This window comes from Rhinichthys klamathensis, unplaced genomic scaffold, assembly GCF_029890125.1.
Source record: "Rhinichthys klamathensis goyatoka isolate OS25496 unplaced genomic scaffold, OSU_Roscu_1.1 h1tg000099l_1, whole genome shotgun sequence".
Lineage (NCBI taxonomy): Eukaryota > Metazoa > Chordata > Actinopteri > Cypriniformes > Leuciscidae > Rhinichthys > Rhinichthys klamathensis.
The window spans coordinates 2,046,135-2,334,492 of NW_026606638.1; the positions used below are offsets into that span (position 1 = coordinate 2,046,135).

Genomic DNA, 288,358 nt, shown 5'->3' on the forward strand with positions numbered 1-288,358 from the left:
ACACACCCTAATCGATAAACACGTAAAACAGACCAAAAATGGAAAAATATTTGCATGCTTTGTCGATTTCAAAAAAGCATTTGATTCTATTTGGCACAACGGATTATATTATAAACTTTTACAAAGTGGTGTAGGGGGTAAAGTCTATGACATTATAAAATCAATGTATTCGAACAACAAATGTGCAATACGAATTGGCAACAAACATACAGAATTCTTCACCCAGAAAAGAGGAGTGCGGCAGGGCTGTAGCCTGAGTCCAACGCTGTTCAACATCTACATTAATGAACTAGCGGTGCAGTTGGAGCAGTCTACAGGCCCTGGACTCACTCTACAGGACAGGAGCATCAAGCTCTTGCTGTACGCAGACGACCTGGTGCTGCTGTCACCCACTGCACAGGGACTACAGCAGCACCTGGACCTGCTGCACAACTACTGCCAGAACTGGGCCCTGGCAGTCAACCTCACAAAGACCAACATTATGGTCTTTCAGAAGAAGCCCAGATGTCAGGAACACAGACACCAGTTCAGTCTAGGCAGCACCGGCCTAGAGCACACGATGCAGTACACTTACCTCGGCCTGGTCATCACTGCATCGGGGAGTTTCAGTATGGCAGTGAATGCTCTTAAAGATAAAGCTCGAAGAGCTCTATATGCAATTAAGAAGAAATTCCAAAACACTGAATTACCGATTCCAATCTGGTGTAAAATCTTTGATAGTGTAATCCAGCCCATTGCGCTGTATGGAAGTGAGGTTTGGGGTCCACTCAGTGATCAGAGCTACACTAGATGGGACAGACATCCAACAGAAGCCCTACACACAGAATTCTGCAAAATGATACTAAAACTACAAAGAAAAACACCCAATAATGCATGTAGGGCAGAATTAGGCCGATTCCCATTGATTATTAATATGCAAAAAAGATCCCTCAAATTCTGGATGCATCTAAAATCAAGTCCCACAGAATCGCTACATCACTGCAAACCCAAGAACTGAACCCCGAAAAGAGTCTCCTCAGTCAGCTGGTCCTGAGACTCACTAACCCGACTAACCCTACTAACTCTAACCAGTCTCAGACCAGCTCTGCTCCTCACACACACATCAGAATAAACCAAATTATCAAACAGTCTAAAAATACATATTTGGAACATTGGGATCAGGAAACCAAAACACAAAGTAAATTACAATTCTATCGAAATCTGAAATCAAATTATGAAATGGAAGAATATCTCCAGAGTGTGAGAGACACAAAGCAGAGACGGATCCTGAGCAAGTACAGGCTGAGTGAACACAGTCTAGCCATCGAGACCGGCAGACACAGAAAGAGCTGGTTACCCCGAGAGCAAAGGGTGTGTGTTCAGTGTAGGACAGGAGAGGTCGAGACAGAGACACACTTCCTCCTTCACTGTCACAGATACAGCTCAGTCAGAGACCTCTACTTTAACAAACTTAATAACGTAATACAGGGCTTTACAGCCATGACTGAAGTAGAACAGATAAAGATCCTACTAGGAGAGGGACAGACCGCAACACTGGCTGCCAGATACGTGTGTGTGTGCCACAGCCTGAGAGACAGCAGGTGAATGTGTGTGTGTGTGTGTGTGTGTGTGTGTGTGTGTGTGTGTGTGTGTGTGTGTGTGTGACCTCAGGGTGTTTCCCTACTGCCCACCACAGTGACTTCAGTAATGTGTGTGTGTTTATGTATGTTAAAACACTGTGGTATCAAAATGTTCACAGATATTCTATTCTGTTACACTGTTCACTTGTACAATTAATTTAATTTGTACATTTAAATTTAATTTATGTTATAAGAGAGATTTATGTTATAATATTCAAGTATTTTGATGTCTTTATAATTTTCCTATGTATTCCAAGCTTTGGCAATATTGTAATATATACAGTCATGCCAATAAAGCAATTTGAATTGAATTGAATTGAATTGAGAGAGAGAGAGAGAGAGAGAGAGAGAGAGAGAGAGAGAGAGAGAGAGAGAGAGAGAGAGAGAGTGTGTGAGAGAGTGTGTGTGTATGAGTGATGTGTTCACTCGTTAGGCGGCGCAACTCCACACACTTCACTTTTCCTCTGTCTGTGTGTGTGTACTGTAGCACAGTAAGCGCAGGAAGGGGGCAGGGTTGGTTGGCGCTTTTCCTTTGCCTGTTTGACCATCACAATTTGCTGAATCACACAAACTCTTCCGCGTCGTCAAAACTTTGAAGACACATCGCAGTGGATTCCAGTCCGTGGATACATAACTCGACATTTCCCCACCGTCAGACAGAAAAGGTGTCCCCTTTCGTGCAACTCTTCATGGCGAAAAGACCTTTCTTTCTCACTTCTTCCTTCTGTCACCTACGGGACCACCACTCGCGAGACACAAGCCTTTAAAAGTTTGCCTTTTCATGTGAATGTACAGGACTCGTATGAGAAATGAAGCTCAGTAGACAGTTCACAGTTTTTGGCAGTGCTATATTCTGTGTGGTGGTATTTTCCTTGTACCTGATGTTGGATCACTTAGATTATAGCAAAAACCCAAATGGAGAGAAAACGCAAAACGTAAGTAGCCTAGTCCATGTGCACAATGCTTGTCAATAAATTGTGTTATGTACTGTCAGTATGTGTGTTTTCCGTGTTCAAGCTGCTGGTCCGTGAACTTATAATTTTGACTCGATTGTGATGCGGTGGATAAAAGACACTTAGTATGAATTGATCGATTGCTTCTTTCCAAGTGACATTACACTATTAAAGTAATACACCGGCACAAAGATGGCTGTGTAAGTCAAGCCTGCATTTCCTGTTTCTCAACTATTTTTATCGTGTTATATTTTAATTAAACCATTTAGATCACGGTACTGTCTTAAACGATTGAGAAAGCGAAGATTCTGTTTCGCTTTGGACAGTGAACTGAGCTCAAAGTTCATTTCCTCGCAGTCCTCAGAGTCAGACCTCACGTTCACAGACCTAAACGAGCAAAATTGCAACGAGCTGCCTATCTAGACACCACACATTGCTTCCTGCTCATCTCTGTTTTTGCATTCAAATAGGTTCAGACTTCCGTAATTGGTCCTACCTACATCTATAAACTATTTGGATTGTAACATATTTTTTAAATAATTAAAAATAACATGAAATCAAAAGTTCTTATTTTTAATGGAATGTTGCAGTATTTATTATAAATGATTTATCCGTATAATTATTTGTGTTAAATTCATGTGCCCTTGTAATCTTTAATTAAAATAACTTCCCCTCCCTCTTGCTACTACATCTCTTCTCTGATGACGTGTTTACTGGCGCGAGGGCGGGTCAACCTGTCACTCAACGTGAGATCACAGTGATAGCAAATCACAATGATCCAAATAATTCCCGCATGGACAAAATTAAGTCTAGATTTTTTTCTTATTCGAGAATCTGCTTCAATCGGATATACGTCACTTATAGTGAAGAAAAGACTCGCAACTTTCGCTTCTTTCTGATTTTATGTGCATCTTCAGAGACAAATTGTCAAATAAACAACCATATGGCAAATTTTATGCTCCTTAAGTAAACAAAACATTTGTTCTAATTAGGGCTGCAACGATTAGTCGACGTTGTCGACAACGTCGACAATAAAAATTTGTCGACAAATATCTTTGTTGTCGAGTAGTCGTTTGATCTCACGTGACCTAATGTAAGGGCCTGCAATCCCGCGATTTGAACGCTACGGCGCTGTAGCGCTAGAGTGTAGTGCAGCCCTTACAAACAATAGTATCACAATGCTATTGCGGTAGAAGAGAAAACAGCGCGAATTATGACAGTGCAAACGAATCCGAACTAGCAAGGTTTAGGTTTGGGAAAGTTTCACAAAACTTCAAATCAAGAATGCTGTCGTGTGCAATGTTGGGGTGCAAGAGGAAACATCCCGGCAAAAGAGGAGCCGGTGAGAAGTGAGTGTTCTCCAGCTGGAGCTAACTAACCACCAGCGGCAAATCTCTCTTTATTAGAGAATGCAATACTACTAATAATAGTAATAATATTATCAATAGTAATATAATTACAGTAATGTGATGACTTATTTTGTATAGAATAAAGCTTGATCGAGCTTAGGAGTCAGGGCTGTTTTTATTATTGTAACACTATTAGTATATTAGGTATTATTATAGTCTTATCACTTGCCTGTATTTTGTTCAATAATCATGAAGACTTACAAAACGAGATGTTATATCCTTCCTATGATATAGGAAGAATATCACGGCAGTCACTTTATCATACTATAAATTAAAAGGGAATGAGAACGTCTCTGTCAGCTCAACTGTCATGTAAAAAAAGATTGTAATTTTATAATTATAATAATTGTTTGCAGATTAATATTTTACCATTCTTTGTGTCCTGAAGTAAATGTCCCTTTTTCTGTTTCAGTTCTAAGAAAAGCAGTGGGCCTATTAAACAATGCTTAGAGAGCATTTGTGTGTGATTTGAGTTGGACCGAAATCTGAAAACTTAAAGAGAATGACCTGTTTAGTTGGCTCAAAGTTCATTAAAACAACTATTTCAAAAGCTGAAGTGATTTTATTTTTTATATTATAGTTAGAATATGTATAACTCAATGTTTTAACTAATTGGAAAAGCTGAATAATCGTTCCAAACTTACTGATTAGTCTGCGAAATAATCGACGATTAGTCGATTAATCGTTCTAATAATCGTTAGATTAATCGATTATCAAAATAATCGTTTGTTGCAGCCCTAGTTCTAATATGAGTCCAACATGACTGAAAGAAAGTCTGAAAAATAGGAAAATTATTTATTTCGGCAGAGTGATAACCATTTTTATGCGTTTTGGCCGTTCGTTTACACAACAACAGTGAAACTTGACATGCAAAAAGGGAGTCAATTCTTAAATTCTTAATTTTGCCTATCCCTGGTAATTGAAATAACTTCCCCTCCCTCTTGCTAGTTGCTACTACACATCTTCTTTGAGACAATTGGTAGTTACCTTGATTTTTGTTTGATTTTTTTAATGTAGGCTATGTTTAGTGCTTTTCAGAAACAACATTGCTATATCGGAAAACATTTCTGTTGTGTGCAGAGGGTTAAAAAAAACAGCCTGATCACTGACGTACAATGGTTGGCACGACAAATATTCAAACACCTAGTTTGAATGACTTTTGAGAGCCACAGCTGAAAGTGAGAGAATTCAAATCTAGGCTTTGTTTTATAGACAGGGCTCAGATTAAGCCAGGATTAAGGCTTTAGTTCAGTTAGGGCATTTAAGTAGCTTTTATAAACGAGCCTTATAAAAAAAAAATCATTACTGGTGTGCATCTTGAGACAAAACAATGGCACTGGCATATTAAGAAGTTGCTTTCAGTTAAAACAGCTCAAACATGCATTTTAGTCTGGGACTAGTCTAATGCCTATTAGACTGTGAAACCGGGGGATAGTGTTGTAAATTTTAATCTCTCCCTTTTTCACAAACACGGTGCTTGTGCCTGATCTGGGAAAGTTGCAGGCCAGATGCTGCGTCAAATTACTTTGGATGTTATTTTTTTTTTTCAAAACCCGTAAGGCCCGTAAACAAAGTCTGCGACACACTTTATCCACTTAAGTTTAGGTTATGTGGTAATATATTCAGTTATGTCATTGTCTGAATTTTGTGCTGTAGGGCTTGTGATCCTGTCCAAAGCAGTGTTAAAAGTGTTACTTACCGTTTTTCTCTGTTTTACAGGGCCAGCTTGGTATTCTGCAGGATAAAATAGACCACTTAGAAAGACTGCTTGCAGAGAACAACGAGATCATTGCCAACATCAGGGACTCCGTAATTAATCTGAGAGAAACTGTGAAAGTTGGGAAAATTTTTCCTGAAGGGAACATGAGTCAGGGAGACTTGGAATTGCTGCCTCCTGCTCCTGCACTGATCCCCATCCACTCAGAGGACTGCCAGTTTGCAGCACGGACGTACTCCAAGGCAGCGGATGGAGTACAGGTATACTTTCCCTCTGAAAGGGAGTCTTAAAGGGATAGTTCACCTAAAAATAAAAAAATTCTGTCATCAGTTTTTCTCCCTCATGTTGTTACAAACCCGTAAGACTTTCGTTCATCTTCGGAAACCAAATGAAGATCTTTTTGATGAAATCTGAGAGCTGCCTGTCCCTTCATTTACAGTCTACACAACTTTGGCGCTTCAATAAGTTCATAAAAAGATTGTAAAACTAATCCATATGAATTGAGTGGTTTAGTCCAAATATTCTGAAGAGGCTCGATCGGTTTATATGATGAACAGATTGAATTTAGGCTTTTATTCACATATAAACATTGATCAGCGAACATAAACAGAAGCTCAACCGAACCTGCTTGACACGCACACACAAACCTCTTGCGTAAGCTCAAACTTGCTGTGCAACACATGAGAATGAACCTCATTGGTTCTCGCACGTCAAGCGAACACAGCTGTAACATAAATGTTTCTTCAGCAGTAAATCAGCATATTAAAATAATTTCTGAAGGATCATGTGACACTGTCACAGGAATAAATTACATTTTAAAATATATTTTTAGAAAACAATAATAATAATTATTATTTTTTTAATAAAAATGTCAGTTTTTACTGTATTTGTGACAAAATACAAAAACATGAAAAAAATCTAAACAATGTAACTAACTAGTATACATATTCATAAATTTATAAAGGTTTAATTAAAAAAAAAGTTACAACATATTGCAATAATTTATTAGGTTTTTAAACAAAAATAGCTGGAAATAAACTAGCTTTTTATAACGGTCTGTAAATAACATTTGCATGGATCATCTGTAATAAAACTACATTTTGATATTAATTCTTCCTCTAAACTAAAACCTCAATGTCATCATCTTTTTGTAAGACATACTGTACTAGGGCTGCTCAATTATGGCAAAAATCGTAATCGCAATAATTTTGGTCAATGATGAAATCACGATTATTGGTGGGTGATATGATCAAAGTCTTATTTCATGATATGATTAATTTTCGATATCAATACAATTTCTAAATGGATCGATAGGCTATCTATTTTTTAGATGGCAACTTCTTGATTCTGTAATCCTATATTTTTCATAAATAAATTGTTAAAATATGAAATAAAAAGGACGTAAACACTAACCAAACTGTATGCTTTTTTGGACATCATTTACTTCCTTCGTTTAACAGTAATGTCAGATCATTTGTTTAGGAACTGAAACGGTTTTCTTTCTCAACTGTTTACATTCATTTAAGACTTGTTTTGATTACGAGTATACTTACCAAAACGGCATATTGACGTGTGTAGGCTATTTGAGCACACACGGGACACGGTTGTGTATAAGCACACACACACAGTATACAATATATTGCTTATGTGCGTTCTGCTCTGTCTGGGAGCGCGGGCACATAAAGCCGCCTGGGAAACAGTATCTCTTTCGCAGCATAATGAGCTTTTAATAACACTGTTTAATATCAGGCACGTCCCATAGTTTAGCAGCAGTAGACTGCATTTTACAACACTCACTTATTCAGCTGATTTGGATGTTTGGCTCAGGGAGGAACAAAAGCGCACCACTAAATTTGGCAGCGGCACAATAGTCGTATTTCCACGATTATCTTGTTTTCATACTCTTTGGAAGCCAAAATAGAAATAGAAATGTATCGCACAGCACAATACTGTTATGTACACACTAAAACCACACTTAGTATAGCATACTGGTTAACTACTTTGACTGAAAGTTTAAGGGTGTTCACAAGTTGTCACATGTGTTTTATATGTTGTGATACTACCTTGAAAAGTTTTTTTTATGCACAAAATAGGCCTACTTAATGAAGATTTTTTCATAAACGATGGTTCGGTAAACATGAATATATCAATGTCAGAGAGACTTGTTTTCCAGAGACCCCACTGGCTGTTCTTTTGAAGGTTGAAAAATATCTCCATGCCTGAATTGTTACTCTACCAGACAAATCTTTGCATACTTTTGCATCTAAGTTTGTTTACGGCTTGCCTTGTTTCTTAATTCCATTGGGGTTTTTTTTTACACAGGGACGTGATGTAATATAAGCATTTACAGGTGCAACAGAAAATATTGTTTTTCCTCCTGTCTCTAAGGAAAAAAATCTCTGCTGAATTACCTGTTTTTTGAATGACCAAACACCAGGGTTGTGTGGTGCTTGCCAATTATTTAACTTAATTCCTGTCCAAATCTTTAAGTTTACGTGCAGGAATAGAAAATCTTTTTTGGTTTTGTTTCAGAGAATAGTGAGCTGAAATAAACTATGGCCACCATTACACTTTTTAAGCAAATTTTAAAGAATGAAATTGTGTAAAAATCAAATAAAATTGCATCCTTTCCCCCCTTTTAATTAATTGACATTTGAATGAGTTTTATCACAGTGAAGCGGAATTCATTTTTATCAGCCTTCAAATAACTACGCAAAATATGAAACACTTTCGTAACTAATAAATATTGATGTCCAGTATTATGAACTCAGTCAACAATTGAGTGCGTGTCTGTTTCAGTCCAGTAAAATGATGTTCTCTCCTGCTTTATTTCAGATGCTGGATGTTTATGATTTGCTCAGCTTTGATAACCCTGATGGTGGAGTATGGAAGCAAGGCTTTGATATCTCTTATCAGGCTGACGAATGGGACAGTGAGCCACTGCAAGTCTTTGTTGTGCCCCATTCACATAATGACCCTGGTGAGTCAAAGTTTGTTGACCATTGTCATGTGTTTGTAGTCAATGAGAATCACCATTTATCAAGCAAACAGACATGTGTTTATCTCAGGTGCTTTGGCCTGATGGTTGTATGTGATGAATATTACAAATATTTGTGATAAACGGCTGAAATTCGATTGGCTGCAGACACGAGTGTGGGTTAAATTCAGGGATGTGCACGAGATTTGGAACTGAATAGTCGAGTATTTGCTGTGCACAAACTAGTCAACTAGTAAAAACACTTTAACACTTTTGCCTGCCGTATAGGCAATAAAATGCACTTTTTGCTGAATTTTCACCCAATTCTCACCACTATTAAATATATTGAGTGATACTTAGAGTTGGCCAATAAACTGATAACGATACCTATCGGAAAAAATAATTCCTCAATATATAGACATTTTTAATATTTAGCCTATATCTAAGTGCGTGTCGCATGTTCTATCTGTCTTTGTGTGAATGAGCAGTGTGGTTTTGTCTACATACTCAAGCACGCGTGATGCTCATGGAGTTTTCAGCATCTGCCGTCTCACTATAAGAGGTCATGAACACTAAAACTTCATTTCTAGAGCTGCTCTGACAGTCACTTTACGAGCATTTCACCATTTCATTTGGAAAAAAAAAACTTGTCAAATACAAAACAAACTCAAAGGTCATAGCAATAACCCGCCAAAATAAAAGTTTGGTTTACCTCAAAGAAATTATGACAGAAATATTATTTTATTGCATAGTAAAACATACTTCTCAAAGTATTATTATTATTATTTGTGATTGTTATTATTACTTTAAGGAATATCATACAACCAAAATATTTTATATATTTAAATATTTTAATAATGTTTTAATTTATATAATCTACATTAAGTTCTGTTGTGCAGCACCTTATGTGACACAAAAATGCAAAAATGAATTATTTCATTTGATTACATTATTAAATGCAATGTGATTAAATAGTTTTATAAACTAATTTCATTAGGCAGAAATTTGATGATGAATTTGTAAATCATAAAACATAAAACACAGAATTTGCGGTAAAATTAAACAAATTCATGGCTTCCTAAATTAAAAGGTAGCTTGTTCTGTGGAGTTTATTGGTAAACAAACAAGTTATTTTTACATTTATTAGGTCTAATTAACATACGGAATGCATTTCCTTTCTTAATTAATGAAATTAACATTGTGATAAATATTTATAATGAATGACATGGAGAATATTGTGAAACTATTTTTGGCCGTATCGCCCAGCCATAGTGGTACTGAGGATTTGAGATTGATGTGTGCTTTCATATACAGTAACGTTTTGATTATTATTTGTGTATTCAGTTCCTGTTAGAGTCATGCAAATAAAGCGGAACAGTATTTCAGATTCAAGCAGAAATATGAAGCTTGAATTTATGTTAAAGCACTAAGAGTTAGTGTAAATAATTTATAGCGGACCTTTATTTTGACAGCGCTGAGAACGCCAGCCAGAGCCACACAGTGCTCGCATTCTCCGTGTTCATTAGTTTACGATCTGTCTAACAGTCCTGTCTAATACGTTATTATAGAACTTTCATACATAGGAAGTAGACAGTAATGAATTGTAATGAGTTATTAGCGTATGCCGTGTGGTTGATGTCCAGTGTTGTTAGCTGAGCAGAAATGCATAATCATGTTTTGATTGGTCCCCTCAAAGTTGCGTTGGATTTTCTCCTCAGCGTAAAGGTTAAGAGGCCCATCTATCACTGGTTTCCATGTTCGTAGAGTTAGTTTCTGGAGTAAATATAGGCTATAATCTGTGTGCTTACACAGCTTTTTTCTAACTGGCGGGTGCTGATGTTTCGCGTGCATTCGGCCAATCAGCGAACACTAACGTCACGGATAGTTCCTATAGTGTTGGTTCAGACCCTACTCTGAAGTATGAGCTAAATTAGTTCCTCCAAAAGGAGTTCCTAGAAAATAAAATCTGTACTAGTTCCTACGGTTCCGAACACGCCAAAATCCTCCGCCAATAGTTCTAGGAACTATGAAAAGGTTCCTCTGGTGCGAAAGCCCCTATAAACAGAGAGAAGTAGTTCCGGCTACAATCTTCTTCTGCAAGATGCATGCAGTTCTGCGCCAAGTTACAGACTGCAGCTTTAAAAGTCTTAAAAAATCTAGTCTTAAAATCTAGTCTAGTCTTAAAAAATCCTATAGTTTGCTAAATTGTCCTTTTTTTGAGGTGGGAATAGTTTTCCAGGTGGATGAACGTCTGGTTTTGTGTTACTGACAAAATTCCTGTGGGTGGAATTTGCTGTGTAAAACTGATTTACACCTGGTATTAAGCTCAGTCTCTGGTGGTCTGATCACAGGTAGCCAGACGAGACAGAATGCTGTTTACACCTGGTAGTGTCAAGCCTCAAATCTCTTGTGACCGGTCGGATCAGTGGAGGGTGGAGGGAAGGGTGGAGGGGTTTTCAGGTTTCATCATCACCTTCATACATCACACTGTGTTAGTGTTAGTGTTTCAAGTACAACGAATGATTGACAGACGAGTAGGCGGCCCCTCACTGCAGATGTGATGCGGTCACATGCACTTCTGACTATCTCGGTGTTAGGAAACATATGGACCCCGTTTGACCACCTGTGATCGGATCAGACAGACATTGATTCCTGGTGTAAACAGGGTCAGAGTCCCTTTCTGGTATCCTTGTGCTTATTGTGAGAAAGTTGCCATGACAACAAAGTTGAAATACTATATCATTATCACTATAAACACGAAAGGTTGAGTCTAATATTACACAGCTATACTTTGTATTTTGTTTATTGGCTTTGTTCCATGTTTGTCCATTGTAAGTGCCTGACTAAAACTGTGATTTTCATCTTAAAAATAGCTAGGAATTGTATTTCCCGTGGTGATGGAAGATAATGCTGTTGATTGCTGAACTTATATTGAACTCTGAATATTCCTTTAGACCAGCTAACTGAATAGATTTTCCATTCTGAGGGTTTTTTCCCAAGGTATTTATTTTCCATAGCTGTGATAGACAAGAATTGATGTACCTTCCTCTTAACGGTTGTCTTACTCGACGACGCCAAAGAGTTAACAATGAAATGGCATCCTACAAAAGCAGGAAGTTTATTATTCGACTCTCCCATGAGAATTGCCAAGTGTGCAGTTCATATTTTGCATTCAACATGAGGAATGACAAGAAAGAAATCATTGTCAGGTATACAGCAGTTCTGTCCAAAAATGAGTGTGCCGTTTGCAGAACTTGAGAATGCTTCAGCCAGGGAATATTTTCAGCCATTACTTTTTAAACAATTTCAAGGCCAGTCCTGTTTTGAAGATCTCAGATGTGTTAAAACAGTTATTCATATATAAGAGTGTAATAACATTACACTCTTCTCTGATGAACATTTTGGAATTTCAATTAATTTTGATATTTTGTAGGGCAATTTTTTTTTTTTTAAATATCTGGTTGGTTTTGATATTTTATAGAGCAATTTAACAAAAAAACATCTGGTTGGTTTAACCATCCTCAGAAAAAAAGAAAAAAAAACTCATTAAGAGGCTGTAATTCTTGAAAAGAAAAGCTTCATGATTATTTTGGCAAAATGTTTCTTTATTATTTCTTAAATAAGCAGTGAAGCAGTTTTGTGTAACATATTAGTAATATTGTAAGCAATCTATGCTGGAAGCCATTCTGTCATGTTACAGGAAACCCATAAAATAGGAAATTAAATCACAAACAGAACCCCCGTAGACCAGATCAGATGTGATATTTACATAAGATGTTCAGCTTGATGGAGACAACAGAATACTGGGTCACAAGACTCTTCTTAGCGAAACGCTGTGTTAAAAATGCATTGCTCATGGCGCAAGCTGCTACAGTAAAAAACCAGTATGTGACGCAGCAGTCAAAGAAGCACTTTATCAGAAAAGGTTTATTAAAGATCCCGCCACAAACAAACTTTTAAAATGAATAATAAAGTTGTAACTACTCAAGCGTGACTAGACTGTTGTTGGGTAACTAGCATCATGAACCTATTCCAACTATTCTAGGCAAACATTACAAGAGGTGAATAAACATGCAAACATATTGCACATTTTTTTGACCCAAAACATATAATAAATGTGTTCTCGTCTCGTTCAGCCAAAGGGCAAGTGGTACAGTCGAATTAAAATATGAGAGGAGAATGAGTCTGTGCAAGTTTGAAGTTTTGAAATACTCTGGGGTTTTAAATGCTTTATTTAACATCAAAACATAGAATACTCTGAGTGAAATACATGGATGCTTAACGGTTTGATGTCACCACTGGACAATAACCTGTTTTTTTTTTTAATACAGTCTTGTAAACACGGTTTAATTGCATTGCCAATTTGCCAAAAAGTTATTGATTTGCACGTAAAACGGGTCGTTTCAATTAAAGGGATAGTTCACTTTGAAATTAATTTTTGGTATGTTTTAGCTTACCTCAAGGGCATCCAAGATGTAGGTGTCTTTGTTTCCGCAGTAGTTTCAATTTTGATATTTTTAGGTCAAACCGTTCTTGTCTGTCAGTCATATAATGCAGGTCTATGGTCACCACCTCAAAGAGCATGCACAGAGAAGTCCAAATTAAACATGATTTAATGACTCGTAAATGTAAGTACACATTAATGGCCTAAGACACGAAACGAGCGGTTTGTGTGAGAAAACTAACAGTATTTATATCGTTTTTACCTCTTGTAAAGAACATACCGAAGCGCCGGCGCCCTCAGATCACTTGGACGTGGCTGTGTTTACAAGAGGTAAAAACGATATAAATACTGTTCGTTTTCTCACACAAACCGCTCGTTTCGTGTCTTAGGCCATCAATGTGTACTTACATTTACGAGTCATTACATCATGTTTGATTTGGACTTCTCTGTGCATGCTCTTTGAGGTGGTGACCATAGACCTGCATTATATGACTGACAGACAAAAACGGTTTGACCTAAAAATATCAAAATTGAAACTACTGCGGAAACAAAGACACCTACATCTTAGATGCCCTTGAGGTAAGCTAAAACAAAGTGAACTATCCCTTTAACTGATTTTTGGTGTGCAATGCATGTAAACATGTTCATTGTCGGTGTGTTTGGTAACCTGACCTGTACTGTTTTTGTCGACATTTCCCTCACTTTTACAACGTTGTTTCTTGTCAAAATGTTGATTTAAAAAGGGAAACAAAAAGTGTGCAAAAACAGACTTGCATTTAATTCATAATCAACTTTAAATTTATATTTATGTAATTGTACTGCATTTATTAGAATTTAGTTGGACAGCAACTAGTCAAGTGCCCTCAATATATCCATAAACCTGCTTTGTGGGAAAACTGGTAGGTCATGTTGTTTATCCTGTTTGATGTCATGTGATGGTTTCTGGTAAAGGATAAATAGCAACTGTCAGTTATGGTCTGTTGCTTTGTTAGTTATTAGGATTAGTTTTCTCAATAATGTTTGAGTTAAAAATCATTAATATTATGATGACTGTCATTTCATGTTCATGTGGGATTAAAATATCTGTAAGTGTTAGTAAAGTGGGTGTGTTTGTTTGCAGGGTGTAAGGTTGTATAAATATTTGAAGACTGTGGGAGTGTTTGTGAAATCTCCATTTGTTTGCAATTTCGTTTGGTTCCGATTCTGGTGCCGAAATTACACACTTCCCTTTTAAATATTTGCCAGTGTTCATTTAAAACTTCAAACTTGTATTGCTCGTTAATCTGAGCTTGTAAAATTGATCAATTCTGAAGACACGAGTTATATTATACATTATATATGTTGTGTCTATAGTGACACAAAGATGTAAATTGATCATTTTACATTGTTACAAAAATTCTATTTCAAAAATAAATACTGTTCTTTTGACATTTCTATGTATCAATTCAAATTGATCAAATCCTGAATATTACGCAGGACAACTGTTTCACCATTGATAATAATAATAAGAAATGTTTCTTGAGCACCAAATCAGCATATTAGAATTATTTCTGAAGGATCATGTGCCACTAAAGACTGGAGTAATGATCGCACAAAGCTGACATTTTAAAATGTATTTAAAAATTGCTATAAAAATATTTTTTATTAAGAAATATTGAAAAACTGTTAATTTAATTTGTATTAACAATTCACAACATTACTGTTTTGACTTTGTTTTTGGTAAATAAATGCAGCCTTGACGAGCAACCCCAAACTTTTGGTTTTTATACCATGAAATATTTCAATAAATGAGTAACATATTCATATACCATGGCATTTTCATGTTACCTCAAATAATACTGTAGTGGTACTTGTCCAAAAACATGCTGATACCATAATGCTTTTTTTGTTTCACACCCCAATTTAAATGTAATCTACTCATTTCTTGCACATATGACTTATTTCTTGCATTGAACACTAAAAGGAGATATTTTGCAGAATATCCAAGCTGTTATTTTCCATACAATGTAAATGAATGGTGACTTCGGCTGTTCCTGATCCCCATCCACTGTCATTTAATAGCACGTACATTCTGCTAAACATTTCATTTTCTGTTCCACAAAAGAAAAAATTGGAATGAAATGAGAGTGAATAAATGTTGACAGAATTAAATTTTTTGAGTTATAACCATTTTAAATAGCAAGTCGTTAAAAAATCTCAGCAATCACTGTTACAAATGTATGTGATGTTTTTCTCAGGCTGGTTGAAGACATTCGATGACTACTATCGAGACCAGACGCAACACATTCTCAACAACATGGTGGTGAAACTACACGAAGACATTCGGCGAAAAATGATCTGGTCTGAGATCTCATATTTTGCAAAATGGTGGGACAGCATCGACGAGCAGAAACGAGACGCCGTCAGGAGGTGAGGCTGTTCTCTGTTGTTAATATCCATCCATCCTCATGTGTTTGGTGTAATTTATGGATTCATTAATTGCAGCGTTCACACACAAGTCTGGTGTAAGCAAGATGTTGAGGAGTTTTGGAGGACTCCATTGTGCTTTTGGTCCCATTTTAATTAAGCTCAAAGTTTGTACTTTATTGCCTAGCTCTCAGGTGACGGTTTATGCGCAAAAATGAAACGACAACAAAATGAATTCCAGACATTGATACAAACATATTATGTTTTAATGATGATACCAAACATAGATTCTAGTATATATTTATGCTTTATAACCATTTTCTTCAATGTAAATTTTTAAAAAGGTATATAATGTACAGTACCTGTCAACATTTTGCTCACCGTTTATCTGCATTTATTTAATCAGAAATTAAATATTCAGTAATATTGTGATATTACTATAATGATTCAGGAATATTGTGAAATATTATTACAATTTAAAATAATTATTTTTTATTTTAATACATTTAAAAATGTAATTTATTCCTGTGATGGAAAGCTGAATTTTTCAGCATCATTACTCCAGACTTCAGTGTCACATGATCCTTCAGAAATCATTCTAATATGCTTGTTTGCTGCTCAAGAAATAGTTCTTATTATTATAATCAATGTTGAAAACAGTTTTTGGTGTTAACATTTTTGTGGAAACCATGATACCATTAAACGTTTTGTGTTAAGATTAAAAAAAGAGGGAAATTATTTATACATGTATTCATCAAGGATGCACTAAATCGATCAAAAGTGACAGTGAAGACATTTATAATGTTACAAAAGATTTCTATTTAATAAATGCAAATAAATGATGAACTTTGAATTGAATTGAACTTTCTATTACTCAAAGATTTCTGAAAAAAAGGATCACCATTTCCACAAAAATGTTAAGGAGCACAACTGTTCTCAACATTGATAATAATAATAAGAAGAATTGTTTCTTGAGCACCAAATCAGCATATTCGAATTATTTCTGATGGAGTACTAATGCTGAAAATTCAGCTTTGCCATCACAGAATTAAATAATTTAAAAATATATTCAAATAGAAAACAGTTCTTTTAATTTGAAATAATATTTTGCAATATTACTGTTTTTACTGTATTTTTTGATTATATAAATGCAGCCTTGGTGAGCATAAGAGACTTCTTTCAAAGGCATTAAAAGGTTGTAATATTTCCAAACTTTTGGTTATAAATTCATGTCAAATATACAGAACTGGCCGTGTTCATTGTTGAACTAGCCTTGGGAAAAGACACAAATGCCATGTGGAAATGTAATAAACAATTCTGCTGTGGGTTTGAATTCCAATTAGAGCATCTTTCAAAACGGCCTGAGGTGAAGACTGAAGACTGAAGTCAAATGAAAAATCCAACACCAATATTTATTCATTATTGATTTGACGCACAGAAAGAGTTTGAAGCAAGCAAGCTCTATTCTTTTTGAACATTCCCCCCCCCCCAAACCCCCCAAACCCCCCCACCCGTTTATTTCCAAGAAGGTCTTGGCTGACTCCAAATCAAGATTTTTGGCAGGCATGAGCAGGTCTTATTTCATTTTATATCAGCCGAATCAAGGTCTAGCATAATGATTCAATTTCTTTTACTGCCACATACATGGAGGTGTATCTTCAGAATAAATCAAGTTGTCTGTGCTTGAGAGTATGCTCAGGAAAATGGGAACTCCAGATAAGTCCATAAATTCCAATCTATGCTGGCATATATATATTTCATTTGCAGTATTGGGAATGAGACTTTTCAAAGATTTCATATGCTGCTAATCGAAGTGTATGTCAACATATTTTCAAATTGGTCTAACCTCACCTGAACCTCAATTTCATTCCCTGGCAACATTTAACTTGATATAGGAAGCATTTAGAAACTCATATTCCGTGGTCTAGGCTAAATTGCAGCTGTAGTCTGAAATGAACCAAATACATCCTAAATGATGGAGAAAGGGTCATAGTAGGGTCAAAGTCAACTTAAAATGACGCTCTTCATCCATTACTTGGTATGCATTGCATTTTTCAAAAAAAAAACATGCATTGCATTGTGCTCAAGACCAGGGGACATGTATGAATAAGACCAGGAACATGTACTGTATAAATAAAATGAATGGGGTAGTTTTTGAATTCACGTTGACTTTTGTGAAGTGGATTTTTCTCTTGGCCAGTGATTGATTCGAGAATAACAGACCATTTTTCAAAGTAATTTTGAAACTTTCTTTCACGTGCTGAGCTAGTGCTCTTGGTTTTGCTAGCACCGCTCTTATTACTGGCCTCCAGAGGGCCACGCTATACGATTCACAGCTGAAATATTCAGCATTACAGAGAAAAGCTGCTGACTAGCAATCAGGCCTGGAGAAGTCAACTTCTAATAAGGGATGCCATTACCCAAGGTGTCTGCTCTCTGTTCAAGAAAATAATTAGTTTTGCAGCGGGAAAGCTCAATAAATCTGAAAATATATAAAAAATGTTGGTTACTGTGTGTAATGCTGCATATGTGAAGAAAGTGCTTTGTAGTGAAAACCCTGAAGAAATGCTGTCGATGATGTTGCAGTGGTGAAACATTTTCAGCTCCTTTGTACTCTTCAAAGCTTTAAATTCATCAAAATGGATCTGGTATACTTTATGTTCCTGGTGATATAGCGCATGTTATTCTAAAGTAAAAATAAAAAAATGTCTTCATAGTCTTTCATCAAATGGTATTAACGTTCTAAATGGGATGTCTTCATCTGATTCTTCCACACTTGAATCAGTGGTTCTTAACTGGTTTTCCTTCAGGACCCAGATTTTACATTGGACATGAAGTGGCAACTCAAAAAACTGATAGTCTTCATTTTCCCCAATTACAGGAAATTGCAAAAGAAGACCTAGAACGTTCACTTTCTAAAGCAGACATCTTAAAGGCCATCAAGTCCTTTCCGTCTGGCAAAGCACCAGGTCTAGATGGCTTTGGATGTGAATGTTTTTTATTTTATTTTTTAATCTCTTTAAAACTAGCCCCTTACTTATTGAGAATGATCAATGACTCCTATAACAATGGCAGACTCCCCAATTCATTATATGAGGCCAATATTTGTGTTCTATTAAAGAAAGAAAAAAATGACACTGACCCGGCCAATTATAGACCGATATCGCTTCTTAACGTGGACTTGGAAAACATATCTCATTCTCAACAATAATAGTACACCCAGACTGAACTGGGTTTATACCAGGTCGTCCTTCTTAATATTTTTCAAAAGGATTTTTTGGTAAGGAAGCCTCAGGAGCAATCATTTCACTAGATGCCCAAAAGGCGTTTGATCAAATAGAGTGGCCATTAATGCTAAAAGCGCTTGAGCACTTTGGGGTTGGGAGTCGTTTTATCAAGGGGATAACAATTCTATATTTATGTCCTCGTTCATCCATTCTGACAATCTCTAACATATCTAACCCCTTTGAGTTGTGTCGAGGAGTTAGGCAAGGAGATCTTCCTCCTCCGCTTCTTTTTGATATTGCGTTGGAACCGCTAACAGTAGGGATCAGAAGTCACCCACATAAACATGCAAGATTGGAAATGAGGAAGCTTTGGTTAGTCTATATGCTGATGATCTTTTAATATATCTTTCTGATCCAGCCAAATCAGTTCCCCATTTACTTGATTATAATAATGCCTTTGGTTAAATCTCCGGGTATACTATTAAAGGGGTCATATGCACTTTTACAAGTTGATTGTACTGAAATGTGTGTTGGCAGTGCCTGTACACAACCATCATAAAATGATAAAAATCCATCCAGTGTTTTTGTTTTAATCTCCTTATATGTTTTCCCCTGCCTAAAATCAAGCCGTTCGACCGTGTGACGTCACACGGGCGGAAGCCCCTCCCACGATTGTTGATTGACAGGAGCGTTTCAACACAGACCCGCCCTCGCTCGTGAGCCAGCTGTCAATCATAGTCCGCGCGGACCGGCGCGGTCATTGTTGATATGCTGGAGCACTGTCTATGAGCAGAATGGCGTCTAAGCGATTGTGGTGTTCTGTTCTTGGGTGTAATAACGAACACAGCAGTCATTTTAATGTTCCTAAATCCGAACCGCTGAAGACGCAGTGGCTGAGTTTGTTTTCGAAGGGAATATTCCCCACGAGCAACTTCAATGCTCTCATGTTTGCGCGAATCATTTCACACACCAGACTGCTTTATAAACGAGGGTCAGTATAAAGCTGGTTTTGCTAAGAAGCTGCTCATGAAAAAAGGATCGGTACCAGATATTCGTGTTCCTGCTGAATCTCCAGAAGAACGGAAGTGAGTGTAACGTTTTATTAAACTTTATATTAATATATTAATCTTTGCAAATCGCTAGCTGCACGCTTCACAATGAATGCGTCTAAGGTTTACACTCAGGGTACGGCATGTTTTCTATGTATGACGTTCTCAATATAATTCATAATCCCACGTTTATACTGAACAACGCGTTATGGTTATTGTGTTATTGAGTTACAAATGGTGTATGCACAGAACAGAGAGGCGGGGTGAGCAAAGCTCATTATCATTTAAAGTCATATGCACTGAAACGGCGTGCTGAAAACAGAGCTGTTTTTGACCAGGTAAAATAAGTGTTTTCTTACAATACTAATGAGAATTTTTAATTAAAGTATATTACAAACTTTTAATTTAGACCCTAACGAATCATATTAGCTTGTACAAAAATGGCATTATATGACCCCTTTAACTGGTCCAAAAGCGAGTTCGTCACTTGCTAGACACACAAATCCCAGCCAGGTGGGAGGACAGGGCTTTATTTTATTGGCATAAGGCTATTCCAGGTGAAACTTTCTCTGTGGCTGATCCTCTATGGCTTAGGGTAGAGACATTGTCTCTAACAACATCTTGTCTCCAAGTTTGACTTTTTTCCCTCCTGTCCTTACACGCTTTGCTAACAATCACGTATAAACCCTCTCAGCTAGACCGAGGTTTTATTGAATGGAAAAGCAAAGGCCTGATGTCTATTGGGGATCTTTATATAGATGGTAAATTTGCATATTTTAATCAATTGCAATCTGCATTTAATCTCCCAGGTTCTGACTTTTTTCGGTATCTATAAGTGAGACATTATGTTCAAATGGTTATTCCACAATTTATTGACAAACCAAAGTCTAACAAATTTGAGCAATGGTTTTTTGGTAAATCCTAGCTCTAGACATTTGGTTTCACTCTGTGTAAATGCTTTCCAACTGCCTGTAAACACAAATTATACAAAAGAAGGCTGGGCTAAGAACTTTGATGAAGAAGTGTCCGATGAAACCTGGAATGAAAGATTTCAAGACTGCTCAATAAATGTGAGGCACAGGTTGATTCAGTTTAAAGTGGGACATAGACTGTATTATTCCAAAAACTAAATTGAGTATACAATTCTAATTATCAAGTCTGCGACATATGTAAAACAGAGGTTGTGTCAAACTGGTAATGTCATACTTTGTAGGGTTCTTTGTCACATATGTTTTGGTTTTGTCCCAAACTGTTTAATTTTGGAGTGCCATATTAGATTTTTTTTCCAAGAGTTTTTCAAAAGGAGTTTAAGCCAGACCATGGTCTTGTAATTCTCGGATCTTCTGAGACGTTAAACACTCTTCCAAACTCTCAGAAACGACCTCTATTGATGTGCTTGACTCTTGTGAAAAAAACAATACTTTTAAACTTGGAAATTTTTGGGTTGTTATGGTTGTATTGTTTGGTTTTCTTAGTGTACCAACCTATGAATACAGTGTAAAAAAAAAAAAAAAAAAATCAAATATTGAAATGTATTATTAATAGTACATTAACTAAAATGAGGTAGTGAATTAGTACAAAGTGGGCATGATTGGACTAAAACTAGGGAATAAAGTAGTACAACAGGGCCACGATTTAACTAAAACGAGGGAGCGAATTAGTACAAAGTGGTTTAACTTTTGACTAAAACTTATGGTCATTTTGACCCAAAATGTATTTTCTTTAAAACAAAATTTGTGCAAATTTAGTGTTCATTGGAGTGATCCAAGACCTTTGGACTTTTGTCACACTTGAACTTGAAATACACACAAAAAAATGAGGAGTTTATGGTTGTAATAAAAATAGTAACACCTCCTTCCCTCGCGGGTCAATTTGACTCCCATAAGATTGAATGGAATTTTTTTTTTTTTTTGTGTCAAAACAATATAAAAAATCTGGCAAAATCCAGAACAAACACACACACCAATGAAGGCATGAGACTATAGAACATAACCAATGCAGAACACACTCACATGTGTGCGTACACACACCTAGGACATGTGGAGGTGTGAAAGCATGGTCGAATTAATTCCTGATGCATGTGATCCTTACAGAAGTACAATGCGTTTGTGAATGCAGTTTCATGTTGGCTAAGAACATTTTTCTCTCCTTCTCTTTTTCGTTCACTCTCTTTCTCTGATACAGGCTTGTAGAGAACGGTCAGTTCGAGGTGGCTACAGGAGGCTGGGTGATGCCCGACGAAGCCAACACCCACTACTCTGCGTTGATAGATCAGTTAATTGAAGGCCACCAGTGGTTGGAAAAAAATTTGGGTATGTAAATGTATTGCTTTTTTACTTTGGTTGCTGACTCCACATCAAATCTAAGAGACGCTTCATGTTTAACCTCATAGCTGCATAACATATATTATGTGAAAAATCTAACAGTGCAGAAAAATTGTGGGAAATATCTGGTACGTTTTAGTGAATGCAACTTTGTTTTGGCGGATTGATGATAAATACTGTGTACTTTTACAGCCAGAAGTTATGTAAAGTCAGCCAAATAGATTATAACCTGTTATATCAAGAAAGAACTTTCCAGTTTTCTGGTTCGAAGGAACTGTGGGCGGTCCTAGGTTGAACTGGGTATCAATATCTTGTTTCAGATGTATTTAAATTCTGAATTAACCTCAGCTCAAGATGTGGGTTGTGAAACCCAGAATGCTAAACCTCCTAACTGCAATACTATAAGGAATTTTAGCTCCTCTACATATTTATGCTTCCCATATTGGCTCAAAGACCTCTGGGAGTTTTTTTTTTTCAATGTTCATTATTAGTGTATTAAAACATGGAGCACAGCCCTGGCTCTCATTACTATACATCCACTCTACCATCTGCTCTCCTGATATCTCAGCTGTCAGTAGACCGGTTTCTCAAATATAGATTGATTGAAGAGACGGATTCTACAATGAGTCTTTGGATTTCAAACAACACTTGTTTAGCCGATGATGCCACGGTCCCAGTATTACAATCAGGAGAACTTTGAGCTGCTGAGTTGCGGTTTGCTCATTCTCATGTGCTCATGAATATAAACACAGGTCTCTTCAGGGTACACATGCCTTTCAAGATTACCTGAATCTCCTGGGTTTTACTCTGTTCCATGAGTCCTTTCTGAGAATCGCCTCACCTTACACTCAGAGCTGTTGTAAATGCTCTATTGATTCACAGGTTTTTTTTAGACACACTAAAAATAGACCCTAACCAAGTTTTAACTTAAGTGTATTATTGTATTAGCTGTTTCTAAAAATGTGTCAAGGGATTAGTTATATAGCTAAAAAAAATTCGTTATGTACACTACCGTTCAGAAGTTTGGGTTCAGTTTGATTTTTTGTGTGTGTACCGGTATGTATGTGTGTGTGTTTGAAGTCCATTTTGGTCACTAAAGCTGCATTTATGTAATAAAAAATACAGTAGAAACAGTAATTTTTTAAAATATTATTTACATTTAAAATAGCTGTTTTCTATTTTAATATATTTTAAAATGTAATTTATTCCTGTGATGGAAAGCTGAATTTTCAGTGGTGATTATTCCAGTCTTGAGTGTCACATGATCCTTCAGAAATCAGGTTTAAGTCCTACCTTACAAACAGAACCTTTTCAGTTGGTATTGGACATTCTGTTTCGTCCACAGCTCCTCTTACTTATGGCGTTCCACAAGGCTCCATTCTGGCTCCTACTTTGTTTTCGTTGTATATGCTGCCGTTGGGATCAATCTTTAGGAAACACGGAGTGTCTTTCCACTTATACGCAGATGATACTCAAATCTATCTGCCTCTTAAGCGCAATGACACAAAGGGCCTTGAAACTCTATCTGCGTGCCTAAATGACATTAAATCCTGGATGTCTTTAAATTTTTTACATTTAAACGCAAGTAAAACAGAGAGTATTGTGTTCGGCCCCTCTTTAGGAGAAAAAAAAATACTTTTAATATTGCAGACCTGTACTGTGATATTAAACCTACGGTCAGGAGTCTGGGAGTGGTTTTGGACTCCTCCTTAAAGTTAGAGAAACACATAAACACAGTGGTTAAATCAAGTTTCTTTCACTTGAAGCTATTATCTAGAGTAAAGCATTTTCTATCATCGATAGAGCTTGAAAAAGTTATACATGCTTTCGTCCTATCCCGTCTGGATTATTGTAATTCCTTATATGTAGAACTACCCCAGATTTCAATCACAAGGCTTCAAATGGTCCAAAACGCTGCTGCCAGATTCCTGACTGGGACTCGCAAACATGAACATATCACTCCGATTTTATTGTCTCTTAAAGGGATAGATCACTTTGAAATACATTTTTGATATGTTTTAGCTTACCTCAAGAGCATCCAAGATGTAGGTGTCTTTGTTTCCGCAGTAGTTTAAATTTTGATATTTTTAGGTCAAACCGTTCTTGTCTGTCAGTCATATAATGCAGGTCTATGGTCACCACCTCAAAGAGCATGCACAGAGAAGTCCAAATTAAACATGATTTAATGACTCGTAAATGTAAGTACACATTGATGGCCTAAGACACGAAACGAGCGGTTTGTGTGAGAAAACGAACAGTATTTATATCGTTTTTACCTCTTGTAACTCACAGACCGAAGCGCCCGCACCCTCAGATCACTTGGACGTGGCTGTGGTTACAAGAGGTAAAAACGATATAAATACTGTTCGTTTTCTCACACAAACCGCTCGTTTCATGTCTTAGGCCATCAATGTGTACTTACATTTACGAGTCATTAAATCATGTTTAATTTGGACTTTTCTGTGCATGCTCTTTGAGGTGGTGACCATAGACCTGCATTATATGACTGACAGACAAAAACGGTTTGACCTAAAAATATCAAAATTGAAACTTCTGCGGAAACAAAGACACCTACATCTTGGATGCCCTTGAGGTAAGCTAAAACATATCAAAAATTTATTTCAAAGTGAACTATCCCTTCTAACTGGCTGCCGGTGCGTTACAGAGTTGACATGAAAATACTGATGTTTGTCTTTAAATCGTTAAAAGGTCTTGCACCTTCTTACTTGTCCGAACTGGTAAATGTTAATATACCTGGGAGGTGTCTAAGGTCCATGAGTAACTATAATCTATCCCAGCCACGCTTAAAGTCTAGAGGTAACCGAGCTTTCGCTGTTGTCGGTCCTAGGTTGTGGAATAGCCTCCCTATCTCCTTGATATCTTTATCCTCTTTATATGAGTTCAAACTCAAACTAAAGGTGTATCTTTTGGAGCGTGCATTCCTCTAAATTTTAATTTATCTATGTTTTCTTCTGCAGTTTGAATGATATTTTTACTCTTAAAATTTTGTTGGATTTATGCTATGTGAAGCACAGTGGTCAACTTCAGTTGTGTTTACTTGTGCTATATAAATAAAGAAAGAAAGAATTTTAATATGCTGATTTGGTGCTCAAAAAACATTTATTTATTAGTATCAATGAAATCAGTTGTCCTGCTTAATATTTTTGTGTAAACCATGATACTTTTTTATTGATTTAGGATTTTTTTATGAATAGAAAGTTCAATGGAACAGAAATTGAAATTGAAATTCATTATACATTACATCCTTAAATCTCAACAACAAAAAAACAAAAAAATAGCTGATCCCAAACATTTGAATGGTAGTGTTAATGTATATTAATATATCTGTAATTTGTTCGGATGGCTTTTAATCAGAGCAGTAAATACAATCAAGTAAAACACAGTTTAAATCTAGTTAAATAATCATGGAATGTTCTATATTCTGTTTTTCATTAAATGAGCACAAGGAAGAATATTATTGAATAATTTTCATTTATATGCATCAGTAATGCTTTTGAGTAAGTAGAAAAAAATAATGATCAGAAATAGGCAATTTATTGAATTATATACATTTGTTCAATTAACCTAAAATTGTATTCCTCCTCTTTTTGTTAGGAGTGAAACCCAAGACTGGCTGGGCTGTGGATCCATTCGGTCACTCTCCTACCCAGGCGTACCTGCTCAGACAGGCTGGTCTGTCCAACATGCTGATCCAGAGAACACACTACACAGTGAAGAAACACTTCTCCTCCCAGAAGACCCTAGAGTTCTTCTGGAGACAGAACTGGGGTGAGCAACTGATCTTAATCTAGGAAATAGAGAATGAAGTTATATCAAGTGTTTTTAGTCCATATTTAATATTCATGATGTTTTTCTGTATCACTGTAAAATAGCAAATAGGATGGGTAACACTTAAAAAGTATACAGTAATAAAGTACTTACAAATCATTTGCAAACTATTAGTTTATAGTTTATTCATAGTTAATATATTGCAGTCTCTACATTGTTAATATATTAAAAGGCTATATACGAATAGTGAGTTCTACATTCATTGTCACTATAATTAACCAAATTATTATTGTTAACCAAATTATAATTAGCTCATATGTAAAGAGTTCGATAATGTTTCATTATGGTTTGTTAACAACTTATGAACTGTAAATAGTTCTCACTTAGATTAGGTCATGGAAAATGGGAAAATGTCATTAATTAAGTGCTTTAAGCCAACCTGTATTAGACATCAATTGCATTAGTATGAAGTGTTCCTATATATATATAAACATATATTTACAAGTACATGTAAACAACATATGCCAACATAATGTATTTGTAAACATTTTAAGGAACACTGAATATGAATGTAATTCATGTCTAATAAAGGTTAGTTTAAAGCACTTCATTAATGACATTTTCCATGCGCTAATCTAAAGTGAGAACCTTTTACTCCTAATAACCAAATAACAATTGCTTTACTAGGAGTGTTTATTACAGTGACAATGAATGAAGAACTCACTATTTTTTATATAGCCTATTAATATATTAACAATGTAGAGCCTGCAATATATTAACTATGAATTATAAACTATTAGTTTGTTAATTTTTTTTAAGTACTTTATTACTGTATACTTATTATAAAGTGTTACCATATGGGGTATTTGATTGCAGGTCCGAGGGAATGACTTAAAGGTCCCCTGACATGGGGTTATTTTATTATTTTATAATGTTTCCTGGGTTGCCCTTATAATGTTAGTATGTTTTTTAGATCAAAAATAGTCATAATTTAGAAATAAAAGGCAATTTTCCTAGCCTGATTTTAGCCTCTGATTTGAACGCTCTGTTTGAAGGGGCGTGTCTGCTGTGGGATTCAGTGTAGCCAGCCACTGCTGTGATTGGCTGACATGCTTGCATATGAAATAGCTATGTATTACATGCGAAACTTTCTCGAATACTTTTACTACAGCTATTATACGTTTTTACTATTACAGCTATCGAGATTAACGAATCGTGAGAAGTTTTTAAAGTATTTAGATCTATTCCCATCACATAAAATGTGATGAGCATTGAGCAAGCAGATGACAGTCTGTTGATGGCGAGAATGAAGATCTTATCTTTGCAACGCAGTTTCTGCTCTCTCTAATGCTTTCACCAATGCAAACATGATGATGTACATACAGTAAGAGCTTCGTTGTGCAGTGTAACGTGCGTCATTGATTTCATAACGAGTTGTCCAGATAAACTCGCGCTGTGTGGAAAGATTGTTCTTTGATCGCTTTCTGTATAATTTGTTCAGAATTTAAATCAGATTATTTTCATCCTACTAAAAGAAACGATGTGAAGTTGATATTTTAGTCACTGGCTTGACTTACTGATGCATAAACAGTATTGAACGATTTTGAGAGAAAGATTAACTTACCTGTCTGAACTTGAACAATTAGGGCCTGCTCACATATCGCGTCTTTTGCGCGCTCAAGTTCGTTATTTCAAATGTAGGCGTGCGGTATGCGCGCTCATAATGGAAGCGACGCCGTCGCGGGGCGACGTGCTCGTTTTTTCCAAGCGCGTCCGCACCGCATCGAGATAAAAATATCTCAACTTTTCAAAATGCCGCAAGCCCACCATAAGCGCACAGTAGGTCACGTGACAAGAACCAACCGGAGCGCAACCGCCCTAGCGCTTTGGAAAAAGGAGAATGCGGCGCACCCAGCGTTTTCTACGCGTTTTTTGGCGCTATATGTGAATCCGGCCTACACATCAGAAATTGTTGTATGGTAGCTCGATCGATTTATTTTCAGACGTTCATCGAGTTGAGGAAACAGTCGTCGGTGAAATGTTTGGACCATACAAAACTTTGGGAAGTTGTGTCGGTGCATTTCCAGAGAAAATAAAATTAACCCATTGTTTCTTCAGAGGCTCGGATGAAGGAACTAAAAAATACTTTTGTGTTCATTTGTACATCCGAACACTGATCAACTGCCATGCTTCGCTCGTTTGCAAGCCATGATATCTCTTGAGGAAAAACTCAAATCTCAAAGCTATTTCTCTAGGAAAAACTAAAATCGCGCCGGCGCGTTTGTACTTCCTGTTCCTAGCTCGTTTTCTCATGGGCGAGCCAAATTCTCCGGGTGGGCAAAGCAGAGAAAGGGGAGGTAACCTTTCCTCGTTATGACGTCATAACGAGGAGATTCAAGATCAGCGCGTCTGAGCTGCAGAGAAGAGAAAAATAGCCAAAGCTCGGTTTACACCGATTGAAAATTCTAGACACGAGGGGACCAAATACAGGCTAGGGGAACTAATATTAATGTTAAAAAACCTCAGAAAGTGACAATTTCGTGTCAGGGGACCTTTAAGATATTAAGGACCAGATTTACTAACACTCTTTTGGCGTTAAAAAAAAACTACTGTCAGGATTTACTAAAGACACGCAGTTAACAATTTGCGATGAAAAGACTTGGACAGGGTTATTTTTGTGGCTGACCTTTTGTAGGAGTTTCCCTTTCAGATGCAAAATTTATGGGAGGAGAGAATTTAAATGAATCATGCAAGGTGATTTATTAAGGTTTGCGCTAGTCAAATTACTGGTATTTGCGCCATTATTTACCACCCAAAAAAAACTTAAACCAGAAGCTAATTTGCACTGATGTTGGTAGATTGTGTTGGTCATTATGGAAATGATCTGGCTGCGTCTGTGTTCTTTAATTTGCATTGTCGTCGTCAGTAAATCAAGCACAAAACGTTCCACTCCCATCGGCTTTTTTGGTGGAATTGCGCTCTCACGCTAATTTGCCATGTTTAGTAAATATGGCCCTTTGTCTTTTTTTCTGAAACATTAATCAAAGTTTAGTGACTTCATGCTTAAACCAAGAAAAAATATCCGCCAATGGGGGAAGAAAAATAAGCTTGTTTTTCAGATGTTTTTTCTTGTTTTAAAGAGCAACGTGCAGGTTGAATTTATAACTGAATTAATACTTGATATTGTCTGAAGAGGTCTTTTAAAAACACATATGTAGAAATTACTAATGAAATCTCATTTGATGTTAGCCTGGTTAAAACCAGACCATTCTCAGTTGTAACTGAGTTATGGTCTGGCAAAGCGTCATAGACAAATCATTCCCAGAGGGGCGTCACCAACGGACGTCGCGGATAGACCTAAAACCAATCAGAGCGATGAAGGAGATGACGTATGCAGAGCGGCGGATAAACATCTCAGAGTGTTGTTCTTTGCTCGACTTTTAACTAAAAGGAAACGTTCAAATCGCTTAAAACAGACGCGATAGCTGATTCGAACGAGTGATGTTCGACGGCGGCATCCATCTTTGTAATGTAGGCTACAAAATCTGCTTCAAAGTCCCAGCGCTGTCGTCATCGTGTAAAGCCCGCCCCAACGTTTCTGATTGGTGCCTCGATTTCGACGGATTGGAAATGAGCTTGAATGAGCTCTTTGCCAGACTAACTTTCAGAGCAAATCTAAATTTGCCGGAAGTTGTCTGGGTTTTCCCAGGCTAATTTGATGTAGAAATTTTGATGAAAATGTGCTAGGCTCTGGAATACGCCTTTCCCGCTAGCAACGCGTCATATGACGTAGGCCGAGGCAAATAAGAGCTCGCGTTCAGCTGTAGTTAGAGCAGTAGTGAGAGACAGAGAAAGTTTTAGATCGAGTTTTAGAGATGCCATAATGGTAAATTATTGTGTTTGTGCTGGTTGCACGAATTCCAGTCTGTCAGGACATCGTGTCCATCATTTTCCTTCTAGGAAAAACAAGGCTTTTCGTTCTTGGGTGCGTTTTGTGCAGGTGAAGAGAGCAGACTTCACTGCCGCGTCTGTCACCACACGCTCGGTCGTTTGTAGCGCACATTTCACTCCGGAGAATTATAGACCTGGAGATTTTTTGCATCACAGACAGATGGTTTAATTAATACGGCTTTGCAAACATTGCATTTTGCTGTCTTGCTCTGCGGTGTTTCCAGTGTGAAGTATTTACACACAGCGAACATGTTGGCAGCTCAATGCTGTCCTGCTTGCTGGCTGCAAACTGTGGAATGGATTTCCTGAGGGGGGTCTCTGTGTCTCATTGAGCCGCGCCTCCGTTCAGGAAATCCATTCCACAGTTTGCAGCCAGCTAGCACACTAGCCAGCGGGAATCACTTTTGGAGTCATTTCAGCAGGATATCGGATATCTCCGCAGGTTGGATCGGGAAAATCCGACACATGAATTACGCTGGTATCGGTCCCGGTCCCGATACTGGATCGGATCGGCCCCATCCCTACCTGTGGGCCATAGGCATGGTCGTCAACATCGGAGAACTCGGTTTCTTTATTCACATCCATTGTAACCTGAGCTTGAACTTGACCAGACTCCCTCGCCCATCGTCACTTCCGGTTAGTGCAGGGGTCGGCAACCCAAAATGTTGAAAGAGCCATATTGGACCCAAAAAAAAAAAAAAAATTATCTGTCTGGAGCCGCAAAAAATTAAAAGCTTTATATAAGCCTTATAATGAAGGCAACACATGCTGTAAGTGTTATATTAGCTTTATTAGCCCCCTAGTATCAAAATGATAAGTAGGCTACAAATTAGAGCTTAGATCGGGCCCAAAAAATCAAGCCCGGCCCGGCCCGACACATTAAACGTAATTATGAGCCCGAGCCCGATTTTAACCCGACCATTTTTTAATGCGTGGGTCGTTACAACTGACGTTCTCAACTTTCTTTCTCCCGCCCGCAAATAGACTTTTTTCTGTACCTCCAAATACTTTCAAGTTAGCCTACGTGTTGCCACCGTACATCCTCCTGATAAATTATTTGTTATTAAAGCATTAAAACACAAACCCCTGTTAATTTAACATAAAAGCAAGCAGTTTACTGCGTGCATGGTTTGGCATGACTGCATGCGCGCAAAGTGCGCTCTCTTAATAATTCCTAAAAAGCTGACAGTTCATCGCGATCTCACACATCTCACTGAACAAAAAAGTCAGTTTTGAGCGGTGAGGGGAGTCTATCTTAAATGCTTCTGATTGGCCATTGCGTTCAAGAAATCAACACATATGTCTGTGATTGGCTATATCGTTCAACGCTGCAAACATGTTATGAATAGAAATTCTGGCCTGTAAATCGTTTTTATTTTGTTTTAGTAGAGTGAGTGCATTACCGCACGCGCCCGCGCTCGCACTCGGCTATCAAATCTAGTCCCACGCCGCACTCTATTGCGTTGGGAGTGCTCAGCTATCTTTCTCTTTTTCCCCTTGGGATCCATGGCCCATGACACACCCGCCGGTTTGTTTGTTTGTTTGTCAGTCAGCCACCGGTCTGGCATCACGCCGATCTGACAGACACGTGTGTCACAGTCTATGACGTAAATTCTTCGTTGACAGAAATGTTGAAATTAAATATTTATTATACACATTTTTACAACGTTGAAAAACTTTAAGAATGTTTGTCATGTTTTTCCTCCTACAGAAATGATATTAAAACAAAAAATAGTTTTTCCATTTTCAAATTTTTGAAAAAGCTCCAGGGAGCCACTAGGGCGGCACTTAAGAGCCGCATGCAGCTCTAGAGCCGCGGGTTGCCGACCTATGGTTAGTGCTTTATAGACGCGGAAGTTATTTTATCACAATTTATCTCAAAATATCGTTAATGGCTAAATATATATTACTCCAGTTCAGAAAATCTAGTTGTTTTATCATCAACATACACTATGCTATATAGGGGTGTCCAACCTGCACGTTGCTAATTTGAATACATTTGTCAGAAAACAAGACTTAATATCTTAAGTAATTTTGCTTCTCAAGGAAATGTATCTTGATTTAAGAATGTAGATATTTGTAATGGAAAACAAGAAAACATTTTTTCATTTTTGGCCGAACTGTCCCTTTAAGCCTCAGTGTGTGTCAGAGTGGCCTCACACGTTTGATTGGAAATCTCTGTAGGAGCCTGTTCTAATCATATGAGCTGCTCTGTGGTGCCATTCACGCCTCCCATTGATTGAATCCATCTTTTATTTAGCGATTACGTTGATTAAAACCTGGGTAGGAGGGGGTGCTCGTTACATTTAGCCTCATGATTTCCAAATAGAGGTCGAAGTGAGATAAATCCAGTTTTCTGTGAAGCATCTGCAGCTGCTGGCCCTGAAGCAGTTGGTAACGGACCCAACAACGTCTGTGCCTAGTGTAAGCTCACTGGAGGTCATTCAAGCCCCTCGCCCTGAAAGATAACCACAAACTGAGATGTTGACAGGAGCCGTAATGATCTACCTCATGCTTGAAGCTATCGTATGATGTTGTGTTGTGTGGGTCTGCGATGAGTTGATATCGCTTGTCCAGTTGATGCTCTCCTGATTGTGTATTTGTATGCGTGAAAACTTTCTGCTCAACTACTGAGTCCAGGTTTCAGGTCGGTTGAGTTCATTAAACAGAAAAGCCTGGAGCTCAGAAAGCTCTTATCACACAGGAAGCCAGGTTAACTGAATGATAATAATGGAGCAGTGACCGTGCATCACACCCTGGACTCCTCCTTCTGCATTTCATCATTTATGGCTGGATAATTATTGTTTGATAACATCCTGCGTGTAGATACATGTGGATAGCGTTCAAGTTCAGTCGAACACATCATTTCAAATGTTGTATATCTCAACCTTGCTGAGATACAGTTGTGCCACTCTTCACATATCAAACCAAGTTGCATTTATTTCTTTTAAAGCAGACGTAAATGCACAAAATGATTATTAGTAACACTTCACAATAAGGTTCCAAAATACTTCTAAAGCATTTATTCATTTTAGTTCATGTTAATTTCAACATTTTACTAATACATTAGCTATTAAAACCAAAAATTGTATGTCAAGATTATTAACAGATCTGAGCAAACAAACAGTTGTATTTTTTTAATTAACTAATGCTAACAATGATCATTAAAAACTGAAGCAAATGTATTGCTCACTTATTTTAAAGTGTTACCAGATTATTAAAATATTTAAAATAGTGCTGTCAATCGATAAAAAAACCTAATTAATCGCATATTTTTCTGTAATAAATCGCAATTAACCACACCTAACATTGAAGTTTTTAATACATTTTTTTAATTGTAATAATTTCACATTTAATCTCCAAATTAATATAGAAACAACATAAAATCAGTATATTTAAAATGTTTGATCTAACAGATAGAAAATATACAGAGTTTGAATAAAGTTATCAAACACTTCACAGTCTTCACTGCATAAATTATAAATTAAATATAGATTCAACATTATTAAAGCTACAAAAGTCAAGAGCAGTGAGTGATTTTCTCTTTGTCTTTTGTTCTTTGATTAGCATTAATGACATCACAGCAGCGGGTTTATTAGGATGCTGTCACTTTAAGACCTGCCGCACATGATGTGGATCTGACTCGCCTCCGATATCCTCAAAACTCTTTACGGTCATTTAAGGCTTTATTTAACTCATTTAAGACTGTGCTTACGAGGATACTCGACAAAGCGGGCATTTTGGCATACTTTTGTGTGTTATTGTCCATTCAAGCGTGAAAGAGAACTCAGTGCGGCCAGCGCCAGTACAGATTTAAGTTCTTATTTTGCTTCTTTTTGCACTTGAATTGTTTGATAGCACATGAATGAATGATATTGTGAACATATAATGTAACGCTAGCCAAAGGATGATGGAAAAAACGGATGCTGTGTTAATTGCGTTTTAACGCATTAAACAAACCAACAGAAAAATCGCATGCGTGAACACGTCAATTTTGACAGCCCTAATTTAAAATTATGCTTTTTGAGACTTTTTGGTTATGAAGCGTCATCAAGGCATTCCAACAGGCATAAAGTCATAATAAATTAATATAAGTTCAAATGCAAAACGAAAATAAGTGCTCAAAATAACTAGGGCCCTTTAAAAAAGATTATTTGCACTGCCGCACAACCTTACAGTCCAGACAGTATAATAGTCTGTAAATGACACTAGTATGTTTTCTGTGGTTTCATAAAAATAATGTAAATTATTATGAACCTAAAAAACAAAAAAACAGTTATGAAATCAAAGGATTTAAGGGTTAAAACTTCAAAGACTTTTTGTAACTGGTTATTTTTGGTGTTATTATAATGTAAATTTGTTTGCTCTGTTATTCTGATGAAGGAGATAAAAGAAACAATTACAAAAGCTTACCTAATGATGTTTGATTTATTTAATAATTGAACACAGTACATTTGTTTATTTCCACACTGCTGAACTACCAACCTAACTTATTTCAATGTTATGAATTCAACCAAACAAGCTATATATTACATTTTCAAATAATTCTTCAAATAAATAAAACAATATATATATATATATATATATATATATATATATATATATATTAGGGCTGTCAAATGATTAATCGTGATTAATCATTTGACAGCCCTAATATATATTTAAATATGAAGTATCCTAAATTTCTTGAAAAAGTCTATGCATTTTAAAACATTTATTTTGGTTTGCATTATGAGAGCGCTTATTACTGAGACAAAATCAGGTGTAAATAATTCATGTTAAGTGTAAGCCCTACAACCTTCAACTAATCGCTCACTATGTAGGGCAAAGTTTCTCAATTCCTAGTTTAGTGCCCTTATTTAACTACATGTGGTTATTTTGCTAGGACACCTGACTTCATACATTCACTAAAAATCATTGTAAAAAAAAAAAAAAAAAAAGTGCAGCATTTGTTAGGTTTGAGATTTTGTTATCTCATGCAATGACATCCATACATTTCACTCTCAAGTATTTAAGTGTTCTCATATGTTTTGGAGCTGCTCCATTGGCACTTGTTCTTTAATGATTTGAATATAAAATAAGAGCTGAGGGAAATGAGTAAAACGTTACAAGGGCTGAATTGGAGCCAGCTTTTCTCAGAACATCAAACAAAAGAGAAGTCAGGGGAAATGTCCTCCCACATCCCTCCTATTGTTTTCTGTTGTCTGTCTGTTCAGTGTCATGCATCTGTTTGGGATACAATGTTTTTCCCAGAGCTAGTGTTAAAAAAAACCCTTGGAAAAATGGACTCCTAACTTAGATCTCTGACAGTAGCCGCTGCTGAACAAATATGATTACAGTTCATTTGGCTGCAACAGCGTGCACTCTATGCCAGGCTGAATTAGTTTCTACTCAGTGTAATTTCATATATCACCATTTAACAGACAGCCAGACTACTCTGTGCTTCACATCTGGTCCCTTGTTTAAAGGGAAATCTTGCATTATTTATTCACACAGCTTTTATGAAGGTCACTCTGGAGCACATGCTGTGCTGAATAGGTAATTGAATATTTTTATTGCAAATTAAATATGATTGGATTTTGACATTAGTGGATCAGTTCATAATTTGCTGCCCTGAAAATGGATGGACTCTTGTTGTTTGTCAAAATCGCACTCTTGAATTATGTGTAAACAAAACATTTTCAGTGTGTAATGGAAAAATTGGGACTTGATTCTGTGCTTCAGCTATTGGTTGCATCATAAGTAAGTGGGTGTTACGTACTTATTTTTTGGAAAAGACCCGAAATTGAGGGGAACATCAGCAGAAAACGGAGGTGAACCAAGTTGTTTTATTTTACATATTTATTTTATGTAACATTTAAAAACACTGCCCTGCCAAAAAAACAAAAAAAAAAACAAGTGCTGTTTGGATTTAAATTGGCAAATGCTTAATAGTCTATGATTGGATCATTATTGCAGTGATTAATATTTTTCTAGCATGTTATAGGTTTGGCTACATTTCTTCTAACCCTAATTGATGGAGTGTGTAGCTTTTCATTTCTTAAACAACCATGTAGGAAGACACATCATGGCCTTATTTCAGGATGACAATGTCAAGATTCATCAGGCTCAAATTGTGAAAGAATGGTTGGGAGCGAGCATGAAGAATCATTTTCACACATGAATTGGCACCTCTGAATCCAGACCTTAAATTCATTGAAAGTCTTTGGGATGTGCTGGATGAGACTTTACAGAGTGCTGGACTCTTGCATTGTCAATACAAGATCTTGACCAAAAATCGATGCACCTCTTGATGGAAATAACATCACAACATTTTCTTTCATTTTCTTTCAGTGTATTAGTGTTTAGTTGTTGTCAAATATACTGTTGTTCTATGAATTTTACTGGCTAAAATCTAGACATTTCAATAGGAATTAGGATTATTGATTGGGAATGTCACATAAGGGCAAGATTTTCTTATTCAGATTTCGCAAAAGGGTTCAAGTTGATCACGCAAATTTGCCATGTTGACCATGTTTGAAAGTGACTTCTGTGTGATCTGTGCTTCATATATTGCTACACTATTGATTATAGACAATGGATCTTTTTTTCTGTGAAATTTGGGTACATGTTGGCCAATGTGGCTGCTCCTTTAGGCCGTGTTTCCACCAAAGCGACTGTGGCAGCGTTTTATACCGGTCGCCGAGAGTTGAAGAATGTTCAACTTTGGGTAAAACATCACTGTCACTTTGTTTGGCTCATCACTGTCACTTTTTGCCCAACCGTCCAATCACAGTGGAGAAGGGGTGGGACAAATACAACACCGACCAACTGCCACATTCTGCTTGCACAATGTCAACAGATGACAACAATAAGCACAATAACGGAACGGAACTAAATAATTTAAGACAAAAGCCAGAGCAAATACTTTACATTGTATCGACATTTTTAGATAGAAACAATACAGAAACTATTTATCTGTGAAATGAGATACTAGTAACACTTCCTCAGATATTCCATATCATAGCAAGCAAAGCGTCTCAACTGGAAAAAACGCTCTCAAGCGCTCACAGCTAGGCGTTTTCAGTTGACTAAAAACGCTTTGGTGGACACCACAGCCTTAGACTGGTAGCTTTAAATTTCTATTTGGTGTGTTCAAGTCCTCCTGGGAAGTTCGTATTTTTGGAAAGTCGTAATTACCACGTCAGGTGTGTTCAAGTCACTTTGGTTGGTAGGAAACAGTGCGTCACACATCACAACACTATTGACAATGGATAATGGACTGTTTTTTTTATTAATGGGATTTTGGTGCAATTTTGCCAATGTGGCCATACCTTTAGACTGGTCAATTTAAAATTGCGTTTGTTTTTTATTCCAACAGATCAGGACTCAAGTTCAGACATTTTGTGTCACATGATGCCATTCTACAGCTACGATGTTCCTCATACATGTGGTCCTGACCCAAAGATCTGTTGCCAGTTTGACTTTAAAAGACTGCCTGGAGGAAGAATCAGCTGTCCGTGGAGAATCCCTCCTCAGGCCATCACAGACAACAACGTAAAGGAGAGGTACACCAGTCACAGACTTTAGGAACTACCTTATTTACTTGTGACGACCTAGAAATAACAATGCTTGTCTTGAAAGAAGTCTGATTCAATGAATAACAATTTTTGTCCCTTTTTCCATGTCATTGTTTGTGGATTAGTGTTTCCTCAAATCAGATCAGACTTAGATTTCCCTCCACTTAGTTTAGTCTCTCCATGTTTAGAGTTCAGACGCTGTTGGACCAGTACAGGAAGAAATCCAAGCTTTTTCGGACCAAGGTTCTGCTAGCACCACTTGGAGATGATTTCCGCTACACTGAAGCTGTCGAATGGGACCAACAGTTTAATAACTACCAGAAACTCTTTGACTACATGAATTCTCACCCTGAGCTCCACGTCAAGGTCTTGCTTCAGTGTTTGCTTAAGTCACTCTAAATTGGCCACAGTTTGAACTCTTTTGATATTTTCAGACATTCATTCACTCTTTTGTTTCTCTTTGCAGGCCCAGTTTGGAACCATTTCAGATTATTTCGAGGCCTTGCGTAAAAGCACTGGCATGGATCCGGAGGGCATGAACGTTGGCCAGTTGGCGTTGCCTGTGCTAAGCGGAGACTTTTTCACTTATGCGGATCGAGACGACCACTACTGGAGCGGATACTTCACCTCACGGCCGTTCTATAAACGCTTGGACAGAATACTGGAATCACATCTTCGGTATGCTTCACTGAATACAAATGCACTGCATGAATCTCTACAATCACATTACATTAACACTCGCCAAGTGACAAATGCAGGAAAAAGTTGGCTTCAGCGAGTACATAAAACTGGTGTAAAACTGAACTAAAGTCAGATTCTCACTGCCGAATCAGTCCATGAGAGAAAAGATCAGTGACAAATTAGCACAAAAAAATTTATTCATTGCACCAAAGTGAAGATATGAAGAACACAACCCAAATGCACTGCATAAATCTGCATAAATGCACTGCATAAATATTTCTGGCCAGAGTCTAAATGTCCAAAAACTGAAACCATTTCCAAATGGCTGGACTTAATTTGCCTTCGAGACCATGAGTTCAAAATTAACATTAAAAGTAAATTTTGAACCATTTAGAATGCTTACTAATATGCGCAAAAAAAATTGCAATTCATATTGTGTAAACGAATGACATTACCTGGAAATTCAGCTTATTCAAAATCGAATCACTTTCTTTCTAAATATTCACCTAGTTTTTTTTTTGTTTTTTGTTGGTTTTTATGGTTTTTGTTTTGTCAACTTTTAGAAGTACACTAGCATACAGATGAATCCCCCATAACTCTAATATGATGTCATGAGGTCTTTAATGGCATATCATAACCTTTTTCAAACTCACACAGTCCCGAACTGATCATGGTCGCTGTGCTAGTACAGTCTTTCTATAAGTAAAGGAGCTCTGTGATAACAGATGTTACCGTCTCTTTCTTCCTGGGCTGTATGCTGCTAACTATCACACAAAGCTGAAGGTCACATGTCTGTGTTGTGACGATAAGACAAGGTCACAGCAAACTTAAGCAGCCGGTTTTGAGCCAGCAGCTCAATGGCTTCAGTATTTATTTGACCGTGGCCATTGACTGTCTGTGGCACCTTATCTTGTGTGGGTGCTTTACTAACTTTACTCTTTGACACCTTTCTAACATGATATTGACCCTGGAAACATTCAAATTGATCTTATTTAGTAAAAGCCCTTTATAAAGTTAAATTATCGCTAATATGTGGTATTTGAAAGAAATAGCTCTTTGTTTATTTATTTATTTTTTACAGCAGGAAATTGTTAAAACGTCTTCACAGCTCTCATTAATTGGCCCAATTCTAAATAATGAGACATTACAGTGGTACATATTGATTTTCTACATTGATTTTTCTCTGCATTCTCCTCCACAGAGGTTTTTTTCTTCTTCTTCTTTTTACACAAATCAGTAGAGCAGTGCTGTTATTGTTAACTAAAACTATTACAAATGGCTTTTGGTAATTGAAATAAAACTGAAATGAAATTGACAGCACCAAGCGAATCCGAGCGGTGATGATTCGTTGGATTCAATAGTAGAGGTGTGAATAAATTCTAGTCAATTTCATTCTTAACAACGTACAGTTGGAAAACGGAATAAAACTCGAGCGTTTGAGCAAACGAACACGCATCTCCAACCCATATTGCTCCGTGACGTGTCAACAGTCACTTTGGTCAGGTGGTCTTTATAGCATAGGGGGCGGGACGCTTTAGATTCTAGAGAGCATTTGATTGGACAGAAGATGTGCTGAGAAGTTGAAGTCCGCACTAAAAATCTGTGATCCATTTTAGCGGAAGTGAGAGACTGTTAAGTTTTAAATGCTTATATCTCCTAAATTCAAATTTTGTCATTATTTTGGAACACACCAGCTTATGGCTAACATATTCATACTAAAAGCTAAAAAAATTCAATTTTGATTTCAGGGGGTCTTTAACTGAAATAAATAAGTTAAAGTTGAAGTACCAAAATTACTACAATTAAAGTATTAATTAACTATGAATGAATTAAAAATAAATTAAAGCTGAACATTTTTTTTTTAAATCAAAACTAAAATGTAACAACAAACACACACAAATATAAAAAAAAAGCTATATTCAAAATATTGATAAATATTATAATAGTATATAAATAATGATAAAATAACACAGCAATAGAGCTCTAAATTTAAACCCCCTAACCACAAAACGTACTATGGAATTTCCATGTTTGTTTGTTGAAAATGTACTATGGAGTTGTCAATATTTGTTGATAAACCATGTGGGTTTTTTTCTGTTTTTTTTTTCATGGCAGTATGTCCCATGTTTTTTAGGGGTAAGTCCCATAGTACCATTGTTTTAGTAGATTTTTTTGTATATTTGATTTTTAGTATTTAGATATTTGACTGTGGCTTCCCTGCATTTCATTGTTTAGTGCAAGATCGTGATAAGGATATAAATGTATCCTCATTTACTGACTGTATTATATGTCTGTATGCACCGTCCTCTCAAAGGCGGCTGTACTTGATCACACAAGTGAATAGATTGGGTACACCTTCAGCTTGCGGATGCGGAGAACTCTATTTAACACAGTATTTGCATTTTGATGGGTGTCTAAATGTAGGCAGGAGACAGTTTTCATCAGTATGCAGTTGTTAAACTATCCCCCGTTCTACACGATGGCTTCTTTCACACAGCAAATAGGACTTTGTTCAGCTCTGCTCAGTTTCACACACACAGACACACAGCAGATTGATTAGAGATATTCAGTCCAAGGTCATTTCATCTTTAATTAATTATTAAAGTGTTCGGCTGTTCTTGCGGGTGCAGAAAGCAGATGTATGTTTGATGTGAGGTATGTAGGTCGCATGTACTGCGTTTTCATCTTATAACTACTGTCTGTGAACCATATACAGAATTTTTTTGATCTGCTGAATCTACTTAGGCTCATCTCACTTCAAAGGTCTATTTGAAAAAAATACATTTAAACTATGGATTATTGTGAAATGTCACTCCAGTTTGCAAATTTACTCCGGTGAGAGGTCGTAGTTTTCGTGAAGGTGTTGGTTTTCAATAAAATGTCACTAAAACCTTCTTTAAAACTGGCACTTTTTGCACATGTATCTGAGTGAATCTCAAGAAAACATGTCCATGGCACATTTTACCCTAACATTTAAAAAAAAAAAAAATATATATATATATATAATAAGAAAAAGTATTTTGCATAAAGAAAATTAAGCCTGTTACTCTCATTTTACTGCATTTATTTTAATCATTTTCTAAATTAGTAAATTAATTATTCTCACCAATCATCCTTATTAGATTCTCATTACTGTAACGATTTTTATTTAAATCAGCATAAACTGAAGCCAGTACAACAAATACTACCATTACTATACATTTAAATGAAAATTTATTTCTTAAATTATATATATATATATATATATATATATATATATATATATATATATATATATATATATATATACATACACACACATGCATATTACATGATACTACTGAGAATTAGACTTTTTAAGTCATATTTATGCAAAAAATGTGACAATGCAAATAAAAAAAAATCCTTAAAGCAGTGGCTCTCAACCTTTTTAACACGAAGACTCCCCACTGTCCAACACAATATTTACAGTATTTCTGCATGTTTTCAAACTTCTGAAACAGAGTTTTGTATCAAATAACTGAACCATGATTAATTTGGTGATTCCAGATGTTTCAAGTATTTCAATAAAATGCTATAGTTATTGCTGTATTAGTTATTGATGGAATAGTTAGCACATAGCTGATGTGTTTTTCGATTTTAATTTGATTACCAATACTTTTAAGTCATCTTGTGCTCCCCTTGGAAATTTGCCGAGGCCACCTAGTGGGCCCTGGGCCCCTGGTTGAGAACCACTGCCTTAAAGCAAAATATAATTCCTTTTCTTTCATCCAGATGTGAAATATGACTCATTTCCAACAGGTTTTGTGAGGTTCGCCCAGCTATAGATTTCCATGTCTCGTAAAACATTTGAGAAGGTCATTCTTCAGAGAGATGACACCTGTATTGTTACCATGATGTGGAGAGATTCTGGTTGTATTGTTGTTCTCCATTGTTGGAGCGTTCCGACACTCCCAACACAACAGGAACCAAACCAGACTGTTGTCTCGCTTTTCCTGTAATGTGAACATTCGCCTGATACAGGATGTATTTTCATGCTAGATGGATTCCTGTAACAGTGTGGATTTGAGGGAACGTTTGATCCTGCGAGGGAGGGAGTTTCATATGTCACTTCATGTTTTTCCGTAGGGCAGCTGAGGTCCTCTACTCTCTGACCTTGGCCAGCATTCAGAAGTACGGCCGGCCCAGTGAATACCCTGCTGTGGATAATTATAAGTTACTGACAGAAGCCAGACGCAATCTCGGTCTCTTCCAACACCATGATGCCATCACAGGCACAGGCAAAGACTGGGTGGTTGTGGACTATGGAACCAGGTAGCACATCTTTCTCGAAACATAGAAGTGAGGATGTGAGATACATTCTCTTATCCAACCAAGTCGCTCCAGTCACTGTTCCCCTGGCTTAAGTGTCTTAAGCCACCTTTTCACTATATTTAATATTCACATATGATTATCAGATTTTGTCCCAAAGTGGCAGTCACACAGAACTTTCAAATTGGTTGTGAAGCAGCCGTTATCCTCCGCTTAAAATAACCATGATAAAATTATACTAATAATGGGTCTCATTCATGAAACACGAGCAGAACAAATTTTTGCGTAAATCATGTGTAAAGTGGTTCTGGCGTTAATTTTCGGATTCATTAAAATGTTCGTATTTTCCAAATGTTAGTTGGTACACAAGAAATCTACACCTGCTCCCAGCCACGCGTAAATAGTGCGCTTAACACCCGAACGTTTTGCTCATTAATAAGGCTGCATTTTAATTCACCTTAATCGGGTACATATTTGCACAGCATTTTGAAAAAATATTATATATAGTAATTACATACGTTTTTTCTTATTATGAGAGCCAGAGTAATAGCATCTGCGATGGTGGTCCTTCTCCAGTTTGAATACTATTTTTCCGAAGTGAACTAATTCGTTTTTTGCTCTCAAGCTTAATGTCGAACCATTTTCTTCTCACTTCTGGGAATGTTCGATTAACAGATGAAACTCCATTAACTGCATCTGTAATATGCTGCCAAGCTTCCTTTTTTTTTTAGGACCCGATATGCCACTATGTAGGCTTGAAAATAAAATGTGGCGTTTTGAATGAACTTCTGATAATAAAACTTCAATTTCTGCATCTGAGAATTTTTTTTTTCATTCGCATTCATGTCATAATATGATGCCCATATATAGTTGTCAGTTGGATTTAAAGGGCGGGATTTATGCTAATTGAGAATGAACGTGCACGCGCATCCCATTTACGACTGATTGGAATTCATTAACACACACACACACATTTCACTATCACATCTGACGTTTACGAAGTATTTGTGAATCAGGAGAAGAGTTTTCGGGAAGGTCTCTTTACCTTCACTCGCATATTTACTCGTATATTTACGAATGTTTCATGAATGAGACCCATTGAATTTATAAATATATCCACTTAGAACAAAAGACTGCCAATGTGTTTGAAAGGAAAAACAATACGTTTTCTAGGGCTAATCAACCTAAATGATTCTTTAATAATTGTTAAACAATTATTTTGGACATAATTATTCATAACTGCCCATTTTAAAGAATAACATTTAGTGGACAAATATTGATATTTAATATATACCATGGTACTGAATTATTAAACTGTCATATGTGTTTTTCAGTGGCCTATATAATATTAATAATATAGAGAGCCCAATGGCTGATTTAATGATATGTCATATAATTTATTTACAGCAAATGAGATATTTATCGAAATACACTACTGTTTAAAAGTTTGGGGTTTTTAAACAACAACATTTTTTTTATCAAAAATACAGGAAAAACAGTAATATTGTGAAATATTATTACAATTTAAAAAAAATATTTTACAATGCTATTCCTGTAATGGCAAAACTGAGTTTTTAGCAGTCTTCAGTGTCTCATGATCCTTCAGAAATAATTATAATATGCTGATTTGGTGCTCAAAAACATTTCTTATCATCAATGTTGAAAATAGTTGTGCTGCTTAACATTTTTGTGGAAACCTTGATACATTTTTTCCAGGATTCTTTGAAGAATAGAAGTTAAAAAGAACAGTATTTATGTGAAATAGTATTATATATATTATATAATATTGTTACCATTTGAGTCTTTACTGACACTTTTTATCAATTTAATGCATTCTTGCTGAATATTAATTTTCCCCCACAAAAAAACAAACAAAATAAACAACTCACTGACTCATTTGAACAGTAATTTAGAACCTTTTGGTTGACAGGCCAGATTAACCATTAAGCCACACAATTTCCAAAATATTAGTTTATATGAACTTTACCTTTCTCTTAAAAATGTCTAACAATTGAAAATATGAACGGTTAAAAAAAATCTGATTCTTATTATCTTATATTATCAGGCAAAAAAGACCAGAATAATAATTAAAAATATTAGCCATTATGGTTGCTGTTATAGCAAGCATCCATACTGAAATACATTACTGCTTGTTAAAAGTTTCATTTAGCCAGTTTCACTTTCTGGCATATATACATATATATATCCGTGCTGTAGAAACATGATGATCTTTGTTATTTTTAAGGTTGTTTCACTCTATTCTGAACCTAAAGCGAGTGATTGTGAGCTCGGCTCATTGGTTGGTGCTCAAGAATAAACAAACATACTACCATGATCCTTCAAATCCATTTCTTCAGATGGTGAGTGTTCATACTGCATATCCGCAACATGCTGGCATAACTCCTTAATTTGGAAATTGCCATCTGCCCCTCACATTTTTGCTGGTTCTGTATTATAGGATGACGTTCAGCCATCCCAAGACGCCCTACCTCGCAAAACTGTTCTTGAAGTTAGTGAAAAACAAAGGTAATGCAAAAACAAAGCAAAATCAATGTTTTTGTAGTGCTTTATAGCAGACTAACTTTGAGTTCCTGAGAATGGCTTCATGGTACATGTGTTAGTTGACAAGAGGCAGCAGAATTTGTGTGGCAGAAAATGCTACATAAAAATGACGTTCCCTTTTCTCAGGTTGCTGGTAGTTTCCAACCCCACAGAGCAGGCCAGGTCATCCATGGTTACAGTGTACGTGAACACTGCTAACGTGCGCGTGCTTAATGCTCTTGGTCATGTGGTCCGCGCTCAAGTCAGTGCAGTGTGGAATGATGCCACTCATGCTGCTGCCGACGTCTTCCAGGTGAGGTCTGCTACATCGATGTGATGCATTGTAGATGTCCATGTCGGTTAGTTTGAGGTCATCTAAATGCTCTTCAAGCCATTTCATGGTGTCTTTAAATGTGTTTCTTTGCTCCTCGGCAGTTGTCTTTCGTGGCTCACGCTGCTCCTCTGGGTCTGAGCGTGTACCAGCTGATGGAAGGAATGGAGCCAAGGACAGAAGCTGCTAAGTACATGTTTCTTCAGGATGGCGGCTCCATTTCAGTCAATAAATTGGAGCATTTCCGACAGTTCTACCAAAACGATGTAGCTCCGGTGCACATTGAAAATCCTCACCTCAAACTCTCCATCTCTACAGCTACAGGTCTTTTAGAGGTTAGACTGCTTTGTGGGTTTGTCATATGGTGATATGTTTAGGAATGACTCTGTGTAACGTTCAGAAAACATCTCTTGTTTGCAGAAAATGAGGTTGAAGGACGATGATTCAGAGCACCAGGTCAAAGTGGAGTTTGTTTGGTACGGCACCACCAGCAATAAAGACAAGAGTGGCGCCTACCTGTTCCTGCCTGACAAAGAAGCAACAGTCAGTACTAAACGTTTTTTTATTATTTCTTCGATTAATCGGTTATTCTATATCTTGCCCAACAGTATTCATTTTTTGTTGGGTTGCTTTTTTCTACATTTTATTTCTAGACGTAGTAGTTGAGGGAGACAGGAAATCAAGATAGGGGAGATTGGGTTACAATCATGATTAGGCCCAAACCCAAACCCTGGAAACCCATGAGCAGCACAGCTGAATAGTGGTTTTGTTGAATACTGAATAGTGGTGGAGAAAATACCGGCTTTCGAAAGTGATTACAAATGTGTGAAATGCATGACCCCGGGTTGGTTGCTTTCCACTACAAATGCAAAGTTGAACCAACGTTAACAGCCCTGAATGTGATTTCGCAAGCCGTTGACCCCTCCTAGAAATATAAATGTGACTATTGTGCCCTGGCTCTGGTGCAGGAGAAAATGTTACAGTAAGCATCACAGCAGAGTTAATACAGGACAATGAACTGAAGTAAACAGAGGGCTGAAATGGAAACTAACAAAGCAGGAACTAACAAACTAAAAGTGTTTGGAAAAGTAAACACAAACTTTGATGTGACATTATTATTGTATTCATTTTATTATTATATTTTATTTCCATTGTACCATTATTACATAAATATAATTTGCTACAAATGAATAGAGGTGCAGGAAATACTGAGTCACATTTTCACTCACTTTGTAAGTAAATAATTAGAATATTTTCATTTTGTGTTAATATTCCTTTAATAACAACAACTTTTATTTTTGTTGTTGTTATTAAAGGAGTAGTAACAATAGTAATAATAATAATTATTAATAATGAAAAGTTTATTTCCATTGCACCTTTCTTCAATCTTCAATCGGCCTGTATTTCGGTCTTTCGACGCAGCCCACAACAACTTCGCCAGGCTTTTCGGTCCCTGGCCAGACCCATCCAGTCTCTGCCGATGTCTTGTCTGAGCGAGTCCCGCCACCGGGTTGCGGGGCGGCCGAGCGGTCTTTTGATGTCGAGTGGCAGCCATTCTGTCACGGTCATCGCCTACCTCCAGGCCAAGTGTCCAGCCCAGCGCTTCTTGTCCTGGTTGACGGCGTCCTTGATCTTGCTCGTCTTTCTCAGTAGCTCGTTGCTGACGCCGTGAAGCGTCCTCTTGACGCCGACCATCCACCGCTCAAAGGCGTGTTGGGTCACTGCCAGCTTCTGCCTGTCGACCAGGTCTCGACCCCGTAGAGCGTGGCCGGTAGGACGGTGCTGTTGAACAGGTGGGTGTTGGCGACCACCACTGCTATGGACCCAGGTGGCCCTCCGTCGGCGTGCCAGCTCGCGGTTGTTCTTGTGCCCAGTAGTCAGCTCCGGGCCGAGGTAGACGTAGCCGTCGACCTGCTCGATCTCCTTCTGGCCGATGTGGATGTTGTTGTTGGCGGCCTGGGGTTTGCGCATCCACTTTGTCTTGGCCAGGTTCATCTTCAGGCCGACCGCTGCACAGGACTGATCGAGCTGGTCGAGTCGCAGCTGCACATCGGCCACTGGCTCGCCGATTAGGACGATGACGTCGGCTAAGCGCAGATGGCTGAGCCACTGGCCGTTAACGCTAATACCCTTGTTGTCCCAGTCGAGCTGTCGAAAGACGTGCTCCAGACACACCGTGAACAGCTTGGGCGAGATTGGGTCGCCCTGCTTGACGGCGACGGGGGATGTACAGTGGCCAGTCGAACAGGGTGATGTTGGTGGCGCATCCGCTGTTCAGCTTCTGCAAAAGGGCCACGTACTCGTCGGCGACGCCCTGTTGTTGGATGGCGAGCAGTACGCCGTTGATCTCCATGCTGTCGAAGGCCTTCTCGTAGTCTACGAAGTAGTGCTGGGTTTCGATTCAAATTTCAAGAATCGATTCGATTCCGATTCTCAAGATCTTGAATCGATTATCATTATTCGATTCGATTCGATTCGATCCGATCCGATCTTCGAGATTAAGATAAGTGTTTTTGAAAAAAGCATATTTTTTTTCCAGCTGTTGAATTACAGGACTGTAGTTATGCAACATATTGATACAATTATTATAGACATTTAACTGCAAATTAATGGAGTATTGATGGTTGTAAAGAACAATCCCCCTTCCAGAGTGTTGATACAACTGCTTTCACAAACTTGCACTGGTGTAGACGACAGAGGACGCAGAGGTATCAGCAGCAGTAACCGCAGAGGATTGCAAGTAACCGCAGCAACCGCGATATTCACGTTTTTTTATAAGGCTATACCCTTCTTGTTTTGAACTTCATGCATGTGTATTGAATGTTAAACAAGTTCATAATGATAACAAACAAGACTGTTTATCGTGGTGATGTGTAGCCTACAGAGGCTTCGCACAGACAGTGAATGAGAGAGATCGGCAGAGCGCGTGCGATTACCTGCGTCTGTCTTTGAAGTCATATGTATTTGTGAAAAAGGTTGCCGTGTCAAAGGAAAGCGAAATATTTGTCGTATCATCCTTTTAACGTTCACGTCACGGGTATTTACCATAAATGCGCGTCAGCAGCAGCGCTGGTCAGCATCCCACTGCGCGAGGAAGCCGCGGGGAAATAAAATCAGCGAGTCACGCATTGAATCAATGCCATATTGGTCTCTAATAAGTGAAGCATCAGCTTCAGCGTTACCCATGCGACGTATTGCTGCTCAGCTGAGCCTTGAAAAGTGGAACTCAAAGTTAAAAAATAATTAACACCTTGTTTCATTACATCTCTTTTAATGAATCAGCTTTTTTGAACGTGTTCGTTGAATGAACGGTTTAATGACTCACTCAAAGCCCGTTGTCGTAACAATGTGCGCGCTGAGTGAAAGCCTTTCAATGCGCATACAGGGATCTCCCAGTCGCGGCAAGTTAAAGTTCACGGGGAAAATGTAAACCTATTAAAATCGATCCTCTGAGTTACGGATCGATCTTTAGAAATTAATATGAAAATCGATTCAGAATTGGTGAATCGATTTTTTCAACACAGCACTACTACGAAGGCCAGCACCAATAGAGGTGCAGGAAATTCTGGGTCACATTTTCATTCACTATTCCTTTAATAACAACAACAACTATTATTATTGTATATATATAATAATAATAATTATTAGTAGTAATAAAAACTTTGATTTAAAACTAAATTTTATTACATTACACCTTTCTTTCTTAAACAAGTATAATTTATCTAGCCGTGGTTCCACTGCTGAATAGTGCTGCAGGAAAAACTGGGGTTTAAATCGCCCCCTCCTATAAAAACTGTTTATTTGCAGCAGGCTTGCAGTTAATTTGTGGCAAACAAATGATTGCTATGAGAGTTTGCTGAAGCGCTGAATTATTTGGTAAAGTTTCATTGAAACTTATAACATCAGTGTGTGTCATTCAGCTGATTAGAGTTATAAACGTAATGGCAGTTTGGTCACTGCTCACAGAGAACACTGGGAAACCTCATAATAGCTCACCTCAGTCTTTCATCAGGACATTTTTGTCATGCAGTGTTTTTTGTATCTCTGCTTTGAGGGGATTTTTATGAGTGTGATTTGATTCACATTGATTTTCTTTCTCTCACACACAGATTTACTCTCCCTCGCAACCGCCGGTGGTTCGAGTCACTAAAGGGCCGTTGTTTTCTGAAGTCACCACTACCTTCACACACATCAAACACACTCTCCGGCTCTACAACATCCAGGGTAAGAGAGAACTGGAAACACTCAACAACACCTGCACTTCTTACTTTCACTTATTCAAATAGCCACCACTATTATGTAAATCAAATATTTACACCAGGAATTTGCAAAACGACATAATTTCAAATTTGACTAGTCGAGTTCCTGTATAATTAAGAAGGTTTCTGGTTTTTGTTTTAAGCCGAAAGTCAGCGGTGGGAGGGCAGCAATGTAACCTCAGGAAGTTGATTGACCCCTGGGATATGATAGTGAATTTCGAAATCCTTGAAGTGCTGCTGGATGACATCCTTTTCTTTTCCAAGTAATGTTTGTTAAGAGAGCCTTTTACTTAGTTCTATAGCAGCTTGTTTTGCACAAGTCTTTTTTTTTTTTTAATTGGATGCAGTACAAAGCTTTTTCTAGCACTGTTCTTGCAATATTAATCTTTGAAGTTTGAAGGTAATCTTTCGAACGTTCCTCAAACTTTAACAAACAATTTGAACTGTGTAATTAGCAATGACAAAAGAGGCAGAGCATTACATCAACAAGGTACAAAGATTTAATCAGCATCAGACAAGGACGTTTGATACCGGACAAAAGACAGTCCAGCAAAAGTTTAATGGTGTGCTGAAAGTGGGATCATTCAGTTTTCATGCTTTTCTTATCAAGAAGCACCAGGGCGTTCGGTTTGTGACCCCCTCTGGGTGGGTGAGATAATGTACATGAGTGTTTTTGAAAGAGCGGAGCAGTCACATGAGCCATTGCCCCGTAGCCCTAGGGACCTTTCCCCCCAGTGGTGTTTGTTTTTTTCCAAAAAAAGAAAAGAAACCTCTCGTGGGTTATTCCCTTGAGTTAAAACTGAATTTAAATTGCAAAGTTTTAGAAGAGGAACCTTTTCTCACACAGAAAATAGCTGTCCCTCTTTTGAGATTTTGAAGGAATAGCTCATATAAAAATATAATTCTGTCATCATAATTCTAAAATACACAACAAACGACATTTTGAAGAATATACTGGCCGCTCTTTTCCATGCAGTTACAACAAATAGGATGAAGCTATTAAGCTTCAAAAAGGACTCAAAGATATCAAGTGTTCATACAATAGGTGTTATTCACTGGTAATCTTCCCTTCCTGTGGACTGATAACCAGCTCATTGAGAACCTGATCAGTTAGATTTGTGAATGAATCATTCGGGGGGGTGTTTCCCAAAAGCATTGTTAGCCAATTATGGTCGCAAGTTCCGTCGTTACCAGCGTAGTTCAACGAATCAGTGTTTCCCGAATCCATCGTTCTAACGAACATTCGCATACAACATCGCAAAGTTTTGTGGTTGGAACGACAGATCTCAACCTGTGGTTAGAAGTATAGTTTCTAGATTGCATGACATGTGGACTTAATAAATCCTTGTCTTGAGCAAAATAAGCCAGCTGACATTCAGTACAATCTGTATCTTTCATTTAGAATACATACAAATGTCATTTACGTCTTTTAGTTTGTCTCGAGATTTAAAGCACCATTTTTGAAGAGTGTGCATGTGCGTAAGTGCTCTATTACGTAAGAACGAGCCTTTGAATGAATCTAAAAATAAAGCAAAATAACTGAGAAAAATGAGAAATAGTCCTCAGATGCCATGTCCGTAATTTATAGTTTTGTAAATCAAATATCGGTTCACAAAACCTGGTTTTGTGAAACGGGTCAACTGATTCATTTCATAGATCCAACCCAAGAGAATGATCCATTCATGAAGTCGTATGGACTACTATTGTTGAACTTTAATGCTGTTTTTTGTAATTTTTGCACACAAAAAAATACAGTAAAAACTGTACTATTGTGAAATATTTTTGCAATTTAAAATAACTTTTATCTTAATTTATTGTTTGAGCACATGGCTTGGGATTGTGTTCACTGGCCATGTGCTCGTGTTTTTGTCATGTTTGTTTCGATGTGCCCTTATTACCTTATTATTGGTTTATTTGTCCCACCTGCTGTCCCTAATTAACCTCATCATTTCCTCTCCTATTTAGGCTACGTTCACACTGTCAGTCCAAATCCGATTATTTGTGTGTCTGATTGGAATCTGACCAAAGTTATTGACTGTCCACGTTAGCTATGTTCACACTGTCTGTCCAAATCCGATTATTTGTCTCTCCTATTGGAATCTGACCAAAGTCATTGACTGTCCACGCTGTGTATCGCAACTGTTCTGATCAGATTTGTGTGTCTCGTGGCGCTCTTTCGTTTTCCGGATTATCTGTATTGGTTTCTTGGGCAATGACATTGCTTTGGTAGGCAAAAACAACAACAATCAGAGGTTTACAATACAGTTGTTGTCTTATTTACAACATGTGTAGCCACCGTGCTGGTCTACTGTATCTTATAAGGCAGCGACAGCAATGTAGGAGGCTGGTATGCGAGGCTTATTCTGTTGCTGTCGTCTCCACCGGTCTCAAAATTCAACACATAATTTTCTGCTCGACCAGCACTTTGCAGCAACACAACCTTGTTTCTTCAGCAACTTTCAGCATGCTTCCTATATCAACATCTGACATGTTTACGTTTTAATCCCATCAAAGCAGACTGAAACAGATTTCCAGAAATGGAATTGAATCAGATTTCAAACCACATATGAATGTTGCTCAAAGCAGATTTGTAAAAATCGCATTTCATTTTCATCTTTTTTTTTTTTTTGGTGCCATTCACACTTGCTGAATATGATCGGATTCCAATCGGATATGCACAGAAATCAAGATTTGTACTGACAGTCTGAATGAGGCTTTAGTGTATCGCAACTGTTCAGATCCGTCCATTCGTTTTGTTTTTCTGCAGCGACTTTCAACATGTTTCCTATAACAGCGTCTGACGTTTACATTTGACTTGACGTGAGAAAGTCACATAAACCACGCAAACACCAATCAGAGTGATCAGACTGAAACGGATTTACCAGAAATGCGATTTTGAATGGGATTTCAAACCACATATGTGGCTCAAAACAGATTTTTTTCTTGTTGCTGTTTACACTTTCTAAATCTGTTCGGATTTCAATCGGATATGCACAAAACCGCATTTGGAATGACAGTCTGAACAAGGCTTTATTCTCCTTGTGTTTTCTGTCCTGATCTCTATGATGATGTCTAGAGATAGTTTGGATCCCTTCTTTAGTGTAAATCTAGGATTTTTCCACCAGCTGAACATCCTAAATCAGAAAATCAATAGCACACACCTCCTCAGCAAGCCACACTGTTTAAGATACATTTACTACATATCCATTCCAATCAGTATCTCTCAATATAACCAATATTGCCCAGTGAGGGCTGCACACTAAAAGTGTTGCGTTACCATCTCCCAATGAGCTAATGAGGACACACTCATGTTGAAGATATTCCGAGCTATCGTACACCATAAAAACAACCTTGTTTTCGTGGTTGTGCTGCTAGAGCATGTTCTTCTACCTTTAAGGGGTTTTAATTTTAATTAAAGGAAACTGAACATATTTGTTTCTTGCACCGTTTTATTCCCAGAGGCTTAATTAGTCTAATTCAAAATGTACATTTAACATGTAGGAGTGTTCACTTATTTTCATTGTACTTGGTGAATCTAATTGCTCATATTGTCATCCGGCTTAATCCAGGAACACCATAGAGAAAAACATGCAAACAAGTTATTAAAGTTAAAAAAGGGAAAGCAGTCATTTGCCACTGGAAAATGTACGATTTGTAGTATTTTGATAGTTTGTATGTGATTATGCACGTTTAATGCCAAACAGTAAATGTGCAGTTGTTTGGTCCATTATTAACCTAATGATACTTATTGGTCTATAAGGAAGTGGTCTTCAGTATACAAACAATGACTTTACAAATTTCCTAAAACAATCGGTGTTCCACAGATACAATAACAGTATATGTTTTTGAAACAACATGAGAATGATATTTTGGGTGAACTATTCCTTTAATAATGGGAGAAACTGTCGTTTGGAAGTGGAGGAAACAGATGTCCAATCCCTTTTCTATTGCCTGTGCTCAGTCAGTCATTTTGACCCCCTCTCTCTCTCTCTTTCTCATAGGTGTGGAGGGTCAGTCTGTTGAGATCTGTAACACTGTAGATATAAGAGGCGAAATCAACCATGAAATTGCAATGAGGATAACCTCGGATCTGAACAGCAAGGATCGATTCTTTACTGACCTCAATGGCTACCAGGTAGGACAACAGTCCATTATTTATTTTCTCTTTCCTGACACCCACATACACATTAAAGTTCACACAGTTTATATGTAAGTGTGAATTATAAAGGCGTCTAGTGCTGCAGTTGGTGGTGGGCCGGGGCTTGGCGGGGGATCTGCGGATATCTCTCTGAACCAGCCCATATTTACACTGACTTTATACTGAGCCGAACAACAGTGTAACTATATGGAATTACCTTTGTCTTTTTTATGCAATCAAGCAAAAATAACTATATTATAATTACAAAATAAAAGATTCCAAATATATCTAACGCACTCTGCAATGCTAGATGTCAGCGTCAGACTCACACCAGGACCGGGTAGTGGGCGTGGCCGAATTATTGTGCCAAACGAGAGTGACCAATTGAAACCGGTCTTTCATTATGGTGCATGCTGAAATGCAGCTTCACTTGAATTCAAAACTTTTTCAGCAAACAATGACAGCAGAACAGGGAGCAAATTTGTGCATGCGTGATACACTGCACAAAGAAAAAGATTTACTTGCACTATAAAGAGTTTTTTTATCTGTTAGTTTATTTTTTTGGAATTAAAATAGCTTTTTTAATGTGCAATCTTTTGTAATTGGTAACTCCATATTACTGTTACTAAATTCATCCCATCAAAACAAAATAGTTTTGCTGTTATTGTCAAAAGTTATTAAAAAAATAGAGCAGTCAGTCTAATAAAGTATTAATCGTTTAAATATTTAATCATTTAAATTAATAATTCATATTTATTTCAATATTTAATTTCAATATTAATAAAAAATATATATGTCTAGTTAACACCTTCAGTTCCATTATTAAAGAAAGACATTGATTTTTTTTTTTTTATCAAGGATGCATTAAATTGATAAAAAATCACAGTGATAAAGTGACAATAAAGAATGTTACAAAAGAACTTTCTATTCAAAATGTAACATGGTTCCCACTAAAATATTAAGCAGCACAACTGTTTTCAACATCGACGATTATAAGAAATGTTATTTGAGCTCCAAATCAGCATATTTGAATAATTTCTTAACGACCATGTGACACTGAAGACACAATGTTATTACTTTTTCTGTGTTTTTGATCAAATACATAAAAAATATAGCTGCAAGCAGCCATTAAGTGGCCAAGCACCACAGAGACCGAATGAGGAGCTAAAAATCAAGGCAGTGAGCATCACACCAACTGCAAAAAATGAGTAAAGACATTTGGAGACGATTTTAAGCAAAATCGTTGAAAGCCCATATAAATACAATCACTTGGAATGTGACAATTGCTTATTATTTTTGACCAATATGTGGTGCTGACAGCAAATTGATCTATTGTGGTCAGTGAGTGAGTGAAATGGTTCCCACGCTTCTTGAAAGTACTTGAATTGCAGACACATGGATTCAAGGCCTGGAAAGTCTGTGAAAATAGGTCTTTGAAAGTGCTTGAATTAAACTGGAACTACATTTTGTTAGAGTGGAATGCTACTGTTACAAAAATTGGCCTTTATGCGCTGCAAAAGCCAGAATGAAATAGTGCTACTGTATGGGAGGAAAGTGGGGGAAAAAAAAAATGAGTGCCTGGATCATAGAAACAGCCCTGCATGATAAACGTGTGAAAAACAGTTTTATCTATCGACGCTAAATCCATAATTTTTTACGACATTAGCTGAAGATGATCTGACTCGAATCTGGTGAAAATCAGACCATGGAGGAGTTTAAAAAAGTAGGTTAAAATAGCATAAGAAAGTTCGTCCGACTATGGCAAAATTGGTATCTATGTTTTTGGCATGACCCAAGGAATCTATTAAAACAATTTCATTATAATAGGTATGCTGCAGTGCTTCACCGAATCTAAAGAGACCAGTCTTGTGATTTTCGGTCTAACTGTTCAGAAGTTAATAGCAAATATAGCATTTTACAACAAAATTCAAAATGGCCAACATGGGAAAATTTGATATCGTCCGACTTGGCATGCCTCCCCTAATCTGAAGAGACAAGTCTCAGGAGTTTTGGTCAAACTGAACAGACGTTATATGCAAAAATATAAATCTTAAATTTTTCTGACCACTAGGTGGCACAGTGGCGAAACACTGCATGTACCTTTGGATCTGAATACGCTAAAGTGATGCAGAGATACAACCTTACATCCATTTTGGTGTAAACATCGGATGAGCGGTCTAGAAAAAGTAGTTTTTATCTGAAAATTCAAATGGCGGAAACATTTTCATGACGGAAAATTATGTCATAGAATGCAATCGTCTTGTGCCAAGGAATCAGTAGAAAAAAATGTGTTTCAAGCCCTTACGGGTAAATTTATTAGCATAAGCGTGAGTGCAACTTTGGACAGTTGGTGGCGCTAGAGGGATTGAGTTAGAGACTCCCAAATGGCTGTGGTTAATGTTCAGACTGTCTTCTATCTGTGTGCCAAATTAAAAAAATTTTTACCATATGGTTCGATGGGCTTCCATACATAGTCTCAAAAGCGGAAGAAGAAGACTTAACGGATATTTAAAAAAATGAGCGACCTCAAACGTTTAGGTAGTGTATGCTCATATATAAGACTAAGATGTATAAAAACTAAACAAAAAAGAAATCATAAAATATTTATCACATTTTATCCCCAAAACCACATTAATATCAACAGAAGCTGCTCTTATGGACTGGTCAACTTTTCATTAGTCTCTGAATAAAGATTACACAGCGGAAATAAAGTAACACAAGTTCAATTTAAAAACATGATCTGAATGTGTGAGTACAGACAGCAAGCTCGTCTAATTCTGTTTACTGACAAGTAAAACTAATCAGCAAAAGTCATTAGAAGTTTGTTCATTTGCTTGAAGTGGTTGTTTTGACAGTCTTGTTTGATTTTGGTTGATAGTGTCAAAATGCAATGTTGTTGTTTTTGGACGGCATAATGAAAATGTCAGTTTATTTTTCATTTCTCCTGACAAATAATTAATCAAAACAGTTTAGAGTGTGCTGTTTGGCTGACCAAAACAAACAAGTGTCAATTTAAATCACTCTTGTCAAGTTGTCTTGACATGTTGGAGTATTAGCGTGGCATTTAATTAGCTGATGATGTCTCTCCGGCATTGGCCGGGATTAAGTGCTTCTCTTCGGTCCAAACTAATTAACTGACTTCACAAAACAAATGCCTCATGAATAAAAACAGTGGAATATCCCATCCATTTTCCCTCCAAATCACATTAACACACATCGAAGCTCATCAATTGACAGTGTTTTTCCTTCAGATAAGTGTCTCCACATGCCCAAGCTCATTGTTTTCAGGTCTCTAAACAGGGGGAATTTGGAGTTTTTTCTCTCTCTGCATTTCTAAAAATGCCTTGGGCTGTTTTTACAGGTGCAGCCGAGGAAAGCCATGGCTAAGCTCCCCCTGCAGGCAAACTTCTACCCCATGACCAGCATGGTCTATCTGCAGGACTCCAGCGCCAGACTCTCTCTACTCACGGCACAGTCACTCGGAGCGGCCAGCCTCAAGAGCGGTCAGAGTTTTAACTCGCTTCCTCCCGAGCGCTTTAAGTTTTCTTTTCATCTTAAAGCCTCATGCTTTACCCCATGTCTGTTAGATGCCATTTACACTGGGGTCCAAATTACATTTTTTAAATATATTCAAATAGAAAATTTCGACTTGTAATAATATTTCACACAATATTACTGTTTTTAGTGTGTGTTTGATCAAAAGCATTAGAGATGAGCATAAGAGACTTTTTTCAAAAAAGCATTAAAAATTCCAGACTCCAAAACAGCTAAAAGTCCCCAGACTTTTGAACCGTAGTGTATATTATAATGATGTCATCCCTAAATTCACTTAACCATCTCAACATTGATTTGACATTGACAGAACTATTGATTTTAGTTTTTAGTGTGCTATTTTTATTTTATTTTAAATGTAATTGTATAGATTGTTAATATACAAAATGAGAGGGCGACTACGGAACTGCAACGAAAAAAAAAAAAAACTTTACGAGAACTTTAATCTCGAAATATATTTCGACTTTATTCTTGTAAGTTTAGAGAAAAAAAATTACGTTTTTTTTTACGTTGCGGTTCAGGGCTTCCGTAGTCGCCCTTTCATTTTGTATACTAAAAATCTATACAATTTCATCAACAAAAAAAAAGTCAACGTCTTAGGAGGTTACAAAATATACTGCGGCGGAATAGACTTTACAGGCGAAAACACTTTTCAGACTGAATGGACTAGCCAGCTTTATATCTGAGGAAATCACGGGATCCGGCCATATGATTGGATACAGAATGATGCACTTAAAATGTATCCAGAAAGGATTTACGGTAAAGTTTGGACCAGGATTGTGGTGCTCGTCTATAGGCACGCAATCTGGGTCAAGAACACTTAACAGTAACCGTACTGTCTCCCTCTTCACCGTAAATCCTTTCTGCACCTGTAGGATTTCCTTTTGTTGAAAGCCCAGATAAAAGTAAAAAGATACTAATATGTTTAGATCCATGATTAGGCAGTTCGACTTCACAAACGCATTTCTTTACTAAAAAATAAATAAATTGAATAAAAAGAACTTCTACGGAAGACTGTATTCTTGTAATTTTTACTTTATTTTGATTTCGATCTCGAAATATTACGAGATTAAAGTCGAAATATTTCGAGAATAAAATCAAAATTACTAGAAAACAGTCTCGAAATGCTACGATTTTATTTTCGAAATACTACGACTATTCTCAAAATACTACGACTATTTTCAAAATACTACGACTTTATTCTCGAAACTTTAGATTTTTTTTTTACAGGTTTTTTTTTTTTTTTTTTGCAGTTCAGGGCTTGACATTATGAAAAAATAATTTTAAGTTTCACTCAAGTAGTTATGCTGTTCATATAAAATTGCCAAATAGAAGCTTTTTCTGTAGAGTGGTTATAGACATTTTGACCTTGCTTTGTATGCGATTTTAGTCACAACACAAAGTTAGCAAATACACTTATTATATACAGTCTTTATCTTTCTCTTGACATCATCTGGTCAAAGACATATAATATTTTATTCAATGAAGTTATCTTTACAATGAGACCTGTCTCTCTGAGTTCATTATAAATGGCAACTTAATGCTGCAACAATTACAAAACCATAAGTAAATAATTTGACAGCTTACAATTCAGACACATCATGACCATAAGGTCTGTTATCCTTGGATCTTTGCTTGAATAGATTTGGCCTATTAAATAAATAAAACACTGGCGGGTGTACAAGCGTAGGTGTATTGGTGGTGAAAACACTCCACAATTGAATGTAAAGTGCCTTTGTCCATAATTCAATCTGTCAAGTGTGGTTTTGTCAGGTTGTTTTATAAAAATAGATTTATTTGTTTGGTGCTCAAACATGGCTCAATGGTCTCATTGACTTTGGCACACATGATTTATGCATGTCCATTGGAGGCTTCAGTGAATGTTCTGGTGAAGTATGTGTGACATACTAATGAAGCTCATTGGTGTGGATTCCACAGGTCAGCTGGAGGTGATAATGGACCGCAGGCTCAATCAGGATGATAATCGAGGTTTGGGTCAGGGAGTCCTGGACAATAAGATCACTGCCAACTCCTTCCGCTTATTGCTGGAGAAGAGGAGCTCTGCGGAGGAGGTAACTGAGCTAAAGAAGATAAACATGCCATGCATCTCTTAATGACAACAGTCTGACCATTGACTCTCAGTGTCTGGATTTTGGAAATTTGGGCGTTCATTGTTTTTAATTTATCGGCATCTGTTGATATTGGATATTTAATTGCACATGCTCATTTATCCTTTTTTTTTTATAAAAATTTTGATTTACTTTGCCGTCATCTAACACTCATTTAAAGATAATCTTTAAAATCACTAATAATTTAATAACACCATTAAATGTGATCTTTAGCCAATCTAAAAAAAAATGATATCCCTTTTTCAAATCATAATGCTGTAATGCCTAATGCTTAAATGTAAATGTCTACCTTTATTATGTATTTATTGTACTTAGGCCAGTAGACAGTAACTTGCTTTACTGTGCTTTCTTGCATTATTGTGACTATAACAATTACAAAACTACTGCGGTATTTTACAATCTAACTAAGCTGTAAACATGTTGGCAGTTTTTATATAACTTTGGGCCCTATCATACACCTGGTGCAATGCGGCGCCAGGCGCGACGCAAGTGTTTTTTTTGCTAGTTTCAGCCCGACGCTGTTATCATTTCCACGTCCTGCGCCACGTTGTTTAAATAGCAAATGCATTTGCACCCATTTGTGCGCCCATGGGCGTGCTGGTCTTAAAATTAGGTGTGTTCAGGCGCATTGTTGGAGTGTTGCTATTTTGAGGCAACTGAAATTGACTGTGCCATTGACCAACAAAAACCTGGTCTAAAGTCAATGGGGTAATATTTTTTGTTGTTATTTAAAGAGCGCGTTAGTAATGTGTGCCTATAGGCGGGTCCACAACTGTCGTACACTTTGTCCCGTAGATGGTCTGCTTGCTCGCTTTAACCTCGCGCACGAGCAGATCTGTTTCCTCTCTGGAGACACGCAATTCAGTTTTTCCGCTTGCAAATTCCGCCATTTAAATTCCGAATCCGCCATGGTGCGAGTGCAACTGGCTTTTAAAGGGATTGGGAGATGAGACTCTGATTGGTTTATTGGACGTTACGCCCAAAACACACACATTACTCATTAAGAGAATAGAGACAACCCTTTTAAACCATGCGCCGCGCGCACAGACCATTTTTCCCGTCGTTAAACTAGCAAAAGTCAATTGGGACACGCCCTTTTAACTTGCTTAGCTAAATTTTCTTTGAAATGCTGCTACACCATGAGAGTCATAGAAAAGACAATTTTGTTCTAATGCAGAAGTGTTTGCATACATGGACTTGCATTGTTCGAATGAAACAAATGAATTAAAGAGGCCATATTGTGCCCCTTTACAAAATCTGTCTACTAGAATAGGTTTTCATGCTTGAAATTTCAAAAAACATATTTTTCACATATTTGACATTGTTGCAGCACCCAGTCTGTCAGTAACTCTCTGTTTAGTTCCTGTCTCTATCAAGCCCCTCCTTCTAAAAAGCGCAATGTGCTTTGATTGGTCGGCTGGACCAGTGTGTTGTGATTGGTCAACCACTTTGAGCGAGTTTCGGAAATGTTACGCCCCTTACCATTATCACGAGTTTCAACACTACTAACGCAACTCATTTTTTTTGTGTATGCCTTTGGCGGGAATTTTTTAAATGAGGAAATATTGTGATGCGTACATTCCCGGAAAGAAACTTTAACATTACAAAACTGCAACATTACACTCTAAAAATGTAAAAAAGCATAATAGGTCCTTTCGAGTCTTAAATGTTCTCTGCTAATGGACCACTTTTCTTTCTTAGGCCCAGAATGAGGAGACCGTACCGAATAGTTATCCATCTATACTGAGTCAGATGTCGTACATGTACCTCAACCACCCCCTCATCTCGATGCCAGTCAGTCAGAACTCGGACGCTCCATCCTTGATTCCCTACAGCCCTCTGAGCGCCTCCTTCCCCTGCGACATGCATCTGGTCAACCTGCGCGCTATCCAGTCTAAGGTATGCCTCAATTCTGTTTGTATCTTCTATCTAGAGGATTTGAAAGAGAAAGCTAAAAGCTGTTTTGGTCGTAATTGGGGGGTATAGGACTGCTGGCTCAGTTCCTAAGAGGGCCATAAAGTGTATTGACCTTCAAATTGATATATCATAGTCCCATTTCTCAGGGCTGAATGATAATATTTTAAAACATGACAGGGTAAAGGTAAAAATGCTCAGAAGGGGGCTCATGGGAAAGATTTAATAGAGGATGAGAGGATGTGATTCATCCTGGCTTAAATGCTTAAAGGGATCTTATCATGAAAAATCCCATTTTGCTTGATCTTTTGAGATAAAAGACTTCATTGTACTGTCAAAACATACTGTAATTTTAAGAACTCAGTACTTCCTTTAAAGAGACTGTTTATTCGAAATTACATATAAGCACATGACTGCCAACATTAACATGTCAGATGCATATTTAGTAGTCATAAATGCTATGATAAATGGATATGGATAGTTATTAACTCCAGAAGAAATACTGTCACCCTACTGTACTCTTCTGAAGAATCCCAATGTTAGAAAGACTGACACTTATTTTGAACAATATCCTCGATTAACAGTTTATGTGGCACATTTCAGCTTGGATTGTGTGATGAATCTATCATATATTATAGGCTTAGCATGGATGCTATTGAAGGGTTGCAGAGCAAATCCGCAGTTTGTGAGTAAACAAATTCATTTCACATGCAGTGGAGTCTTAAAGGCACAGCGGCAAAAACCAAATTTGTGACTAAATTGAGTTTTGGTACATAAACTTGAATAACATTATAAGCAGACCCACAGGTAAAATTAATAATAAAAGGAAATGATATTACCCATTAATGGATATTTCACAAACAGCGTTGCTCTATAACAGGGATTTTCCCAAATCTAGTGAGCTGCCTCGCTGTCTACATAGGCAGCTACATTTTAAGGTGGCATATTAACTGAGAAGTGCACCTGAAGTGTACTTCAAATAAAAGTATTTTCAAATTTATATCAGGAAATGTCAATTTAACCATATTTCAAAGTCAAAAGAAGCAATTATGAAATTACATATAAAGATATACTTAAGTCCTACTTCAGTGGGAAGTAAAACACTCTAAAGTCCAGCTAATTGCGTTTAATATTAATTTAAATTATTTATAATACATTTTTATTTAATTGCAATTAACAAGCCGTTAAATGTCCGAAAACATTATATTTAGTTTGCACTGAAGTATATTCTTTTCAAGTATACAGTATCATTTCTGTAATAACTACTCTTTAAAAGTATGCTAAAGTGTAAATCCTTTGCTGCTTTAGAACTGGGCCAAAATAATATTATACAACAGCATTATTGTCATGGGTGGCTATGGTAGATAGCTCACGAAGACAATGGATCCTTGGAACAGTATTTAATCAGAAACTCACAGCGATATACAGGAGAAAGTAACAACTACATACAACCTGACCTATAAACTAACAACATCAACGCAAGACAAGGGAGAGACTGAAAGTGAGGGCTAAGCTAACAAGATAATTAACAACACACACCTGGACAGAATACTCAAATCAATATTTAACCATAGAAACAAACTGGCAGGGGACTAGGACGACAAAACTAATTAGCAAACCGAAACATAACACAATAAAAAATGAATCAAAAACAGCACATACACATGACAATTATATTGCTGCCTTGCCTTAAAGAAGATCTGAAGTCTAAAAATGCTGCCTAGATAGGCAGCTCTCTAAGGTTTGGAACAGAGCCGTTAAAATTTTGGCCTTTGTTTCTACCATACTACATTCATGGCCATTTTTCATTTTTTGTGTCACCATTAGAGTGTGCCAGAATTCATTCATCTACACAACAACGATATGCCAAAAATGGAGAAGTTTTTCCTTTAAATTCAATCCCCATTGACACGGATCCTCGAAAACGACTAAAAACGCTGTATTTCGCTGCCAGGCCATTAGATGGTGATGAAACACTGTAGACTGAACACGTAATAGGCATGTGCATGACGTCATCGTCTTCAGAGATTCGCGTTTTTGTTTTACACGGAGACCGTTTTCAAAAACTTGCACTTTGATACTTTCAGGCACCCAAAACGCTGCTGTCTTGTAAACGAACGGCCAAAACGCATAAAACGTTTTACATTTTTAGTTAAAAACGGTGTCGTGTAAACAGCCCCTAAGTCTCAGTTATCTGACCTCTATCCTTTTGTTTGTCTGATCAATGACATCATCAAAGTTTGAGTCTCTTGCTTGAATTATGATTGACAGATCATCTGAAAGCCAAAAAAACTCGCCTTAACTGCTGATTTGGGAGTCTGAATTCACTCTCAGTATGTATTTAAAATTGTATTAAATAAAATGATTAATAGGACAGTTGGCTGCACAAGTTTTTGGTGCACTATGTAGAATAAAGTCTATGCTAAATAATGCTTGAAAAGTTCCTTTGTTATGTGTCATGGCAATATCCACTCAAGGACACCCTCTATGCAAATGGAAAAGAAAAGTGTTTTTCAAGCATGGAAGACATTGATTACATTTCATTATTTATTTATTTTTGCACAACAAAAAACTCATCTCAGTTGTGAGAGGTTCATCGACTGTGCAGAGTGATTTACTGTTTCTGTTGTTAATCTTGTGCTCCAGGTTTACAGTGATGAGAGATTCTGCTGGGCAGAGATGTCTGTATAAATGTTTTCATAATGTCATGAAGGGGCAAGTACAGATTCGAGTGCAAATTTGATCATGAATAACGGCAGAAAAAGTTAATGGAATGTTCCGGGTTCAATACAAGTGCTACCATAGAAAAGAATTTCCACTCATTTCAGTTTGAAAAAGAAAAATGCACCTGCAATGGACATTTATGAGGAAAGACTCTGTGGGCCCTATTTTAACGATCTGAAACGCAAGTGTCAAAGCGCAAGTAACTTCGTGGGCGGATCCCGGCGCTGTTGCTATTTTCCCGGCGGGATAAATGCCTCTTGCGCCTGGCGCAAATCTAAAAGGGGTTGGTCTGAAGTAGCTTCATTATTCATAGGTGTGGTTTGGGCGTAACATGAAATAAACCAATCAGAGCGTCATCTCACATTCCCTTTAAGAGCAGGTGCGCTTGTTCTAAAGCGGATTCCTATTATAACGGCGGATTTGCCAGGCGCGCAACAGGAGTGGTTCACAGCCGAGGAGAGCAACGTTCTCGTCAGGGCCGTAAAACAGAGAAGTGACATTGGGGATTGAGAGACCCACCCAAATTAACTTCTGTTAAACAGGCTTATGATAATTTGGGTAAATGTGTAAGCTACATGTATGCTTTTATAATAAATTGTCTATCTATCTATCTATCTATCTATCTATCTATCTATCTATCTATCTATCTATCTATCTATCTATCTATCTATCGTAATAATGTATGATTTGCAAAAATGAAAACTGCTGCTTAGATGAGAGAATCAAAGTGTATGCGCGTTGTGCACACGCTACATTGATTATGGCCAAGCATGCGCCCTTAAAACAGCATAATGAACAACGCGCAACGCGCCACTGACTTTAGACTAGGTTTTTTCTGGTCAGTGGCGCAATTGTTTTATAGAACAGCAAAATAGCATGAGGGAAAGGTTGCGCCGGAACACGCCTCCTCTTTGCGCTGAACCGCCCCGGGGAGCGCAAGTGTATTTCTTAGTTAACCGACGTGTGTCTGTGGAGGGAAAAGCTAGCTTTGCGCGGGTGCAAAATAGGAATGATACATGCGTCAGTGTACAAAGTCATTTGCGCCGAGTGCAAGATAGAGCCCTGTATATTAAAAACACATGGTTTTGAGAGTATGGCCACAAGAAATCCTTCTAGAATGATTGGGGTGATTTTGTAGGAGAGTGAATCTGCATAGTAAATAATAAACAAATTATAAGCAAATAAAAAAACAGTGCTTTAAGTTTTTCAGGTCAGTCTAACAGCATTCAGGTACAAAAATTGAACAATAAAATGTCAAATAAACACTGTGTAACCCCTCCACCTGGGTCCTTCTCCAAGAATCACGACTATATGTGACTATCGCGGATGCACACATCGCGATATCGATGCTAAAACAATATATCGTGCAGCTCTAACACATGTAATTTGTCAATATTCTAGAAAAAAACTGTTTTATTCTACATGAAGTGGTTTGCCTCTTTATGGGAGCTGCAGTTTTGACATCACATGATCAGTTGTGTCATGAAATTGGCTGAATTACTACGGTACTAATAATAACAACAACAGTAATAATACTATTATTTAAAGGGTTAGTTCACCCAAAAATGAAAATACCGTCATTAATTACTCACCCTCACATCATTCCAAACCCGTAAGACCTTCTTCGTTCATCTTCGGAACACAAATTACGATATTTTTCATGTGTGTGGTGCTGACGCAGGAGCCAGCCAATCACTGCTCTATATAGATCAGTGCGGGCCAATAATGAGCCGGCGTTCTGACGTAGAACCCGGAAGCGCTGCAGTGTTTACAACGTGAGCAGTGTCAAGAGACTGACATGGAAGAGAAGAAATTGTTTAATAAAGTCATTATTTTAGGTTTTTTTTGTATTTTAATTGGGGCCTATTGTGCGATGATGTATAACTATTCGTCGACGTCTTGCTCTGGAGGCAGTTATATGCAAATTAATTTGCCCATGTGACGTCACAGGTGTCACGGCCGGTGAAGGAGATGCTCAAAATAAATCTTTAATCCAAGAATCAAAACAAGAAACAAGAGAAGAACTGAAACACAACCACGAACACACTGACATCAAACAATGCAATACAAGGAATTAACAGAGAGTGAGGGCTTAAGTTGAAGGGCAAACAAAAGAGCTAATGAGATAATTAATGAAACACCTGAACTGAGGACTCAAATCAGTCTGTAACCATAGAAACAGTCAGGCAGGGAATGGAGAAGAACTGAACCAATTTACAAACTAGAAAGCTGACCTAGACAAAGAGATGAACAGAACAGGAAAAACAGAGAAGCGCGACAACAGGTCACTCAATATCAAAACGAGCTTGATTCAAGAAATGCTTTGTTTATAATGAGGAGGATATTTGAAGCTATGAAACTTGCAGGATGTTTTAATGGTACAAGGACCTTGAAGGGGCTGTTTACACAACACCGTTTTACGGTAAAACGTAAAACTTTTTACTCATTTTGGCCCTTCGTTTACACGACGACGGCCTGAAAATGCAAACTTTTGAAAACGGGTTTCAAAGTGGAAGTTTTTGAAAACGGTCTCCGTGGAAACAATAAAAACGGGAATCTCCGAAGACGATGACGTCATTCACATGTGTATTACGTGTTCAGTCTATGGTGTTTGGTTTTAACAATGGTCGTTTGTACGCGGAAGACTCAAAGGAAAAAAACTTAAGCATATCGTTGTCGTGTAAACGTACCCTTATATGTCAAAAGATCAAGGCAAATTTGATTTCTCATATCATGACCTTTAAAAAAATAAAAGGTTACCATCAGTAACGCATAATTTTTTTTAAACAACTTGAAATCCAGCTTTGTACAGCTACACATTTCAGATCTAATATGTGTGCTTCATAAAGAATAAGTGAAAATTCATTTCTGCTTTTGAACCCCCACAATGCCTTGCCCCATCAATCCATTGTAAGTGCATTACTGTAAATGCAATCTTTGCTTCATTTACAAGCCGAAGGACTTTGAAATTCTAGCAAAATCGGCAGCCTGTCACATGCTGTTGATAAAGCCAAGTTATTTTGAACCGGGACGATTGCTTCAAGTTCCTTTTGTTTTCCGCTGTCTCAAGGAGAGACTCTTTCCATCAAGTTGAGATGGGAGAGACTCTCGCTGTGGTGCTGAGCTGCAGCTGATGAGCGCAAAGCACTGCTCCATTATTGGCTCAGTGAGAAGAAACAAGTGTTGTGTTTATGCGGCCTGAGGCTCCATCTCGTTTCTCTCGCAGGAGGAAGGGGGAGGTCCATCCGAGCAAGCTGCTTTGATACTGCACAGAAAAGGCTTTGACTGTGGCTTCTCCAATCGGAACACTGGCCTACTGTGTGCCACCACACGTGGCAAGGTAAAGCAGCAGATCACGCGGCTTCCCACACACAGACACATCACAAATTCAAAGAGAGTCTCATCGCTGCTTCTTAATTTTGGCCTGACTTTTGAAAGAACATGAGAATTATATTTACAAAGTTGTAGATTTGTTCCCAAAGGGATAGTTCGGTCAAAAACGAAAATCAGTTTTAAACATAATACACATATACCATAGAACACAAAAGGGAGAACTCAGTGGTTATTTTTTTTACCATCCAAATACAATGAAAGTTTTAATAAGGGCACAGAAGCACCATAAACGTGATCTAACAGTGTCAATTTTAACAATAACAAGTCAATTTTTGGGCGAGAAAGAAACCTACATTTAAGTTATTCACTGAAAATCTTTACCGTGAGTGAGTTTTAACCTGAGAACTGTTGCTATTGAAATGAGTGGTCTACTGATATATCGCCAAAGCAGATATATCGGCCGATATTTGGCTTTTTTTTTTTTACATATCGCCATTTTTCTGTTTGGCCGATGTGTCGGAAGCGGGACTTTTGTTTGGACAGCACTGAGAATGCCAGTGCCTGGGCACACAGTGCTCCTATTCTCCATCTTCATAAGTTTACTGTCTCTGTTTAACAGCTCTGTCTAATACATGATGTTTTATTAAAGCTACACTGTGTAACTTTTTTAGTTTATTCTTAGCTAAAAACACTTAGTTCTTTCAAAAATATATGAGCTCATTAATGTATATTTACTTCGTTCAAGTAATAAAGTATTCTCGTGAGTGTATAATATGCCATTGAAAATACATACGGGTAAGGGGTTCTAATGTCGGTCGCCATGTTGCCCCTCCATCTTGAAAGTACATTAGCCAAAGAGGGACATACCCGTTAATTCAAGCTTCGCCTTTCGCGTTTTAACACTCGATGGCACCATGTCGAATGTCATATAAATAACCTATATGTTACCTGACAAATTAAATTACTGCAAATTATAATAGTTTTCTAAAATAACCATCACTTGAAGGAACACTCATGGACGAGGTCGAACTGGAAGCCATGTTAATCTTGGACTACATTGGCCACCGTAGGAGTTAAAACGAAATCGGAATTGAGAGGAACAGAAACTAATATTCACTGGATGGTCATATATCTTTTCACTGCTAGATGGGGGTAAAAATCACACAGTGTAGCTTTAACAAAGTTCGGGAGAAGCACGTTCAGATAATTAACACGGGTGGAGAGCACTCAGCAATCATGATTAAAACGTGTATATATAGACTCAGCAGTCTCACCTCATTTCTCTGACAGTTTAGCAGCGTCCCTCCACCACCCCTTCTCCACTCTTCTAGTCCTAAACCACTTTACATACAGGGGGGAGTACTCTGGGGTCGGGCCGAATTCCGAGCTTTGAACTGTCAAACAAAGAAAGTAAACTGCGAAAAAGTAGTATAGCGTTTGCTTTTATATTATTACTAATAGAAGGGCAAACACTATATTACTTTCTCATTTACCGACAGCATTCAGCAAATGCGCATTTATATCCTTTAAACAAATCTTTGTAAAATCTTTTGTATTTTTTCCCCCTAATTTATTAAATATTAAATAAATTAATCAAAATATAAATGATATATATCGGCTTTATATCGGACACATACAGCGAGTGACGTCGTTGTTCGGGAAACACACCTCTGCTCGAATGCTCAAACAAACAGAGCAATGTTTTGATAGGGCCATAGAGTCACAGTGTTAAGGCCTGTTCACACCAAGAACTAGAACTATATTAATGTCCACACTCCAGTTATATCGTCTGTTGCTTTAAATGCTTGAGCGCTATTCTGATTGGCTGTCAGTGTTTATATCATTGATAGCATTTCTCTGTGCCACTGTTCTTATAGTTATGGATTGGACTCTTTTTGTTATATTTAGAATGATTTTTCGAACTATAATCTTTATCTTTTTAGTTATTGTCCTTGGTGTGAATGGGCCTTAACACTCTACATGGAAATCCACATACGAATGGCTTACGTAGTAACATATGAAGATAGGACAGGAGAAAGTGTTTTAACATAAAAAAAAAAAAGCTAAACTTCTGTGTGATGTTTATGTAAATAACGCAATGAGCTACAAGTCCCATAAGTAAATAAACGTTGTTTACTTTCCACTTAGTCTGAAAGGGTTTACAAGCTAAGCCTGTGAACTGTCAGATATGCTAACCGTCTCACTTTTTACAAGTGACAAATCAAAGTCTCAAGGCCGTGACTCAATGCATGCTTGAACGTGTTGTGTTGGAAATGCTCTAATCAACATACTGTTTGCTGTGTGTGTGTGTGTAGATTAATTTAGAGAAGCTCCTGACAGATCTGAAGGTGAAAAGCATCACTCCTGTTTCGCTGTCTCTGATGCACACATACAATAGCGAAGCCGACCCGCAGGAGATCAGCCTTAAACCCATGGAAATCAGGACTTACCGCCTCCAGCTGAGCTGAGCTGAGCCGCAGTCACACCGGCTCATGCACTCGAGAGCCTTCAGCCGAGGACTCGTTCAGTGACTGTCAATATAAACCTTATGCTTCACAGCAAAGTGCAATATGAAATCTAGAAGAATTCCCAACCAGCTCTCTCAGGTTATTTGAACAGAACGTGAAGCTTCTTGTGTGTGATTCACTGTGCCGAGAGTTGACGTTTCTTCTTTGCTGGGAACGTACATGTTGTCGTACGATTTTAAAGCGTTGCTACAGTGGGAATGGCGCAAGAAACGCTTTTCTTGCTTCTGTTATTTGATGAAGAGAAAAGCTTCTGTTTGATCAGAGGGCTTGTCCTGTTCAATTTATCCTCAATTCCCAGATTAAAGCTAATATATAGATTGGAAAATTGATTGGATTCTTACCTGAATTTAATTTTATCTTTCTTTTCTTTTCTTTTCATCCCACAATGTTTTACTCTGAATTGTGCCTTAGTCTCGCAGGGTGGTGTCTTTCTTAATGGATGTGATCAAATAAAAAAATGTATCATTCACTGATAATTACAACATAGAAAACACTATCAACAGACAGTAATTTTGCAATCTTTAAATTATTTCTTTAAACGTCCCTTGATAATTTCTGGCAATCCAAATGACTGCAAGTTGTGTGTGTTTATCACATTCATTGAAATGGACCATTTAATGTGACTTGAAATTTAGATTTGTGATTTTTGTCATTATCTGTTTTTTTTCCTAAATATATAGATAGTATATATTGGTCGCTTTTTTTCTTTCACTTTTGTCTATTTTATTCAGTCTGAAGGATTGTAAATAGCTTCAGTAGCAACATAAATTCACCAAAGGTTGGTGGGTGTCTTGTACTAAAGAATGTGTATTGGAGATTTAATTCCATTGTTCCCAGAGATGATAATTATCATAGAAGAAATCAAATGTTTTATTTAATATATTAGGCTACACTGTAAAACATGTGATCAATCAGTTATGACAACATGTTTTTACATTGCTTTAACTCATCAAAATACGTTAAGCATTTTTAGACCAGATTCTACTCATTTTAATGTAATTTAAGTTGAAATGACTTAAACATCCAAGTTGATTATACTTGTAAATTTAAGGCAGCGATTTACAGTGTATATGATTATAAACATGTATATATTTATATCAATAGAAATATAAATTCTCGCAATGGTTGTGTTGAAAGGAGTGCTTGATCATAAAATGGTGTCATGGTTATTATGGATTATAAACGTGATTGTGTTGAAGTTTATGAATGGAAAAAAAGCTAGATTTATTATACAATCAAACTATGCAAATGTAAATGTTTGTCTTATGCAACAATTATCTATTTTTTTAGACCTTAAATCACAGACTTCCTCTAGTTTACCTGGCAAGATCCCAATTTTACTCGGCAAAATTCTTGAAACTCTTTCTGGTATGTAGATTTGCCACACATTATGATATATATGAATGTTTTTCTCAAATGAATTGGCCTTCATTCTGGAAGTCCATTATCTGTCTTATACTCTGGGTGTCTTTGTTTAGTGTGAACGATGATCATTTGTTGACTTGCTACTGTGATTTTTTTTTTTCTTCTTCCAAATGTTAGAGTTGATTCAGCATGTTTTTCTTTTTCCTTTTATGAAAATTTCGACTGGCGTGTCGTTTCGGATGGTCAGTCAGAAGTGCTGTGATCACTGTATTCCAACTAGCTGCTTAATTCACACTTTTATGACCAAATTGGTCTGTGACTAGTGAATCAGGATAATGAAAGCAGGCCAATGCTTTCTGACCCTGTGAGAATATTCCTCTATTTTAAACTTGAAAAGTGTGGTGACTATCTGAAGAGTGTATCTTTTTACCAGTGTTGCCAATTACAATTTTAGCCAACGAATGTCTGTCTGTCTGTCATTTGAAAGGAATGTTACAGAAAAATAAAAATTGTTCAGTCTTTTATTTGTTTGAATTTTAAGGATGTTTGTCTCTATTTCTCAGTGATTTATAGACCTAAAGGTACAATCATATATTGGTTCATGGTAACTCGTAAGGTTTTGTGTTCTTTTTGACCTTTTCCATGCGTTTCTTCACGATCGCCTCCTCGTCCTCTTGCTTTCTTTTTTCCAGCATTGTCTTTTCAATCTCTTCCTCTCTTTCCATCATTATTTTCAATTCCTTTTGCCACTAAAAGTTTTGGAAAGTGTTAGAACAGATTATTAGACATTCTCTGCACATATTTCTTAGACTCTTTCTCCAGTTTAAAGCTCCTTCGGTCCCATTAACAAACAACTATTGTGTCTCTTGTTATCCGAATACTAATCTAAACTTGGTTAGGAAAGCTTAGCGTTTTGACTGGCTGATGGATTACTCGCTGAATCAAAGGGAATGCAATACTCACTTGATCTTCCACAACTTTAATCAGATCAATATCAGTCCTGGTTCTCAGGTCCAGATGAGAAGGTCCATGTTTGCCCTGTCTGATCAAATTTGGCACATGTTTGAAATGAAAGAGATGAAATTAAGTATTGTATGGTACCATGACACAGTGATGTATTATATGACAATATTGCGGTATTTTGATATATACCATGGTACTGAAACATTAAATGGTCATAAGAGTTTTTCAATGGCCAATGTAATTATACTATTGAGAGTGGAGTCGCCAATGGCTGGTATAATGATACATAATGCAATTTAACGAAAGCAAATGAGATCAAAGTTTGGGGTCTACAAGATTTAAATTTTTATGAAGTCTCTTATGCTCACCAAGGGTGAATTTATTTGATCAAAAAATACAGCAAAAACAGTAATATTGTGAAATATTACAACTTAAAAGATGTTTTCTGTTTTAAAAAGATTTTTTTTCCTGTGATGGTAAGTCTGAATTTTCAGCATCATTACCCAAGGCCCTCAGTGTCACATGATCCTTCAGAAATCATTCTAATATGAATGAAAAAAAAAAACATGTCTTATCATTATAAATGTTGAAAACATTTTTTTTTTCAGGATTTTTTAATGAATAAAAAGTTCAAAAGAACTTTTGTAACATTGCCTTTACTGTCACTTTTGCTCAGTTTAAAGCATCTTTGCTAAATAAAAGTATTGTCTCACAACAACAAAAATCTCACTGATCCCAAACTTTGAACGGTAATGTATATATTTTTAGAAATATTTTACAAAGTAATATATCTGTCAATTTATTGTCTAACCACTAAATTGTACCCCAAAAACTGATAAACCATGGTATGCGTCCAAAAACATGATATTACCTTGGTGCCATGTCAAAAAAAATAAAACGGTACTTTTATGTTAGTGTACCAGCTGCAATTTTAAGAAGAGAAGCCAATAACCTTGGTGTCTTGTGAGCGTCTTTAATAATAGTCTGAGGTGGTTCAGGGCATCCTTCTCCAGTCCTGGCTGTGGAAACTGCCTCTTTCTTGGGTTTGGTGGTTTTCATTCTGTGTCGGTGGTTTGCAGAATGAGCAGTGAGCTGAACTGGAGGCCAGATCTTGGAAAGAGTGTGTGCCAGCCGCCTAGTGATCCACTCGCTCTGTGCACATACACACACATAAACTGTGTGTGAACTTCTCATCCTCTCTCTGTGGTTCTCCAGAAGCCTTTTATCCCCCTGGAAAGGAGATAATAACAGGTTGAAACTGCAGGTTCTATTGATCATGTAGAGGCTTGAATTAAGATTCTCTTCTTGAGTCGTCTGATTTCATTGTGTCAGAGTTTAATTTAGTATCGCACCAGATGAATGTTTAAAGCCAACAATGTGCTTTAGCATTTTGTTTATATTCAGATTTACTTTGCTTTCAGTGTTGGGCACAAAATAACTTTAAAATGTGGACCGAATGTACAAAAAATGCTTCATGCATTATTCAGCTGGATTAGAGTGAAATGTAACACAAAACAACTGCTTTCTTTCGTTTGTTTGTATATAGCACTGTGAAGACCTCATGAAATGGCCTGACAAACACAACTGACTTTCCTGTACTGATGTATTTCCTACTAAAACAAAGTTGGGGTGGGAAAAAAAAAATCTTGCTTTTAGTTTACGGCAAGATAACATACTACTTTTAAAATTTTTACAGTGTATGCACTAGTGTTTAAATGTTTGGGGTCAGTAAGTGTTTTGTTTTTTTGGTTTGGAAAGAAGCAAGGATACATTAAATTGATCAAAACTAAAATGATAAAGACACTAGTGTCACAAGTTGGTTCCACATTGAGGTGAATAGAGGTGAATTTGCAGCAGCTTTTACTAAACTAAATGAACAAAACACTTTGGCATAAGAAGGCACTGAAAAACTAGACAGGAGTAACAAAAGCCAAACTTAACCTTGAAGACACCAGACAAAGAACTGAACTGAAAAGAGGGTTTAAATACACAGACCAAACAATGACACTAAACTAGACGCAGATTAACACAATGGGTTGCTATGAAAACAAATGAAGAGCAGGAACAAAGGAAACAGGAAAACAAGGTGAAAAACTAGAAGAGGTCCATAAAACAAAGCATGACCGTGACAGTACATTCCCCTCCCAGAAGGCGGAACCAGAGGGAAGGAGACCATAGCGGAGCCAGAGGGGTGGAGGGTCAAGGCGAAGCTGGGGTTCCAGAAGTGGAGCCAGAGCAAAGATTGACCCCAGGTGAAGCCAGAGGGATGAGGTACAGAGCATGAGGAACGACAGACCATGGTGGAGCCAAGAGGGCGTGGAGCCAAGGCGAAGCCAATGGGACGAGGGAGCTCGCGCACCTGGTCCGGCTCCAGGACGAAATTGGCCCCTGGCTCTTGCTCTGACTCTAGCTTTGTGGGAGGCTCATTCTCTGAGACTGCAGTGGGCTCTGGATGATGGTCCGATGCGGGCATGGCAAGAGGTTGAATGGGCTCTGGGTGCTGGCCAGGGGAGGACTGGAACATCTCTGGCGTGGTCCTCATACAGCTCCTCCACAATAAAATCAGAACCATCTAGCCAGAAATCATTGCTGATGTACTGAGCTAACATCGTGCTGTCCCTTCCTGGCAAGAGGAAAACATACAAATAGTCATCCAGCACGAAAACATGCTTTTAGAATGTGTCTATTCCAGGGGATTCGAGAGTATAAGTCCAAAAGAATCCTCCATACACCTCTCCAGGGGGTAACCATTCTAGCAGAGGTTAAGTAGCTAGTACTCAGGGCAAATGTGGGCTGCTGCGAGATCCATATTATTAAAGGTGCTCTAAGCGATGTCACGCTTTTTTTTAGGCCAAAACATTTTTTGTCACATACAGCAAACATCTCCTCACTAACCGCTGGCTGCCTGTCCCCTGAACACACTGTAAAGAAACGCGATCCCTGTAGACAGCCCAGGCTCCACAAACAGCAACAAAAACAAACTGGGCTAACCCGCTCCACGAAACATGACATACAGTTCCAGCCAATCACTGACAAGAAGGACTTGGGGGCGGGGTTTGGGGGATTAGTGCGCGGATGAGGAGGAGGGAGGGTCTAGCTAGCCTCCGTTTTGTTTGACAATACTTTAAACGTCAACAAGAAGTGACGTCACCCGACATCGCTTAGAGAACCTTTAAGGTCTGGTGTTCTGTCACGGGTTGGTTCCACAATGAAGCGAATAGAAGATCCTTTAGAAGCAGTCTTTATTAAACTAAATAAGCAAAACAAAACACTCTGGCATAAGAAGGCACAGAAACAATACACAGGACTAACACAAACCAACCTTTGTAATTGAACACACTAGACAAAGATCTGAACTGAAATGAGGGTTTAAATACACAGACCAAGCGATGGAGCTAAACGAGACGCAGGTAAATTCACAAATGTGCTGGTCACAATAAATTCACTATCTGTCCAGTTTGACAACTTTTTTTTTAGTTCCTAGTTGACAGGCGTAAGGGGATGATCACAGAGAACATGTTTTTGCTCTAAAAAACTCGATACGCATAATAGTTACTACAGTACTGGAGTTACTATAGTAGCCTATACAATAGTATCTGCAGATCTGTGATGCTGGAAAATGGACAAGAAGGGTCTCGAGCACAAGACGTGGCACAAGGGTCAGACGTCTGTCTAGCGCAGACTTACATAGAAAAACAATTAAAAGCATCAGAGCTTAAACAGGTCAGACAGAGCTTTATTACCTCACACCAGTAAGAGGGAGGGGAAGTTGTTTTGATTAAAGTTTGACACATGAATTAAAAAAATTATAATGTGCACGGATAAATCATTTATAATTAACCTTGCAATATCCCTGAAAGAATAAAAATTGTCCATTTTGATTTAATGGTGACTTTAATTCCAAACAAAAAACATTCAGTGCTTATGCCCCGCACAGGATGTCGCCCATGGTGCTAACGCAAAGCCTGGTTTGTATTGGCGGGTCATTAATGTAAACACACTCGGTTGTATCGAGAGAAAATAAAACTGATCTGTGCATTTTGTTTAAAAAAAAAAAAAACTCTACATGCATCATTTAGAGAAAGAACAATAAATGTAACCTTTTTTTAAACTAGCTACTGTTGTTGTAACAACAGGACAAATCAATAAGACTATCTAGTTAAAAAAAAATCTCTGAATGAGGTTTTGTTTAAAATAAATCACATTAAAGGTGCAGTGTGTGATTTTTAGCGACATCTAGTGGTTCGGTTGCGAGTTTACACTAAGGGCTCAGCCCACAGCTCACCCCTCCCTTTCGGAGAAGCTACGGTGGCTAAAATGGGACAAACATCGTCGTCTGAGACAGCAGAGAATAGCCAGCGTAAACCAAGTTTCTGTACCACAGTCCATTATAAACCACATCATCGATAAAGTTTCAGGTGAGGATCAAGGGTCTTAATACATAATATAATAATAGTAATCAGCTGATTGTCTCACGAACGTAACCAGCACATTCTCCCCACATAGCAAACCCATAATACAGCGAGGGAGAAGAACCACATGAAACTATACAACTATATATTTTTTCTAACAGGGTAGTAAAAGTTTAGCTGGCTAATATGAGCTGTTACTGTGGCTGAGCTGGTTAAAGCGTAAAGCCTTGTTTAAACTCGACGCGTCCGCATGAGCCCAAAGGTGAGTGCGGCAAAAATTACATGATTGTAACAGCGCGCACGCCTCCGCATCCCCTAGACACCACTTACTAACGTTACACACAATAGGCTTTTTTCTCTGATTTTGGAAACTCGATCGACTTAAAATGCTTCCAAAATCGAAAGGTTGGTGATTCCTGTAACTGTTTTACGGTCAATGACAAGAGTAGCCTACTAATCAGCTGTCTCACGAACGTAACCAGCACATTTATCCCCACATAGCAAAGCCATAACACAGCGAGGGAGAAGACATGAAACAATCCAACTACATATTTACACCACTGACAAGGGAAAAGTCACTACTCACGGTGTTTATGACTAGCTTCTTCTAGCTTCCTGCGGCTTCTCTTTTCAAGGTAGTGACGAAACGCGCTCTGTAACGCTGTTTGTTCGCGTTCGGCTACTGTAGAAACATGACGTCACAATATGGCGACCTTCATTGAAGGGGATTCCCGCGCCTATGTGATATAAATGCCTCATTCTAAGGTAATAAAAACATTACGGTTTATTAAGTAAGTTCTTTATACACCACTGAACACATAGTTATGGATGTCATATTGCATTTCTGTTAATAGATACTCAAAAATGTTACACATTGCACCTTTAAAGGGCTACTTTTTAGTGCTACTGCATAGAAGAAATATTAAATAAACCAGAAAACATACCAGACTTCATTCAAGTTTGAGTTGTTCAGACTTAAAAGAACAACTGTTATTTTTTGTGTTTTATTTTTACACACATACATACATATACATAAGTAATAAAATATAAGAACAGTGTAAAAACGTGTATGTACAAAATAAGGGCATTGTAGGCATTGCACGGATGGACTGAGACAGGGAGCTGTTAGTCTTCTCTGGTAAACCTGACCCAGCCAATTTTGGCTCTGATTTTGGCTGGATTCATGACAAGAACTGGGCTGGCTCTGATAGAGAGCATGGCAACTATTTTCCAATATTCCTCACATCTGTGACCCGAAACAAAAGCAAACTTCAGGTTTATTATTAAGTCATATTTTGAACAACAACTTCTTCCCATTTCACAAGGTGTCCTCAGAGGACACCTATATGATTTTCTTTTTTCTTTTTTTGCTACAACTTTTTTTTTTTTTTTTGGCTGGGTAATATATCTTCAAAATATTTGTAGTTCAGTACCTTAAACCATTCATGGAAAATAATCTTGCCCAAATCGAGTCGCTGTGTTGGCTCACGCTGCAGGCAAGAGCAGATTAATTGGCAGCACTCTGTGCTGAAAGATAGGAGAGAAAGTATTACCTTTATACCTTCTCTTTTCTAAACTGTAAGGTAAGACATGACTGGAGGTTAGAAATGTGAACAAATCCTGCATTATCTACCTTGCCATGTTTTATTAACTAATTCTCTTTTGTATGATTTAGAATTAGAATTGGCCTTCTTTGTTGTAATAAAGATCTCACCTTGTGACGAGCCAGCTATGGACAAAAGGTTCAGATTGATCAAATTCAAGTTGTGGAAGACTGTAAATTTCCAGCATACTAACGAGAACAAGAGCACCCCCAATGAATATACTGTCGCTGGCTACCCGTGGTACTGGCCACTTGATATAAATTCGGGTGGGCAGTACAGTCGTGTGCCTGTAAGAAAGAGATTTTTTATTATGGGTATTGCATTACCACACCATTTTGTCTTGGTGTTTATTAGCATGCTAGAAATCATTAGGTGCTATTTGAGTGATTCCTATTCTATGGCTTCAATACATGCCCATGAATGTAGTATAGGTTGAGCTTTGAAGGAGGTTGCCACAGCCAAAGTAAATCAGTTTGACTTCTAGGGTGTTCTTGTTGATTAAAAGGTTTTCCTTTTTTATGTCTCGGTGGAGCACTCCTTGTTGGCAGCTCATGTAAGCGGCTTGTGTTACTTGCCGCATGACAACCCGGGGTAACTTCTCATTGATTCTGCCTCTATGGCGCTCCACAAAAAAAAAGAAAAAAAAAGCTGGAGCTTGGTAGGCGTTGGCACTCCAGTCGAACACATAGCGGGCTGGAGCTTGGAGGACGTCCACTCTCCAATCAGACGCATTGAGGGATGGAGCTTGGAGGGCGTCGACTTTCCAGCTGCATACATTGCGGGCTGGAGGTTTAAGGGCGTTGACACTCCAGTCGGACACATTGCAGACTGGAGCTTGGATCGCATCTACACTCCAGTCATAGAGAGTGCGGACTGAAGCTTGGAGGGCATCAGCACTTCAGTCGGACTCAGTGAGGAATGGAGCTGGGAGGGCGTCAACACACCAGTCGGACTCATTACAGACTGGAGCTTGGATTTCGTCAACACTCCAGCCAGACTCAGTGTGGACTGCAGCTTGGAGGGCGTCAACACTCCAGTCGGACTCAATGCGGGCTGGAGCTTGGAGGGTGACTGTGGTGAGCAGGACGGCCGAGGGACGTGAGAGAACGTCGCGAGGCCGGTGGTGCGATTGCTAATGAGCAGCACCTGGGAAGCACACCGGTCTCGCATCTCTCACGGAGGAGCGGAAGCATAAAGGAGGAGCGACGGAGTGGATGATCGAGAGAGGAACAGGCCTGCTTTTGTTTGTGTTTTATTTTATTTTATTTTGGTAGCCAGCAGTCGTCCGTGAGGGGCTGCTGGCAGGTAGTTATATTTTATTTTGGGTAGCCAGCAGTTACGTGAGGGACTGCTGGCAGGTATTGTGTTTATTTCATTTAAATAAAGTTTTAATTTGATTGTCCGCCGGTTCCCGCCTCCTTCTTCCCTGAACATTGCTACAGTGACTTTTTTACTAGGTCTCCTGTGACCAAAAAGTACCATCCAAAACCTCCTTTCTTTCTCCTTTTGTCACATCTACATCAAAAGCCAGGTGGTGTTGGAGTGGGATTTTTACACTGAAAATCTTATCTAAAAAGGAATGACCAATCAACCATAATCATCATGAATAGTAATTAAATATAAAATCCTCTTAAATAGGGGTGTGTGATATGACGATATTTGATCGTGAACGATTAAAATTTCTCCACGATTCACTTTTTCGGAAATATCGTTGTATCGTGCTACAGTTTACATTCTTTCAGTTGCAGTTCTATGGCTTTCACCCTCGTCACAACATTAACAGGATCATACATTGCTCGTGAGATTTAGAAACACAGTGGATTAAAATTTAATTAAATCTAATTAATAAATTTGATCCTTTTTTATTGTAGAAAAAAGTGAAGAAGATCCTCGTGTTGAACGCATAACATATTGGCAAGAAGGTCGTCAGTACATTCTCTTTCAGTTGGAAGAAAAAGAGGGACTTAAATAATGTTTAAACTGAGCTGAAACTACCTCAACAGAAACTCATCACAAAGTTCCCAACATGATGGAGTTCCAGACTCAACATGATTGAGAGAGTGCTTGACCAGGAAAAGGCCATTTCGCAGGTCCTGAAGGCAGACCAGAAGACGAGGCATTTGGTCCCATCATGGCAAGACATTGATGTGATGGAGTCTGTGAAAAAGGCACTGAGTCCACTGAGAGACTTTACCTGATGAAAGTCAACATCTTGAGCCTGAATTATGATGACACTGAACTAACAAAAACAATGAAGACAACCATTCTCAATAACCTCACTGACAAATATCAGGATCCCACCACTGATGACCTGGACATGGCTTCGCTTTTGATCCCAGGTTCAAAACCCATTACATTGACAGCGACAAGATAGAGGGAATACAAGCCAGAGCTGTATCTGAGCTGGAGTCTTTGCTGACCGTCCAGTATCCAGCAGCATCGGTTCAGCAGCCTACATCTGCCACCACATCACAGAGCCCTGAAACACCAGCAGAACAAACACCACCCAAGAAAGCAAAGAAATCACTTGCCAGCTTTTTGAAAACCTCAGCTGCTGTAAGTGCATCTGCAGCTGCAAGATCAGCTTCCTTATCTCTAAAAGAGGCAATAGAAGGGGAATTAGAGGGATACTTGTCCACACCGAATGCAGAAAGTGAGTTGAATCCCTTGGAATGGTGGAAAGTCCATGAGGCAAACTTTCCATGAGTTAGCCAACTTGCTAGAAAGTACTTGTGCATTCCAGCAACAAGTGCTCCCTCAGAAAAAGCCTTTATCACTGGTGGCAATATCGTCATATGCAAAAGGCAACTCTCAAGCCAGATAAAGTCAATCAACTGGTTTTCCTCTCCAAAAAGGAGATATACATTGTAAGAATGGGAACGGTTGTGTTCTAAAGCTGCTAAGTTTACAAGAGTCAGGATTTAGAAATATTTTTGCCCCTTTGGTTGATTGTTTAGGTTCTGAATCACATTGCACTTAAACATTTTTTACTTAAAGGGATAGGTCGGCCAAAAATGATATTTAAACCATGCATTACTCACCCTCAAGCCGTTCGAGATGCATATGTCAATCTTGTTTCAGACGAACACATTTTCAGTTATTTTAGAAAATGTCTTAGACCCTTCAGTGGATAAAATGTGAAGCAATGGGGTCCACCTCCTTCAAGTCCCAAAATGTGCATATATCCTTCACAGAAGTAATCCATCCGGCTCCAGGGGGATAAACGAAGGCCTTATGAGGGTAATCCGTGCGGTTTTGTCGTAAAAATATACATATTTAAAACTTTATAAATGAAAATATCTGACTTCCGGCAACGATCGACGCGCGTTCACGGGTGATGTTTTGCTCTGCTCTCTGGCTGCGCGGGCGCGTTCGTTCTACGTCACGACGCTACGTCCTACCTCGTACGCCGACTTCCATCACCCGTGGACGTGCGTCGATCGTTGCAGGAAGTCAGATATTTTCATTTATAAAGTTTTAAATATGTATATATTTACGACAAAACCGCACGGATTACCCTCATAAGGCCCACGTTTATCCCCCTGGAGCCGGATGGATTACTTTTGTGAAGGATATATGCACATTTTGGGACTTGAAGGAGGTGGACCCCATTGCTTCACATTATATCCACTGAAGGGTCTAAGACATTTTCTAAAATAACTGAAAATGTGTTCGTCTGAAACAAGATTGACATATGCATCTCGAACGGCTTGAGGGTGAGTAATGCATGGTTTAAATATCATTTTTGGCCGAACTATCCCTTTAAAGGGGTGGTATAATGCCCCTTTTTACAATATGTAAAATAAGTCTCTGTTGTCCCCAGAGTGTGTATGTGAAGTTTTAGCTCAAAATACCCCACAGATATTTTTTTACAGCATGTTAAAATGAGGGTCAGTAAAAACGCGTTGTTTCGTGTGTGTCCCTTTAAATGCAAATGAGCTGCTGCTCCCAGCACAACAGCTTCAACAGCTCTTTCTCAGCAGCTCCAGACTGATCTCATGAAATGGCGTATGTATGACACGCCAATTCGTATTTCCATTTTTGGCGTGCTATCAACACGCATAATCGCTTTTCAGCGTGTTTATCAACGCCGTTGACTTAACGTTACATTACTGTATAAATATATGACCTACCCCAACCCCGTCCCTAAACCTACCCGTCACTGGGGTTAATATTTATGAGTCTTCCCCTACCATCCTAGGAAAAAAAATATTGCTCCACAGATGTAGATATGAATTTTGCTTCGTTTCGCTCGGACATTTAACGGCGTACACATACACGCGGAATCACTCGGACGTTTAACGGCGTAGACATACACGCAAAAGATGACGGTTCGTTTCGGCGTGGACATACACGCGGATAGCTCAAAATGCGTATAGATAACACGCCACTTGACTTGAAAGTGGCGTGTATGTTTACGCAAAGTCATGATGTCATGTTGGCAGCTCAGATTACCTCACGCAGACAAGCACTAAAATGTCAGAAACTGTTCTGCCTTTTATGTTTAAACTGGAGACGGACAATGATGGAGAGACTCAAGAAGAAGTGACGTAGAATGCAAAAGGACTTTTCTGAATGGTTAGTTGATGAATTTGTGTTGCTGATGTGGAGTTAACTATCTTCAAGTTTTTGATTAGCTTATTCTGTCATGATAATCTATAAAATTTCTCGTGTGGGAACTGTTGTAAATTGCCTACAGAGTGACATGCTATTGCATTTGTGTTACGCACTGTATTGCATGTGAAAAGACAACGCGACAGCTTGAGCAGACTCACAAATGTGCTTTACTACAACAACTCTTCCTCTCCTCAACATGGACTCCGTGTTCCCGGGGGCGGGGTTTATGTACATTTTAGGGTTAGTGATGTCACTAACCCGAGAGGAATGTCGTGTAGTCCCTAGATTAAAAAAGCTAGTTTACATATTGTATTTGAGTTTTCTTTATTAAGCTTTTTATGGTGTTGTGTTTTAACTTTTGAAGCAAATGTTTATTTTGGGATTTATGCTAAAGTCTCTGACTGTACTTACATTTATTTAACTAAACCAAGGTAATCTTTTTATTAAACCTTTTTAAAATAAGCGAATGGCCTTCTCAGCTGCCATAGATGCAACTCTAGCGTCATCAGAATAGGGTGTTCAACGCACCACCGTTCCTGTTTAAAAAACGTTTGCAACTTTTTGTCGGGGCTGAACGCAGCCCTGGTGTGAGTGAGTGGAGGCGGGGCTGATTATACTAAATGAGGCAAGGGTTTAGTTATATTCAAGCTATTTTAAGGCATGAAGAATTTTCTTTTCAAGGAAAAAAACCTAATATGTCATTTTGGTGATCAAAGATGAGTTTTAAAGGATAAAGTTATTGATTACAGAGGGACTTTAATTAGAAAATACTAATATTACATCAGCTATGATAGCAATCAATTATTAAGTGGTTCTTCTGTAATGTTTGGCAGGGCTCTGCAGTCCAAGCATTTCCCTCTCATGTGCAAGTGAAAAATCACTTTGGCGCAAAAGAGCAAGTGACATCTGACCAATAAATTGCGCCTAACAAATGATATATTAACAACTTTAATATGACATTAACAAACAATTTCACATTATGTACATTAATGCTTAACATATCAGTTAAAATACATTCAGATAGTAAATGTCAAAAGTTTGATCATATTTTCCATATGCATTCATATTTGAATGTTCAAAGACTACTGATCTGTTCATGTTTTTTTAATGAAAGTTATTATAGTTCTTCCTTTGTATGTTCAGGCTTATTAGTCGAGGCTGAAAAAGAGGAGCAAATAATCTTTATCTTTTTATCAACCTCTTTATTTTTTTAGATTTCTTCTCCACCCCACTTTCTTTCACCCCATGCACATCAGAAGCCAGATGGTGTTGGATTGGGAGATGTGGGTTTACACTGTATTAGTGAAATGGTGTGATGGTGTACGTTGTTGTAAATTGTACACTCGAGCAACATTTTCAGCTTTCTTGACAGGAATTTTGCAACAAACCAAGAAGTAATAAATGAGTTAGAAGAGTTGCAAGGATTTTAAACTCAGTCCTAGTGTTGTCACGTTTTAGAACCAAAGATCTGTGACGTCATACCAATACATTCCAATGATGCCTCATTGCCGTCACTCGTGGTTTTACAAAGCGTCCATTGGCCAATTTCGCTATGTGGGCGGAGCCTCCACCTAAGCACTGAACTCAAGACGTGCAGTATGTTTACGAGGATTCGGAAAATCATCTTTTTTTTGCTTTTTTTTCCATGAATAAACGCTTCGCCCTTCAACTGTCGATTACATGTAAGAATTGAGTAATATTTGTATGTGTTGATAATCTTTCGTGCAGTAGGCCTAGTCTAAATAGTAACTATACTCGAAGTAAATGTAATTTGTGAATGGATTAAAATTTGCATTTGGTGGTATTAATGTGATAATGTGGCCTTTAATACACAGAATATCAGTATATATCACGCTATAAGTAATGTCTGTGGTGTAACACATTTTATTCTTACTTATTTGAAGGGGGGGGGGGGGGGGGGGGGGGGATTGGACTTTACAAGCGCCACTGATAGTGCATACAGGTGTACATCAGCAGGTCTGTTTTGTTAATTCATTGTAGATCATATAAAAACATCCACACTGTCGTCAATAACTGCCATTTATAACATTTAGTACTGCCATTATTATACCCATATCTGTCCAGATGTACAGACACACATAGCATAACACAGTAAAGAATGATACAAAATAAGTGTTATTGTATGCATTTGAGATTTTATGAGGCAAATTAAAATAACTTCCACCCCCACTTGCAGCACTCATATGAGATAGCAGCAATAGCAAACCAAACAATCAGGGCTGGACATTAACACCCGCCAACCCGGCAAATTGCGGGTGGATTTCAGCAGTGGCGTGTAACGCAGTCAGTCCTACAAGCCACTTTGGCAGGTTGAATTTTATATATAATATATACATTTTTCAATTGTAGTCTTCTAAAAAGGCATCTGAAATAATAAACTAAGTGCAATCAAAAATATTGATTATTTGATACATCGATACTGAAATATCTAAAACGCTTCCAAAACTCATTTTCCGCAGAATAGATACACGATACTAGCTGAGCTTTCTCACTTTGTTATCTATCCGACAGCAAGTTGACACACAAACACGCCTCCCCTCACTCACTCGTTTAATTTTCTCCGGATGAATATTGTTGGTGTTCTTGAATTTCGGCGTGGGATTGTGTGTATTGCGCATAATTTTACTCATTCCCACAGATTTTGTGCTCACACTCAATTTAGTTTTTTTTTTGGTTACTTATTGCGCTTAAACAGTCAAATACACTTGGTGAGTATTCACGTAAACACAGTTATGTTTTAAGTGAATGTAAACAGTTGAAAAAGAAAACACATGTGTAACAGTATAATGCAAGGGTCTTCAACCAGGGGTCTGCAGCGGTACTGCAGGGGCTCCGCCAATTAATGTTTGATCACAAATAATTTAAAAAAATCAGAACTGGAAAAGGATTGGGAAAGGGAAAGACCCGTCCAAAGCTTCTCAGCTAGATCTATCTGCGAGCCCCATGACTGCAGAAGCAGCGCTGGTCCCGAGCCGAGGTGAGGTAGCCAGCTACCATCCTCCCTGAAGAGAGCCAGGCAGGAGTGGAGCATTTTCACTGCCCCAAGAGGGCTGACTGTGCAATTACTGACGTAATTATGACACAAAATCCTAAATGAATAACCTCATTTAGTAATATTTTAAAATAATTTATATATCAGTATTGTTGATATATCAATCGCGGACATGTTCCGCGATTTGGTGTCAGTGTCAGCATTTCACGACAATGTCAGTGACACATTCACTGGCACATGCCAATGAAGACCGGATGTGCCACAAAGCGTAGCGACATGTGCCCCTGGCTTCTTTGCGTCAGGTGTCAAGTCACTTAATGTTAAAAGTGCCTCTCTTTGATTTTCAATTATAAAGCAGAAATGCTTTTGTTTGTGAAAGATTTACCCCACACACTTATTTGATGGCAATGCTTTGTGAGCAGAACATGATGCTTATATATCCAGTTAATGTTAATATCATCAAAAACATTTATATTAAAAATGACCAGTTTGATGTTCAATGATAAAGCAGAAATGCTTGTTTGAGAAGAAAGATTTACCCCACATTCTTATTTGAGGGAAATGCTTTGGGAGCAGAACATGATGCTTTTATATCCAGTTAATGTTAATATGAGTTAATATCCTTATAGTAAAGTTATCCTAATATTATTGTCAGTTTGACGTTCAATGATAAAGTAGAAATGCTTTTGTTTGTGGTGAGTGAATGTGAGCCTAACAGGAGGTTGTTTTTTTGTTTAATTCAGTCAATGTTAATATGAATTAATAACATTCAATCTTAATTTAATCTTCAGAATTTAGTTAATGTATTAATGTTAAAGGTAGGGTATTGGATTTGCAAAACGGCAGGCAGATTTTGAAAATACACAACTCAAAAGGTCCTACCTTCTTTCCTCCAACGCTGACCCTGACTCCACCCATTCGAAGAACATGGACGCGCAATCATGCATCTGCAAAACTCAGATGCGCGAGATTGCTCTTACTCTCTCTCTCTCTGTACCGGGGCGACTTGCACTTACTGTGACTGGGTCACGAGCTTTGAGTATGAGCACGAAGGGGACACGCGCGCGAGGGGGATGGGGGAGGGGGGTATGGTACGACCGTTTGATTGACGCACTTACAGTCCAATGATTCTAGGTGGTCTTGGAAATTAGTTTTTCGAGTTTTTCGAGTCCTGCCCTTTTCACAGATGATTAAATTGCTTAATTTTCATTTCAGTGCTTCTAACTCAGTGGCTGTAAGTGGGTTAGGAATATGATTTCAAGTGATTTTGAAAAAATGGTCAAAAAAGAAAATCACATACCCCAATTTGAGTAATGTGTTTTCTGTTTATGAGACCAGTTACTGTGAAACAACTTGTTGAAATGGAGAGAATACAGTTTTTATTTGCATTTCTATTAGAATTGTGGAATTAATTATTATTAATTTAAAAGAAGGCATGAAAGGCAGAACCACCAAACTATTGTATCGGACAATATCATTCTGAATAATCGGCTATCGGTATCGGCTGAGAAATTTAGTATCGGTGCATCTCTACTTATTGCATCTAAACCAACGATATGTTTATTAGATCCAATTCCCACTAAACTACTGAAAGAGTGGTTGCAGAAGAGCCTCTTCTCAATTTTATTAACTCGTCTTTAGCTTCTGACCAAGTCTCAATACTAGTTTTACTTGATCTTAGTGCTGCGTTTGACACTATATATCATAAAACACTCTTCTACAAAATTATACTGGTATTTAGGGACAGACATTAAGGTGGTTTAGATCGTACCTATCAGACGTTACAATTTTGTCTAATTAAACAGGAAATATCTAAGATAACATCAGTAAATTATGGAGTGCAGCAAGGATCTGTGTTAGGCCCTCTGCTATTTTCAATATACTGCATATGCTGCCACTTGGTAATATTATAAGAAAACATGGAATTAGTTTCCACTGCTATGTCGATGATACTCCGTTATATATTTCATCATGACCAGATGAAATCTGTAAATTATCCAAGTTGACAGAGTGTGTTAAAGATAAAAAATACTGGATGACCTGTCATTTTCTTCTATTAAATTCGGATAAGACCAAAACCTGTACACATAATCTCTTAGAATTCAATTTGCATTTAAAAGGATGCACTGTTACTTCATCCTCTATAGTTAAAGACCTGGGAGTTAGCCTATATTAGACAGCAACTTGTCTTTTGAAAATCATATTTTTCAAGCCTTCTTCAGAAGCCTTCTTCCACCTCAGAAACATTGCTAAGCTACGTAACATGCTATCTGTTCCTGAAAAGTTAGTTCATGCATTCATGACCACTAGACTAGATTAGTGAAACGCATTAGCTGGTTGTCCTGCATCCTCAATAAACAAACTACAATTAGTCCAAAATGCAGCTGCTACAGTTCTCACTAGGTCAAGAAAATATGATCGTATATCACCAATTTTATCATCTCTACACTGCTTACCTATTAGGTTCCGTATCAATCATAAAATACTGCTACTGACTTATAAGGCCCTAAACGGTTAAGTGTGTTTAACATCTATAGCCCTATAATCCATCACGCTCTTTAAGGTCACAAAACTGTGGGCTTCGGGCAGTACCTAGGATATCTAACTCCACTAAAGGAGGGAGAAAGCTTTCGCATTTGGCTCCTAAGCTCTGGAATAGCCATCCTGATAATGTTCGGGGCTCAGACACACTCTCCCAGTTTTAATCGAGATTAAAGACACATCTCTAAATAGTAACTAGAGAGTACGTCAGCTCCAGTTTGAATCCAGCCTCTTATGAAGACTTCAGATGCCCAACATTTTTAAAAACAAATCTAGTCTGTTCTATTTTTGGCAAATGTAAAGGCCCTTTCATACCGAAAGAGAAATAACAGTTTTACTCAGTTTGGACTTTTTATTTTCTTTTGAACTGTTTCTCCCTGCCAAGTTTGTTGTCATGGTCACCCATTTGATTCATCATTCAGTTCAGGTGTGTGTGATTATTTATACTTGTTTGCCTGTGTATTTAAATTTCCTTGTTTCTGTTCATTGTTGTCGTGTCTTGCTATGTTTGGATGTGTGATACACTACTCTCTTTATATGGATTTATTAAAAACTGCCTTATTACCTTCATCTTCATGTGTTCTTGCAACACAGTCCGTGACAGAAGACCCAACCCAGAAGTGATTAACACAACGAGATATATCTCGATTTTCTATTACGTGCTTTTTACCCACCATGGACTTAAACAGGGAGAACGCTCCCTCGAGAAACATATGGATGAATTTCTCGATCTTGCCTACTAGACACCTTTCTCAGATGACTGTCTGTGCTCGTTCCTGTATGCTGGCCTGAACATCTCCACGAAAGCGCAGTTGTCCAGGAAGGGTCCTCGAGGGAGATTTGGTGGAGCGATCGAGCAGGACATCACCCCGGAGCCTGAGCTAGCCAAGTCTGACCAGGTATAAGAGCTGGCTGGCCCATCCATTGTTGTGGGTCTCTCTTGGAGTTTGAGGGTATGGAAGTGAGCCCCGACTACTCTCCTGCCACTGAGAGTGAGAGTTTCTGGCTTCAATAGACTCTTGTTTTGTTTTTGGAGAGTTGGATCCCCTGCTTCATTTAATCCCGCCCAAATTTGAATTTTCATCATCAGACCCGCTGGCCCCACCCAACCTCCATCTCTCACCTACTCTTGGCCTTAATATGTATTGTCAATCCCTTTGCTTCTCGTCAATCTCCTCTCCAGGCCTCAGCCACTCCTGCCACCCAGTCTACACTGTCTCCCATCAGCCCCTCAGTACCACCCCAGCCTCCTCTCAGTGGTGTGGGCATACATCGTGCCTGCTGTGAGTCACCTCCTCCTGGTCGTGGGGAGTCCGTGGCTCCGCCTTCGGCCTCAGAACGCTCCAGCCCACCTCGACCCGTCGCCCTGGCTCCTGGAACTGCGCTCCTTTCTCCAACAAGGAGCATCAGGCATTCAGGCTCCCTCAGACTGTAGGCTCCAACTGTGTCGGGACATCGCACCACCCTCGCCACAAACCTGCAGGCCGTCCGCTGCTCTCCGGGTCCACCCCTACGGCTCAGGCTAGCCCCACCCTCCCTCTGGCTCTGCCTCTGCCTCTGCCCTCGGTCGCCATTCAGCTCCACCTCTGCCCTCCAAACCCCTGCTTCCATCTCGGGGGATCGTTGTTGCGGCTCCGTTGCGGCCGCCAAGGTCTTGGGTGTCTCTATGCTACATAGGCTCTTTGGTTGCAAGGTGGGCTCCACCTCCTACGTCTGCGTTGCCTCCAGTCTTCCCCATGGTGCTGTCTGGATGCCTACCTCCATGGCTCCTCCCTCCAGCGCCGCCGCCATGCATCACAGTTCTGGCTGTGGCCTGGGTCATCACCTACCTGTCCCTGTTCAAGGCCATTCCCTGGATCAAAGTTCAATCCCTCTCCCGGATTCTCGTCCTCCACCTGAGCCTCCTCGATTCATCTGCCGGCGCGAGGTCCCGCCTGTCTGGGAGGGGGGCGTAATTTCACAGTTTCACTCAGTTTGGACTTTGTTAATTTTGCACCGTTTCTCCCTGCCTAGTTTGTTGTCATGGTCACTCATTTGGTTCGTCATTCAGTTCAGGTGTGTCGTGTGTGATTTAATTATCCTTGTTTGCCTGTGTATTTAAGTTCACTTGTTTCTGTTCATTGTTATTGGGTCTCGTCTATGTTTGGATGTGTGATATGCTACTCTCTTTATGTGGATTTATTAAAGACTGTATTCCTTCATCTTCGTATTCATGTGTGTTCTAGCAACACAATCTGTAACAGCCTCAGGCTGTAGGAAATGCAAATTCATGTATGTACAGTAGAGGGTGCAGCTCTCAAACCTTTCAGCTGTGCTGCCATTCTGGATTACAGAAGAATAGAACGCAGGAAAAGAAAGAAGAAAGTTTATTGTGAAGTAAACACTTTTACTTCAGCAATAAAAACAAAAACAAAAATTTAGAGAGAGAGAGAGAGAGAGAGAGAGAGAGAGAGAGAGAGAGAGAGAGAGAGAGAGAGAGAGAGAGAGAGAGAGAGAGAGAGATAATTAATCCAAACACAGTTTAATGACAAATGTAATCTAAAGTCATAGTCCATACCAGGCAGAGGGTCAAGCACATGTAATCAGTCCAAACACACATACAATTCACGGAGGGCTAACAGGAACGAGGAATCCAAAACTCAAGCAGAGATAAACATAAGGAACATAAGACCTGCTCGAGATGCGGACAGCGAATGCAAACCAAAACAAACAAGACTTCATAATGAATGCAGGGCAAAAGGCATTTAAATAGACAGGGTAATGAACTAAGAAAACAAGACACAGCTGAAACAGGTAAACTAAAAGTGGGCAGAGGGTACTAAGAAATGAAGTCGGGGAATGAAAGAGTCTATGGAAAAAGTGAGGGACGAGGCTGCCATCTGCTGGTACTTAAGGGTACAGCAGCTGACAGATGTAACGGCAGCAAAGATATGGGTTAATAAAGTGAGATTAAATACATTAAGTATACTTTTGTAATTTTTAACATATTTAATCATTGCAGCGCACATTACAAATCTGCACTTTTACTCCCGAATTCTCTCAACATGGGGACAGGAGAGGTGTCAGTCGATAAATTATTATTTGAAAAGTAACTTAGATATTTTGATGTAGATTTAAAAGTAATGCAATACTTAATTTACTTGAATAAAGTAATCTGATTACGTAACTCGCGTTACTTTTAATGCGTTACTCCCAACACTGCTCATAACTAATGTTTGCTGACTTCAGAAACATAAATATGGCGGAAATATTCTAAACAAGAAAAGCCTAGTGAAAAGACATGAGTAAGAGTGGAAGACATAAGTGTTAATAAGAGTAATTGACAGGCCAGTTTAAGGGCATTTGTTTTTTCCTTCAGTTGTGAGTAGTGTGTTAATATTTGGACTAAATATACTTTGTAGCAGAAGGAAACTGGAGTACCTCAATGATCCTCACAGCATTGATTATGCGGGGGTCTGTCTCCCGGTTCAGGTGTTTCTGAAGTGTTATCCAGGCAGTGTTCCTCAGACTCTCTGAAAGCGTGATCCTCCGACTGATCTGGGCCAAACCCTGAACCACACTGTACCGCAGCCTCCATTTGTCTTCATGCGCTACAGACACAGATATCTGCTTTACTTGTCTTTATAATAGACATTATCACTAGTAGCCCCAAAAAGTATTTGAAAAGGTGTTTTTGTTTGTTACAAATACTTTTAGTGGATGTATAAAGTCAGTTCTCCTGAAGTTAACACAGGTGTCCTGCAGTGCAAAGTAACCAAGAGGTGTAATAATTAACTTACTTTACAGGTGTAATAAAGAAACGTAATTTTATGTGACAATACTTTTTGGAAGCCACTGTATATAAACTTTATCCCATAGACTTTTATTATGTAATTACCCACTAGTACTACCTCTAGTTCTGAGTATGATTCTAGTTTAATGCAGACATTGGCTGCGTCCGAAAGCTTAGGCAGCTGACTTGTTGCCTCGCTGCCTTGTCATGCAGTGACTTTGCAGCGTTTACGCATGAAGGTACCTCAAGAAACTAAGGCGTAACGGTTTACTGATTTACGGTTCAGTGAACAAAATAGAGAGAGCTTTGGTTATAACTAAGCAAATATTTAATTACTACAATAGTAATTTCTCTCTAGAAATGCCATAAAAAGGGGAAAACGTTGGTCAGAAATGTACATTTACACACAAACTGACCACCAACCACCAGATGAAGGTATCGCAGGAGACAGGAAGTGAAGCTAACATTGGATTTGGATGTGCCTTGATGCCTTTCAACCTTGGAATGCATCCTCAAAAGGCAACATTTTAAATCTTTCGGACACAGCCTTTATGCATATTTCTGTCTTAAGAACTTACATTGTTTTAGCAAAGTTAAAAGTCCTCCAGAACATCTGCACGGAAAAGAGTTTGACTGCCCAATGAGGGCTGTTTTCTTAATTTCAGCACAGCAGCTGTTCAGGCAAATGTCAATCAAAATGGAGCAGTATATGTGCTCCAACTGCCATGGCCAGGATGCTTTTTCTGATGCCATTTCCTGCATAAACAAAATACAAACAAATAAATAAATGAAAATACTTTCACAAAATTAGTATTAATTAATCAAATGATTAAAGATTTATTCAGAACCTTTTTGAGTATGACACACAATATCTCACACAAAAAAGAGCATTTCGTGTCTGTTCTGTTCAAATTCTATCAGTTATCTTATTTGTCACCAGCATCAATGACGCTGATTTTTTAGTCCAATCTAATTATTTATTCAAAAATACATTAAAATGCAAATCCATAAATACATCTATAAGTGTATCATCAGCTTGTGGTTGTGAAACAGCCGAGATTTAAATTCCCAAAGAAATGGGATAAACATTCACAGGTGTTCGTGTTTTTATTATGTAGGCTATCCACTCAATATTACAGGTTTTTTTTATTACAGGTAACTTTTTAATGTCTTGTTCACACCTTTGTCTTGCTGTATTGTGTTAGTTCAGCAAAATCATCTTCTGAAATCTATTGCAGATATAGATATTCATACATGCGTCTAACTACGGTTGCAGACGCACAGTAATCTAGCTCTTGAGTGTTGATGTATAGCAGCCCATAGAAACAGCCGATCTATGCATATATATCTTTGTTGGACACTCTTTGTCAGTGACCCACCATCTTGATGTTCTAAACCCATATTACTCTCTAATTATCACTTTTTTTAAACTATTCCTTTAAGTTCATAAGTACTTTCTTAAGCACCTGAGTGCTTTCTTGTGTTTGGACCATGTGAAGGCTCATAAGGGTCTGAAGGCACAGCATGCTAGATTTGGCAACCTCTCCCAGAATCATCAGTCCTAACCCACAGTCGACCCTAAGAACAGTGGAGGTAAAAAAAGACTGATGTTACTCTGGGATTTTAACCTATAGTTCCACCTATAAGCTGCTTACCGGTATATAACATAAAAACCTGTGGAAAGTATATCACAAACACACTTCACGCACCAGTTGTCTTGTTGAAGTTTATCTCTCAGCAACATAAGCTGTTTGATCACTTGAGAGAGCTGAGTGCTATTGTTTTGCACACAATGATAGCTGAAAAGGCACTGACTTAGGACCTGGTTAACACCATGCTCCTGTGCTTCCACAGAGACCTGTCAATCAAATAGAGTTGTCAATACAGTGAATCATTCAGTTCAGCACTTCTTTTCTGATTTAATTGACCTAGCCTTCAAACCTGGACTGAAGTGTCCTCGGTAAGTTTGAGACCAGACAGAACCCCCCCGACACGCATCATGAAGTGAACAGAAAATAACAAGTCCGGGAACTCTTGGTAGCGTGTTTCACACTTCAACAGTCCTGTCAACAGATAAAGACAGCTGCAAACTTAATATGCATTCCACTGATTCTTGTGACATTGGACAAAACATGTCCCACAATTTCACCTGCCATTAGCAACATTTAAACTTTGGAATCACATGTCCTCACTCTATAACCCAATACATCACTTGGTCACACTTTAGGGTCCAGCTCTCACTATTGACTTACTATTAACTGTCTTTTGCCTCAAAAAACTCCTAATAACAGCTTATTAATAGTTAGTAAGGTAGTTAAGTTTAGGTATTGAGTGGGATTAAGGTATGTAGAATATGGTCATGCAGAATAAGGCATTAATTTGTGCTTTACAAGTACTAATAAACAGCTATAGTAATATGCATGCTAATAAGCAACTAGTTAATATTGAGAACTGGATCGTAAACTAAAGTGTAACCCATCATTTTAATAAAATATAAATATATCATATATAACATAATTATGGAAGCCTGTTTCTGCCACCTAAAAATAATAATAATGCGTTGTTAAATTATAATTCTGACAAAGTCAAAATTATGACATACTAAGTATGAATTAGGAGATAAAATGACACATGAAAAGTGATGATTTATTTTTCAATATCATAATTTCAACTTTTTATCTCATAATTTCATAATTTTTGTCAATTTCTGACTGACTTTAGTATGTCAGAAATGTGAGTTTTTATTTAAATGTTTTATCTCATAATGTCTTAGTATCTCATTTTAACTTTGATGTCATTATTATGATTTACCAAAGCATGATTTTTTCCCCGTATGTTGCGGAAATGGGCTTCCATACATGTTATATAATACTATGTTATGTTAAAGGATGTTAAGTGATTTCTGCGAAATGCTGTTAAAAGTGGATCAGACCGAGCACCACAACACACCTGTAGCCAATCAGCAGTAGGGGGCGTTAACACTCATGATGGGGGAAGAGAGAGGGAGTGAGCAAGAGGGAGATTTGAAGAAAGACTGCAGAAAAGGAGATGGCGTTAATATTAGAAAAGCTTTCAAGCGCTGGAGCGCCCTGAACGGGACCCTGAAAACGGATGCCAAGGTTGCGTTGTTTCTGCTTGAGTGTTATTGTTTGTGTGGAGCTGGCGACTAACACAGAACTCCTTGTCGTTTGTTCGTCATCTTCGCTTTATTTTTTTGCGAAGCATTATTTTGCTTTGCTTCAGCTATGATCAAGAGACATCTACTCTTGCATTTCGTGTTTGTGGATTTTGGGGGCGGAGCAATGAAGGAAGGGGTGTGTTTGTATGGGTAACTTCTACATTGAACTTAAAGGTGCATTGCGCAACATTTCATGTTAAAAATACCCGTTTTTCTAACCCATACATGCTTAAACAATTGCCTGATGGGCTGAATGAGCCCTTCTCTGATCACTGTGATTGCCTCTATAATCCTGTACAGTAAAATAAATAAGAGGGATTCGGGACGGAATTTGAGACTGGGCGTGACGTCATGCACGTTCACGCTCACCAGGCTATGTCTGGCAGGTTTGTGTATTCGCCGCCATTCTCCGTATCAGCGAAGACAACTCGAGCGACAAAACTTTAGTCAACTTTCGACAAAAGTAGAAGATGGATTCTAAAAGACCGGCTTGTAGTTCATTCCAAACCCCAACGCAAACTCCACGTAAGACAAAGAAAAGAAAACTTTTGTCTAGTGCCACCAAAAGGGCCAAATTGGAGTCAGACAGGCGTCGGAATAAGACGAGAGTCAACATCGGGAAGGCTTTCAACAAATGGAGAGATCTCCGGTCTGCTCTAGGGCTCAAACGGGATCCTCAGTTGGCTTTTCCAAAGTAATAACTTATATTGTTCATGAAAGTGTTTCCATAATAATACAATCATAAGTGGATACAGTAAACACATAAAACAGTTCAACATGGAGATCGATGGAAACAAAAACCGAAGTTTTCTACTACCCCCGTTTTCCCCTCACACATAAGTGTGTAATTTACTCAAATGCCTTTCCTTTCATATATTTAAAATGACTTGCAGATTTATAACTTTATTACCTCTGAAGACAAAATGACTGTAAACAAAAGATTTGTGCGGCTGATGCTCCTTTGGTTATGAACAGCTCGTGCTCGTGCAAGTGTGCGTATGCGTGTGGTCCATGAGCCTACACACCTCTGGTTGCAGTTTCGCTTGTCGCCAGAGGGGGCATAGTTTCGCAAAAACTCAGAGACTTGCGCAATGCACCTTTAACATTTTTACCAGAACAATCTAAAATAATTCCTTGGTACATTAACTTTTATTTTGCAGTCCTGTAATTTTGTCACAGCCCTCGAAAACATGTCATATAAACATTTTATTGTTTTTCAGTAATGATTAAGTTGAGAGACAATCTCAAACCTTTCAAGCTGTGAAGATAGATGCTGCTTAGCTGATGCCCATTTAAATTACCAGTCAGTTGAAAGATGAACAGCCTCAGAGAGACCAAATAACCAAGCTGTAAAAAAACAACTGTCAGCAGAACTATATATAAAAAGAGACATACCAGTATATAAATAAAGACTTATATATATGGGTAATTCTGTAACTACTATAATAAAGGACCCATGTTTAGTGATATTTATATTTTGTAGCATATACCTGCAGCATCTTTGTGTTATAAGAACTTGGAGGGTCCAACAGAGCTGTGTCAGAGCACAGGAAATACTGGATTGACTCTGCCAGGTGGAACAGCACAGGGATCTGATCTGCATGGATGGGTGCATGGTCCAATGACACGACCAGGACATCCAGTGAATCTGAAAAAAAGAAAAAGAAAAAAAAAAGAAAGAAAAATTCATGGCCATCACCTTTCATGTTTTTTTTTTCACTAACAAAATGAACCAAATTACCATGGTTATGTTATGTTTTTGGAAATGTATGTACCATAGTTATCATAGTAATCATGGTATGAGAATATTGCAATTATTCAGTCTTTAAAGTTAGGGTAGGTAATTTTCGAAGCGGCTAGCAATAGCCAGCTAGCTTTGAAAGCATGAGATCCCACCCTCCCTTCAGAGCAAAGCCACGCCTCCTCCAAAACACGTGAACGCGAGGAGCAAACAAAAATGTCACGAGCTCTGCGTTAAACAACCTCATGTCTCAAAACACATAACACTACAATAATGACAACTAAAAGAGCACTGACCTGTACCACCTGACTGCTTCATTTCAGCGTTGATAGTGTTGCCATTGAAAAGCATAAATTTGAGTCATGAACCGCTCAGAGTATAAACGTCATGGGTTTCTATCTCTTCCAAATGACAGTAGTTATGGTGTGAACGCAGCATAAGCTAGTTGTTTTGGTTCAGGAGGAACTGTAAAAGGCGGCTGCTGTTTCGGTTGCGGTGCTCGGTGACTGGTGTCTGTCTAACTCTGCTATAGCATAAAGCGCGCTGTCACTGTGATGTCTGCATGAGCACAGTGCGTAAAGGTATGGAATTGCATACGTTGACAGGCAGGTAAGACATCGTATCATTTATTGGACCAAACTTTTTATGGTCCAACACCTTCCACACACAATAACACATACATTAAGACCACTTAACTTAGTGATTGCTATCAGGATGTGAAGAGACTTTCAGCCAGCATAACAAAAACAAAAATTCTGAAACAAATCACCTACCCTGCCTCTAAAAGTGTAATTTGTCAAGGTGTCAAGTAGCATTAACATCTGACTCACTATAGAGGGTATGCGCATGACGTCACCGTCGGCCGGAGTGAATGCGGTCACGCCCACAAGTGGCAAAAAGACTGAGCGGCAGCATTTGTTTTCAGCGTGAACGCCGTGAAAATCACACAAAACACATCTAAAACGGGAAAGAGCTTTGCGATTGACTGTACAACTAGATTTGACCAGAAATCTGAGGTACTGTATATTTTTACAGACTGCAAAAAGCTACAGAACAGACTATATTCTGCATAATTGGATGTTTTTAAATAAACACTGACAAAAAACTATACAAGTTTTAGGGCTGGACGATATGATGATATACAGTATAACATTAATGTAAGTGATCACTCGGATTTAGACCTATCTATATTGTATTTATATAAAACGTTTACAGGCAAATTGTCTTCATTTATTTCCCCGGCGTCGAAATCAGGCACATATAAATGTCAGGAAACACGATTCCTGGCTGCATGTCAATATCCATGGATCACTGGATCTTTGATAAGTTGTAAGGAACACTATATCGAGTCCAACTTTTAGTTTAAACTGATAATAGTTTGTTTTACTCGCGTTAACGCAGTTTCCCCTATTAACTCCTCTTCTGCCACTCAGTCCCGTCTATGCTTAGTCCCGCTGAGGGGGGCGTGTTCCGGCGGGGAAGTGACGTTAATGCATTCCCTCTATAGGTCAGATGTTATATTCATAGGTACTATGTCATAGGTTCTCACTATGAATTCTGTAACATTGTAACATGATTTTTTTGTAAAAAAAAAAAACCCAAAAAACTGTTCGTCGTTGCATGTCATGAACACACCATTTCTAACTTTTCCATTGCACAAGCTCAGCAGAAGAAGCTGTGTCCAGGCCCCGGGGAGATCAACGTGTTTTCCTTCACCAAAAGATATGAATCCAGCACGACGCTGAGGACAAAAAGTCGAGTGTTTTCATCAATAGAGGTTTGTCACCACCGTGTGGCTGGAGAGAGTAATGCTCCAATTTCATCACAACCAAGTTAGCCAGGCGCCCTTTTCGAGGGTTCTGTGGCCAGTTGCACAAACTTAGCCACTATGTCAAGACTCTCTCTTAAGAACTAATTCGGCACATTAGCAATTGGTCAAGAGGTAATCAGTCTTCATTTTTTTAAATTCAAATTAGACATATCTACCTTTTTATGCAAGTTAACTGACTTTAAAAAGTTAGGAACAGACTTGAAGATAACAAGTAGATGACTTACTTTTAAGACTAGTCTAAGCAGTTTATGCATTGAATTGATTTAGACCAAATTAGGGCATTTAAACCGGGCAAACAATAAAGAAAACGTGTAATACCTTGCATCGAATAAGAAACACATCTGCGAGATTTTCATATTTTTCCTGCTCCTTGGAGCCTTGTGCCTGATTGTATTTTTCAAGGAATCCTTCTGTTGTTTCAAAGGGGTTTCTATAATAGGAAAATGTCATATTTAAAATGTCAGTTTAATAATAATAATAGTTTATTTTGGCGGCAGCACTGCAGCAAAACAATACATCATTTGCGATTAATTTGTTTCTATAGCCATACCTTCTGACACTGGAGGTTCTTGCAGAATCAGTTTCTTCGGCCCTTTTTCTGAAACGTTTTTTAAAATCCTTTTGTTGAGACTGAGAAACAATTCCTAAATAATGTTTGACAGGAATTTTGAGTATAGGCATACTGATGCGTTCAGGTTCAGCACAACGCAAAAAGTCCACACACACTGCATGTGGCAGCGACGTACCTCTTCATGGTTGAAGTGTTGCCTTGGCTACCTGGTCCACAACAACATTTTGCGTATTGTATTTTGAAGGAGCCATTGCGATGGAATAAAACCAAAAGCAAATCGTCATGCAAAATCTCGTGTCCTATCGCACCTTTGAAAGCCCATTTTTATCACCTAATAAAAATGCTTTGGTAAATCATATGACATAAAAGTCATAATTATTAGACAAAAAGTCAACATCATTACATACTAAGTCATATTTATGAAATATGACATTTTGACATATAGCCTAAGTAGGAATTATTTATTTCGGAATTATTAATTAAATTCATCGGAATTAATAATTAATTATAAATGTAAAACGTTGTGACACGAAAAGTCGATTTATTTTTCATAATTGACTTTTTTTGCCGTAATTTTTCTTTTTTTTTCAAGAATTACTTCATAGTATGTCATAATATCGACCTTTTATGTATGCCATAATTATGATGTATCGAAGCATCATATACAAACGTCGTTCTATATGATTACATAGCGCCGCTGGTGTAGTGGTATCATGCAAGATTCCCATTCTTGCGACCCGGGTTCGATTCCCGGGCGGCGCATCATCTTTTTTCTCGGTAAATGTAAATATTTCACTGACTTTTTCTTGTCTATTACTATCATACCATTATAAACACTGCGCATACTGTAAATACATTTGTATTTAATGTACAGTGCGGTGGTCAGACGCATTTTCAAAGCTTGCTTTTTGTGCGCTTTGTAGTTCCTACGCGCATGCGCTTATGCATTTCCGGTCCGGTTCCTCCGCCATCTTATGTCGCCTTTCCATTGTTCATAACTGGAGTCAGCCGAGGCGGCATTTCACATTTACTCTCATTATAACAGGTTTGGCGGAGAACAGAGAGGGTAACAACACTGGAAAGAGCGAGACACAGGCGGAACTCGAGATCATCTCAAATATACACAAGAGGATTTTCTCAGGGCTCAGGAGGTCTCTCAGGGTTCGTTGTCTTAATTCGATCGGGAAAATATGATGGACGACGAGCAGCCCAAGACCCTGTACGTATATCGGCATTGTACGCCAACACGTTAGACAGAAAACTTCATATCAGATCAAGTCATTCATACCATAGCCGTTTAAAAAACACTTTCCGTTTTGTCATTTCGCTCAAGTCATTTCTAGCTCATTACAGTCTTGTGTGTGATGCTAAGGGAAATACAACTACAAAGCAGACGTGTAACATTTGTGTCCCAAACAAAAGCTCTGATTACTGGAAAAAGAGATTCACTCTAGCGTATATTTAGCGCTCAAGACTGTTAAGCATAGGGCAGTCGTGCGATTTCAAAGAATTTCGTACACCATGTGCTAGTTATTGAGTTAATTTAGATAATTGCAGCAGGCCTGTTGAGGCCACAGCAGGGCCGCTCTCACACACTGCTGTCTGTGTTTGAGTGTGTGAAGTTGCCTTGTACTTACTGAAAGCTCATTGTCGTTAGGGAATTGCTAGACAAAGAACCCGTCTAGTGTATTTACTGACGTAGTTGTAAAGCTTTACTTCTGTAAATGCTGCATGCTTATTCAATTGACACGTCCGCCATTGTGTACATACGGGATAAAAATGTACAAATTGTGCATATTTTGGTCATATCTGGCCTTTCATCCCTCGTATCCGACAGCGCAAGAGCTTTTGTTGCTGGTCGCGCGCTGCCTGTGCGCTCGTGCGTGCTTCTGTTTTGTCATCTCTTTGTTTCAAACCTGTATACATGATAAGCAACTCATTGCTGGATGAGGTTTTTTAAGGTTAAGTAACGGCCCGTGGGTCCTCATGCCTACCTAATTCCTTTGTAATGTAGATTAGTTGGATCATTGCAACTCAAGTGCTTGAAGATGGCAAAGATTGCACTCATGGACCCCCCTGTAATAACTGTCAAATTCTAAATTTAATTTGTATCTTCTATTCAACCCGTCACTCATTGTCATGTCCATATCCCTCTTTTTTGCAGGTATGTTGGAAACCTGTCACGGGATGTGACCGAGGCCCTTATTATGCAGCTCTTTGGTCAAATTGGCCCCTGTAAGAGCTGTAAAATGATTGTGGATGTGAGTATATAATTTGCTTATACAGCAAATTGTGTGCTAATGCCATCTTTCAGCATTTAGATAAATGCATCTTTTTTAATATATATATTTAGCATTGATATTTTTTATTTCTTGCACCAGTAACTTGTTTTTCTTGTTTTTCATAAGCATCTCGATACTAGTAGAGGTGTGAATCCTCACTTGCCTCATGATTCGGTTATGATTCCAAGGGTAATGATTTAATTATAAAACTATTCTCTATGCATCGCTATGCATCTTTTCCTTCAATTTATTAATAATAATTACTATATTAATAACTACTATATAGGTTTTTTTTGTTATTTCATCTTTGTTATTAAAAATTAGAACAAAGATAGATACAATATAAGAAAAAAAATGGAATGAACACTGAACAGCACTTTCAATTTTTCATTTTATATCTATTTAACACGTTAAGTAGTAAGTAATAAATATAGAAATTGAATTATCAGATTTTTAAATCACTAGTTTTTAGTGTTAATTACAAATAAATTGATTATTATTAAAGCTACAAAAGTTATTCAGTCAAGATCAGAGAGTGATTCCATCTTTTATTTTGTTGAATGATTAACATTAATGACAGACAGCAGCAGGTTTATTAAATTAAGACCTGATGCATGGATCTTAGACTGCTTGCATTCACTTAAGACATAACAGACTGTTTATGTGAATACTCGCCAAGACAGATATTTTGAAATAATTATTTGTAGCTCACCATTCAAGTGCAATACTCCTCTAAAGATACGTTCACATCAGCATCTCAAAATGCTTTATAAAAAACATTATATTACACAACTCCTATATATATATATATATATAATTTATATAGCCTATATAGTGCTGTTAGTCAATAAAAAATATATATATTTATACATACACACACCCATTACAAGGTTTCTTGCAGCAGTTACTTAACCAGTAGAAAAGACAAGGGGCTTTTATCTGATAATTTTTTTTTTTTTTTAAGACAAAATGTGCCATTAAAATTGTGAAGGCTTTCATTAAATAAGTTAATGTAGTCTAATCGCACTAATTTCCCTTCAGACGGCAGGTAACGATCCATACTGCTTTGTGGAGTTCTTCGAGCATAGGCACGCAGCGGCCTCACTCGCAGCCATGAATGGGCGTAAAATAATGGGTAAGGTAAGCTATCGTATCTACAGGGTGAGTTGGGCTGGGACGGGAGGGTGGAACAGTTCAGATCTTCTGCAAACTTTAAGTAGAATGCCTGTATGCTGGATGTGCAATGTGCACTGAGAGGGAGATTTTGACATTTTTCATGTTGACCAGAGGTTTTTCATGTTTCAGGCCATATAAATCTCATTATCGTTTACTCAGATTTGCCAAAATAATGATTAGTGAAAATGCTACATGATTCATGAAAAGATTAAATTCTGTGGCCTGACCTTGTTGACCCATGCTTTTGTATGTTCATTGTTAGATGAATCGCTTCCTTGAAATGTGAATTTTATGCTTAAGCACAGGCAGGAAATCCAGTCAAATTGACTTACTGCACCAACCATTACCACTTTTTTTTTTATTGTACGCAAGACACATTCTGATAGTCATGTCACCTGTAAAGCTTTTTAATTTTATGCTTCAAGATGTTTTGTCATATACACTACCATTCAAAAGTTTGGGGTTGCTAAGAATTTGACGTTTTTGACTGAAAACATCTTATGCTTACCAATTCTGCTTTTGCTAAAAAAAATCCTAAAAACTAATTTTTAATGTTTGCTGTATTTTTTCTGTTTGCCTAGTTTTTATTTTATATATGTATTTTGTATTTTTGTAATTCAGTTTTTGCCACGAAGAAAGCCACAGAAGTTGACATGACATTAAATAAAACTATACTGATCAAATTTAAAAATGTAATTTATTGCTGTTATGGCAAAGCTTAATTTTGAGCATTGTTACTCTTTTCAGTGTCACATGATCCTTCAGAAATCATTCCAATATGCCGATTTTATATTTTTATGGTATTTTTCAGTATTCTTTGAATAGACATTTCCAAAGAAAAATATTTATTGGTGTCACTTTTGATCCATTTAATGCGTCCTTGCTGAATAAAGTATTAATTTCTTCCAAAAAAAGTTATTGACCCCAAACTTTCGACCAGTAGTGTATATTCAATATTATTCTTTCAAATATCTAGAATTTGAATCCACAAGTCTATTTCCAATAGATCATACATTAGAGGCAGATTAAGCGTCTTATGCCTATTCAGTACAAAATATTTTATCCTCAACAGGTAATGAAGGACCATTTGAGGAGTAATACAAGTTGGTAATTTCACTTGTTTTGTAAGTCCCTTGTTATTTGGACCTTTTTACTACCAAGATTGTTTTGCCTGTTCAAATAAGTTCTCACTAGGACAGCTAAGTGTGAATTGAGTATCGTCAGGTCTCCCTCCTCTCTGCTGTACATTCAAACATCCATTTTGTTAAGGAGAGTGTTTATTGTCAGATAAGTAGAGAGCAGCGACTTGAACATGTCTTTATCATTTCTAACATTTCTTTCAATCTTTTCCTCCCTATACCCTTCTCCTAGGAGGTAAAGGTGAACTGGGCTACATCACCAAGCAGCCAGAAAAAAGACACAAGCAGTGAGTTGCTTTTCATGTTCCTCAATGCCTAATGAAGACATGATATCATCTGATTAATAGACTGTCACTAATTTATACCCACTGAATGTCTGAATTATTAGGAGTTAATTCTTCAATCCAAGTAACTCTTGTCTGGTGCTTTTTAGATCACTTCCACGTCTTTGTTGGAGACCTCAGTCCAGAAATCACCACTGATGATATCAGAGCTGCCTTTGCACCCTTTGGGAGGATATCGTAAGTGACATGATGCATTTTAAATAAAGAAAATCCCTTTTTTTTTAGTTGAATTTAACTATTTTGAGTCTGTTTAAACGACCTTACACAATACTTGCTTTAGTGTACAATTATGTAAATGCCTTTGACTGTTTTGCCTTTTTATCTAGAAATGTGTGTGTGTGTATATATATATATATATATAAATGCAAAGAAGGTCAACTTCTACATTGTTGCCCATTACCCCACTTTCGGTTTGGTTTTATAACTGTTTTTTTTTTTATTAAATATGCAGATATCCGATTATTTGCTTCGTTAAATAGTGTAGGATTTAAACTCATGGAAATGGTTTTGTTTTCTCTTTTTGTCTTAATACTTAAAATAGTTTTATTTAGTAACAAGCGTTTTTTCGATAGCCAGCAGTGCTTTGTTTTACACATCATAACTTTTAATGACTTTACCCTCGGTGATGTTTAAAAATCATTCAATCTCAAGTATGTCATTGTAATTTTTGGGGGAAATTAAACGGTCTCTTTCTCAACACTTTACAACTTTTGCTCTTTTTTTTTTTTTTTCAGAGATGCACGTGTAGTGAAAGACATGGCGACGGGGAAGTCAAAAGGCTATGGTTTTGTTTCATTCTTCAACAAATGGGTGAGTCACAATCCCAACATCAGGAAATGCAGGTTTTTGACTAAGCAGAACCAGGGTGTGTAACATCTGCAATCCCGGAAGCTTTTGCAATGCTGATGTTTTTGCACTGGTTGTTTACAGGACGCAGAGAATGCCATTCAGCAGATGGGAGGTCAGTGGTTGGGTGGCAGGCAGATCAGGACTAACTGGGCTACAAGAAAACCCCCAGCGCCTAAAGCCACCTATGAAAGTGAGTATTCATATGCATTTGCCAGACATCTCCACTATTATTCATCAGGAGAAAACTAGCTGCCATCATGAAACCCCTACCTGACTCATGCTAAAATGTTCGTTCTGCCAAAAAGGAAAATTCTGTCATTTACTATAACCTTTCTTGTTCCAAACCTGTATGAACGTCGAGAGTGCTTTTTTTTTGTTTTTTTCTCATTATGGTGGATTGGGGCGTTGAGCTCCAAGAATGAGACGAGGTGCATTAAAGTGGTCCGCAGGACTTTATTGCGTTATATTAATGTTTTTACACAAAGTTTTTGTTTAATCCAACTCATCCACAGTCAAAGCTCATTCAGTTGTATTATGGCATGTCAAAACATGTCACTCTGTGTTTACCGTTAATGATGGGACTTGCAAGAACGTGTTTGTCATTACGTCGATCCTGGTGCATTGGCTCGATACAAGGGTATAATAGATGGACCTTATCTTTGTTTTTAAGGGTGTATGAACTTGAAAAGTGCAGAGACCTGTAAAGGTTAATCCTCATTTCTTTAATCAAATTCACAGCAAACACCAAGCACTTGTCGTTCGATGAGGTAGTGAACCAGTCCAGTCCCAGCAACTGCACAGTTTATTGTGGTGGAGTCACTACAGGCCTTACAGGTGAGGGTTTGTTGGACTTGTCTGTGTAACCCTTTTGAATGCAAGCTAATTCTAATGGAAAGTCATTTTTGCAATGTGCTCCTCTTCTCTTTTTGCTGTAGAACAACTCATGAGACAGACCTTTTCCCCCTTTGGCCAAATAATGGAAATTAGAGTGTTCCCAGACAAAGGCTACTCGTTCGTGAGGTATGTTTGTTATTCAAGTGAAACGTGGTGGTTACACGTCCTAACGGCAGAGGATGATCTAACAATCTTCATCTCTGTAGGTTCAACTCTCATGAAAGTGCAGCTCATGCGATAGTGTCTGTTAATGGCACATCCCTAGAAGGTCATCTAGTGAAATGTTACTGGGGTAAAGAGACTACGGACATGGTGACCCCCATGCAGCAGGTTCAGGTACCCCAGGTGAGCAGTAGTATGTTCTCATCCACTGATTTATTCAAGAAAATGTAGAAATGTTATGGCAAAAAATTAAAAGTGGTAGTGGAATTCATGCTTGTGAAGTATCGTTGCCAACATAATGAGAATGAACATAAGTAAATGATAGGCATGTGATTTATGTTCTTTATTTTTCTGATCTTAAAGCAGAACAAAGTTGGTTTCGCCGCACAGCCATACGGCCAGTGGGGACAGTGGTACGGCAACGCACAACAAATTAGTCAGTATGTCCCTAACGGCTGGCAGGTACCTACTTACGGCGTGTACGGACAGGCTTGGAACCAACAGGGCTTCAAGTAAGTCTACAGATCTTCATACCTCCATTTGCAATGAAGAAGATTGCATTTTAGCAATTTCTTGATTCTGTAATCCTATTATAGTATTTTTCACAAACAAATTGTAAAGCGTGAAAAAAAGAGATTGACTTGCTTTTTAAGTATAAGATATAAACTAAGTACATTATAAGCAGTGTGCTTGGTTACATGGTAATTGTCTTTGCTCTGGACATCATATTTTCACAAATATAGACCAGGTAATGCTAATTTTACATACAGTACACAGTGAATATGACCGTGACCATCTGGAAATAGCGCAGCATAGTTTGAAATCAAGGATTTTAATTTTGTCGTGTCCATTGATGACTGGACAAATAGAATGAGAAAGTATTATTGCTGTTGCCTTTCAAGTACTAATAATACCATTTCATATACCTTTTGTTTACTTGCTTCTAACATTTGTCAAATGATTTTAACTGTTAAACAAGATGATAAAATAATTAAATCAAGGAACAGGAGCTTTTGCTTAAGTGCTGGCGCTGTCAAAGTAAGTCTGTCAATATAGAACTCCCGCTTCTGACACTTGGCGGCCCAATACTGATTAAAAAAAAAAGACGTATTGGTCGACCACTAAATGTGTATATATATTTTTTTCATAGTTCAGCTCAAATATTATGTTTTAATTACTAGAAATTGCTCTGTGTGCTGTATCTACAATTGCTGTTTACTGCATGGTGTTTAGGGCAGGGCCTGAATTTCGTTTTGGAAAATGGGGGGGAAATCCCCCCCTTAGATGATTCTCATGGGGGGGATTTTTTTTGTTTGAGGGGGAGAGAGGGGGGGGGGGGCATTTTTTCCAAACAAAATTATTACATTTATCTTGCCTAAATGTTTGCGCTCATTGCAATTTTACAATGGGGTAATATTGTTGTTAAGAATTTACACATCACAAGGAAGCTTGATTTAAATTGTTTAATTAAATTGAAAAAAGTAGCACAAATAAATACAATAGAATAAAGATACAAATAAAGACAATTAAAGAGAAACGTTTTTGAATAGGTCTAACACTAGTATTCATATACAGAAACTGAATAAAGTAATCAAATGGAAAATAACACTGGGTAGTATTTTAGTCCTGAATAAATTAAATACATAGGCTATTTATCCTGATTCCTTTAACTTTAAAGCTATCTTTTGTTGTTTTGACAACAAAATTAATGACACACATATGGCTGCCGTCACTTTAAGAGCTAGTGCACGGATCCTGTGTTCATTATACTGGCATGCGTTTTATGCTTAGGCCTATGTTTTATGCACTACTGGCCCGATTGTGCAAGTGAATATTCCGTCATGTCCCGACCTTACAGTCTATGGTCCCGACTCCAAAACGCGAGTGTGTGTGTATTATCGCCGCAGCGCTTGATGCCTGCCTTGCACAACACAGAGAGAAGCATAGGGGAGAGAAGAGATAGAAGACGCGCGGCACCGCTGAACACTCACGCTGTTTGTGAAATTGCGTCTGGAAGATGGTTGTTAAAAGAATGATTTGATTTTATTATCTGTGTGGACTACGATTGCGGGAATTTCCCGCATTATAAATGGGAGACCTGCGGGAATGATTAGAATTATGCGCAATACCCGCAATCCCGCGCCGAAATTCGAGCCCTGGTTTAGGGGCATGTGAATCTGAAATCAGTGTGCAAAAAGTTGTCAATATTAAATTAAGGGGTTTACTCCACCAAATAAATTAGTGTAAAATGTGTGAAGAGACTGAAGTTTCCACTCAAGTTGCTACCACTCAACCCCCCCCCCCCCCCCCCAACTCCTTACAGTATGTAGATTTAAGGTTTATAACAGCTGCTTTTGATTGCTTAAAAGGTTAGTTCGCCCCAAAATCATCATCTTTCAACCAATCGCAATAGGAGTTAAATAAAAAAATATCCTCTTCCAAGCTTTATAATGGGAGTGAATGGTACCTCCGATTTTGAGGCCGCTGTTACCGGAAGCAAGTGATTTATAGTTTATAAAGTTATAAATATGGATATTTTTCTTACAAAAATACATCACTTCGCTTCAGAAGGCCTTTATTAAAATGTAAATTTAGGGCACCATTTTTTTTTTTTTTTTTGAGCTGTTCACAATCATGTTCGTTACAGAAGTCTTAAGATTACGATTCACTCCAATTATAGTCAAAAAGGTTGAACCAATTGTAGTCTAAAGCAGGGCTTTTTAACTCCCAAATATGATCAATATGAGGGGCCAACAGCCTAAAATGAAAGTGTTTTCTGGTATAAAAACCCAATATATACAATATATATAATTGCTTTCTTCTCTTCCACCAACTATCAGCTACTTTGTCTTGTAGTCACTTACAGGCTGGCGCTGGGTGGACTGGTGTGAGTGCCGTGAGTAACGGAGGCGTGGTGGAGCCTGCGCAGGGAGTCAATGGAACCGTGCTAGCCAACCAGTCCAGCATGGGCACTGCAGGATACCACACACACTGATGGGGCGATGAACATCTCTAGCACTCTACTGCGGCCGCAGCAGGGATCTATAAACCACCCCCACCCCATTCTCAAACACCTGACAAGATGGCTGGCCTGGGGAGGGGGTGTGCCATTCCCCCCCCCCCCAGATCCTCCCCACCCTCCACTTGTAATTTTCCTTGAGTTTGAGACTTTGAGGCAGATCTTGCTCATCATTGCGGGGTCTCGAGTTGCCCTACACTGGGATTAAACCACACACCCTGATACACAAGCATATTCAGACACATTAACACACACCCACATAAATCCACAAGTCTTCGGCCTGGTGTCCGACTGACTTATTCGGAGAGGACTATGCCATTTTTAACTCAAAAGTACTATAAATGAATAAAATCAACAATAACTTCAATTTTTCCATTTTGCTTTTTTTTGGGGGGTTTGTTTAGAGCGATTTCAGCTGCTGATTTTGTAATATATGAAGCTTTGCCTTTTTTTTCTTTCTTTTTTTTTGGACTTGCCATTTTAAAAGCAAAATTGTTTTGAGAGGAGCGACGACACCAACGAATCGTGTGAAATGTCAACCTTTTTTTGTTTTTGTTTATAAAATGAATAAAATGGATGTCAACTGTTGTATTTTTTTAATTAGACATTCAATTTCTCAAACTAAACCAATTGCAGGGATGACTGCCACATTTTTTTCCTTGAAGGCAGATGAATATTGCACAATATTAATACGTTTTCACAAGAATTTGATGTTACGCAAATTTTAGGTATTTTAAATTGTTTTGCATTCCACTTTTTTTGAGGGCTTACAAGTACAGTATATCATTCTGTATGTAAATAACCAAACTGTGTTTAACTGTTGGGACGCTATATAAAGATAATTCAGATGTTGATTATGGATGCTTGCTTGCTTGCTTTTTTTCTGTAGGTAGGAGGGAGGGAGGATAGGTGGGTGGGGAATGGGCTTGGGCTTCATTGCAACTATTCGGCATTAGCGGCACTGTTAAATGCTGGTCCATATGGTTTAAGGATTCTTCCAGAGAACTTTTGGTGAAGACGTTGCTGACTCGCGCTGCAACGGACGTTTTGTTAGAATTGCGATTAATTCTGTATATAAAATCGAAACATTGAATTTTTTTTTTTAAATGAAATATTTAGTATCAAGACGAGAAACCTGAATGGATCAGAATTTTGCACTGTTGCCCATTGGAGTTTTAATACACGAGACCAATTGTGTTGCCTTATTTGAGTTGATTTCATTTGAAGAAACGGATGATCATTAAACATAGGCAGTGCCTACGAATAAATCGAGACCTTGTGTTTTGAGAATTTTTTTAAAAATAATGTTCATCTTACAATTATGTATTCTTGCTTTGTCCCATTAAAATGCAGATGCAAACAAACATTTCTGCCTGCCCTGTTGTCTTTGAGCTGGATTGTCTTTCAATACCATGTGCAGACTTATACCCCTATATAAGTCAACAATACTATACAATACAATTACTAGTTATGGCAAATTTATTGGTTGTGGTGGAAATTAGTTTTAATTTACTTAAATAATGATATAAATCATTACCACACAAGAAATAAAATGTGTCACTATTTTTTGTGTTTAGGTTATAGTTTTAAAAATGTAGTAATGTAAAATATGTTGCTAACACTTACAATAAGGTTCATTAGTTAACTACATTAGTTAGCATGAACCAATAATGAACTGCACTTATACAGCATTTTTTAAAAATCTTTGTTAATGTTATTTTCAACATTAACTAATACTTTATTAAAATCTTGTTAAACAATGAACACCTGTATCTTGTATTAAGTAACGTTAACAAAGATTAATAAATACAGCAACAAATGTATTGCTCATTGTTAGGTCATGTTAGTTAATACATTAACTAATGAATCTTATTGTAAAGTGTTTAATATTTTATATATAATATTTTAAAAAGTAAGAAAAACAATATCATATGAGCGCTAGTATAATTCTTTTACAAAACTACTATTATCTTAAAATGCAGAAAAAAATAAACAACGAGTCAGCGAAACGAAGAAATAATTGTATTTCCAAAATGTTAATGAGTTAAGAGTTGCTACTGGCTTCAGTTCCCAGTATGCATTTGATTGGTCACCCTATGGCCAATCGGAAAGCTCGTTACAGCCGCAGCAGAGCGTCTGTATGTAAGGAGGAATGGCGACGGTTGTTGAGTCTCTGAAGTGAAATCCTCCGTGGGATCTGACCACTGAGCGCCTGGAAAGCGCCCCTGTAGAGGTTGGCCCTTCTCCCATCATCATTTACTTCATTGCATTCATTCACTGTCACACAGCTAAGGTTAAACTCGATGTCATTTCAATGCTTTGTTAATCTATACTGTACTACTGTATAATTGCAGGAACATGTCATTGACATTTTCATGCGGTTTGTGCAAAGAATTCGTGGAAGAATTTGAAGAAACATTTTAATGAATGTTTAATGTTTTTTTTTTTTAATTTATTATTTAAATTTACTTCATGAAGTGTGTACTAAAACTACTCAAATAATTGTTTAACTAAGATCTATGATTATGGTCGATCATTTATTCAGTTTTAATCATTTAAAGCATCCTCATTCATCATATAGGCTTAAAGAGGTATATTGTCTTAGATTAGCCAAATACAGTACCACCGTGGCAATAGTATGTATATTTTTTATGTGCCATGCCAAGATTACCAACGGTTTTTTTTAACATGTAGCCTACAATGGTATTCTTTGAAGTAGCATGCACATACCATGGTATTTTAATGTTAGCCATCCAGTGTCATGACCACTTGATACTATCACTGTACCAGGAGCATTTTTATCAGTATTGTTGCACAGCACCCCCCCCCCCCCCCCCCAAAAAAACATACTGTTATGTAAATTGTTATGTGAATTGTCTTTACTTACAGTATAGAGTCATTCACAAGTTGCATGTGGATGAGGTGCTGCATCATTGCTGACAAATTATAGAAGACAAATTTTGTTTCCAGCAATAGATTGGAGGTAAACATTCACCTCATTCAGCGCTATTTTTGTTAACTGTCTTATAAAGTATCCTGTTACTTTTTAGAGGTGAGAATCCACTTCAAACGATTTAGTGTTGTGTGTGAATTGTCCGAATGAATCAACTGAATCACGAACAATGTCACAACCTTTTTGCAAACATTTACATTGAAAATGGTAATCTCCATCATCAGACAAGGATTTATCAGTAATATTTTACTGGGACAGCGATTATTTCACTGGGCTTTGTGCTCCTGTAAAAAGGGTCTAATGATTCCACTGCACTGTATCGTAGTAGCACTACAGTTCTTAAACAGTATTTTGATTAGGGCTGCCCCCTAGTTCATGAAAAATAAAATTGTTCTCTGTATCACTCTCGGTTTCAGTGTGTGTGATAACAATGGATGGTCCTCTGGTAAATTCTGGAATACCGCTGGCGACACAAACGGTGGTTTCTCCTGTCACTCAAACCTCCGGTAACTTAAGCGGGAAACTTCGGGACAAGCGGAAGACTCCTGCATTCTTATCCAATTTGGGCAAGGCTACCTTAAGAGGCATCCGCAAGTGCCCTCAGTGTGGTGTTTACAACGGGACTCGCGGTCTCAGCTGCAAGAACAAGGCCTGTGGAACAATATTCAGGGATGGGGACCATGACACGGGACGTTTGAAGAAAGGGGTGTCTGAAGTGGTTCGAGTTGTGACGGACAGCGAAGGTGGTAGAGCTGGAGGGCCGCAGGTATTCTCTGTGCGTCAGCGGGGACGTGGCTTCGAACAGCGAGGCTTTGTTGAGTTAGTCCTCACGGATACAGCCATTACTACCGCAGATGGAACCTTGCTGACCCGTGTCAACCTCGGCCGCTGTTTCATGCCCTCTTGCCAGGAAAATGAAAGCGAGTCAACAGTTGAAGGTTCCCATCAGCAAGTGTCGCAAACATCCAAAAGTCCCTGTACCCATGTGAAGCAAGCAATGGAGTGTCAGACCCAAGCAACACCTCTGCCACTCAAGAGCTCTGTGCTGGAGGCCCTGGTGGCCACTTCCCAGGCCAAGGAAGAGTTGTGGAGGTTGGCTACAGAGACACCGGGACCCTTAGTGCAGAGGGTCTCCAAAGGTACCCTAATAGTGAAGTGCCAGCCAGGTGAAGCCCACCCTCTGGGACTGCTGCATTTGACTGTAGGCTTATCTAGTGTTAAAGAGAAGACTGAGGGTGCTGCTCCCTTTCGCTGTGCATGCTACACACCCAATGCCAAGGGGGATTTAGGGGGAAGAAGTGGGAGTCACCCTAATGTCAAAGAACGAGAAAAGTCCCATGAGCACAGTTTACCTGAACATTGCCTGCACTTCTATGCCTGCGTTTGTGCCTTCACGAGTGATGAGAAGCTTGCCACTGAGTTTTCAGCTTTCCTCAACTACAACATGAATGGTAAGTCAACCATTTAGCTCAGGGGTCTCCTGCAATCCTTTCTGCAAGAGTTTAGCTTCAACCTGCTCCTACACGCTTGCCTGAAAGTTTCTGGTAATTCTTAGGGGACGTTTACACAACAACAATGTTCTAAAAACTGAAGTTTTTCTTTTGCGTTTTTTGTGTACAGATGACAACGTTGTCAAAACGATCCCTGTTCACACGTACTATATGCATGCCAGGCCAGTAGTTGGCGAGGTGACTTTGTAGATAAAAACTATATGCCTATACGCTGATTTCACGCTGCCGCCATTTTGAAATCGAAAGCGAGGCTCCGGTGGGAAGAACCCCGGAAGTACAGATAGACAACAATGCCTTGGACTACCAACCTGAAGCTGCTGCCGCGATTTACACTATTGGATGTTAACCCGTTTAATCCCACCGGTCACAATTGTGACCGCAGCTTTTTTCTTATTTCTGGAAGCTCTAAAAATGTTTTTATTGACTTTGGGCAAGAAATTCAACTTTTAAATGACAAAATAGATTGTCTTGATTAAAATCAATTAATGTCATGTGACTAGTGTGAAAGGTCACATGACCAGATCAGTTCACTTCCTGCTTGCACATCTAGAAGAAGATGTCTTCCTCAGACTACTACAAAAAGTAGTATATAAAACATCTTAATTTACATATAGAACTATCATATTTTGTACATATATTCTTTAAAGCAGTGGTCTCAAACTCGCGGCCCGCGGGCCATTTGCGGCCCGCGGGGTGATATTTTGTGGCCCCCTACTTGACAATAAAGTTTAATATTAGTGCGGCCCGTTGTTGCGTGTGCCGCGTTTTAAAAAAAATATTTTTTTTTATCCCTTACGGGCTACCATAGATAGTCTCGTGACAGCTTACGGTGGGTTTGTTGTCAATAGTTGTCATAGACAACCGCGAAGTACAAACATACTGCGCCTGGAAAAAATGAGCGCGTCGCTTCAATTATGAGTGCGCTTGCCGCGCGCCTACATTTGAAATAACGAACTTAAGCGCGCAATATATGTGAGCGCGATATGTGAACGGTCCCTTGTCGAGCTACCACCAATCAGACCACGAGCTACTGGCAACTCGCGAGCGACGTGTTGGATAGAGACCCTGCTCTAAAACAATGTGAGAATAATCATTTTGAGCTTGTAATATGTGTCCAACAGGTTGATAAGAAGGTTTGCTTTGATTTGTGCAGTCAGTAATTTGAGACACTATACATGTGTAAAAAGAATTCAATAAGACGGGCAGACATGACTGCAAGTATTTGTATTTCAAAAGCAATAATTGTTTTTCTAAGTATAATAAAAGGAAATGTGCCTTCCAAAAAAAACATTCAATATCATTAATGTGTTGTATAAAGAAAATAAAAAGGACATAAGCAAAACGAGGTATTGGATGTCTTGGAATGAATTGTGTCAATAGGTCTAATTGAAGAATTTGAATGAATTCTGACTATGTTGTTTCCCAGTATAAAACCTAACATTTCACTAACTTAACCAACATAAAATCAAAAAAGGCATAATGTTTGAGTGTTAGGGAGGTCTATAGCTAATACATTTGTGAATATTTTTGATAAAAAAGGACATAAAAGCAGATCATTCATTCAGCGCTGTGTTGTGGTTGCGCTGTGTCACGTGACAAGGAATGACGCGTCACCATGGAAACATTAAAGTGACAAGTTCTAAATAACGGTCGCCTTAAAAAACTCACGCTGGGGGGTCAGTTAAAATATTTTAAATTTACGTGTGAAAGGGTTAAAAGTGGAAGCTTGTGCGTAGCTTTGTTGCATTATATTGAAACTTTGTTGATGTTGTTATTGTCATGCATGTTCTGGTTATTAGCGCATGATTAAACATGAGTCTTTATAGGGCGATAAAACAAAGCTTTGTTGCATTTTTTTTTTAAGTGGGGATTGGGGGTGCGCCAACCCGGTTGGGACATAGAAGGGGGTGCGCAGGAAAAAAAGTTTGGGAACCGCTGGTCTAAGGAGTAAAATGCATGTACTCAAGTTGCAAGAAAAAATTTGGGATTAAACGGGTTAATATCCAATATAGGGTATGTATATAGTTCGTTCCTGCTTCTTTTTTTTACGTTCTGAATTATATATAAAAAAATGTTTTATTTATAAATTAATTTCACTGTATATAGTCTAAAGTATGAAAGAAATGTATGTACATTTTTAGAATAACTAATTTCTACATTAACACAACAATACGCCATCGCATTCGCGACTCTCCTATGATTAAAAGCGACACTTCCGGTTTTCTTCCCACCGGAGTGATTTCAAAATGGCGGCTGCGTGAAATCAGCGTATAGACTGAACACATAATGTGCATGCACGTGACGCATGAGTTAATAATGGTATCAATTTCAAAAACTTGCACTTTAAATCCCGTTTTCAAAAGTTAGCATTTTCTGGACCACGAAACGGAGTAGTCTTGTAAATGAACGGCCAAAACACAAAAAGTTTTCTGTTTTTTTTTGAAAGCAGGGTCGTGTAAACGGCCCCTAAGACCTTGGGTGCATCTCAGCTTCCTAGTACTCAGGCCACTGATCAGGGAGTCGGCCATTTCAAGAGCTGTTTCAATTGCAATATCCTTATAATGCTCTGGGACTTTCACTCCCCCAAAAAATCCCACAATGCACTTACTGGAAAATACATCACATTTTCTGAAGCACAAGCTTGCATCTAATTGCACAAGCCATCTCAATTTGGGGTCTGATCTCCCTAAAGGATGCTCGATCCCCCCTGAAGGACATCAAAATAAGATTTCGGGTGGGTCCTAGAAAGGAGCCTTGTAATGCTTATAATATGAAGCTTTACCTGAAATGAGGCATAACATTGACATTACCTGAGCAGTTGAGTTAAAGTCCCCCTGTAGTCAATCATTTTATCCCTTAAAACTTATCTTTGATCACCAAAATTACATATTTAAACGTTTTTTCCTCAAAAAAACAAACAAAAAAACTTCAGGTCTTAAAGGGATAGTTCACTTTGAAATTATTTTTTGTATGTTTTAGCTTACCTCAAGGGCATCCAAGATGTAGGTGTCTTTGTTTCCGCAGAAGTTTCAATTTTGATATTTTTAGGTCAAACCGTTCTTGTCTGTCAATCATATAATGCAGGTCTATGGTCACCACCTCAAAGAGCATGCACAGAGAAGTCCAAATTAAACATGATTTAATGACTCGTAAATGTAAGTACACATTGATGGCCTAAGACACGAAACGAGCGGTTTGTGTGAGAAAACGAACAGTATTTATATCGTTTTTACCTCTTGTAACCACAGCCACGTCCAAGTGATCTGAGGGCAAGGGCGCTTCGGTCTGCACAAGCACAGGAAAGCCCCGGAAGTGATCTCTCGCGCGTGTACGTCACTCATTGTTTACACAAAGATTTCGGAAGTGTTACCTTTCACTGTGAAGATCTAAACATATTTAGATATACAGGAAATCGCAATGGAAGACGATTTTACGAAGACGAATCTCTGTGTAAACAATGAGTGACGTACACGATCAAGAGATTACTTTCCGGCGCTTGCGCAGACCGAAGCGCCCTTGCCCTCAGATCACTTGGACGTGGCTGTGGTTACAAGAGGTAAAAACGATATAAATACTGTTCGTTTTCTCACACAAACCGCTCGTTTCGTGTCTTAGGTCATCAATGTGTACTTACATTTACGAGTCATTAAATCATGTTTAATTTGGACTTCTCTGTGCATGCTCTTTGAGGAAGTTACCATAGACCTGCATTATATGACTGACAGACAAGAACGGTTTGACCTAAAAATATAAAAATGTTTAACTACTGCGGAAACAAAGACACCTACATCTTGGATGCCCTTGAGGTAAGCTAAAACATACCAAAAAATAATTTCAAAGTGAACTATCCCTTTAAAATAGCTTGAATGTAACAATTCCCCGCCTCCACTCACTCACACCAGCTCAGAGATCCACTCGTTGACGTGAAGTGATTGGTTACAAGGTAGTTTGTGACATCAGAAACACCAGCGATTTCAAACCGTGTTTTTGAGACTGTCTTTGGTTTACTGCAGTATTAAGGTGAAAATACTCAGCAATGGTGTTGACTTATGAATTTGCTCATGTTTTGTCTTAAAGCATATTAAAAACACCACATAGACATATAAACAACATTAAAACCTTGATTTTCACCACAGGGGGACTTTAAATATGCTAGAATACCCCGCTCTTACTTAATGATTTTTAACTGAATATACGAAACAAACTGTTTGCTGAAATATTCCCATTAACAACAACAACAAAATAAGAACGCTCGGTTTATGCGTCAATCAGATGCGCATGAAAATTGCATTCGTTTCTATAGGCACATATTATTTCAGAATCCTCATTGGTCCAATTCATTTTTATTAAATAAAATAAAGTTATGTTATCATTAAGAACTAACATGATCTAACTATTGACAAGAGCATATTCATAAAACACTAATGGTGGACAAATATGTAAGAAGTTTTTCATTACTTCATGATACCTGAATTAGAACACCATTTGCACATGTAACATGCATTACAATATAGGCCTACATATTTTGTTGTAAAGCGTTATACAACACCTCTGACCCCCTGAAATTCCCTGATGTCACCTGAAACGGAGCCATCAGTGTCCCAGTGTGTATTGAGCCAGGATATAACCTAATTCGAGTACACAATATACTGATTCATGACCTAGGAAGCTGATTGACACGCACCCTTTGATTCAGGTGTGTTTGAGTAGGATTTGAGCTCAACTCTGCTGGATGGATGGTGGCCCTCCAGGAGCAGGATTGAATACCCCTGATTTAGGTTGTCTGCATCTCCATCCACATAAGCTCTATTCTGAAAAACATAGTGCAGTGGTTCTTAATTCTGGTCCTGGCGACCCACCCACCACATGTCTAATCATTAGATCATCAATAGTGATGTGACGTTCGGCTTCGAAGCTTGTATATATATATATATATATATATATATATATATATATAAAAACGAAACGTCTCACAGTGAAGCGCTGTACTGGGAACCCCTTGTACAGGTTTTGAGAGTCATTCACTTTGATAAGAATAAATCATAATACGAATATTTACATGTGTAGTTTTGTGCATGTTCAATTTATATTAATCCCCAGTTCACAAGCTCATTTATTCATACAGTTCCATGACATGTGAAAGACATTTATTTATATAGACTACATACTTTTATTGACTTATTGCCATATACATATGGTTTTTGTAGCACAAACTGATTTTTTTTATATGAAACAATCAAAAAATGGCTTCTGGGACGTAAAGGCAGCTTTTCTACCTTTTGACCACAAGATGTCGTTAATGTGCTCCGTGTTCCAAAGCTTTGAGTAATGAACCATTCGAGGGCCAGAGTTGCCCACCGCTGCTCTGTGGCAGTGTTAGCCAACACTTCTCTGGTCTAGCACACCTAAACCAGCTAATCGATGATTACTTGGAAAAACATTCAAGTGTGTTGTAGCAGGCTTGAAACTGAAGTCTGCAGGAAGGTAGTCTTCCAGGGTTGGCTATCCCTGCTGGTTGCATCCTAACCCAGGTTCCAAAAGTGACAGATTTGGAAAAGCTCCATATAGGAAGTCAAGTCCCCTTTATTTCTATAGCGCTTTTTACAATACAGATTGTTTCAAAGCAGCTTTACAGTGATAACAGGAAATGAATGCAACAAAGTTTGTTTCGGCTTTACTGCAGATCTAGAAGAAAAAAAGTGTCATAGTCCATCTTAAGTAAGTTCAGTGATGGAAGCAACTTGTACAGCTCCAAAATAGTGCTCCTTATGTGTGAAGTGCACAGGAGACTTGACTGAATTGTTTCCGATAGATTTGGATGTTACCACAATGCTCTGCTATCTAATAATGTATACACAAATATATAGTAGACGAATAACTGGTCAGAATTTACATTTTAAAAGACTTGAACTTTTTATTGAAACTACTTGGTACTGAATTAAGCATATTAATATATTGAAAATTTCCTCTTGATACATTTTTTAGATTATTTTTTTGCACAGAGTTTATCACAGTCAATTCTGGAATTGCCTTCTCCATTAAGGATACATGCAATGCTTCTTTACGTGTTGGCAAGAATTAGCTATCTTAGAAGAGAGTTTCTATTCCTATTCCTGCAAGCATTTGTGTGTAGTTAGGTTTGGTACAGGTTTGATATGGTGCCTGGAGTGTTTTTCTATGCATCAGAGATGACTGTCATCTGTTATTATTGTGTATGTCCAGGACTGCAGGACAGTTCAGATGCCACAGCATTAGGTATATCTCAGCAACACATTGAGCCCTCCATCTCTCATCGTTCCAAGAGACTCAAATTTATGGAGTCGTCTATGGGTAAGTTTCTCTGACCAGCCATCCTCCACAGATTGTCTTGGGCCCACTGTTGCCAACTAATTTCAGTGGAAAGTAGCTAAAGTCTGCTTGAAAATGGCTAAATTAATCAATTTGATTTATATATAGCACACTTAAAACAACCAAAGTTGACCAAGGTGCTTCACAGGTTAAATGCAACAACAGGACACTACTCACACAATAAAAGTACAACAATAAAAGAATAATAAAACATGTATAATACACATAAATGTATTTGGATGATTAGCATGTTAAAGGATTAGTTCACTTCAGAATTAAATTTCTTGATAATTTACTCACCCTCACGTCATCCAAGATATTCATGTCTTTCTTTTTTCAGTCGAAAAGAAATGAAGGTTTTTGAGGAAAATTTCAGGATTTTCTCCATATAGTGGACTTCAATGGGTTGAAGGTCTAAATTGCAGTTTCAATTTAGCTTCAAAGCGCTCTACACGATCCCAGCCGAGGAATAAGGGTCTTAGGCGGAAGTACCGACCTAGTGTTTACAAAGCGAACGGGCAAAGATTAAATCAAACGACCTTTTTTTTAACCCTACATTTGTTACCTTTCCAACGTGATTACGTAATGTGTGAAGTCGTGGACATGCAATACGAGCATTTGTGGTTAAAAAGTTTAGTAATATTATATATCGTATACATCGTTTCACTAGATAAGACCCTTATTCCTCGACTGGGATCGTGTAGAGCCCTTTGAATCCACATTGAAACTGCAACATCAACCTGTTGGTTCCCGTTGAAGTCCAATATATGGAAAAAAATCCTGAAATGTTTTCCTCAAAAACCTTAATTTCTTTTCGACTGAAGAAAGAAAGATATGAACATCTTGGATGTTCTATTTTTCTGTTTCTGACAAGAATTGAGTATGAAATCCTTAGTTTGATCTGATAAAATCACCACAGACATAAGTTAAAGACAATGGCTGTGCTATGATTTTGGTTATATTTACGTATAAAATTATTGCTCCTAGAGAAGGTTAGAAATTACAAAATGTTTCTTTCTTATTTTTTCTCACGCACAGTGGATAATCACCATCTGAGTAACAAACCACAAGAAGGATATTCTGTTTTCAGTCAGTGATGATTAAGCCAAATATTTTCTATGGAAAATAGCTATGGTTTGTCCAAAAAGTCGCTTGTTATGTTGCTAGGTGCTTTTCCAACTGGAATGGAAAAATGTGACATACTTGCAGCAACTACTTACATTTACATAGAATTCACCAGAATGTTTGATAAACAGACACATAAGGAAGCAGGGAATTTTGTGAATGATGGAAATTATAATTTTGAGGAAATCTTAGCTTTCTGTTGATGCAAATTCTGTGTGGGGCTCAAAATGAATTCTTCCTCTTCTTCTCCACCCACTGAAATCTGTTGTTGATGTCTACATGCTGCTGTTATGTTCTGTGGTTACTGACCACCTCCTCTCGAATCTGCATTCCTCTTTTATTCTTTGGCTTTCTGGACCTGTCCCTGTTTCACACAGCTTCCTCTGTTTCTCCTCTGGCTGTCAAAGACACTTCTGCTCCCACCCTAAACCAGCGCAAGCCCACTCACAGAAAACACTCCAGTTCTACTGGAATTAAGAACCCAGGTGCTCCAAATATTTCAAAGATTTTGCTTTTCTTTGTTTCTGTTTCCTTTCTAGCACTCTGGCTGTCATTGTTCTTTAGCATTGTTACAGATGTTTAGATATTTATAATCACATTACCCCTTTAAGTTTGAAAATATAAATGATGTACACATGTTTTTTTATTATCATAAGTTGTAGTTTTTGATGTGTGTAATGTCGTCGGGTGAATTAAACAGGAAGCAGCCAGCCGGTGGATGAGACGCATGTGTCATTGGGTTTCCAGCAGTGGTTAGCCAGTGTTACAGAGAGGATCCATCAGACGATGCACTTCCAGTTTGATGGTAAGAAAACATTAGGGTGACCCTCACAAAGCCTGTTAAAAACCTGTTATGTCTGTTAGGTCATATTTCACTTCAAGATAAAAAAAAAAAGAAGATAATTTGCTTTTCCTCATTTTGTAGAGTAAACAAAACAAAAAAAGTTTTGTCGAAAAGGTGCATTTCCATCTTGCTCCAACCAAAGTGATTTGAACACCCGTGACGTCGTAATTATGGACATTCCAGGAGACCTTGAATGCAGCATATATTAGGACAATTAAGATTTCTCCTATATTTGCAGTTTTTCAATATTTGACAACATTTTTATGACAATTAAGCACAATAATGAGAATCATCCTACAGTGATTTTTTTTAATGAAAAGGGCAGAACAACAAATACTACTATGATTTATTAAATAAGTCATACAAGAATACACTTTAAAAAAAAACTGAAATTAGTGTAAAAATAAAATATTAAAAATAAAATAAAAAGTACAATAAATGGTACAAATCTAAATGGTAATAAAATATTCAAATTATATACATATATTTATATATATATAATGTTTTTTTTTTCTTATGTCAATATGTTGTATACTTATGTTTTATATATATATAAATATATATATAAATATACAGCCCTAATATATATATATATATATATATATATATATACACTCACCGGCCACTTTATTAGGTACACCTGTCCAACTGCTCGTTAACACTTAATTTCTAAGCAGCCAATCACATGGCGGCAACTCAGTGCATTTAGGCATGTAGACATGGTCAAGACAATCTCCTGCAGTTCAAACCGAGCATCAGTATGGGGAAGAAAGTTGATTTGAGTGACTTTGAACGTGGCATGATTGTTGGTGCCAGAAGGGCTGGTCTGAGTATTTCAGAAACTGCTAATCTACTGGGATTTTCACGCACAACCATCTCTAGGGTTTACAGAGAATGGTCCGAAAAAGAAAAAACATCCAGTGAGCGGCAGTTCTGTGGGCGGAAATGCCTTGTTGATGCCAGAGGTCAGAGGAGAATGGCCAGACTGGTTCGAGCTGATAGAAGGGCAACAGTGACTGAAATAACCACTCGTTACAACCGAGGTATGCAGCAAAGCATTTGTGAAGCCACAACACGCACAACCTTGAGGCGGATGGGCTACAACAGCAGAAGACTCCACCGGGTACCACTCATCTCCACTACAAATAGGAAAAAGAGGCTACAATTTGCAAGAGCTCACCAAAATTGAACAGTTGAAGACTGGAAAAATGTTGCCTGGTCTGATGAGTCTCGATTTCTGTTGAGACATTCAGATGTTAGAGACAGAATTTGGCGTAAACAGAATGAGAACATGGAACCATCATGCCTTGTTACCACTGTGCAGGCTGGTGGTGGTGGTGTAATGGTGTGGGGGATGTTTTCCTGGCACACTTTAGGCCCCTTAGTGCCAATTGGGCATCGTTTAAATGCCACGGCCTACCTGAGCATTGTTTCTGACCATGTCCATCCCTATATGGCCACCATGTACCCATCCTCTGATGGCTACTTCCACCATGTCACAAAGCTCTAATCATTTCAAATTGGTTTCTTGAACATGACAATGAGTTCACTGTACTAAAATGGCCTCCACAGTCACCAGATCTCAACCCAATAGAGCATCTTTGGGATGTGGTGGAACGGGAGATTCGCATCATGGATGTGCAGCCGACAAATCTGTCAACTGTGTGATGCCATCATGTCAATATAGACCAAACTCCCTGAGGAATGCTTCCAGCACCTTGTTGAATCTATGCCACGAAGAATTGAGGCAGTTCTGAAGGCAAAAGGGGGTCCAACCCGTTACTAGCATGGGGTACCTAATAAAGTGGCCGGTGAGTGTATATTAGGGCTGTCAAATGATTAATCGTGATTAATCACATCCAAAATAAAAGTTTTTTTACATAATATATGTGGGTGCACTGTGTATAATTATTATATATATATATATATATATATATATATATATATATATATATATATATATATATATATATATATATATATATATATATATATATATATAAATACACACACATGCTTGTATATATTTAAGAAATATTTTCATGTATATACTGTATATAGATTTATATATAATTTATATTATATATAAATATAAATATTTTATATATAAATAATATTTTTTTCTTAAATATACCTGCATGTGTGTGTATTTATATATATACAAAATAATTATACACAGTGCACCCACATATATTATGTAAAAAAAAAACTTTTATTTTGGATGTGATTAATCGTGATTAATCATTTGACAGCCCTAATATATATATATATATATAAACACTCACCGGCCGCATCATTAGGTGCACCTGTTCAATTGCTCCTTTTCACAAATATCTAATCATCCAATCACATGGCAGCAAATCAATGCATTTAGGCATGTAGACATGGTCAAGACGATCTGCTGAGGTTCAAACTGAGCATCAGAATGGGGAAGAAAGGTGATTTTAAGTGACTTAAGAGATGGGCTGGTCTGAGTATTTCAGAAACTGCTGATCTACTGGGATTTTCACATACAACTATCTCTAGGGTTTACAGAGAATGGTCCAAAAAGGAGAAAATATCCAATGAGTGGCAGTTCTATGCCACAAAGAATTAAGGCAGTTCTGAAGGCAAAATGGGGTCCAACCCTGTACTAGCAGGGTGTACCTTATAAGGGGTATGGGCAGTGAGTGTATTATTCTGTTAATCTTTGGATAAATTATGACCAGGCATGTTCTTGAAAGGCCTGAGTGTTTCCCAGTTTTCAAGTATTTCTACCTTTTGTATCAGATTTTCAGATTAGAATGTTGAGTTAACACTGAAGTTGAAGTTTGATGTGAACAGGCAAGCCAGATCCGTTGGTGTTCCACATCCCTCAGTCTTTCTTCAATGCCCTACAGCAGCGTTTATCATTGGGCTCAAAAAAGAGAAGACTCCCCAACTACACCACCAGTGAGTATAATATGTGTAGCCATTGATCATGTGCTAACAATCTAATTCTAATTATAAATCTTGTTATACCTTGTTTTAATATTTTGTCATTTCTGTGTTTTTAGCATTTGTGCGTGATGACGCTTTGCCTCTGGGCTCTTTCTCTAAATACACCTGGCACATTACCAACCTGATGCAGGTGAAACGAATCTTTGATACACCAGAGGTGTGTAACCGTTTTCAGATCCTCACTAATGGCCATAGCATCTGTGGGCAGTCTCTAAATGAGGGCACTCTGTTTGAACAGTTACCTCTGGAACTCACTCAGAGTTTTGTGAAGAACAGTGACGGCTCCTATTCACTGTATCGCTGCCGGGAGACCCATCCTGATTCTGGATCAGACACCAGCCACCATTCACGCACCAATAAGCCTCTGGCCATCAGACCACTGGAGCTACGCACCTTCCTCAGAGTGGGTAAGTGGATGTTCAATTAGGGGCTGTTTACATGACACTGTTTTCAACAAAAAACCGAAAACCTTTTCTGGATTTTGATAGTGCAGTTTTGGGGGCCTGAAAACAAACTTTAGAAAATTTCAAAGTGCTTGTTTTTGAAAACTAAACCATATCGTCTCCGTGTAAACTACAAAATTGGGGCCGGCCGTCGCCCTCTTGGCAGCGCGTCACGCATCATTCCCTGATAACCGAAAATGGTCAAAGAGGCGGGATTAGCTGAGGTGACGTGACAGACAGCAGACAAACGGCTGGTAGTGACAGCAGTGGCAATCCACCTGTCACTCAAGTGGCCACACCCTTAATTATGCAGAACTTTAAAGCTTAATATAATTTAAACGGATGATATAAAAAAAAATCATGCCCCTCACAGTTGTCATGAAGGGCAAAATTAACTATATATAGACCAAAACCACTTTTTGTACTGGCCTGTAAACATATTTTTTTCGGCTGTAAAGTTGGGATTGACTCTCTTTTGGAGCCCGTCTCTAGCGGCCAGTCGATGAATTGCAGTTTAAGTCATTTCCGTGTTTCAAGAGAGATCGGAAGGTTGCCGCTTGGTTTAACGTGTTCAGTCTATAGGCATGTGGTGTTTCTTTACAAAGTGACGTCGTTACAAAGTTACTGGCCTGGCAGCATAATACAGCTTTTTTTAGTCCTTTTCATAGATCCATGTGAACGGGGGACGTTTGGACAATTTGTATAGAATCGGATTTATGGGTTCTGAGATTTTCAAATCTCATTCCCCTTTCAATTACCATCCCCAATGGACCCCAAAGTGATTCCACTGGTTGAAAGAACTTTCTAGAGCGTTCTTTTTGATTCCTGATCAAACATTCTACAATATTGCTTGTTGTTGACATGAAAGTGCATCATATGCCTTATTAATTATATATCACATGACATGACCAAAGCAACAAATGGTCAAACCATGTTAATTTTACAATTTAAATTTTTTTTTCCAGAACTCCTAGATTAGCAATGTTTTTGATCTGCGTGTTAGATATCATAATACCCAATTTTCTCTTAAAATTTGAGATTGATATTCAGTTTTCAAAGAGGAAATGTTTTCGGTGCCACAACAGAAAGATTCTACATTATATTCAATACAGTATCCAGATATATTATAAACACGCTTTCTGGAATACTTGATTCTGTGGAAGCCCATTTCAGCCACATAAGAAAAAAATCATGCTTTGGTGAATCATAATTATGACATGTTGAAACTATGACAAGTCAAAATAATAAGATAATTATAATTAATAATAACTACAATGTCAGACTCATAATTATGATTTTGTATCTCATAATTTAATCTTTCTGTCATAATTGTCTCAATTTTGATTATGACTTAGTATTTCACAATTTTGACTAGCTCATAATTATTACTTAATTTCTAAGAATTTAGAGATTTGTTTTCTCAAAAATAAGACTTATGATTTTGACTTTTTATGTCATGATGACTTTTTTATGATGGGTTAGCATAACACTGGCAAGAAATAAGACATGACCATTTAATCCGAGTAAGGCACTTGGAGGTGTTACTACCAGGGGATAATTCGGCCCGGCTCCAGCTTTAAGATATGAGGTGGGCCAAGTGAAATTCCTGGTGGGCCCGAAGTTTTAACATTATTTAATCTTTTCCCCCGTAACAGAGGCAGGTCTTCAATGGGGCTCTATATATACAGGGCTCAACGCTAAGGAGTTGTCTACTGTTGTTGTATTGCTGTGTTGTTTTTTATGACTATCACTCAACTGTACAGTATCCGAAAGTAGGGTGTTTTGAAAGTGCCGACTCTGAACATCACACCAATTTTAAAATTGGCCGTTATTTGGCGTGGGGCCAGGGTGGGCCAAGCTCCTGACAGGAGCCGGGCCTGGGGGTAGCTAACACTCCAAGTATTCTGGTTTACTGTATAACTAAAACGCTGTGGTATCATCTCTCAGGGACCTGTGCTGCTGAGCAGACGGAGCCAGTGCCCTTTGTGATCGAATGGATTCCAGACATCCTTCCGCACTCACAGGTGGGAGAACTGAGGATCAAGTTTGAGTATGGCCATCAGCTGGGTAGTAAACCAGAGCACTGCAAGAGCTCTGCTGGGACAGAGAGGATTGAACAAACAGTAGCAGATGCCATCCCACAACAGTGAAGAACCACTGTAGAAGACTCGAGACCCTCGGTCATGAAATTCTCAACTTATAAGGTGCTTCTCAGAAAAATGTTCATTGTCAGAAACTGTTAAAGGTTGCATTACAGCACCGGGCATACAGATGTAAATTAATTATATAAGTGTACAACTAAAATAATCTTGTCAACATATGTTTTGTGCCGTACAATATTAACTCATGTTCAAGATTTCCACATTTCTTAAAGCTGCAGTCCGTAGCTTTTTTTGGGTTAAAAATTATCCAAAATACATATTTGAAAAAATAACCAGCCAGTGTTCAAAACTATCTGCTTGCCTTAGCTCGATTCAAAGCTGTAAGCTTATAATAATAAGCTTATAATAATGTTTTTAATTCCAGTGGTACTGGTGGATTTCCGCGGGAGATTCGAGCATGTCTTTGCGTCATTACGTCACATCTGTACACATAAAGAAGGAGTCTCGGCTAGTAGGCTATATTGAGTGTGAGGATGTTGGAGGTGGAGATTTGTAGCCTTTTCTCACTGCACTTGATATAATTAAACGTATCAATTTGATGGCGGATCCAGAAAGGTTCAAACGACAATCACCAGTGACAATTAGAGATTCACCCGCTGTAAAATGCAAAAGACTTCGTTCGGACTTCGGAGTGGCTACAGAAAAAAAGAGACTGTAACCGGACCATTGCGAAAACAAGGATACATATCTGAAGGACATTACATGTAGTCACGCAATGCTGACGTTGTTAACATAAACAATTTGAAAACAAAGTATAATTTGCACGGGTTTGCGTGATATGATAAACGATTTTTAGATTTAATCAGCGCGATTTACTGCAATGTCAGAACCAGAACAAAAGTGGATGTTACTTGTTCAGATGACATTTTCCGGTGAAAATTATTAGGTTGGTCATACTTGCAAAAAGAATAATCTGTGATTCTGAATGACAGTATCCACACCGGCGCGGTGATTGACAGCTGCACACTCTCCTCAAACATTGTGTTCATCCGTGCTGTGCCGTGTCGGAGTACAACTCACGTACTCAAGTTGATAATTCCGCGAATGACTGCAATTGCAGATTTCGAACAGAGATGGCGACAAAGTGGAAAAACTGCGGACTGCAGCTTTAATAATGGATTTTTAGCACAACCTTTTTACAATCACACTCTTCATACTGTAGAAATCGTGTGGTTTAGATGGACTGTACTAATGACAAGTGAAAAGTTCCTGTTTTCAGAAATCATGTAGATTTGATACCTTTTAGTATTTATATGAAAATAATAGAGAAACAGAATTATTGAGACCATGCTGTATTCAGACTGATGCACAAAATCAATGTAAATATATTAAAAGCCTTCTACTGTTAAAGGTTTTTCTGGTAATACATTATAATGCATTAACAAAAAAAATGTAGACACTTGATAATGTTAATGCATTAAGTCTTAATTGTCTAGACACTTAATATAGATACACCTCACAAAAGACTTATATCAGATAGCACAGAATGACTATTATAACCATTTGCCAAAGATGGAAAAATAAAATATTTAAAGACTATTACAGTACTGGTACATTCACAGTGAATTCCAACATCTGACCTATCTGAATTTATGCCTGGGAATCTGTTTACTCCCTAAATTAATTAGTTTTATTTATTTACAGTTGTAATCAAAAGTATTCAACCCCCATTGCAAATCAGGTTCATTGGCAAAATGTACAGACTTTCAGCTGTTTGCAATGAAGAAATCAAACAAAAGTAATTAAAATAGCTCAACACGTTTCAAGTGGTTTCCCCAAATTCAACTAAAAAAATGCAATTTTAATGACTTCTGCAGTCTCAAAATTATTCAACCCCTTCATGGCAAGAATCTTTAGTACTTAGTAGAACACCCTTTTGCTGTTATGAACTGCTGCAAACAAGATGTATAACCATCTTCTGGCAGCGTTTCTGAGGAATCTTTAGCCACTTTCTCATGTCATGCGCAATGGCCACCAGTTCAGTAATATTCTTGGGTTTGTGTGCTGCAACCGCCGCCTTTTTTTAAAATTTATTTAACCAGATGATCTCATTGAGATTTAAAAGCTCTTTTTCAAGAGAGACCTGGCCAAAATGGCAGCATATTAACAGTGCACCGTTACAAATACGAACACCAAGCACACGCACAACAAGGAACATTTAAACAAATCTTAATGCATTATGGTAGACAGTATCCAACAAAGACAAACATCGTTCAGGCGCATTTCTATAGAGCAAATCACCGTAATCGAGTGCAGTGAGAAAGGTTGCAGCAACCAATCTCCTCCTGGTTTTCCAAGAAAACAGGCTTTGATACAAAAGAGGCTTTGATACAAAACAGGCTTTGATTTTATTTTAGAAACAGTTTATCAATGTGCAACTTAAAAGAGAGCTGATCATCGATTAATATACCCAAATATTTTTACAATTTGACTTGTTCGATCTGCTCACAATGTATAGTAAATATACTTGGAAGACTGTCCAAAGACTTCTTAGATTTTGAAAAAAGCATAATCTTAGTTTTCTCAACATTCAAAACTAGTTTAAGCTGATACAGTTGTACCTGAACAAGGTTAAAGCAGCACTCAGTAAGAATTCCGTTTTTGTCAAACAACGACCCCTAGAGTCGCTGTGGAGCACTTGTACTGTCGTGAATAGCACTCACGCAGAGATGGCTCGCACTCAGGGCCGGATCCCCTCCCCCTGTACACCGGCGGTACCTGTTCAGTAGGATGGACGCTGTAACGAGTGGAAATATGGTATGGCCCCTTTAAGAGCTGCGCGCGCCCAACACCCGGCGCCGGGTTATTTCTGTTTGATGCTCATTTTATCAGAATTTTATCAGATCTGTTTTTTTGCCGTAAAGCAATTCGTTACCTCGCGAGACCTGATATCACACGATACTTCCTAACACTCAGGCTGGCGGCTCGCCGGCCCAAAGTTGCAAGGGTGGTTTTGCGGCTCACAGGCACCAGGGGGGTGCGAAACAACCACCATTCAACACGAAATCAGTAATATAAACTTTACAATGACTCCAAAGCTGTTCGGTTAAGGTAAAAAAGTTACTTAGTTCACCTTTAAAAGAAGATTGTAAATAAGAAAAAGCAGTAGAAAAAACAAAACAAAAAACAAAAAAGTAGCAGCCTTACAATAAATAACGGTATCGTCAGCATAAAAATGGAAATGAGCCTGTGAAATGTTATTAATATAGATAGTAAATAAAATTGGACCCAAGACTGATACTTGCGGTACACCACAAGATGTGTTTATTTTGACAATTTCAAATCAGCAACTCTGAGTTCTATCTGCCAAATAGTTGGTAAACCAATCAACAGTATGGTCAGCAAAACCAATACGTAGCTTTTCCAGTAAAATGCAATGGTCCACTCAGACCCGGCGCCAGACACAAATTCACGGACGGGCATACATTTTTTTCAGGGGGGCACAAATGAGATAAACCTAATTTCCTAATTGCTTAATATTAAAGGATATGATCGTTAATGAATTGAATATGTATGATACAAATGATAATGATCGATAGTAGCCTAGATAATGTACTGACGCTAACAATCTGTGCTGTTTAGGCTCGCGCAGCCTCTCGATTAAACAAATAGGCCTAACTGCAGCTCACACAAACAAACTCAGTTAGCAGAACACTGCGGTTAAATTTTTTTTAATGTGCAAGTTAGTTTTTATAACGTTATTTATAACATGAAGCAACACCACGACCAAGTGCTGAATATCATCACGATTGAAAATGTAACACTGATTTCGACAGTTCAATAAGTAATTCATATTAGCCTAAGTCACTTACATTTTAGATGCAATATTGACTTTGTTCTATTTTAGCAGTGAAAATAATTCCAATCCAAACAAAGATCCCAGCAGAAACAGAACGCATCTCAGTCAACCGTGTTTTCATTACTAAATGATTCAGTGTTTTAAACGAATCGGTTGAGTCAAAGATTCAATGACCCATTCATGAACGACTACTTTTTTCTTGATGAATCAGCTGTTTGAACGAATCGTTTGAACAAATGACTCAATGACTCGCTTAATTACACCGCTTATCACTTACCGCCATCTACTGGCGGTTTAGTTTCATGTTTAAAAGTGTCATTCTTTTCAACTTTTCTTATTTGTATATTTTTTAAAAAGATGTAAAACAATCTCATAACATTATTTAGTGTATATTATTTAGTGTAAATGATTTAATTTGATTGGTAACAGTCCTGTAGTGTCTTATTCTAATTTAATTTATTGATCAAATAAAGAATTTAAAATGAAAGAGGAATCATTAAGATATATACATATATTTAATAAAATTAGGGGAAATGTCCTTTATAAAAGTAAAAATATCACAAATATGCAGATTTAAATATGTCAAAGCTGATTGAACTCTGATGTGAATAGGCCTACTGATTTATAATAAATTATATTCAACACAATTGTCACAATGTCAAGCCCTGACACGTTTTATTTATTTATGAATTCATTGTTCATTAGTCAATTATCTTTTATCTTTCTATTCTATTCTATTCTATTCTATTCTATTCTATTCTATTCTATTCTATTCTATTCTATTCTAACATTTAGATTTGATGGCCGAGTGCGGGCACTGGCGGTTGCTGGAGAATCAAACGATTCGTGGGACTCCCTATCTAAATAAAACATCCAAAAACAAATAAATTGTTATTCATCTATTGCACAAAAGCAATAAGAACAACTAAACAAAATAACGATTTACAGTCGCAATTAGGTAGAGTTTCTATTTATAACGTGTTTTTGCAGCGTTGTGCAATGTAGCCAATCACAGACATATGTGTTGATTTCTAAATTGCAATGGCCAATCAGATGCGTTTCAGATAAAATCCACTCACCGCTCAAAACTTTGGAGTTTTTGTTCAGTGATGAATTCTGCATGCTGGCAAATCCTTTGATTATACCAAACAAAGTGTTGACATTATGAAAGATTCATTGTGCAGTCAGCTTCATTAATAATAAAAGAGCTTTGTGAGATCGCGATGATCGAGATGTGGGACGTGACGTAGAGTTGATGAAGGTAGACAGGCTCGTCCAGGGCGGGCACTAGTGACTCACAGGGCGGGCCAGGCCCCCCAATGCCCCCCCATGGTGCCGGGTCTGGGTCCACTGTATCAAATGCTTTAGCTAAATCTATAAAAAGAGCTACACAGGTGTTCTTGCAGTCCATTGCCTCAATAATGTCATTAAAGACCTTGATTGCAGCAGTAGTAGTAGTGTGCTGCCTTCGAAACCCAGACTGTACGTCAGACAAAATATGATTGGAAACCAAATAGTCCTTTAACTGATCACCAACCAATGTTTCTAAAACCTTAGCTAAAATTGGTAATTTGGAAATCGGTCTATAATTATCCAAACACGAGGAATCTCCTCCCTTTAAAAGAGGGAGCATTTAGGCTGATTTCCAAATCATTGGTATCGCATTGTTGACTAGAGTTTGATTAAAATAATTGCAATTGGTTTAGCAATAAAGTCAGCAGCTATTCGCCAAAAATACGGCTCTAAACTATCAGGGCCAGGAGATTTACTAGGGTCCAAGGCAATAAGAGCTGTTTGCACATCTGCGACAGAAAGGCATTAGGCAAAAGGCCTCTTTGGAACTGAAGAATTTAAGCAGTTTGTCACGGTTGAATTGCTTGCAAGGAGCTGACGTTCAAACAAAGAACCAGCTTCCACAAAGTGCTTATTAAAGCACTCTAAAATTGCAGACTTTTCTGATATGACAGCTTTGTCCTTAATAATACATGGAGGTAATTCATTATGACAATTTGAGGTGCCTACCAATTTCAGGGCTTTCCAGAATTTCCGGGGATAGTTTAGGTTTTCTGTTGTAGCTGCTAAATAAAAATCTGATTTTGCCTTTTTAATAAAACATGTGCAGTGATTACGCAGCTGTCTAAAACTGAGCCTGAATCTGTCCCAGATTGCCTGGCTTTAGCCCAGGCTTGGTTTCTCTGCCGAAGAAGATTAGCCAGCTCCGCGGTAAACCACGCATTATCACGTCCCTTTACTCTTAATCTCTGTAAGGAAGCATGCTTGTCCACAATACTAATAAAACCATCATAAAAATATTTCCAAGCTAGCTCCACATTGTCAATAAGTGCAATTCTGTCCCAGTCAAAGCAAGACAAATCATGCAAAAATTCTTGCTCTCAGAAGTGCCTCAAATTTCGTTTAAAGATTATTCTAGGTTTAGTCTTAGGTAGTTTTGTATTTCTTACTGCTGCCATGACAGTGATCACTCAAATCGTTAGCAAACACACCTACATCTGAATATTTATGAGGTGTGTTTGTCAAAAACAGTCAATAAGAGTAGATTTGTTCGAATTTCTGGTATTGGATCTAGTGGGACTATTTATTATCTGTGTAAGATTTAAACCATTACAGTGATTTTTAAAATCATCAGACACAGAGGATAACCAGTCCCAGTTTAAATCTTTAAAAAGTGTCACTGTCGTCAAGTTCATTTAAAACTTCCATTAAATTTGATAAGGCATCAGCAACCGCAGAAGGGGGTCTGTAACAGCCAATAACAGTAATATGCTGACCATCGGCTATTTCAAGATTTAATGCTAAGATCTCAAATTGTTTAACAATAGATTGAGAAAATAAGATCCTGGTGTTAAATTTAGTCTTAACATAAATTGCGACACCACCCCCCTTCTTTAGACGATCACAACGGAAAACTCTATAGCCATTAATCACAATGTCCTTATCTAAGGTAGATTTTTTTTAAGCCAGGTTTCAGAAATTACTAAAACATCTGCATTTGTTTGAATAGCCCATATCCTGACCAAGTCCATTTTAGGCTACAAACTACAAACATTTAAGTGAATAAAACCAAAACCCGTCCTGGATTTAAAATCTTCAGGAGTACTAAGACTATTAATGTTAGGGCCAGGATTAGGATTCCCGAGATCAACAATAAAACAAGAACAAGGCACTGCCTTTTTCGAGGCATATATCGAGAGTCATTATAGGCATTAACAAAAATGTGATTTAGGACAATAAAGCAGTTCTTATAATCCAAAAGAACAGAGTCAGTAGGAATAAGTGGTGCAATTTCACAGTAAGACCAATGTCTGAGGAGGTTCCTCCAGATGAGATGTAGAAATGTCCATACCTTTTGAGAGGTATTTGTATTCTACAAATCCCACCAGAGATTTTCAATGGGGTTCAAGTCAGGTGACTGATGGCCACTGTAGAATCTTCCAGGATGACTTCTGCAACCAGCCTTGGGTGGAATGTGAGGTATGCTTGGGATCATTGTCCTGTTGGAAGGTCCGATGACGCCCAAGCTTCAGATTCCTCACTGACGGCATGACATTTTCTCCTAATATTTCCTGATACTTCAATGAATCCATATTGCCTTTCACACGCTGCAGATTTCCATTGCCAGAGGAGACAAAGCAGCCCCAGAGCATCACCGAACACCACCATGCTGAACTGTAGACAGAGTGTTCTTTTCAGTGTAAGCTTCATTCTTCTTCCTCTGGACATACCGCTGATCCATAGGGCCGAAAAGTTCCAGTTTTGTTTCATTGCTCCACAAAAAAGAATCCCAGGACATCTGTGGCTTATTTATATGATTTTGAGCACTTTTCTTGTGCTTTCGGGTCAGTAGTGGTGTACGTCTTGGAGTTCTGGCATGGAAACCGCATGCGTTTAGTATGTGCCTTACTGTGAAAGCTGAAACCTCAGCGCCTGTTGCCACTAAGTCTTGCTGCAGGTCTTTTGCAGTCACTCAAGGGTTTTTCTGAACCTGCCTTCTCAGAAATCTGGTTGCAGCGGTTGATGGCTTCCTTTTTATTCCCCGTCCTGGTAGTGTAACCACTGTTCCTTTAAAGACCATATTGCAGGTAAAAAAAAAAATCTAAATGAATATATAACCTTGTATGAAAATACCATATGAAAAGTTAATGCAGGATTTAAAATGTTTTAAAACGACATAAGGGCACTAATTTAGTAGATAAAGTGAGCGTTTCTTGGACTGCTCGTAAAAACGGCTTTTTATTTTCAAAATCGCGTCATTTTACGTCACGCTAGGGAGCCTCAGCCTCGGCTCAGTGCAGAGTAGGCTGGTATTCAGTGAGAGCGGCCGTGAGTCAGTGTGTTTTCGGTAGTTTTTGTATTTTAATTTATCATCGTCATGGTAAATTATTGTTTGTGGAGGTTGCAAAAACTCCGGCCTGTCAGGACATCGAGTCCACATGTTTCCATAACAAGAAAAGGGACGGTGTTGTTGTATATCTTTCGTGCCTGGTGCAGTTTGTGCAGGTGAAGAGACGGGATTTCTCTTCCGCATCGGCTTCGAGAACCGCGGTCGTGTGTAGCGTTCACTTCAGATTGGAGGATTATCATCCCGGCGATATGATGGAGTTCAAAATGGGATGCCGAAGCAAAAATATTGATCGTCTAATACTGTACCAATGGCATGAAATAGTGTGATATAGGTAGTCATGCCCTAAATAGAGGCAACTTGTAATTGAAAAACAAAATTACTCAGGTTGTTTAAATATTCAAATCTTTAATTTTCTATTTATGTTATAACCCAGGTGAAAAATATGTATTAAAAATGTACTTGGGTATGTTTTTAGTACAATATAAATGTACTCAAGTATAGTTTTTATACATTTAATAGTATAAATCTACCCTAAAAATACGAATGTCTGCTGGCCTGATATACGATGGTAATAATCTGTACAATATTGTGAGCACAGTGTATATCGTTAGCGAACGTGTATATCTATAAGCACGTCTCTCACCAAGACACCTGTCCTGTTCTCCACTGGTTCTCCTCGCACCACAACTCATGGTGTCTCTGACCGTTCTGTCTGACATTAGTCCTGGCCTGTCCTGCTCTCTTGGCAGCATAGCAGGCTCATAATTGTATGGCTGTGGTCCGTCATACGAGTAAGTATTTCCTCAGCGTCCGAAATGTCATTGCGATCCATTGTTTTCCTGTTGTTTGAATCAACCGCTCTCCCGCCCGTTATGTCACGCCCGCCACGCCCATTTTCAGATGCGGAAGTAAAATTTTCTCACAAAAACGACTCCAGAAGCTTCTGTAGCGTATTTATAAGTATATTTTAAAGAAAATCTAGTTCCTACATTATTTTTCTATACATTGACACGTTGGGTCCTCTAACCTGCAATATGCCCTTTAACTTTGAACTTGCGAGCTATGCTTCCAACGCTGTCTCTAGGAACATTTAGTGTCTTCGCTATATTTTTGTATCCTGTTCCTTGTTTGTGAAGGGCGATGATATCTTCTCAACTTTTTGGACCATTCTTTTGACTTAGCCTTATTGCTAACATGCAGTCAAACGTCGTGACGCTCAACAAACCGGGCCAGTTCAGATATTTCATGTGTTCTAGCTCAAGCACACCTGGTGCAACGAATGAAGCCCTTGATTAGTTGCATCAGGTGTGCTTGAGACAACATCTGTTTTGCAGATTTGTGCTGTTAGGGATTCTATTCAGGGGGGGTTGAATAATTTTGAGACTGCAGAAGTCATTAAAAGTTGAATTTGGGGAAGCTACTTGAAACATTTGTGTTGAGCTATTTCAATTACTTTTATTTGATTTGTTCATTGCAAACAGCTTAAATTTCGTACATTTTGCCAATAAACCGGATTTGCAAACTGTACATTTTGCAGATGTTTTTGTCTTTACTCAGAACTGAGGTAACCTGATGATTGTAATCCAGGCTGGTTTGGCATAGTGGCTGAAACTCAGGGCTGGTAACAAGGTTTCTGGCTGCATGCATTGCAAAAATGTGCAGTATACAACAGAGAATACTGAACCTATTATGGAATAGTACCGAATATTTCATTGCAATGCACAACTGACTATACCTTTTTTCAGTATGATAAATAAATTATTGGTAATATCCGCTACATTTTCTTTTTTGAATGATTATTTGATCGGACAGCCAAAAGGCTAGAAATTCTACACAAACCTGTTTAAAAAAATGCAAAATAACTATATTTCTGAGACAATAACTGGAGTCCTCTAACATTGCATGTTTAATTCAGTGAGTGGTGTCTAGTTATCATCTTGGAAATAAAAATGTTCATTGGCATTTTCAATTGAATGTATCTAAATTATGCAGCATTAGTAATATAAGTAGTATACATTTCTGAATATTGTTACCATCATAATAAGATGTAAAATCTAATTATTCATCTCAAATCAGTTTAATGTTAATTCAGTTTAGGTCAATAATAGCACAAAGTTCATCAAATTTTTAAACGAGCTTAATCAAAGACTTGAGATAGAAAGGGACTTTGGCTAAATTCAGCTATACACCGTCTACTAAACAGTATGCAGTAAAGCTATTCCATTTTGAGAACATACAATTTCCTCCTATGGCAAGCCGTTTAACATTTAATCCTTAAAACGTACTGGTATCTATTTTCATGTTTCTAGTGCTTTGTTTTTAGCAACTATTCCATTAGTTACTAGTACTTGTATCTTTAAAAAGGTATAAGGTATATCTTTAAATAAGTATTTATTCATTAGATCAGGGGTCACCAACACGGTGCCCGCGGGCACCAGGTCGCCCCCAGGGACCACATGAGTCGCCCGCAGGCCTGGTCTAAAAATAGCACAACTCAGTAGTGAGCTGCGTCTGAAATGTAATTGTATTCTGTTGATATTCTTTTTCAATCACACCTGTTGCATTTATATAGCATATATTTATATATTTATATTTAAAAATGACAATATCTTCTGTTCATTATACATGAGTTTAGATAAGTTTAGGTGAACTCTGACTTACTCTAGTTCAGGGGTCCAAACGTCGCTCGCGAGCTACCAGTAACGTTAGCTCGTGGCCTGATTGGAGGTTGCTCGTCAAGGAGCCGTTCACATATCGAGTCTTTTGCGTCCTCAAGTTCGTTATTTCAAATGTAGGTGCGAGGCAAGCGCGCTCATAATTAAAGCGACGCGCTATTTTTTTCCAGGTGCAGCGAGATGAAAAAAATGCAACTATTCAGTATGCCGCAAACGTACCGCAGGTCAACCAATCAGCTTCACCCTTTCCATAACAACATTGAAAGCTCAGTCAACATGAAGGATGGGGGTGCACCCAAACACTACGGGTGTTTTTCTCTTCTCCGTAAATAAATCTTGTAGCAGAGCTACAGCAAGTGTTTTTCGGTGGTGGAAATCTATTAGCTACTAAAACTTCTTTGTCATTGTGGAGAGCGCAGTGCATGGTTGCATAGCAACGACAGACGCCACGGGAAAATCAGATCGAATTTTACTCTTAATAATAAAAGATAAGCTAATGTGCATTGTAAAAGTCAGTAATTTATCTTTTTTGGCTCATTCTTTTTATAAAAATGATTTAAAGGCTGAAATATGTGAGGTTTATATTTTTATAAAACATTTTTTGTCAAAACTTTATTTGAACTTGTACATACTTGTACAGTAGGCTAGATAACATGTTGCAAGACACTCCTTTAAAATCTAGCCATAATTTTTAATGTTATTATTTTAATGTTTATGTAAACAAAAAGTGCATATTGATGCGGATTTATTTGTTATTTGCTGGTTTTCGACATACAACTTAGTGAATTGATTTCATTGTGTAGTATTAGTACTTTTTGAACAGGATTCTGTGATTACCGTGATCATTTTGGTCACTAATGAAATTAAATTATCATGCCATTTCATATCTAGTCATGATGAACTATAAAATCAACTATAATTATGTGTTTTTACAATATAATATGCAAAGTACAATTTTCTATAAAAAAAATAATCTCTGATTCTGTTCTTTTCTCTGACATTTAAGGGTGACATAGGCATACAAAAACCCTTTTAGGTATAAAATAGTTTAGATAGTTGTTAATATGCAAGTTATGAGACATTATTTCAGAGATTTAAGTATTGTATTACATGAGTAGCTCTCGGCCACTTTCATTTTTAAAAAGTAGCTCTCAAATGAAAAAAGGTTGGAGACCCCTGCATTAGATACTAGTTCTTAGTTATTAGATACCAGTACCTAAATGGATATTAGTACACGTTTATTAGATTCTAGTACTTGTTCATTAGAAACTAGCACTTATTCATTAGACACTATACTTATTTTAACAGTGACTAACAACTATTGTATTGTTACTAGTAACACATTTAAATATTTTTCCATTGACTTCTATGGGGATCTGTCATTCAGATATCAACCATTCAGTTCTGACTAGTATGTATTCCATTTGTGACTATGTATTTATTATATATAGTTATTTCATTGTACCTATACAAGCGTAAGGGACGCTCAGAGGTTAAGCACTGGTTAAGCACTAGTAGAAATGGTGGTCGGAGTTTCAGGTTAGAGAAACTGGAGTGAGAAAGAGTGTCCCAGCTGAAGGGGTTTATTTTGGATTATTTCTGCATGTTTGAGGTATTAAACACATTTTCCCTTATGGTTGTGTTGTACAATGAACCGAGAAAACAAAATGCAATATAAAATCTACAATAAAAAAACATATAAAGCCAAATAAAATTGCAACTTGGTAAGATATTTAAACAGGTTGTGAACCCTGTTTTTTTTAGGCAGTTGAATATAACTTTTAAAGGGCATATTGCAGGTTAGAGGACCCAACGAGTCAATGTATAGAAAAATAATGTAGGAACTAGATTTTCTTTAAAATATACTTATAAATACGCTACAGAAGCTTCTGGAGTCGTTTTTGTGAGAATTTTACTTCCGCGTCTAAAAATGGGCGTGGCGGGCGTGACATAACGGGCGGGAGAGCGGTCGATTCAAACAACAGGAAAACAATGGATCGCAATGACATTTCGGACGCTGAGGAAATACTTACTCGTATGACGGACCACAGCCATACAACTATGCTGCCAAGAGAGCAGGGACAGGCCAGGACTAATGTCAGACAGAACGGTCAGAGACAAATTGAGTTGTGGTGTGAGAACCAGTGGAGAACAGGACAGGTGTCTTGGTGAGAGACGTGCTTATAGATATACGTTCGCTAACGATATACACTGTGCTCACAATATTGTACAGATTATTACCATCGTATATCAGGCCAGCAGACATTAGTATGTTTAGTGTAGATTTATACTGTTAAATGTATAAACTATACTTGATTATATTTCTATTGTACTAAAAACATACTCAAGTACATTTTTAAATTATTTTTCACCTGGGTTATAACATAAACAGAAAATTAAAGATTTGAATATTTAAACAACCTAGTAATTTTGTTTTTCAATTACAAGTTGCCTCTATTTAGGGCATGGCTACCTATATGTCACACTATTTGATGCCATTGGTACAGTATACGACGATCAATATTCTTGCTTCAGCATCCCATGTTAAACTCGGGATGCTGAAGGATGATAATCCTCCGATCTGAAGTGAACGCTACACACGACCGTGTTTTTCGAAGCCGATGGGGAAGAGGAATCCCGTCTCTTCACCGCACTAGGCACGAAAGATAGCACCGTCCCTTTTCTTGTTATGGAAACCTGTGGACTTAATGTCCTGACCAGCCGGAGTTTTTGCAACCTCCACAAACACAATAATGACGAAGATAAATTAAAATACAAAAACTACTGAAAACACACTGACTCACGACCGCTCTCACTAAATGCCAGCTTACTCGGCACTAAGCTGAGGCTCCCTGACGTGACGTAAAATGACGCGATGTTGAAAAAAAAGCCGTTTTTACGAGCAGTCCAAGAAACGCTCACTTTATCTACTAAATTAGTGCCTTTATGTTGTTTTAAAACATTTAAAATCCTGCATTAACTTTTCATATGGTATTTTCATACAAGGTAATATATTAATTTAGATTTTTTTTTTTTACCTGCAATATGCTCTTTAAAAATATTCAGCACAAATGTTACTTGCTGGTCGACTACGGAAGCTGTCACAGTTGCTAGGTGACAAGAACAGTCCTCCTTAGGCTAGACATCCCATTTAAAAACACTCAGTTTAACCTTCGCTTTTGAAGTCGTGGCCTTGGAAGAATGCAGCCTTTGAATTAGGACACAGCCATTGACTGCCCCCGATACTTGTTCAGGCATGTCTTGACTTGTCTAAAGTGTCAATGAAGTTAAGATACCTCCAGGTGGCGTTTTTGGGCTTCCTTACAGTATTAGTTCTTGTTGAGCCTATTAAATAGATGCTAGTATTTATTCATTAGATACTAGTTCTTATTTGTTATATACTAATACTAATTCATTTGATACTCGAACATTAAATGTATGCTAGTACTTATTAGATACAAGTAGCTAAAAAAATAAGTAAGGTTTAAATTCTAAAACGGATTGCCATTCATTTGATACACGTAACTATTAAATGCATGCTAGTACTTATTTATTAGATACTAGTAGGTCAAGCTAAAAAATAAAATTAAAAAAAGTATTAGTAACACGAAAACAGATGCCAGTACGTTAAAGGGGTCATATAATGGTACATGCACTTTTACAAGTTGATTGTACTGAAATGTGTGTTGGCAGTGCCTGTACACAAACATCATATAATGATAAAAATCCATCCAGTGGTTTTGTTTTAATCTCCTTATATGTTTTCCCCTGCCTCAAATCAAGCCGTTCGTTTTTGTGACGTCAATAAAATGGACGCCCCTCCCACGATTGTTGATTGATGGGAGCGTTTCAACACAGACCCGCCCTCGCACATGAGGTAGCTGTCAATCATAGTCTGCGCGGCGCGGACCGGACCGGCGCGGTCATTGTTTATATGCCGGAGCACTGTCTATGAGCAGAATGGCGTCTAAGCGATTGTGGTGTTCTGTTCTTGGGTGTAATAACGAACACAGTCATTTTTAATGTTCCTGAATCCGAACCGCTGAAGACGCAGTGGCTGAGTTTTGTTTTCGAAGGGAATATTCCACACGAGCAACGTCAATGCTTTCATGTTTGCGCGAATCATTTCACACACCAGACTGCTTCATAAACGAGGGTCAGTATAAAGCTGGATTTGCTAAGAAGCTTTGCTAAAAAGGATCGGTACCAGATATTCGTGTTCCTGCTGAACCTCCAGAAGAACGGAAGTGAGTGAAACGTTTTATTAAACTTTATATTAATATATTAATCTTTGCAAATCGCTAGCTGCACGCTTCACAATGAATGCGTCTAAGGTTTACACTCAGTCAGGGTACATTACGGCATGTTTTCTATGTATGACGTTCTCAATATAATTCATAATTCCACGTTTATACTGAACAACGCGTTATGGTTATTTTGTTATTGTGTTACAAACGGTGTTTGCACAGAACAGAGGGGTGGAGTGAGCGCAGCTCATGATCATTTAAAGGCATATGCACTGAAACGGCGTGCTGAAAACAGAGCTGTTTTTGACCAGGTAAAATAAGTGTTTTCTTACAATACTAATGAGAATTTTTAATTAAAGTATATTACAAACTTTTAATTTAGACCCTAAAGAATCATATTAGCTTGTACAAAAATGGCATTATATGACCCCTTTAAGGTTTAAATCTTAAAACGGCTTGCCATGTTTCCCTGCATCGTACACAATCCTCCTGTCCAACAGATGGCGCTAATGACACTTCAGCCTGCGTTACTATGTGTCTGTGAAGGAAGGAAGACTGGCAGCTTAGAAAATAAACAAAAGACGAGCTCAGATTAATAAATGTTTTTGAGGTTAACCATAATCTTTTAACCACGTTTGTGCAGTCTTTAGGTTGAACTATCAGCAAGGGCTGACCGACTGGCCATGAATTTAGACCTATCGCTGCGAGTGAGCGTCTTCTCCGAACAAGGAGGAAGGAAATACATGGAGGATTTAACTGAGGTGATCGTGGAGCTGGAACCCAGCGACGATGAGCTGCGAGAGGCCGGACACACTGATCCAAAGCTGGACCAAGAGCCCGTCTCTGAAAGCGACCCGCCGGAATGCACAAACAAGCCTTTACCCGTCATGGTAACGTGGAGAAACACCCTGTCGACCGATGAGATCGACGGGACAGAGGAGCCCGGGACTCAACCGGCGGCAGCGGACAGCAGGAGATCGGTCGCGTTCTTCGCCGTGTTTGACGGCCACGGAGGGCGAGAAGCCGCGTTGTTCGCTCGAGATCACCTCTGGGATTTTCTCAAGAAGCAGCGGGGCTTTTGGTCTAAGGATTACCGGAAAGTTTGTGCCGCAATTCGTAAGGGCTTCGTCGCATGTCATCATGCAATGTGGAAAAAGCTTCGTAAGTACATTCATGACTATTTCCCAAGACATTAATTTCCTGACGATAGTACTTTTTTTTTTTTATTGATTTTTTTTAAATGTCTAACGTTAACTACGTTGTGAGTAGCTTCGATTATAAGGTTATGGTGATCAGTGTAATTTGAGACCTCCAGGCAATTTGTAACGCCTGAAATCACATACGTGTTAAAATTATTCTTAGACAGATGAATATAAATACTGGGGCTGCTATTCAGCTGTCGCAATAATACACTTTTTGAAATTGGGCGCCACGATATATACTTACTGCAGAAAACACGAAAAAAAAAATCAAATCGAACGGATGGGTCGTAGTGCGCATGCGCGGAAATTGACAGGTTAATAAGCAGGTCTATCTAAAAACTGTTGCAGACCTTTACACACTTTTAGAGCGATGAAGCAAATGCATTATACTACGGAAGCCGTAAAATATTATTATGTTGGCATAATAAATATAAACTTTCTCATAATTATTATTTAGTATCTCATTATAGCGAGAATATTACTCATAATAATGACTTCCTATTATTATATATTGAAAAACTGTCCCATAACTGTCTACTTAGTATTTCATAATAATGAGAAATGCTCTCAATAAAGTTAATGTTATAATATTTATTTAGAATAAAAATAAAATTAATGAATTAATATTAACATCTTATGAGAAGAGAACCTTTCTCGTTAAAATGGCTTAATATCGTGTAATACCTCGTAATAAGAAATATTCTAATAACGACTTAACATCTGATAATGATATTTTTTCATAATAATGAGGTTTCTTGTAAAAATGGGTTTTTCGTAATGAGTTTCTTATAATAATGACTTTGAATCTCATAATAATAAGAAGCTTTCTCGTAATAATGACTTAGTTTCACATTATTATGATATCCATTACACGAGAGTAGATGTTAAACCTCATGAAATACTTTCTCAAAACAATGACTTAGGCTAGTATCTCATTATAATGAGAAACTCTCATAATAATGATGACTTTAAAATGTAGAAATATCTACCTTGCAAAAAAAAAAAAAAAGGAAAAAGTCTCGCACGGCACACGACTCGAACTTTAATTACTTAGGCTAATAGTTTTAATACGCAACCCTCTGGTCAACAGAACTTCCTCAGCCAATAATGACTTAACATATCATAGTAATAATGACTCGGTGTTGAATAAAAAAAAAACACAACACTTGTTTATAAATGTATCCTAATGTGCGCATGTGCAAAGCCACAGACTAGGTCCGCGTGATGGCAGGCTAGCGACATCTGTTGGTCAAAGCCGTGTAAATGCAAGAACACAGCAAACATGGCACGTTTTGCGAAACTGTTGTTTTCATTCTTGTATAATCTAAATCTATAATATAATTACACAACAATGAAGATAAAAGATTTATGAGATGTTAATTCATTATTATTTGAAAGTATCTCATTATGACTTACAGAACTGGATTTTATTCAGCTGTGGAGAAATGGCCTTGTAATCAATGTCTTGATGCAGTTGTGTTTAACCCTGTGTCTGTTCTTCAGCGGAATGGCCAAAAACGTTAACTGGCCTCCCCAGTACTTCAGGCACTACAGCCAGTGTGGTGGTCATCAGAGGGGACCGCATGTTTGTGGCCCATGTCGGGGACTCGTCTGTCGTGCTGGGTGTGAGGGAAGATCCCTCTGATAAAGTCATCAAAGCTGTGGAGGTCACACAAGACCACAAGCCTGAGCTCCCAAAAGAGAAGCAGAGAATTGAGGGACTGGGAGGAAGGTGAGAGCTTGATTTTTAATATTTATTTTTTAGTCATCATAAGAATTAATCTCTTGGATTCATGCAGTCATTTCCTCTTATTGCGTGTGAGTGTAGTGTGGTGAAGAAATCTGGTGTGAACCGTGTGGTGTGGAAGAGGCCTAGGCTAACTCACAACGGCCCGGTCAGAAGGAGCACCCCGATCGATCAGATCCCCTTCCTCGCTGTTGCCAGAGCTCTGGGTAAATGCTTAATATTTAATATATCAGAGTGAGATTGTAATTAAGTAATATGTGGTTTGTACTGACTTCAAAAGCCACTGCTTTAAATGGTGTTTAGAAGGATTGTGCAAACCTGTAAAAATCCATTACAGTCAAATTCAGTGCCTATTCACGATTCATCATCAGGGATACAGTAGTTCACCCAAAAATGAATATTCGGTCATCAGTTCTGGCAGGATCACCCTCACGTTGTTCAACCACATAAGACTTTCGTCCATCTACAAAATGAAGCTTTGACACTTCATATGATTCGAGTGGTTTAAATGCAAGTCTTCTGAAGAGACACGATCTCTTTAAATGATGAACTGATTTAATTTAGGCTTTTATTCACATACCCTGGCCTAAAAACATAATTTATATAGAAACATTTTTCACAATTGCCAGTAAATTAACAATTATAATTGGAGTTATAAGACTGAAATAGTATTTTCTTGTAAATCATAGCCTACTTCACTAATCTGTTTTATTTACAACTTTAAAAAATGTTTTTTACAGTGTATAAACTTTGGATGTGCTCAGGATGTTTATGCATTGTTCAATGGGCTCGTAAAATAGATCGTAAACTAATGAACACGGAGAATGCGAGCAGTTTGTTTGCTCTGGCTCTGGCTGGTCAAAATTTGACGCCGCCGCGCCGTCAAAATTCCTACTGTTCCTACTGGCGACCATGCAACCATGAAAATGTTCCTAGTGGACCCATTAGTTCTCGGGGAACCACCCTGGTGGCTAGTTCCTTGAACTGAGTTCCTAGAACTACCCGGTGCAAAAGCTTCTATACTGTAGGCACATGAGGGTGAGTAAATGATGATAGAATTTTTGTTTTTGAGTGAGTTAGGCTAGCTTAAAGAACTTAAAGCTAAGATGGAATTGAAAGACTTGTTTTTCGGGCTGATGGTCCTAATATCAAAATATAGAGATTTTTCCTGAAGCTTTTCTAGAATTTCCAGGATATATTTATTGACAAATGCGACTGTATGCAAGTAATGTTGTAAACGTTTCCGTGCAGGTGATCTATGGAGTTATGACTTCTACAGTGGAGAGTTTGTGGTGTCTCCCGAGCCTGACACCAATGTGGTGACCCTTGACCCAAGACGGCATCGTTACATCATCGTTGGCAGTGACGGCCTTTGGAATATGGTGCCGCCGCAGGAGGCGGTGACTGTGTGCCAGAGCCATGATGAAGCTGTGGTACGAAAAAAAAAGTTTCTAACCATATGTTGTAATATTCTAACTTCTCTATTTGTGTTCATTTCTAAAGGCCCGTTCACACCAAGGATGGTAACTATAAAAATATAGTTCGAAATCTAAAAGAATAGCAGAGTCCACACTATAACGATAACGGCACAGAGAAACAATATAGTTGGAATGACTTTCAGAACGATGTTTCTCAGCTGATGAAAGATAAAAATATTGACAGCCAATCAGAATCTGTCCTGCTTTAAAGAGCTTGAGCTAATGTAGTTATTTTTCCAGTTATCATTCTTGGTGTGAACTGGCCTTAAGAGTGTGTTTTACGCCCTACAGGCACCCTTCGGGATGTCGGTTGCACGTCGGTTGGGCTGCCATGCGTTGATGCGATGGCGCCAACGGATGCTCCGTGCAGACAATACCAGCGTTATAGTTATCGCCCTTCCTGAGCCTGGCAAACCCCACCTTCCTATGCATAGAGACGAGGTCATTCTCAGCCTAGCAGAGGGCCCGCACTGTGACCCAGCTATAGGGTCCCGCTCCAACACACCACTCATTAAGGTAAAAGATGCTTAAAACCACACTTTGAGAAGCAATGGCAGTCTGAGGGTGTTTTCAGGAAACAAAATCCTAAAATTCAGTTTGCATTTGGTGCCACCAGTAGCGCAGAAATGACACCCTGCCATAGACGGTATGCTATGATGTCACAGTAGGTGGGAGTCACAAAAGTTACACCCACTGAGTGGCAAAAAGACTGAGTGTTTGTGTTCAGCGTGAATGCCGCGAATAACACACAAATCTAAAATGGAGAAGATCTGTGCGATTGACTGTACAAATAGTTAAAAAAAAAAACGGAGCTATTTTTTTACTGACTGCTGAAAGCTACAGAAAAGAGAAACAACTGGAAACAACCAGAATCCAGCCAGTGAAACGTAGATTTGCATTTACAATTTTGTCTCTAATATATTGAGTTTGGGGGTAAAATCATACCCTATGTCATATATTATATTGACAACTCATATTTACCATCTTATATTGTAACTGTAAAGTATTTGTCAGTGTTTATTTAGCCTTGTGTTCTACAGAGGGGGATGGTTAGATAATGTTAGACAAACCAATTGTTTCCTTACAAAGCAGATGTCTATATATATATATATATATATTAGGGGTGTCCCCGACTAAGGATTTTCATAGTCGAATCAGATTCGTCAAGTCCTGCCTATAGTCGACTAATAGTCGAATCATGTGTGTGGTGTTGGGGAGGGGGCGGGGCTTTAACATTTTAAAGCCGCGATGTACAGAACATCACATAAAGATATAGAAGAAAATGTATAAAAACATTTTGGATCAATAAAACTAAGAAATAACATAAATAACTGCAGAAAGGCCACACTGCAGATAGGATTTGCATTTCACATGCAAATCAAATTAAATCGGCTGAATTGCCTGTACGAGCTAAGTAGGCCTACAGCGCAACATCGATGCACTGAAAAATAATCAACAATTAAGAACACAATATAGGCCTACATTTATAATAAATAAAAATACAAAACGAAATAAGTCAGAATCAAGTCACAAGAAGCAGAACAAATGTGTGCAAAATGCCTAAAGTGCAGGGGAACAAATATTCAAAACACAAGTCACAAATAGTTAAATTAGATCACCCTGAGTGATCAATTAATAAAATAAAAATAAAGAAATTATTAAAATAACGAAAGTATGGCCAGGATTGTCAACTTTGTCTTTTTAACTGCAGAAACAACAATAAACGCTAAACTGGAGCGGCAGTCTTTTTAGCTCAACATGTTCACAGTATCCAAAAATCAAATTAGAACCGGCTGAAATGTTTTGAAATCACTTGTACCCTACCCATACCTGATCGAGAAAACAAAATCCAGTCTTTCACTCGGCCTGTGTCCGTTTGAGTCTTTTCAAATTGTGTGCGCGGATAAAATACATTCTAAAACGCTTAACGTGAAAAACGCTTAACGGCTTTGTCCTAAAACTGTTATATTAAAAGATCAAATTCTATTCTGTACACACCTTATTAATAAAGCATAGCCTACTATATAGCCTACAGAAAAGCAGATGAGCCCAGAATATGAACGCAACGCGTTTTATTACGTTAAGCATTTTCCTCCCATAGAAACGCGTTAAAGAAAAAGCTTTACGTGACTTTCTATAGGAGAAACGCGTTGCGTTCATATTCTGGGTTCATCTGCTTATCTGCACATGGAATTGTTTCTTAAGGTGTGTAGCCTACTGTGTACATACATTAAGCACGCTAAAGTGCCATTTAAGCGTTTTAAAAGCTTTTTTCACGTTAAGCGTTTTGGAACGTCCCGAGGAAAACCAACCTGTTAAGGTTGGCCGGCAGAAGTGCGATCATGGTTTTCCTGATGCTTAATCCAGCCTTGGAGAATATCCTTTCTGATGGTGTGCATCTTTAGATTTTCTTATCCCAGACATTTTTAAAGATTTAAATCCCTGCCGACACGACGCTCCTCTGTCGGTCACGGATCGAAAGTGAAACTTAAATCTGTCACGGCCCGGGGTGTTTGGATTTATTCACGCTGCACGCACGTTAAAAAATATTTATTAAAAGCTTCTTTCTTTGCACATTTTTATTGACAGCATTATCATAATAGGCTGTATATTAACGTATTGACAGAAAACCAGTAGTTCTATGTGAAATCAGACATTGAGCACACTCATATAGCCAAAATGGCATAATCCTCGTTTAATAACACATCTGCGAAGATTCGACCATGAGATTGGTAGTCGAATCAGGCTCCTCCTATCGAAGCATCGAATCTTCGACTATTCGGGGTCACCCCTAATATATATATATATATATATATTTAGAGAGAGAATGATAGATAGATAGATCTTAAATTGATCTTAAAGGAACACTCCGACTTTTTTGGACTTTAGCCTATTCACCTTATCCCCCAGAGTTAGATAAGTCCATACATACCTTTTTCATCTCCGTGCGTGCTATAAGTCTGTTTGACGCACCCACCGCTAGCCTAGCTTAGCACAAAGACTGGATGTAAATGGTTGCAGCTAGCATACTAATCCAAATAAGTGACAAAATAACGCAAACATTTTCCTATTTACATGTTGTGATTTGTATAGTCACAGAGTGTACAAAAAACAAAGTCACATGAGACACAGACATATTTTAACCGTATAAATACTGGGAACTATATTCTCTGAAGGCGAAGCACTGCTACTTGGGCGGAGTGATAACCGCAGCACCTGAGACGCGCTCTCTGCTCCTCACCACGGCTCGTCTCAGGTGCTGCGGTTATCACTCCGCCCAAGTTTACATCCAGTCTTTGTGCTAAGCTAGGCTAGCGGTGGTAACGCTTTAGATTCTGGAGCATTTGATTAGACAGAAGATGTGATGAGAAGCTGAAGCTGAGGCACTCAAAGCGCTTTACATAGAAGGGGGGGTCTCCTTAACCACCACCAATGTGCAGCATCCACCTGGATGATGCGACGGCAGCCATATTGCACCAGAACGCCTTACTGGTGGAGAGGAGACATAGTGATGAAGCCAATTGGTATATATATATATGGGGATGATTAGGAGGCCATGATGGACAGAGGCCACTGGGCAAATTTGGCCAGGATGCCGGGGTTACACCCCTACTCTTTCGAAAGACATCCTGGGATTTTTTGTGACCACAGAGTCAGGGCCTCGGTTTAACGTCTCATCCGAAGGACGGTGCTCTTTGACAGTACAGTGTCCCCATTACTATACTGGGGCGTTAGGACCCACACAGACCACAGGGTGAGCGCCCCCTGCTGGCCTCACTAACACCTCTTCCAGCAGCAACCTGGTTTTCTCAGAAGGTCTCCCATCCAGGTACTAACCAGGCTCAGCCCTGCTTAGCTTCAGTGGGCAACCAGTCTTGGGCTACAGGGTGATATGGCTGCTGGCAAGCTAACATATTGATTTATTTACATATTTATTTATTTAAGGCTAACATATTCATACTAAGAGCTAAAAAACTTAAATTTTGATTTCAGGGGGCCATTAAATAGATCGTTTACACCGCAGAACTCTGTATCGTCTGCCTGACGGTTATAGCTGACGGTTTTTCAGATAACTTTAAAATGTTTCTACATAATATGTATTGAAACAACCAGAATATCCAAGCGTGAAGTGTGACCAATTGTCAAGTCAAATTTATTTGCATAGCTCTTCACGATACACATAGTTTCCAAGCAGTTTTACAGAAAATCATAATGTTATGTCTATAATGCTGTAGTGCTTTAACAAGTTTTAGGGCTGGGCGATATGACAATATATATTGTCCTTACCTGCTCCTGGAGGGCCAGTCCTTTAGAGTTTTGCTCCAACTTGCCTCAACAAACCTGTCTGGAAGTTTCTAGTATGCCTTGTGAGACCTTGTTTAGCTGTTTCAGGTGCGTTTAATTGGGGTTGGAGCTAAACTCTGCAGGACAGTGGCCCTTTAGGAGCTGGACTGGACACCCCTGATATATAACAATGATATGATGATGTGATCATGCGGATTTAGATCTACCTATATTGTTTTTAGAATGTTGTCTAGCAGATAAAGCGTTCTCAGGCTTTGCAGACATGTGACCCTGGACCACAAAACCAGTCTTAAGTTGCAAGGGTATATTTGTGGCAATAGCCAACAAAACACTGCATGGGTAAAAAAAATCGATTTTTCGTTTATGCCAAAAATCATTAGGATATTAAGTAAAGATCATGATCCAGGAAGATATTTAGTAAATTTCCTACCTTAAATATATATAAAAAATAAGTGGATGCAGCACAATCGCCAACAGAAATGGAAACCTTTAAAGGCGATTTTCTCAATATTTAGATTTTTTTGCACCCTCAGATTCCCGTTTTCAAATAGTTGTATCTCGGCCAAATATTGTCCTATCCTAACAAACCATACATCAATGGAAAGCTTATTTATCCAGCTTTCATGTGATTTATAAATCTCAATTTTAAAAAATGGACACATAAGACTGCTTTTGTGGTCCAGGGTCACATATGTCAGAAAACCTGATTCCTGACCACATGTCAATGTCATGTGAACCACAGGTTCTCTGGCGAGTTGTAAGGATCACTGTCGAGTCCAACTGCCTTTAATTTAAAGATAATAATTAGTTTTACTCCCGTTTTCGCAGTTACCAAAAGTTCAGTAGCCATTACCAATACCAGTAAAATGTCTATTTGTATTCAGTGCTTTGTACTAATTTCGATACTATAGCAAAAACTATTTGAATACACTCACTTTGACTATTTTACAAATAGTAAAATAAAATAGTTATTTAAAATGAATAAATTAAATTAACAATTTATGCTAACATCAACTATAAGTAAATAATAGATTGCATGCATCTTTCAAAAATGTTTTAATATTGATTAAATGAAGTAATCATTGCTTTAAAAAAAAACTTCAGTAAAATGTCAGTAATAAAATGAGGATAAAAACCCCAAGTAATAGAGCAAAGAGTGTTTTAAGCTTATTAAAGCTACTAAACATATTCAGCCAGGACTTATTAGCAAAGATCTATTTTGTTAGATTTTTTTTGTCCCATCAATTTCTATGGTTATCACTATATCAATAATTTATAGAGATCATTTTATTTCTACATTTAAATTTAAACCCATTTTGCAATGTTTATGTGGCCATCTCAGCAGCACGAAACGTTTATTAAAATGATATACATTTCTGTCTAAATTATTCAAATTATGCAGAAAGCAAAAAAAGAGTGGCCCCTTTATAATCATTGAAGCCGTCAATCACTTAATTTCAGCTCAAGCTCCCAGTTCTGCACTTGCGAATTCGAATTCATGTTATAATCAAAGAGGCTGCCCACGCCTCACAATTAATCTCTTACTTACATTGTCTCTACACTTTGTTGGATATAATAATAGGATTCGCAAGCATGCATAATTCAGTTCCTGAGCTGTACTCTTTGCACTGGAATTGAGTGGATTCTGAACTTAAATGCCTCTGATTAGCCATTGCATCTTAGCAGACATTTCTGTGACCCTGTTTACACCTGGTGTTAAGATACTTTTTGGTTGATCGGATAGGCGTAGACGAGGGAGACGCATACCCGATTACACCTGGTGTTTGAATCCATCTCTTTTGTCCACTTTTAACCACGTCTGTGGGCGGGTAAATGTATGTTTTTTTCAGATCTTTCGATCTAATGGACAAAATAAGCTTGTGCAATTTACATATGAACGCGCCCAGAGACGACAGAAAAACATACGGAGAGCATCAGCTTTCGTTTCTGCTCTGATAGCTGCAAGACCACACTGAACGGTACATTTTTCGTCTTCAAACCAAACTTGATTCTCCAGTCGACAAAGTTTAAATCCTGTCTTGCTAGTGCGCTTCCCATTATGTTTACACATTAGGTCAGTAGGCGGTATTTTGCTGCTTTTTGAACTAGGGGTGTAACGGTACATGTATTCGTATTGAACCGTTTCGGTTCGAGGCTTCCGGTTCGGTACGCATACAAACCGAACGATTCCTTGGACCATTTTTCCTACCGACAAAATTCGCGCTGGCGCGACCACCACAACGTTGCGCAACATCAAATGGCAAGCGTAAAGAAAGCGGAACGAAACTGCGCTACTCATGTGCTTCACGGATCGTTTATCAGTTCGTAGTTCGGACCAGCATCTGTGCAGCGCGAGCCAATCTCGATCAAGCGACACTGTCACTACACAGCGCTAAGATCCAGTAAAGAAAACATTTGAATTCGCCACTGAAGTAATAACATCGCTGCGAGATCTAGTGAGAAGCATTCACATTTCTCCGTTATTAACCGTAGATCTCTATTAGATCAAACAGCGCTGACGTGGACACCAGGAGAAATATTGTGCCGTGAATGAACTAAGTTATTAATAGCCTACTTTACGTCCACAGACCAGCAACATTCACCATAACTGTAACCAGTTTGGCTGGAATAGTGAAATGCTTTCAAGTACTTCACACATCTTTTTCCAGCACTTCAAAACTCAAATATTATATAAATAAATATATGAAGAGTTCAGATGCAAAAGCCTCTAAGTGCCATTTTAAATTTTCTTCTAGAATGATCATTTTTATGAAGCTTGTATATTTCAGTAATTTCACTCAAATGACAATTAATAGGTAATCTTCATTGCCATTTAAGTGAAATTACTGAACTTAAATATACAAGCTTGATAAAAATAAAGAAAATTTCAAATGGCTTTTGTATCTGAACTTTTCATATATTTAAATGTTATTTTTAATGTGATGACCAAAACATTATTTGTTCATCCTTCAAAGATGACACCCATTTATAAACCTGAAAGTTTCAAGATGTAGGAAAACTCAACTTATTTAATTAATATTTTTTCTTTTAACAAATAGGAAATTTCTCTGGCATTTCTTACTTTTTGCTGTATCGAAAACGTACCGAACCGTGACTTTAAAACCGAGGTACGTACCGAACCGTGATTTTTGTGTACCGTTACACCCCTATTTCGAACACATTCAATCACATGAGCGTTTACACTACGAAAGCAATCCGGTCGAATGGGTTTTTGACTTCCTCTGGAAGTGGTTGAAAGTGGACAAGCTCAACATTTTAGACCCCGTACAAGACACTAACAACTTAATACCAGGTGTAAACAGGGCCTGTGATTGGCTATAATGCTCAATGCTGCCAAAAATAGACATTTTTGATGCTTTTTAGAGTGCAACAGTGGGCACTAGTCAATACTAGGGCTGTTTTCGACTAAGGATTTTCATAGTCGAATCTGATTCGTTAGATTTTGCCGTAGTCGACTGATAGTCGAACCTTTTTTTTTTTTTTTTTTTTTTTTTTTTTTAGATAGCAGCTAGACGTTCGGTTGAATAACTGTTCGTCTGTTATAGGACAACTCGCTCTACGTTTATTTAAAATGAACAGCAAGACAACTAGAGGTGAATGTGCTTTCCATTAAATGAATCCTTAACAACAACAAAAAAAACGTTGCAATGAACGTGCTTTGTTTTAAATAAATCACACACAGTAAACAAAACCTTAACAAAAAAACTTTGCAATGAACTTTGCAATTTAGACGCGCAAACTGCGAGCCGGTGCGGTGAGACGTAGCCTACATGCTCGGGCAGATTCGGCTTGAAGTCGTTCATCCTCGGATGCGGCGTCGCGCGCGCTGTTACAAAAAAAGCTGTGCACACAGCTAAAGGCCAATTTATACTTCTGCGTCGAGTGTACGCCGTAGTGTACGGCGTGGGCTACGCACGTAGGCGACGCCGTCATGAGCATTTATACTTCTGCGTTTAGGTCTGCGTTGCTCTGCAGTACAGCGCCGAAACGCTAGTTGGCGGCGGAGGGTTTTAATGTTCCACTGTGTTAAGATTCCTCGCGGCAAGAAGAAGAAGATTCCTCGCGGCTGTTTTGAGTTTAGGTTACTACAAGCAATGGCGACTGAAAGAGAGCAGATCATGTTGGAGTTGGAGCTTATCGAGGTGGAAAAGGTAAATTTTTAGTTTTTTTTAACAGTTTCGCTGTACTTAGAATTTAAAAATGGCGGGCGGTGCAGAAGAACACGCCGGAAATGCATAGGAGGAAACGCGATGCTACCAAGCCGACCAATCACAGATCTTGCGGTCCGCGTCGTCGCGACGTGTAGTTACATTTTTGAGGAGGTGCGCGTCAGGTTACGGCGAAGGGTACGGCGTATGGTACGCGTCTGTGCGTATGCTACGCCGTACCTACTGCGCGCACCCGACGCAGAAGTATAAATTGGCCTTAAGCGAAATGGGGTCTTGCCGGTCTTGCGCACCCAACGCGTCATTTTTTGCCGTGCGCACCTTCGCGCTCGTGCGGACGCGTCGAGTATAAACCATAGGTATAAACAAGGCTTTAGCCTACTCCGTGTCAGCGCGCGCTCTGATCGGTAAAGGTGCACAGACCTCTCCCGAATCATCTCCAGCAGTATAGCCTCTGAAGCACCACTAACTCCGCCTCCGTTTCCCTCGTAAGATGACATTAGTATTTAAACATTCTCTATGATAAAAAATGTTTGTAAAAAATATTTGAATAGCACGGTTTTGGCGGTTATAGAGTTCTAATGACTGTGTTCAACTATAACCGTCGGTCTCACAGTTATATAATAACCGTCACACCCCTATTGGTTACGTAACATAACACTTCCCTACTATTCGACTATGAGGTTCACAGTCGAATCAGACCTCTCCGAATCGAATCGTCGAATCCTCGACTATTAGAAGTCAGCCCTAGTCAATACTATCTGTATCTTGAGTCTGGTATTGTCACAATCGAACAATTCCAGTATCGACTTGGTACCAAAGTACCAGTGCTTTTCGCAACAGTTGTCTGCAACTTCAAGCAGAGAAAAACAGGAGTTCATGATACCCTTGAACTTCAAGAGATTTCTGTACACTGTCCAGACTCACAGCTAATCATAAGTTTTCAGATAAGACTTTTTACAGAGTTCCTGCTCATGTTAGAGTCTCTTTTGGTGGGCATGGAGCCAAAGCGTGGCTAACTCGCTGCTCATCAGTCCTGCCTGCTTTTCCCAATCGAGGCCTCCATTGTCAGAGCAGTTCCGATGGAAGCCATGTCTCCGTGTTTGTTTGGCCCCAGTGTGTTTGAAGCACAGCTCCTCCAGCTGCTCTTGGCTGTTTTGCTTTGGCTCAGAGAGCTGGAGAGTGGACAGATGTTTGTGTTTTTAATCCTTTTAAGTGGAGTGGATTTGAGGTTTAGGGAGGCCGCTTTGATCGTTTTTCCTGTTTGCTCTTCTGGTGCTGTTATGATTTTGATAGAGGGGAAATGAAAAATACAGAACAGGGCAAGAGAATGCAAAAGAGCAGCCGTGATGCGTTTCCCCTGTTGTAAAGTAGTGATGAAGACCAGACTTTAGACTCACATTATTTGTATTTTGTCTTTAAGAGTTGTTGCCATTTGTTTGCAGTTTGAATCTTTTCCATTTCTGGTACATTCCTCTGGAATTTCTTTTAGAAACTTTTTTTTTTTTACTTTTTATTTACAGATATTAAAATGCTGGCCAATACTGATAAACTGATCATTATTGTCATGGTATAACTGATATTACAATTCTGTACTGTTTTGTCTAAATAAATTGAACACCAAATGGTTTCAAATGCTGCACGATTTCTGTGCATCAAAACATGATGTACGGTACAATATGTAAAATTAATATTAATTAAGACTTCATCTTTAATACAATGATAAATATTACATTTAACAATGTTTAAAGTATTAACGTTAACCAAAAACGTTGCAAAAAAAAAGGGCAAATGAGCATGCATGAGCTCATTAGGATAAAGTTGGATATTAGAGATTTTATTTATTGGATATTTAACTATTGCATTTTAGATTATGGGGGCACTTCTGGTTTGGGGAAAAAGACTGAAAAAAAAAAAATCATTTCAAATCATAAGGTTGTGCTACAAATAATCCTTATCCATCAGTTTGACTTAATGACCTGTAAAATTTCCTTCATGTTCTATTTTTAGGGGTTAGGAGAATAAAGTTAACACGCCATTTTAATGTGATATGGTATAACAAGAATATCTATAGCAAGAGCTCTTTTTAGTCGCTGCACTTTTCCTCCTGATTCTTTTCTTTTTTCGCCTTTTTGTTTTTCCCTGTAACAGTATGAAAAAATACAAAATACACTCCACATTTGTGGTCTGTTCTCCCGATTTAATCTGATATATCCCATAAATAATTTACTGGAATGCACTAAGAAGCTCTAGTTTTTCTCCCCAAATCCTCACGTCTCTTTCCAGGTTTGTTTTCACACAGATGCTTTAAAATGTACTTGTCTACCCTTTTCACTACTAATCATATTAGCAGTGTTTACTGGAAATGTTTCTAAAGAAGGTAAATACAATATTTTGATTAAGGCAATGTATGTTACATACAGTTGTAATCGAAATTATTCAACCCCCATTGCAAATCAGGTTTATTTGCAAAATGTACAGTAATTGAAATAGCTCAACACAACAAATGTTTCAAGTGGTTTCCCCAAATTCAACTGAAAATGCAACTTTTAATGACTTCTGCAGTCTCAAAATTATTCGACCCCTTCATGGCAAGCATCTTTAGTACTTAGTAGAACACCATTTTGCTGTTATGACCTGCTGCAAACAAGATGTATAACCAGACACCAGCAGCCGTTTTCAATGTTGGTAATAATAATAAATGTTTCTTGAGCACCAAATCAGCATATTAGTGATTTCTGAAGGATCATGTGACACTGGAGTAATAGTTCATAATATTATAACATAATATTTTCACAATATTACTCTTAATTTGATTTATTCTCTAATTGAAGACTTTATTGTTTTTATGCCAGATAAATGCTGCTCTGTTTTAAAAAATAAGTTTAAAAAATCTGTTATATTATAATATAAATAATCCTCATAAATAGATGAATTGTAGTTTGTTAATGTATGGATTTCTTTTTCTGCTGAACACAAAAGAAGATCATTTGAAGAATGTCGGTAACCAAACAGTTGATGGGCCCCATTGACCTATATAATTTGGGAAAAAATATATATCTATGGAGGTCAATGTGGTCCATGAACTGCTGGGTTACCAACATTCTTCAAAATATCTTTTTTTGTGTGTGTGTGTTCAGCAGAAGAAAGAAATTCATACAGGTTTGGAACAACTTGAGGGTGAGTAAATGATAGAATTTGAATTTTTGGGTGAACTATCCCTTTAACTTGTTGTGGAGCTGTCAACTTTCACAAAAGGACTTTACCTACTTTTACTACTAGCTTGGCAAAAGTAGCCTTAAAAGTAGCTTCCCAAAATGTGTAATTTGTAAATAATAAAATGCTAATTCTAGGTTTAGAAATGGGTAAAACACAAAATGACTAAATCTTTGACCCTCTACAGACCCCGGATCCAGACCTGTCCTCAGCCAGCAGCGAGTCTTTGCCGGCGCTGGAGAGAAGGAACGGTCTGTCAGGAGTGAGTCTCAGCGCAGAACCCCCGTTTGAGGAAAACCTCCCTTGCATTGAGCTCATGGACAAAGCTTCCTTGACTGTGTGCCCCTTTGAGGGCAACTGGACCCCAGAGATGCCCCTGTCCTCACCGGATGTGTCAAGTCCGGTGGGGAAGAGGCCCAGGCGCAGCCCTCTCACCCCGAGCAGCTCCCGCCGGAGGACTGGGGAACGCTCCGTACCCAAACGCAACACCGGCAAGAGTCCCAAACGGACGCCCAGCGTCACAATACTGCAGCACCGTAAAGCAACCCTCTGCGTCTGCTAAACTCCTCCGTCAGACTGCACACACTTACACGGATGAGCGAAGATGGATGTTCAACCTACATCCTGGTCTCTGATATTCTGCATAGGCACAGGAATAAATAACTGCTATTGTTTTGACTGTGCCACAGTTTTTATTTGTAATGTATGTTTTTTTGTCTTTTTATTATTGTTTTTTTCCCTCCTTTTAATGATGTGAGGGTAAAAAATAAATCTCCCTTTTAGTGTTTGGATTTATAGTCATTTTATATGAAAAAAAAAAATTAGAATTCAGATCAGTCTCTAAGGAAAATTCTTTTAAAGGATGTTTTTAATCTTTTACCCTTTAAAATTAAACAGCAAATCCATCTTTTACATTTCATGAATTGCTTGTACAGATTTTCTGAAAATGACCAAATAATTGTAGACATACAATATATAATATTTTTATATTTGCTATATTTTTTTTCAAAATAACCAATTTTCTTGCCCCACAATCCCTGTGCACATTTGTCCATGCCGATATACTTTGTGCATTAAATGTTCACACCAGTATTCGATGTATTTGTTAGCATTACCCTGTCTTTCTAATTTTGAGTTACTGCATGAGTTGAAATTAAGATGTATTTCTGATCATTGGATTACAGAGCAATTGTTTTATTATTATTATTATTATTTTGATAAAACCTTTGTAAAGGGTGTGGATTGCATGTTCTGTTATATCCTTAGAAACTGGCTTTTTCTTGGGGCGTGTTTAATTTTTTGACTGTTGTATAATGGAATCTACATTTTCGTATGTATTTCGATATTGTAAGTTATTTAATATCAATAATGTCTGTTAATGAAAAGCAGATAACATCTTCCAACACCAGTTCCAGAGCTAATGTGATGTGTGGTTGTGAAGCTGATGTTGAGACCGAGGTGTTTGCCAAGAGTGTACAGCACATTTTTAGCGAGATGTTTTTTTGAAATGTTTGAGACTTTGTCTTTCGAAAGAGATTTTCCAGTAAACTGTCAGTGGATAAGAAGAAACATTTTCATAGTGTTGTTTATGAACTTCCACTATTTGCTAAAGTGACAGTTTTGGTTTGAGTACTTCATGTGGTGTTGCCTGAAGGACAGTTACAGTTTGATGGGTTTAAAGGAGCTGTATGTAAGATTGTGGCCAAAACTGGTACTGCAATCACTTTCAAATTACTGTAGAGCAGTGTATCCCCTCCCCCTCCCCCCTGACTCGAGGTTGCCAGATAGGCTGCTGGATCCAGCAGGAAAGTAGGCTGCTACAAGGAGCTTTCAACTAGAGCAGAGCTGGCAACCCGGATGCCGAAACACTACTGACTTCGTGATTGGTAGATAGGTGGAGGGTGGGGCTTCAGGCCAAAACACAAGATGACAACATCAACATCAGTTGAGGGCTGCAACTTCACTTTTTAAATGACAATATCGTGGCCGTACTATTGTTGTCAGTGATTTAAGTATTTGAAATGAACATGATTTATTAATGTCTAGAGACACATAAGGGCCATTTTATGATTAATTGAAATACATTTCTTACATACAGCTCCTTTAAATGCATAGGGAATTTATTAAAAACGAACACAAAAATCCAGTTATATTGTGGTTGCATATTTCAAAAACATCTGCAAGGGGCCTACATTATTTAAAAAAAACGGTAATACTTCACAATAAGGTCTCATTTGTTAACATTAATTAATGCAATTTGCTAACATGATCTAACAACGAGAGATATATATATATAATGCATTTATTAGTCTTTGTTAACATTAGAAAAATCCAATTGATCGTTGTTTGTTCATGTTAGTTCATAGTGCATTAGCAAATCAAATGTAACAAATACAGCTTTGGATTTTAAAAATGTGGAAGTAAATGTTGAAATTACCATATATTAAGATTAATAAATGCTGTAACATGACGTATTGTTCATGTTACCTAATATAGTTAGCAAAAGAAACCTTATACCAAAGGTGTTACCCCCCCAAAAAAGAGTCATATATATATATATATATATATATATATATATATATATGAGAGAAATAATATTGTTTTAATGAGATTCTTCATTTAAAAATTTGACAGATTTTGATTGTGAATTTTTTATTTATTTTTTATTCCCTGTTGAAAACGGTGAACATTTCGCATTTGTAAAAGCCTGTTATGGCCTGAGCAATAGCGGATGTTGGGTTTAATTGAGGTTATTCTCTTTTATTGTGCTTTTCTGAAATCCGTGGTCGTTATATCATAGATATCATATTGAACTGCTGCATCTCTCTCTGAAATGGTTTTGAATATTAGTGTATTGGATGCCGCCTTGTTCAGGGTTTGATCCCCCCCTGGAATTGCAATAAAGACACTCAGTTTGTGTTTAAGTATCGCTATTTTCCGTGTTAGATTTCTTGAGAAGCATCTAGTCACATGATTCCATGGACTTAACCAAGTCACAATACTAGTCAAATAGGTAGGTAGAGAAACGTTTAAAAGCAAACCCAATATGAGACCGTTGCAAATATTGTTTATTGACAATTTTTAAGTTTAGGCCTACTTATAAATGTATCTTTTAAGTATTTTTGTGTGTGTGCAAAAAAAAACTGGTGTGGCCGTGCTTTAATGTCACTGTGTTTTTCAACCGCTGGGTGGCGGTCAATACTAGCAGACTAGGCCGAAAGTCAAGTAATGTGAGCGTCCGTTCACCGCTGAATAGTTTTACTTGACATTTTCTAGAAGGCTAATCTCAGAGCATGAGTGATAGTGACACACACCTGACAGCAGCTAAACCCACACCCTCCATAATGGTGCTAAACTGACAAGGGAACACTTCTGATCTGCTGCTCCTCTTGAGTGAAGAGTGTGCGTGAGTGTGGATGTTTAACTATTCGTGGGGAAGAACATTGTTGAAAAATGTGCTACTTGACCGTTAACTACCTTTTGGAACGTCCTCAAATGTAAAACATAAATAGGCATTTATAGCATAACAAAATAATGTTTTTCCAAAAATATACAGCCTTGTGAAAAGAGTAGGTTTAGAATAAATGAGTCTTTAAATATAACTATAATTTTATAATATAAGGTAGGCTATATGCGTAGTGCGTACCCTATGTCCTTAAAGGGTCAAATTCTGAACACTTTTTATTTTCATCCATCTACCTATTCTCCAAACACAAAAGTGAATTAGCATTTTTCCTTTATCCGGAGGCTTATACATTTCACTTTTGGTGTGAAATGGAATTTACATTTTCCAAAAATAACTTGTTTTGTTATTAAAAAACAAACAAGCTAGCCAGCCCGGGTGAGAAAGAGTGTCGCAAAAGTAACGTAATGCATTACTTTCCATGACAAATTGCACAATTTAAAGGGAGTAACGCAATATTGTAATGCATAAGCCTAATTTTAAAAATTAAAAACACTGTAATTATTGAAGATTATAGTATTTCAAAAATTTTGATATTTAACGAAACCTGATAACACATTCCTTTGTAAGGACAACCTGGGGAATGGGAATTTTTTTTCCAAAAAATAAAATTGTTATTGATTGATTGTAATTATTAACTGTAATTAATTGGCAAAGTTTTCAGGAATAAAATAATATGTATTTATTAGTTTGTTTGTTTTATATCATTAACTTTAAAAAGTGTTGATATATAAAATAACATTTATTTATTTAAAAACATGGGCATCGTTTTAAGAGAATGAATAAAGTAAAAACAAAAATATATAGCCTAGCCTATTTTAAGTTTTCTTTTAGGGGTTTTGGTTAGGAATAGTCTATATTCTAATTCTCTTTATAAAATTGAATTGTTTAATATTTAGACTGTGGCCTATTGGTTGGTTGTGTTTGGTTTGATGTATAATCGCAGAAATTAAGTACTCTCCCACTGCGAGAGGAGCATCTGTGGACAATGATGCTGATGGTGCTGTGACAAGAAATGGAGTTCACATTACCAGTCTGTCATGATATTATGAGGAATTACATTGAGATAAAGTGTATGAATTGTGTGTGTGTGTCAGTGCTCTTAATATTTCACTATTCTAATGGTTATCAGATTTATATCAGCTGACCTGATGGACAATGGTGCAAAGTGAAGGGATTAACCCAGAAAGACAACCCCGCTTTGAAAAGTCCTTGTATCTGAACTCTGAAGCCAACATTACATTACAGTGCCTTGGGCCAAGAGATTGGTGTCACACCTGCCACTGCTACAATCTCTCTATGTATTAGTGCACTATACTGCTGCTATAAGCCTTCTTATTGTGCTTGCTAAGAGCTGTTATTATCATTAGAGAGTTTAGGACTCGGAGTGACAGGCTTAAAATGCCAGTTGAGAGAGCTCAACTGGTCATACCAGTGTCACGAAAATGTCTAATGGGTCAATGGCATGACACACATCTTTTCAGGATTTATTATTTTTATTCAAAAACACATTCAAAATGCAATTCATGCATGCAATTACTTAAAGAAACCTATGATGATATTTTTTTGCATCTCTAAAGTAAAATTTATTTATATATTTTTGGCAACATAAAGTAAAAAATATTAAGAAATTCAAAGTTTAAGTAAGCAGAACTGCCTTATTTTTATGTTATAATCATACATTTGAATTGCTCTTAACTTGAAATATTCTAGTAAGCTAATTCATTCATTTTACTTAAAATTATCATGCAATCTCAACTTTTAGTTGTGGAAAATTTGTCTAGCTTAAGCTAATCCATAACTTGCTAACTACTAACAAAATGCTTAAAGAATGCATAGAAACTCTTCAAAATTAGCATAGCAAAGCATAAAACACTACTAAATCTCCCACTTAACATAATAAACCAGTTGTATAACACTTCATTTTAACATTTGCTCTCCCTTTCGAGTGTCATGGCAAAGCATGGTGGGAAATAGAAATCCCAGCCCAGTTTCAGTTAAATTAAAGTTTGTCTAAATTAAAAGAAACAAGTTCACCAAACTCAAAACAATGAAACAATTCAGATTACTTAAAATGTGTGAGTTTTGTCAACACAAAAGCAAAATAAAGTTCTAAATACTCATAAAAGTTAATTTGATTGAATTTGTTTAATTTAAGTTTACCCAATTAATTAGTTTGAGCATTATGGTTTACAGTATATCACAATGAATAACAAAACTTTCTGAATTCTCTTAGTGGTTTGGCTCATCCTCTTGCAGCATTATCACAATATGAATATGCTCATCTTAATGATTACCATCACTATATAGCTTGAAAGAAAAGATTTTGAGAGCTGGGGATTTCTGGATTAAACACTTGCCTGTTGTACAGGATGCCGTTAATATTCATGATCAGTTTCCAAAACCTCAAATCTTTTTATTACTCCGCTCCATAAATGTAATGAAAAACCAGCCATCTATAAGACAATCCACCTGTATTGTAGTAATGAAGCCATAAATAATACTCTCACAATTCAGTGTACGCGTGGTTTGTAAATAAATGGGGTTGCAGCTGGGCCATATGGTGGAATATATTAGTCAAGTATTGAACTTGGATAAAATGACAATTATCGACTTGGCTGAAGCTTCCATCATGCCGCTGTGCCCTTGTGTATCAACACTGAATCAATACTCTACACATTCAATAAATGCCAATAGCCCAACCCTATGCCTTATACCTCCTTAGACAGGAAACACCAGGAGAGAGACCTCCGTCTGCATTAACTGCACACATAATGGGAAAAATACCATAAAATGCGAAGATAATGGCCTGTCGTCATGCTGAACGTGCTATTATTTTAAGCATTAGTGTTAGACCAGATGTTTCCATTCTGAAATGTTTGAGCTGTAAATCTGAACCTGATTCATCGGGTTGGGTTAGTTTGCCATCGGAAAATATGATCACTTTACCCAGCAAGCTCTGCCCAACAACTTGAGTCAGAATAAATGTGTCTAAGGCCCTGTTTACACCTGATATTAAGATGCGTTTTGGTTGATTGGATCACAAGTGGAAGAGGGAGACACATACCCGTTTACACCTGGTATTTTAATCGGTCTCTTTTGTCCACTTTCAACCCAGACTGATCTCATGAAATGGCGTATGTATGACACGCCAATTCGTATTTCCATTTTTGGCGTGCTATCAACACGCATAATCGCTTTTCAGCGTGTTTATCAACGCCGTTGACTTAACGTTACATTACTGTATATATATAAATATATGACCTACCCCAACCCCGTCCCTAAACCTACCCGTCACTGCCTGGGGTTAATACTATTTATGAGTCTTCCCCTACCATCCTAGGAAAAAAAATATTGCTCCACAGATGTAAATATGAATTTTGCTTCGTTTCGCTCGGACATTTAACGGCGTATACATACACGCGGAATCACTCGGACGTTTAACGGCGTAGACATACACGCAAAAGATGACGGTTCGTTTCGCCATGGACATACACGCGGATAGCTCAAAATGCGTATAGATAACACGCCACTTGACTTGAAAGTGGCGTGTATGTTTACGCAAAGTCATGATGTAATGTTGCTCAACCACTTCTTTTCTGTTTTTTAGATCTTTCGATCTAATGGACAAAATATGAATATGTTAAACTTGAACTATTCAGACAGTGTTAAAGGTAGGGTAGGCAATTTGCGGAGAGGCTAGCAATAGCGAGCTAGCTAGAAAGCATAATATTCCACCCTAAGTTCACTCTGGATCTGAAGCATTAAAGTTGAAGTTCATACCTGATCTAAAAGTTTAAGTTCACACCTTATCTAAAGCATGAAAGTTAAAAATGATATTCTTTATTAGTATTTGTCAGTTTTTCCCAGTTTAAATATCTAAAAAAAAAGAAAAGAAAAGATGAATCTACTTGAGAAGCAACACTGCACGATATGTTGACGTGTTTTCATAGATTGTATCTTGAATATAAGTTTATTTTGTCGTACTGCACTGGCAGATATTTTTCGCTTGTTATTAACCTGTTTATACTACTAAAATCTGCCAGTGCAGTCAGACAAAATACACTCACAATAAACTTTTTTTATTATGTCTTTTGATATTTTATCTGTAAAACAAGTAAAAACAAGTTTTTTTTGCAGTGAATTCACAGTGGATCTAAATAGTAAAAGTTTAAATTTACACTGGATCCAAAAAGGGAAAAAAAGTTTTAACAACTGGATGTAAAGGTTAACTTCACAGTGGATCTAAACAGTGATGGCTTTAGTCCACCCTGAATGCAAAAAGCAGATCTTCTGGATTCAAAAAAGCAGAAATTAAAATTTACCCTGGATCTAAGATCGAAAGTTCACACTGGATCCAAAAATCAAGTAAACTGATTTGAAATTCTAGTGGCAGAAGTTTAAGTTTGATAGCTGTACCTTGAGTGCCACAGAACTGCAAAAAAATATTTTCAACCAGGCCCCATAAACACTTCCCTCCATCATGCTATGGTTGAGTGTGAGCCAGTGTCGCTGTGTCGGGCTGGTTGTAATATTAGATTTTTTTTGAGAGTCAACCTACAAATGGCTTACTTATTTTTGTCTTTACATATTATCTGGGGTAGTAGAAAGTATTTAAAGACTTAAAAAAATTATACATGTGTAAAAATGTAATCTTTGTCCAGTGTTAAAGGCTAGCTACAAACATAAATCTAAGGCGTTGTTGCATGACTTTGAGCTGAATGGTCTTGATATATTTGTCTCTACTAGCACCCCCATCTAATCCAATATCCATCCTACGCTGCAGCATCTGCTTTGATTCCCAGTCAATGGGGAATCACATTCAATGTAACTGATACATTAATATAATATAATATAATATAATCAGCAGTGGGACAACAAATATAATTTAAGAGAAGAACTCTGGTAAACCTCTTGCATTTTAGGGCTCTGACATTTTCAAATGTGATTCATGATAATGGGCCTCATTTAAAGCCATGCCTTTGCTTGTCAGCTGGTGGAAATGTTGTTATGACCTGACGTGTAATGTCGGCTGGAACAAAGAGATCTGTCTAAGGGAGGGGGAAAATAGTAAATTATGATTCCTATGACAGAGCCCCGAGCACTGTCTCATTCCTAAGGGCATTCATGGATTCTGTTGTCCCCCTTATTCGGTTATAAACTGGTTAAGGAGGGCTTGAACTTCTTATTGAATTTAACCTCAAAAGGGCATGTGTAAGACAGACACCTGTGACACATAGCAATCAACAGAAAGATACACTTTGTTCCCCCTACAACCGACACACACATGAAAAGGCCAAAAAAGCATGCAAGCTGAGAGCATGACATGTATCTTCAGTAATGAACAACCTTCCACAATTTTTCACTAAAAGAATTGTTTTCCAAGATTGTGAAGATATGTGTGAAGATGAGGTTCAGAAGTTACAGCTAAAAGATGTTAGTGTAACATGTAACAAGATTGGATGATTACTTACTACTACTTTTTCTTAGTATTATATCAAATTATTCATATTTTTCATTAATATTTTTCTACTTCATAATAACAAAATGGGTGGTGTTGGAGGAGGATCGAGGACTCAATGCTGAGAACAATGGGTTTTACTATTAATAAAAATCAAACAAAAACTTAAATGACATAACCCTGACACTACCCTCCTCAAAAGGGGGTCCCTAACGAGGAACATAGAGCACAAGACCGACACACCAACACAACAACACAAGGCACCAACATGACAACACAATATGGCAGGAGGGGTCAGATTACAGAGACAATGAGTGGAGGGAGAGATGGAGGTGAGCCAAGCCAGTACCGGTGGGACAGCCCAAAAAGTCTTAGGGGAATCAGGAGGGATGGACCAGGGAGACTCCGGCGGATCTGGAGTCCTGGTTGAGGACCAGGGCGGAACCGGAGGAACAGACCAGGAAGGCTCCGGATGATCTGGAGTTCTGGCTGAGGGCCATGGTGGAGCAGGAGGGACAGACCAGGAAGGCTGGTCTGTCCCTCGTGTCAGGAACCGTGTCAGGAACCCCGGTGGACAGCCATGGCGGAGCCAGCGGGGCAGGAAACTTGACCGAAGCCAGCAGAGCAGGGAGTCTAGATGGAGTCAGCAGGGCAGCTAGCTTGGGCAGAGAAGGAAACTTGGGTGGGGCTGGCAGTGCAAGGAGCTTAGGCATCAGAGATGGAAGCTCGAGTCTGCGACTTGGAGTCACAAAAAAATGACTTGGACTCGTGAACAAGTGACTCAAGACTTGACTTGGACTTAAAGACAGAGACTCGTGAAAAACAATCGTAATACTCGTAATACTTTGTGTGCTTTATTAGACATTTTTGATGTAGAAATCAGTTTTGATATTTCAAAACACTGTTAATTATTATAACTAGATGAAAGAACTATTGCTAAAAATAGAAAATAAAAATAATTCAAAGACTTGAGACTTGACTTGGTCTTGGACCTCAAAGACTTGACTTGGACTTGGACCAAAAGACTTGAGACTTAAATTGGACTTGACTAGAAACGGGTGTGAGGAAGGGGGGCCCTGGGACAGCCTCTGGGCTGGGAACGGGCTGCTCTGGGATGGAAGACAAGTCCAGGGTCCAGTCCAGAGGAAGCCAACAGGGAGGTATGTGCGGCCCAGGCACGACGGACAGCATGACACCCCTCTTGGCCATTGAAGGACTTATAGAAATGGTCTCCATGGCTGGGACTGGCAGACCAGGCGGCTTTGGGTCCTCCGGGACCACCTGACCTAGGAGCTCTGGGACCACTGGAAATCAGGCCCCCCATGATGGTATATCTGGAACACAAACTCCCAGAAAGTCAAAGTCCCCATCTCCCAGGAGCTGAGGGGCTTGTTGAGGCTTCTGTTGAAAACCTCTTTGATATCGCAGTTGTCCTCATAGTCCAGATCATTCACTACCACAAGGAAATCACAGGCGCATTCACTGATGTCAGCCCCCCTCTGACGCAGGGACAAGTTCCGGATGATCCAGACCACCTGATCTTTAAAGGAGCCCCAGCAACTGGGAGATGGGAAGAGGAAGATGCCAATTGTATTACTAAGTCCTCTTTTGTTGGCGAGTTTGTACTGTCAGGTGGTGTTGTTGAAGGAGGAGCGAGGACTCAATGATGCAGAGAACAATGGGTTTTTATTAATAATAAAAATAAAACAAAACAAACAAAAATTACCTGGCAGGGGAAAGCACCAGTAGCAGGACTGGGTAGGCAAAACAGGGCTGGGCATGGCAGGACAAGGCTTACCAGGGCTGTGAGCTGTGAGAATAAAGAGCAAAAAAAGCAGGTAACAAGCAAGGACAGGTAAATAACTAACAAGGAGGGCAGGTTAAGACAATAGTCAGGAGAGCACATGGCATATAGAAACAAACATGACAAGCCATGTGCCCACACCAAACATGACAAAAACAAGAGCCGCCAGTGAACACAATCACAAGCCATGTGCTTAAACAAAACATGACACGAACACGCAGCCAATGAGAGCTCTCGCCGGCTGAGTGTCAAATACAAAACATGACAACATGAAAGCATGCGGCTGATGAAAAGACGAGCCGCATGCTACCCAGCACACAACACACCCGGACAGTAAAGCATACATCCCGAGCAAACTCGAAACCGCACACTCACACAATGAGGCCAGTGAACAACAAAAGACAAACACATGGAGCAAGAATGTCGAAACCCTGACAATGACCCGAAACCAAACTAGACTGGAGTTCTGGGATCTGAACATCACACTCCACACACAAAACTCACGAGGATGGACTATGACAAGAAAGTAGGAGGTCAGGGCTCTGTCACCAAACAAGAATAAACCAGACCAAATTGGCAGAACCCTCAGAGTTTTATAATAATTATTTTAGGTTATGAAACCTAAAAGCTAAACCAGTTGAAACCATTTAATTTGGATCTCACCTGTCAAAGTATCAGAAAGTACCATGGTACTACAATGTTTTTTATGGAAATATTTTTGACATGTCTTTTTAGTACCTTGGAGTACCATGTGAATAGGATGATACATGAATATAGAGACCATTCTGAAACAGTATTTTTTTGTTATTTTATTTGAATGCCCAAATACTTAACAAATGCAGTACGTCGAACAGCAAATCCTTAGAGATGACAATATTATGAAGATGACTGATATAATGGTCACAAGTAATATTTTGCTGCCAATGTACATCATTATTACAAATAGAGATGTGACATTTTGATAGAATGATTTGACTGACTAGGTTCCTCTTCATCATCGAGCAAAGCTTATCTTTGCAATAACTGCAGTTGGGTAATCAGGTCATTGCTAAAACCAAAGTCACTTTAGACTAAACAAACAACTTTCCCTGCAGTCCTAAACAGATCACAGACAGTGTTCCTTTCAAATTGCTCCCCACATAGGCCATAACCCTTTGTCTTGAAAAAGATCCATGCAGTATGAACCATGTTTATGCTATTAGCTGCATCTACTTTTTGCTTAATGGATTACTGGTTATTGTGAGCTCTCTGCTACGTTTGAACACAGGGAGTCCCAGATTTATTCCTTATGACAAGGGTTTCCCCCAAAGGGCTTTAAGAGGTCAGGCGGGTCAATGTGTCTGCCAGTTAATCAGTACAGGAGCCATCCTCCCGCCAGTGGCTAGCATGCTCTCCACTTAGGCTGCGTAATTGGTTTAGATGGACACACTTATTTCGTTGACTGGTGCGCTAATTGTCCCCAGGATACTCTGGGAGGAAAACCTCAAGGTTTTTCATAGAGAAAAGGGCAATGGCGTGTTCAAAGCTGATTCAGTTAAAGAGAATGTGGTCTGATTCTTTCTCCTAGCTACTTGATCTAATGTTGTTCCAAACCGGTGTGACTTTCTTTGGTTGAATAATAGAATCTTCACAGAAGTATTTTCTAATCAGGGTAGTCAGAGTGGAGGGAATGGTGCACATGAGTTACAGGGGCCTTCGCTTAAGGGGGGTCCACGGAAAGGCTATTTTGACCCCAAATAGTAGAACTGCTGTCCGAATACATCAGTTGACATAGATGTGTAGCTACTATATGGTACAATAAACATGTATGTACACAAGCATGCATTTTAAATTTTATAATTTGTAGCTTCCTTAAAGGGTGGTCTGTCAAGTTAAGTCAAGTCAAATTTATTTGTATGGCACTTTTCACAGCACACATTGTTCCAAAGCAGCTTTAGAGAACATCATGATGTTAATGTTTAGAATTTCATAATATCTTTAAGCCCTATAGTCGCATTTAGCAGATTTGAGCTGGTCGAAAATATAGTTTACATTTTGCAACAATATAAACAATCACACTGCCGAGATTTGCTATATGGTATTTTTTGCTTTACATGAGTGTACTTTATGCAGATAAAATAAAATACTATATCCAACTTTTAATATATTGCTGGGTGACAATATAGCTTACATTTTTCAACAATATAACAATCATGGACTTTATATTTGCTACATAGTACGCTTATTGTGAGTGTATTGTACGTGTCCGGGTAATGTTGGATACACTTGGAGTAGTTGTAGCAATCTGTATATTGTATAATTGTATAAATCCTGTTATTTAAAAATACAGTGACAATGAATAAAGTTCAACAATACTGTTGAAAAATCTATATTGGGCTTCACATGAATAAATATACAAAATAAACATGTATAAACATTGTACAGTCAATAAACTTTAATTAAACAGCATAAAATATAGAATGAAACACCCAAACTAATAACAAAAATATATAAAAAAAAGAATCACAGTAAATACACATTGTATTGTTAAATCTAATATAACATCTATTTTATGATGTGAGGATTTTGTGTGATTTGTACGGAAATGTAAGATTTTTATAAAAAACCTAAGCATGAAGGTCCACCCCTAAACCTAAATGTCAGTGTAAACAGATCATACAAAAGCATATGAATGAGATTGTATAAATTCAAATGAATTAACCACCAATTCATTAAAATGTAAAATAGTTACGTATTTCCATGAGAGTGTGTTGAATTTTAACTGTATGTTGCAATGTGACAGCTAATTGATTAACAGGATTTTAATGTAGTATATTTTTCACAGTATACTTTATTCAAGAGTAATACTACTACATACACACATAATCATCTCACTCATATGCTTTGCCCAGCATGTCCCAGCAGCTAAACGATACCTTTAGAGACATGTGTGGATGCACGTAAATGACCTTTGAGTATTCACTGGGAGGGGGGTGATGTCCACTGTCTTATAATGTAATGCTTTATGTGACCTTTTCTGCTCTTCTGCTGATGTGGCATAGTCATAGAGCCTCCCATATGGTTTCAGTCCACTCCCAAATCCTAAAGCATTGTCATTGATTTACTGTGTGTATTCCCCAGACACCTGATCGGACCCTAACGAACCTCAACAGCTTGTGCGAGACAAGGGCCATTAGGCTTAATGGTTGAGGGCATCAAAGGGAGTACGCTGAGAGACCGAAAGAGAAAATGAAGTTATAGGGACGGGGTTCGTAGACTGCTAGTCTGTGGCTGAAGTCGTAATTTATGAAAATGCCCCTGAGTCTGAGCCTGATTCTGAGTCTAAGTTTAAAGCCCTTAGTCCAGACATAAAGGAGGAACAGTGAAAGACACAGATAGTAGAGATAACAAGAACAGGAGTGAGAGAAAAAAAAGTTTCCTTTTAACTGATTCCATGGTCGGAAAAATAATCTAGAGCAATAACAGTTTAAGAAGGGTGTCATCACCTCCCCAGGCCAACAGCGCACACATAAACGGCCATCCACGTAATGTAAAAGAAAATAGGTCTCATCGGACCAGGGGACCTTTTTCTACTGCTCTAAGGTACAGTTCCAACGCTCTTGTGCCCATTGTAGGTGCTTTCAACAGTGGACTCTGATTGGTCTGCGACTACGCAGCCCCATATGCAATGCGATGCACTTTGTGTTGTTACACATTCCTCCCATAAGCATCTCTATAGGTCACATATGTCAAACTCCGATCCTGGAGGGCTACTGTCCTGTATAGAGTGTTTATAAAGGCAGGTGTTTTGCAGTTGGTTGGAGAGCTGCAAAACACCTGCCTGGAAGTTTCTATCCTGAAGGTTCAAGTGTGTTTAATCAGGGTTGGAGCTAAACTCTGCAGGACAGTGGCCCTCAAGGAACTGAGTTTGACATCCCTGTTCTAGGTACATCATTACATCAGTAGGTGGTGACCAATGAGTGTTGAGTCATTGAATGAATCATTCACTCAAAAGATTTTTAAAAATCAGGGTCAGTCACGTCATGATTGTCATGATTCATTAGTATCAATGTGTATGTCTAGTACGAAAAATACCTCTTTTGTCAGCTGGGCTTTAAGTGGCTTTTCAAGCTATAGAAAAAAAAGGACAACAATAGCCTAAATACGTTGATTATGGGTTTCAACTGTGTATCATTTTGTTGGGATCATTTAGTCTGGAGACTGAGATGCAGTAGTTCTCATTCAGATTCATTCAGTGAAGATGCATATTCATTAAGTAGGTCCAACCAATGAAATACTTCTTCACCATCAGCACTCAAATGTTATTTTCTTGTTATAGTCAGTCTTTGAAGCCAGAAAAAAACTGCAATTGAGTCAGTGCATGGAAGTAAATTAATCTTCACGGAGCTCTTTTCCATACAATGGACTGTCACATGCTGATCACGTCTGTCTAACACCAAGAACATCAATCAAAAAACACCATGAAAATCCTCCAGCTTGTGCGCTACATTCCAAGTGTACTGAAGTGATGCAACAGCTTTGTGTGACAAACAGACCAAAATTTTAGTCATTATTCACTTCCCCTTTCTTTCAAGTCAAATATGGTGCATCAGGTTGGACATCAATGAGGTTTGGTCATGATACAAATGAGAGCCAATGATATTTGATGTCATTGATGTCCAATCTGATGTATATGTGCCATATTTGTCTGTTCATAACCTAAAGCTATTGTATGGCTTCAGAAGAACAGAAGGGTTGTTGGAGGTAGAAGTTTTGTGGATGTTGACCCCAAACACCATCTCTAACTTTGTTGATGGTCTCAAGGCTCATGTACCGCAGAATCGTTACTTAAGTGAAGCAACTTTTTTCTTGTTATGGTACTTCAGCTGTCTGTTAGGGGACATCTTCAGTATCATTCAGTTAATGTAGTGCTAGTCTCTGTGGCTGTCTGCAGGGACCGGAGAACTCCATCACACTGGTGCATGTCAATAGTCTACGGCGCCTGTATTCGTCAAACACTGGGAAAGAGTTCCCTGCACAGACAGTGTGTAAATTGCCTGTCATCAATTATTAAGAGAAGCATTTGCCTTCTGATTGATCAGCCCCTAATGCATGTTCTAATCATTGCAGTTAAGGGAGTTTTTCCTGCTGATCAAAAACAGTAGGAACAGAAAGGTCTGGTCTGGCCGCAGATGAGTGATAAGACGATGACTGGGAACTGACACTTTATGGAGCTGGTAACTGTGATCTTAGTTCATGTAGCTCTTCAGATGTTTTGATCAGCAGACTAATAGCTTGCATGATGTCACATATACAGTTCTTTAACAGTCAAAATAGCTACTTAGTGGTGTTTGTTAAGGTATTTAAAACCCCCTTAACCTAAGTAATACAATTTTGCAAGTTTGTGCTCTGGACATAAAAAATATATGTCAAATCATGTGGCTTGTAGAGAATATATGTTATGGCTTCACTTTCCATTGACTTACTTTGAAGGAGGTAGGGAAGCCATATCTAGGGAACATTATTTAGGGTACGTTCACAATACAACGACATACTAAAAAATGGGAAAGATCCTTTTGCGTTTTTCCGCATACAGACAACAACATTGTCAAAATGACCCCCATTCACACGGATCCACGAAAACAATTAAAAATGATGCATGCCATTAGTTAGGCCAGTAGTTGGCGAGGTCACTTTGTAAAGAAAAGCGCAATTGCACTTAGGGCATGTCCGAATCCACTTTTGCTAGTTTAACGATGGGAAAAATGGTTGATGCGCGCGGCGCATGGTTTAAAAGGGTTGTCCCTATTCACTTAATGAGTAATGGGTGTGTTTTGGGCATTACGTGAAATAAACCAACCAGAGTCTCATCTCCCATTCCCTTTAAAAGCCAGTTGCGCTCGCGCCATGACGGATTACTTTTTACTTTTAAAGACTGAACATGTCTCCAGAGCGCAAATGGATCTGCTTGAGGTTAAAGCGGACCATCAGGACAAGCCGGATTCCACCATATCTTTATGTACAAAATATTAATCTTTAACATTGTAATCTTTATATTTTTAATATTTGGCTAGTTTGTGTGCTGCTGCGCATCCATGTGTGTGTAATAAGCAGATTGTACACGCGTTGTGGACCCACCTATAGGCGCACATTACTAACAATGTTCTTTAAATAACAAAAAAAATATTTCGCTATTGACTTTAGACCAGGTTTTTGTTGGTCAATGGCGCAGTCAATTTCAGTTGCCTCAAAATAGCAACGCACCAACAATGTGCCTGAACACACCTCGTTTTCAGACCAGCACGCCCATGGCCGCATAAATAGGCGCAAATGCATTTGCTATTTAAACAACGTGGCGCAGGAGGTGAAAATGATAACTGCGTCGGGCTGAAACTAGCAAAAAACACTTGCGTCGCGCCTGGCGCTGCATTGCACCGGGTGTGTGATAGGGCCCATAGACTGAACACGTAATACACATGAGCATGACGTCACCCTTTTCACAAATTCACGTTTTTGTATGCAAATTGTCTCTTGGGATCTTTTGACTTGGAGCTGTGAGCAACCCTAGCAACCACAAAGCAACTTGCTAAAAACCCCTTAGAATATCATAGCAACTGCAAATGCATGGGAGTGACTCAGCAACCACACCAACGCCCTGGCAATCACACAGCAACATGCTAAAAACCACTCAGAATACCTTATATGTAATAAATCTAGTCTGTGTTTGTAACATCAAAGGCTTGTGCCTTAAGGCACCCACACACTACATGATAATCTGGGCCCAATTCTCCCCTTTCGACAATCCTAGGTAAAGTACCCATTATCTTGATGGTTCTACAGATTATTTTATCAAATTTTCCTGTGGTGTGTGAGGTGTGTTAATAGTGATTGAATCTGTTTGGAAGAACATCGGACTGCACCAATCTCAAATCTTAAATATCCAACATGTTGAATATTTATGATCAGAAATCCTGTTGTGTGGGGGGAACCCCGAGGATAAACATGCACGCAACCTGTAGATTGTCCCATGGAACGAAATGATACCCAATTAGAAAGCAAGCTGAGAGAAGACGACCTGACATAACAGACCTTGTTCTTTTTTTTTTCTGTGAATTTTCTGTAAAAAGCTGTCCAAAAGCTATTGTGTCGCCATTTCTTCTTGCCGTCATTTTCCCATGTTTGTTTACAGTCATATTCACAGTCAGGACTGGTTGTTTGTGAATGGAATAGATTAGGATGTGTCTTGGTCACATTGCGGGACTCCACACACTAGAGGAACAAAACTGTTAAATCTATCCACGTTTTAGGTCTCTCACATTTTAAAAACCTGATAAGATGTTAAATTTTTTTTGTGTGGGCCAGACTTTAGCTGGCGTAAAATTGGCACCTTAAATAATATTTAACACATCAACTGTTTATCTTGGACAGAAATTAGATTAAATGCCTCTCTTCTGCCTCATATTTTTCTACTGTGAAAATGACTAGTAATCTCACATGTGTTTCACAAGTCAAACTGCCTCTGTCCTCAGATTTACCAAAAAAATCTGTAATCAAAAGTCAGAGATTTTTTTAAAAAGCTGTTTTTTTTTTTGCAGCTTTTACCCACGGAAACCTGTCTGTTCTCATGCTAGAATAGGAAAAGAAACAGCTGGGTTTTTTTTTGTTGGTTTTTTTGTGGCTTTAGTGGTTCTGATGAGACGCCTGCATTGTCTCTACCTACCTCTGTGCGGACTTACGCCATCTACATTAAAGTCTCGGTTGCACCGGCTCTGCCAGCACACACAGAAACAAGCTGCATAGTTCCAACAGCCTCATCATCTCTGCCAAGAGCTTAGAGTGGCCAGGCCTGCACTTTGTCTTTAAGGTTTCATCTAGGATGAAAAGGTTAATGTTTAAACGGACTTTCCCAGTCTGAACATTTCCCAGGACGCATGACTAATTCTATCCATATAGCCCTAAGCCTATCCCTTAGTCCGACCCTAACCTAGAAACAAACCCTAAAATACAGGTAATGTAAACGTCTGATAAACCTGTCTGTTAGACTTCCTTTTGCACTGCTGCCAGCTTCTCAAGCCCACTGTCTTTCTCCACTCTATTGTTTCTGGTAAGAGTGAGGTCATTCAGGCCCTGACCCCTGATCGAAAGCAGCGATCCCCTTGTTTCCTCGGTAATAGGATTACCTAGCGTATGTGGGCCCACTCTTATTTCTCTTCAAAGTGGGCAAAGGGATTTCTAACAGGGTGACATTGTCTTTGCTCTCAGTGCTAAAAAGACCCTTTTAGTTTCAACAGTTTCTTACTCTTAATTCCTAAGCAGATGTCTTTGTGCAAACAAGAGGCTACAGTCAGCTTTTAGCTGTTGTTTCGGTCGGGATCCTATTAGATGTAGTTTAGCTGCTAATTTAACACCCTTTCTATTTATTGCCTGCACACATAGGGAGTCCAGCATCCGGGCTTAGTTACAGAAAAGCTTTTTAGGTTTAGCGACGTGAATCGACTCACGACAGAATATGTGTGAAACTTTCATTTCCTTTCTGTTGTGGAGTCGGTTAAAGAACAGAATCCAGACACTCAAATTTGAAGCTGTAAAATTGATGTCGATGTGAATGGAACGCTTGCATGGTGAACCTAAAATCGCGTAGTGTTACCCATGGCTGTGACAAATCACAGATTTATTGTTTGCATTAAGAAGGACTGCTCTCTATCCACATTTTCTGAAGGATGGAAAAAAATATTTTTGGCAACGGCACTTTGCAAGCTTGCCAAAATGTGGCGCAGACATTGTGCTTTCTAAACACCATCTCTGTCTGGCTTGTGCCATTGAAGAGGCTGCTCTTAGGTGCACTTAACGCTGAGTACTCCTCTTGCACACCCGGGCCTGGACTCCAGACGTGCCACACTGTCTGAGGTGAGGGGCGACGGAGGGCCTGTCAGACCAAGGTTCCATTAAGCGCAGACAGGCCCAGGCTTCAGGACCTTGCCTGAGGGGGGTTATCACGCTGGACAAGTCCCTTCTCTGAGGGCCTGTGACGGGTGAAGAGAAAGAGGGAACATTGATCTGATAGGTGGGATGGTGGGAGTGGGGAAACCTCTGCAGGTGTGAGGTGCCACATGAGTGTGTCTGGGCAAAGTGTGAGTGACAGTGAGATAGTGGCAAGCAATAGACAGAGTGAGAAGATGGGGGAAAGAGGGAAAGATCTACAGAGAGAGTGTGAGAGAAGCAACGAATAATGTATATTCGTATACGCTGTACGTGTCTAACCTGACTGTGACTGTGTCGATGCTGTGCATTTTGTATTTGTCTGTGCCCACATCCAACTAGGACTGCCCCCAACTAAAGTTTTTTTCTAGTCGACTAGTAGTCGTTCATTTAAGTGAATAGTTGACTAGTCGCACGTTTATGTTACAGGGGGGTGGCATCGAAAAATGGTTTGGGTTTCAGGGCTGAGAAGAATATTATATGTAACATTGCTTACATTGTTCTACATTACAGAGAAAATACTAAACCATAATGAACCTTTAAAAAATAAATGAGTGTTCAAGCACACACATAACACTTGCTGCAGCGCTCCAGGGAAAAGTAATGATCATGAATGTGTCGGAATAAAACAGCATACTAAACATTTTGATAATTTATTAAACACGTGTTTTCTGAGTTAGTGTCAGCTGCAAAGATACTCTGATTATGTAATCGATTTAATACGGATTACACAATCAGAGAATATTTGGTTTTGAATTTGAATTGGTTCATTTAAAAGTAGACTAGAGCTGCACGATTCTGGAAAAATTGAGATTCCGATTTTTTTTGTTTTTGTTTAAAATAGAGATCATGATTCTCCCTCGATTCAGAATAGACAGCTAAACACGTTGCTTAGTTGGGGACACTTAATGTTCATCAATATTATTGATTTGACTGCACTGACATGAGAACTGAACTGAGCTGGATGATGACATCACTGTTTCTGCTATAACTGCTTTATAGATGATTGTACTAATGTAGTACTAATGTAATAATTGATGATCTTTCCAATGAAACTGAATCAACACTGAACTGACTTCAGCTGAACAATGACACTGTTTTCTTTTAGAGCTGCTGTACAGTCGAAATGAGTGAAGTTCCAAAATATAAGTGAACACATCTAATCTTTCAATTAACTGCTGGAGCATATAAGCAGCCACTCACCTTGCTCTGGTATCAGCTGTTTTGGCATTCCTCCACCTCCCCAACTCCACCAAAATAATTTAGGCATCTTGCTACCATACTCATCATCCAAGCATTAGTAGTCCCACTGGGGGGTATATCTAAGTTTGAGTTGAAGCTGATTTCTATATAAATAAAGGTGACTTGACTTGACAGAGACTGAGATGGCAGAAGGTGTATCTTGTTTGTTTTCTTTATTTTACAAAAGCAGAAGTTTTGTTTTTATTGTGAGCGTACACAAATAAAAGTAGACTTTATTTTGAATAAGACAGTTTTGAATTTTGTATTACTCTTATCTGTATGAGCAAAAACGATGGAGTATGTGGCAAGCAGGGCGGGGCCGTGAGTCTTTAGAGAACAGCAAGATGCGATTGATAATGATCGTCACCTTCGCGCCGCACCGGCCTCGTATCTCAGGGAAGAGATGTTTGTATGTTTGTGTGGCAGTCGTCCGTGAGGGGCTGCCGAATTTTCTTTCATTTTGTGTTTGTTTATTTTATTATTAAAGTGTGTAGAACATTCGCCGGTTCCCATCTTCTTCTTCCCCCGCTCCCTCAAGGATGGCAGCCACCCCTCCTCGGCCCAGGAGCACGGCATTGAGCTCTCCGTCCCACCCGATCCATCGCTCCAGCACCACCGCCTCCGGCATCCGCTCGCGGTATCCGCTCCTCCGACCTCCTCAGCACTGCTATTCCCAACAGCGAGGGCTCTCCAACAGCGCGTCCCTCCTTCATTCCCGGTTTCGGCACCAATGTAACACGGTATGTTGTTCAGGGAAGACGGGAACCGGCGAACGGTCAAACACTTTCATAAATAAACAAAAACAAAACGAAAGTAAAAGCGGTAGCCCCTCATGGACGACTGCCACACTCACATAAACAAAACATTATGTAAAATAGTCCAGGCCTGGTTCTCTCTCGTGCTTCACTGTCGTCGCTCCTCCTTTTATGCTTCCGTTCCTCTGTAAGATACGAGGCCAGTGCGGCGCAAAGGTGACGGTCATTATCAATCGCCACCGGCCCTGCGCTATGGCTCTCGGCCCGCCCTGCTTGCCACAGAGTATTTTAAGTTCTTTTCGCTGTTATCAGGAAAAAAATACTACTTACATGTTTCAGATAGGCTAACGTTTGGATTTCCTGCCCAACATACTGTAATTACCACAAGAACCTGGCGTGTTAACGATCTGCTTCTGATGGACTGCGTGACTTCGCCACTTCCTGTGGAGTTTTTTTCTGCGACTATGTGACTAGTTAAAATGTATTCGACTGAGCCTCTTCTCGTCGACCAACATTTAGTCGACTATTAGGGCTGTAGCCCCACATCCTACATAAAGAACTATGCTATTGGTGTTAGTTTTCATAGGACAGTGTAGAGAGACAGGAAAGCAGGGGGTAAGAGATTGGGACGCCACTCTCTCATCGAACTCGGGTACCCATGAACCAACAGCTTGTATACGTGGGCAAGTACACTACTGTATGCTCCAATCTCTCCAAGTCTGGTCAGAGGTCACCCTTCTGCTGGAACTCGACTCTCTCGTGAACACGCATATGGCCGTTGCCGGAAACCAGTTATTATGGTTTATAAAGTTTTAAATATGGATATTCTTCTTACAAAAACCCACTTTAGAAGGCCTTTATAAACCCACTGGAGTCGTATGGATTACTTTTAATATGGATGGATGCGCTTTTTGGAGCTTCAAAAACTCGGGCGCTATTCAATGCCATTACAAAGCTGGGAAGAACCAGGATATTATTTAAAATTACTCCAATTGTGTTCGTCTGAAAGAAGAAAGTAATACAGTAAACACAAAGGATGGCTTGAGGGTGAGTAATTTATGGGATCATTTTAATTTTAATTTAATTTAATTTTAAACTATTTCTTTTTCATTAAAGGTGCCCTAGAATGTTTTTTTTTTATTATTTTATAATGTTTCCTGGGTTACCCTTATAATGTTAGTATGTTTTTTAGATAAAAAATAATCATAATTTAGAAATAAATGGCATTTTTCCTAGCCTGCTTTTAGCCTCTGATTTGAACACTCTGTTTGAAGGGGCGTGTCTGCTGTGGGATTCAGTGTAACCGCGGCCACTGCTGTGATTGGCTGACATGCTTGCATATGAAATAGCAACGCATTACATGTGAAACTCTCTCCCGAATACTTTTACTGCTGCTATTATCCGTTTTTACTATAACAGCTATCGAGATTAACGAATCGTGAGATGTTTTTAAAGTATTTAGATCTATTCCCATCACATAAAATGTTGCCGTGATGAGCATTGAGCAGATGACAGTCTGTTGATCGCGAGAATGAAGATCTTATCTTTGCAAAGCAGTTTCTGCGCTCTCTCTGCTTTCACCAATGCAAACACGATGATGTAAATACAGTAAGAGCTTCGTTGTGCTGTAACGTGCGTCATTGATTTCATAACGAGTTTGGCAAGTGTCCAGATAAACTCGCGCTGTGTGGAAAGATTGTTCTTTGATCGCTTTCTGTATATAATTTGTTCACAATTTAAATACGATTGTGACCGAGCGTTCATACAGGGTTCGCCTAACACTTCAGAAATAAGAAAACAATAAAACGGTAGCAGTTGGAACTTCTCTTCTCTTTATTAGACATCAGATCACACACTTCAAAAAAACCCAGACACCCTAGTATCAAGTGCGCATGCCCATGCCTATATACGGCAAGCCCCTAGGGGAAGAATACATTGCGCATATACATACAACGAGCGCCAGTCTATCCAGAATTAGTGCGTCATAACAGAGTCTAACAAAGTCTGTTACATACGTCCCCCCCTCACAAAATAAACGTCCCCGTTTATGTTTCAGAATAACAACATTAACTGTCATAAACAATAAACAGCCTTGTACAATGAAACAAAATAGAGTACATAGCACATTATCGTTACTGCAACAAGCCTATTAATAGAACATAACTGTATGTTTTTTTTTTTTTACAGTTACAACAGGTTCTACAATAGAACAAATTCAAACATGCACACCCCTTAAACAGAGGTACACAGTTACTTCAATACAAAACAAAATCTTTCAAATGGCCCGGAAGTCTATGAACTCTCCCAGTCCTACTCATGTTTTGCTCGGACCCCTTAACTGAACATGGCGAGTCAGACAAAGCACTCAGATCTTTCTGGGGAGAAACACACTCCTCTCCACCAGAAACTCTGGACTCCAGGGGAAGAGACTCAGGCTGTGAGTCCGGAACATTGGACAACGTCTGATTCTGTGACACAAGAGAAACGGGCAATGTGTAAGGCCGCATCCTATTGTAATGCACGACCTGCGCCCTCTCACCAGAGTCAAAAGGATCTACAATACGGTAAGTCAGTCCCTGTTCCCCACATGAATCCATGACCTGCACTATTTTATACGGTCCCTTCCAATGGGGGGCCAGTTTCATGCGGCTCTCCACTGGGTTGTGGAGCCACACCATGGCACCTACATGATAGGGCTGGTGACGCCATCCAACATCATGGTACAGTTTTTGGCGGTCGTGAGCTGCCTCACCGTGCATCCGTGCACTGCTAAAGGCAGAGTTCAGTTTTGTCAGCAATTTGGAAACAAACTCAGCATGTGATGCTGACATCTGAGAGTCAAGAGCACGGGTGGGTAACAGTACATCAGCAGGGACCCGTGCTTCCCGGCCGTGAGTCAAGAAGTAAGGTGTGAAACGAGTGCTGGAGTGAGTTGTTGTGTTGTACGCAAAAGCCACATGCTTCACATAATCGTCCCATTCACCTCCATAGGTCAAAAGAGTCTTAGCCAGTTGATCAATCAGAGTCCGATTAAATCGTTCAACCATACCGTCCGACTGCGGATGGTAGGGAGTGGTGCGTGTCTTTTTAATGCTCAGCAGATGACAGAGATTCTGAACCACCTCCGCCTCAAACTGACGACCCTGGTCCGAATGCAAAGTCTCTGGAACGCCATGAATCAGAACATAGTCCTCAAACAGACAACGTGCTACTGTCTGTGCTGACTGATTAAGCAAAGCATACAGGTTGACAAATTTAGTGAAGTAGTCCTCGACAACCAGCACATACCGGTTTCCTTTTGAAGTCACAGGCAGCTCTAAGATGTCCATAGCCACTCTTTCAAATGGCCGTACTGAATGGGAACCACCCATAGGTGCACAGTGGGCTGGAACTGGAGCATAGCTATGCAAACCGGCCAAGAAACGACGAAACTTTTCCTCTCTTTGGGCCTTGTCGCCATATTCAGGGAAAGCCTCGTCCACTAACCTGCTAATCTCAGCTGCATACACCTCCAAACTTTCCCGCGGCGCACGAGGGCGAGCTGATAAACTGGCTCTGAAGCGATCCATAAACTGTCTCTGCCCAAAAGCTTCCTTTAGTCTTTCCTTTACAGCCGTATAGTCACCCTGAACAGTTTTAGGAAGGCTGTCCCACAGAAGAAATGCCGCGTTGCTTAAACGTGTTGGTAGAATCCTCACTAGCTCATAATTAACCGACGCAGGGCCATCACCCTCTGTAAGAGCTCTGACGGCGGCCTCGAACTGCCGCGCCCAGCACAGAAAACTCTGTTTCTCGTCACCAGAGAAAGACAGCGGTAGCTCGATTTTCACGTGCCTGTTGATCTTGTCGCGGTCACGTCTCGAATAAAAATCATCATCGCCTTTATACCACATGATGGCCGCGTCGACGCTGAACCCGCGCGTGCTAACTCAGTTAAGAACTTTTCACTAACTAGTTAAACACCCGCCGTAACTCTGGACCACGTAAACGCAAATAAAACAAAACAGCACCGCTGCCACCAATGTGACCGAGCGTTCATACAGGGTTCGCCTAACACTTCAGAAATAAGAAAACAATAAAACGGTAGCAGTTGGAACTTCTCTTCTCTTTATTAGACATCAGATCACACACTTCAAAAAAACCCAGACACCCTAGTATCAAGTGCGCATGCCCATGCCTATATACGGCAAGCCCCTAGGGGAAGAATACATTGCGCATATACATACAACGAGCGCCAGTCTATCCAGAATTAGTGCGTCATAACAGAGTCTAACAAAGTCTGTTACACGATTATTTTCATCCTACTAAAAGAAACGATGTGAAGCTGATATTTTAGTCACTGGCTTGACTTACTGATGCATAAACAGTATTGAACGATTTTGAGAGAAAGATAACCTGTCTGAACTTGAACAATTACACATCAGCTTGGTAGCTCGATCCGAGGCCAGCTCTGTATTGGCCCAAGTTGAGGAAACACTCGGTGAAATGTTTGGAAATTTCCAGAGAAAATAAAATTAACCCATTGTTTCTTCAGAGGCTCAGATGAAGGAACTAAAAAATACTTTTGTGTTCATGTGTACATCCACACTGAGCAACTGCCATGCTTCGGCTGCGCAGTTCCGCCTGGCATTGAGGGCTGGCATTATGCAAATATTTGGAGGCGTACATATTAATGATCCCGACTATTGCGTCACAGTCGGTATTGTGTGGAGAACCGACCGTTTTTCAGGGGTGTTTTTCATAAACGTGAATTAAATGAGAACGCGAAAACAGTCCAGTTTGAGATTCACTCTATGTCATGTCCATGCTCTGAACTCTTGTTATTTGACTATACCAAGGTAAATTCAATTTTGAATTATAGGTCACCTTTAATATTATATTATCTGCAAGTACAGGTTTTTAAAAATATACTTTTAAGATTCGAATCGAAATCGGTTCCTTAAACTCTGCCGTTGTTCAGACAAACTTGGTTTGTTGGTTGATTTGTTTACAGAGCATATTTTGAAACAACAACAAAAACCAGTCACACTTTTGTTTGGTGAACACATATTCATTAACTGTGACTTTTGCTTCAGTAAACTCCTAATTTACTGCATATTAATAGTTAGTGAGGTAGTTGTAGTGGTTAAGTTTAGGTATGGGGTAGGATTAAGGGATATAGATTATGGTCATGCAGAGTATGGCAATAATATGTGCTTTATAAGTACTAATAAACAGGCAATATGCTAGTAATATGCAAGCTAATAAGCAACTAGTTAATAGTAAAAGTAACAAAAAAAATTTTAAATGAAAATTTAAAACATTTTCATAGTGATCTTAAAGTATAGCGAGATCATTTCATGAGCGGACAGAACATTAAAACGAGCATCTTTTTAAAGACAGCGTACATTTGTCAGCATTATCGCAGTAAAAACATGCCTTATCTCTGTCACCATAGCTATGGTGCTACAGATCCTGACCCCAGGCTGCATCTCTCTGATGATTGCTTTGATTCAAACAGCCCCTGGTTTTCTGTTTCGCTCTTCCACTTCCTTCCGCAGAGAGAGAGGCAGGAGACAATGCTTTATTGTGTCCTCAAAGCTGCCTTATTAGAGAGGCTGCTGAAAGCTTCTGCCTCCGTGCAGAGTCTATTCGGAGACACTTGATAAGGGACATAATTCTAGCTTTTTATGGAAAAAGTGACTCAATTCTTAGTCATTCCTGCTACATGATAAAACACAGGTGAATGTCTCACAAAAGAGAACAAGTTCACTGAGTGTTTATGAAAGACAAAAAACAAACATGTTTATATTGTTTAAATTTTGAATTATACTTATAGGCTATATCCTGTCAACTGCATTCATGTTGCAGTGACAGTGAAAAATTAGGTTGTTTCATTAATTCAATAGTAAAACTAATTTGTACAGGTCATAGTTTATAGGTCACAGTGTAATGACATAAACAAGTTTGTTAACTCAGGGGGGCACTGTTGCTCAACCTTTGAACCTCAAATTCTTTGAAGCAAACCCCTGCCATTACTTCATCATTAGTAGTTTACAACAGTGGAACACAAAATCTGGATTAAATCTAGAAATAAACAGAAATTGAGAAAGTTATATTTGTCAGTTCAAATAAATAAAAATAAATATTTATGAGAAATGCTTAATATAGATTATTCAATTATTCACAAATCAATTCAGAATTATTTTCATAATAGATTTTGCACTGTAGGTCACTAACAAATAAGTACATTTGTGACACTCATCATGTGACTCCAATTTCCAAGATGCTTTTTCTATTTCAAAATCGTGGTTTTCTATTATTTTTCAAAACAATGCAAAACAGAAGCATTTTCACTTGTGGTCTCAGACATTTGGTTTATGTTAAGCGTCTGTAGTGTATATCTAGCTGACTTCAAAGTTCATCTGTATTAATTTATTAAACCGGTCTTGCTGTTGTCACCTGACGTTTTCCTCCAGACAGAACTCAGCTGTTGTTGCTGAAACTTTCCTAAACTTTCTCCTGACCCTTAGCTAAGTATTAATCTGTGTAAGTGGCCCAGCACAGACCGGTGAGCTGAGAGGGGCTGAGTGCCGCCAGTCCAGATGCCCCATGGTGAGAGGTCTGCAGGCGGCTAGTTTTAGATAACAGCAGGGGCACCGTCGACTTCAAACGTTTTTAACCTTTGCTGTCAGGTCTGATCAGAAATAATGAGACGTGTTTGTTATCACCCCAGTTGTTTCCGAGAAATCCTGAGGATTTCCAGTTGGCCTAGTGTTTGCCATTTAAGTATCTTAAACAAAGGTGATGAATCGGAAAGCCGAATGATCCAACACTATTTCTGTCTTTTTCAGAATCATTTGTATTTCCATCACTATAATGCTGAAGCTGTGACTATCATTCTTGCAAACCTAAACCAATTTATACAGCCTAAAAACACTAAGACACAGCGAACGGTCACCAAAGTTTCCTTCTTCCTCCACTTCAGTACAGAGCTGGGTAACTCTGAATGGTCTCATCTGAAAGAGGAAAGTATTTTGTCTGTGGCTGCATCCTTGACGGCAGCCTTTCTTAACTTGGCAGCGGATTTGCTTTTTGTTGCTTTGTCGCTGCTTTGTCGTTGCTTTTAACCCAGCCAAGATGTCTCTGTTTATCCGAGATGTTGCACATCGGCCTGCGAGTAAACAAAACGCCTTAAGAATGGGATGAACACCAACAGTTCATTTTCTAGACAAGCTAAACTAGCGTCGAGGTTGCAAAGGTCATGCAAATGAGTTTGCAGTTCTAGGAAGAGTGTTGGTAAACATAAATGAGGATGTACTTTTAGCCGGTACTGCAAATCACTAGATTACTGCAAAAAATAAGGTTTATGATTCTTACACATGTTGTTCATCATAATAATTTTCCCAAATGAACACAACTATGTATTTTGAAGCCACAATACAAACGTCCGAAGTAAAAAGCTAAATATAGAAGTACTCTACGGTCAACATCACCTCTTCCGACAGCTCTTTCAGTCTTTATTTAAAAAAGGTTTTCTCTGAAAGTTTGAGTTTGAATAGTTCGCAAGAGTGTGATTATAAACACAAAGAGGTGGTGAAAGTGAATTTTGTGAGTAAATGAGTTAACCAGTTTTGTGTGATGATGATTAATGACAACCTCTGTAATTCCATTTAGCCACTTGTTAGCAAGTAAAAGCTTTTAAAAATCACAAGGAGATATTACCGATGTATTTTATGTTGTAGAATAAAACGTAAAGATATACTAAGCTTGTGTTAACCATAGACCTTATTTCAGGCTTTTAACAAAATGACTTCAAAAAACCTGCATTGACTTCAGGGCGATTGAACTGGTAGTGCAAAAATGACAACTTGTTTTCGGGTTTTGGACGATAAAAATAAGCAATTCCTGCAGCATTCTATTGGAAAGATCGGTTACCTTGCCGTCCCTCAAAAGACAAAAATTTAGATATCAGCCTTGTCTTAAACAATAATTATAGAGGAGACTTAAGTTGTCTGCTACATCTCAGTAACTATAAGGTTTTGAGTCAAAAGTCCAGTTATACAAATGCTAATATAGTGATTTCATACAATGTAACCATATAAGTGGTTCATCTTAAATGGTTCCCTATCTCATATAGTGCTGGAATATCCGATTGATTCTAGTGAATTTGTTTGTCTTAAACTGACCTTTCTCATTTGTTTGCAGCTTCTTGCAATTCATTCTGGTGAATCGGTTCACTCGAAATGGTCCTCTTCCTTTCGCTTTCACAGTAGCTTTGAAAAGTTCAATTCTTTCAAGTCAATCTTTTTGTTTGGATGGTTCATGTAAATGAGCAGATTCAAAATAATGGATCATCGATTCAATTCCACGTGCGGCATTATAGGTATAATAAATATGGTTACGACACCAAAAACTACTAGCCAAACTCATTTAAATTTCATTTAATAATATAAGAACAAATAATCGGAATATGTGTCTACAGAACAATAACCCACCATGAGAAAGATTCAGAAGTGTGGCAGCTAGCTCATTCATTATGATTTTTTGTCCATTTACCATTTTTTCAATATTCATTTTTGCCCTCTCGCTGCTGAAGGCCATTTTTTTGGACTATTCTCTATACTGTCTGTCTCTCTAGATGCTCCACACATCCTTGCATGACACACTGAGTGCTGCATGTTGACATTTAGCACTTGTTTGTGATGCACTGTTGTATAGACCCTCCATTCTTCCCGAGTTTCGTAACTGCTCTGCTGAACTCTGAATATTTCAGTGTGCCTCCTTCTTTGTTTAAACTTTCGCATGGCCACCCAGTGCTGCACTGTTTACTGCGGCGCTGTGTTTCAACGATAACTGGAAGTCGACGTTCACAAAACGTCCTTTCATCCCCTCATGTCTTCGTGTGTATTCTAAATACTGTCAAGAGACGAGACTCACATGCACACACGCGAGACTCTACGCTCAGAATAGGCTCATATTGACAGAAGACATTGTTGTTTAATAGCCCTCGCAGTCTGACAATGTCATTTTCCGCTGGGGGAAGAGACAAGCCGGCTATTTGCACAGAATGAAGCATAATTGATTTGTGAAAGTCATAAATTAAGTGTCATATAGCGAAGGCTGAAATTCTTTACAGCTGTGGGCTTTGACGCACAGCACTAAACCAAACCCTAATTGTCCAAAACAAACAATATTTCTGCGCCTGAACAATTAGCATGATGAATAGGAAATGGTGATAAATGCTTAACTGCTGTTTCTTCATGGCCACTTTCTGCTGTGTTTGCCGTACTCTGAGGAAAATCGAATCCCTCTAAATTACTGTGACTTTCACATCATTGTGCGTTTTCAAACCTCAGCACTAAATCAAACCTGAGATCCAAACTACAATTTTCTTGTAAAGAGGGAAGCAATCGTTTTTTATTTCAATGCCAGACACTTTTGCTTGGCCAGACATTTTAACTCAAGTTGAAGGCTTAATGTTTTGAAGCAAATTCAGTTCCTTTCTAATACTCATTACTAGTCATTTTTGATTTGTATAGTAACTAGGATTCCAAATGTAATGGCTTGGGTTGTATTACTACTAGTACATCCAGCCATCTTTGATCTCGGCAGCCTGCAAAACTCAAGCCAGTTTCTCTCCCACAATAACCTGAGGCGCCGTGGACTTAAGACAGAGATTCCCTGTGAGATAATGGGAGAGCGATAACAAGACAGCAGGCTCTGGGGTCAGGGGTCAATCTACTGTCTGTCTGAATTCTGGAGTCTAAGGATATTGAGAGGCTTTCCTGCTGTCTCGACTTCTATCGTTAACACATACATGTACAAAATCACTTCATATTTTAACACTTACAACCTCAAAGCAATCTGTAAAGGTTCAAATGGTCTTCCAATGATGAACAGTTTGGGCTACGGACATGAAGGGGACTTCAATTCATGCGGCTTGTCAAGGAGAGGTGTGTTGTTAGAGACTTGGTATGTGCTGTTTTCACTTACTGTTTTCGCCAGTAAGCTACCCCCTAGCAACGCTCTAGCAACTACCCAGAACAGTCTGGTATCATGGCAAGGAGTTTCACACAGGCAAGCATTTTTCTTCAGAAAATGTAAAAAGAAAAAAGTGTTTGTTTTTAGGTTATCCTTTGGAATGGTGCAAATAGGAAACTTCCCCGCATCGCTAGTCCAGAACAAACTCATAACTGTCTCCAGACTGTGATATTTATCTATTTATATCAGACTGTTTACATTCGAAGTAAATAAGTAGGTGAGCCTTTTCGCTTTAGGAAACCAATGTGGTAAACAGACAGCTGTTAGCATTGTGTGTTGAACAATTGACACTTTCATGGGGGAAGGGGTTGCCCTAGAATCTTCTGAGGTAATGTGATATAATTAGGCTCATACGACTCTTGTCTCATAGAAATGTGAATGTCAGATGATGCCTTTGTCTATTTTAAACAATTTCTAAGCATTTTTAAATTTGAGATATAAATAGAGAAGGTGTTTTATGTTATGTGATATGTTATTATCTCTGTGCATTAAATTAAATCCTTCTGTAGCATAATTTACTCAATTCCTTCAACACAATTTATTTATTAGTTTTTATGTTTTTCTTTTTAGTTTTTACAAAAAAAATATAAAAGACAAACAAATAGTGCACACAATATTAATAGTGTTCGTCTTCCCATTCTTGCATCGTAAAAACATTTAAGAATAGTTTGTCCATTTGGATCTTCACTACTGTATTTACCCTGAGGCCTGTTGCATGAAGCTAGTTGAAGAAACTCTGAGATTGTCAGCTTGAGTCACTTCTCGCAAGAGAGACGAGGGAATTCACTTCTTTGCTTAAGATTATTAAGAGATCATTATGAAAAATCGAACATAAAACTTAATGCATTTACAAGGTAGGAATAAACACTGCTTCTGCAGAGAAAGTTTGAGAAAATATCAGACTATATCAATGCAAGTGAATCACAAAAATAGGCCTTATCATTTATTTAGTTTCACAAAGAGCTCAAAAGAATACACGTAAGCTTAATCTGTTTTAGGCGAGACACGGCAGGCAAAAACATCGTTTTTTTTTTCACTGATCAATTTTGCGATTTCGGGATATTTGTCTTCAAAAACATGTCTTCTTTCAGACTTGTGGTGGAAAAAAAGTCTGAAATACACATTTAGGTCTTTATTTTACTACACTTTGTCTGTTTGCGTCTGTAGATTTCTCATAAATTCATCAAAAGTTGGCGTTGTAAATCATCCGTTGCTCCGCTATCGCGATCTGCACCCTGTCATCACACACACAGTTAGAAAGCTCTCTCTCTCCTGTACAATGTTGTCGGATCCAAATATGGTCATTTCCTTTTTATCAGCAACCAATCGTGAAAGTAAAAGGGCGCAAATGCGCAATCTCATTGGCTGATGCTAAATCTTTAAAGCCCGTTTTCTCAAAATGACCTTTCTCTCATACTCAAAGTCCGAAATCTCCACTTCGGTAGCACCTATATACACCAAACTTTCCACTCTTGTACCTAGTTATATTATGAAGACATTTACAGAGGGATTTGTAAATATATTATTCCTAGCCCGATTTATATAACATTTTATTCCAAAAAACATGGCAAAAATCATTTTTTTAAGGCTATTGACAGTATATTCTGATTTACAGGATAACAAAAGTAGATATCCATAAATCCCTCTGTAATTTTTTTCCCATCTAATATGTGAACACAATGAAAAAATAATTTTGAACCTGGCTTTATCCAATACTCAGATTTCATTTTTTGAAATATATGCAAATTTGTGCATATTTAATTAGACAATGCCTAATTAGCATATTTAAACATTAAATTACAGAAAACTTGTAATACATTTTTTTCTCATCTTAATGTAGGTAATCAACTGGGAAAGTTTCATGGTGATATCTGCTAGTTAAAAAAATTACCCTATTCACCTGTAGTGTCTCGCCTTAAAAGCTTATATATTAAAGCTCACATTTACAAATTATATTTAAAAGCAAAGTTTAATATGAATTGTAAATTAATATAACAATTCTATGAATAAATTCTTTGAATTATACACGATTACAATTCATTTAATAAAATAAATAATTAGCAGCAAAAGATGGCAATTTTGTCTTTAAAGGGATAGTTCACTTTGAAATAAATTTTTTATATGTTTTAGCTTACCTCAAGGGCATCCAAGATGTAGGTGTCTTTGTTTCAGCAGTAGTTTCAATTTTGATATTTTTAGGTCAAACCGTTCTTGTCTGTCAGTCATATAATGCAGGTCTATGGTCACCACCTCAAAGAGCATGCACAGAGAAGTCCAAATTAAACATGATTTAATGACTCGTAAATGTAAGTACACATTAATGGCCTAAGACACGAAACGAGCGGTTTGTGTGAGAAAACGAACAGTATTTATATCGTTTTTACATCCTGTAACGCACAGACAGAAGCGCCGGCGCCCTCAGATCACTTGGACGTGGCTGTGGTTACAAGAGGTAAAAACGATATAAATACTGTTCGTTTTCTCACACAAACCTCTCGTTTCGTGTCTTAGGCCATCAATGTGTACATACATTTACGAGTCATTAAATCATGTTTAATTTGGACTTCTCTGTGCATGCTCTTTGAGGTGGTGACCATAGACCTGCATTATATGACTGACAGACAAGAACGGTTTGACCTAAAAATATCAAAATTGAAACTTCTGCGGAAACAAAGACACCTACATCTTGGATGCCCTTGAGGTAAGCTAAAACATACCAAAAATTAATTTCAAAGTGAACTATCCCTTTAAAATTCTAATTTGGAGCGAGTGATACAGGGGGAGTGGCTTATTGCATCAGATACGTGTCACTCACAGCTGATTGGTCCCGTTTTGGTTTGCAATCTCTAACCCAGAATAAAACCTCCCCAGGGGCAGGTTAGGAGTGTAGCAAGTTACCATGGTGATGAAACCCGCTTTTTTTTCAGCCCCAAAAAACAGAGTTTGCTCAAACTAATCTTAAACTTACCTGGGTAGCAACTGAAACCGGCTTCATGCAACAGGCCACAGGTCGCTGGTTCCAGGTTTGCCTGTTTGTTTCATTTTCTTGTTTGTTTTATGTTTACACCTGTTGCTTGTTTCGTTCTTCTGTCATGGCAGGTTGAAAAGCTGGAACGAAAAAGGTGAGCTGGATCTATTCGCAATAATTATTTTATTTACAGAACTCAAAACACAGTGGATTCTCAGAATCGTGACGAATACAAAGCGATGAGAAAAACAAGCACAATATATACAAGACTAAACCAGTCAATGAAACAAGCAACACAGGTGTAAACATGATCAATCAATGACCAAGGAACATGTTTATTGCAAAAGGTGCTACAGAAATCAAATCAAATAATATACAAAATTGAATTTTAAAATGTTTCTTGTCAGGTTATATGCATCTAACTGTACTCGGTTAAAAATATGCACTGTCAGCTCAATACAAACCTAATATTTCCCAGATAATGTCTTAACCATTTCTTATCGGTCTAGTGCAATAACATATAAAACTATTATAGTTAATTTTACTACTTTTGTACACAGTATAATGGGTTGTTATAAATAAGAACACTTTACTTGAAGCCTTTATGTACAGTGTAATGCACTATAAAGGCAACGTATCCTGCAATCATTCCATAAATAACTGTAAACAAAATCAAAATGCATTATCATATTTGCAGGTCCCATGAATTTGCCAATTCTTTTATGTATCATGTTTTTTAATGCATTATACTTTCTAAAGGAGCAAAAATGAAGTATCATAAAGTTTTATAACTGTTGTTGCAATTATTCATGCATTACAAGGCATAAATACCGCAACAAGAATATTTTTATAATGCATTATATAGGCTTAAAGTAAAGTGTTACCATGAGAATATAGCAATTCTCAGTCCCTTGCAAGAGTATCATCACATTTATGTGTCTTTGAGTAAAGTAAAAGTAGTATGGAGAAGAATTGTGAATAATAGAGACGTTTAGAGTGCAATAGAGCAGAATAGAGTACAGTAGACTTGGTTTGGTGGGTGGGCCTGATTCCCTGCTGTTGTAGTTTCACCCCAGCACACTCACGCCTCCACCGGTCACAGCCTCTTTACAAGCCTCCTGCCGTTTACAACCTACTGAAGTGTTGGCTGTCATTACCCAGGAGTAATTACTGTGTAGAACACCTCAGGGCAGAGCAAGAGAACCGGACGGGCTGCGTATAGCGACTCCAGTAGAGGAAGGGGGGGAGCTCCCTGACCAGATGAGTCCCTGCTTAATTTGTCAATGACTAACATGACCGGCCCGCTCACGCGTCGGCCTTTGATGTGGCTCAGTAAACACGAGAGGGAGTGCAGCAAGCGTCCTGAGAGTGCCGTTATCTATCCCAGAGTGCAGTGGAGACCTGATAAGGGTGTCCGCAGGGCGCCTGGCATCCATGGCTTATCTGCGTGGCCGCCTAACTCTGCTTGTTCTGTTGCATTGACAGCTGTAGCCGCTCTGACCTCAGCTCGCGTGGGTACATAAAAACTCGCTTGGCACACGCCGTGTACCTAAACATCTCTTTAATGTTGCACCTTGGGCTAAGAGGGGTCACCTTTCACTTTGAAATCCAGTTATTGTTTGCGACTGAGTCTTAGGCAGCTAACCTAATCCAGAGCTCACAAAGGCCACCTTTGGATCAGTTAGCAGCACAAACCAAATACACATTCTCAGTTGTCTTTTGATGTTCAACGAGCTGTTTAAAGGCGACGTCACGATTTTTCAATGTAAACACTGTTAGCGTTCATTGTTCGCATTCTCATTCATGTCAGTGGCAGTTGCTTGGCTGTTGAAGAGAAGTATATATTGCGAATATTGCCGTCTTTGCTAATGGTGGCTCATATAGTGATTATACTGTATATGGTGCTTGAAAAAAAAAAATATATTCTGTCACAATTCATGGACATTTTTTAATGGCTCTTTGCAGAACAGGTGTGTAGTTACAACATCAATAAGCTAACTTGGCCATGTTAACAAGCAAAACCTTCACTCATTGTTTTTATTATTTATATATAATTACACTATAATTACACAATAGTTACTTCTGACACAAACATAAAATAAAAATAAAATAAATTAAGTTATATTACTAATAATATATAAAACAAAATAACAAAAATTAATACTTAATAATGATTTATACTAGCCTACTATAAGTATATCCTACATATAATATTATATCCAACTTTATTCTCATGCAGTACACTCATTCAAAGTGAAATATAGCAAATCTCGACTGCCTGATTTTTTAAATCTAATCACAAATTGTAACTAATTTATTGCCCAGTTTTTTTATATTTGCATACATACAGTATTTGCATAAGGTCATATATACTATTTAACAAATCTCAGCTGCTTGATTACCTATCATCGCAAAATGTATGTAAATAAACACACACACACACACACACACACATTAGCCTACATATGATTATTATTTTGCTACACAAAACATGAAAATCTACAGATTTTTAAGTGGTAAGTTTTTGTTGGTCTGTCAGTTTCTTTATTTTATTTGAGAGATTTCTTTTTTTGCATTTATTGTATAAAAGCAGCCGAAAAACAGACAGGAAAGATATAGATGCCTGCATTCCCAGGATCCAGTAATCAGTGTAAACGCTGCCATGTACATACTTATGTAAATTATACTGGAAAAATTTACGGTGCCTAATAAAAATGTGGGAACCCTTGGGCCTTAGTGATCCACTGTGAAGTGTACCATATCTAACCTTCATCAAGACCGTTTTACTATAACCATGCGGTGCATACCTGCATCGTCAATCAGAGCCAACCAAGGTAACAACTTTCCATAAACGAAAAGACACAGTCAACAGTCAATGGCTATTACCTGTTGCAACCAAAGCCTGGATAATTATCCCTTCAATTTCAGAGACAGGCCCAGATAAAAGTTGCCGTTAGGTCTCAGACTTCAGTCTCCTTTTGACCGGGTCCTTGCCATCACAACTGAAGTGACCTTGTCCCGCAGAAGCACGCAAAGTGACAAGAGACGTCCCTATTTTACGGCGGGCTATCTGAAGACCGGAACGATAATGGGAGCCCCCCTACCACCCTGTCTCCTTTGTCTGAACTGCATGTCTGGAATATTTGGGGAGATTTTATCAGATGCGTTGTGTTCCTGGAGGAGGCCGTCTGTCTCGGGGACAGTCTGAATGGAGCGTTGAGTCGTGGCAGATGAGTGAATTAGTCAGCGTCTTGGGCTGTCTGCACCTTTACCTTTCTGCGTCCCAACTGGGTCAAGAAATAAGGCTAATTTCTATATGCAAGTTTGAATGATATTGACGCCAGACTGTTCACTTTCATTTTTTGCCTGCTGTTTAGCTATAGAGTTATGTCATATTTTTGTACAGTGACGTTCAAGGCTACTTATGGCCCATCAGAAATCAGACTACTAAACCATCACTGTCAAACTATAGCAACTGTTGGGTTCTTAAGTTTTCCCCAGTGTGTGCTCTCATTCCTTAAGACTGTATTAATTACTAATGTCAGCTGGTGATATCAGAGGGCTGGAACGCTCTGTGTCTCTTAGCTGTAAATCAGGCCGGCTGTTCAAAGAAAAGCCGCGGGGTCCACCTGTCAGCGCGGGCAAACTTGCACTCAGTGTCTCTGCTAATACCAGCACTGCCCACTGAAGACTAGAGCTTTCTGAAGATAAACTAAAGCAGAAATCTAAACTTGTTTTGCTAATGCCTTTCAGAGTGTTCCCAATATTATTAGTTATATTATCTTGGATTGGAAATAATTTGGATTGGAAATATTTGTATTTTCATCCTCACAATTTAAAAAACTAAAAATAATCTGACAGACTGCACAGAATCTAAAGTGTGAATATCAGTTTTTTTAAACAGGAAAAAAAAAAGATTACTCTTCTTGCTGTGAGCATTTTTTTAGCCTTCAAAAAAAGTAAATATTACTAAATTTGGAAACTAAATTGTTTAGTAACAAAAAATAGTTGTTACTATATTCAGAAACCGTTCTGTGAACTATACTTTTGTACAGTATTACAGACTGTTGTGCAGTGTAGAAGTACAGAGAGCTCAATATAATGAGAAGCCTCTTTATATTCCGAACGGACACTACCTGCTTGTTTATTTAAGCATTACCTTGCAATATATATATATATTTTAAATATTATATAAATATATAAAGGACAGTTAGCAAATAGGCTACTGTTTTGAAACTAGTATAAAAATTTGAGGTCAAGTTCTCCATAATAAACGTCTATATTCATATCTCTACAAAACATTTAGGTCCATCATGACTGAGTAAAAGGTTAGGATAAAGTAAGACCGCAATTGTAAGTGTGCTTTAATATTAGTGACTGTAAAGATATGATGGGAATTGCCAAAGCATTTCAAGACACTCTTGTGTTGTTTAGTCGAGTTGAAATGAAGCATTTTTATTTCAATGATAATAATAAAAAATTACTACACTGATATCTTTGTGTAGAATGTCAAGATGTATATATTTTTTGTTGCATGGTACCATATTATTTATTTATTCATTTTTATTGTTTTAAGGTAAACAGATAAAGAGTAAACTTCACTACTGAAGAGTTAACATGTACAGTAATCATTTAGTTCACACTGTTTGTTTTTGAGTTGGCATACATTTCGAAAATAATTATTTTTTGGGGGATCTTTAAATGCCATTTAAACACTAACATGGATGAATGTAAAGAAATAGAAAGGGTAAGTCATAATATGTTTACCTAGACTGACCAATGAGGGGTGCTGAAGCTTCATCCAGCCAGAAACACACCACAGGGCTCTTGAACTGCATTACTTCCACTCTACGAGCTCACGCCATGATCTTATGCTTCACGGATAAATAAATACACAATATGCTGTGTGGATGAGCATACAAAATATCATTGATGTTAATCTTTATTAAAGGGCTTGAGATTTAATCTTCAGTTTTATTTCATAAATGATGTATATGTTTTGTTTTTTAATAATTAAAAAATTGGTAGCACTTTATTTTACAGTCCTGTTCCGCATGTACATATGTACTTATTATAGCAATTACAATAACTGGGTCATAACTAAGTACTAACCCTGATTCTACCCCTAAACCCAACCTTAACTCACATAGTTATCTTATATTACCAGTACTTTCTTGGGTAAGTACACTATAGACCGATTGTAAAATAAACTGTAACCAAAAAATGATATCAAATTATTATTATTATTGATATAATTATTTATTTTATGAACAATAACATTTTCAGGTATTTAATGACTAGTAATTAATAATTAATAAATAATACGAGATAATAATACACTGAGCCAAAAGTAGTTATTAATAGTGAGAATTTGACCCTAATCTAAATTGTGGCCTAATGATTTGTACCTTCAAAAAATAAAACAAAAAAAATGCACAATTAGCCTACTGTAGGTAAAACAAAAAGTGTTTGTCTGAAAACACTGTGACAGAAAACATCCATGCACATGACTAAACTCCAAAGTCTCCAAATCTACAGTAGATGACCTTTTTTCCCCATGGAATTTGAAATGTGCTTAGTCAGGATTTGAACCCAGGTCCCCTTTCATGCTTAAAGAAAAACTGTACCATTAATCTATCCCGTCTTATCACACTTATAAACCACTACATGTTTTTCCCCCCCCTTTGGTCGACTCTTATCTCGCTTAGGGCACCAGATGAACCAGGGCTGCTACTAATATCCCACTATCCACAATCAACATTTAACACATAATCCTCACAGGTCTTATTTGTTACGGCCAAATTACACTCCTTCAAAACATAGGAGTAAAATGTAAGCTATTAATTATAATCTCTCCCCAAATCTTTAACAAGAAGATCACTTTCACTATGAACACAGTGCTTAGGCACAGAGAGAGGCGATTTCCTGGGATAAGTTGGATAAACGCAGGGGTTTTAGGGAGCATATGGTTTTACAATGATCACATTTTATTAATGTAAACTTGAGCTGTCAGATATCTGACAGTGGGGCAGTCGCAGCCGAGCGGACACTGAACCATCGGCAAGCTCAAATTGGATGAAAATGGAAGGAACGGGACAGGGGTTGGAGTTTTATTGCTCGGCATTAATGGGCTCCATGTCTTTGGAGAGAGGAGACTTTCAAGCCGTGAGTTATGTAAATATAAGCAGCTCATTCCTGCCTTTTGATGTCCTGCTTTGTATAAATTGAGCCAATGTCTTTATCTGGGAAATGTTTAAACAGCTGTTAGTCTTAGTAAGGGATGTCCCCGAGATTGTTCACTCTTCTCTCTCGCTGCTTCCTTCACTCTTTCTGCTTCTTTCTTTCTTTCTTTCTTTCTTTCTTTCTTTCTTTCTTTCTTTCTTTCTTTCTTTCTTTCTTTCTTTCTTTCTTTCTTTCTTTCTTTCTTTCTTTCTTTCTTTCTTTCTTTCTTTCTTTCTTTTTAAATCCCTCTCCAGGAACCATTAAAGGAGATTACAGATGCTTGTCTGACCTTCACTCCATAACTCTGTTTGTACATTTGCTAAGCTTCAATGAGACACTTTGATCTTCTCCTATTTAGGACGCCATAAAATATGTTGTTTTAAAGGCACTTGGTGACTTTCTGTTTGATTGTTTGAGAGAAAAGGTGAATGTGACTTGTTTGGTTGATCCTTTGTTGCTATTTTCAGAGCTTGGATTCCATGTCACGTTTACAGTATATATGCTCATATGAAGAGATTTTTAAATGATGATTGAGATGTCTGTCGCTCATCACTGAGTTCCCAACCTCCAAGCCACCCGCACCAGAGCTTTGGGCCCCCCTCATCCGGTACTTACTCATAACAGACTGAAAAACAGACCAGTCCTCATTAAATCAATCGATAATGAGTTTACCTTTTTTGGGATTACATTGCTTCATGAGAGACCACTAATATTTTGTCTGGAATAAACATCAGCCACAATCAATATTTTCTCCATTATTGAGGCCTTGTTCCATGTTTAGAAATCATTGTGTGTCTCATGGTTTATATCTAATTGTACACGTCGTGTTTTTAACCTTTTCACCCTTACAAATGAGAACGCATCATTGCGATTCAACAAAACCGTCCAACTCTGGGTGACCTTGGGCAGCAGTCTCCATCTTAATGAGTCAACCACTGCTTAATTGAATTTCACATGTGGCGAAATGTACTTGAGATGTTCTTGCTTTCGCTCTCTTCTTGCTTTTTGGACGCCGAGATCCTTCATGACTTTAATAATCAGTGTTGTTACCACATTTGGCTAAGTTAGTTGACATTATCAGATTATGCTCTCTTGATCAGAGCCACATGCTAAGACCCATTGATTATATCTCGGCCTGTATTTTCCGTTCACTCATTCATTGAAAGGGACTCTAAACTGCATTTCTTGTTCAGCTTAGTGAGGGGTTAAGCCACAGTAAGGAGTTTCACAGTCAAAGACCCAGAACCAGATATGATGAATGAAGACCCGGGGTCAGAATTATAATAAATTAAAGAAAAGATTTACTGAAGATAGTTTGCAGTTACATCAGCAGAAGTCAGCTTCAAGACTCGCACATGAGTTTGTAGGCCGCACGCTTACAGTTACAAAGATCACATCAGTTATACCCTACACCAAGGTCTAAGCTACGTCCTTGCTTCAGGTTGCAGTTTCTGATTGGCTAAGAAATAGATAAATATAGTAATTTTACACACATATACAGTTAGACGGAAGCATATCTCCATCGATTAGGCAGCTGACACTCGGACCCTGAAGTTAGGCAGGACCCTTCCAGGTCACAGATTTGGATTGCTGGGTGCCAGCATGTCCAGAACAACAACAACTCAGTCAATCTCCAATAATGCCAGTGGTTCCTTAACCTGTAACCAAAAAGACTAACACACAAAGGATTCCAATCCACCCCCTTCACCACGCAGCACAAACACTTAATCAGAAAAGCATTTTAGTGTCGAACTACCCTGGTAGTAATTAAGTAAACATTAGAAGTTGTATTCAGGGGTACCATGCAACATTTTTTAGAATCTGTTGCACCATTTCCCACCACTGGTTTGTCGTCATGGTTTCTAATTTGATTTGTCATCACTGTCAGCTGTGTTCTCATTAATCACCTCTTTTGTCTGTGTATTTAAGTTCTGTGTTTTCAGTTCACCTTTGTCTTGTCTAGTTCATAGATGGTTGTGTTTTACTTGCTCTTCTTCATTTGAATTAGGCCTACCCTGTGGATGCTATAAAATACTATGTGAACCTTTCATCTTTGTGCCTTCATATGCAGCATAACCGTGACAAGTGCTGCATTTGATACCATCGACCACAACATTCGTTTGAATAGACTCGAAAATTATTTTGTCATTAGTGGAATTGCATTAGCATGGTTTAAATCATACTTATCTGACCATTATCAGTTTGTAGAAGTAAATGAAGAGATGTCATATCAATTACGAGTTCAGTATGGGGTACCGCAAGGCTCAGTACTAGGACTGTTGCTTTTCACTCTGTACATGCTACCCTTGGGATATCATTAGGAAGCATGGCGTTAGTTTTCACTGTTATGCTGATGATACTTAGCTCTATATTTCTTCGCGCCCCAGTGAAACTTACCAATTCACAAAATTAACGGAATGCGTAGCTGATATAAAAATTGGATGACTAGTAATTTTCTAATAGAGTTTCTAATTATTGGACAAAAAACCTCTGCGTGTAGTAACCTAGAATACTGTCTAACACTTGTTGGCTGCTCTGTCAAGTCTTTGTCGTCATTTAGAAACCTGGGTGTGCTCTTTGATACCAATCTTTCATTTGAAAGCTACTTCTCTTGCATCTTAAAACCGCATTCTTCCATCTTAAAATATATATCTAAATGACGACTTATGCTCTCAATGCAAAATGCGGAACAGTTAGTTCATGGGTTCATGACTTCAAGGCTAGGTTATTGTAATTCTCTACTAGGTGGTTGCCCTGCACTCTTAATAAACAAACTCCAGCTGGTCCAAAATGCAGCAGCTAGAGTTCTTACTAGAACCAGGAAGTTTGACCATGTTAGCCCGGTTCTGTCAACACGCTCCCTATTAAACATAGTATACATTTTAAAATCTAGCTGATTACTTACAAAACATTAAACGGTTTAGCTCCCCAGTACTTGAGTGAGCTCTTAATGCATTATAGTCCTTCAAGTCTATTTTGATCTCAAAATTTTGGCCAGTTAATAATACCTAGAATATCAAAATCAACTGCAGGTGGTAGATCCTTTTCCAATTTACCTCCTAAACTTTGGAATAGTCTTCCTAGCATTGTTCGAGAAGCAGACACACTCTGTCAGTTTAAATCTAAAAACATATATCTTTAACCTGGCATACACATAGAACATTATCAATTTCTATTATTCAAATCAGTTAAATTATTGTTAGGCTGCATAAACTAGGACAGCCGTAACCGGGAACACTTCCTATAACACCCGATGTACTCATTACATCATAAGAAGAATGGCATCTATGCTAATATTAGTCTCTCTGTTTATCCCGAGTTTTACTGTAGTCAGCCGGATCCGGGCCGAATCCAGATCAGATGGTGGACCTGCACCAACACACGACCACAACGCATGATGTAGTCAGCCGGATCTGGCTGTATCCAGATCAGATGGTGGACCTGCACCTAAACACGACCACAATGCATGATGTAGTCAGCCGGATCTGGCTGTATCCAGATCAGATGGTGGACCTGCACACACGACCACAATGCATTCCTGAAGTTTCTGCAGAGATTGTGTCAACTAGACTTTTCCTGTGAAGCCCTCATCGAAATGACAGCCAGTGGCACTGATCCTCAAAAAACCTATGTCCATTCCAGCATGATGATCTTCAACCAGAGGGAACTGGATAAATTCGGAATATTCCGATTCAATCTGACTTCTGACCTGTAATGCTGCCTGAATCATAATCATACACAGTTCGTCCGTTTTCCAGAGGAGAACTGGCCCCCCGACTGAGCCTGGTTTCTTTCAAGTTTTTTTCCCCTCCATTCTGTCACATGATGGAGTTTTGTGTTTCTTGCCACTGTCACCTTTGGCTTTTGGCTTGCTTAGTTGGGGACACTTAATATTCAACAAAATATTATTGATCTGCCTGCACTGACACCATTATATGAGAACTGAGCTGAACAATGACATCACTGTTTTCTCCAGAAGCGGTTGTATAGATAAATTAACTAAATTAATTTGAAAAAAAAAATTACAACAGAAATAAACCATCACTTAAGCTGGACTATGACACTATTTTCTTGTAGATCTGCTCTACAGCCGAAACAAACTTTGTTGCATTATTTTCCTGTTATTACTGTAAAGCTGCTTTTTACAATATGTATTGTAAAAAGCGTTATATAAATAAAGGTGACTTGACTTGACTTTAATCTGGAAGTGGGTGATATAGTAATGGTAGCTCAGGGAATTTGAAAGGGTCGACCTGACCTAGAGTTACTGTTGTATAAAGACTTATTAAGTACCCACCATAAACACTGTTGTGGTGTGGTACATACACAGCAATTTTCAGATGTCCAATTGTTTTATATCAGATGTTTTATATCAGTTGTTTTATAATTTAAGTGGCCACTGTACATCTAAAAATACCATCAGGGAGTGTCAAAAACATATTAATACCATGGTACTCTTTTTTTATATAAGTGACAACCACTTTTTCATTTTAGCCGGTAATGTTGTCTACATCACCTTCAGAGGGAACAAAATATTGGGTTTAGCGTCTTTCTGGGAGAGGAGGATGCTAGATTCATTAAGATTTTTCCTTCCTTGTCTCCTCTTCTCAATCCATCTGAAGTACCATTATGGCTTTTCAGTCTGCTTCCCGTGGATTCCTTTCTCTCCTCTCCCTCAGCCTTATAAAAGGTGCCTTCACCAATGGATAGGCTGGGCGGAGAGGGCTTTCTGACATGAAGGGTCCTCATGACCTGGGCTTTAGGGTTTTGTGAGTGTGTGTGTGTATATTAGTATGCTCCTGTGATTGAAGGCAGAAGTCTTAAATGGGTGCCGTGCAATTAACTAGAAGGCTGGCATTGCGCAGTAATAATGAAAACCAGCCCGGTAGACTAATGATCTAAACTCTGCCACTCTCATGCTCTCTCTTGCCTTAATAAACTTCCTTTCTGTCTCTGGGCTTTTTCTTTTGTTTGTCTTCCTCACTCACTCTGATTATTTTTTAGTCTTCTGCTCAGTCTGTTGACCTTGTTAGTTTAAGGCCTGTTTATATATTTTCTTTTATGCAAAAAAAGCAATTTGGACATGTTTAGATTGACAATTGTTTCTTTCCATGAGATGACAACTGATTAAAAACAAGAATGTTTAATCCAGGTAGTAATATATGGAGAGTAATCTCTTTTTTATTAGTTTAGGTCTCTATTACTATCCAATATCCTATTGCCTCCCATCCAATAAATCACAGTAAGCTTTGTGCTTTGTTACTTTTGGCATGAAATAGAGTCTCACATTTCAAATTATGTCAATTTTATCATGAAAATCAAGCAATAAATATGGTTTTGGCGAGCTTTAATGTGGCATGACAGATCGCTGTTACCGCCTCAGATTGAGCAAAGCGGCAGCAGGGAGTGACCATGAGTGGATCATCTCTTCCGCTTTACTACTAGTTACAGCATGAAATAAAACATGAATGAACATCAGAAGGTATGTTAAAAGATATGGTACAACTTACCGAAATCCGTATTATGTCACGCGTAATTACTCAATCAGTGTTTCAGCCACGGAAAGACATCAACAAAACAGCTTGTAAACAAATGTCACATAATGTTATATTTAGCCTATACTCAGAAAAGACATTCAATTACCATAAACCCATTAGACAGCTTGAAAGTTAACTCTAGAGAGGGGCATTTAGCTAAATATTCATTGTAATTTATTTGGTATTTTTTAAGTTTTGTAACTTTATTATTATAAAAACTTCCTTGTGTGCAATTTCAGTGTTTGTACAAATCAGTTTATTTTAACCTTAGTAACCAATAGTACCAACTGACTCCCTGTATAGTTTACAGCATTCTGTAACCCAGGTAAAAATATTAACAGTAACAGAAATATAAATACAGAACCTCAAGTATCTAAATTAAAAAAGGCAATTTTAAAATAACATTCTGGGTTACTTAATTAAGCAAATTAAATGTAAAAAAACATTATGGTTACTAACGTAACCTTGGTGGGATCCATAAGCAGGCTTTTATTAATAAGATCATGAACACAGTAACTTAGAGAAGACACAATCGTGGTCGATAAACAGGCAGTAAGTCAGGGCAGGCGGAGAACAGTCACAAACCAGAGACAATGCAGATAATCCAAAAGGCAGGCAGCAGCGAATCATAAACGAAGTACAAACAGGGTCACAAAAGGCAGGCAAAAACAGGAATGAATGCTCAGAAAAGTCAACCGTAGTAAAAAAAAAAAAAAAAAGATCTTGCAAAGAGGGATGGGAAAGAGACAGTTTAAATAGACCAGCAGACAGGCTACAGCTGGGCAATGTGATCAGGGCTGATGGGAAATGTAGTGTGTATGTGAAAGAGTCAATATTCGGGTGAGGGAGCCCTCTGATGGCCGGAAGAGGGAACCACGGAGTTCGTCTCTGTGACAGGTACCCTGAGATGACGGGAACGAGCATTGCGTCAGTTTCTGACTTGTATGGGGAAACTCTGTTTTTCTCTAAATACTGAAGCCTGAATAGGCCGACTGCCTATTTAAGTCACGGTGAAAGCCATTTTTAGTCAGAATTTTTTTACTGAGTAGCAGCAGCGTCGACTTGCGCATATGCGCAGTAGCATGTCAAGATATGCAATGCTCCCTTTGATACAGTTCACTCGCATTGCGTCAGTTTCTGAAGCGTATGGGGAACGCAATTCAATAGAGCCGTGCTAGCGCATAACGGAACCCAAACTCAAGGCAGGAAGTGTCCACTGAAAGAGCCCGATTTACTTGACCGATGCCAGAGCCAGCAGAAGGGTGGCCTTTAGTGAAAGAGGCTGAAGGTCGGCTGTCGTGAGTGGCTCAAATGGAGGGCCCCAGAGCGCCCTCAGGACAATAGACAAGTCCCAAGAAGGGACCGTGTTGGGGCGAGGCGGATTTATCTTCCTGGCCCCTCTGAGAAATTTGACCACCAGGTCATGTTTCCCAACCAACTGGCCAGCTATAGGAGCGTGGATGGGGTGCCTCTGCCGTCCAACAGCTCCTGCAGGAATGAGAGAATGTAAGCCAGGGGTGCCCAATCCTGCTCCTGGCGATCGACTGTCCTGCACAGTTCATCTCCAACCCTAATCAAACACACCTGAAGCAACCAATTAAGGTCTTCAGAGCACGCCAGGATCACTTGAAAATTAAAGGCAGGTGTGTTTGATTAGGGTTGGAGATGAACTGTGCAGGACAGTCGATCGCCAGGAGCAGGATTGGGCACTCCTGATGTAAGCGATCTCACAAGATCTAAGGTTGATACGTTGAGCTGAGCACTATCCGAAAAAAAATAGACACATTTTTGGCATAAAGGCGCCTGGTAGAACATACTCTAGCCTCAGAAATCATGTTCATGACCTCCTGAGAAAGAAATGAAGGCTCCCGTCGAGAGGCCACAAATGGAGGCTTGAGAAGGTTAATGCTTCTATTGCATTCAAAAATTATATACCCTCTACACTAAACCTAACCAATAATGTTTACTATAGCAAATTTGCATATTTGCTGAACAAACCATTCTGTTTTAGTTTGCTTACAAGTCTTTGAGATCTTTTATCATGACTTGTGCTTCATGGGACTCATACCTGAGCACTCAGCGTTGCACCAGGTTGGTAAAAGGCTTTTGAGCATAACATAACATATTTTTGTGTAAGGAGCCATACAAAAATAAGTCGGTAACACTTTACAATACGGGTGCACTAATAAGTATTAATTAATGCTTAACTAATGCACAGATAATACTGAATTAATGTGTAACTAATGATTATCTAAGCTATTAATTAATGATTACCACATTAGGAACTAATTAAGAGTATCTATGGTTAATGTATTAGTTCACACATGAATTGTTATTAATTAAATATGTAATTGTAAATTAATTCCCTAATAACATTTTTTTAACTAATAGTGTTAATTAATATGTTAATTACCAGAATGAGCCAAAGCCTTGTATTTCAACTTCCAGATAATACAGGTACACTAATATGCATTAATACATGATTAATTACTTCATTGTTGGTGCAAATTCATGTGTAAATTACTACAATTACTAAATGACTAGTTAATAATGATGTGCCTCAACAAGTAAAGTCATAACATAACGATACCTTTGCAAATCATTAGCTAATGATTAATTAAAGCAGACAACTGGAAGTTGAAGTGCATAGCTTTGACTAATTGTGGTAATTAACACATTAATTTACACTATTAGTTAATAAAATATGTTATTAAGGAATTAACACACAATGACACATTGAATTAATAGCAATTCATGTATTACTTAATCTATTAATCATTATAGACTCTTTATTAGTTGCTGATGCAGTAATCATTAATTAATGGTTTAGTTCTTCATGAATCATACATTAACTCATGATTATCTATACATTAGTTAAACATGAATTAATGCATATTAGTGCACCCGTATTGTAAAGTGTGACCAATAAGTCTTTATTCATAGATTATCTGCCCCTGTAATCCTAATTTGTATGAAAGGAATTACCTTTTTTTTTTATGCCACTAGTGTTCATTTCAGACGAAAATGGTGGGTACTTAATTGAGACTGTGTTCCTAAAGTTTTGCTGCAATATTGTTGATTGCATGCACTGGCTCTGCCTTTTTCAGTTAGTTTTCATTAGAGCCTGATACAGTTCTACCACCCATTCTACTCCCAGGTTTTAAATCTTGTAATGTTTATCTATAGAAAACAGCATGGACATATTGTTTTTGGGTTTTTTTGCAGACAATTATTCTAATGATTAAAGTAAAAAAAAAAAAAAACCTGAATGGACAGGGGCCCTTTTGTCACTGCATGGCTGGCTCATGTGTTCCTCTTATGTTCCTCTTATGATGATGTTACTTCCTGCTCCTCTCACATGGACGACTCACATTTCACTTCAATTGTTCCAATTAAGAGCTGTTAGAACGGCAGGTCCAGAAGTGCCCAGGTGTCCACACAAAACCACAGCTGTGTCCACCGGATAAGTCCCAGCCGCTGGCTTCTGTAAAATGTACTGAATTATAATCTAAAATCATACTTATAGGTTAAAGTCAACTACTTTGCTAAACATTTCTCACACTGTTTTCACATTTAATTGTAATTAAAGTTCACAAGTTCATCAAAACATGACACTTTTGTCATAATTTATTTATCCTCATGTTGTTCCAAGACATATGACAGCTTTTCTGTCTTACTTGTACCATAAAAGGACCAGGAAAGTATCATAGAATATCTGTTTGATCCTAAATTATTCAATGTACTTTCTATGAAAGGCTAGGTCTAGAACACACCAAATGTTAAACTGAAACTTATCCTGAAACGTGTGATGAAAGCGAGTTTTAATTGCAAATGTGATTTGACTTTGTTGCTCAGTGAAGTTTATACTTAATTTTAGAGGATAGATTTGAACTTGTAATTGAGCAAACTATTCAGTTTTTAGTACACTTCTAAACTGTTCTAACATTTATTCACTGAGCAGATGCTATTATTCCAAGAAATACAAGGAACACCACAAACAGTTTGTTGAAGAGCCAAGAATATTCAAAGACAAAGAAATCTAAATTTTCCCTGTATATTAGCTTTGAGATAATTTATATGCAATGTTGTCGAAATTAACTTGTTATAGCAGATATACACATGTAGTCTTTCTGGGAAAATTGACCAAAAATGTCCCATGACTCATGTTGCACTACACAGATGTTTGTCCAATCAAATGCTTTCTACGAGAATGCCCGTCCCACTAATTCCATATGCAACTAACCAGCAAGCAGCTGTGACGCAACTAAAGACTATTGGCAAATATTGACTATTTCAATATGTCCAGCCCAAAATGATTGTTTTATAAAATACATCAAATCTTTTAAGTTACAATTGCAGGTTGCCACTTTTTAGTGTAGAGCAGCCTAAAAGGGAATTTACATTTACTTACTTTTTTTTTTTGTATGGCAAAATTTATAAATGAATGGTTGTACTGAATGAAAGGCAGACTGTTTGAGATAACAATTTTTATACTCATTTATTCATTCATACACACACTCATTCACTGTTCCTCATCTTCTTTGTTGTTTTAGCTCAGCGGTTGTACGGTAACTGAGAAGATGAATTATAATAATGTGTCAGAATATCAGGCTACTTTCAGATATGCGACTATCATAAGAGTTGTCTGTGCTTGTGTGTGTGTGTGTGTGTTTTCTCTGACTTGTTCAGACAATCATGCCTGTGTAGTGATAACTCTGTTCCGGCTGATCCCGGACAGTCGGATGTTTAATAATCAGAGGTTTGACATGCTTACTTCCTGCTCACACATCGGGGTCTGTGTAACACTTCCAGGAGCGGTCCCAAGGCAGCAGTGGAACATGCTGGAATGTGTGCACCCCGCCACCCCCAGCCTCGCTTGAGCTTGGCCTGAGGTTACAGCGAGACCCATCAGGGCCCCCGGCCAGCACATCTGGAAGTGTGCTCCAGTCTGGGCCATTCATGATGTGCAGCCGTGATCACTGTCACCCCCTCCCATGTGCTCATCTCTGAAGCATTGAAGAAGCTCTAAAAATGATGAAATCCTTCTCTTTCTTCATGTTGCTGTCAGAAGTGTTCATGTCTTAACTGTGGTCGTCTGAATCACCTCAATCCCTTTGTCTAACCAGCATTAAATGTCATGTCTTTCTTTTCAAAACAGTCTGAAGCAATGAACCCTACCCCGTAGTCATGATGGCTTATAATATTCATGCTAATACATCCGTCCATATTAATTCCCAGCAAGTTCACACTTCAAGATCAACATCAAGATGTTGTGTTCAAATGTATTTGTGGAAAGCTGTTATTTTAAGGAAAGCTGTATCAGGGATTAGCTGTCATGTCTTGCACGCCAGTGAATATTTCTATAGGTTTATGTCTTGAGGTATTGATTATGTATGTGCAATAATTAATAAAACAGAAATGATCAAAGGCAACATGTAAAATTATCATTCTTTTGGCAAACAGAAATTAAAATGGCAATTTGTCTAAAAAACTATTTTTATGAATAATTCCATAGGACTCAATAATTGTTACTATGTAAATTCAAGACTAAATTTGTAAATAATCAACCTAAATTACATAAAAGACAATATATTCATGACGGGAAAGAACAAAGTATAATTTAATTTAATTTAATTTATCATAATATAATATGCAAATAGATGTGTTCATTTGAGATCATTTGTGTTCTTATTTCTTTTTAACGTGCAATTTCATTCATTCATTCATTCATTCATTCATTCATTCATTCATTCATTCATTCATTCATTCATTCATTCATTCATTCATTCATTCATTCATTCATTCATTCATTCATTCATTCATTCATTCATTCATTCATTCATTCATTCGTTCGTTCTAAAAAAGATGGTTCATGTTCTGGATGCAGATATCGCTCCACAAACAGCTTTGTTCTGTTCAGGATATTACTGTTCATCATCTAGCTGATACTCAAACGTTCAGTGAGACATATACAAATGTGCTCCAAAAACAAAAAATAATGTTTTATTTAGTCAATGTTTCGTTTGTGGAATGTTTTATAATGTTTTAAATAAGTTGTGTCCTTTATATTGTCATTATATCACAATCAATTTTAGGTGTAATAAAATCGCTGCCTGCCTCCTGATTTCATTACACATCTTGTAAAATAAATAATGCATTAAGCAAAAAAGTCAGATTTTTTGCCCCATACACCATCACCATGTAAAATCACAGCAGTGTCTTCTGTCTCCTATGGCAGGAAGCCCAGAGGCACAGCTACAGTCCTTCTGCCTGCTGCTGTTTATTTATTCTATCACATGTAAAGCACAGAATGCAACAGTCTGTGCAGGCACGAAACCCCACCTGTGTATGAGTGTGTGTGGCCATGTGCATGTGTATAAGTCTGTGTTGACTATCAAACGGGCCTCTGTAAACAAATGAGGTGGTGAGCTGGGTTCTGGTGCCTACATTATCCCAGATATTTAGTTTACAGTGAGCTAATGTGTGTGTATGCATATAAAAAAATGGACAGATTGATGCTTTCAGGCCACTCACACAAGTATATGCATTGGGGTGACGTACGATAGACATATTAAGTTATTAAATTGTTCTCAAAGAGGCATTATGATGAGAAAAAGGGGTGTGTTTATACAGACAACGCTTGTTTATTTGTCTATACATCTGCGACTGTAAATACATGTTGAAATAGTGAGGACACAATGCTTGTGTTAGAGGTTTGTTTATGAGGGACGTTTTGCGCAGGAAACGCTCACCCACTATTCTTCTGAGGAGGATGAGAGATGCAAACCGTAAACAGTTTACAACTCTATCACTATCTCTGACGGTCCAGGATAAATACAGGAAAAAAGAGTCGCAGGGCATATCCTCCTGAGGACACATTCTCATCTTTCTCACTGTCTGGAACTGGTTCCTCTTGCCAGTTTAACCCTCATTTTCGGTTCATATTGACTTCACCTTCCTTATGCTGGGGTCCCACAGACCATAATAAATTTTTTTGCTTGTGGAATAAATAAATCATGGCTGACTGGGATCAGTAACTTTGGAGTGATGCTACATTCACACCACTAGGTGTCAGTATAAGCTGACTGCCATATCAAGCAGCACAATATAAAAAATAAAAATAAAAATACTGATGCTGCATCCAAAATCGCATACTGTCTAGTACTGACCATATTTGGTTTGACAAAAAAAATGTGTGTTCTATATAGTATGAATATTGTAGTATGAATGAAATTTGGACTTAATACATCTGCCAAGTCACATGACTTGCCAGCGATAGTTGTGTCACTTCACTGCCATTCATATTTTCTCTCCTGTGACTCATGGGATAGTAAAAACGTGTTCAGGTCACTTACTTAAAAAAAAAAATAGTAAAAAAAACGTAATGATTAATTAAAAAAAATAAGTTATGTGAACTTCACGATTCCACATTACTTAATTTTTTTCGATTAAGCATGAGGTTTATTTACTTAGTCATTTTAAGGCAACGGGTTTCCTCAATTTTTTTAAGTTAAATCAACGGATCACTTTTTACAGTGATCGGACTGAAGTAGTAGGTCATGTTTACTTTTCGGCCACTATTTTTTACGAATACTATGAATTTGTGAAATTATGTTGTTTTTTTCATAATATATATATATTTAGGAAGTAGGCATATTGGGATGCAGTAAGTGTGCATTCAATCTGTTATTTCCCCATCAAGTTCTATTAATCAATTTCTTTGACCTGAACATATCCCAGTAGACGATTAAAAAGAATTTACCCCTCAAAACTTTTCGCAAATGAGTTTTGCCATGTAAAAAGATTATTTCTGTTAAGGGTCTGTTTAGCCCCAGCAAAACCTCATTGTGGAAAAATACAATAAATCTAATCAAATTGGCAGAAATGTACAAAAAAAAAAAAAAAAAACTGGCAGAAGTGCACTTGGTGAATGAATCTAATAATTTGTTGCTTTTAGTTTTGCACCTGGTGTCTTTGAAAGCCCAATCGTTAGTAATAATGTTTTTCATGGAGGTCATTTAAAGCATGTTTTAAGTATCAAACTGACAATACAATTTTAAGAGCAATGAGAGTTTTCTGAGTTATAATAAGGCCTTTGGGACACAAACAGAAAATGAACAGAATAGAGAGAGCTGTCATCATTTGGACTATTCTCTTTACAATTCCTTTCACACTTTACCAAATTGGCAGAGTAATTCCCTGTGAATGGTTCATTTGAACTTCAGATTTTATGGAAAGAGCTTTGGACTGTTGTGAATGAGGTAGAAATATTAGTTCATACAGATGTCACTATGGAAACCAAAAATAACCTAGGTCTGCTGTACTGTTCCAAACTTTGGAGTTTTTTTTTTTTAGCTTTCATTTTTCATTTCCGTTTTTTTTACCGTTTTTTTTCAGTCCATACACTTTTAGTAGACTCTTCATACCGCAGATACTTCAACACATTCAATTTCAAATTGGACAATATAGGCTCCATATATTCTATAAAATAGTAAATTTAAATCATATTATTACTGGATTTATTTCCTACGGTCTTCAGTCCAAAACCAACACAGGACGTGGAAGAAGAAGAAGAAGAAGAAAAAAAAAAAACAGTTAGACACCAGTCGGATTACAGCCGGTGGTTCTGACGCTGTGAATACTTTTTCACCCTTGCTGACCTGCTCTTGTATCATATTTTTCTCCCTTTGGTTATTGAAAACAGACTACCGCAGGTATTTGCAGGGTGCTATTATAAAGCAAAGTTCTATTAGTAATTTATGGATTAAATGAACTCCCTAAAATGGCCTTTATCTGACCCCCCTCCGAAATGTGCTGGTAATCTCATTCGGTTTCCCAAAAGCCTCGGCCCTGCTCCAGGCGAGGAGCAGTTTTATAGCATCCCCTTGAATCTCGAGACACTCTCCTTCCTTTTTTTGTTGTTCTCAGCAGGCTAGCGGGGGAGTTTATTATTTAAAGAGTGTTCTCCTTCACATCAAGCATACTCCAGCTTTCCTATCTGCCCTGTATCTGTTCCGCTTTGATATGAGAATGTAATTTTAGGAAATTGGGAGAGAAAAGGAAGCAGCATGCTGCACTTTGTGAACCCCAAACTTCCTGTGCCGATGTTTCAGTGTTTGATTAGTATCTCCAGCTGGTGTGGATAATGCGTGTGCTAATGCTGGTCTGTTTCACACTGCTCACATAAACCAGACCTGCGCTGAGCTTTCAGCCCGACAGCGTTTCTGCTGTCTGTGTTCTTCTTTGTGGTGAAAGCATCCTTTAAATTGAGTCAGTGTTTTATCATGTCATAACTCTGCCCGGCCAAAAAAAGTCGCTATTCGGATTTAAATAGGCAAATTCTTAAGAGTCAATTGCATCATTATTGCAGTGATTTTTTTATGTTTCTAGCATGTAATATGTTTGACAACAGTTCTTCTAACCCTAATTAGACTCGAGTAGACTAACGGCAGAAGGTCTGGACTCCATCGCAGCTTTCATTGGCCAAGGACCGCCCAAGAGGACGTTTGACTGACATGTAATGCAACCAATCACAGTTCGTTTGGTTCTGCGTCATTTTTAGGGGTGTGAAGATGTAAAGTCGATGTCCCTACAATAACAGACCAGCGTGCATCTAATTTACGAGAGCTAATAGGCTTTATGCCGAGCGTCACGTGACCAAGCCGGAAAACAGATCACATCGCTTCCGATTCAGGTCTTTTGTATGTGCTTCGTGAATTTTTTTGCGGTTTTACTCAAGATAACTTAAAAGGAGCAAGCAAAAATGAGCATAACCCATGTGCAGATTGATATTTAAAAGTTTTTTAAGTTTTCTTCTTCACACTAACGTTTAGATATTTAAATAGCATAAAACACCAATAGCAAAGTGAACTTAGTAGGTTAGCTGATTACCTTAAAAATCCATAGATATCGTAGTTAGTTCTCACCTAGACAGTATAAGAAGTGGACAGAGCCATCATTGGAACTCAGTTGAGACAGTTGAAGCCCATTTTTAGCGATTTTTGAGCACTTCCGTTCCTGACGCGCAGACTCAAACCGACTCAGACTAAGCTTGATGACGTGAGCAACCTGTCTGATAGACGTAAATCTTCTAGCTGTGCGTGAAAATTGCCAACGTTAATCTTGCAGAGACGAGGAACTTGAGCAAAGAGTTCTTTGGCGTGAGTGAGCAGGAGTAAGTATTCTGTTGCTTTTATGGACTCATTATCTATGGGCTTCTCCCTTGACGGGACGTCCCCCCGATTGCCTGCGAGCTTCTCCTCCTGTCTGTACGGTAATTTCTGAACAGCGCGACAGAGAGTCGAGTGGTTATGACGCAATCGTTAGCCTATTTTTACAAAAACTGTTTCATACGGGGCCATAATGTAACATAGAAGGTAATGGAGCCTTTTATACATTGTCGTGTTTCTTTATAAATAAATAATGGACAAATGGAGTCTTTAAACGCCTCAGATGTAAAGTTATTCGCTGTCAAAGTGACGCCAAAATGAATGGGAGTCAATGGAAATGCTAACGCAAGTGAAGTTCTGCTACAAGATGGCGGCACCCGGCCGGCTTCAACTTCCGGTCAATGGATTACCCCCTTGGTTCTTACGGCCGTTAACACTTTCTCTGACAAGCGGATGCAATGAGACCCGTTTTCCGGTTTGGTCACGTGACGCTCGGCATTGACTGTGTATCTGCAACCGTAGTTGGATGCATATAAGATTATCTATATCTGCAATAGACATTAGCAGATAATTTTGCTAAACTAACACAACACAAGAAGATGAGGGCGTTAACATGACACTGAAAGGTTGAAAACCTGTAATATTGAGTTGATACATTTAAAAACACAAACCAACACATTCTCACCTGTGAATGGTTATCCCATTTCTTCGGATATTTAAATGATGTTTCACTAAACAAAGTTCGGGAGGAGCACTTTCAAATAATCAATCCAATTAACTTGTCATCAACAATCAACAGACATCAACAATCATCATGACTATCCCAACAGCACGAGAGGAAGTATATATATAGGTCGACTCACCTACATTCCTTGACAGTTTTTCCAACACATTCTCATCCCAAGAAGTCATATAACTGACGTCTTGGGACGTCTTTTGACCATACGTCAATATCCGCCTTTTTAGGGTACCCTTAAACGTTGGTTTATGACGATCCTGGGACGTCATACAACTGACGCTTTACCTTTAACGTCAGTTAGGTGACGGGGTAGGTTTAGGGGTAGGTTTAGGTCTGGGGTAAAGTTAGGATCCGATAACGTCATCTAACCGACGTTTAAGGGTACCCTAAAAAGGCGGATATTGACGTATGGTCAAAAGACGTCCCAAGACGTCAGTTATATGACGTCTTGGGATGAGACTGCGCTGGTTTTTCAGCATCCCTCCACCACCCCGACACCTCACTCTCGGCTTGTTCCTTCCACAGCCAGGAATACAGGGGGAGTACTCTGGGTTCGGGCCAAATACCCAGCCCGGATCCCTCTCCTCGGACAGCACGCCAAATATGCATACCATTTATTCTATCTGACTTATTTGTAAGCGTGATCTTTTGAAATCCCGGCGGTTTCACAACAAGATGCTGCGCGATGTTGTGGCGTCATTGATTCTTACTGTGAGTGACGACACGCTGACCGTTCCAAGATGGTGGGCATGCTGACGTGTCTGGAGCGGTCCAATGTGGCATCTATATATACATATCTATGGTCACGATAACTTTATTTCCACGTAGACAGTTAACGTCAAAATTACATAATTAAACGTTTTTTTTTCTTCATTAAAATAGCTTGAACGTAACGCCCTTGCCTCCTCAAATACCTGAGCTCCTGAAATAACATTATAACAAGTATATTGTAAATATTGTAATACAATTTCGTGAATGCTTTATTCTTTAGCTATTCATTTTAGACTACATTAATATTAGATTAATAATCCTTTGAAAAAATAAGTGTGCTTAATTGTATTGGATCTGCACTTGTATAGTATTTCAAATCCTACAAGTAAGTTTAAAAGTTTAAAGAAAATGTACACGCATATAATATATTATTTATGAAATAAAAGGCCACTTAAGTGGACTTAAAGAGAAGTACAATTCATTATTATGTTTCTTATCACACTTAAGTGCACTTTGTAATAATGTAAAATTAAAAGTTTTATTTTAAAGTACATTTTCAACCACGTTTTAATAGTCTTTTGTCATGCTTTAGATTAGAAGAACACTTATTTTGATGTGTTGAAAAAGCACTCTAAAGTTCAGTCAATTGCATTTAGTATGAATTTAAACTACAATACATTTTTATTTAATTGCAAAAAAACATACAATTAAGTGTCAGAAAACGTTACATGCAGTTCACACTTTCTTTTAAAGTGTATTATTTCCATAGTAAGTACTCTTTTTGAAAGTATGCCAAATTGTACTTTAATTGTTTTTTATGTGGGTGTCGAACTTCAAGCCCAAAGTTTTTTTTTCAAACCCTTTTTTTCAAAAACACACATTTTTGGAGAGGCTAGCAATAGCGAACTATGACATTAATCAAAATACAGGGAGTGTGATTACTGGAAAATCATAATATAGGCGCTGAAATAAATGTGTGCCGCTTACATGTGCATTGTGATACAGGCCTAACAGTGTAATAACGGACTGGATTTACTTTTTTATGTGAACATCCTCTATAACACGTGCCTCGGAGTCGGCCTGACATGATTTATAATCTTAATTTGACCCTAACAAAGATGGTGTTTATTATCCAAACATTCAGCAGAGGAGTCTGTTTAGATCCTCTTCCTCACAGACGTTTCCCTCCGTCTTCACCTCCACCGCTGCAGGCACACGTGTCCAAACTTCCCTCACGCTCCATCCAACACTAATAAACAATAGCATGTCGCGTTGGACTCTTTGCTCTTCTCTTCCTCCATAGGGCTGGGGTTACGTTGGGAGGGCTGGAGTGGCTGGTACGTGGTGAGCTAATTTGCGGCTTGCTGACAGTTTAAAGGGAAATCGAAAGTTGTGAGGTTTTTATCCTGTCACAGGATAATTAGAGTGTATCCGCACAAGACAGCTTTTGACTGTGGTCAGCCGCCAGTTGTCCTTATCATTTGAGTTTTATGGATTTGATGCAGACATCCAGCTGTGGAGACTCCATGAAATCACAATTGGAGTTTTGTGGCTTTTAGTCCATGTTGCTAAATTTGTGGCCGTCTATATACTAGTACAGTGTTTATCAATATCTTTCATGGTTTATTTATTTATTTATTTAATACCTTAAGGAGGACCCCTAGCATTCTGTTGTGGCCCCCTGCAAAATAAAATGTCTTTTGGATTATTGCAGAAACAACAAAAGTTTATGATTCTTACATGTTTTGTTCATTATGATATATATATATATATATTTTTTTTTTTACAAATGAACACAACTTTTAAACATTAAACATAAATACATTTATGTTTTATGTACAATTATAAACATAAATACAATCAGCAGATGTAAAAAGCTAAATGTAAGCTACTGTATAATCAAATTACACACTGGTTACATGACTTAAACATCACTAAAGATAAAAGACACTAAAGACAGCCCCTAAAGGGACATGGTGGTGGAAAAAATATGGGATGGGAGGAAAAAATATATTTCAATTCTTTTGCATTCCTCGCAAATGTTCTCTCCCCCGAGAGACTTTGGGTTCACTCACAAAAGTTTTGCATTACCGCAAGAAACTTTGCGTTCCCTTGCAAATGTTAGGGAACATAACGTTTTTCGGGGGAACACAAAACATTTGTGAGAGAACGCAAAAGCATTAGCATAGAATTTTTCTTCCCATCTCCTTTTTTTTTATCACCATGTTCCTTTAGGAGCTCCGTAGCAACCTCCTTTTTAAAGACAAGTAAAAGATTTTTTAAAAATCACAAGGAGCCGTAGATTTAAAAAAAAAAAATATCTGGAGCTTGTGTGTACCATATAACTTATTTCAGGCATTTAACCAAAAACCCATTCAAAAACCCATTCAAAAACCCATTAGCCGCTTCTCAATATGCCATCTTGTCTATATACCATGTGTTCTTGTGGACTTGTGAAACGTCATCAGTCGCTGGCCAATTACTGTTCCAATTCAAAGTTTACATCTACAGTTCAAATCCCCAGATGTGTTCTTGTTCCGGCCATTTTATCGAGGGATGCATCAGCAGGTGACTTCTTGTGCAAACTTGAGACAGCTAGGTATCCCAGAATGCATCTCGCACCAACAAGCAAGCGTCAATGGCAGAGGAGAAAACCTACTTTTAAAAATACAACTGCTATTGTGTCACGAAATGTAGTTTTAAGCGTTTTCCAGCTGAAAACATAGTTGTTTAAAGCTGAAATCTGCATTTTATTTATAATGATAGTGCCTATATGAAAATGTGTTCCAACGTTTTCGCAGTTTTGAGATCCAGGCGATCACCGGGTGCTCTGCGCTCATGTACCCCACTGAGAACAGCCTTACCTCGACCAGTCCTTCTGACATTTGCAGCTGGGTCTGATGTCTCTATAATAGTTAAATATGATATATAATTCATCTTGTGTATATCTAACGGGTAATCTTTGGCTAAATTTCTTTTTAAATAAAAACGAAAAGAGGCAGGGTGGTGTTTTATATCATATTTCATTTTATGGTTTATATACAGTGAGGATAACCGGAGTCAATAGTATCCAGCTGCAGACCCGCAGCACCACCAGTTTCAGAACCGCAGCCGCAGAACCGGAAGTGAGGGGCGGAGCTTACATTCTAAACCGAGTAATTTAAAAATGAAAAGACCTTTTGTCGATCAAATGATCAAAATCAACCCAAAATGAGATTGATAATCAATAGACTCTGAAGAAAGCTATTGATTAACTTTCCCGTTCACTCCTCTTTTGATATTAAACGACTGTAAATAATGACACATTTGTCACAAAAAACAACTAACAAAGGATAAGTGGAACTAAAAACGGGGGGTGGGGGGTTTAAAACATAGGGGAGCGCGGGGCACAACCTAACGCGGGACCAATTCGTCCGAATTTGACGAGTGATTAAAAGATGGCTAATTCGTAACAATTCGTACGACCTCACTCGTACGAATTAGTACGATTTTTGCTGAAACGTACATATTTGACGAGTTGCCCAATTCGTATGAATTCGTACGAATTAGCCATCTTTTAATCTCTCGTCAAATTCGGACGAATTGGTCGTGAGATAGCGTTGGTAACACGGACCTTTTACATAGTTAGTCAGGATCAAGCCGGTTGTGTTTCCGCTCTTTTTCTCTCCTGCCAGAAGACAGTCTCCCGCGAATTTGTGGAAAGTTTTGATAATATTTCGTGAAGATACTGGACAAAGAGTGTTTTGACATGCAAGTAAATTTTTTCATCATAGGTTTTTTTCGGTTTCTGAGTTGGGTGTGTACCTTTCCAAATCTGACTTTATATTGCCTTAATCACTGTCTTGTTTGCTAAAACATAGCACCGTTTTGAAACATGTCAGCAACTCCTAGCAACTGTTAGCTAGGCTTAAAATATGTTTTACACAGCGGGGTTAGTTGTAGCACAGTGTTACAACTAAGCCGCCAAGTGTACAATGATAATCAAATGAAAACGGAGCCACACAACTTTTCAGGTTTGAGTATTTTTTTTATATATTTAACTTTGTTGGACTTTCACAAACAATGTTGGAATTTAAAATGTTTATTTAGTTTACTATGCATTGATCACTTGTTTATTTATTAAAAATATGGCCTGTTTTTAATGCAATAAATGCAATTTGATTTTAAGCTCATTTGTATTATTACTGTTATTAATAATTTTACATGCAGCTGCCACACACAAATCTAATTCAATTGCAATTACAATATTTGATGATTTTATTTATTGCAAAACTGTGCAGCCCTTTTCAATGTCTCTATCCATGATATTGATCCATAATAGAAGGATGAGGGATGGATGTATGGATATCTATCTATACAGATGCACAAACAATATCAAACTATACAAATAAAATAGTACTGAATTATGTGTGTTACACACAAGTGTTACAACTAACCCCTTCTGTCTGTTACAATTAACCCCCGCACATGGGGCAAGTTGTAACATTTGCACTTCTGTCACTTTCAGTGCAACAGTAAGAAAATGGTAGGTCCTGGAAAAAAACTTTAAGTGTTCATTTGTAGCAGAGATCTGTATGTTGTGTAAAAAAAAGGTTGAGCCAAAACAAAAATGTGTTGTGCCCCGCTCTCCCCTAACCCGACGGTTATGTGAGAGGTTTAGATAAAGGGGTTTGAGTGATTAATTATCAGTATCTAACCTGACGAAAATGTATTTATTCAATGTTGTCCTTATTATATTGCATCTGCAGCAGCCTTGTGAACTTTTGCAAAGATATGTTTAGCCATTACCTTTTAAATGCATTATTATATTCAAAATCCAAACACATGAAGAGAGTCTCGGCATGAAAGACCCACGACTGGCAGATGAACGTGCGACAACATTTCTCTCTGAAACCGTAAGAAATTAACTTAGATTGAATGGAGGATTTTAACTGTGACGAGATGATTGACAGGGCAGTTTATGGTGACAGGATCATAGACAGTATAAGAAGTGGACAGAGCCATCTCATTGGAACTCAGTTGAGACAGTTGAAGCCCATTTTTAGCGATTTTTGAGCACTTCCGTTCCTGACGTGCAGACTCAAACCGACTCAAACTAAGCTTGATGACGTGAGCAACCTGTCTGACAGACGTAAATCTTCTAGTAGCTGTGCCAAGAGGAATCTGAATAATTCCCTTCCGAAACTTGCAGAGCCGGAGATCGTGAGTATTAGCTGTCCATGAGCTCGCAGCAGGAGCAACTTTACAACTCTCTATGGGGTTCTCCCTTGACTTTATGCCTCCACGTCCCCCCGATTGCGCGCGAGTTTCTACTTATGTCTGTACGGTAATTTTCTCTAGTGTGCTCCAGAGAGTCGCGTGTTATGACGCAATCGTTAGCCTGTTTTTACAAAAACGGCTTCTACGGGGCCATAACGTAAGATACAAAGTAATGGAGCTTTTTATACATTGTCGTGTTTCTTTAGAAATAAATAATGGACAAATGGAGTCTTTAAACGCCTCAGATGTAAAGTTATTTGCTGTCAAAGTGACGCCAAAATGAATGGGAGTCAATGGAAATGCTAACGCAAGTGAAGTTCTGCTACAAGATGGCGGCACCCGGCCGGCTTCAACTTCCGGTCGATGGATTACCCCCTTGGACAGGATGCACGCAGTGCACGCAACAGATCTGTCCGTTAATGATGACGAAGTAGTATGTCCCAAAGCTTGCCTACTCTTTTGCTACACACTTGTGCCCCGCTCTCCCCTAACGCCACCTAACATTTTAGAGTTTAATTTGCTTAGACACGAAACGTCATGCTTTACTTTAATGATACATTACGGTACAGTAAAAATAAGCATTTTAAAGGGGTCATATAATGCCTTTTTGTACAAGCTAGTATCATTCTTTAGGGTCTAAATTAAAAGTTTGTAATATACTTTAATTAAAAATTCTCATTAGTATTGTAAGAAAACACTTATTTTACTTGGTCAAAAACAGCGGGGGCGGGTCTGTGTTGAAACGATGCTGTCAATCAACAATCGTGGGAGGGGCTTCCGAGCGTGTGACGTCACAAAATCGAACGGCTCAATTTGAGGCAGGGGAAAACATATAAGGAGATTAAAACAAAAACACTGGATGGATTTTTATCATTTTATGATGGTTGTGTACAGGCACTGCCAACACACATTTCAGTACAATCAACTTGTAAAAGTGCATGTACCATTATATGACCCCTTTAAAACATTGATTTTGCGTAATATAATTGTATATAGTACCAAGTTTCCAACTTTGGCAATTGTCTCATCTGGGTCATATGTCCCCAAAGCCCATTCAAGCTTAAAGACAAATGAGAGAAGAAATTACATAGTGTGTATATATATATAAATATTAAACAAATTCTCTCCGCCATGCTTGTCTCAATGTCAATAATTCCGCCCCTCCCTCACTTCCGGTTCTGAAACTGGTGGTGCTGCGGGTCTGCAGCTGGATATATCTCATCGGAGTAGCAAGGCGAGGTGAGTGACATTATCTAGTACGCTGCTGTTGCATTTGCAGAATTTCCAGACTTGGATCCTCCCGTCCTCGGGAGTTCATGTTGTCTTTAGCGCCAACAAATTTGGTGCATACTAATGAATAAGAAACTATATAAAAATGTATATTTTATGAATGTAATTGTCAGGGTTCTGTCACTTCTGTCTAGTCTATTTCTTGTTTTTTTTCGACAGAGCCCTGACACACCTGTTTTGTCTTGTCTGTGTGCCTTGTTTCATGTACTTCCATGTCATGTTTTGTCTTGTGCTGTGTGGCACGCAGCTTGTGTTTTCACTAGCTGTGTGCTTTCATGTTGTCATGTTTTGTGTGAACACGTGGCTTATGAGTGTTCACAATGGCTGCGTGTTCGTGTCTCGTTTTGTGTGAGCACATGGCTTGTGATTTGTTTTACTGGCCATGTGCTTGTGTTTTTTGTCATGTTTGGTGTGAGCACATGGCTTGTCATGTATGTTTCCTTGTGCCATGTGCTCTCCTGTCGATTGTCTAGCCCCTCCCATCTTGTTACCTGATTATTGATTGATTTGCCCCACCTGTCCTTCCTTGTTACCTGCTTTGTTTGCTCTCCCTATTTATTCTCCTTGTGTTTTCAGTCATGTGCTGGTTCGTCGTATGTACACTTGTGTTTCCCTGCTGTGTGTTTCAGTCAAGTCGTTCATGTCTTGGTTTCCCCCTCGGGGTAGTTTTTTTTCTGTTTGATTTTATTATCGTTAAAAACCCATCAGCTCTGCACCTGAGTCCTCGCTCCTTTCAACCACCACCACACCTGACAGTAATATTCCATGATTCTAATAATAGGCTACCCTATCATTCTGGAACAGCCCGTTCTCATCCCAAGGCATCATCTAACTGACGCTTTTGACCATGCGTCAACATGCCGATGCACATGGCACCCCTTAAGCGTCAATATGAGACGCGCCTCCTAGTGGTCTAACCCTAACCCTACCCCAGACCTAAACCTACCCATAACGGAAGCGTTATCTAACTGACGCTAAAGGGTGCCATGTGCGTCGGATTTAGACGCATGGTCAAAAGCGTCAGTTAGATGACGCCTGAGGATGAGCGTCTCATATTGACGCTTAAAGGGTACCATGTGCGTCGGCATGTTGACGCATGGTCAAAAGTGTCAGTTAGATGACGCCTTGGGATGAGAATGTGTTGTCTGGAAACACCATCTGAATAAATTCTTATTTTTGCTCCATTATGAGGCAGGTTAGAATAATATGTTTTCATAAAAGTCATACAATTTCTGGGAACATGTGGCAGACTCTCTGGACAGTATCTTAAAATCAAAGTGCATTTAACAATTCAAATTCACTTTCATGACTGAGATGCGAAAGCTATTTTTTTCTCTTTTCCTATATCAGGGCTGGATATTGACTGAACCATGCTACTGTTTTGAGATCAGATCCATATGGTGGCATATTACATAGCTCAGTCTTTTTCAGGTCAGGTTTCACAAGGACTGATGTTAGCATCCACAGTCAACTAATATCTTTTCATTTACTTTAATATATCTGACGTCTGTGGAGAGAAGAGATAGGACCTTTCAGTATGAAGTCAAAGGTGCACATTTATCACTCTTTGAGGTAATGCAACCCATATGTGAGAAGTTGAACCCAATTTGCTTAAACATGCATATGATAAGCATTTCATGAATATACAGCAGTACATAACCACAGTTTATTTACATGTAATACAGTTTATAAAGTGATTATTGATCATGTGCAATGCTTTACCATCTTAAAAGTCTCCTTTACTGCACTTTGCAAGCTTTATTATAATAATTCTTTGCATTGTCCTTCCTTAATGTAATAATGTTAGATCAAGCGAAATATTACAATTTGGATAATATTCTAGATTATACAACAGTTAATTTCCACAAGAATCAGCACAGAAAATATGAAATACTGTAGTGTGCAGATTCTTTGTGAGACTACTGTTCATTGACCAGATGATTGATAAGTCTAGGGTACAATCTCGGTTCTTGCATCAGATGGAAAATGTTCAAATGTTCAAAACGCCAAAATATATATCACTAGTCTAAAGCCAAGCATTTTCTAAATTTTAGTATCTGCCCACAACAGTTTAGAGAATCTCCTGAATTAATGGTATATTGGTCTTTATCAGGTTTCACATGACACATGGCAGCTGTGTGCACAATGTAAACATGCTAACGGGTAAATGTGTATTTATTTAGGCAACATTTGAAACCAATTAGCACAGAAAAGCATCATTAATGCCTAATATCCCTAAATGGTGCAAATACCATCAGAAACAAACAATCATGTGGGAATGAAAATGCGTGGGAAGGACCTATTTAAAAAGAGCTAATGTGTATATTATCAATAAAACCCATGTACAATAACATAATTATTATAGCATTATATTATTGTAGTTATAACAAAACAAATCCTACAGTTATGAGCTTTACCTATTTAAATGGAATCCCTGGATCTCAGTGGACCATCAAGAGATGGCTTGATTGTGAAACAGGTGAGTGAGCGGAACACAGTGAAATCTGAGCTACACTGATACATCAGCAGCTTCAGTGCTGCTCCAGTGAAAAGAGATCATTAAGACAGTTAATGATAGAGTGAAATGCTAAGGACTCAATGAGCTCTGACAGGCAAAGTGGACAAAGTTTCCTCTCACATGAGAAATCAAAGCAGCAGCTTTACCTGAGCTGATAAAGTTCTTTCTTGATGGACCGGCAATATTAAAAATAATATAGATGCATGAAAGGGGCTACATAAAAGTGGAAAAAAAGCAGTGAAAACCTCAAACATTTCTCATCAAATTCTTCCAAGAACAAATTATTTATGTGAGACACAATCATTTAATATATATATATAATGAGAGATAGTTGACATTTAGTTGAAAAGTTACTTATAGTTAGTAGAATGTCTAAAGTGGACTATCGAAATAAAGTGCAACCATATATATATATTAGTGCTGGGCAACGATTACATTTTTTAATACATCTCACTTTATATCAATAATTTTTAGGAGAAACATTTGTTGACACTTAAATAAAACAGTATTCTTTGAGTGAGCTACCATTGAGCAATTAAATTTTCTTATGGGCTTATTATTTTTTTTTTTTTACCATCTGCATACTACATCTCCACCTAGAAAACACATTTAAATAATCACTTACATAATTTTTTTCGGCAATGTACTGTATTAAACAGTTATGGATTTTTTAATTATTTATTATATAAATGTGTACTAGAGCCCAGACGATTTGCAGCCTGTGTTTATGCTGGACTCCTTGTAAACTCAAAACAAGTAGCTTTAGCAAGGCCTTGTGCATTTGATTATCTTTTAAATGGGTTTTGTATATTGCATTAGTCTTGAAACAATTTTCAGAGATTTTGTCTGAACAAAACTTCGTACTAAAATTTCGTAATAGTAGTTTTCACAGAACTGTGTTGTTAGTTCCCATGATGATGAGTTCCTGGCTGATGTTTCCTTTAAACAGCTTGTACGCTCAGATAACATCATGCAACAAGACCACATTTTTAGGTCATTCTTTAATTATCTTTGTTTTTACAAATGGGTAATTTCTATTATACTCTACCTTTTGAAGTCTGCAACTTTCCAAAAAAAACCCCCACAAAAACCAAATTCAAAGCAAAGCTTGCTTGCTTGTGTTGTCATTTTTAGTCCAGGCTTTCAGAAATATACTCTGCTCAATATCAGGCACTTAACCTTAATTAATTCTAACTTGATGGTTTACACAACTGTACGAAAATGAACAGGATGTAATAAATGGAAATAAACATAACAGAGTTTATCAAATCCATTGCTAATGCTTACTAAAGTTTGTGCTGTTGTTTTCCCATCAAAATGATGTCAGTTGAAGGATGATGTCATTAAGGACCTGGTTTTTGTTAGTTAAAGGATTTTACGAATAGCTATACCAGTACGGAAAGTGAAATTAAGGACACAGGATAAACCTATAAGTTGATTACCAATTAAAACCATATTTACAGGAAAGCATTTTTTTGTTTTGTTTTAAACCATTCAATTGGATAAAGGAAAAACTAGAAACTTTTTGAGTTTTTGTTTTAGAAGTGAATGCCCCGGGGACAATTATTTATTATACATCCTAATTTTCACTTATTTGTCATATTATGTTAGAAATCTATAAATAATATGATTTTCATAATGTAATATATTTTATCAAGTATGTAATGAAGAAATAAATATACTGTATTATAGATACTGACCCAAATTCTTATTGTTAGACAATTTCTAAGTGTTTTTTATTTGAATCACCATACTTTTGTTTGTTAAATTAATGTTCTTGATTAATTTTAAAAAAAATCATAAGTAACTAAGGACATAACTAACATGCATTAAAATAGCCAAATACGCTTCATTATTACATGAGGTGAGTGCAATGAATATACATGTAAAAAAAAAACAAGAGTCATTCAACATCTTTCTGTATTAGCGAGAGAACGGCACAGCTGCTGTGACATCACTAATACATGCTTTAATGAAAAAAAAAAAAAAAAACTGTAAATGTAAACAGTAAAAATACAACTCAACAGCTTCTCTGGGCTGAATTTCACATTTGTGTTAAGAATGTTATACAATTAGGAAACCCAAATGCTGCCAACCTCCTTTCTGATCTAATCATCATAAAGATGAAAAAGCTTATGCAAAAATGTAAAAAAAAAAGCTTAGCATGATAATTTTGTTTCATTGTTTATTTCATTCTCATCTGCTCATAATGCCTCTGCTCCACAGAGAATGTGTGTTAATACTCACAGCTAGTATTTCTCAAAATGATGGAGTTAGTACAAAAGCCCAGGGCATCTCACGCTCGACCCTCATGCTCTCACTCAAAGCCCCATTAGCGTCTGCTCACTGAGCCAACACAACAGGAGCAGTAGTGTATGACCTATTTAGCGTGTAAGTTGGAGATGTTAGAGGCTTTACTGTGGGAATCATAAGAAGGGAGCACAAATCTTCCATTTGATGAAGACTATCCATTAGCTCAGTGGAACAAAAACAAGGAGGATTGGACAATATGTGTATGTGTGAGATTGGGCATTCTGTCACAAAACAGCATCTGAAGTGGATTACCCTCACAGGGAGTTCACAGGAGACGATTGCCGGTCGCCCATAAGCCCACAGCTCTCCCAACAACACTCATTTCACTATATGTGTCATACATGTTTCAAGAAACTTGCTGTCATGGAACAGAATGCAGACAAAGGTAAATAGTTCTGAATAGATTTTATTGAATACCACACAGGAAGTTAGCAGGTGAGTCTCTGGATTGCATGATTTCCATTACACGAGAGTAGATGTTAAAACTTCATGCTGATTTGTACTCGGCTTTCGCCAAGATAAGCAACACTAAGACGTAGCTTTACAGTAAACTATGCTTCTCCATCCATTTACGCTTCTTTCCATATGGTGGTGTGACTCCCCTTCTGTCCGGCGTTAACGGCTGCAGTGTACTTGGCGCGTCAGCACACGCGACGGCTGCAACTACAGGACCAGCACGACAACCGTCTGGATTGAGCCGAGTAGGGGACATCTCTAGGGTCTTCAAGTGGGCACCTTCCATCCTCAGTGTTTCGTCGACTAGCCCACGACATCTCAAGAGGGCTCGACAGTGACTCTGGCGTCCCAGAGTCACCCCCCTCCGTCCCCCACTCAACTCAGTCCAGCTTACTGACCTCTTCATCCCTCCTGCTGCTGAGACCTAACCACAATCTCACAATCTCTCCGCAACCCGACCATACGCGCCAACCCGTTTGACTAAGGCTGTCGAGCCCCACTGGTGCGTTAATATGCAGTTTCAGTGGACAACGGTTCCGTATGGCATACCACCTACCGCAAAACACAATATCTGCCCAACCACCCGTCATTCACGCAATATCCACAGGAACGTATACAAATAAACCAACAGACTCTTCAAGTTTTCAAGAATTCTACGAAACCGTAGCGTGGCGCCCTGCACACAGCCAGCTAGAATCTTTCCGTCTCAACCACAGCCAGTTGCTGCTCCTTTCTGCTGCTTCAGATAAGTTCTTTACTGTGCGACGCAACTCTTGGCCGCTGAATCCGATGTCTCTGAGGAACCGGGTTGTAGAGTGTGCCACAAAACCTCGGCAACCCACTTCCACTGGATAAACCTGGACTCTCCATCCTCGCTGTTCTGCTTCAGTGGCCAGATGAGCATACCGCAGTTTCTTCCTCTCATATGCCTCATCTACCGCATCCTCCCATGGCAGAACGTGATGGTGACATTATCATGTAAATGATAAGTCTTATCTGTTGCAGGTAGAGATGAGAAGTGGCTGGTGGACTGCAGACGATGACACACAGAAGACGAAAGGACGTGTCAGTTCGATGCAGAGGTTAGTAATCCACAGGTAGTCAGCTAGAGGTTCAGTGTTGAACGACGAGACCAGACCAAGATGTGTGTTTGGTGCTGGCCTTTATGGAGGAACTGACGAGGCTTATGGCAGACAGGTGTGATGATGTTGAGTGTGCACAGGTGGTAGCCAGAGAGGATGATGGGAAATGTAGTGTAGTGGTGGCAGAGGTGAAGAAGTGAAGGTGGAGGCCTAGGAGGAGGGTGTGGAGATGGTGGAGGGATGGTAAGAGGAGCAGGCGAAGGGATGGTGAAAGTGGGTGGCGACGGAATGACAGATGAACGAAGAGACCCAGAGCCCAGAGACGACAGCCCACGGCGGAGTTGAGGGGGGGAGGAGCCAAGGTGAAATAGAGGCTGATGTCAACTCGGGGAAGACCGACGATGGCGGAGCTGATGGATCCCTGGGCGCAGACAGAGAGACGATGGAGAAGAGCGACATCGATGGCACAGGAGGCCTAGGCATTGTTGCGGCGACGATCATCCGAGGAGGAGCCAGAGTGCCCGAGGACTGGGGCGATGCCAGTGTGATGGAGGTCTGAGGCGTACCCGAGGGGAAGGAGGAGCTTGCTGCAGCCGTAGGGGTGGAGGAACGGAGCGTAGCAGATTATCCGCAAGTCCGTGGGGGAGGTGGTGTGATGACTGACCAAGAGAGAGCCGGTGGGACGTGGGAACCTGGTGGAGTCGAAAGGGCAGAGACGGAGTGAAACTATCTGAGGCAGAGCCTCACATCTGATGGTGGTTGTAGGACCTGAGGTTCGACGTGAGTGCTTGGCATCGCAGGAGATGGCGTAGGGCTGACAACCTGTAGCAGAGGCGGGGCTGGAGGACTGGCTGAGCAGGGTGGTGACGGAGGCAGATGAAGGCTAGACAGGGTTGAAGGTAACACAACATTGTCCATGCTGATGTTTGTGGTGTTTAAAAACAGTGATGAAGGTTCAGAAGGAACAGATTAAAAGTTCAAACAGTCCATGATGCTGTCTAGGAACAGCGATGAAAAATCAGAAATGGGGTGGGAGACGAAACCTCCGCGTTGAAGTCAATCAGCCAGTCCTCAGTCTCAAATTCCACCAAAACACCCTCGGCCACCGATGTTGTGGTCTCACACCCCTGGTCAGACTCACTGGGGGGCTCCTCTTCCGGGGCGAGGGTCAGCACTGTCCACTTGTCCTCGGGCTCTGGCTGACGCGTTGCGATGGGTGGTAGCTCTCTGTCTGCGGGGGGCTCACAAGATTTTTCTGTGGTCGCAGGTGGTGAAACAGGCTCTGGGTCTGGCTGTGATCTGAACCGGGGATAGACACTCTCCAGACACCGGATGATGGTGTCCCTCCAGTTAAGTCCAGAGGTGTCTGGGAGGTCTATGGGGTGATGGTAATTCGCCCCAATCCAGAACCGTGACTTCAGGGTCTTGTCGTAAAACGGGCTGGTGACGGCAAGAAGGCAGAATTTTTCAGGAAAAACAAAAAAGTCCAAGCTCTTACAAGCCAAAAAAGCAAATCCTCCAACGCTATCTCACGACCAATTCGTACGAATTCGTACGAGTGATTAAAAGGTGGCTAATTCGTACTAATTCATATGACCTCACTCGTACGAATTTGTACGATTTGTCTAAACCCACTTGATGGGTAGGTTTAGGGGCGGGGTCAGGGGTAGGTCATTTGTACGAATTAATATGAATTTGGTAACGCGTAAAATATGTACGAATTAGCAAAAATCGTACGAATTTGTACGAGTGAGGTCGTATGAATTAGTACGAATTAGCCACCTCGTAAAATTTGTACGAATTGCCGTGAGATGAGGCTGAATCCTCCCATGACCCCACTCGCTGAGCCGCTCTACATTAGAATAATTCGAAGCAGAATGGGCCATGCGAGCAGAGAATGGATGTTCCCATGAACCTGACACCTCAGTGTGCAGATTCGGAAGAAATGGAAGGCTCACCGGAGCAGTGCACTTATGACTGAGTAGATATCGCTCGTCTAAGCGGCTGCTTGCTATCTCGTGCTTCGGGACGGACCATTCCAAACTCAGTCTGTAGCACAAATCATAAGCTCCACTAGCTCATCGTATTCTGCATTCCGCTGCCTGGAGCAGGAAATAGATTTCTCTACAAGTCTGTCTGTACACGACTCCATACTTTCTGAATTGTCAAAATCATGAGCGAGCAATGCGTCCTCGTATTCCATGGAAGAAACAGCGGAGCGGACTTCGGTTTCAGGCATGAGGACAATAGAGCTGGGGGGGAAGCGAGGGGAACTTGCTCACTGCATACTTTCTGAATTGTCAAAATCATGAGCGAGCAATGCGTCCTCGTATTCCATGGAAGAAACAGCGGAGCGGACTTCAGTTTCAGGCATGAGGACAATAGAGCTGGGGGGGAAGCGAGGGGAACTTGCTCACGCTCCTCAAGCAGCTGCGGCTGAGATCCCCATGGCTGCGCACTGCCTCAGCAAGTGCAGAGCTCGAGCCTCGAGGCTCAGCAGCTTGACACTCTTCACTCTTGAAGAGCGCCAGCTGAGAGCGGAGCTTTCTCAGAGAGAAACCATCACAATGCATACATCCAGCCCCCTAGAGGGCTGAACTTGGATGCTCCACTCATAGACAGACAACACACGTATCGTGACCATTGGCATACAGCGTTTTAACTGTCCGCTCACCATGCTTCCTTCTCTTTCACACACTGAAATCTTCACACAGCACACAGACAGGGGGCTTCTTGAAGACATTGAAACTAATAATGTGTTTTCAGGTGCCCTTTTTATGCTGGGGAGCACCCTGCAACGTCATCACTGCGTCCGCCATGATTGGCTAGTTGTTACACGTGACTCAGACGCCGTGTCCTGCGGGACGCATCCTTATTGCGTCATCTGACTCGGTGTTGAGTTCCCTAGATAGGGAATTCACGTTTTCGATATGGGTGTGTGTAATTTACATTGCAGAGCAAAACGTTAACTTATGTTTACCACAGACCTTATTTCACTCAACAAATAGAAAAACCCCATTATAAAAACCCATAGGAAAATCTTGTGGAAATCACTGGCAAATTATCCTTCCGGGTTTTGAAATCACTCAGCACTCATTACCTTTTCCAAATAAGTAATGTGTCACATAATCACAATACGCATTTCATTAATAAAGTTACTTGATATTTGCACCATAAAATCCTGTTAACTTTTTAACATTTTCAAATAAGTTACATCAGATTACTTTTCCCAAGTAGTGAGTAAAGCATTACTTGTTAAATGTACACCTTATGTTTTACTTTTTCAAGTAAAATGCACTACTACAATTACATTACTTACATTAGTAGTTCAAATTCACTCCATAAAATCCAAGGTTCTTTAAGAGCCCGTGTGATTACTAAAATTTAGATGTAACACTGTGTCACATTATTTACAGATTTTCATTTTTACAGTGGTGGATTGCTTTGCTTTGAAGTTTGGAGTTACGGCTGCCCTATACATTTTGTCATGACATGCCATTTTCATGACATCATGACATTTCATCCTTACATCCTTCATGTAGTACAGCCTATCTCATTCCATGCAAACTATGTTGGTAGGATAAACACTTGTCCACAGCAAAAAACAAAACAAAACAAAAACAAGCTGCATCCATTCTGGAGTAAAGTCAACAAAAGAAAAAAATATGCAAAAGTATCTAAACATGTTATTTTTTATTACTTTTGTGTAACATAATTAATTATTTTTCATAACGAGTAATGCAATATTGTAACGCATTACTTTGAAAAGTAAACTTTCTGACCATCACATAATGCACAAACTATATGAATTTGTAGTACTTGCAAATGGATCCCCAAGGAGATGTCTGAATCGTTTTTATCTTGTTATCATGTTAGGCGGATAACCCAATCATGCCTGGCACATGATGGCGCACTGTACAGTTGGTTCCTCTGCTGATTCGACTTGTGTATAGCCTAGAAAATTTGATTAAAGATATTAGATAACATCTTATCTAGTGGGTCATACCTCCTGTATTTCCAGAAAGGGTTCACAACAGTCTCCTTTTGCTACACAAAAGGTCAGAGTTTTAGCTGTTATTTGTTGTAAGATGTGAAATGAATAGTAATCTTTGTGTATTGCTTGTTCGGGCACAAAGCTGTTGATACAGAGACAAAACAATGATTGCAGACTGTGGTTATGTAACTGAAACACAGGTTAGTGAAGGCTGAATGTGTGATTATGGTGGGAATGGAGATGGTCTTATTGTGCATTTTTTAATGTCAAGGCAATATACTGTGTAATCAGTAAGTCAACAGTGGAAGTAGAAAATAGAAATTGCACTCCAAAATCAGAAAAAAAACCTTACATTATTTTCATGTTAAAATCATTCTCTGCTTTGTAATGCAGATTTTTTTTGTCTTTAGTAATAAAGTAATGCACGTGAAATCATCCCAACCAGACACAATTCTTTTTTTCTTGCAGAAATTACAACAGTACAACAAATACTGGTGAAATACTTGGATTTACAGTTGAACTTAAAATTATATACACTGTTATACATACAATGTTTTTGAAAGAAATCTCTTGTGCTCACCAAGGCAGCAATTATTTGACTAGTCTTTGATGTCACATGATCCTTCAGAAGACCATTCTAATATGTTTGTTTGGTGCGCAAGAAACATATCTTATTATTATCAATGTTGATGTCATTTGTGCTTCTTGGTGAAAACTGTCAAATTGCAATAATGTATCACTATATATTATATACTGATATCTGATAGGCAACAGATTAAATATAATCCTGTTCTTGACAAGCTTCGAGACATTCATTTACTGAATAGATAGATACATACATAGACACATAGATAATTGAATTAACTATTTCATGCATTCTAGGATTTTTTCATAAATGTGTGGGTGTGTGTGTATGCTCTGCTGTTTTCTGTCACTTATCAGTCTGACTGTGATTACTCATCAGCCAGAGCCCCAACCAGCACGGCGCCTCCTCTTATCTGAACACATCACACTGTCTTACCTCATTGTCTCAGAGGTGGCTGAGACTGAGGACCTCTGTTTCTTTCATTCCTCTCCTGTCCCATCCCTAACTACCTATTTATGTTTTTATTTGCCTTTATTCCTCTATTATGTTTCTGATGTTTCTTTCTCTTCTCCCATCCTTAATTCTTTCTTTCCCAAATTGATTTTCTCGAGGCAAAGTGTGGGCTAGAGCTCTGCCCTTCACACTGGATGATACAAACAGTCTTGTGATGGCAGATGTGCCTCTGATTTCATTGTCTCCAGTAAAAGGCACATTGTCTGAGTGGGATTTGTTTTGGTTTAAATCTATAGAGGCGCCACATGACATTATCTCCTGTAGAAATAGCACAACTAACAGGCAGTGCATATGTTCTGAGCGTCTCACCTCTTTCTGATAGGTTAAGAGAGGATATAGCTATCACATGGCCTGTGCCACTCATTGTAATTGAGTACTGTATATGTGTGTGTTTTTGTGTCTCTGTAGTAAATAGGTTTTAATCTGAGTGAAGTTGGAGTATCTCAATTTCACTCGATCAATGAAGCTCTCAGACAGACATTTCCACAGAGGCCACACAAAGCACAAGCAAAGGAACAAAAGTTAGAGATACTGACACACAATAATAATGATCCAATTAATGTTCTGATTGTCTTAATGCAGTAACACATGCACTTTTTGGTCTTAAAGGGGTCATATAATGCCATTTTTGTACAAGCTAATATGATTCTTTAGGGTCTAAATTAAAAGTTTGTAATATACTTTAATTAAAAATTCTCATTAGTATTGTAAGAAAACACTTATTTTACCTGGTCAAAAACAGCTCTGTTTTCAGCACGCCGTTTCAGTGTATATGACTTTAAATGATAATGAGCTTTGCTCACTCCACCCCTCTGTTCTGCGCATACACCGTTTGTAACACAATAACACAATAACCATGCGTTGTTCATTATAAACGTGGGATTATGAATTATATTGAGAACGTTGTACATAGAAAACATGCTGTAATGTACCCTGAGTGTAAACCGACGCATTCATCGTAAAGCGTGCAGCTGGCGATTTGCAAAGATTATATAAATATTAATATAAATATTAATAAAACGTTACACTCACTTTAGTTCTTCTGAAGGTTCAGCAGGAAGACGAATAGGTTCCGATCCTTTATTCAGGTGCAGCTTCTCAGCAAAACGTCTCGGTTACGGATGTAACCCTCGTTCCCTGAGTAGGGAACGGAGACGTTACGTCGGATGACGGAGAATGGGGGTTTCGCCAGAAAGCCAATCCTCTTCGAGTATTAAAAAACGAGCCAATGGCAATGAAATGCCATGGGTCTGCGGAATTTGCATAATGTATCTCCGCCTCACCGCGTGAGTATTTAAGGAGAGACACCTGCAACAGCAGATCATGTCTTCGCTGAGGAGCCGAGACTGAACTCAGGCGTCGACCCAGCGGTACAGCGGAAGTGGCACGGAGACGTAACGTCTCCGTTCCCTACTCAGGGAACGAGGGTTACATCCGTAACCGAGACGTTCCCTTTCGTAGTCACTCCGAGTTACGTCGGATGACGGAGAATGGGGGTCCCCGTGTAATCACGCCACCTTCACAGCTGTCTTCCAGTGCCCTGCGCAGTCTGACCTCCCTGTCGTGATATAGGCACGGACGAAGGAGTCCTACTAACACAGGAATACCAAGGTACACTGGGAAGCATATCTCAGGGGAGATATGCCGCAGCATGCCTACCCGTAGGGAGGACTTAAGAATACACATATGGCCCGAGGGGGCTTCATATGGAGGAACACTGGAGTGACCAGCCCGTAGGGTGGCATCTACTTTCAACTCCAGGAGTGGCAGGTGACTTGCCGAGGGAAAGACACATGCTCAAAGAGGCTTACAGTGGAAATACACATGTGGGGGTTACTCAGAGGAGGAACCATGCACACGGAGGCACCTAGCCGACGCACAGGCAATAGACACTGGCGCCAGCGTCAACAGTGCTGGAGGAACTCAGGGCTTCAGAGGGGAAGGCTCACCTGAGGAAATATCGCACGTATCCAGTCCGTGGAGTGGAATGGCGAGCAAGCGAGACACTTAACAGCTCCCATGTTAGCTTGAAAAAGACAGTACATGGGCGGAGACTGGCTCCACTCGGAGATTGTAGAATCTGGCGAATGTGTTAGGTGTCGCCCAGCCTGCAGCTCTGCAGATGTCTGTTAGCGAGGCGCCACGCGCTAAAGCCCAAGAGGACGCCACACTCCGGGTGGAGTGGGCGGTCACACCAAGGGGGCATGGTCGACCTTGCTGCTGGTATGCCAAAGCAATGGCGTCCACTATCCAGTGAGACAACCTTTGTTTGGAGAGAGCCTTTCCCTTCAGCTTCCCACCATAACAGACAAAGAGCTGGTCTGAGGTCCTGAAACACTGCGTCCTGTCTACGTAAGCACGGAGTGCGCGTACTGGACAGAGCAGTGCCAAGGCTGGGTCTGCCTCCTCCCGGGGCAGCGCTTGCAGGTTCACCACCTGGTCCCGGAAGGGAGTGGTGGGAACCTTGGGCACATATCCGGGCCGGGGTCTCAGGATCACGTGAGAGAGGCCGGGCCCGAACTCCAGGCACGCTTCGTCAACGGAGAATGCGTGCAGGTCCCCTACCCTCTTGATGGAGGCCAACGCAACCAGGAGCGCTGTCTTCATTGACAGGATCTTAAGCTCAGCTGATTGCAGAGGCTCAAAGGGAGCCCTCTGCAGGGCACTTAAGACCACTGAGAGGTCCCAAGAGGGAACGAGAGGAGGGCGAGGAGGATTCAGTCTCCTCGCTCCTCTCAGGAACCTGAGGATCAGGTCGTGCTTTCCAAGAGACTTACCTTCAACTGCTTCGTGATATGCGGCGATAGCGGCCACATACACCTTCAGGGTGGAGGGAGACAGCCTTCGCTCCAACCCGTCTTGCAGGAAGGAAAGCACAACGCTGATCGAGCATCTCCTGGGGTCTTCTCGGCGAGAAGAGCACCAGTTAACGAAGAGGTTCCACTTCAACGCATAGACATGTCTCGTGGACGATGCTCTAGCGGAAGTGATGGTAGCCGCCACCGCTGGTGGCAGGGTACTCAAACCTGCCTCGTCCCGTCCAGGAGCCACACGTGGAGTCTCCAAAGATCGGGACGAGGGTGCCATAGGGTGCCCCGTCTCTGAGAAAGGAGGTCCCTCCTCAGAGGAATTGGCCAAGGAGGTGCTGTCGCGAGGAGTATCAGTTTGGAGAACCAGGTCTTGGTGGGCCAGTATGGGGCGACCAATATGACCTGCTCCTCGTCCTCCTTGATCTTGCACAGAGTACGTGCGAGAAGGCTCACTGGGGGAAACGCATACTTGCGTAGGCCCTGCGGCCAGCTGTGCGCCAGTGCATCCGTGCCGAGCGTGCCCTCGGTCAGGGAGTAATACAGGGCGCAATGGGATGAGTCGTGGGAGGCAAACAGATCTATCTGTGCGTCCCCGAACTGGTCCCATATCAGCTGGACCGACTGGGGATGGAGTCTCCATTCGCCAGAGGTTGGCCGGAGCCGTGACAGCTCGTCGGCTGCAAGGTTCCGCACTCCTGGAATGTAAATAGCACGAAGGGACCTCAGGTGCTTCTGACTCCATAAGAGGAGGTGGCGTGCGAGTTGCGACATACGGCGAGAGCGTAGACCACCCTGACGGTTGATGTACGCTACAGTCGCGGTATTGTCCGAGCGGACAAGTACGTGTTGACCCAGGAGCAACGCGTGGAAGCGGTGCAGGGCAAGGCGTACTGCCAGCAACTCGAGGCAATTGACATGCATGAGGCGCTGGGGTCCTGTCCAGGAGCCCGCGGCTGCATGTCCATTGCACATGGCGCCCCAGCCCGTGGCAGAGGCATCTGTGGAGACGACAACATGCCTGGAAACTCGTTCTAGGGGAACTCCGGCCCGTAGAAAGCTGAGGTTCCGCCACGGGGTGAAGGTCTGACGGCAGGTCGGAGTTATTGAAACTCTGAGCGTACCGCGATGCCATGCCCACCTCGGGACCCGATCGCGAAGCCACAGCTGAAGCGGTCTCATATGAAGCAATCCGAGTGGCGTTGCCGCGGCTGCGGATGCCATATGCCCCAGGAGCCTCTGAAAAAGTTTCAGTGGGACCGCACTCTTGCCCTCGAACTGTCGAAGACAAGTCAGCAGTGAGTGTGCGCGCTCGCTCGTAAGCTGCGCGGACATGGCGACCGAGTCTATCTCCATACCGAGAAAAGAGATCCTCTGCACGGGGCAAAGTTTGCTCTTCTCCCAGTTGACCCGAAGGCCCAGACGGGCTAGGTGCCGGAGCACAAGGTCTCTGTGTTCGCAAACCTGATCTCGAGAGTGAGCTAATATTAGCCAGTCGTCGAGATAATTCAGGATGCGAACCCCGTGTTCGCGTAGGGGAACAAGGGCTGCCTCGACGACCTTCGTAAAGACGCGAGGAGACAGAGCCAACCCGAATGGGAGAACCGCGTACTGGTATGCCTGCCCCTCGAAAGCAAACCGAAGAAACGGTCTGTGTCGAGGTAAAATGGAGACATGAAAGTAGGCGTCCTTCAGGTCTATCGCTGCAAACCAATCCTGTGGCCGCACGCATTCGAAAATGCGTTTGGCCGTGAGCATCCTGAACGGCAGCCTGTGAAGGGAGCGGTTCAGGACGCGCAAGTCCAGGATTGGCCGTAACCCACCGGTTTTCTTGGGGACAATGAAGTAGGGGCTGTAGAACCCTGACCTCATCTCGGCTGGAGGGACAGCCTCGATCGCACCCTTCGCCAGCAGGGTAGCAACCTCCGCTCTCATGATCGGGGCATTGCCACCGACCATAGTAAAGCGGACTCCCCTGAAGCGGGGAGGAGACCGTGCGAACTGAATCGCATAGCCGAGCCTGATAGTTCGGGCGACCCAACGGGACAGATTGGGGAGCTCTAACCAAGCCCCCAAAAACTGATCCAGCGGAATCATCCGAGCCACAGGCGTCCCCCCGGAGGGGCAGCGAGGCGGAGTGACCGGCACAGGCAAGGGTGGCATAGCGGCCCTGAGCGTGTGCACAGCCAAGCTCCGCGCCCTGACAGAGGAGACCAGGGAAGGACCAGCGTTCCACGGGGGTCTGCTCTGCCAGGGGTCTGGCGATAGAGGGGGATGAGAGTGGTGTGGTCCGGGGACGGCACGCACTGTCATCCTCGCCCTCAGAGACAGAGGAGGACGAGAGTGGCGAGGCACGGGGGCGTCGCGCACTGTCATCCGGCTCTGTGTGCTCAGTGATGGACATTTCGGTTCTTTCTTTAACCACATTAGGGTGCTGCCCACCCGTGGGTGAGCAGCGGGGAGTGGAGAACAAAAGATTCTCCCCCGGCCCTCCACCGGGGGAAGGAGGGGGCCTGCAACCGCCTCCTGTGAAAAAACCGACACCATCACTGAGCAGCCCGTCTCAGGAGCGCCGCTTGGCCTGGCGTTTAGCGGGGCGCGGGGCCTGAGGGGGCTGGGACGCCTTCCTGCGGCTTCCTCCACGACGCGGCCCGGGTGAAGGCTGCTGCTGGGGCCGTGCGGGAGGGGCGGGAGCCGCGGGAGGGCGCCCTCGGCGGCGAGCAGGCTGAGGCATCTGTGCCGACGGCTGGGTGGAGGCAGCAGCTGGCCGTCGGGGCAGAATGTGTTTTATCGCCTCAGACTGCTTCTGTGCGGTCGAAAACTGCTGGGCGAAGTCTTCAACCGCTCCGCCGAAGAGGCCGGCCTGGGATATGGGAGCATCGAGCAGACGAGTCCGCTCAACGTCCCGCATATCGGCCAGGTTCAGCCATAGGTGACGCTCCTGGACCACATTAGTGGCCATCACCTGACCCAGGGAGCGTGAGGCCACTTTCGTCGCCCGGAGAGAGAGGTCAGTGGCGGCACGCAGTTCGTCGAACGTCCCTGGGTCAGTCCTGCCCTCGTGCATGTTACTGAGCAGCTGGGCCTGGTAGACCTGCAAGGTGCTCATCGCATGCAGGGCAGCAGCCGCCTGTCCTGCAGCTCTGTGAGACCTCGCCACCATAGATGACGAGAATCTACAGGCCTTGGACGGGTGCTTAGGATTGCCACGAGAGGAGGCGCTCTGAGGACACAGTTGCATCGCAACAGAGCGCTCCACCGGGGGAATCCCAGTGTACCCATGGGCAGCTGCGCCATCGAGGGGAGGAAAGGCGGAGAAAGCTGACGAGCGTTCACGGGAGGTCAAAGGAGCCTTCCATGATCTCGACAGCTCCTCATGCAGCTCCGGGAAGAAAGGAATTGGGGTTGGCTGAGGCCGTGAGGCGGCAGCCGCACCCAAAAACCAATCGTCCAGCCGCGAGCGCTCGGGGCAGGGCGGAGGGTTCCACTCTAGCCCGATGCTCACGGCTGCCCGGGACAGCATGGCTGTCATCTCAGGATCCGACACGGGCAACGCTGGGACTCCCGAAGGAGGCAACGCAGCCGCATCCTCACTTCCTGAAGACTCAAGCCCACCTTGTGATGCCGCGATCGACATCGCGTCATCCTCTGGAGCGCCGAATGAAACACGCGGGGCTTCCGAAGAAGAGCCCGCCTGAATCACCGCGGCACTCGCGGGTTGCAACACAGCGGAGGGGGGCGTGGTCCGAGGACGCATCGTCGGATTGCTCCACACCGTCACCCTCAGATCACCCTGTCCCCCAGCCGAACTACCACCTCTCGTGGAGGAAGCAGAACGGGTGGTGGACGCGGGGACTCTCACTGAAAGATCATTGAGTCTTAATCTTAGTGTTGCGATGGCCATGTTCCCACAGAAGGAACATGAGTCATCCACGAGCGCTGCTTTAGCGTGTTCAAAGCCCAGACACACAAAGCAGCGCTCGTGCCCATCAGAAGACGACAAATATCGACCGCAACCAGAAGAACACGGGCGAGACATCTTTAAAAAGACGTGCCACGTGCAGCTCTTTTAGGAGAGGAAAAACTCTGCAATGCTGAGGCGACCAGGGAGAAAACACAAAGTCAGGCAGACCACTGCACAGATCGCAGGCAATGTGAAGACTCGCTGGATACCGCCGTCACACCAACACTGGAGAGTTCGCTCGTCTCGAAGAGGTGAGTCACTTGTAAACTCAGTTGTGGCTGTGGAGTGAAGAGGTTCTCTTGGCTCCGAAGCGAAAACATGATCTGCTGTTGCAGGTGTCTCTCCTTAAATACTCACGCGGTGAGGCGGAGATACATTATGCAAATTCCGCAGACCCATGGCATTTCATTGCCATTGGCTCGTTTTTTAATACTCGAAGAGGATTGGCTTTCTGGCGAAACCCCCATTCTCCGTCATCCGACGTAACTCGGAGTGACTACGAAAGGGAACCAGCTTTACACTGATCCTCGTTTATAAAGCAGTCCACTGAGAAATGATTCGGCAAACATGAGAGCATTGACGTTGATCGTGGGGAATATTCCCTTCGAAAACAAACTCAGGCACTGCGTCTTCAGCGGTTCGGATTTAGGAACATTAAAATGACTGCTGTGTTCGTTATTACACCCAAGAACAGAACACCACAATCGCTTAGACGCCATTCTGCTCATAGACAGTGCTCCAGCATATCAACAATGACCGCGCCGATCCGCGCAGACTATGATTGACAGGACGAGCGAGGGCGGGTCTGTGTTGAAACTCCTGTGCTGACTCCTGTCAATCAACAATCGTGGGAGGGGCGTCCGTTTTATTGACGTCACAAAAACGAACGGCTCAATTTGAGGCAGGGGAAAACATATAAGGAGATTAAAACAAAAACACTGGATGGATTTTTATCATTATATGATGGTTGTGTACAGACACTGCCAACACACATTTCAGTACAATCAACTTGTAAAAGTGCATGTACCATTATATGACCCCTTTAATGAAGGAAGGTAATCAGGGTAATGAATATTAACACATTCTAAATGCAATTAAAAATGGGCTTTGGTAAGTTAGGAAATGTTATCGGCGTGTTATTATTTCAAAGATCCCGGTTATTCCAAGAAAAGTTTTGCAACAAATATGTGGAAACACATATGGAAACATATTTTCTTTCTCATTTGTTATTAGCCTTTAATTAGCCAGCAGATACTGATCAAGAGGTGAGTGCTAAGCAAAGAACATGGAAGTGGCTCTTTACAGGTACAAAGACCCCTGTCTCTCAGAGGTGAAAAGGTGTCCCTCCAGCTGCCTTTCTGTGTGCTTGTGTCTGATAGCAGCGCCTGGAGGCTTCCCCTTCCTCTGGGGGTTGAGGGTGGCTACTCTGGTAATGGATATGGTTGGAGGAGACTGACCCCAGGCCTGTTATTAGCCAGCCTCGCTTCATTAAAATGGCTTATTGTTTGATACAGTGCTCATATTCAGTCCTACAGAGGCCCTTTCACAAGAGCAGCTTTTATTTATCAGCACTGATAGGAGACTAATCCTGTGCCCTTTGCACCTGAGAGAAACCCTGTCGCCACTTTCCCTGCATTAGCTCCCTTCCCTGTAATTTTGTTCCTAAGCTTTTTGTTTGTTGGATTCCTCCTCCTTTTTCTTCTGGCCATTCTGCATTTTCACATCCGACTTGTTACGATCCACAGTTTCTCCATGGATCCAGGGGTGTGATACAGGTGCTTCCATGCCTTGCGTGTCAACTTCTGTTTCTCACATGTCTCAGGAGAAGCTTCACAACCTCTCAGAGGAAGAGCAGGGCCTGTTTCCTGAGGGCTTTGGCTCTTCAGATGACCGTCAGGGCATTCGGCATGTCCCGGGCAGCCAGTGAGATTTATAATCCCGCTCAGCTCTTTCTGCTTTCAAAGGGCTTCTGGGAGAAGAACTGCAAATTGCTTCAACACATGGAATGATTCATGGATTTACGGCACGCATGAAATGGTCTCAAAATGGCAGTAGATGATGAAACAGGATGTGAAGTGACTTAAGACCTAGTACCTTTAGAAGCAACCTTTTTGAACAAACCCATTACCGTAAGAATTACTTTTGGTGTAGGGTACAAGATTTTATTGCCCTCTAAACCAATAGATAGCACAACAACTTGGCGTAGTACTCCAGCTTTTCAAGATGCACGTGGAAATTTGGCTGATCCTTGACACGATCGCAGACAGCAGCGCAAAGTTGATGCTGAGTTTTTTTTTTTTTAATGTTGTGGATTTAAGTAGCAAAGGAGAATAACTATAATTATTGGATAGATTTGGAAACAAATGTTTTCTTAATGTTCATTTGTTGACATGAAATGGTTAAATTTAGATGATAAATATCATATATTAAGTTGGGTGTCCACCTTAGAGAACAGGGTAGGATCTCCATAGGATCACCATAGTATCTCCCAAATGCTTTCAGAATCTTTACTTTAAAATATATATATATATATATATATATCATTTCTGTATTTTTAATGTATATTTTTATATTAAAATATTTTAATGACTATATTTATTGAACAAACATGAATTCTTCTATTTATCTAAAAACAAACAGAAAATAGCACAAACTTTGCTAAAGTGATTGTTTTGAACAATATTAACTGGAACATTGTTAAAAACTTATTATTTTAGCTAAAGTACGCGTATCAATAATGTGTGCCTTTTGCCACATGCATGCTGTTGAGCCTTTTACCCCGTGTGTGGCCCACCGTGCCTCCTCATTAATTTATAATATTTTAAACAAAATAAACATAAACATTTATGATTTATTTTCACACAAAATATGTTGCTTTAATACACACATATTTTGTCTGCAATCATATACTATGAGAATAGTGAAAAGCACATTTTTCTTAAGGTGTGCCTTTAGCCCCGTTGTACCCTATCACTTGTCTCACACCATATATCCTCAAATTGTGAGGATTGTGTGCTAATGAGCTGTTACTTTTTTGAGTGATTTAATTTACAATTTTATAAAACATTAAAGCATAATCTAGAGACACAACTAATAATCCCGCTCATAAACCCTATTCTGAATTGGGGCAACCTCCTAGCAACCCCCCGTTAGCAACCACATAGCAACACCATGGCAACAACTCACAGCAGCCTAGAATCAATTTTGCATTGAATTCCACCCCTATTTTTTTAAATGTAAAAATCGAACTAATAAAAAAACTCAAACTAAAACACGCTAGCAATGAGCTAAAACATGCTAGATTTGTAACATGCTAACAACATTAGCGGAAAACCTGATCAAATATGTACAATACAGATCGTTTTAAAACAGATTTACAGTGATAAGAGGAAAATGATTCAATGATGCAAACAGAGTTCATTTCGGCTGTACAGCAGCTCTAAAAGAAAACAGTGCCATTGTTTAGCTGAAGTCAGTTCAGTGTTGATTCAGTTCAGTTGTAAAGATCATCAGTTATTAAATTAGTTCATTTCAGCTATAAAGCAGTTCTGCAGAAACAGTGATGCCATCGTCCAACTCAGTTCTAATCTAATTGTGTCAGTGCAGTCAAATAAATAATATTGAAATATTAAGTGTCCCCAAATAAGCAAGCCAGAGGCGACCGTGGTAAGGAACTCTATCAGGAGACAGAATGGAGAAAAAAAGAAAGAAAAAAAAAAAACGTGAAAAAAACCTGTTGCTAAATCATGATAGCAATGTGCTAAACCACGATAGCATTGTGCTAACAATGTGCTTGCAACATGCCAACGACATGCAACTACTTTCCTTAACAAAAAAGTATCCTTTTTTTTTTTTTTTGAAGATGGTAGCATTTTAATTCTATTGTTTTTGGACTTGCAATAAGGTTGTTATACTATGGTAGGACCATTTCATTCTTTGAAGTCCCTTCATTATAAACATAGGAATCAGGTGTAAGAAGGTGCACTGCCATATGGAATCTGTTGGACGGAGCATTCTTCTCCACCTTAATTGAGACATTTTATGGGTCAGCAACAATGACCATGTAACAAGATTTTTATGGGCATGTTCACTGTTTAAAAAGGTACAGGACTGCATTGTATTGTGCAATGGAATACTCCATTTCTCCTTCTAACATGATTTTATTACAGCTTTCATTATGATACACTTGCATAATCAGAAAACCAAGAATAAGATGCTTGACTTACAATGCAATTAATGTATTTATAAAATACATGCATTTATTATAAAAATTCAGCGGCATTATTGCTTGCAACATTATTACCTAAAACATGCGTTGAGAATCTTATTAGATAAAGATTGTTTGGAGAGTGGCCATGTTGAGTCTCTTTACAAAAATACTTACTTTTGACATAAAGCTCATTCAGCAAGCACACAATGGATCCTTTTAGAAAGCTAACTTTTATTTACAGCCAGATATGATTTGAACTTAAAATGGAATCATAAACTGTTCATCTTAATGTAATGGACATATATTATGGCCTGCTAGGCTAACCTATAAGGTCTGAAATAAACTCTTCTAAGAGACCAATCTTTGTGAAATATTGTTATAGCCTTTAGCAGTTATGGAGCTATTAACAGTAAAAGAATATCACATTTTTTTTTAATGACATACCATTAGTATTGTGTATCCAAGTATACAACAGTGTGTTGAGTCAACCTTAACTCCTACCAGATAAAACCCATCCACGCTCCCTCTTCCTCCAGGCCAGTATCATTCTTGCATGTTTTTGGGGCGACAGGTCGTTTCCTGTGAGCGTTTATTTGTGCAGATGGGTCGGCAGTAAGGAAAGATGATATCTAATCACCTGTTCCTGTGAGGCACAGAGCAGGTCTTTGTGTATTCATTCTGAGAAGCCTGGTCATACTCATAAAGAACCATGGGCAGGTGACAATGAGGAGGAGAAGGGTCTGCTATTGTCGAAGACACAGAATACACAAGTGAAGGGTGATGTTATATTCTAAAACTATTAAACTGCATTCTGAGTTTGTTCTGTCTAATTGTTGTGTATTATTTTTTTTATTTTTTATTTTTTTTACCTCTATTAATTCTGTGGAATAATTATAGTGTTACTATAGTTATTTAGTCCTGTAGTATATGACAAATAAATAAAAAAGGAAGAAAGAAATGGTGATAGTATTTGGGGTCTTTAAAACATTTTATCATTCATATTGTAAATATAAAATGGAAAAGTTCACACTATGTTTTGAATACATTCTGGTCCTGGCTTCTGTTCACCTCAAAGTACAGAAATACTGTAATATACTTTAAAAGAATGAGGGCTACTTGTGTGAATTGTGCAAAGTGCAAACTGAATGTAATTTTTCAGACACCTAATTGCATATTAATTGAAATTAAATTAAAATCAGTTATATTTTACATCATATAAATTAGCTGAACTTTTTAGCATGCTGTTTTGACCTACTTAAATTGGGCTTAAAGGAATAGTTCACCCAAAAATTAACATTCTGTCATTATTTACTAAGACTTTCATTCATCTTCGAAACACAAATCAAGTTATTGTAATGAAATTTGAGAGATTTCTGTCCCTCCATTGACAGATCCAGCCAACTACCACTTTGACGCTTCAAAAAGTTCATAAAAATATCGTAAGACAAATCCATATGAATCGACAGGTTTAATCAACATTTTTTTAAAGAGACTAAATCACTTTATATGATGAACAGATTTACCAACGCATTCTCACCCCAAGGCGTCACTAAAATGACAATTTTGACCATGCTTCAATATTCGACGCTTTAGGCACCCTTTAGCGTCAGTTACATGACGCGATCCTAGGGCGTCATCTTACTGACGCTTTACCTAAGCGTCAGTTAGATGACGCGGGTAGGTTTAGGTCTGGGGTATGGGTTAGGATTAGATAGCGTCATCTAACTGACGTTAAAGGTAAAGCGTCAGCAAGATGACGCCCTAGGATCGCGTCATGTAACTGACGCTAAAGGGTGCCTAAAGCGTCGAATATTGAAGCATGGTCAAAATGATTCCCAAGGCGTCAGTTTCATGACGCCTTGGGGTGAGAATGGGCTGGATTTAATTTAGGCTTTTATTCACATATAAACATTCATCAACGCACAAAACAGGTCTCGAAGCTCAAGCATGTTTGCTTGACGTGCAAAAACCAATGAGGTTCATTCTTGTTACGCAGCACGTTTGAGCTTCCGCAAGAACCAATGAGGTTCATTCTTGTGTTACGCAGCACGTTTGAGCTTTTGCAAGAACCAATGAGGTTAATTCTTGTGTTACGCAGCACGTTTGAGCTTCCGCAAGAACCAATGAGGTTAATTCTTGTGTTACGCAGCACGTTTGAGCTTCCGCAAGAACCAATGAGGTTAATTCTTGTGTTACGCAGCACGTTTGAGCTTCCGCAAGAACCAATGAGGTTAATTCCTGTGTTACGCAGCACGTTTGAGCTTCCGCAAGAACCAATGAGGTTCATTCTTGTGTTACGCAGCACGTTTGAGCTTCCGCAAGAACCAATGAGGTTAATTCTTGTGTTACGCAGCACGTTTGAGCTTCCGCAAGAACCAATGAGGTTAATTCTTGTGTTACGCAGCACGTTTGAGCTTCCGCAAGAACCAATGAGGTTCATTCTTGTGTTACGCAGCACGTTTGAGCTTCCGCAAGAACCAATGAGGTTAATTCTTGTGTTACGCAGCACGTTTGAGCTTCCGCAAGAACCAATGAGGTTCATTCTTGTGTTACGCAGCACGTTTGAGCTTCCGCAAGAACCAATGAGGTTAATTCTTGTGTTACGCAGCACGTTTGAGCTTCCGCAAGAACCAATGAGGTTCATTCTTGTGTGTTGCGCAGCACGTTTGAGATTCCACAAGAGGTTTGTTCTCGCGCGTCAAGCAAGTACGTTTGCACTCCTGTTTAATATTCTGTGATCAATGTTTACATGTGAATAAAAGCCTAAATTCAACCTGTTCATCATATAAAGCGATCATGTCTCCTCAGAAAATTTTGACTTAACCGCTTAATTCAAATGGATTAGTTTTACGATCTCGCATTAAATTACCTCATGTCTCAAAGCACATAACATTACAATAATATTGAATGTAAACAACTTACAGAGCTCTTACTTGTACCACCTGACTGCTGCAGATTCATTTCGGCATTGATAGTGTTGACATAGAAACGCATAAATCTGAGTCTGAGGACGTGAACAGCTCGAGGTAGAACGTAGAACTTCCACAGAAGATATATGCACATGTTTTGATATTTAGACCACTTCTATTATTGATTGCCATCAGCATGTGAAGAGAGTTTCTACCAGTAGGCCTATAACAAAAAGCGTTCATAAAAAATTGCCTACCCTACCTTTAATGAACAAGGGGGAAGCTTTAATGATTTGTACTGCCTTCAGCTCTGTGATCTCCACTGTTTATAAGGCAGTGGCATTTTGAGTGAGCTGCGCTTGTGTCAAATTGCCAAGACAAAATAAGAAGTAAGGCGAGCATGTGTTTCTGATAAAGCAAGTACAGTACACGTCAAGGTAGAGGCCAGCTATTTTACATGCCTCAGCCATGTAACATGTAGTCATGTTTCTGTTTTGTAGCTCTGTTGGACAGGGAGGGAAATGAAGGGGAGAGGGATGGTGTCGAAAATGACTCTGTCAGTTCTGTTGGGCTGTTCTGAAAGCAAAAATATGGTTTTGTTTTCCGCAACTATTGGACAGTCACGTCCTCCATATGTCCACATTAGATTCAGTCTATCAAAGTCCAAAAAACAAACTCCTCAGAGTGAAGACACAAAGGGAGATTTGTGGGGCTGTGTTACTCTCGATTCGACTGCTAGAAGATTTGTGAGGTCAAACTGTCTTAATGTGTTTATGTTTTGGCACTGAATGCAGATATGGCACGTCTTACATGTCTTGTAGCCCATGTCCACTCCACCCATATCTTAATTGGACACACACACAAAACAACGCTTAAACTGGACCATCTCCCGTAGGACACTCTAACAGCCAAACACTCTGCATGAATCTGCTCAGACTATCAAATCAGCCGGACAAAATCTACTAAATAAGCAATAGACGTGTACGTGCCAGAGCCCAAACAAACACTTCTCACTATCAATGTACGGCCTAAAACCATCTGTGGGTACATGGGACTGTTTGAAAAAAAAATTGAGAAAAATTTAGTTACGCATGCATATTTTTTATAATATGTTCAAAAACACAGCACAATGTTCAGAAGCATTTGTTTTTCTCTTATTGACAGAAACGAATAGGACTGAATAGAAAAAAAAGTGTTTAAAGTGATGTAAACATAAGGTGAAGACAAGACATATTAGAATATGAAAAATATGAATCAATGCTGACTGTAAATAGCTACGTTTTATAAAGGCATCAGTAACTGAAAACTTTAGCTTTTGCATGATGCCTCTTCCACACCGCTAGGTGTCAGTATAAGTCCAAAATGACTGCCATATTAGCCAATGAAATATAAAAAAAATATGATCTTTTTTTTCTTTCTGAACATTATGTCTAGAACATGCCATTATGATAAGTAATAAGGGTTACCAGATTAAGGGGTGTTCTGTAGAAATGGATATTATTCTCCCCTGCTTCAGCTCATTTTGTGTTATCTCTTATTTAGATGTCACATTATTTCTATCTTCTCTCTGTTCCTCTTTCTGTCTATCAAGTTTCTTTTGTCCCCTAAAGATTACTGAAACATTGTTCACGAACTAAAAAGAATCGAGAGGCCACACAAGGATTATGTCTGCCCTCTTAAAGCAGTGTTTATATAGTCCTGGGCTGAGAGACTGCAGAGCGCTCAGGAGCTGTTCTGAGACTGGAGCCAGAGCAGTGAGATCAGGATGCTGTCTGCCACTTACTGAGACTAAATGATTTCCTCCAAGCTGATGATTTCTACTGGGAAATCTAACCCGGCTCACAAAATTGCTTCCGGAAAAAAAATGTTTATACGTTTTTTTTTTTTGTAGTTATGAATGATTATTTTCAGTAACTTTAGCAAGGATTTGGTTGCATAAAGTGATTCCGTTGAAGAAAACTAATTTTGAAACTATTAAACAAAACAACAGAAAAAAAGATACAACTTTTTCTAACTTTTTTTAAACAGTTCTTTAAAGGACTATTACACTCCAAAATGGTCATTATTTACATGAGGTAAAATAAACCATGACATCATTTTCCCAAAATGTTTTTTTGCTGGTGCATCCTAATGTATATTCAGTAAATACAACATATAATGTATATCAGATTAAATTATATTTTTGACTCAGATAAAACAAGCTAATTTTAAGGTAACCACATGCATCACATGTTGTACCTTAGCATTCAGTGGAATGTTCAGTTTTGTGAAAGTTCATTTTGTTTAACATGTTCAGTGATATAGCAGGCATGAGATATTTACATGCTTAAATGGGAACTTGGTAATGTTTTATAATTAAATAGTTAACGCGACATTTTTCAGCCAAATATTAGTGCTGATACCTGACCTTAGACGGTGAACCGAAAACTCCCATAATTTTTTTCCGTCAGGGTTTTTTAAGGGGGTGTTTTTTTATTCATCGGTAACTAGATGTGAGTGACTAAACATTGTGAGGGTGGACAGAGGGGAGGATGATAGATAGATATGTGTGTGTGTGCGTGCTGCACAGCTGGGTCTGAGTAATACCTGGCAATGAGTAACTATTCTCAAATGATTACACCTTTTCCACACTGAAATGAATTTATCACTCGCATTGTCACCTCATGTTTCTTCCTTTGAGATGTTTCCTCAGTCAACTCACAGCCATTTGTTAGCACATGCCTGACTGATTCCATGAAATGAAGAAAAGCTCCATTTTGCACGTGTCCTGTTGTATACTGATTGGAGACTTAAGCTACTTTTAAAACTGCTGTATCATTGCTTGAGTATATAATAATGAAACAAACGCATTTTTATTGGCGTGATTTATTTTTATTTGGTGGGTAGAATAGTGCAGTTATGACAACGTCTTTAAAATTTGCAGCTACACAAATCACCAAGAATAATAACTAAAAAGATAACTATGACAATAAATGTAGAGTGTCCACACAAATGCACTGTTTATTTAAGCGTATGCTTATGTCGCCTGTCTCTTTAAATGCTCAATCTCTTCTAAGTCGGGTAGATTCTGATTGGCTATCAAATTTTTTTTAAATCATTCATCACCTGAAAAAAGTCGTTCTGAAAGTAATTCCAACAATATTGTTCCTCTGTGCCGTTATAGTTGTATATATCGTTATAGTTGGGGTGTGGACTTGTCTATTCTCATAGAATTAGAAGGATTATTCAAACTTTATAGTTATAGCTATCATTTTAGTTATTGTCCTTGAACAAGCCTTAAAGTCCCCCTGTAGTCAATAATTTGATCCCTTAAAACTCATCTTAGATCACCAAAATGACGTATTTAAACATTTTGTACTGTGAAGAAAAATTATTCATGCCTTAAAATAGCTTCAATGTAACTCTACACCCTTGTTTCATTTAGTATACGTAGATCCATGATCCACTCGGTCAACTTTACTGTAGTAAACACTGCACAATGGCAAGTGGAAATACTGGTTTAATTCAGCCATGTTTGAACCAGAAACTGATTCAGAAGAAGTGGAAAAGTGAATTATTCAGGGTCGTCAGGGCATTTCATGGATCACTCTTTACAATGTCGGACACATAACGGTAATTAATATGATTAGCCTTTTGCTTGATTAACGTTATCAAACAGCTAATAATGTGTTGCTAACATTACACAAAGCATGTTCATGTTCGCCATCTCAGTCTGCCTTTTAAAAGTCAGTATCCTTACAAACGCTTAGAACAATTTAGAAAGTCATATACAGAATTCACCTGTTATATTTCTAAATGTACTGAATTTTTGAAGCATAGGTTTAGCATGATATGCTAAAGCCGCCCGCATGTGACGGGATTGGTTACAACATATTTGAGATGTAGAGAACATTTCAAACCAAGTTTTTGAGACTGTCTTTGGTTCACTGCAGTATTAAGGAGAAAATACTCAGCAATGGAGTTGACATGAATTTGCACATGGCTAAAAACACCACATAGGTATAAAAACAACATTAAAACCTTGATTTTCACCACAGGGGGACTATAAAAACTGAGATTCGAGATTTGAGTTTTTCCACACCTCTTCTTCATCTGTTGTAAATAATGGCCTCTGGAGACACGCAGCATGAGGTTAATGAAAAACGATGAGAAACGGCTTCCCGGGGGAGCAGGAGATTTCAGGGATATTTTGGTATTACTCTGTATTGTTTTCTTTGAACATCTTATTTACACACTGAATGTGAAGTCACAGACATAAGCAATTTGTTCTCACTCTTTGGTCAGTTTCCCCTCCCAGCCTTTGCTTCTTCACGGTTGAACATCTGTATGGAATCACTTTACTGAATGTGTGTGAGTGAGATTTTGTGTCCTGCAGATTTGACTGTTGTTGTTGTTGTATGCCACTAAATAGTATATTCAAAGCATAAACTAGAATGTTTCTTGACCTTTGGTAGATACTGGCAAATCTGAGCACAGTTTGAGACATCTTTTCTGAAATCATAGATTGCTGAAGTCTCTTTTATGAGAAGAAGTAGGGTCCTGTTATTCAGAAAACACTCCTTTGTTGTTTGGGAGAAATAATTGATATGTTATAAACATCTCATTTGAGTTTGAAGTTTCATCCTGCATCATATCATCTTTATTTCCTTTTAATTCCATTTAATTCCTCCTCGACATCCTACAAGTTCCTTTTCTCAGTCTTGTCTCGACACTTGGCTGCCCGCACATCTGGAACTGGGCATGTTCACAGCACCTCCTCTCTGGTTTTGTGCTTTTGGTTGATTATATTACCCGTTCTGAGTTCTTTCTCCTATCTGAGGGGGAGGAAAACAGAAGTATGAGAGCTGGGGTCAAGTGGTGATTGCTGATGTTGTCTCCTCTAAACATATGTTTAGTCCTCGCTGAGCGTACGCAGTTCCCCCACAGTTTGGTAACCATTAAGGGACTTCCTAAGTCAGTTCCGGAGTCAGGTCTCTGAGGATGAGAGGAATGGGGATTAAGGTGGGGTTGTGATGGGGGAATGGGGCAAGAGGTTGTTGGGTCAGTTAGGGGAACTATCCGGAAAAACGACACCTTCAATTAAACACATACATTTTATTTATTTATTATTATTTCTTGTCAATCCGTTATATTTCCAATATTCTCCAGTTTTTACATTCCATCTTCATTTAGTGAGTGTATTCAGTCAAAAAATGTCATTAAATTACACAATGCACTTGCCAAAATGTAACCAAATATACACTGTTTCTGATATTTTTCTTGATTTATTTAAGATGTCTACACTATACAAGTTCAGTTACTGACTTTTTAAGTATAATCAAATTGGCTGTACAAATAATTTCAACTTAAATTATACTGATCGGACTTAAAAAAAATCAAGTTGAATCTTATATAACATAAAAAGTTGAAATTTCTTAAATTACTTTGATGAGTAACACTTTAATAAGTATACAGTAATAAAGTATACAAACCATTAACAAATTATATTTAATTTATAGTTAATATTTTGTAGTCTCTACATTGTTAATATAATAATAGGCTATCAAATACTGAGTTCTACATTCATTGTCACTGTAAAAAACAACTATTAATGTTTAATTAGCACATAGTAAAGGGATTGTTAATTGTTTATTATAGGAGTAAATAGCTCTCACTTTAGACTATGTCAAGGAAAATGGGAAAATGTCATTAGTTAAATGCTTTAAACCACCCTTAATAAACATTAATTGCATTCACATTCAGTGTTCCTTAAAATGTTCACAAATACATTAAGCACATTTATATTCATATTAATGCAATTAATGTCTAATAAAGTTTGGTTTTAAGCACTTAATTAATGACATTTTCTGTGACATAATTGAAAGTGAGAACTATATACAGTTCAAAAGTTATTATCTAACTGTTTACATGTGAGCTAATTAAACCATAATTATTTGGTTAATTACCATGACAGTGAATGGATAACTCACTATTTCTATAGCTAATATATTGATTTATTAATATTAATATAATATTATATATTTAATATAGCAGTGTAGAGAGACTACAGCATATTGACTATGAATTAAATATAAACTAATAGTTTGCAAATTATGTGTAAGACTTTTTTTTACTATAAAGTGTTACCGATGAGTTAAAGATAACAAATTTAAATTTAAATTTAGAAATATAAGTTGTCAAGAACTATCATATTTTTTTGCAGTGTTTGAATTTGGGACAGCTTGCATTAAAAATAGTTTTAAAAAGCATTAAAAGGTCAACAAAGTATCATACCATTGAACCAGAACCGTGTCATATCTAGTGCATTACATTTTAATATCCAAAATCCCAGTTTAAACCCTGCATATGGTGAACCGGTGAGCATAGATGATTGCTTGGTGCTAAGCTTCACATATTTGAGTCAAGGCTGCCGCCTCGGCCCTGGGCAATCTCACGTAAGTGGGGCTCAGACAGGAAGTGCATTTTGATAGAGGTTCTGCCCAATGGAGGACGAGCTGTGAACTTCACATGCAGCGCAAAGGGCCACGGGCCCATCACTCAGCCCTCAGGGCAGACGAGTCTGAGAGGAAATGAAAGGATCATTTAGCGCGGGAAAGGCGAGGCTGGGAGAGGAGGCAAGAGAGGGGCCATGCCACAGACACCCATCCAAGCCTTGAACAAAGACAAACAAACAGCAAGAAAATCATAAAATCAACGCCTGAGGCTGCACAGACTCTCGCGCCAGCTCCATTTCGCATTGCATTATTGTGTATCCGAGAGGAATCTCGAAGGGGCTTTCAGTAAACAAACTGGAGCCAGCCCATCTTCGTCTTGCTCTTGTTTGGAGTAAAAGGTTGCATTCTGGAATCTCCAGGGCTTTATCCTTAAAGGGCTGTGAAAGTTGAGTGAACTGCTGGTGTTCATGGTCAAGGTATATGGCATGGTGTTATGTGAAATAAATCATATATCAGACATCATCAATAAATGTAAAATATATATATATAAAGCTTATCAAACAGCATCTCAATTCAGTCTTTTTCATCCTCTTTTCAACTGAAATGGTGCTGGTACCAGAGCCAATTCTTGTCAGGAGATTTTGTTTTACATTGTTAGGCATTAGTGCAAGTTCCTACAAGTCTGCAAAAAACTCTTTTGTATGTCATAATATGATTTTTTTTTTTTTTTTGAGAATGATCCTACTAGATCCTTATTCACTAAGCCATATTGGAAATGGACTTAGGCACGAATACTGGCACTTGGTTGGTGGAAAAAGGGTATTTTTTTGTTCTTCAAGAAAAAGACCCATTCCTTTTGTGCTGTTTTGCCACAGAAAGGGGAAAAAAATAAATCCAAGCTGAATGTTTATGGGCAGAGTTTTGGTTCGTCCTGCAGACAGGGCCTGCAAAATAAATGTAATTTAAAATCAGCCATCTTTGCTGCTTGTTTTGAAGCCATGCGGTTTTGAGGGCAGCCAGGTGGTTAGGCGTGCCACCTTTACATCACTATGCTTATATTATTATTAAATGTTTATTTCAATGATTTACAGAATGAATGGAACCAGTTTGGTAAGAATTGAGAAGCAGGGGTCATATGGGTTTGGAATGACATGAAATTGAGTAAATGATGACAGAACTTTCCATTTACTCTTCATTTCTTTGTGTGTTTTAGATATTAAAGTGATCTCATTTCTGATTTTCCTTTAATCTGGATCACACACACACACACACACACACAAATGCCACTTAGTAGCTGTGCAGACTACAACTGGCACTGTCTGGACCAGCTGTCCTTTACTTTAAGTACAGGGGTGTCCAATCCTGCTCCTGGAGGGCCACCTTCCAGAAAGAAAATTTGCTCTATACCTAATTAAACAGACCTGAACCAGCTAATCAAGGTCTTGACCAGAAACTTCCAGACTGTTGGGCCCCAGTCCTTCAGGGTTTTGCTTTAACTTGCCTCAAAACACCTTCCTGGAAGTTTCTAGTATGCCTAGAAAGACCTTGATTAGCTGGTTCAGGTGTGTTTAATCGGGGTTGTAGCAAAACTCTGCAGGACAGTGGCCCTCCAGGAGCAGGATTCCCAGACAGCAACATAGGCCCTGTCCCAAATGGCACACTTCATATGCACTTACGGTCTTGTGGACTTACAATGTCTGCCGCGTACTCATGTCCGTTAAGTCCATGAGACCGTAGGGTGTCCCATTTGTCATTTTAGGTTTCAGAATTGTGCTCGCGAGCGCCCCCCTTTGCGGTCGATATGCTCCCTCGATGCGCACTTTTGCTGAGTCTGCACTGATGCAAGCTCATGAGCAGACTTCTACCCGACAGTCAAAGCAGCGTTACGTGACGAAAGTGCGGACTCGTAGGAAGACCGCGAGAGCTTAGGGTGCCATTTGGGACAGGATTATAGCGTCCGCCCAAATCCGGGCCACATTTGGGCTGTGTGGAATCCACATGTACCAGATGTGGCCTAGATCTGGGCCGACACTATGTTGCTGTCTGGGTTGGACACCCCTGCTCTAAGAGAAGCATGGACACCGCTGTTCTAGGATGAAAATAAAGACTGTTAGGTCTTCAATCCTAACTTGCTCCTGCAGACCACTGTACTGCAAAGTTTATTTCCATCCTGCTTCAACACACCTACCAGTGATTTTCAAGCGATCCTGAAGAGCTTCATTAGCTGATCTAAACTCTACAGGACAGTGGGTCTCCAAGAGCAGTGATGAATATCTCTGTATTAGAGGATCCTGACTAAAGTGTGTTCACATGCTATTTCTCATTTAGCCAGATCCATTCCTCTTATATTTTACATCCATTTCCCTCTATCATCTTTGCCCATTAACCTTCATTATTTCCATCTAAGCGCATTTGAATACTTACTTGCCCTATACATTAGAGTATATTTGAAATCTCTGATCTGTCTCATAGTATTAACTTAGCACCCTGAAAAGCTCCAGGCAATTTCACTTATAGCACAGACTGCAGATGCCCCGACACAAGCAGGCCAGAGACTCATCATGTGGCGTAACTGTACGCAAGCCGAGGTGACAGAGGAAGCAGCTGGGTGCATGCCGTCAGCCGCCCCTAGGGAACTATGCGAGGGCATATGGTGTCGCAGATGCAGCCCACCTGATGTACCTCATTTGGTCTTCCACACGTGCAGTGCAAAGAGGTGTGGGCCATCGTCACATGTGCCGGTAGCACTCTCCACTGATGCTACAGAACTGAGTTGTGAATGTTAATTCATACTAACATTAATGCTTAGACTTGTCCGCAGGTGAAAGCCGCTTTTGTGGGCTACAGAGATGCAGCAAAGCACCTAATTATAAAAAATATAAAACATTGTTTTGGAAGTTGCATTTAAAATCCATTTGTCTCAGCTATATGAGAGGGCATAACACTTCTAATGGACAGGATTGGACCACAACATTTGATAGAAATTACCCTTAAAGAGGTGGTATAATGCCCTTTTCACAAGATGTAAAATAATTATCCGATGTCCCCAGAATGTGTATGTGAAGTTTTAGCTCAAAATATCCAAAAGATATTTTTATATAGCATGTTCAAATTATTACTTTTTGAGGGTGAGCAAAAACGCACCGTTTTTGTGTCTGTCCCTTTAAATGCAAATTAACTGCTGCTCCCAGCACAGGGGGTGGAGCTACAACAGCTTGTGCCCTGAAAATTTCAAAAACTTTTAGCCTTTTATGTTCAGTCAGACAAAGATGGAGAGACTCCAGACAAGAAGAACATGTAGACAGCATTTCTGAATGGTTAATTGATGAATTTATGTAGCTTATGTGTAGATATCTTCTAGTCATTGATTAGCATATTCTGTCATGATAATCTCACGTTCCCGGGGGCAGGGTTTATGTAAATTTGAGGGTTTGTGATGTCACTAACCCGAGAGGAATGTTGTGTAGTCCCTACCAGCCGTTTGTTGTAGTCCTTAAAGCAATTTCTTTAAAAGAAAATATCTCCCTTTGCTTTGAACTTTGAGCGTCATGACTTTGCAGATGTTGTTTATGCTCAAACAGAAACATTACACACTACTTAAAGTTAAAAAAGTGAAATCATAATCAACCACCCTTTTAAGTTACTTTTAGACTTAATACTTAAATATAATAAGCGAACACTTAAAGAAAAGTAAACAGACGAATTCAGCTGAAATGAGAAGACCCATATATCCGTGAAATAAAATACGGGCATAAATGTTTTGTTATTGAAAGCTGTCAGGCCATGAAATGTGTTAACAGATCACCAACAAATGTGGAATAAATGCGAGCCATGCGGATGAGTTGATTCTGAATTGTATAGCATTTGGCTGAGCGAGCTGTCACCTGATTTTACAGCCCTGTTTGGGGATGCGCATGGGTCACCAGATGTCCCATGTCTCTCTCAGATGTCACTCTTAGCCTGATGTGTCGTTTTCTCTCCACATTACAGTCATGCACACACACACGACAGAAGGCCCTGTCTAAATATTTATCTCGCTCCAGAGGTGATGTCGAATCAACACTTAACATGTGAGCATCGCAATAACAAAATGAGCAGACCAGTTTAAACTAAAGCTGAACGTTTCAAGTAGGGACTCCTCTCAAGATAACAATGTACTGTACATGAGTAGTGGATAATGGAGCAAAGCCTGAAACACACTCTAAGCAAGTAAGTGAACACAGACATGTTGATGGTTGTTTTTATGCACTGTTGCATTCCGAAATGCGGCAGAACACAATTCTTAATGCGACTTTTATGTGCATTGTCAGTGTTGCCACAGGGGGCGCAATAGTCACAAACAGCATAAAACTTACAGGTCATCTTACAGGTCATCTTTATTCTGAAGAGAATCTTGCTAAGAAAGCTAGTCAAAGTTTATTGGCCCTATCATACACCTGGTGCAATGCGGCGCCAGGTGCGACACAAGTGTTTTTTGCTAGTTTCAGCCTGACGCAGTTATCATTTCCACGTCCTGCGCAACGTTGTTTAAATAGCAAATGCATTTGCGCCCATTTGTGCACCCATGAGCATGCTGGTCTGAAAACGAGGTGTGTTCAGGCAAATTGTTGGCGTGTTGCTATTTTGAGGCAACTGAAATAGACTAGACCAGGTTTTTGTTGGTCAATGGCACAAAGTCAATGGCGCTGTATTTGTTTTGTTATTTAAAGGGCGCATTAGTAATATGCGCCTATAGGCAGGTGCACAACGCGCGTACACTCTGCTTATTACACACACAGGGCAAATATTAAAAATAAAAGGATTACAATGTAAAAGATTATTATTGTGTACATAAAGATATGGTTGAATCCGGCTTGTCCCTTAGATGGTCATGCTTGCGTGCTTTAACCTCGAGCAGATCCGTCTCCTCTCTAGAGAAGCGTTCAGTCTTTACGCTTGCAAATTCCGCCATGTAAATAGCGAATCGGCTATGGCGCGAGTGCAACTGGCTTTTAAAGGGAATGGGAGATGGATTGGTTTATTGGACGTTACACCCAAAACACACTCATCACTCATTAAGAGAATAGGGACAACCCTTTTAAACCATGCGTTGCGCGCGCCGACCATTTTTCCAGTAGTTAAACTAGCAAAAGTGGATTCGGACACGCCCTAAGTGCACTTGCGCTGTGCGCTTTAGACCATAGATCTTTAAAACACCCTTATGTTTTAGCTATCACCTGAATAATATCATATACAGTTTATGACTGCACTCATGGCACAAGATGCTAAAAAACAGATACAATCTTATATATTTACATAGACCAACAATTAAAAATAGCACAGATGGTACACAAGAACTTGTCTTGCATGAATAGACCAATGCTGGTCCATTACCAATTTCTTTTTATGATGAATTCCTTTTTACAGTTTACTATTCACATGATGAATATATCAACCGTTGACGTCTTGGGTATGAACCAAATAGGTTGAAGTCCCGAGTAGTTGATTAGAAGGTGTTGTGACCACATGGGGAACTGATTTATGGTTCCTCCTACCCTTTCATAGTTGAATGACACTGTGGGGGTGAAGTGGATCTGGGTCGGGGGTGGAAACACTGTACAGTAAACACTGCATTTGGTGCTGTATGATTTGAGATGAAAGGCCTAATCACTACTGAGATCTGGTATAGATGGATGTTTAGATAAAACTAGGTTAAGAGGGTGGGCTGTTTTCGGGATATGGGAGCAAAGGAAGTCATAGTCTGAGAGTATGTGCTGGTCCTTTGGGTACAGTATAACAGTGGCCAAAGGAAACAAACTCCCTGCCCAAGCAAAGGAATTCTCATGCCATTGGAAGGATGGGATGGCCCCCATCTGGGACTTCCAATCTCTGAGTCACTAATGCGTCTCACACAGGAATATGCATCAAGGCGGCCCACGCTGTCTCTGCGGTGACCCCAACACAAATTAATCTTCCCAGTTGCACATATTTGTTAGTGTTACTGTACACAAACACATTGTAAATACCCACTTCCACACCCACACATCCGATCGGACCACAAACATCTTGTACTATCTCATCCTGGTCTGTTTGACAGTTTGATGTTGTTAACCCTTACTCATCTCATAAATGACCTCTTCCTGTGTCATTGCTCAGTGAGAGTCATCCAACACTATATACAGTGTGCACAGCATAGTTAGCATCATTTCACACACTTTGCTGTGACTAAATCCTTACTCACGTCACTTTCAACTTTTCTCACAGTGAACATCCTGCTTCTCTCGTAGTCAGATCTAAAAATAGAGAACGGCAACTGGGTATTGGGAAGTAAAAATCCCATTCATTTTCTTAAAGAAAAAGTGATTTTTAACAATATTGTATAAACCTTTCAAGACCGAGGCATTAAACAATCAGAGAAGTAGCATTACTACGATAACCCATCAGAGCTTCTCAGAGACATCCCACTTCCATTAAGCATACTTGTGTATTTGAGTATAGTTGAATATTAAAACCTCAAATGTACATTATTTTATACTTATAGTCAGTGACTATAAATGTGAATTGATCAATACTGTACATTGTTTAAATTTATAATAATTTGATGAATGCTTCATCTGATGGGCATTGCTTCATAAAATATGTTAAAAGGCCTAAATAGAGTAGTAACTGTCTTTTTCTTTGATTATTATTCAGCATTTTTTCTTTAAATCAAATTTTATAATGTGATTTATGTTGGATCTGGGTGAATTTGTTCATTCATACTGTATATATATTATCAAATGATATATATATATATATATATATATGGAAATCTTTATGTAGAAATAATTGGTAAAAATATTTACAGAACCAAACTCGTGGCTGAAAAAAGTGGGTGGTTACTGCTATCTTCTGTTAGGGTGCTTAATGGATTATTTTGAATATTGCAGGTTAAATAGAATTGAAGTAATAATTCACCCCAAAATTCTGTTATCATATACTCACCTCCCTGAATTACTTTTTTGTTTCCTCAGTTGAACACAGAAAGAATACCCGGGCTGCTCTTTTCCATAAAACTACAGGAAAAGTCTCAAATTTAAGTTAAGAAAACCTGCCATTCACCGCATCTATGAAATCTGTATATACATTTACATATACTGTAAAAAATTATATGATCAATAAGTTATGACAACATATGCTTTTACATTGCTTTAACTCTTCAACTCGTTTTTAAAGTCAGTTTAATGTAATTTAAGTTGAAATGACTTAAACATCCAAGTTATTTGTACTTATAAAATTTAAGTCATAAAGTGTAGAATTTTAGAGTATACACTAGTAATATACAGTATGTTGCATCTATATCATTATTTTCTCTTGCAGAATGTTTGGGGAAATTTCTGAAACAAGGTTGATTCCTTCATGAGCTTTAACTGACAACTCCATTGTGTCTCCTGCGCTATAAAAGAGCAATCTCTCACTGATAATTTTTTCCCTCTGGGTGTTTGTATATGTTGTGTTTGTGCATGTGTGAATAGAGCAGAAATAGTGTCAGAGGCAGCAGCAGTCAGACTTCATCACAATCAGTTGTGCTGAGCGGAGCTCTTGTGCTTCAAAGCCACATTAGGTAAATGTCACTTCACCAGTGCAACCCTGCCATAGGGAGACAGTGTGCACTTGAGTGTGTATGTACTTGTGTGTGTTGTGACTCTTGCTCTGCACTTGTACTTTTGCGTATAGTGTGCAGCTCCAGCAGTTCTGCCTGAGATGACTTACTGCATCAATCTTAAAACACTTAAAAAGCCTGTGGCTAATTACTCGACTTCAAAGACGGCAAAGACTAATTTATTGTTAAACTACCAGAACACAGTTTATGGTACAGTTAATGATGATTAATCCGAGGAAGTATGAATCGGAATGTTTTTTTAGTCATGTGATTGCTGTGAATGCTTATTATATTAATGGATCTTCACGTAGTGAGTGTAGCTGTCACATGCTGCAGCGTCTGGTGAATGTGTCAGCTCTCTTCTGTTAGTGTGCATCAGCTGATGCTTAAGAACAGGCTAGTTTCACAGAAACAAACACCATAACGTTCTCTCTTTCTTTTTCAGGTTTTTTTATTTTTTATTTCTGCAGTATACAGAGTGCATATTGAGTGCAGTATGACATTTTCTGTATGCATGACTGACCTACAACATTTGGGTCCATTTGTCTTATCTATAATTTATTCAATAATGCATTAAAAATGCAATTCATACACACAATAACTTGAATACACCTCTTCTATTATAAACATTCTTTTAATTTCTGCATTTTTTTCTTGAAAAGAAAACCATTCCAGAATCCAGAAAAAAAGAGGTACCAAATGGTATCATAGGGAGGACCCCTGTAGACTGATGGCTGTGTCAAGATTAATAAATCTCTTTAAATATCAGATAATTTGACCTTTTTATGACAAGGAAAGGTTAGTTCAGGTTGTGAAATGTCATAGTGCGACTGCCCAAAAATATTATTTAATAATTTTTACTCCATGTGACATTTAAATAGTCATTGTGGTAACAGTTTATATTAGGGAACACACATTCACTACAAACTAGGAGTTTTCCCTAAATAAACTCCTAATTACTGCTTATTGATAGAAAGTAAGGTCGTTTTTGTTGTGGTTATGTTTAGGTAGGGGGTGGGGTTAAGGGATGTAAAATATGGTCATGCAGAGTACGGCATTAATATGTGCTTTATAATAAACAGCCAATATGCTAGGAATATGTATGCTAATAGGCAACTAGTTAATAGTGAATATGTGTTCCCTAATCTAAACTGTTACCATCATTTAAACTTTTCTTGAGCTTATGGAATTAAATATGCTCATAATAATATCATTTTACCACAAATGTAGAATCCCAGCTAACAAAAAAAATGCTCTAATAATGCTTTGCTAATGTTCCCATTAAGTTATGAAACATAATTTCTGAATGTTCTCTGAACGTTAAAAACATCCAGTTTTTTAAATGTTTTATGCAAGCGTTAAGGAAACATCACATTTTATTACTCTTTAAACACCATGGGACTGTTACTTTTGAATGTTCTCTGAATGTTCTGAAACAACTATTTAAAAATGGTTAGACGAACATCCAAGAAGAGTTCAGATGCAAAACCCTCTAAATCCGTCAGACTTATTTTCTTTAAATGAGCATTTTTTATCAGGCTCCTATGTTCACGTCCAGTAGTTTCATTTTAAAGGTACTGATAAGGTTATTAGTCATTGAATAAAATAACTTTTTTTCAAAAATGTCACTTGAGTCAATTCAGTGATTTTTAACAAATTCGATTTTCTTTTGCGTCAAAAACAGCTAAATCCACTTGTGCTTTTTTCGCAAAAACCTCTTAATCCACCTCTTTGGGACAAGACATAGTAAATAGCTGAAAAATCAATAAAAATGTAACTAGAAACACTGAAAAAGATTAGAGCACATTAATTTCAAAACTAAACAGTAGACACACCTCTTTACAGGGGGGCTGAATGAGATCTGCGATTATTTGCAAATCCCACCCCATTTCTCTGCAGTCACCTTTCTGCCCTGTCTGAATAAAGACAAAAGCCCCCCCGATTCACACAGTACAACCACATTGGCAAAAAGAATTGGCGATTAAAATAGTTTAATAGTTTTAGTTTGTATAATCAAATAGAACAGAGCAACATTCTTAAACATCAATGTCTGTGCATTTTGTATAAGAAGCTTATAAGACTTAAATAATGTAAAGTAATATTATAATGTATATCTCAAGTATAATAAATCAAATTCCTTCAAAGTTACAGCACTGCACCAAGAACTGTTATGAGTGCATGCTACACTTGCGACCAAGCTATTTTCACTGTAAAGTTACCGATTTTCTTTTGCCTTGTAAATTAACGGGAAGAGTTTTGAGGTAGATAAACGACGTTCTCTTCTGCCTTTTGATGTCAGTAGGACAGGCTCCTCCATTTCATCGTACTCCATCTTAAAAATGTAAAAAATCTGAATCCAAAAACAAAACAATCTCCTCAGCCGTCTCAAAAAATCCGTCTCCTCAGCGCACCGCTCTATTGAAACAGCCTGTACTGATTCGCGCGGCTCGCGCCTTCTGATTGGTTCTCGGGATGTAGTGGCTTTTGCTGCCAAAGGGAAGTGGCGTCTAGAGGCTTTTGCCGACAAACTGATATTTCTGAATGGGCTGAGGCTGAGATTTCGAGGATTTGAAGCAAATATATTTGTTGAACGTGTACTGTGTTCAGATAGCTTTCACTCAATGTCATTATCTCATTTTTGACGGAGGTGGCGTTTAGAGGCTTTTGCATCTGAACTCTTCATATATATATATTTCAGAAAGAAAAAAAACGCTCGATGAATGATGTATAAATAACATTTTTTGTGCTAACATTTGAGAACATTATTAAAGACCAGAGAACATTGAACAAACATTCCATTAATGTTACTAGAAGAATGTTTGTTCATAACTTTGAGAGAACCTTGCCAGAACGTTAGCCAAAGTTCTGAGAACGTTCCCTGTTAGCTGGGATACTACTGTTAAAAAATGATTGCATATTGTTTCACATACTAATGTGTACTATTGAGTATGCTAATATTGTATTATAAATACCCAGTTTTGTCATGAAACTCTAGATGGCACAGGCTGATAGGTCCTTAACTCAAATGCATTGTTCAATTTGGTAGTGATCACATAATTATCTATAGCGCAGCTGATTGGTTGATGTTGCATCAGCAGCCAATGAGCTGCAGCTCAACATTCAAATACTAATCTGTAACACGCTTTCAGAGACCCTCCACCTTCCCCAGCTCCACATGTATAGATCTGCTATACGGGGGTCATTTCATATGTTAAATATGCAGCAGCAGCGTGTCTTACATGCTCACAGCAGCATGTCTGTGAATGTATTGGCAATATCAAGTCTCGGTACTTGCTCTACAGGAGCAGCAGCAGCAGCATAGCAGATATTTTCCGCCAAGACCAAATACATTGACATTGATATATCCATTACCATGCCAATCTCTCCGGGAGTTGTCGTGACAGAAATATAGTGTCACAATAAACTTGAAAGTGTGTGCTTGTCCTTGCTTTGTTGTATGGTTATAGCAGAAGTGTCATAAAACCTCTGTCTGCATGTACAGTGAGCACTTTTAAACTGAGAACATAATCCTTGTCAGAATACCAGCCTAACCAAATAATGCACGTAAAAGATGAAAAGAAAACATCAAGCTGAGCGAACCACCTTAATCAAGCACAGGTCTCAGATGCAGAGGCCATGCATGGGAGGCCATATCACTTCACAGCAGACAAAAATAACTTTCTATCCTCATGTCTGGCCTCTGATTGTCTTCTCATCTCATTTAATGAAGCATCTCAGCTCTTGCACCGTGTGTTAACCTGCATTTGACATCTCTCCTAGACCCACAGCCTCTTCTGCGTTGTTCTCGTTACCGCGGATCTCTGGTAGGATGTAGTGTGTAATTGGATGCAGATGTTACCATGGCGGCTCTCGCTAGACTGTTGTTTTAGCCTAGGCAAAGCACTTTCCTACATACCAGCCTGACCTCCCTTTGAAACTCTCCCAAAATTACATGCCTTTGTAGCGTTTTATGGAATCTTCTGATGTGCAGTGACCAAGACAGAAAGGTGAAGTCATTTTTGTGGGAGTTACACCAGGTGTAAACGTAGGTCCCGTCTTCCTCCTTTTTTTTAATAATTGAACAGTTAATACAGCTAATGCAGATATTATTACGGTTTATAGGTTGCTTATGCTGGGAAACTTCACATATCCTGTGTCTGAGTGCATGTTTGTAAGACTTACACTTAAGACTGAAGGAAAATACGAGAACAATAAGCTATGGACATTAACTATACACCTACCCAGCTAACAAAAATATGTTCTAATAAGAATGTTTTGGCTCAATGGCTGTCATGAAGTTATGAAAACTAGATTTCTGAACGTTCAAAATGTCATAAAAAAAAACAAAAAAAAAAAACACCAATATTTTTCTTGGTTATGGGAATGTTAAGGGAACATTCTATTTTGCAAACATTACGGAATTTGTTACATTTGAATGTTGTCTAAATATTCTGAAACAAGTGAAGGAACTAAACCGTCCCATGAATGATGTATAAATAGCGTTTTTGTGATAATGTTTTGAGAACCTCAATAAAGGTAACTTTGAACAAACATTCTGTTAACATTACTTGAAGAACATTTGTTCATAACTTTGAGAGAACCCCAAAGTTCTGAGAATGTTCCCTTTTACCTGTGTAGCTGTCGTTACCAAAGCATGTTATGCGTTTAAAACATCTGTGGCCTCACATAATTTACGTATGTTACATAATCTTTACAGACAACTTTGAAATAATTCATTGTGTTGAATATCTTGCGTCTAGTTTTAGCATTAGCCTTTTAGTTGAGGATTAACTAACTTAGTTTGATGCTAATAACTTAATTTAATTTTTCAGTAACACTTTATAATATGTATACAGTAACAAAGCACTTACACTGTAAAAAAACAAGTTACAATATTACAATTTACTTAAATTTTCTTTGGCAAGTTTTTGCACGCATATTTTTAAAGTAAATTACACGTATGGAATTAAGTAAACTCTACTTAACCAAGTTAACAAAGAAAATAAGTAATTTTAACTTGGCCAGTAAAAGGTTGAGTAATATTAGTTAAAGTTTCCTTTGCAATACATTTCACTTAAACAATATAACATTGAATTAAACCACACTTGAATTAAACCACACTTTTAAAGTATATGCTTTACTTAGAAACATCTAAGTAAATAATACAATAGATATCGTGTGAGACGCCATACCTGTATCTACATATCAGAAGTTAGACAGCATCTGAACACAGAGACCTCAATACTTGGTACACAATACACACGGTAACATTTGATGGATTGTTTTTGTGTATGAATGTGTCATCTTGAGTAGAAAACTCCAAATGTCACAAAATGGCAAGTTACTAATCCTAACAACAAAAGCAATGATAAAACAGTGTAAATACAGCTGGAAAACAGTGAAAAATCAATTAATTATTCAAGGCCCAGTGCATGCATGATGGGAACTCTAGTATCAGAAAAGTTTAATAATTTTACTTAATTTTATAACATTGATATCTACGTTTTAATTTCTACACACTTGAATTGAGTACTAAAGCACTTTTTCATGTAGAAATCACATTGTTTTTTTATTTACTTCACCACAAAATAATTTTTTATCAGTGTATAAATCATTTGTAAACTATTAGTTTAGTTAATTAATAGTTTATAACTGTAGTGATACATTAATAGACTATATACAAATAGTGTGGCTGGATTAAAGCACTTAAGTAAATACATTTTCCGATTTTCCATGACCTAACCTAAAGTGAGTATTTATGGTTAATAAGTTGTTAACAATGCATTATATAACTCTTAACATATGAGCTAATTAAACAATAACACTTTAATTACAGTAAAAATGAACTCACTGTTTGTATAGTCTATAAATGTATAAACTATAAACTATTAATTAACCACAAACAAACATATGATAAACATCTTGAAAAGCGCTGATTCACACACATCATAAATGTTGCAAAAACATCTGCCGAATGTCATTCCAGCATAAAACAAGAAACGTTTAGAGATGTTTTGCAGATAAGCAAACACACACAACGAATAAACGTCGGTGCAACATGCATGTGCTGTCTGGCATTGTTATATATGGGGTTTCTATAGTCTAAGGTTGTCTAAGCTGGTTGACCAGATAGGCCAACATCATGACCACTTAAAGCTGGTTAGACCAGCTGGTAGCTTGTCCAAAATGCTCTATCATCATGAATCAAATAGGTACAATGTTCCAAAACACATCTACCAGCCTAAGATGGATTTTCTTGGAGACTTTGAAAATGGCAACTAAACTGGCTGGCACGTGGAAAGGATGTTGAGAAAAGCAGCACATCTCAGGCACCCATTCAGACAGCTGTCACCCAGCTCTCATATGCCCTTCGAATGTGGAAGGATCTGTGGAATGACATGGGTATTTAAAGGGTAGTTAACTTGCATCTTCTATCTTGGCAAGAGAGGTAGCTTCCCCAGCACTGCTTTTGTTGATTTGTGATTGGGCGAAACCCAGCACAGCATTAAGTATGGCTGTCATGGAGATGACATCCTACTCCAAACATTAGCACCTCATGGGGGTGACACTGTTGTATAATTACAGCAATAACGTCAACTCCTGCCAAGCCGTTTTAGTACATTCACTGAGTGTGTGTGAATACATGTACTCATTCCCACTTGTACAAACTGATGTCATCTTTAGAGTAGACAGCCGAACAGTCATTACAACTCTGCGCTAACACCATGTCACCTCAAGGTCTTCTCACCTCCTCTTAATGTGTCTGGAGAAGGTGTCTGTAAGAATATGAATGTGTGTGTGTGTGTATGTAGGCACTTACAGTACATAGCTTTTCTAGTATTTTCTTTTCTTTTCTTCAAATTACATTAAAAAAATGCATGAATGTAATAACTTGAATACATATCTTCTATGTTGAGCATGTTTTAATATTAATATATATATATATATAATTTAAAACTATCGTATAACATATTTTTTTATTTTGATGATGTATTTAATAATTTTTTGTTCAAATTATTTTGCCTTTTTTGAGGCATGAAGTCAAAAATATCAGGGTGAAACAACAGTCCTGATATCACAATGAAGAAAAAAAGCCTCATTAAGAGAACAAAATATTGAAACGTAATTTAGCATATTTTATTATTATTTCTCAAATAACATTACTATTTTATAACTGTATTTTAAAGGAACACTCCGACTTTTTGGGACTTTAGCCTATTCACCTTATCCCCCAGAGTTAGATAAGTCCATACATACCTTTTTCATCTCATGCGTGCTATAAGTCTGTTTGACGCACCCACCGCTAGCCTAGCTTAGCACAACTTGGGCGGAGTGATAACCGCAGCACCTGAGACTCGGCGTGGTGAGGAGCAGAGAGCGCGTCTCAGGTGCTGCGGTTATCACTCCGCCCAAGTAGCAGTGCTTCGCCTTCAGAGAATATAGTTCCCAGTATTTATACGGTTAAAATATGTCTGTGTCTCATGTGACTTTGTTTTTTGTACACTCTGTGACTATACAAATCACAACATGTAAATAGGAAAATGTTTGCGTTATTTTGTCACTTATTTGGATTAGTATGCTAGCTGCAACCATTTACATCCAGTCTTTGTGCTAAGCTAGGCTAGCGGTGGGTGTGTCAAACAGACTTATAGCACGCACGGAGATGAAAAAGGTATGTATGGACTTATCTAACTCTGGGGGATAAGGTGAATAGGCTAAAGTCCCAAAAAGTCGGAGTGTTCCTTTAAGAACATCACTTGTTGATTTTTGAAAAACGTTTGTCTTTCAAATGAAAGTCATGTGGCACAACATGCAGAAACAAAACATAAAACATAGCAGGAAAATATATTATCGCGATGACCCGTGCAGCATACCCTCACGACTGTGTCAATAAGTCTCTTAAAATATCAGAGAAATATGATATTTTATGAAAAGGCAAGGTTAATTCAGGTTGTTATATATGGTGTGGCACAACCCCCAAAACATAATGAAATTTATGGCTCAAAAATATTTTTGTAAAAAATTATTTTCACTTTGAAATTCGTTTTAATTTATTTGCAAACAATACTTGTGTATGTCAAAGGATGTGTATGTCTATACTTATATATTAAAGGATTAAGGAGGATGTGTGTACGTATTAGTCTTTACTTGATGGTTACACCACGACAATATAGAGTCACAACATTGAAACTTTTCCTGAGAATAGTATAAAAGTCGATCAAAACAATATGAAACCAACACAAAAAGAAGAAGAGTACATTTCTAAGAACTTTGACTTGAAAGAGTTTTTCTTTTCTTTAGCACGGGCACTTTTATATGTCTTTTATATGTCAGACCCTTACTTTGGACTTTGTAGAGTTGCATGTATCAGTACATGAGCTAAACCAGTAACAAGAATAAACCACATGGAAGGATGGAAACGTTCCACGTCCTGTGACACTCTGATAATACCCATGATGTTGACATGGTTGCCAGACATAAGCAACTTAGTCTTTTAATTTCATGCAATTTAATCAAATCTTTTTCCCCCCCCCTGTGGTTTAGACCGAAGGAATGTTTCATTTACACATAGACTGGACGACTGGAAGATGAAAGCAGACATAGGGATTTTGCAGTGATAAAAGCGAGTGAATGAAAGAGAGCGAGTTGGAGATGAGAATGCAGGGGATTGTGGGGGATTGGTCTATGTTCATGGTCATGGACTGTTTCCCAACCGAGAGTTCAGGGGGTCAGCATTTGTAACAGAGGCTTGTTGTGAGCGCACGAGGAGCAGCGTGAAAGCAGGAACACTGGCCATTTATCACCACGCCAGCCAGACACAGTCAGAGGAACCACTACCGAAATACTGTGTAATTCTACGGGGAGCACAGGATGTGTTGCATATTTGACTCCAGTGTTTCTAAGACACTGCTTTGTCTGAAAGCAAAAGCTCCGTATGCCGAGGTTGCCTCTTCTCTTTCACCCTTGTTCCAAAAGGTGTGGAAAGCTCTTGGAGTGCTCTTTTGGATTAGATCAGTTTGTAAAGAAATCACAGGTGTGAAGTGAGGCTGAGAAGAGTTTATGTCCAATAGTTTTCGTGTGACAAACTGAGTGATAGTAGTAGCATAATGTGATGGTACAGTACACTGTGGGATTGATTAATGAAAGGAATTATTTTCCTTAGCTAAATTTCAATTTGAGAATGTAAAGATCACTCTCTTCATATGCAAAAATGTTCTGAAAAGGCCTGAGAGGACATTATAGTTTTTACCTCCCAAAATCAAAATTTACCTCCCAAAATCATGTTTAAAATGGAATATTAGCATATTGTTTACTACATACTGTGCAGTAGCCCATATATTATACAGTGACAAACTAAAAGTGGTAACCTTACAAATTTAAAGGGATAGTTAACCCTAAAATTAAACTTTGCTGTTCATTTATTCACCCTCAAGCCATCCAAGATGTACAGTAGGTCTTTTTTTGTTGTTGCTGAAACTGTGGTCCTTGGTGATTCATACAGTATATTGCAAGTCAATGGCTATATCAGTTTGAGAGTCAATAAAAAAATAAATAAATAAATAAATAAACATAGGGTACAATGGGGCTAAAGGCAAACCCTAAGAAAATGTGATTTCACTAATTCTACAATATTGTGTATGATTGCAGAAAAAAAGATTCGTGTTTGTATTGAAAATTGATGGAGCAATAGATTTTGTGTGAAATCATAATCATAAAAGTGGTTTATTTGTTTAAAAATCTTATAAATGTATGAGGTGGCAAGGTGTGCCTTTTATCCCACACTATTTATTATCATGTTAATTATTGTGCCTTTCGAAATTTCCACGTGCATCTTAAAAAAATAGCTGACGTTTTGGAAAGTACTACTGCAAGTTTTTGTGCCTTCTAGTGGTTTAGAGGAAAAATCAAATCAAAGGCGTCTTTTACCCCGTGGCACGTATAGCCATAGATATCCATAATAAAGGCTAGAGATGTCTTACGGCGGAGTCTCTATCGTCATCACCGGCGGCCATCTTGTCACAGGCAAGCTTTCTGGCGGGCTCTGTGGTACCTGATGTAAGATGAGTGATCAGCACGAACACAAATACTCTTATCTCGTTGAAATCTTGACGGATTTACAAACGGTTTGGTTTCTTACAAACGTTATTAACTTGGCTATAATTCTGGATGATTATTTATTGATACACTTATTATTCATAAGTGTGCAGTGTCATAACTACATCTTGGACGTTTATAACAAACCAAACCGTTTGAAAATCGGTAGAAAATTTAGCAAGTTATGGTTATTTAAAAAGTACATGCACCATTAAAACACAATGTTACGAGTGAGTGAGCTGCCTGTGACAAGATGGCCGCCAGGTGCGGACGTCGACCTCCATTGGCCAGCAGCGCAGATGAGACATAGCCTTTATTATGGATATCTATGCTTTTAGCGGCTTTGTACCCTACAAGCTAAAAAGAATTAATAACCGTGGCTCTTGAAGATACGTTTAGGTATTATGAAGCAAATCGGTCTGTGCAAAGTGAACATTATTTACAACATTATTACCTGTGATCCACAGTCTTGGCAAATTATCCTGAACACTTGGCAGCGCGAGCTTCTTGTCATGACGTATTTGCGTATTCACACATGAGCTGATTCTGTGTTTGTTTACAACAGAGAGGTAAGACGCGAGTGTTGTATTGTGAAAAAATGGAAGCTGTGATAGTCTTTTCTTCCCTATTGTGACGTTTATTCGAGTGAGACTAAATGTAAAAAAGACTAAAAATTTTACTTGAATTTGGTAATTGATTGGATCATTGGGACGTTGTTGTTTGCTATTGCTGCAATCTCATTTGTGACAGGTTGTCCCACCCTTGAACATTTAAACACGTCATCAGAGAAGAGTAGATGTCGTTGCGTGAGGGCACTTTTTTTTTTATAATGGTGTAGCCTACACATATATATCATTTATAATAAATGCTGCAATATTCCATACAATATTATTGCTATGTTCTATGCCGAATTTAAAATTATTTAAATTGACTTAAATTAACATTATCTTAATTAAAACCCTAATCACTAAAAATAAAAATGTACATTTGAAATGTCATCATATGTTTTGCTTTTATTAATTTTATAACAACAGCAGTACCAGAGGTACATTCCCGCTTTGAAAGGATATTTGACAAAGCGAGGCCTTGGGGTCAAAAAGGTTGAGAAACCACTGCAATTGAGCAACATGAGCTCAACTGCATTTTTTTTTCTTTGCTTTTTTAAGTGTAGCTATTCTAGCAAAAAAAATATTTTTACCAATGTTGAGTACACAACTGTGGCCATCTCTTTCTATGTATTGTTGGAAAGTCCAGTACATTCTAGTGAATTGGTGAGTCTCTTTATATTATAATTTAAAGAGAATAAGTTACAGTTTTAATTATAGTTTATAGTACAGTTTTGAATTAAAATGTGTTATTCAATTCAATTCAATTCACCTTTATTTATATAGCGCTTTTTACAATACAGATTGTATCAAAGCGCTTCACAGTGATAACATGAAAACAATATAACAAAAACAATATAACAATATAACAAAGTTTGTTTCTAAAAGAAAATTGCGTCAACGTCCACCTTAAGTAAGGCAGATCAATAATATTATTGAATATTAAATGTCCCCAACTAAGCAAGCCAAAAGCCAGGGCAACAGTGGCAAGGAACCAAAACTCCATCAGGTGACAGAATGGAGAAAAAAACCTTGGGAGAAACCAGACTCAGTCGGGGGGCCAGTTCTCCTCTGACCAACGAAGGAACAGTGCATGATTCGGGCAGCATTACAAGTCAGATTGGAATCGGAACATTTAGAGTATTTGTCCATTTCCATCTTTTGGAAGTCCAAGTAATCACGCCGGTATTAAGACGAGTTGTTGAGGATCAGTGCCGTCCACCATAGAGAGTCCATATCGCCCGTGTTGAGTCGTCACTTCACAGGCTTTGTGATTGGAGCATCTGAAGTCTCCGTGAGAGGCTGGATACAAACTGGAGCTGACGAACGCCATTTTCTCGAGACTCGCGTCCCGAGATAACAGCAGAAAAGCAAAAAGGGAAAATAATTAGCGTAGCTGCTGTTCATAATGATGATTTCCATAGCACAGTCATAAATGATAAAACAAGAAGACAGTGACTCTTGCGTCCCAAAATCACCCCCCTCCATCCCCCACTCAACTCAGCCCAGCTCCCTCCTGCTGCTGAGACCTAACCACAATCTCACAATCTCTCCGCAACCCAACCATACGCGCCAACCCGTTGACTAAGGCTGTCGAGCCCCACTGGTGCATGAATAGGCAGTTTCAGTGGACAACGGTTCCGTATGGCATACTACCTACCGCAACACAATATCTGCCCAACCACCCGTCATTCACGCAATATACAGGAACGTAATGACTGTAAATACTATGCAACCTATACAAATAACCTACAGTCTCTTCAAGTTTAATAGTATTAAATGCATTTGATCTGATTCAGCAGTGGTATAAAAGGTAAGCATTATGTAAATGCTTGGCTAAAGAGATGCGTCTTTAATCTAGTTTTAAACTGGGACAGCGAGTCAGAGCCTTGAACAATATCAGGAAGGCTATTCCAGAGTTTAGGAGCTAAATGTGAGAACGCCCTCCCTCCTTTAGTCGACTTAGATATCCTAGGAATGACCAGAAGCCTCGAATTTAGTGATCTTAAAGAACGCGATGGATTGTAGGGCGATAGAAGGTCCATTAAATACACAGGAGCAAAACCATTTAGGGCTTTATAGGTCAGTAATAGTTATGTGTAAGTGCATTTAAGTCAGGTCAGGTCATCTGCACATACTGTGCATACTATGCAAAATATACATATTACAGGTACATAGTAACATATTCAAAACACAATTTAAGTCCTATTAATTAAGATAAAATGAAGGTATAATTACAGTACCTGTACTTTTATTTCCTTATGCCCTTTCCCCTGGCCTCTTAGAAGCATGGCTAGTTTTAGCTTAGGGCAGCTGCAGTATGAGACTACTGAGTCAAACTGTGACCTGCTGGTCCATTGTTTCTCACAAAGGCTCTCTGTGTGGACCTGTGGTTCCACATCACACCTGCACATACAGGTGAAAGATGCGGAAGCACAGGTGACTGAACAGTAACAGTGGATAAAAGCATCACTGTTCTCACAGGTATTGTGTCTGATGCTCATTGTTAGCATCCCATATATAGCACACAATAAGATATGCCATTCCTGTAATGCATCTGTGAATTTTCATCTCTGATGAATACAAAATGTGTAAATACATTTCTTTCTTATGTACTGGCCAAGAATTTTTCTTTTTTCAAGAATTGTTTTGTTTTGTTCCCCTTATTCAACCACCTACAGAGTGATTTTGCTTCCCTCCCCCTCTTTCTGTTCGCCTTCACTTCTGCAGCGCGTCACAGGCTATGTGAACTGACAGCTCTTATCCTCGGGCAGGGCGAGGGAACAGACCTCCTAAACCATTAGAACATATGCTTTCAACCTTCTCTCTCACTCTCTAGCGTGATCTTTTACCCTCTCTCCTGCTCTCATTTCTTCATACACCTTAAACCAAAAGGCATTTGCTCTATTTCCTGTTAATTGCTGCAGGCACAAACTATTCAGCACTTTGGTTTATAAACCGAAGGCTCAACAGTGCACTCTTGGCTGGATTAGACAAACCAGCAGACCTGCTTGATCTGTCCATTAGCCCGAATTGAGTTATGAAAAAAAAAAACTGACATATGAAAATACACCAAGAAACAATGTCTATGAATCGATCCCGCAAATGTTTGACTGTACGTCTCACATTCATGGAAATGTTTCAGCTTTTCATGGACTTGCTTCGTCCAGTTTATCTCTTTGAAACCTTCTTCTGCAGATTGTCAGCTCCTGTTTTCTTGCATGTCTGTCTGGTTAAAGTGTTGTGATGTTGTCATCTGGTGCTTTGTCTAAAGGCGCAGGTTGAGTTTTACTCTGTTCTTTTCCTGTCAGGATGCCAGCTGCTCCATTGCCTACTTTAGAGAGTTGACATGAGGAGGGTTTCGCCACCTACTTCTATAGTACTTGTGTGTAGTTTGAACATGCCCCAGTAGAGGCACTGTCAGACAAAAACTAGAGCTTTGAGGAATAAATTAAAGCTCTGAGTAGTACAGAATAGAGGGGTGCAGGAAAGACGTCACTTTGTAGGCCAATCGGCAGTTAGCATCACACTGGTTCCCTCGACAAACTATCGCAAAAAAACAAACTCTGTGATCAATAAAAGTTGATATTTGCACGCTTTGTCCATCAAGATAATTTTCACAGATGAACACAACTTCTATGAATTTTGAAGCCTAAATGCAGTCACCGGAAGTAAAAAGCTAAAAGTAGACTATAAACGAACTACACCGCAGTCTAACGTCTAAGCTTCCGACAACTCTTTCAGTTTTTATCTATAATACATTTTCCCAGAAAGTTCGAGTTAGAATAGTTTATAAGAGCACAATTATAAGCATAACAATGGTGTAAAAGCGTTAACTTGTTCGGCGTGATGATGTTTAATCTCCCTGACAGTCTCTGTAGTCCCATTTAGCTACTTCCCTTACAAAAAATAACTGCAGTACAATGAAGTACAACTGCAGTAAAACTGCAGTTAAAGCAGTATAACTGCAGTACAATGAAGTACAACTGTAGATTTGCAGTATTAACGAAGTATAGATACAATATAACTGCAGTACATTGAAGTACAACTGCAGTAAAACTGCAGTACAAAAAGTACAACTTCAGAATAGTAAAGTAAAACTGCAGTACAACTGTAGATTTGTAGTAAAATGAAGTAGCCTATAGATACAATAACTGCAGTTCAGTGATACACTTTAAAAAGTGATAGACTAAAAAAAAAAACTCAAAGTCAGGGTCTCAGTAATTTCACTTTAATGGCAATGAGATCATTTTTGTTGCCATTAAAAAGTGAAATTACTGAACCTAAATAAAGGAGCTTTATGAAAAAAAAATCAGATGAACTTTTTGGTTTTTGCATCCGAAGTTTTGGTCTACCATTAATATTACACTGTAGCCTACTGCAGTTATGCTATTGTGCGACACAACTTTTTCACCCGCGTATAGCCCACGTGACCAGAGCTTCCTTCGCGCGAGCGCACCGCGGTCGTTGTCCTGACAACGAGTCTCGAGAGCAGCTGATGCTCGTTACGGCCAGCCTGCGTCTTTTCTCGTGGTGTCTGCTCCATAAAATACGGTTTGGTTAATTTCCTTACTGAAAATATCGTTCATATACGTTCATATTTATGGACTATCACAATTAAAACACAAAGACATTTCAGCATTACAACCCGTGGTGACGGTCATTCACAAGTGTGACGGAATAGAAGCGTTTTCTGGAAGAAAAGAAGTTCATTAGCTACGCGAGGTGGAGTGTTGGCCTTGTCAAGTCATTCAGTTTAGAGGTGAGTATAACGTATAATGTCCTCATATCTGTTTATTTTAATTTTAGATTAGTGTAAAAAAGACTTTATATGTTATTCAAACCGGTGAGCAAATAAGAGGAAACGCCGCTTCCGTACTGTTAGTTTTACACCGTTTACGTTATTTTTTAGAGCTGCGTCACGGCAGATTGTGTATGTTTGCAGCATTATTTTCTTTATCACTTTCACTTTTAATGCATTTTTTTAAACTATCTGTATTGTATAAAGCGCTATACATAATGGTGACTTTACTTAAATTGTTTCAATTTAATATTAGGAATATTTGGAATATCATTACTGGTATACACAAAAATACAAGCAATTAAGTTTAATAGTTTGACATTAATGGGCAGAAAAGAATAAAAAAAATACTTTTTATGGTGTGATTATTTAGGAAAATGCACTGGTAACAACTAAAGATCAAAAATGTAATTGAACAGAAGATAATGGCTGCTGTGAAACAAATATGCACTCACAAAATTAAAAAATTGTGTCTTTCTGTTTTTTTCCAGAAATGCATGTTATTGGGCAAATTGCGTAGACTGTCAATGGAGTGACAGAAAGCTCTCAGATTTCATCAAAAAGATCTTCAATTGTGTTCTGAAGGTGAACGAAAGTCTTGCGGGGTTGGAATGACATGAGGGTGAGTAATTTAACTTTTTATCTGGAGTGTTCAAACTCATTATTAATGTAGAACAATAAACCATAAATTAACTGGAAATAGTATGAATACTTTCCACAAACACTTGCAGACACCAAGTTAAAGGAACACGCCACCTTTTTTTTAAATAGGGGTTATTCACTGTCTCACCTACATTTAGATAGGTGGGCATATGCATTTTTGTCTAATGCATGTATTGTCTTAGTCTGGCAGTGCTGCCGCTAGCTTAGCTTAGCATAATGAATGGAATCATTTGTTGCCGGATGGCATGTTGTGAGTAAAAGTGATAAAAAAACAGCAACTAAATACTACGCTGGCCTGCGTATTCACAACGAGTACAAATAGCAATGCAGATTAAGACCAGATTAAGCACGGCTACTTGGGCGCAGAGATATCACGCAACACCTGAAAGCTGAAACTTTTCAAACTCAACACAATCCAAAAGCGAAGATACTCAGTGCAGGTCAGGCCTGTATGTTGATGAAAGTATGTTGCGTGATATCTGTGCTTCACCTGTGCTTCACCTCAATATAGTCAATAAGTCAATATCTGCCTAGGAAATCCCCTAGTCTTAATCTGCATTGCTATTTGTACTCGTTGTGAATACGCAGGCCACAATGAGTAATTAGTTTTTTTTTTTTTTTTTGGATAACTTTTACTCACAACATGCTATCCGGCGACAAAGGATTCCATTCATTATGCTAAGCTAAACTGGCGGCGACTGCCAGACTAAGACAATGCACGCACTGAGACAAAAATGCGTTTGTCCACCTATCTGAATGTAGGGGAGATGGTGAATAATATGTAGTTAATATTGTGTCATAATTAAACAAACAAATCCAGCATTTTGCATACAAAGTCGATCTGCTTTGCAAAGGAAAACTCGACTCGCAAACAAACAGAAAGCAATGTGCAAGTACAAAGGTCAATTTGAGCGAAAATGTAGTGGAGTAACACATATGCATTGTGTTTTGCAAATATAAATAAATGAGCCTAGGTAATATTTCACAAATAAATACAAACCATCCTACAAATTGCTTGTAACCTTTGAACAAATACCAAATCTAGTGCATACAAATGCATATCTGTCTGTTATGATTGTGTGAGACACTTGGCTTTTTGTGAGATCTCTCGGCTCGATTTTCTCACAAATGCAGTTGAGCGACTTCCTCTTCTAAAACAGTAGATGGCGCTAATATAGGGGATTCATTTAGCGCTAGTCTCCCAGGAGAAGCACTGATTTGAAACGCGTGCTTGCCTTTGCATACAGCTGTGGAAAATGAGCGGTGAACAGGTGTGTTTACTGTATCTATAATGAACCTTTTTGAGGTTTTCTTTTGCAAAATGTTATTACATATCTAGACAGAAATCCACATTTAGCACTTAGTAGCACTTCACTCTCTCTAGGATAGAGGAATAAGCTGAAAGCTCTGCCATCATATGTTGCATTTTTACATTTTTGTAAACGTTACATTTACTGAACAGTCTATTGCTTTCGTTCTCCAAAAATTAATGACAACATTTCCCACTTATGTATTTAGTTGGAATTCAGTCAGCTTAACTGTTAATGTAATAAAATAATGACTGAACAAAACAAACAATATAACCTGCCTGTGACATATGCAGTGCCCAAATTATTATTTTGGACAAATGAAACCCTCCTTTCAATTAAATTAAAGTCATTAATTTTTGGAGAACGAAAGCAATAGACCGTTCAGTAAATGTAACGTTTACAAAAATGTAAAAATGCAACATATGATGGCAGAGCTTTCAGCTTATTCCTCTATCCTAGAGAGAGTGAAGTGCTACTAAGTGCTAAATGTGGATTTCTGTCTAGATATGTAATAACATTTTGCAAAAGAAAACCTCAAAAAGGTTCATTATAGATACAGTAAACACACCTGTTCACCGCTCATTTTCCACAGCTGTATGCAAAGGCAAGCACGCGTTTCAAATCAGTGCTTCTCCTGGGAGACTAGCGCTAAATGAATCCCCTATATTAGCGCCATCTACTGTTTTAGAAGAGGAAGTCGCTCAACTGCATTTGTGAGAAAATCGAGCCGAGAGATCTCACAAAAAGCCAAGTGTCTCACACAATCATAACAGACAGATATGCATTTGTATGCACTAGATTTGGTATTTGTTCAAAGGTTACAAGCAATTTGTAGGATGGTTTGTATTTATTTGTGAAATATTACCTAGGCTCATTTATTTATATTTGCAAAACACAATGCATATGTGTTACTCCACTACATTTTCGCTCAAATTGACCTTTGTACTTGCACATTGCTTTCTGTTTGTTTGCGAGTCGAGTTTTCCTTTGCAAAGCAGATCGACTTTGTATGCAAAATGCTGGATTTGTTTGTTTAATTATGACACAATATTAACTATATAGAATAACCCCTATTTCAAAAAACGGTGGCGTGTTCCTTTAAATTTAAGAGATTAACTTGCAGATTCATTTTAAGCATAATATATGCCTGTGGGGAAGAGTGTAAGGCCGGTGACACACTGGCTGCGTGGCGTGAGCGTGGCGTTTCTGTTGCGTGGCGGCTGTGTCGCGTTTTCTGTGTCTTTGCACACCAGAAACGTGTCTGACGCGGCGCTGCTGCCTGGTGACTATACTTCATGTTAAGCACAAACATAAAGCCTACTGATAAAGACACTGTCAGCAGTATTGACAGCAAAATAGACTACAGAATATTTCATTCTGTATTGACAGGTGCAATATTTGAAAATTCATAATTATTTATTTATTTTCAAATTATAGTTATATCTGAATTTGTCAATACCTAGACTTTCAACCATCAAAATGTAATTTATTAATATGTATTCGTGTACAAAATAACATATAAACATCGTTTCCTATTCTATTTTGCCTGGAAAGCTTCCAATGCGCTTGCGTGTCCCGTGAAAAATAGGCGTCGTTTCTATTTCCAGCATGCACGCGTTTTCCTCGTGCCTGAGACATGCGTGTCATGCAGGCAGTCTGCAAGCTCTAACCTGTTAACATAGGAGCTGAAATAAAAACGGACACGCCACGCAGCTGAGACTCTTACGCCACGCAGCCAGTGTGTCACCGGCCTAACTGAAAAGAGTGTCTCTGATTCTTTTTGTTTGTTTGTTTTTTACAGACTACATCCACAATCGTGTTTCCACTTCTGAGATGAAGGCAGTTAAAAGAACAAAGTGGAATAATGAGAATAAGCTCTTCAAAAAACACAACTTCTCTGAATAATGTGGAGGAAGATATATGCATGATTTGTAAATAAACACTTTAAATACATTGTCTAACTCTCAGCCTGTTATTTGAAGTAAAAAAAAAAAGTAAAATCACATTATTTGTTGCATTGCAGTTTGAGACATTCACTGTTTTGTATCTTAATTCATTATATTGCAGATGTGTGAAAATAAAACTTATTTAGGATATTCTGGTTGTATTTCAATGGTATTGTACAGCATTTTATTAGTATTGCATTTCAGTAGTATTGTAGTAGTATTGTAATTATACTTTAGCTGTATTATGTATTGCAGTACTACTGCAGTTATATTGCAGTATTATTGTAGTATTCAGTGCAGTAATACCGCAGTTATATTGCAGTATTATTGTAGTATTCAGTGCAGTACTACTGCAGTTATATTGCAGTTTTATTGTAGTATTCAGTGCAGTAATACCGCAGTTATATTGCAGTATTATTGTAGTATTCAGTGCAGTAATACTGCAGTTATATTGCAGTATTATTGTAGTATTCAGTGCAGTAATACCGCAGTTATATTGCAGTATTATTGTAGTACTACTTCAATAATACTGCAGTATTTCTGATATGTAGTACTACTTCAGTTGTATTGCCGTAACTGCAGTTGTACTCCAGCTATACTGCAATATTGCAGTTTTTTCGTGTCCAAAAAACTGCATTTTTCTACATGTAGCAAAAACTGCAGTATTACTTTAAAAAAACTGCAGTATTTTTTTGTAAGGGTTGTTAGCAACTGCCACATGACACACAGCAAAAAAATAATATATATAAGGAGGGTATCACTTACGTATTTTATGTCGTAGAATAAAATCTTGAGCTTGTGTTAATCACAGACCTTATTTCAGCCATTTAACCAAAAACCCATTAAAAACCCCATTGAGTTCGGGACATGCTAAAATGCTAACTTGTTTCTGCGTTTTAGCCTAGTCATACTTGCACCACTCTATGAGCTTTTGGGATTTGGTTTAATACATTTCAAAGGAATAATGCACAGTGCAATTAAAACAAATAAAGTAAACTTTCAAGAGGAGAGACTTCTTTTCCCCTTCGTGTTTTCAAACATTTGTAAAATAGGCGGCTTGGTCACGCACAGCTGCAGTGTTTTGGTTCAGTGGCTCAGTTAAACAATCTTAAACTTTGGAATCCAGTTGAAGTGGAGGAGGATATATCACCATGTTGCAACATAAAATGGTCACCAGCCTGTTTCACCTCATAAATACTGTAATGCTCAAGTGTTTGTCTATTGAGAGAACTTTCAGAAGTAATAAACAATGTATACTCTTGTATTTATGATTGAATGACTTCTAATAGGAATATCAAAGCAAAGCTATTCACACCTTAAGGGTACAGTTTTAAGTATTCTCTCTCCCTCTATCTCTCTGTTCCCTGTGGGGGTGTTGTTTATAGAGCATTATAATTTATAACTGTACAGAGTGGATTTAATTTGGGTGCTGAGCCTCGCCAGCAGGGCGCCAGGCTGCAATCAGAGGAATCAGCTCACTGTGAGCCCTGCTGAATGGAAAGTATTATCATAGGCCACAAACGGACACTGTTTCCCCTCAAACAGTTCCCCGGACGCTTCTCAGAGTGTGCTTCTCTTTCATTCATCATCTCTGTTAGTAACCCCCCTCGGCTTCAATGTAGCCTCAGCCGCCATCTTTCTTCATCATTCTTTTAATGCAACACTCCTGTTCAGAGATGGATGGATGGATCGACGGACGGACATATATATATCCGTCTGTCCTTCCGTAGATATATCTATAGTATGACTACTATACATGACTACTATAGATATATCTGGATGTTGTTCACTATACTTGTAATGTGCTATGTAGTGAGGTCATGTGGCAACAATAGCATACCGTTTGAATCGGTTATCATTACATAGTGCATCACTACATACAGTAGCAGTGGCGCAGATAGGATTTTTTAACTGGGGGGGACCAAGCTGTCAGCAAATGATTTAAACTCAATTCGTTATTTTGCGTAATTTGGGCTTTAACTAGTGCTCAAGTAGTTTCTTTATGTAATTTGGGCTAATGATTTGCACTAAAAAGCCATTGGGGGATTCTTGTTTGAAATCATGGATGAACAACAATGAACAAAGGTAAACAAAGGTCTGATAGTATGCCAATCACCCACCAAATCTTCATGTATTCAGCAAAGTATGTTTTATTTAAACATTTGCTTATCTCAGCATACAAAGTCTATCATTATGAACAAAAAAGCAAAGAACCTATGTGCAAAAAATAAAATAACAACAACATATTTTCTACTGTGGCTGCCCTCCTGCAGATCCTCACTTGACTGACTAGGGCATTATTTCCTGACGACGATAAATTGTTTGATTTATCCAACCATTCTTTTTGTGTTCATTCATTATTTGTCTCTGTCCACTCACCTAAATGCATAGTTATGGTCTCCACATCTTGCTGTTTACTAAGTGCAAAAGCCTTATTGTCAGACTAGCTATTCTCCTTAACAAATCTAATCTGCCACATCTGGGAAAGTCAACAGGCATAGGATACTTACATTGTTTGTTTTTTGAAAAAACGAGGTGATTGTTTTTGTTTTTTGTCTCTTCATTGCCTTTATGTGGCATTTATACAGTCGAGTTTGTTCAGTTCAGAAAATCACCGACTCAGCTCAGTCATAGATGGTATATGATCACTATGGTTACCGGTCCGCTCCTACAGGCACGATTAAGGCAGCTACTAGCTCCTCATAGGACCCTGGCGACGTCACTCAGGAGGAGTCGTAGCACACACACACAGAGAGAGAGTGTAAACGTCGGTGGCATGAAGGCATCGTGTGTTTATTGACAACAGAACAGTGTGTAGTGAGAACGTGGACAAAGTAATGGTGACCGGTGTAGATCAGCCTGCGTCTGCCCCGACCCGATTCTGAAGCAGCGGCGGGCCGGGACACTCTACTCTACATATAGCGAAAACATTGGTTAATCCTCTGTTTTACCGATTTTTGTCACCTTTTGTAGGGATAGTGAGGGGGGGACGGATCGGGTCACTATAAATCTGGGGGGGTCATGTCCCCCCCGTCCCCAGTGCCATCTGCGCCCTTGTACAGTAGTGTTTTTAGCATACTGTGTACTTCACAGTGGGTAGTGCATTAATATTCCATTTCGAATATAGCTGAAGGCTCTGTCCGAAAAAGATAGGCATTTTGAATGAATGTACCTCTTGAGAAAACAGGTTTCAGACAGACTTTCATGGCACCATGACATCACATGCGCTTAAAAGATAACCAAATGAATATTCAATGTTTAAATGGAATTTTCACAACATAAAACGTGACTTTTTTTTTTAGGTTTCAGAGAGTCCACTTTTTTTTTTTACTACATTAATAAAGAGTTATTAATCTTTACAACCAGTCATAAAATGTATTTTTTTTTCTGTTCTTATAGACATAATTCAATGAGCTTATGCTCTTCTTTCGCATTGACAGGGTGATCATCACCCTGCACGGTTCTGGATTTTAATGTTGTGTTATGCCGCACTGGCAGCAGTCAGAGTTAAAGGCTTTGAATGATTAGATCACTGTTGCCATCTGTGAGGACAGCTGAGCGGAATGGAGTTTAACTGCGCATGATGTACCATCACAATAGTGACAATGACTGGATGGATGGAGGTTAAACGAAACCGTGCCTCTGAAATGACAATCCTTACTAGGTCATTATAAACCTAATTGTTCGTTGTGCTTTGGAAAATATATATTTTGATTTATATTTTGTCCCTTTTTAACATTCTTTTGACTACTACAGTAGAAGTAACTTTGCAACTACATGTCAACTGACTCATTAGTAGACTGTCTTGCTTTTTATCTACTAACTCTTTATTGTGATGCTCCCCCAACAGACATTCTAAGAAACTTTGAAACTACGTGTCACCTTATTCTAACCCTAACACTACCAGTCTAATACTCACTAATACTCTAATGAGAGTTAGTAGACATGTAGGTGTAACGTTACTTATAGTCAACTGAACCTGTTAAAGGGACCATCAAAATAAAGCGACACCCATATATATCAACATGTTTCTGATTAAAAGATTTAATAAGACAATTGGCCTTCATTGACCGTTAGATATTTAAAGTATTTTAAAACATAGCAAAAATGGTATTTGTAATGTTGCCTTTTCAGTGACCTTTGATCCATGCAGTTGCCTAAAAGTTATGACGCAGAGAGTGTGGAGAGAGTATTTTGTCTTCATTTATTTTCTCTTTCAACTTCCCAAACTTCTCCCCCTCCTCCATCTCTCTTCTTGCCCCCAGCACCGTTTTCACCCCCCTCTTATGGGGGAGTTTCTGTCCATTAATCTTGATTTGTTTTGTGCCTGGCTGATTGGCCAGACCTGTATTTTGTCACGGCTTAACAGGAGCCTTGCCATGGTTCAAGATTCCCCCCTTTGGCAGTGCGAGGGCCCGTCTTCACAACCCCAAAGCCAGAGTAATGATATTTAAACACTGAAGTCCATTAGCAAGACCTATGTCTCAGGTCCCAGTTCTCCAGCCTTTGGGGAAGGGAGGTTGACAATCTCCAACATCTCTGTTCTCTTTTTGCCCTGTGGCCTCATATAAAAAGGATGAAAGGAGGAAGGTTAAAGCAGTTATGGAGACCCTCTTTCAGCAAATTTGTAGCTTAGATGGTTTACATGTTGAAAGAGTGAAAAAATTCCAATTTCGCGGAACTGTTGACACAAAATATTTCTGGTTGGTGTGTCCAAGTTTAAACTTTGCTCTTAGACTTTTGGGATTATGTGCCTCTTATTTGCTGGTTGTGTGCTGAATTATTTATATTAAGTTATAATAAAATAATTGTACTTTAAATTCTAAAAACTATTTTTTATCTTCTCAACAATTGTTTTATTAAACATTAAACACCTGGAATTCTGTAAAAAAAAAAGGTTGAAAACAAGCAGCTTTACAGAAGAACACTGCTGATGCCAAATGGAAGTGCAAAAACAATGGCTGCGTAGATATTTATTTTGAATAAGTATATATATGTGAAATTTGCAGCCACTAAAAAGTATGTTGTGTATAGTATGAAATGCGGATGCATTTGCCATGTTGTCATGTTGTCTGAAATCCTCCTCCTTGGCATCTGGGTACTTTTCGCCTGATATTTTGAGAAAATTGTGAATACAGACATATTACTTTTTTCCAATACTTTTATATCACATACTACTAGGCTGCATCCGAAATGCGTACTCTGTTGTACCTCGATGTCGATGTGCTGCCCACAAGGCTATGGTTCTCTTAGGGCTGATTATTCTATTATACTTATTTATTATTCTCATTTAGGTATCAGCTTTGTCTTCTGATGCCAGTTGCTTAAACTTAGCATAGTTGCATAGTAACTTAAGAACTAGTTTGACTAAGTATCAGATAACCAAAGGGCAATCAGACTTACTTTTCCAATTCAAATCAAACAGATTGAACTTTTTGAATGTAAAAAGTTATTACCAGACATAAGGAAAAACATTTAGACTTTAAGTTTTTGCAACCGGCCCTCTTAATTTGTTTTAGGAGAAACATGTTCAATTTTGAATTGTTACTAATATTAAAAATACTGAAACTATAATTTAAATTGCATTATACATTTCATAATATCAAGGGTTACTAGTTTAAATTTATCTTCAGTGCCCAGCATTGTATTTGTAGCACATATTCCAAACAAGGGATTAGACAAGTGTAAGATGTTTAGTCTAAGATAAATTATTTCTTTTTAACAAATGTAATACTAGTGTACCAGTGCTTCATGGTTGTTACATAACCTTTTTTTCTTCATTTAACATTGCAATGTGTGTCTTGCACAACCCATTTTGCATGCATGTAAAAACAGGTCATGATTTCCACTGCTAAATCATTGTGCAACAAAACACTGTCTACACTTAACTTCAAATATGACAATGCATGTATTGTTCTTGATTGAAATGGTGTGTATGAATGACATAGAAGCTACCCAGAGAGAAGAAAAAAACCCAAAAAAACTTTATCATCTCAAATTTTTCTGGTAGACATAAATGAGGTTACTAA

General features: G+C 38.6%; 5 protein-coding genes and 1 non-coding gene across 10 annotated transcripts; 5 read left to right on the plus strand and 1 right to left on the minus strand.

Annotated features, from left to right (window-relative positions):
* Positions 1-2,081: 2,081 nt before the first annotated feature.
* On the plus strand, positions 2,082-70,204 carry man2a1 (mannosidase, alpha, class 2A, member 1). The gene is made up of 22 exons (XM_056252959.1): positions 2,082-2,554; positions 5,701-5,958; positions 8,534-8,678; positions 15,357-15,528; positions 21,986-22,113; positions 25,741-25,914; positions 37,226-37,412; positions 37,613-37,790; positions 37,891-38,102; positions 42,213-42,398; positions 44,641-44,755; positions 44,854-44,921; positions 45,084-45,249; positions 45,372-45,602; positions 45,688-45,810; positions 49,377-49,491; positions 53,528-53,661; positions 57,026-57,167; positions 59,155-59,288; positions 61,047-61,244; positions 67,210-67,323; positions 69,632-70,204. The coding sequence occupies exons 1-22, from the start codon at positions 2,429-2,431 to the stop codon at positions 69,782-69,784; spliced, it is 3,459 nt and encodes a 1,152-aa protein (XP_056108934.1). The 5' UTR covers positions 2,082-2,428; the 3' UTR covers positions 69,785-70,204.
* A 1,184-nt stretch (positions 70,205-71,388) lies between these two features.
* tmem232 (transmembrane protein 232) lies at positions 71,389-99,580 on the minus strand. Its single transcript, XM_056252967.1, has 13 exons — positions 99,432-99,580; positions 99,200-99,311; positions 98,686-98,791; positions 96,800-96,957; positions 96,560-96,656; positions 94,073-94,194; positions 93,841-93,989; positions 93,598-93,709; positions 92,710-92,887; positions 91,780-91,949; positions 73,125-73,402; positions 72,173-72,251; positions 71,389-71,958 (listed from the first exon to the last, which is right to left on the minus strand). Exons 1-13 carry the CDS (start codon positions 99,560-99,562, stop codon positions 71,809-71,811), a joined length of 1,842 nt encoding a protein of 613 aa, XP_056108942.1. The 5' UTR covers positions 99,563-99,580; the 3' UTR covers positions 71,389-71,808.
* Positions 99,581-100,143: 563 nt separating this feature from the next.
* On the plus strand, positions 100,144-100,214 carry trnag-ccc (transfer RNA glycine (anticodon CCC)). The gene has a single exon. It is a non-coding gene; the product is annotated as a tRNA-Gly (tRNA).
* Positions 100,215-100,597: 383 nt separating this feature from the next.
* tia1 (TIA1 cytotoxic granule-associated RNA binding protein) lies at positions 100,598-110,683 on the plus strand. 4 transcript variants are annotated; one of them, XM_056252963.1, is made up of 13 exons: positions 100,598-100,671; positions 101,617-101,713; positions 101,861-101,923; positions 102,776-102,874; positions 104,282-104,336; positions 104,483-104,570; positions 105,128-105,203; positions 105,324-105,432; positions 105,981-106,076; positions 106,178-106,262; positions 106,343-106,481; positions 106,662-106,810; positions 109,155-110,683. In XM_056252963.1, the coding sequence occupies exons 1-13, from the start codon at positions 100,643-100,645 to the stop codon at positions 109,291-109,293; spliced, it is 1,224 nt and encodes a 407-aa protein (XP_056108938.1). In that variant the 5' UTR covers positions 100,598-100,642; the 3' UTR covers positions 109,294-110,683. The 4 variants fall into 4 exon arrangements, with proteins under 4 accessions (XP_056108938.1, XP_056108939.1, XP_056108940.1 ...); XM_056252964.1 differs by having other exon boundaries at positions 106,665-106,810; XM_056252965.1 differs by lacking the exon at positions 101,861-101,923.
* A 771-nt stretch (positions 110,684-111,454) lies between these two features.
* Positions 111,455-127,854, plus strand: cunh2orf42 (chromosome unknown C2orf42 homolog). Of its 2 annotated transcripts, XM_056252960.1 has the most exons (9): positions 111,455-111,550; positions 112,687-113,721; positions 120,004-120,111; positions 121,632-121,739; positions 121,955-122,059; positions 124,922-125,029; positions 125,134-125,234; positions 125,316-125,484; positions 127,468-127,854. In XM_056252960.1, the coding sequence occupies exons 2-9, from the start codon at positions 112,701-112,703 to the stop codon at positions 127,668-127,670; spliced, it is 1,923 nt and encodes a 640-aa protein (XP_056108935.1). In that variant the 5' UTR covers positions 111,455-111,550; positions 112,687-112,700; the 3' UTR covers positions 127,671-127,854. The 2 variants fall into 2 exon arrangements, with proteins under 2 accessions (XP_056108935.1, XP_056108937.1); XM_056252962.1 differs by lacking the exon at positions 121,632-121,739 and having other exon boundaries at positions 111,456-111,550.
* A 15,427-nt stretch (positions 127,855-143,281) lies between these two features.
* Positions 143,282-159,513, plus strand: ppm1db (protein phosphatase, Mg2+/Mn2+ dependent, 1Db). Its single transcript, XM_056252968.1, has 6 exons — positions 143,282-143,927; positions 145,472-145,700; positions 145,797-145,921; positions 146,967-147,148; positions 147,485-147,709; positions 159,089-159,513. Exons 1-6 carry the CDS (start codon positions 143,450-143,452, stop codon positions 159,461-159,463), a joined length of 1,614 nt encoding a protein of 537 aa, XP_056108943.1. The 5' UTR covers positions 143,282-143,449; the 3' UTR covers positions 159,464-159,513.
* The last annotated feature ends 128,845 nt before the right edge of the window (positions 159,514-288,358 follow it).

Excerpts from the sequence above, each read along its gene's own strand:
- tmem232 (XM_056252967.1), bottom strand. The coding sequence starts at position 99,562 with ATGCCTATACTCAAAATTCCTGTCAAACATTATTTAGGAATTGTTTCT. Across the intron at positions 93,710-93,840 it reads AAACTTCAACAAGACAACTG|GGTCGACTGTGGGTTAGGAC; the intron begins GTGCGTGAAGTG and ends CACTGTTCTTAG. Across the intron at positions 92,888-93,597 it reads AAACACAAGAAAGCACTCAG|GAAATGGCATCAGAAAAAGC; the intron begins GTGCTTAAGAAA and ends TTGTTTATGCAG.
- cunh2orf42 (XM_056252960.1), top strand. The coding sequence starts at position 112,701 with ATGGATGGTCCTCTGGTAAATTCTGGAATACCGCTGGCGACACAAACG. Across the intron at positions 113,722-120,003 it reads CCTCAACTACAACATGAATG|GACTGCAGGACAGTTCAGAT; the intron begins GTAAGTCAACCA and ends GTGTATGTCCAG. Across the intron at positions 120,112-121,631 it reads ATTTATGGAGTCGTCTATGG|CTTCCTCTGTTTCTCCTCTG; the intron begins GTAAGTTTCTCT and ends TGTTTCACACAG.
- man2a1 (XM_056252959.1), top strand. The coding sequence starts at position 2,429 with ATGAAGCTCAGTAGACAGTTCACAGTTTTTGGCAGTGCTATATTCTGT. Across the intron at positions 44,756-44,853 it reads CAAATCCATTTCTTCAGATG|GATGACGTTCAGCCATCCCA; the intron begins GTGAGTGTTCAT and ends TCTGTATTATAG. Across the intron at positions 59,289-61,046 it reads AGAGGAGCTCTGCGGAGGAG|GCCCAGAATGAGGAGACCGT; the intron begins GTAACTGAGCTA and ends TTTCTTTCTTAG.
- tia1 (XM_056252963.1), top strand. The coding sequence starts at position 100,643 with ATGATGGACGACGAGCAGCCCAAGACCCT. Across the intron at positions 101,924-102,775 it reads ATTCGGTTATGATTCCAAGG|ACGGCAGGTAACGATCCATA; the intron begins GTAATGATTTAA and ends ATTTCCCTTCAG. Across the intron at positions 102,875-104,281 it reads GGCGTAAAATAATGGGTAAG|GAGGTAAAGGTGAACTGGGC; the intron begins GTAAGCTATCGT and ends CCCTTCTCCTAG.
- ppm1db (XM_056252968.1), top strand. The coding sequence starts at position 143,450 with ATGAATTTAGACCTATCGCTGCGAGTGAGCGTCTTCTCCGAACAAGGA. Across the intron at positions 143,928-145,471 it reads TGCAATGTGGAAAAAGCTTC|CGGAATGGCCAAAAACGTTA; the intron begins GTAAGTACATTC and ends TCTGTTCTTCAG. Across the intron at positions 145,922-146,966 it reads CGCTGTTGCCAGAGCTCTGG|GTGATCTATGGAGTTATGAC; the intron begins GTAAATGCTTAA and ends GTTTCCGTGCAG.